General features: G+C 42.4%; 2 protein-coding genes across 7 annotated transcripts in view; both read left to right on the top strand.

The window, feature by feature from the left end:
- NFATC1 (nuclear factor of activated T cells 1) overlaps positions 1-77,214 on the top strand; it is a 115,149-nt gene extending 37,935 nt beyond the window's left edge. For 2 of the 6 annotated variants that reach the window (XM_052802133.1, XM_052802217.1), the window contains exons 4-10: positions 7,629-7,831; positions 10,929-11,101; positions 13,529-13,669; positions 28,737-28,792; positions 30,074-30,206; positions 43,772-44,458; positions 74,644-77,214. In XM_052802133.1, coding sequence (XP_052658093.1) covers positions 7,629-7,831; positions 10,929-11,101; positions 13,529-13,669; positions 28,737-28,792; positions 30,074-30,206; positions 43,772-44,458; positions 74,644-74,693 — 1,443 coding nt within the window. In that variant the 3' untranslated portion in view covers positions 74,694-77,214. Of the gene's footprint in view, positions 1-7,628; positions 7,832-10,928; positions 11,102-13,528; positions 13,670-28,736; positions 28,793-30,073; positions 30,207-32,855; positions 34,399-43,771; positions 44,459-74,643 lie in introns of those variants that run through there. The other 4 variants (XM_052802300.1, XM_052802463.1, XM_052802385.1 and 1 more) reach the window with 4 other exon arrangements.
- A 93,487-nt stretch (positions 77,215-170,701) lies between these two features.
- On the top strand, positions 170,702-285,967 carry CTDP1 (CTD phosphatase subunit 1). The gene is made up of 13 exons (XM_052802008.1): positions 170,702-171,062; positions 187,945-188,028; positions 191,161-191,254; positions 192,709-192,837; positions 194,199-194,349; positions 200,600-200,690; positions 201,791-201,957; positions 203,584-204,669; positions 214,895-215,036; positions 217,411-217,641; positions 223,791-223,956; positions 247,093-247,280; positions 284,939-285,967. Exons 1-13 carry the CDS (start codon positions 170,743-170,745, stop codon positions 285,078-285,080), a joined length of 2,991 nt encoding a protein of 996 aa, XP_052657968.1. The 5' UTR covers positions 170,702-170,742; the 3' UTR covers positions 285,081-285,967.
- The last annotated feature ends 2,391 nt before the right edge of the window (positions 285,968-288,358 follow it).

Raw genomic sequence — 288,358 nt, 5'->3', positions numbered from 1 at the left:
AGACGTTCCTCTTTTTTTGGCTTGTGCTCTCGCCAGAGAACAGAGTATACAGGAGCATCCGAGTGGCCCAAGTTTAGCACCTCTATTTTGAATCCACACTGACAAGTGGTCTGGAGCTGAGCTTTGCACCTCATCCAAAAACTGGCACCCGCTATTGCATGCCTGGTTGCTGGCAAAGGGAAGAGGTACCTGGTCAGGATGATGTGCCTCTCTCCGTCCTAGGCACACTGTGGGCTGCAGCAGCCCACGTCCTTCTGGACCAGAGACCTAAAAAACACGAAGGGCGCACGGGTGGTACGGCAGCGCCTGAAACACGTACGCCTGCAGAGCGTGATGCTGAAGGTGGAGAGAAACAGCCGGAAAGAGGCGGGGATGCCGCGAGAGCCCGCAGTGAGGCGAGCGCCGCGGTGGTTTATTGGTGCCGAATCGGCACTGCCAGGGCTGGTCCTCGCCCCGCGGGGTCCTGCGTCTCTCAGCTGGGGGCTGCCAGCCCCTGCCTGGAGCCCGCTTTCGAGCGCAGAGTACAGCTGCCTGCTGGTTCCCTGCCGCTGCCTTGGGGTGCCCGGTGCACCCCCTGATCTGCAGGAGGGATGCCCGGCTTCCTTCTTGAGCGGAGAAGTCTGGGGTGGTTTGAGTCCTGCTCAGTCAATAAGCCATCTCCCGTGGGTGGGTTTAGATTAGATGGAAGGAGGAAGGTCTTCACTGTGAGGGCGGTGAGGCGCTGGAGCAGGTTGCCCAGAGAGGCTGTGGATGCCCCATCCCTGGCAGTGTTCAAGGCCAGGTTGGATGGGGCTTGGAGCAACCTGGTCTAGTGGAAGGTGTCCCTGCCCATGGCGGGGGGGTTGGAACTAGGTGATCTTTCAGGTCCCTTCCAACCCAAACCGTTCTGTGATTCTTTGGCCCTTGGTGTTAAGCCCTTTGGTTTTGGAGAGAAGGCTGAGTGGAGAGTCTCTACAATCCCCTGCCTCAGGGCACCTGAGGTGTGTTTTTTCTTCAAGCCTCCCCTAGCAAAGGAATTCGGAGCCAAAACGGGGTGGAATAGGTGGGGGGAATTTTGCGATGAGGAGGGCAGTCTTTTCATGTCTTTTTTTTTTTCCCCCAAAGCCGTAGGTTGCTGGCTCCCTGAGCCTTCAGCAGCAGGTCCCCGGGCATTTTCAGCCCAGGGGCACGGAGGCAGGGCGGTTCAGTGGCTGCCCAGGTGAAGGTCGGGCAGGATCTCTGCAGTGCACATGAGAATAGATGCCCGGGTCTCCTGACCTTGCCCTCGGTGCCTTCGCTTCACATGACAGTCATTGCCCGCAAGACCAACTTTTCCCTCTTCCCGTTGAAACCCATGATGCAACGGCTCACATCTTCCAGTGCTTCTACAGGGTAGCTAAAAGTAAATTCTTTTTCTTAAAAATCAGATTGATGACCCTCTTTTTATGCATGCTTGGTGCTCACAGCTAAAATCAATACCCAAAATATTTGCGCACTTTCTTTGTCGTTTAAACAGTCTGACCTTCAGTTTGGTTTTAAAAAATCGGGACACTGAGCGCTCCCTGATGTTATTTTTTTGAGGCTGTATATTAGGTACACTTTTAAAACATGGCAATTTGTTTCATTTTATCATTCATCATGTGCAGTTACTGTAACAAAAAAAAGGCCTACTGCTTGAGAAAGTTAGCAATAAAGCTATTTGGTGTGCATCTCCCAAAGCTCTGGCTTAAAGAGACAAGCAGCAATTACTCTAAAAATTTCACTGTTTTATAGATTTTATCCTGTTTGACCTTTTTGAAAGCATTGGAATGATGTTCCAAAACATTGATTGGAAAAAAAGGGAAAGATGCCCCCTTTCCCCAGACTCACTCCCCAGAGTGTTTAGTCTCACTAATGATTCTCTCCAGACTGACTCAGGGTATTCCTTGAACAGTTCTAGAAATGAAAGTGGGACAGACAGACGTGTAAGACATTGCTGGTAAGCTCTGCAGTACCTGCTGCAAGCAGCGTGGCCGTCAGTTACACAGTCGGATAAGAAAATGTAGATATTGTTCTTACTATTTTTAGAGGCACAAATGGGTGTATTTACTTGTTGTCTTTGTTATGTACCAAACGTACAAAGGACAGGCACACACATCTGTAGACCCATCATTGATATGGGTGTTACCTATGGATTGTTTTGGCACATCATTATAATTAAGGATGCAGCCCCTATTAGCCTGGAGAGTCTCAGGCAGAAGCTGCTGACTAGTTCGGAGAGTGAATACTAAGTCCCTGGTTGTGCCCCACGTTTTGTTATTAGAGTGGGAGCTCTGCCCTGAATGCATTGGGGCTGGCTAAGCCCTAAATCTGCCACTACGGTCATTTAACATATTTACAGAGTCAGAGTCTGGAGGAATGCACCGCTGTAGGGTTTTTGCAGTCTTTTCCCAGAACTTCCAATAAGTACACTTAAAAGCTATTGTGTAGTGTAACTCCCTTTTTTCCTGACGGTGTGGGTGGGTGCAGAGGGTGTACCTGGCTTGTGTGTCCCGTCAGAACGGGACCTTCTTTTGGTGGCCTCCAGGAGCCTCTCCAGGCACAGAGGACTCTTTGTTATGACAGGTAGCTTTCTGAGCATTTCAACAGATGCTTTGGCATGCCAAAAGCATAAAGCACTTGGAAGGGAGCATGCAGAATATTTCAGCCGCGTTTCTTAAAATAAATGTCGTGGCTTAAGTAATAGAAGTTTTCCTCACAGACTCTAGAATAACCACCGATGCCGAAATACCGTTTGAGTTGTTGGACGCGATGTTTGCAAAAATTCCTCAAAATCCAGTAACTGTAGCGAGGTTCAGGGAGATTTTGCTTTTTTTTTCTAATGCTCCTGTTAAAAGCACCTCACCTCCTCCTGCTCATCGTTTTTCAAGTCTGTTTAATTCTGATTGCCAGATTTCATAGATACGTACCAGGCGCGCGGTTGGAATCCAGGCAGGCTGGATATGCTCACGTCTGTGATAAACCTGAGGTTATCATTGCTGTAGGACTGAATCAGCTAGTACCTTGCAGTCGGTTGTTGGCTGCAAGGGGTGAAACAGAGCTGTTTCCCTCGTGCTTTTCTGGCCACCAGAGGAAGATGCCTGGTGTTCAGCACCGCGGTGCCTGGACGTGTGGAAAACATTGAGCTCCGATGCACGGTGCAGAGCACGTCTCCCCGGGGAAAGGCTGGGATTTGCTTTGGCACCCTGCACCGAGATGAGCAGCAATCCACTGGTGAGAATCAAGACGTGTTGGTGGGAAGAGGGCGTTGCGAAAGCGATGACGGAGAGGTGTAGGAATCCCAAGGGAAAGCTTGGTGCGGTGGAGCAGTCGCCCAACCGGTGCAGCCTTTCCCTCGCTCTTGCGTAAGATGATGTAAGGTGACAAAGAGCTTAACTGTGATCGGTCCTGTTCTGGTGTTAATTACCAGTGACTGCATCGCTTTTGATAGAATTAGAGGAGTGTGAAACAGGCCCACAATTAAGTCTGATTCTGATCTTAGCAACTTCAGACAATATAAATGCAAATATCATTTGAGACCAGTTCAAATATTTTTAACAGTGTTGCTCAAAAAAAAAAGAGCAGTCAGTGGTCCATCAGAACAAGAGAACATGACCCACTTTCATTTCAAAACCAAAACCACTGACCACAGAGGTCTTATCTGCCTACTTAAGTTTTGCCTGCATCTTGCCTTTGTACTAAACCAGGAGACTGCTGTATCGTCACCTTTATTTGGGAAGGAAAACTCATTGAAAAACATTGTGCACCTGATCCTTATTTGCAGCTAAGTCCTTTTACACTTTCACAGCAGGGGAAAGTACAGCTCTTTCCACTTGGATCTACGTATTGCCAAGTAAAGCATGCTCGGTAGGAAAGGCACGTCCTTTATTATGAATGCCGTAGCCGAGAGCAGCCTTTGTCACCCATACTCAGCCTCTGAGTTATTAAGAGAAGAGCTTCGGACTGTGTTACACAGAGAAAAAGATAAAAATAGGGTGTCTGACGCATGCATCCCATGTCGTACGCCAGGAAACAGAATCGTTATACCACCGAGTACAGTATTCCAGAGCATGCGTGGAAAATATGCATGGATGTGAACACGCGAGATCTTTCCTCACCAAGAAAAATACTCATTCCCCCTTTTCCCCCGTCCCATTTTAGATCTGTCTTGTTCGATATTCCCTTTACCTGTTGACAAATCTAACAGCCTAGAGTACCGCAGCTCTGCCTTCACTGCCACCACTCCCTTTGTCGTCTTGCTGAACGATGGGACGGTAATACCGCTCTCCTATATCTTGAGGAAGCCACAGAATAGTCTCGCTGCGCCCAGCTGAGAGTAAGCAAAATCTTGCCCGTTCTCCAGACATCTGCAGCATGGTGAAAACTCCCAAAGCTCAACGCTGTCTGTCACAGAAATCGTGCGCTGGGTGCATAATCTAAAATTAGTCATCCACAGTATGTGACCCTTTAAATGTTAATCCTTGCATCGTTCTTTTATTGCTTCTGTTGGCATACACAATTATGTGACATAATATAAAAGTAAATAATGTGATGCAATGGGTAAAACTGAAAGGGAAATACGTATCGGAGATCAGATGCCTTCTACCGCAGAATATGACATAAAACTTACAGTGACGTGAGTGCAGATTTTGCCTGTTTTGAGGGCGGCAAAATCAACTGTGTAGTGATTACATTAGTCTTTCTGGACGTTTTTGACACTTCCCAGCTGTTGAAAACTCGTGTTCGTTCAGTGCTGTAACCACTACTTGTCTTCAGGTGCAGCAGTCAGGGAGTAAGTAAGTAACTGTGGGTAATGGATCCAAAGCAAAGCCCAGCATGGCTGTACAACAGGGCCTTTAAAAAAACCAAACATAAATCTAGTTTAAAGATCACAGACCTTAAAAAACAATGCAAAACGTGCATCTGAGATCTTATTTATTTTCCAGCATGTGAACGCTTTTTGGGGAAGGGCAGGTGCACAAAGCTGAGAACTTTGGGTGTTCGATTGCCTCCTAGTAGGAAGCCTGTGGGAAAAGCACAAGCTGAGACTCAGGAGTAGGTTATGAGATATGGCAGCAGCCAAGTCCAGATTTAAAGATAAAGTCTGAAATAGCAGAACCCAATGCAAGGCCAACATTTTTTGACCCTTTTGCCCAGATTTAGTAAAACATATGGGTGCCTTGGTGTGCGATTTTGCTTTTGCTGAATTGAGGTTTGAGTTACTTGCTAGTCTATTTTTACGTTTTAAGCGGCCTTGTAATTCTATATGTGTTTGTTTTAATTTTACACTCCCCATAAAAAGCACCGTCCATGACGAGTTGGAGAAGTGACCGCTGGTAACGCTTAGAAATTTAATCGGCCGGTGTGTCACACTGTCTTACTTCCCCCCCGCCCCCCCCGCAAACTTGCGTGCCGCTCTCCATCAAAAATACCCCGCGATACCTTGCGTCTCCTCTGTCACCTCGGCTTTGCCGCTGAGGCTCTGGAGATGCCGAGGCGGGGTGAGATCAGCCCTGGCCGAATCCAGGTCGCTCCACCAGCCCCGCTCGTGCGCGCCGGTGACGGTAGTGACCGTCCCGGGCCGCGAGGCGGGGGGGACGGGGTGGGGACGGGGAGGACAGTGGCTTCCCCGTGGCTGCCGGCTGTGCCAGGGAGCCAGGCAGCTCGGGCTGCGCGTCCACCCGAGGGGGTTAAAGGCAGAAAGCCCTCTTTTTGCAGCATAACGCTAACGTCGGTGTCCCGGGTTGCGGGTGTTCTGCGTGGGGCTGAACCGAGACGCGCGGCCCACGGCACCCTGCTGAAGGCAACGTGCAGGCTTGGCGCTGCTTTTCTCTCTCTGTCGTTTCGCCGATGCCGCAGGTTTTCAAACTGCCGCTAATGTGTTTTCAATTTGACAACGCGGATAGGGAAACCCCCCCATATCATATCGCAGCCCCCTGGCTCTGAGCTGCCTTCGCGTGGTGTCTCAGCAATGCAGAGCTGATAAAATACCGTAGCGCTGGGAATGAGCCTCCTCGTCCTGTCCCTGCGTCCTCCCGGCATCCATGCCCTTTAGGTAAGGATGTAAAAATTGCTATGCTCCATCAAACAAATTAAAGCGCTTCTGTTTTCCTCTTGGCTATTCTGACCAGAGTGTGGGGTGAAAAATCTGTAGTACACCCAATTAGTGAGGGAAGATGTATCTAGGCACAAGGTCCTTCCTTGCTCATGCATTGGTCACCGTGGTACCTGAAACGTTGCCGTTTTGCATTCCTGTTGCCATCAGCGTGTTTGATAGCAGTGGGAAGGCTTCATGCCTGCGTTTGCACTCACCAGAATTTTGCAGTGCTCAGGGAGCAAAAGTGACTCAAGATCTTTGTTCTTAATAGCATTCCTGCTGTCAGAAGGTAAAATACCCTGGAGAGATAGGTCTTATGTTATTATGAAGCCACAAATTACTTTTTAAGATTTAAGGAGAGTGAAAGCAAGCAAGCGAAACACAAATATTGACAACATTTGATACAGGTTTCACCGCTTGCTTTCAGCTTTATTTAGCTTTGAGCTGGCATGCACCATAAACTAAAATTGTTGCTCCTCACAAGATCACAATCAGTGGTCTAATTTTGATCTATCGCATTTAGTGATGGTGGATAACTCGTGCCCAAACCCACCTGAACCATTCGCAGAGGAAACCGAACCTACAACAAAGCGAGCAGGTTTGCTCTGTGATGGTGCATCTCGCGGGACAGCCCACCTTGCCCACGCTCCTCTCTCCTGTAGTTGCTGCATCCTCCCCTCCCGTGGGACGAGGCTTCACAGCTAACTACCGCAAAATAACTGCTTCTGTGAGACTCATTTCCCAGGGTTGGATGGCAGCGTACAGCGGAGGTTGGAGCTCCTCTGGGGCCAGCACCCGTGGTCTCCTTCACACCAGCGTGTACCCAGAGTAGCTTCTTCAGGAGATGGTGGGGATGAGGTCAGGCTCTGCTCCTGCTCCGTCCCCAGCCAGTGGCAGAAATAACTTGTGTTGTCATCAGAGCGGTCACCGTAACGTGGATGAGGTTCAAGTCAGGCCCAGTAGCTTCAATGAGATTTTTGTGCGATTATAACAAGAATTTGACACACATGGTGAGCTCCTAGTTGTGTATATGTGATCTGTCTCCACGCTGGCCCAGGAGGTATTTACCAGCATAAAAATCAGTTAATGAGGGGACGTGTCACGAGCAGCAGCCTGCTGCTGCACGAGGGATGACCCAGGAACCTTGGGGATGGATGAGCTGTGTCCTTTCCGCCCGCAAACCCCGTCGGTTTTGCCACGCTCAGTACTGGGAGGGAACATTGACTTCATTGTGGTTTTTGCCGAACACCACGGCAGAATTTATGCAAAGTTTTCTGTGGATGTAGCAGGAGCCCTCAAAAGCTCGCCCCATCTAAAGTGCCTCAGGTCCTTTAGGATAATGAGACATTTTCTGAGTGCACCTTTTTATTGTACCAATATTACATTACAGGAAAAATGGAAGGGGGGAGCTTAACACATAGCACCTGTCACAAGTTCTCTCCTTGAATTAGGCTCTCCTGCTTATAAAAATTTAATTGATTCCTAGCAGTTTATGTGCATGGTGCTCAGTGGGCGTTTTCTGTTCTCTTGCCAGCTACATGGTTACTTAGAAAGCGAGCCGCTCACGCTACAGCTGTTCATTGGGACTGCAGACGACCGCCTGCTGCGACCCCATGCTTTCTACCAGGTTCATCGAATCACCGGGAAGACCGTTTCCACCACCAGCCACGAAACAATACTTTCCAACACCAAAGTCCTGGAAATTCCACTTCTTCCAGAGAACAACATGAGAGCAATGTAAGACCCAGGCACCGTATCTGACTCCTAGCAGTTTCCTCTTGGTTGCCTCACTTCATTTCTTCTGCTTTGGGTTTTGGTTTTATTTTTGTACACACTTTTCCTTCTCCTATCTTTTTGGGTTTTTAAGTATTCTCTATAATAGTAGGTTTTCACAACTTTGCCAGGACAAATTGCCCCTAATCAGCTTAACAACAAAATGAACTTCACAAATATTTATGACAACCGATTGCTTTCATTCTAGAGTTTCAGCCAATGTGCTTATTTGCCATTTAAAATAAGTATCTCGGTTACCAAGCTGTAAATATCTCCTACCTCAGCTCCTGCATTTAGTTTCTAAATATGACACCTCTTGCTCCTATACGCACTAGCACAAGGAACAGGGCCTATTAAAATTTATCTTTGGATGTCAAAGGAAACTCGTAGAGAGCATTTCCAAGTACCCTAGTAGTTTTTTGAGACGAATAAAACCACTCTTATTTCTTACGTAATAAAAATCAGCATTTTTCATGGCATTTGTTTAGAAGCAAAGCTTCTAGAACTAAGAAGTAAAGGTGACAGCTTACAGATTGGAGTTATTAAACTGGGGTAAGTTTAGTCCTACGCAGAAAAGCAGGCATGGATGTCTTAGGATCTCTGAATTAGTAGGAGTCTGAGTGATAATTAAGTGCCCCATAGGTCCATTACACACAGGTAAATTTCATTATAGGATTGTATATAAAGGTTCAAATATCCCTCTGTGTATGTGACATACATGAGACCCTCCACATTATTTAATCCCATCCGCTCTGCCCGCCTGGTTCAAATGAGCCTAGCCCTTGCAGGAGGCGTCTGCCTTGGGAGGAATTTGTGTGTGCTTGCGTGCATGTACAACTCTCGGTGTGTGTATAAACGTGAATGTATTCATGTTTATATATAGATGCATGCACCTTTGTGTGTATGTATGGGGAGACAGAAAGATAAGTAAGTAGATAGACAGAAAGCAAGGAAGAAATCGTGGCCCCACCAAACCAAATACCACGGGAAAATCCCAGGGAGCTTACTAAAATCACAATTTCACTCCTTGTTATTCAGACAGTTTGCCGTGCCTTAATGAAGTGAAAAATGGTATCAGACACCTGAAGTCCTTCCGCATGTAGTGGTTATTAGAAGCTGGTTTGCAGTGTCATGTACAACATGCCCCGGGGTGCCTCATGTAAATAGAAGAGCTAGAATGAGTTTAGCTGCATTGCCAGCTGGGCTTAGGGTGATCACTCAAGACCTGAGGACCTCTGTCAGTGCATTGTGTTAAAAGTCATGACAAGCCTGCAAAATTATTGGCCCCTTTTGCTGTCGTCGTAAGCTGGCACAACTCCATTGAGGTTATTGAAATGTCACCAGTTTGTACCCACGCAATATTTATTTGGCCCTTTATTTATCCAGTTTGAATCACATTTTTGGCCATCTAGGAACATGATTACCATTTCAATCATCTTTCTCCCTAGAATAAAGGTGGTTACAGAGTTTGGGAGCCAAGCTGAATATTTTTGTGACATGCATGCCAGATCGTAGTAGAGCTCTCTCAAGAACCACAAACAATGCTTTGGCATATATAAGCCTTACACGTCAGTAGTCTAAAACCTCATGTAGCGCTAACAATGAATTGAAATTTGGAGCCAAGGACTTTTCTCACACATACTTTGTGTATTCAGGCCTTAATTCAGTGAAACACTGAAGATCATCTGCGCATTTAAACTTTTGCACATTTAGCTACTCCTATTGACTTCAGATTTTAATGTCCCAGACTTTACAAGCCTGAATTTCAATGCTTTGTCTCCTCTGAACTTTACTGGCTCTGAACTAATTGTCATTAAGTACTTTTTATGTATTTTACAAGTGTTGCTATAGGAGAGACAATATTGAGAAGCGTGCTGTTTCTTCCGTACATTATGGATCTTTGCATAGAATTTTGACGTGGGGACAAATATTTCATAATTCTTACGGCTTCACCTGCTAATACGTGTTGTTGAGAAGCTTTAATACTTTCATTAGTTTCTTTGATCGTACCAGCAAGGGCCTTTTTGTTATTCTGAAATCCATACTTTAGAAAAAATGCAGATCAAAACTGTGCTGCCATAGTTCTTGTTTGCAGTTTGCTTCAGAACAGAGCTTCAAAGGTCTGGAGGGGGAATTAAACTCTTTGAATGCAAAATAAAATTAAACTATGCATATTCAGTGTAATAAAATGCGTGCCAGAGACCAGTACCCAGAAGAAATTGCCATGTAGGCTTTGTAGTTGTGGCCAAAGCGGAGGTATTTTTGCAGTGGGTTTCTGAGTGCATATGTTTATATATCTTTTGTTCTGGGAACTTCCTCTGTTGAAATTTGCTTTGACAAAAATTCTGACTTGTAAACTCATCCAGGAGAAAAGCAAAGTTAAAAAAAGGAGAGAGAGGTCAGAAACAGTAATAGTTCTATCTGATGAAAAGCATGTTTATCCCTAATGTGGAGGGAGGACTCTGAGTTTAGGTTTTTTCATGCAGAGCTTCAGCTCGACACTCAGTTTGGGAGTATTTCCAACTCATTCAAATACAAACACCGTGACAGTAGAACTGACCCCAGGGAGAGCTGTGCTCGTTAATAAGCATTTTCAGGACTTTGCCCTAGAATAAAAATCATGTCAGATTTTTCTCCAAATTAGCTGTAACAAGTGAAATTGTAAGTAACGCTGCATTCTAGGTTAGTAACACTTTGTGCATTACCGTCTCATCCCATTGACTTTTCTGGTCTCGCTATTTTTTGGGGGCTTTGGTTAATCTGTAAGCACCATCCTTTTAGAAAGTCTTTTAGACTTTCTTCCTCTGGGAACTGAAGTAACATCCTAAACTTGTGTGCTCAACAGCAGCTACTGTCTGTTACTACAGATAGCCCCAACTTAGCTACTTGTGGATGCCAGTACTAGGCTTGACAAAGTCTGCTGTGTTCAGCCTGGCCATTGGGTCATGCCTGAGTCAGATTTTTAAGAAGGATGTACAGGAAAGAGGAGAGATATTGCATGCTCCTGTCTTCCCGAAGTCTGCTTGAAATGAATTGCATTGCTCTGTTTGCTTTTGGATAGCATCGACTGTGCTGGGATATTAAAGCTCCGAAACTCTGACATCGAGCTGCGCAAGGGGGAGACGGACATCGGTCGGAAGAACACGCGTGTGCGGCTGGTGTTCAGGGTTCATATCCCGCAGGCCAATGGCAGGACCCTCTCCTTGCAAGTAGCCTCCAACCCCATCGAGTGCTGTAAGTAGGAGCAAACATCCTTCTCTTGCGGGGTATTGTGCCGCCGCACACGCAGTCTTTGTCCACCGACATGCTGTACGTTGGTTTTGCTTTACCTGTCCGGTTGGTGAACCTTAATCTGCTTTCCAAAAGCACGTGGTTTATACTGAAGACAAAATACCCGCGTCTTAGAAAAAAATGTGTAGCTTTGTGCGTTGATTTCAATAGGAAAGAACGCACTTAAAACAAGAGTGCACTTAAACTAACAGCTGGCCTGGAAGGGACAGGACTTCTGTTTTTTGGTGACTCCCTATCATACAGGTAACTGCTGTAGGAGTTTTGGAAAACAGCTACCGTGTCCTATTCGCTCTCTGTCTCCCCATCATAAAGCAAAAACCAGCAAACAAAACCCCAACCCGATTGATGAGGAGCTAGCGGTATACTAGAGCTGACACACTGGCACAATCTGCCTGCGGCTTCAGAAAACCTCCAGAAACCAGGTTTCCGCACTGGGGTCTCTTTGATTGAAGAGACTGCTTTTTATCAGATACACTGGGACACCCTCCAAAGACATCTATATCATTCTTGCTCTGTAAGCCTTGTCATCCTCCCACACACAAAACAAAACCTGCTTGCTTTGTGTAGCTTTAAGACCGTAGCGTAAGTGGTGGAAATTGAATTTCAGTCTAACTCCCAATGCTAATTTGGTCGTCTGGATGGAGTGAAACAGTTTTTTAAGGTTTTGTTGGATTCCACAAAGTGGATCTTTCTGATGCAGACAGGGTAGGGAGTAACTTAACATCTGGCGGGGATGTGGGGGGTGAGCTCTGGGGGTGGGAAGCAGAGGGGATGGGGAGGACGCCTTGACCATCCCTAGCTCCACGCATGCTGGAGGGTCTTGTTTGTGCTTGTGCCTGCATCTTTGCTGGGCTGGAGTCCCACACAACGTGTCTGGCAGGTCCTGGAGCGTGTCAGCATTTGATCTCTTGGAGGCATAGTGCTTTTTCAGGGACTGTTAACAGAGAGGCTGCAGCAAAGAGCATCCCTGCATTCCTTTTGCGAAAGCAGTGGCATTGGTGACAGACTTTCAGACCAGTGCCAGCGCTCCATCCTTTCGCCTAGGGTAGTACCGCTGCCGCTCTGGTAGTCTGAGCCTGCAGGAGAGGCAGAAGTTGTAGGAAAGGGTAGTGCTGTTAGACTGACAGTGATAGCTTCTCTCCTCCACTGTCATTCATTTAAATAAACAAATGAGCGTTGGCAGTGGGAAGGGAGTTACATTAAGATAAGCCTATGTTATTTATGAAGAATAGCAGAGCCTTCTTACCTATGGCAGGTAGACTGGCATAAAGCCCTGTCTTCTGTCCAGGATATGTATGAGATGAATAATTTTGCCTTTGTTTCTTATTCAAGGGCAAGTTCTAGGCTAACATGCAAAGCAAAAAATGTGAGGAGTTATGGTTTCATCCTGCTTCTGTTGAAGCTGATGAGAGCTTTTCAGTTGCTATACAGCAGGATAAGGCACAATTTGAATACATCCTGAACTGGTCTGAGCAAAAGTGCCAGGCTCAGGAAGGCACTAAATATGAAGCCAATTGGATTTGTATCAGTGAACTGCAGTTTTGAGGGTTGTGTAATGAGCAAAAGCATGGTACATGCCTCCTGAAAGGAGCGGAAAACAGGAGAAAAAATAAGTGCTAGTGTTATTTCCAGTGCAGAATGTGGAATAAGCTGGTGTCAGAAGCTTCCTGCATCTCTTAGTGCATGTGACACCAGGAGGAACCGTGTAATCTGGATAGAATGTCACGTCATCCCTTGAAGCGCAGCCATGCTTGCTCCGTGTCCCAGTTGGGGGGGAATAAAATATGTGCCACAAGAGTACCGGATTCCATTTGCATGGATCCACGTGTGCTTTGGCACCCAGGTGCTGGTGGAAATACGCTCTCTAAACCGTGAGCTTCAGCTGGATCGCGAGGCCCGTGGCTGCTGCTGCTGCAGGACAGTTTGCAGAATTGGCAGTACAGTGTATAGTGACTGAAACACATTTTGGGCATGGATGGTCGTGGTGTCATGTGTGCCTTCTAAACACACGGCATATATGTTATAGATAACATGAGAGAATTATTTAAAATAAATGAATTTCAATAAAAATATACTTTGTGATACAGTACAGATCAAGCTGACTTTTAAAACAGCTTGTTCTTTGTGAGCCTTTTGAATCTGTACTGCAATGTTTGATAACCCTATTGTTTACGATCAAGGCGCTTGAAAACCAGCCGTGTTTCCTGCAAACCTTCTGACCTTTCTTTGTTTCTATATCAAACTCAGCTTATCTTACGAGGGTAAGCATTAAGTTACTTACTAATGTGGTATTTACTTATTTTTGTGTGTATGTGTGTGTTTGTGGTTGCCTTTTTTTTTTTTTTTTTTTTTATCTTTATAACTCTCCAGCTCAGAGATCTGCCCAAGAACTGCCTCTGGTGGAGAAGCAAAGTACTGACAGCTTTCCTGTTATTGGAGGGAAAAAAATGATACTGACTGGCCATAACTTTCTGCAAGACTCCAAAGTCATCTTTGTGGAGAAAGCACCAGGTATGTCTTTTCAATCTAGACTCCGGTCTGCCTTTTTTCCCCTGTTTCAAAATCTCTGCCAAATGATGAAAGCATAAATACGGTAATGACATTTTCTTCTGCCCGTAATATGTTTTCCGTGTCACTGCGCAAAGCTGTGAAAGTGATCTGAGCCATGCCTAATGCTGAGGTTTCACACTATGGCGGGTGTCGTTACAGGTAGACAATAGATATTGAAGGTCAGCGTTTGGCATTTGTTTTTGTAGCAAACCATGGCTGTACCGGGTAGGACCTGTGAAAGGTGTTCGAAGCCTCCAGTGGCATGTCCCTGTAAAACCTGCAAGATGGTGCATCTCGTTAAAACTTTACTGTAATTTGTGGAAGAGGGAGCAGTGCTGCTGGTGGTATGTGTGCGCACCTGTGTCTCCTTCTGGGGCAGTTGAGACCGGTAGCACTTACAAGCTGCTGGCTGAGGAGGACTTGCAGCGTTCATTTGAAGGACGTGTTTCTGGTTTACCTTGAGGGCTGGGGGAGGACTGAACACGACTGGCCCCCTCACCTGGTGCTGCTTCTGCAGTGCATTGGTGGTGGGACTGGTCCTCCTGGGGAAGGGTCCCGAGCCAGGCTGAAGCAGGGCAAGCAGCGTGGGGTGGGAGCCGAGGCCGGAGCAGGAGGTGTCTGCGGGAGCGGTGGGTCACAGGGTGACAACGCACAACACGCGTGAATGCCCCCGCGGGAGAAGGCGGAGGGAGCGGAGCTGTGAGTCAAAGTCAGGCTCTGAAACGAGATCGTGAAGGCTAGTTTTGAGCCTTGTTTTGGAAAGGGTTTCCGTGGCGCTGGCACAAGCCATGGATTCCTCAGCTGCTGGCTGAAAACCCCCCTCCCTGAACTTTAAACAGTCTTGGGCGCTCCTCAGGCTGCCAGCACCAGCTTTGACACTGCACACGTTTAACCCTCCATGTCCACAGAGTTCCCGCACCATTATCCTGCCCGTGGCCCGTGCCAGTGGCGTGGGAAGCCGGGCCACGGGAGGGGATGGTGAGGCAAGCAGGGGAGGCTCTGGAGGCGAAGACATCTGAGTCTTTGAGCTCAGCAGGCTTAGGGGAAGAGCAGAAGAGTTCCCTGAAGTTCCCCGGCAGAGTCGTGGGTTGGTGAGGTTTAAGTCACCAAAAGCGTGCGTGGCGTGGAGGTAACGCCCCAGCTCCTCGGCGAGAGCCGGTCTGCGCCGTTCCTGTGACCCCCCACGTTGTGGTTGGGCTGTGGCCGTGAGATGAGCAGAACACCCTTTCTGTTTCCTAAGAAAGTGGTATTGCAATTAAAAAAACCTGAACTCTGCTCTTTGTGTAGCATGAGGGGAGGGCAGAACGTGACTGTCTACTTTAAACTTCCTTTGCTGCACAGAAGTGTGACATGTCAGGAGCAAAGTCCTCGATCTGTCTCATTACAGCAAGGAAAGCATGTTAAAGGGTGCTTTCCTTCATACTTATTTTCTCTCCTCTTCCTTCACTGAGTTGGACAAATTTTGAAGTATCACATCCCAAGGGATTACGATGGTGATGCTACTCACCCACCAGCAGGTACCACAGTGTGGATTTGGACACTGTCTCCCTTATCAAAAAGTACACCAAAAGCAAGATGTTCATTGTATAGCCTTAAATTGCAGAAATGCAAACTGGGGCCAGCCTTGTATTTCTTACCCAGACAGATACCTCCCTCGAGCAAAAGGAATTCGAGGCTGCACAAAGACAGCATATAATAGAAGATAATTTATACGAGCAACATTTTTTAAACCATTGTGGGAGATGAAGGAGTGTACTGCTGCACCCTGGGTGTGCTGATGAGGAGGAAAATGATCCAAAGGCCTTCCTGTCACCCTGAAAAGCTCTTGGGGTGAACTCCTTGGGCGCATGGGTTGGCAGGATGGAGCAGTGCAGGGGTGTCTCTTCTACGTGAAAGCACCACCGGAGATCCCCCTGCACTCTTCCCCCTGGCATGGAGTCAGGGGCAATTCTGCAGGAGCCAGTCAGTGAGCTGCTACCGTTGAAGAGTAATCAAGATCATTAAGTCAGTATTGAAGGATCTAATCTGAAACTGTCCTGCCTGGTTTTAGTAGTCTCATGGTAGGTTTGTCGTGGCTGCAGGGCAGTACTGCCTGGTGGAGGTACACTGCAGGGTCCGAGCCTTTAAGGTCGAGAGCGTTCGGCACCTCCGGGAGCTGCAGTCGTGTCACTACGAATGGCGCACAAAAAGCAAAGTTGCCGGCTGATCCGGGCTGAGCAATTTCTCGGGCTTCTGTCACAAGTTGTGCGCTACGTTGCCTAACACAGCTCGATGCATTGGAAACCAACAAGCGCGATGCATCGTTGTCTTAGCGGCAGACTGCTCCGGCTCAATTTTTGAGCAGTCGCTGTATTTAATGTCAAATGAACAAGCGTTACCAGCCTTCACTTTTGTAAATCAGCACGTGGTGTTTCTTTCCCTTTCAGCTCTTGCACGTCTGTGAAAGTAGGTCAAGAGAGGGAACACCAGCATAGTTTCTCTTTCTCTTAGCAAGCTGGTTATGAACTTTTGTGATTAGACATTCATTAGTTTTGCTGCTGTTACTGCTTTTGTTTTTGAATTCAAAATGTTAATCACGTTCCTAGTGGGTAGCAGCCAAACACAGCTATTACAAAGCAATAGATCACAGGAATCATTGCACTTATAAAGAGAACGTATCTTTTATATAAAATCTAAATACTATACTACATGGGCTCATGTCTTCAGTCCTCGCTTGGGCAGAGTCCCCAAGCTGGGAGGCAGTCTCCAGGAGCTCATCTAATTCATGCTAGTCTGCATACTTAATTGGTTAATGCAAGGAGTTTGAGAACACTTTTTGTTTGCCTTTTTTTTTTTTTTTTTTCCCCTTCTGTCTGAATAATTTCTTTAAGTCTGCCGAGTGCATTGTGGTCCGCTGAATGTTTTTCCAAGCATGAGTCCCAAGCTCTCTGTCTTCAGGGCTAGCCCTCAGCTGTTGTAGTCTCTGGAGGAATGGCATTATCCTGGCCTCCTTGCGTGGGGAGTCTGTCTGAGCAGTGACTCATACAAGAGGGAATCCCTGAAGAATGATCAAATCAATCCTTCAGCTGGGGAGGCAGCCGCTTGGTGCTTTGAGCTTAACCCCTTACTGGCTGCTTTTCAGCCGGAGAGCAGACGAAACAGAGCAAAACATACTCTGCAGCCCTGCGACTCTGCATCTCACAGAGGAGGAATGAGGTAGCCGAGGGATGAAGGAGCATGGGAGGAGCGCTGGGAGGACCTCCTCTGAAAGGAGAGCCCCTCACGGTGTGGTCCAGCGCTTAGGCAGAAGGCACCCCTTTGGCTAAATAATAAGTCTGTTCAGAAGTGGACTAAAAGTTGCTCAAGCCTTTTACAGTACCATAAAAAAGTTCTCATGTGTTGAAATGAGTCCTTATTTTACAGGATTTTGGTCAATGTTTTATTGCTTGCACATCGGACCATATTTTCCAGTGATGAACGATGGTATAAAACGACCGTCCAAGAAAGCTAGCGGTAGTAAAAATGTGAATGTTGAATGTGCTTTGAGAGGTTCACTCTTTTAAATTCAGAATTTCCATAGACTGGGGAGTCCCACAATGACTTTGTCTCTTACAAATTACACTAATAATTGCTTTTTCTTATCTTCTTTCACTTTCTGTCTGTCTTTGTAGTCATGCTTTTCTCTTCCTGAGTTTCAAAAGGGTCTTGTGAGTCTGCATGTCATGGTTGTTTGGTGCTACGTTTAGGATGTCCGATACCAGTCTGTTTTTCATCAGAAGAATTAGTACTTTCTAAAATATTAAAAAATCTGCAGCTTCTTACTGGCAAGGGCTCTTGATGTCTGTATGCTGGTATTTGCTGTGGAGGCAAGGTGTGCATTTTAGTTACAAAAGTAGATTAAATGAAGTTGATGTTTGTTAGCTATGGGAGTTGGTGTTTGGCTAGAAGGGACAAAATGTTTCCTGTCTCACACACACATCTGCAAGAGCAGGGATCGTGATCTGGAATTATGATAAAAGGCACTGATTTATTTACTTATCTTTTTAAAACTTTTTATTTCATTTCTAGATTATAAAGGTAGCAGGCAACAAAAATCTTGAGGGAAGTTCAGAAAATGCAGATGTGTTTGGAGAGTATGTTTTGAGGACTATATATCTGTCAGCTACCTTTTTTTGCTAATGGCTTCTGCAAACACTGTGTATTTGTTTTGAAAGCTAGTTTTTTGAAGGTAACGTGAGTTACTGAACACAAAGCAGCACAAAAGCCTGACAGAAATGACCAGACTACTGGCTCCTAGTATATCAGATTATGATTAGTGATCTATAAAACGGAGTGTAGTGGAAAAATCCTAGTTTCTCTTCACTCAGCTCACAAAATGTTTCCTGTAACTGACGAGTGAAAGCTCACAGATGAGACACAAAGCCGATATCCCAAGCACCAAAGCACAGGAGAGTTGTGGGTATGTCTTCCTGGTACGCTGTAGGACATTGTAGAGTTGCCCGGGATATTTCAGGATTTAGAAGGAGTCTCGTGCTGAGATCTGAAAGAGTTAATCTACCCCGAAAATCACTCCTTGCTCAAAAGTTGCTCCTTGCTCCTGTAGCTAGAATGGTTTTGGCACTGGAACTAGCTCAAGTATTTCTGGACTTCATGGATTTGGCCAAGTCTAGACATACCTAAGAGATCAGGTTAAACTGACTGAAATCTTCATTATTAGCAAGTTGTGATCTATGGGAAGAAATGCATATTTGGTGTATTATTATTAATTATCATTCAGTTGAGTTTCCACTAGTTAAGTTAGAGCTCCAAACTCATTTCTTTGGTTTTGTGCTTAGTGACCAGAGCTCAAGGCAAGAGTTTTAAAGAGCGAAAAGGCAGAAATGTAACACCCAACTTCACTACAGGATTAGTTTCTCAAATAACACTGACTTTGAAATTCTGATTCCGGGCTGTTAATGTTGAGGGCCATTTTGTCCTGGTCAAAGGCCCGTGTTTGAGCTTCCTTGTGACAAATGCCCCTCCCTGAAGATGCATCACTGTCTTTGATGGATGTTAATAGAGTTCACAATTTGTAACGCTGTATCTATGAGTAACTCCAGGCTTAGTGACTTCAATGGTTTTGAACATGTTGTTAATTACTCAGCCTTCACATCAACAGTGATCCTAGCACCTACACAGTCTGTAACCTAATTGCATAATATCCTCAGCTATTGTACCCAGAGCCTTTGAAACTCAAGTTCCTGAAAGACAGAGAAATAAACAGCACCTAAGCAACATTTCCTGCAGGGATTTTTCTCTTTTTGAATATTTTCAAACAATTTCAGATTTAGTAGCTGCTTCAAATTGTTCATTCTGCTGTTGTTTTTATTTTATTAAATGGATTTTTCTGTCAAAACTCTTCCTCTTCCCTGCTGGAACAGGTTTTGCCCTTAGAACATGAAGGTGCTGACGTGGCATGGTAATAGTTGTACTAGAGCAGATGAAAGATAGCTGGGTGAAATCACCAAGTTTATGTTTGGTGTATATGCCAAAGGAAATCACGCTTTACTGTAAGTATTTCAGATGGGAGAACTTACAGTTTGCCTCCCGTTAGACATGTGGTCAAGCTTGGTCAGCCGAGTGTTTGCACAAAGTAAATGCAATATGGAAAAGAAAGAAGCTGGATGAATTTAAGTGTCCACTCAAGCATTTCACAGTTTTTTTGTTCCTCTCAAATTTCACTGTCTTTGGCCAAGATTAGAATGAAATCAGTTGCTGCTTTAAGGTATGTCAGTCTGAGAAATTCAGTTCTGTTTCCCATATGTTGTGTGAGCAAAAATTACCTTGTTGTATGGCAGGTAACTCAAGTGCAGTATTTTAGCTTCAGGAGGACTTACTAAAAGTTCTGGAAAATGATATGTTGGGGAAACATTTGAGTGGCATGTGGATGGAACGGATGCGTTGGGGAAGCACGTGGGCCTTTTGATTTGACTCAGCTACACTTTGGAGCTCAGGGTTTGGAGTCTGTTTTGACGTGATGTGATGTGATGATGTGATATGATGTGATGGGGAGACGGGTGACCTGAGTCTTGGCAGAGCTCCATTTGGTAAGAGATCTTACATTCTCGGAGATCTTTCCATTGCTCTTTCCATTGCCAGTAGCAGTCACAGTTTGGGGGGCAACTAGCCAAAAAGGGGTCAAGTTTCACACCGGTAATCATACTGTAGCTCACATAATAAATAAGCAAGTGACAAAACTCCCTTTCCCCCTCTAGTCAGACGGACAGATACTACATAATTTTGTCTTTATCTGTCTGTTTATCCAAGTTCAGGACACACGTTCCAATTGGCAGTGAGTGGTTGCACGCTGACTCATGCGCAGTGAGGTTAAAAATTCTGGAAACTAGATAAACTGGAAACTTCAAAGGCATACAAGTTGGGAGCACAGAGTTCATGTGAAGGTCACTTGAACCTATTTCCTAGAGATATATTGATAGCTGAAGGGGTTTCTGGCTGCTGCCCAGAAATAAGTATCCTTGGGCAAATAGTGTCATCAAATGGTGGAGTCATTTGATGGTGGAACCCTTTCACACGCACGCAGGAGCAGTGATGTAGCTTGTAGGAAATGTCAGCACGTTTCAGTTTTTCCTGGCTGTTTAGTCTAGGGAATGGCAAAGACAGAGCGGGACAGCAGCCATACACATGAGATGGTGTCAGCAGCAAGAAGCCTCATCCAGGGTGTTGCTCTCACAGTGAAGAACGAGTTCAATCAATCACAGATACTTACTGTGGACAACAGAGAAATAAGGAATAACCATATGGTGTCTAGTTAAAAGTCACTTGTCTGAGTAATCCTGTAAATTTTTAATTATAGAAACTGTGACTGCATGCTTGAAGTTTATTCTTTCATGTCTTTGCCAGACTAAGTGGCTTCAAGCAGCTGTATCTGTGCAATCAAGGCTTTGTCTCTGAACTTTTGTAACTAGCACAAGATTTCAGATAGTTTTTACTGTTGCTGTTCCAGTAGGACCCTCTGTCCAAACACACAGAAATTCACAGCCCTTACCAGAAAGCTGAGAGTCTATTGAAGCAATCAGTGCCTAAAGACAGTAGAGGGAAGAAGTGTGGTGGGCTGACCTGGGCTGGCTGCCAGGTACCCACCAAGCCGCTCTCTCACTCCCCCTCCTCGACAGGACAGCGGGGAGAAAATAAGATGAAAAAGCTCATAGGTCAAGATAAAGACAGGGAGCTTGCTTACCAGTTACCGTCAGAGGCAAAACAGATTCCACTTGGGGAAAATAATTTATTGCCAGTTAAAAATAGAGTAGGGTAGTGAGAAACAAAGGCAAAACTAAAAATCACCTTTACCCCCTCATCCCTTCCCAAGTTCAACTTCAGTCCTTCATTCCTGACTTCTACCTCCTCCCCCTGAGTGGTGCAGGGGGATGGGGAATGGGGGCTGTGGGCAGTCCACAACTGCCCCAGCGTGAGTCCTCTCCACAGCCCCATCACTACCAAAACCTTGCCACATAAAGCAATACAAGGGGATACCTCCAAAGTACTTGGGTTTTGGAGGGATCGTCTACATCTTTTGCAAAAGCACAACTCATCGCCATCTGTTACTTCCCTGACATCCTGAAGAGTTGGTTCATGTCTCAGGTGGGCATCACAGGAAAAGTGGGGAGACCTGAGGGAAGAGCAGCATGTTCCTTTCAGGTCTGTTGAGGGAGTAAGATTACACCTTCAAGAGCAATGTGGAAGAGAGTACAATGACATTTAAGAGAGGAGCAGAGAGAAAAGACATTTTCAAGGTGTACCTTGTTGCAGGGAAGCTGACGTCAAGGCAGAGAATCAGAGGCGAGGAGGACGGACCTCTAAGATTGAGCCCGACCTTCTTGGACAAGAGAAACAAGAAAAGGGACATGGCGAGGGACAAGGAGATGGAAAAAATAAAAATGCCATTCAAAAGCTTACTGTTTATACTCTGCTAAAAAGTCATGAGGAGTTACCATAATGGGATGTCTCTGGAAGATGAGAAGTTGTGGCCGTATAGGTAGAATGAAAAGTTTGTGTCTAAAAAAATAATCAAGAAGGAAGAATTGAAAGCATTTGAATCAAACTTACATCTTAAGATGAGAAAGAAGCAGGAGTAGCTCTAGTACAGGTGGTGGTGTTGGCATCAAGCACAGAAGCAGAGGAAAAGAATTGTTCATGGAAGGAAAATTTGGAACTTGGTTTAAACTGGCTGCGAGGTTTGTTACTCCAGTAGTCTCTGAGAAAATATGAGACAGATTAGACTGAAGTAGATGGACCAGGAATATTTTACTCAGTTTCAGCTGCGAAGTCACAGGTTTAGCCTACTAGAGTTCCCCAGAGGAGAGTAAAATTGTGAAGACAAGGAGATGACACGAATGTAACCAAAGACAGAGTGAAGTATTGTCATGACTGCTGGTGGGTGGCTGTGCTGGGTGTGCTTGGTTTGACCCGCCTGCTCTAGAGAGATTTTGCAGGGATGTCAAGCTCCAGCTTTACTTGGAAGTTGAGTGTCTTAGACCTGGAATTACTGAGTTATTAAATAAAACCGTCAGACCAACAGTAATTTGCATAGGGGGAGGTGCCAGAGAGCACAAATTGCATAACCAGCTTCCATTCTGCCGAAAATAGGATCTAGCAGGTCATTCCAATGGTTTTGGCTCAAAATGAACCCTGATCAGTCAGTTGTCAGCACAGTGCCTCCTTTTAATTACCTGGACTAAAATTACAGTTCGTTTGCAAACACTTGAACTCAGAATAATTAAGTCTGTTAGACATACTGTGGTAAAAGCAGCTAAAACGGCTCACCATTTACGCAAAGTGAGTCCCTCAGCTTTTGGCTTGCCCAGCTGAGCAACTAGAGAGGAAGCGCATGTCTGGCACAGATGCCAAAGTACTGTAAGATACAGTTTGTACTGGATTTTATCACCTGGTGGCTGCCTGGCTTTTTTATTGTTAATTTAAGGTAAAAAAGAGGGGAAAAGTAACTTGAGAGCATCGTATGCATGACAGACACACCTAAGTCTACGTAATATTCAGCTCAATACTGCAAAAATGTATAGCTGAAGGAATGGACAAAATCCCTATGCTGCAAAAATGCTTATGAGGACACACAAACAAATGTAGCAGCTTTGATGTGGAAATACAAGTAGGTCAGTTATGCGTGAACCCTGCTGCGCAGGGACTGATGCATGCCAGAAGACATGCCAGGGACGGGGAACAAAGCTATGGGGGAAGTCTCTGTAGCAGGACGGTAGGCTGTGAGGAGGGCAGAAGAACAGCTGGGGGTCTTCCTGGCAAGGAAGAGGGAAATGAAGTAGGTGAAAATCAGACCAGCCGTGTGGTCTCATAGCAAAAGTAGTGGAAGAGCAAAGGGGAGATCAAGGTGGCTGGAGAGGCAGATGGGGCGGTCGAAAGAAAGGTCCTGGCCACTTACATTGCGGATAGTTATTCTCTGCTCCCTCTGCATTTCTGAATGTTTTCTTGCTGTCCTCCTGCCCCATCTTCTGCGTCCATCCCACGGCAGCCTGCTTGGCTGGCGTTGGTTCATCCTTAGAGCCTGTCTCTTGTAAATGTCTTTAAAACGTACACCGGTGTGCAAACACAAGGATAGACTCCCACCCACCCACAGGTTACTGAGCTTGCTGGTGTCCGGCTGGGGAAATGCTGTTCACAGCAAGACACCTGCAAGACCAGCCTAGAAAAGTGCCCCGGCTCCTTGTGGCATCCCCAGATCCGAAAGGCTGCTGCCTCTGGAGCAAAATGCGGCACTGGTACACCCACGCCAATGCACATCCAGCGGCAGGTGAGACAGTGCCAGTGGGTCGTGCCCAGGACTGGCGTGGTGAGTTCTCTCCAAGCCACAGAGCCGCCTCGTTGCCAGCCCAGGCACAGACCTGGCCCAACCTGCCCTTTGCCTGGAAGCTGATAGCATCTCTGCACAAAACTGGGTGACTCTTTAAGTCTGAATGACAAGACTTTGCCTCAGACTTCATCCTCTTCTCTGGCTGGAAACCCATCCTTTCCTTCCAGACGTGTTCACAGATCAGTCGTCTCAGCACCGTGAGTGTACTTCCCAGGGAAAAGGGGTTGGGGTGCAAATTGAGAGCTTGCAAATCCTTCACTCCTAAGGGATTTGAATATGCATAAACAGGGCTGAATAGGAAGGTAGACGACCTTTGCAGAGCACCTCAAAATTACACTGTATAATCATTCTGCATTGCATCTGTGCACTGCCTGTTGTCGACATGTTAAAGTAATCTGGGATGTAATATAGGCATTATTGTTTAGGGTAATCCCACAATACATTAATCAAGTAGTGGATTCCTTTGAGAGGGTAGAGCTAGTCTCACCATCTTACTCACAATATATGAATGTAAATAGAGATTTACAGCCCAACCAGTGCAGTCAAACTCTGTTGAGCTGCAGGCTGGAAGAGTGTAAAATGTACACCGTGTACAGGCAGTGAAATCCTAGATAACGTCTATTCTTCTCGTATCTCAAGTGAACGCAGGACTACTAAAGAATATAGACTGTTTTAACCTCCTGTAGTAAAGTGAAATCACTTAAATATATCTGAATGCTCCCATTATGCCCGTTTCATAGAGGCAAGGTTTAAGTGGTTGCCAGATGTTATACCCTCCTGAGTTTCCAGGCTTGGGGTTTTTTTGGTACTGTATATTCTTTCCCCTTTCTGCCATCCATCGGTCTGTAATGAAAGTTGCGCTGGTGGTTTGACTGTTGTGAGCTTGCAAAGCCCTGGCACTACACTTGCAGTTCCCTGGGGTACGAAGGTAAACCCAGCCCTGGAAACCCTGGGGGATCTGTCCTGGCGGGCAGCAAGGTGGGGAAGACGGTAGAAAAATTTCTTTGGAAAGTCTCCACAGCTCTTTGTGTTACTCTTCCATGAAGAAAATCCATATGTTGTGGTCTGCTAGGCTCTATGTGTGAATAAGTAATGCTGCTAGATTTACACAGCTACTTTTTAGCGCTGCTTCTGTGTTAAAACAGGCCTCTACAGTGCCTTTTTATGTGGAAATCTTGTAGCTGGGTGTGGTGGGGAAGCCGTTCAGTGACTCATACTGCAGGGAATTCCCTGATGAATTAGGGTATTTTTACTTCTGGACTTGTGCGCAGTTTCCTTTAACGCTGGAGTGAGCGGCTGATAAGAGCAGACTACAAAGGCCCATTCACCCTTCAGCCGCCGCCTGTTAAAACGGGGTGTTTATGCTTTGCAAAGCTGAAAATCCACCCCGCATCACCCTGGTAGGTTCGCAGTATTTTCATCATTAGCAATCCCAGGTGCTCCGAGTGTCACAGCGCCGAAACAAAAAAAAAAAAAAAAAAAAAAAAAAAAAAAGACTGAAGCGGCTGGTGGCGAAGTCCACCCGAAGCAGGGGTGGTTATAAATAACAGCGACCGGTCTGTAAATGTCAGGCTTCCTGACAAAACCCGGTGTCTTCAGCTGGCGACGGCGCTGATGGCCACCTGTCAGTGCAAGCGCCGAGCCCGGGCGCAGTCGGGGAGCCTGCGCCAAACGGGGGGTTTCTCGCTCCCCCGGCACTGCCGGGCTCCCGCGTTGCCTCTTCGGAGGAGGAGGAGGAGGAGGGATTCGAGGGTCCTTCTTCCAGCCCTTGGCACGGGTCCCCAGGTGAAGCCTTGGCTTTGACGGGTCAACTGCTGCTGCTGGCTCCGGGGGAGCGGGGCGCTCCGCCAGGGACTCCGCAGGGCTTTTGCCTGCGGTTCCGTGCGCGGATGTTTTGTTTTTATTTCCCTTTTGTTAAAAAAAACCCCAACCAAACACTAAATAAAACAAACCCAATATAATACCTTGACACAACTTTTTAGCTATATAAAGAGATGTCTTTGTGTTCGAAATATTGCGCTATAAATCTTAAAAACGCCAAAACAAAGCCAGGCATTTGGTTTGGAGAAGACACTTCTTATTACTTGGTAAAAGTAAATAGCGAAATGAAAGGGAATGAAATAAGACCTTTGGAAAAGCCTTTTTCTCCCTTTTCGTCCCTGCCTCCTCCTCTCCTTCCTCTGCTGCCTCCGTCTCCCCCCCTCCCCGTATAACAACTGCCCATTTGGGTACGGTAATTCCAGAGAGTAAACTTTAACGGGAATGCCTGAAATGTGTCTGCTTCAGCTTTGTGTTATGTCTGTAATTTGAATTATTTGCATTTTGGAAAGGTATAAATTGCTCTGGTGTACTTTGGTTGGCCGGCGGCCAGGAGGGAGTTGCCTCGGGCCCCGAACCAGGCGGGCTGCTGCAGATGTGGCAGGCGTACAATGGAAACTTTTGTGGTCGAGCAGCCCTCGCTCCTCCAGCACACGCTGACGGGAGGCGGCATCCCGCCTGCTCGCCAAGGTCCCCGGCGTACGGGCACTGGGGGCAAAACCGTTTTCTCCAGCGTAGGCAGATTGTCTTGATGCTTCGGGCTCCCACAAACTGTTCCGCAGACATTATTCCTTTCTCTCTCTCTCTTTCTCTCTCTTTTTTTTTTTTTTTTTTAATTTCAGCTGAACTGTATAAACCTGCAAAACATGTTTACTGTAAGAGGTTGACGTAGTGGTCTAAGGTTTCCCTCCTGGAGCTGGTCCCAGTCCGTGGGCGTTGAGATTTCCCTCTTGGTTCACCAGACGTAATATGAGGAATTGTCTTTTTTTTTTTTTTTTTTTTTTCAGTCTCTTGCTCCATAACAACTTTTCCTCCCTGTGTTTTTGTTAAACGAAATGTCACTAGCTGTTAATGAGTTGTCTATTCCCTACTTTTTCCCTCTCTTCCCTTTCCCCTCAGTCGCTGAGCAGCGATGGTCTGGACAGTCTCAAGGGAATTTCTTGGAGCGAAACCCGTATTGTTCTTATTAGCTTCCAAAGACGAGCCACGGCTCTGGATTTTTATTTTCCTAATAGTTTAGATTACAGCATTTAAAATATTTCTGAACAAACTCTCTTTGTCATCATAAAAATTTCAAAAGCGCATAAAGGCAGTGCCGCGTGAAGTAATTGAAAGATTAGCTAGAGATGGAGTCGTTTTGAATTTTACTGAAGTATCGGCAGGAAATAAAAAACAGAAACCTGAATCAGATCATTCGTCTTGCAAAGCAGAAATTAAACATAGCAAAAAACCTGAACTTCTGGTAATCCATTTACAAAGGCAAATTGAACACATGTTAACTACTAGTCTGGATGTCTGTAGATTTAAAAAAAAAAAAAAATGCCAACAAACCCCTTACAAAGCAGAAGTTCCTAGACCTTGCAAAACGTGTGATAGTGTCAGTGTTGTGTTACTTTTACAACTGATTGAGTTAATTGGGGGGGACGCGAAAGGCTACGGGGGCTCTATGGGGAGGGGGTGGGAGCTAAAGGAGGCTGCTCCCAGACGAGGGATGTGTCCTGGCTTGCTGAATTTTGGTCAGGTTTTTTCTACTGACAGCTCGGGGGAAGCATCTGTTGGATAAATTGTGAAGTGATTGCCCGTCCTCCCGAGAAGTCTGCTTCAATTCTGGCGCTCTCAAAAGGCATCGTTAAGGAGACTCGAGCACGGTCTGGCTGCTCCTTCTCTCCCCCCAGCCAAACGTGGCAGTACCAATTTAAGGGATTCCTTTTCCAGCATCACAATTTAAAATGTAGGAAGAAACTAAGGGTAGATCTGCTAATTGTTTCCTACAGAAAGACCTGCCAAATCCACTCTGCTATTTGTGCTGCAGCTTTCACGTTGCACTTCTTTCCATACGTTAAAAAGAAAGGGGTTTTGGACGTTAAAGCAATCGCCGGGGCTAGTCCCTCAGCAGCATTCCTTTCACAGTAGGACAGCTGTACACAAAAATATTATTTACAGACATTTGTAATAAATCAGGCCGTTCTAAATGCGTCACCTCCATCCTGGCCATGAAAGTGAAGAGAGAAGAAAAAGTGCATTCACTCTTTTACCTTGCCGAGAGCTGTTTTTCTAAGGCAGGCCCACGTCTATGTGATGAAGTTCAAAATAACTAATATTTGCATTTGCATGTCCCGATGCTGCAATAAATATACAAAAGAGATGACATAAAGTCTCATTTTCCCTTTCATTCCAGTGACATCTGACAATAGTGGGACTCATGAAGCTGCATGTGTCCCCGCTGCCCAACTTAGACAGCAGTCTGCTTGTGGCCTTCCGTACACATTTGTGTTTTTCTAGGCCTGCAGAATGGAAACCTTACGTTTTGTATTATTTTTCTAATATCTTTGCTGTTGAGTTTTGAAGCCACAAGGAAGAAAAAAAAAAAAACCCCTGTTATTGACCAGTGACTTCTGTATCAGTGAGGCGCAGGAAAAATGACCTGACAGAACCAATTTCTTCCAAAAGATGGGTCCCCAGAAAAAGTGATAGCTGTGGCTTAAATCTATGTTTGCTTGAAAACAGAAATACAGTAAATTAGGAGGACCCAACACACCACTAGAAGCAGCTCCAGAAAACTGTAGGTAGGACCACTGTAGCTGAGCTAAACCAACTTTAAAATGGAGTCAAAAGCTGTGTTTCCCAGCCTATGGCCTTGCCTTTTGATCCAAGCAGCAGAATTATGACAAGCCAGACTAGGAGTATACTAAAATGAAATACTGCATGGCTGAGGAGCTTCCTTAATACTGCTTGGTTTGTTTTGTTTAATATTAATGTTGAATATGACTTACTGCATAGGTAGTGATCAAAAGGCCTCACAGGTAGCAGTATTTTTGTCTGAAAGTTTGGCAAGCTAAGGTGTAGAACAGTTGCATATTTTGTCCAAGCTAGTGGCAGGATAAACTCCTGGTGGCTTTCCCCCATCGCAGTATCATGCGCTCTGGATTGTGGTTCCCCCTTCAAAAAAGCTAAGTGGACCCCCGTCACGGGTTACCCGCGTGGCCTCCTGGTTGGTTGGGCAACGTGTTTTGAGAGCTGGTTTTCATATATGCAGTGCCCCTTCAAAGAGATTTTTTTGCAAAAGTCATTCTTTTGTAGGCTTGGGAGAGGAAAAAAGGACGGAACTAGATGTCTTTTTCTTTTGTCTTTTAGATGGTCACCATGTGTGGGAAATGGAAGCCAAAACCGACAAAGAAATGTGCAAGCCAGTAAGTCTGCCTTAAATATTTTAACATCAAGATGAAAAATATATATTGCCTTCTCCAGCACTGTTACTAAAGAGGGATTTCCAAGGCTTTGGCACCGTGTCTCCCCAGTGAAACAGAACAAGTACCTAGGCCTCCCCTCCTGGAAATCTTCCTTTAATGGGAGCATGGGGTAAAAAGCCTTCGTTGGAAGCTATCCCGAAAGTAGGAGAGACCATTTGGAAAATATTTTTTCATTGTCCAGGATGGGCCAGCCCTGTCTGCTCATCTTCTGTCTTGCCGGGTCAGTTCTTCCCTCTGCTCCCAAAGCAATTTCTGATCATTTTCCTTGGCTTTCGTCTACCTTCAGCAGAAGAAATGTGAGTCCCCTCACAGGAGATCAGCCCCAGGGTCAGAGAAGCGTGGCTCCCTCGGCCATGACTATAAGTGGGAAATATGGCCACTATTCCACCTCTGCAGGAATATGCAAGAGTTTGTTAGCTGCAAACCTGCTGGAGACATGCAGGCAAACAATTTAAAGACCTCAGCTGAATGCAGGCCAAATGCTAAGACAAGCATTCCCTTTTATTCTTTCAAAAAGTGCCAAGGGACGTTTTGATGGTCATAGCAGATTTCACTGTGCGTTTGTGTAAGCTGATGCCCTAGCAGCTAAGTCGTTCCTTAGCCCCGTGCTGGAGCATTTGGTTTCTGACAGTGGAAGATCATCTACATGCTCTCCAGCCCTTCTTCCTGTAGCACTAGATGTTCTTGCAACATCTCCCATCCACAGAAATTAGCATGGTTAAACCCTCCTGAGTGAAGAACATTTCACTGTGGAAAATGGAAGTATTTGAATAATCATATGCCTGTCCTAATTCTCCTTTCAAAGGAAGTTGTGTTAGGGTGAGATATACTGGGGATGACCTGCCAGCCAAGCGGTTGTGCTTGCTCCTGCTGAGTTAGAGACCACGATTTGATTGTGGTCCCAAGATTCTTGTCAGAGGCAGGAGGGATAGAGCCTTGTGGTATCGTATTTGCTGTCCAAAGGGAAGAGGTGAAGGCTAGTGATTGTGTAAAGACCTGAGCCGTGCTAAAATCGTATTTCCCTACTTCTGGAGTCCTTGGCACGGATACTGGGGGCGGCCAGAGGCCATCCCTGCCCACGAAGCCCACCAGTTTCCCTGCAGAGAACATGTTCCTCCTTGTGAGCCCAGGTGCCTCCTTCTCGGGGTTAACATGTGAATGCCATTGTACAGCTCGACTGCCTTTGTCATGCCTTGACTTTCTGATTTGTTGCTTTTGCAGAATTCGTTGGTGGTTGAGATACCACCTTTCCGCAATCAGAGAATTACCAGCCCTGTTCAGGTCAACTTCTATGTCTGCAACGGAAAGAGAAAGAGAAGCCAGTACCAGCTTTTCACCTATCTTCCTGCTAATGGTAACAAAATATATTCCTTATCTCTGCTAGTAAAAATGAGAGATAATGATGATTACTTAGAAAGATACATGGCTCTGATAATTCTTTAGTAACCTGAGTAATTTGGAGGTATACCTGGCGCTATAAAATGAGAGTGAGAATCAAACCTTAAGAGCTGCCTTTCTGCTGCCCACACAAGAGATTTTCTCTGCAGGTTATTTTCTTTTATACTGGTGGCAGAGACTTGTTGGAACAAGGATTTTTTCTGCCTTTGGGAGCACAAACTCACGTGTAGCCACAAATTGTGAACGCTCTGAGCTCTCTGCTAAGTTGCTGTCAACCCTCGGTCTGATTTTGCGGCCCCAGAGGGTACATTGCATTTGAACAATACTTCTGAATTCGCACCACAGCATTGCAAGCGTGCTGGGCTCTGAGCTGGAGGTGGTGTGGGGATTCTCCTTCCAGTCATCCTGCACCTCGCTGTCTCGCACGGGGTGAAAATAGCGCTCCAGGCTGATGCTGCTCTTGGGTAGCGATGAAAAGCACAATGTGGACGGAGATCAGAGTTCTCCATAAAAAATGCTTCATGTATAGGAAATGTTCACAAACACGTGTTCCAGCTTTTTTGGAAGCTTATATTGGTGCCTGTGAAGTGACAATAAAGTCACTCATGCTAGATGAATTCCAAGCAGGCTTGTTTGAAGATTTTAATAGCAAGTCAATTTAGATTAATTTTTTTTTTTTATTTGAAATGGCTCTTTTTCGGAGAACACTTTTTTGGGGAAAGTAGGAAAAAAGGGTGGTTGTTTTCTTGTTGTTGTTTTGGAAGGAAGAGGAATTAGAAAAATGATTAGGTTAATGCTTTTTCATAGACTTTCCAAGTGAATATAGTCCTTCTGAGGGAAATTCCCACAAAGCAATACTTGAGTCATGTCACATGACTTGAAGAGACCTGCCAACTTTTTGCAGGTGAAATCCCATAAAATACACATTTGGAATTTCACCCAGTTAGCGTGCATGCACTCCAGACTTCTATCAGGACTTTAATTTAAAGTAAAAGTACAGGAAACCTGACATGGGCAACTGACAGCTTATTGCGTATGTGCTGCGTAGCTATGCTTCACTGAATCAGCCTACTTATGCAAACTTCATCCGTAGTGGGTATGTCTATGTATATTTAAAGACTGTTCATCTCTTTAATTGGAAAGAAAAAGAGTTGTTATTCTCTTGCACAACACTTTTCAGCAACAAAACTCTGTTGTAGAGGCCAACAGGTATTGCCTCGCCACCCAAGTTACCCTCATAAGTATTTCAAATACATGCCTGTTGTTAACTGCTGTTTATTAAGCAGCATCTTTTCTCTCCAGCATTTACATAGGCCATTTTTTACCATTTTATTCTAAACCATGGGAATAGTATTCACTGCTGCAAAGTTGGTTTATGCTACCACCGTTCTGAGGTTGAAACATTTGATGTTTCATTTGATGTGAAGAGATGGGAATATTTACCTAGTGACAGGCAACAGAGAACCAGCCTAGGCTTTATTCTGCAAAGACATCTTTAATTATGGTAATTGTTGAAAACATTGGGAATCTTGTTTAGTCTGCTGTACTGATTTAAATTCATGTGAAATCTTTTCGTTTCAATGTAGGGAAACCTGAAAGAAAAAATGTAATACCAGAGTAGGGTAAAGGGAAGCAGGTATTCATAGTAAATATGCCTTCCCCCCATTCCCGTTTGGTTCTCCACTCACGTTCTCTTAATATATATGTGTATGTGCATATAGGTAATTGAAAACCATCTTGCGTTCTTTGCAAACTCTCATAACAGTGGTAAGAGTGAATGTGCTTCTGCAATCGTCAGAATTAATAGGATAGTATGTTTTTATTATGCCTGTGTTTTAGCTGTAAGGTTTTGCCCTTACGTTGCTGGTGGCTGTTTCCATCGTGCCTTTCAAAGATATACGATCACCTTGACTACATATTCAGAAACCATGCACAAAGACTGAATCAGTCGTTTATGCTGCTGTATTTCTAGGAGTCATTTTAGGATGTTCTACTTTATTTGATTTCAGTCACAACATTCTTTTAATGTTTCAAGACATGGCAGAAAACCAAAGTTTAGCTCATGAAGAAAAAAAATTTGAGTCAACAACCACTGTGTGATCAGTGTAAAAAAATGTAAAGGAGATAAGCACTATTTTGGTCCAGGTAGCACTTTGTCTCTTGTTTAAACAAATCTCCTGAACATAGAAGGTGTAGGTTTTTGACAAGCAAATGTCAGAGTGTAAGATGTGGTTTTACACAAATCAGATGGTATCCTGTAAGCTTCTTCTCCTGCTGTGCTTTAGGACTAGTCAAAATGCTAACACTTCAGTGCCTACCATAATTTTGCAGGTATTCCTGCGTGAGGGATCTTTTAAAAGCTGCATAACGCACATTAGACATAGATTTTACAGCCCAGCTGGACTGTGCCAAAGCAAAATACCGTGTACGGATTAAAGCCTAAATATTGCGTGATCCCACTGGCCATGCTCGTGGGGTGGGTGTGGGCACGTGCAGACGGTGCAACCAGTGGGAGAGCCATGGACTTGCTCTGCGGTTCCCACCCCAACCGCAGAGCAATAGGGTTTTTTTTTTCCTGTAGCTCCTGTTTCTCCTCATTCCCTAGGGGAAAACAGCCAGTGGATCCAGGGACACGTGGCCTCACTCATCCCACCTCCCGTGGATGGTCCTATAGCGTCTCCATGGAGTACAGCTCTGTGACATACAGCCAGCACAAGCTGCCCTCTCCAGCAGAGTGTTACGGTTTCGCCGCCGTAAGGCTTCTCCCGTGCTGCGGAGATATGGCAGGATTGTACTTTTCCTCTGCGTTAGCTCAAGTGTTTTGCAGAGCAGGGACTTGCTTGGTGAAGATGAGTTCCTGCCTCAGAAAGAAAAAAAAAATGCTGTAAAAATGAAAATCTTACTGCTCTGTAAATGAAAAGTTTAAATAACAAAACAAAACAGAAAGTAGAGGCTTCACAAATGAGAGCCAAGGTCTGGAAAATGGGCTTGCTTAAGTCTTTGGCTTGGGACAGACCATAAACCTAAGTACTCATAATCCACTTTTAATTGAAATTTTGATTTACTGTTCTGCTGAATTTGAGCAATCCCCGAATCCTGTATTAGCCTATATTGTACAGAAATGACTGTAATGTCATTTTTTTTTAGTATTGCTTCAATATTACGCATCGCTGAGCAATTGCATATCAGTTTTTTCCCAGAGCCTGCAGTCTGTAGGCTCTTGAGACTCCTCCCCAGACATGCCTGGCGCAGAAATATAAGTAGTTTCCATACCATTCTGGCACAGGTGAATTCCCGCAGCTCGTATGGTAAGTACTAATACATTTTGCATTGCCACATCCCATCAGAATGTGAGGAGGAAGGCGCAGGACCGGACGCTGCGGTCAGGAGTCTGAGCACAGCACAATCAGCAGGTGCTTGGATATTCGGCTTTTAAAGTCCCTCCACTGCCGTAGCTCTGTGCAGGCATGCTCTGCGGCTCCGTTATGTGCAGCAGAACATTTCGGAAAACGTTGGTGAACCCCGCATTTGTGAACCCTACCCTCTAGAAAAACGCTTGGTTTTCATTTCTGTTTATGACCGCGTATCATTTTGCTTCGATGAATTTATTATACCATTGGCCCAAATATGCATTTCAAACAGGAGGAATGGTCTTCTGAAATCACTAGGTGTAAGCGGTAGCATTTGAGATGTAAACTAATCTGGAGAGGCTGAAGAAGCACACAAGCAACCAGACATGTATGCTGTGGTTCCAAATCCTTGCTTTCATCTGCTAAGAAAGCTGAAGGAGTTCTCCAGCTCAGACGACTTTAAACAACTCACTGAATGATAAGGGTTAGATCTCTGTTTATTCAGATTTCTTTTATGTAGGTACATCAAAATAGAGGAAACGTTTTCAAGAACTTATTTTTCGCAGATAGGAGCGAATGCTCTCTATGATTTCTGTTATCTAATGAATATTGATATAAAGAATGGTGAACATAGAAAAGTTTTTCTTTGAACTTTATTTAGACAAGTAGTGATATTTGACTAAGCAAAACCAGGCTAGTTTGTCTAGGAAATATTTAATAAGATGGAAAAAGGAAAGTTGATGTGTTTCTTTTACTGGAATGAAAAATACGCTTTTGCAAAGAGTTGATGATAAAGTATTTCCGGTTTCTGTTTCTGTCAGGCTTCTTAATTGTCAAAGCATTATTAAAAAATCGTTTCACTACTTCTAGTATTTATTAAAATGGTGTTGATATGCCGGCCAACTTTTCTTTTGAGACGCGTTTCACCACCCGTAGGGCCGGATTTCCAAGTGCACAGCCTTCGCTCGCAGAGCCAGCTTTTCTGCAGTCTCTTTGCCTCCCTGCAGGCACCTGCACAAGCCCCCGGGGTGCCGAGCTCCTCTGAAAACCTGGCCACGTAGGCAAGTGACTTGCCGGGGACGGAGGCCCTTTGAATCTGCGGGTACGGAGCTGTGCTGAGAGCGTGCCTGCGGTGACTAGATGTGCCTCAGTGTTGCTGTTTTCAGCCCAGCGGCGTGAAAGCGAAGCTCTTGGTGTGCTGCTGAAAAGGGCGAGCGGTGCCCACTGCGCATTGCTTTCAGCATCCTCCTGACTTCCTGCCTCTGCTCTAAAATTATCTCCTGCCCGCCCTACAGATGAGTACAATCAGCAGTTTTCTAGTGATTGCGTTGAGCAGCCGTGCCTCTGTTTCACCTCGGCTCCTCCGCCCACAGCTCACTTTCTAAGTTAAAAGACGACACCGGCCGCCTTAGCAGACAGCAATAAAACGAGGATGCAAAGCGTTGCCGCTCCGATGTGACACAGAGCACGGCTTTTGCCGATCACCTCTCGAGCGTTTGTTGAATTTTCATGCTCGAGGCTGGCGAAAACTATTAGCCTAGCCACGCCTGCAAAACGGTGGTAATTTGGGGGCGGTTGGGGGAAGCGGGGCCAAATTCAGTGCCTGGGTTGTGAAAGGATCCTAACGGTGCAACGTGACCGCGGCAGTGCCACGGCGGGCAGTGCCTCGGCGGAGCCTTGCGGCCGGCCTGGGGAGCCGGAGGAAGGGGCATGGAGGTCAGTAGGAATGCCTTAACGCCCAGGCCAGCCTTAGGTCAGTGCCACGTTCCCGGGGCCGTGTGCGAGGGGACCGAGCCTGGCTGAGCCAAGCCTGAAGCCTCGGACCTGCTGGAAGTGTTTCCATCCAGCCCAGGGAGCAGCCGGGCTGCCAAAAAGCCTGCGCAGATCAGGGCAGGGCAACAGGAGGGACGGGGAGGGGGGAAGGTTGGCCCCAAGGTATTTTTTTTTATTTTAGGTGAAAATACAGATCGCGATTGCTCATTTTTACACTCTGCGCTGTTACAGTTTATATAATTTTGGCTGCTAGGTGGCTGGTTGTTAACTTTTGACACTTAATGGAGTAACAAAAAGCAGGCGAGATTTTGTCGGAGCCTTGTTTCCATTTAAGAGGATCACAAAACTCATCATCGCCGGGCGCATCAGCCCCTCCGCTCCCTTCCAGCAGCCACGTGAGGTCTGCGGAGGAGCCACACATTACGCTCATCAGCGTTACGCCCTCGGGTGCTTTTGCTCCCAGTTGCTGGGTCCCCACTGGAGCTGCCCACACTTCATCCAGGTGACATCCCATTTCGGCTGTCGGCCGGAACCTGGCCAGCCGCATCCAACCTGCAGATGCAGTCGTCTTGATCTTTAGAGGCTAAACTGCCTCACTGTGTGGTGCTCCATCTTCGTCTGGAAGGCCAAGAAGGAACATCACCTGTGGGATGTCCCTGCGACAGGCAGGAGTGGACAAGCGCTATATAGAAGCCCCTGACTGTGTCTGACCAGCAGGCTCTGTCGCAGCAGCAATGATCACTCATAATCGTTAACTTCCAGCACGTAAAGTTGTCTTTTGGCCATACCTCCCTTTTCAGATATTCCCCTTCAGACGACAAAACCCAGCCTGTGGTTTCGGTCACTGAACCCCTCTGCATGAGCATTTCGAGGACTCCTTTCCTTACTTGCCAGTGATTTCACATGCATATGTTAGCAAGTGTGGGGCTTTAGGATCTTCCAATTAGCTTAAAAGCCAAAAGGTAGAACTTGCATGAGGGAGAACGGGGTTTAGAATTACATGGGCTGGATTACAGGAGACGCTTATTTTTGTTCTCCTCAAGTGGCTGATCACCATAATTAATCTAGCCCAGTGATTGATCCTAAAGGGGACGCGGCGGTGGCTGCTAGAGGTGGAACGCACGGGTGAGGATGTGTTTTGCTGGCTGTGGGAGGGACGGCATCCATCTCTAAAGACAAAAACCACGTCGGAGCCGAGATGGCCGAGGTCGGCCGGCTCCAAAGCCCTCTCTGGAGAGGGCAGATCCGGGGGTAGGACTGGCGCAGTGAGGATGCCCTCCTGCCAGCCCATCCCCACAGGACTGCCAGGGATGAGGAGCATGGGGCTGCCCCCCACGCTGCTGCCTTGCGGGACCTCTGCCCGCAGCCCCCGCTTTCCTATTCTCCTCCGCTCGTCGAGAGAGCAGGAGTAAGGTCGGTGCCGGTGGTGTCGTGTTATGCCGCATCGTCAGAAAAGACCCTCACCCCAGTGAATTTTACCGCGTCTGACAGAAATGACGTGGAAAGCCTTGGCCGGTGCAGCCCGGGCGTTGGGCGCAGTTATTAAACCTCCAGCTCAAGGCGGCGGTGGAGCTGGGTACCACGCCATGGGAGCAGCAGTAGAGCAGCCCGAGCAGGCATACCACAGGACTCGATTTGTCCTTTTCAACTTTGTAGGATTTAATAAGGTGTTACGATGGAAAATGAATTATGCCTTTTAAGAATCTTCCCCTTTTCTTTTGAAAGAAAGCTAATACTTATCTTCTGTACTAACACAACCCAAATGCCCTCCACTTACCTTGCACTCCTCCCCACCCGGTTTAACAGCGTATGCACCAAGCTACCATATATAATCTTCTGTCTCATAAATATGCATTGAATAACCTAATAGTTTAACAGCTGTTGAAAAGCATTTAGTAAATTAGTTAGCTGGAAAGCACTTTCTAATCAGATAATGGCACTGTTCGAGATTACAGGCTGAGATGTATGCGCAAGGCTTCCATCTACCTGGAGGCTATTCTTGTATAAAACTGTACGTATGCATCTGATCCCATAAAAATACATACACATAAACCCAAAGAGAGCAGGCAGGCATGTGTTAGAGGTAGCCCTTCTGATGAGCAGTACCAGTAGGAGTGTACTAGCAAGAGAGCGTGAGTGAGTTCAGATACTTGCGTAGATAAAAGCTGCAGTCACACGTGTGCTGCCTACAGCTTCTTGATCTCGTGAGGCTCCCTTTGTTTCTGAGTCACCGTGCTCTGGTTTTATTAACTAAAAAGCAAAGGCTTGATAGGAGCTTGACCTTTACAAAAAGTTTTGCTTGAGTTGGTGCCTAGGGAAAAATACCCAGTTCACGGACGGCATCTGCAAAGACCCCTGTAGTGACTGTCTCACAAGATCCCTGGGTTTGAGTGCCTGTCCCTTGTCACTGAGATTGCCACTGCTGCAGATACGTTGGCAGGACGTTTCAGAAAGTTTTGCTCAGCCACTGCTGCCCTGGTGTTACAAAACAGGGGGATTATAATTTCTGAGGGCAGCCAGCCCGTTGCCTCTCCCCAACACCACACTGACTCCATGAGCTCCTCGCTCCGCTCAAGCCTGCTGGATGCAGACGATGCTGCCACGGTGGCCAGGATTTTGTCTTTGCGTGAATCCACAGTGGCTAAGCTGTACGTGGAGATGCGTCCACATCCCTAACCGTGTCTCCGGTCAGCCAGCGGCAGAGCGGCGGCAGCAGTTGGGATGACCTGCGCCAGCATCTTCTGAAAGAAGGTCTGCTTTGCGGTGCGGAGGGTGTGCTGCCTGGCTCAAAACTGACTGACGGGCGAGGATTTCGAAGGCACAAACGGCATTTCAGAGCTCAGCTCAGTAATGGGGATTTAGCCACCTAACTCCTCAACCCTCTTTGAAAGTCTCATCCCGAAGTCTTACCAATTAGGAGATGTTTAGTCCAGAAGTTGAAGAAATGCGTGTGTGCACATGATGAAAAAAGCAGTGTTTTGATTTTCATACGCTTACCAAAATCTGCGTGCCGGTGCCAGGGAACTACATCATAGTCTGCACCATGAAAGGTGGCTATTTTGTTTGATAGGTTCAATCAAACTTAAGGGTAAAAGAAATATATTATAGTGCCATAAATGTCTGCATTGATAATACTACGTGGAAATGGGAATTTGTTAGTTTAATGTTAATCAGGATAAACATCTGTTTAATTTATATGATTATATTTTCTCAGTTCACATATTTTAATAGCACCCCCCAAAAAAAAGTTTAAAAACCCATCTGGATTGCTAAAGTGTAAAAGCAAACAGACTTGTTAGAATTGTCAAAAAATACATGTAATTTATATTTAAGCACTTTCTGACTCCCTTTACTGAATGCACATGATTTATTATTTTTCTTCAAGGTTTGATATATTAACTTTTTACCTGCTAGAAGGCCTTTCATTTAAACGTGGGCTTGCAGAACTGGCTGAAATATTTCTCCCAGATTCAGACCCACACAGAAGGACCATTGTCTTTCGCCCAGTGCCTCAGTATGATGTCATAACCCTGCTCTCTCTGAGTAGGAAGCTTTGATTTATAGCCAGGGCTGCTGCCAACGCACAGTTCTCAGAACTTCGTATTAAATTAGATGACATAATGACGTGAGTCCAGAGTCTAAGAAGGCCTCGTCGAACCATTGAAAACCAATTAGCACAGATTAAGTTGCTTATCAGACTAATTTAGAACTGTGAGCCCTGTCAAATTTTAATATTAAAAATCGAGGACTATTTAAAATTGTCTGTCGGCCAACCTAATGCATTGTGAAGTAACAAGCGTTTAAAAATTCACCATATGAACCAAACTTGCATTTTTTTTTTCCTTTTTATGGCACGGGCCCGATCCTTCAGCAGGGTAGGGTCTCTTAAACGCATAACATTACTTTTGAGTCTGAGCGCATGTAAAAACTGCATCATCTTTTCTGTTTACAATTTCACAAATTCTGGCTTCGTTGCTGCAATTTATTACTGGCAAATCTCAGTGTATGGCAAATTCAGTCACAATTTTTCATTCTAGCCAGCTGAGAGTCTGCAAGACTGGATGTTATCTCAGCACCACGGAGCAGCTTTGAGACAGAATGCTTGTTGCCATTTGATATGGCTCTGCTGAATTTAAGAAATAGTCCAGTTTCTGCTAAAATTCTGAACAGCTGTAGGGCTTTCCAGTTAACTGCTGTGTGGCTAGGAGCGTCTCTTTCAGCTGGCAGGTTTTTACCAAGTCACTTAAGATTTGAAATATTTGAGCTACAAGTTAGTCAAGCTAATACTGTTCTCTGTTAAATATTAATCCTGTGAAAATTAACTGTACTCTCTGTATCACGTCTCATCTTCCTGTGTGAAATAGTCACTTGTGCAAGTGAGCGATGGTGGAAATGCCTATGTGTCATGACAGCTAGCTTACCGTGCCTCCACAGGGATGTATTTGAGAATGAAACCCCTTTTTCTAGCTCGGGTCTGTAAAGATTTGCAGTTAATCAAGCATGAGTCACTAGGTAAGCGGTAACGCTAGTCCCCGGCTGGCCGGTGATCAGCCCTGGCTGCTCTGGAGGAACCCACTGGGGTCCTGCCTGGGAGAAGATGGTGAAGGTGGGCACGGAAGGTTTGTGTCCTCGGCTGCTCTAAGAAGTCAGCTGGAGCTGCTCGCCCCAGCTGAGGGTCTCCGCTCCCCAAAAGCCAGTAAGGCAGTGGGAAGCGTGTGTTAGGAACTGGTAGCCTTATTGCATGCAGGTATTTTAACTCGTTCGAGTAACGCCGTAGGCACCGTGATGGTAAGTGGGTGGCCGGTGAGGACAGGTAATTGGTTTTGGAAGGTGTGCCTTGAAAGACCCCCAGCTCCTGCCTCGGGCCCTCCGCGGCCTTTTGCAAAGTGGAAGTGAACGGTTGCCCTTTTAAAGAAGGAATATAAGGGGATTTACACCAACTTTTGACACAATCAAAGTATTTTCAGAACGATCAGGTCAGACCCATAGCTCGTTTCAGTTGAGTTTGGAAATACAAACGTCGGCAAAGATTTTTGGCCTTTGTTAGTCCATTTGGTGAAGTTACATAGGCTGGGGAGAACCAGATAGAGGATAGAGTGTCATAAACAAACTGTTAACTGATGTAATGTAGCAATTTGTGGTATATCTATACTCCACAAGTCAAGTAATACTGTTATTCATGCAAAATACAAAAGTTGAGGTCTAGCCAGAAAGGGAAGTGTTAATGTCTTAAGTTTCTGCTGACATGCTCAGCTTTGCAGGTCTGATTCCAGATCATCTGGGTCATTAGGAATGGTTTCTCCAGGAAAAAAAAAATTTTAAAAAAATCCTACAGAGCTTCCTTCTCCAAACTGGTACCCTGTAAAGACATTTACACTTTTTTAAAGGGGAGTGAGTGGCTGCCATCCCAGCTTGGTAAGATCCGTACGTTCACTCTGCACGGTGTTAAATGTCTATACAGATGGCAAAGCACTGAAAAGTCAGATACAAATCCCTTCATCATTTCAGCATTAGTACTTTTTCTGTCTTTCAGTGTGATACCTATTCTAGTGATGAGATTAGCATACAAACAAAATATATGATACTTAGCAAGGGGAGACTTTTTTACTGTGTCGAAAGAACACATTAAAAAAGGTCACGGAGACAATTCATTTGAACAAGTTCTGACACCCCTAAGCCTAGGTGCAGGTAGTATCTGTCCTTTTAAAGACAATTTGTTTCCCATTACATGAAATAACAGATGCTCAGGAGTATCGGTTCAAATCAACACAAGGGGACAATGTAAACGGATGTCAAATAAAACGGAGGTCCCACTTAATTTCATATCCGTCCTTCTTGTTTCCCTGTCTGGCTACCAACCTGCCATCAGCAAACAAGCTACCGTGACTTACCCTGACTGGTCCTGTAATTAACACCGGTCTCTATTTGCCCTCTGAACTCTGAATTTCTGGGCAGCCAGGAGCATCCTTGGTGGCTGTCACCATCTCCAAGAGAGTTTTTGGACTAACAGGTCTGGAATAGAGTCCCTTCCACCCATCAGTCCTTCGCCCAGTGCAGAGTAGGACTTACTGGTTATCCTCTGTTGGTTGCGGCAGGTGTATCTCAGTGTAGCAACACGTGAGAAAACAGATTCCCAATGTTCACGGCTGCTAATCAGACCTGCAAATAGACCCCCTGGCATTGCTTTTATAAAGAAAAAATTCAAAGTGAAGTGACAAAAAAGTGCCTGGTAAACCAAGTAGCAAAGATCTGCCATGGAAGAGCTACAATGAAAAACCAGCCTGAGTTCAGGAACCTGCCTCCTTTAAAGTCTCCAGCCTGCCTGCCACCAGGGCTATAACCTTTCCCTAGGTTGTAACAAGTCAGACAACTCCAAGGTTTATTGGAGTTGAATTGCAAGTGGTTGAGGTTGGAATTATTTAGCACAGGTGTTTCTATAACAGTGATATATTGGGAAAATTCAGTGTTCAACAACCATCATATTTCCAGCTGTGCTGTGGTTAGTGCTAGTACAGTGAACCTAATATAAAACATGTGAGAATATTTGCTAGCTCAGGAACTTGTTAAAGGTATTTTCTTACAATATCTGAGCTGCTATGTTTATCTAGGTGCGTTTCTTTGGTCTTGCATTTTCATAAAGGGTGTGATATTGGTTTTATAAAGCTGTCACTGAACCTGGAATCTGCTTCTCTGCAACCAAGTGCATTAGTAGCCCTGCTAGCCAGTGTGCAGCACACGAGCAGGTGAAAATAAGATTATGAGGAATCCAATGACAGTCCATTATCCTTAGCACATTCGTCTTGAGCAGCACCTGTGCATCTGTTACATATATAGGCATGTTTTTACTAGGGGTGCTAGAAATCTTGAAACAAGTGTTGCAAGCATCTATATGTAAAGGAACATAAAAGGAGCAAAGTTAACAAGAGGCTAGGGGACTGTAAAACAAGGGTAGTGAAGTGCATTCACCAGCAGCGAAATTTGTGAGTGTTAAAAGAGATTTTATATGTACACATGCACACACGTGCATTTTTAGGGGTTCAAAAGACTCATACACGAACATAGTAAATGGCTGGAGAATGTGTAAGGGTGTTTGTAAAACACATGCAAATAAAAATACAGTCAGAGACACACAACACGCACGTGCTCTGAGCTGAGTTGTGCAAACATGTTTCATTAATAACTTAGTGCCACAACGGGTCAGTTATTCTAATATTCTGAAAGATACTCTCTGGTGTCACTGTAAATTTCCCACAGCACCTTTAAGCAACGCTGCTCCGGTGGATTTCTTTTTGGGAAAGAAGATAAATGCCACTCTGCATCCATACGCAATTGTTGTATGCATTAGAGTTGCATCTGGCTAGAAAAAAATACATCTGCAGACTAGCTTGGCCCTATTATTTATAATTTTCCTGAAAGAGAAAGTGGGTGTCTTTTACCTATGCACTGCATATGTTGTAGGAGAAGCAGCAAAGGCACCTCTCTGATTTGAGAGGGAAAGCCGATGTGAAAAAGACACTTTGATTTGAGGAAGGATCTCTTCTCTGATTTGAGAAAGCAGCTCTACATTTGTCATGACTGACTTGATGCTCATAGACAGTCATTCTGTCCACGTGCTGGTGAGATTTGGAGACATGGTTTGACAGCTCAATTAGACCTTCTTTCGGGACAATGGGTAGAGCAAGCAGAGGTCTAGAACGGGAGTCAGTTTTTCTTGGTAGCCAGAGACTGAGTTAACATTTGTTCGGAGCTGGCGTTAGCAGTTTGGATCCAACTTAGAATCACCGAGAGTTGGATGCAGCTTATTGAATATTTTACACCCATTGGCTGGTTAGTAAGATTAAACGCAATCATGTAAAAACTAAATAAATCAAATCCTACTCTTTCAAAAATACCCTCGTAATTGAAAACTTCTTGTACATAGTAGTTTGTCATGTATCTTTGCAATTTTACTTTCACTGAACTCTGAGAGCCCCATCTCCACCTTATTATGCTCCAGTTTACCGAATGTGCAGACATTTATCAAATGGGCCATCGGTAGCCGTAGAAATGCAGTAGTATATCCAAGTTAAAATTCTTGCTTTGATTACTACAAATCCATGGAGCCCTTGGGTCCAAAGCTTCCACTGAAACACAGCTATTTGCAAATAGATTTTTATAGCACATTAGTGCTGGAGGAGAGTCCAAAGAAAATAGTCCTTTTCAATATTAGAACCAGCTGTGACTTTCTTGTGCTGATGACTCATTCATTTTTTTTTTATAGGGTGGGAGAACTAGGCAAAAGACACACAGAGTCTTATTCAAGCCGTTGTTTGTTTTGCAAAGGGTATCCTAGCCACAAGCCAACTTGATCATACCAATACGCAACTCATGTTTATTTAAAACTTTTTTCTTTTAACAGTTCCAATTATAAAAACAGAACCCACAGATGACTATGAGCCTGCTCAAACCTGTGGACCAATGAACCAAGGCTTAAGCCCTCTCTCTAAACCGTACTACAGCCAGCAGATCATGATGCCCCCTGATCCTGGTTCGTGCCTCGTGGCTGGCTTTGCCTCCTGTCAGCAGAGAAACGCCGTGATGTCACCCTCTCCCAACGCAAGCCCCAAGCTGCACGACCTTTCGTCCTCTCCTTACAAGTGCATCCCCAACCCGGGCCACAGTCACCTCGGACTTCAGCAGCCCGCTGGAGGTGTCCCCACCATCCAGGAAGTGCCAAGGTCTATAGTTGTGCACCCAAGCTCCCCCGAGCAATCATCTCACATCATGCTGCAGCCGCAGGTGAGTCAACATCTGAGCAGTAGCTGTCCCCTTGGTTATCAACAAACACTCTATCCCAACAGTCCCTCTTCTCCAGTTCCATCTGTTACCCAAGAGCCAACCTATTTGCAGTCCTGCAGTCCAACTCACTCATCCATAATGGGTCAACAGCAGCAGCAACTGCCGAAGGTTCACAGAAATGAGTCTCCAACAACCCAACCACTGTCATTGCCAGAGTTGCATGAGGAAAGTAATCATAATTTGGCCCCTATTCCTGTAACGATCAAGCGAGAACCTGAGGAATTGGACCAGATGTACCTGGATGATGGTAAGTCTTCCGCAGCGTAGGTTTGCGTTCAACCATGTTGCTATATCAGTGAGTTCCCTTAACCCTCTCCTCCTTTTGAATCCCGGTGGAAAGAAGTTCAATTAACAGCCTGGTGGAATGGTGCGGACTGTTGCTTGGGTTGTCTTTATACGGGAAAGGGCTCTTTAATTTCGTTTGCAATAATGAAACCGTATTACCTAAGCGTTAAATGCTGATAGTTACCGTAGAGCTAGCTGCATGACCGATAGCTATGTTGCAATAATCTTAACCGTATGGTCTTGGCTTATGCCCATGCCAGTGACCTGTGGAACTGCAGTGAAAACATATTTAACATTGCCCCATCCATAATGCAGTGAAGCGTCTGATGTGCAAATCTCTTCACTGGAACTAAATGATAAACTGCTCTACTTCAGTTGAGAAGGTTCAAATTAAAAATGGAGGCACATCTTTCAGCGTAACTTTTCAGTCTGGTGGCATCTGACATTAAAACTAATTTTTCTTCCTTTCTTATTGCGGACTTGCTGCCGGTTTGGGTTTGGTTTTTTTTTTGCTTTTGTAAGATTCTATATGTATATGTATTCTACACGCACCACTGAAAAGTTAAAATGCTGTGATGAACTTGTCAGACTCTAGTTTCCAAAGATTTATTAGTTGAACGTAATAAAAGGGATAATCTGGAATTTGATTATGTGACCTCACTGAACTGTGATTTAGCACTTGCTGCTAAGTATCCCAGTAGTATTCTGGACCCTCACCTTAATGCAGTACGTGAGTTCCTTTCCAATAGCCACATAACTTTATATAACATACCATGCTATTTGAAGAAGAAATGCCTTTGAAACGGCTGCATTGAAACTAATTGGTGCCAAGGAACATCTGAATGTGATTGTCTTTCAGGGAGAATTTAAAGACAATTCACTGCACTGTTTTTAAAAAAAGGACATTTAGTCATTCTATTTTAAACAGCGTGATACTCACTGAATTAGGATTACAAATGAATGTTTTGGAGCTTGAGTAGCAGCCTTTTGCTTTTCAACCCCAGGAAAATTATTTTTCTTAACAGAAGTTATTATTGGTTACATGATAGACAGGTCTAAGGAATTTTTCCTAATTAGTTCAGTTCACTAAAGTTTTGCACAACACATCTTTTGTGACAAGGTTTTCTTCATATAGTGTGCATTTTTACCACATATCTATGCTGTAAGGAGCAAAATTTCAACAAACCAACCCAGAAACATACACAAACCAAAACAAAAAGCCATGCCCAAATTTGGGTTTTGAGAGAAGCCAGAAGTTATCTATGGAAGGAGGAGAATACAGATGAAATCTAAACCTAGTCTATAGCTGTCTTACTAGAAAAGCATAAGAGACGGGCAATCTTTCTGCCTTACCTCTCTGCCTTACCTCTCCAAAATCCAGCAACGACTTCTCTGACAGCACTTTGAAAGCTGCCTTTGGCTGGTCTCTGCTGGAGAGATGGGACTGTGGCTCAGGGGTGAAGGGTGAAGCTCCTCAGCCATATCTACTTCAGGTTTCTCCTGGAGGAACAGAGGAACCACGTGGTCTGAGAGAGAGATTTTTAGTTTTTTCAGCAATGCTCATTCTCCCTGACAAAGCATTAGTGGTTTAGTCTTTACCCCTGTCTCTCTTCCGTCCCCTCTTCTGGACACAGACACACACCAGTCCTCTGACAGATAATCAGAAGTAATTGTAGAAGCCACCATGTACATCTGCGCTGATACTTAAAGTTGACTTTGAAGATCTCTTCAGCCAGCCAGACCCAAATATACTTCCCTTTGGCATCCAACAGGCTATCAGAATCCTTCTGTGGCTGACCACAAGAACTATAGACCAAGAAAGAATTCGTAGACATAACAGTCATGGTAACAATATATAATAGAAAAAAATTAACTTACGCAGTTCCAAAAAATTAACCACCACCAGTTCCCTCTAAGGGTGGTAATCAGAAATGGTAACGAGAAGAAGTCCCTTTTCTGTGTCTACACTGATACTCAGGTTTGTCTCAGGGGTCACGCTGATGGAGCTGCCTTTTCCAATCTCTGCCTTATCTCACTGCCTGAAGAAAAGGTCATCCACTCTATGTTCTGTGCTGAAATCAGAAAGTGGACTTGTAGAAATCAGGAGTGGACTACTACTGTCGTCTTACATGTCTCAGTATTTGGGCAGTCGAGAGAGTATGCAGCAGAAGGGCTCAGGGCAGGAAGCACGTCTTGTGGGACGGGTGCTGGCCAAGACCCTCTGTTCAAACCGTGCCGAGCCCCAGCGTGCCTCAAAACACACAGCACAGGAGCACAAAGCTGTGAGTCAGGCTGGAAGCCTCTTTAGGTCTCTGCTATATGCATTTCGTGGAGGCAACCTTACCACCACCGGTGCAGAGACTGGTTTCACATGACATTTAATCTGATGTAACTGCAGGCTCCCATGGAAAGGGTGGCCTTGATCCATCTTGCCCTTAGCCACATGCTCTTGCTGCTTCCTTTGAGTCACATCGATTGATTATGGAGCGGCAGAGCAGGCTAATGGAAAAATAACCTGCCAAAAATAGCAAAACCCACGTAGTTTTCCACTGGGACAGCTCACGGAACCACATCCCCCGGGTCCGGTAGCCGGGTCCAGCCCGCGAGAGGGGCAGGAATCCTGTTGCTGTGGGTCAGGGAGTGCAGCGGGATCGCTCTGGGTGGCAGCAGCCCACCCATAGGCCAGAGTAAGTGGGACTTGAAGCCACATCTGATGTCATCTTATCCTCCCCAGCAACTATCTAATCAACTCGTCCCGTCTCAGTAAAAAAAAAATCCCCTGCTTGTGCTCACCTATTAGTTACGGAAGGATGACATCTGGGCTGCCCTGGCTCAAAGGGCAGTTTGGCCGCTGCGGTGACTGCCTGGAAACCACCAGTAATTGCTCCTGGTGTCCCAGTAGGTGCTCTTCACCGAGATCGGCACTGAAAAGGCAAAGCGCTCCACACAGGCAATGCCTTTGTGCCTGGTGCCGATTCATTCAGACCTCTGGCCATAACTGTGGAATAAGGGAGAATGGGTTTTGCAGAGTGGCTCCTGCCGAACAGGAGCAACTCATTTTTCACGTGCTTGAATTTTTTTGTGGAATAGGAGCTTTTAAGCCATCGCCATTGTTTCTTGATAGTATCATATCCATCTTTAAGTGTTTTCCTTGTTGTGGGTGGGATAGCTGTGCTTTATGACCGTATTCTGAAAACCAGAATATCAAATCATACCTGTGAGTAAGGACAGTTACTCTTTTTTTTTAAATAGATTGCTGGTCTACCTCTTTATAATTTGTTGTCTCACTGATTCAGTTCAGATCCCTTCATGCAGCATGATTTACACTTTTTTTTCAGTATTTTTTCAATCTTTGCACCTGTGAACAATATGAAAGCCAGAGAGAGGTCAGATGTATTTGACTGCTTTCCTTGCCTGCTGCTCTTCAGTATACCAACTCTTTCCCTCATCCCTGAAGTAATTTAGAAGTAATGAAATATTTTAATGACATTAAAAATTAAATTCTCAAAGCATCACTCCATTAAAAAAGTGTATCTTCACAGTGTCTTGTACCTATTTAATACCTTCAGTTTTACCTGAAAGTACTTATGAAGTGTGAGGTATAGACATCTAACATACTTATGGGGCTACCGGACAAATAAAGTATCTAACTGGTTATGCCAGGTTATATTTCATAAAATTTTGGTTGCTTGTTTACCACTTTGGGGAGGTTTGATTTATGTATCTAATATACGTATAGCAATCTTGGACCAGCTATAAACAGAAATTTTTTGGTTTCAGCTTAAGGGATCAAAGCAATATTCATTCCTTTTGGTCTGGAGTATCTCCAAATATAGACCATCTATACTGCAGAATATAGATGGAAAAAAACAGTCAGTGAGTTTATATAAATATATATCCTGTATATGACATTTTTCTGCTTTGGTAATGGTGGGCAGCTGAAGTGATATAAAGGGAGCACCCGAAGAGACTTCCATTTTGGCAAATAAGTTTCGGTCTTGGCAATCTTGTTTTAAATCAAAATCTACAGTAGCCACCTGGGCTACTCATTAAACGTGCTGTCCATTTCAGTATGTGAATATATGATTCAACATGTAGAACGTATTTAAAACTCGGCCCGTAAAGTGATACCTGATATATTATGGCTATGCTCTTGATATTGAAAGGTGTCTGGCTTGTATACCAGCATGCGTTCAAGTAATTCTGAGTTCAGCCTCCTAACAAAGATTATGGCTGACTCCCTTTGCTGCTTTCACGGCAAGGTTTGATGAAAAGCGGTTGAACTGTGGCATTTATGGCTGGTTTTGGTCCTCTGCGGCAGCCCGTGGTCCCTGGCAGCGGGAGAGGGGTTGTCTCCTGTCCTCCCCACCAGAAGCTCTTGCAGCAGCCTGCAGGGTGCTGGGGCACCCTGGCAGACCACACCAGGGCTAACGCTGCTTCCACCTGCCTGTGCCTGCCCTGGGCAGCCAAGGTGACGTGACGTTCCCCTTCCACACCTAACGTGGGAGCAGTGTGGGGTGCTGGGGTGGCGGAGCTCATGGAACGTCCTTAGACAGGCAGGCTTGAGGGACCTCTTCAGTACGAGTCCATGCAGTAATTGATTTTAAGAGAAAACATTTTATTCGGGGATAGATGAGTCTAATGGGCTGTACAGCCCTTTGAGGCGTGAAGTGGAATTAGCATTGCCTGAAGAAATGGCTGGTTTGGGGAGGCTACAAGCGATGAGAACGCTTCCTGGTCCCTTGAACCAGTCGTTCTCTCAAGAGGATGTGAAAATGTACCTAATTAGTATCTCACTTTTGAATGTGCTCCTCTCTCCAGCCCTCTAACTAGGACTTGGGTCAAAAGCTGCTGATCCTGCTTCTTTTCTGTTGACCAGGGCAGCTCAGGTAATTTTGCCAAATTTTAACTGCTTTTCTTAGGGGTAGAAGAAACCCCGAGCCAGAGGAGTGTAAGTTCACACAGCTTTCAGGATGTTGAGGCAGCTGGGAACTGGCCAGGCTCACAACAGGAGATGCTAAAGGTGACTTGAAATCACCTTCCTTATCCCCATTTCCCTTTCCTGGACCTAGCGTAGCCTGGGTGGAACACAGAACTGAGCTCCAAATCTTTTATTTCGCCAGGCTGGAGAGAGTTCAATTAGGCATGCTAATGCCAAGAAACATTTTTCAGGTTGTAACTGGCACTCCCACAAGCTATTACATTTTTTACCTGCAGCAGAATGACACTCAGTTGTGAAATTATTTCCTGCCGTTAGAAACATCAAAGAAAGTAGTTTTCATTACAGACAAATATGAAGCTATTTCGAAAAAGCAAGCGGGAAACACATTGGTACCAACAGGAAAAAATGTATGACTTATGTTCTCGGCAGATTTCAAGGTGGATTGTACACGCTGTGATCCCATTTGTTGTATTAACGCACCACCTTTACAAAAGCAGGTTTTAATTGAAAGCAAAGCAGCATCCTGGAGGATTCTTTATTGCTTGAGTACTGACGCTGAAGAAGATCTTGGCTTCTTTGAGCTTTGCCTGGGTTGTAACCTCAACTTTTGAGATGCAGTCCCAGCCACATTAAAATCGGCAGCACGCACCCATTGCTGGCAGCGGGGCCAGGGTTCCACCCGCCGCTGAAAAAACTGTTTTCCAGAACACCCTGAGTCCTCTGTAGGAGCCAGAACTGAAATAACAGTATCTGAAAGGCAGATCTCTTGTCTGAAGTTTTGTATATTAATTCAGCCTCCTCCTCTCCACACGGACGCTTTCATAAAGGTCTCTATCCTGATCTTGACTTGATCGGGTCTATAAATCTTTGTGTAGTAAGATGAAAATACATTGGCCATAAACGAAGGTATCTGATGTTTAGATATGTGGCTAACAGAAAGTATCAGAACCACATCATCATCTTTTTTAAAACAAGGAGGCTTTTGTTCTTGTGATTGTCTTTGCACAGCTGTGAGTTTTATAGCACCGTGCCAATGAATGCACTCATTGCAACTTTTATTTTACTCTGAAAAGGTAAATTGGGAGCATTAAGCCCCCAATAAGTATGTAAAAGTGGCAAAACCACAGGTAAAGTGTTACTGAAAGCTGCAGCCCTGCCAGCCATTTCATTTTAAACATGGCTCTTTTAAAAATAACTTTTGCAGTAAAAGCTGTAACTCCTGGATGTAATATGAGCTATTGCTAATGTCATTCCCATGAATTGCTTACAGTGTTGAACTGTTAGATGTCTGACAAGTCCATATATCTCCTATACAGTATATATGAAAGTTTTTTGCCGCTAAACCATATGTTCTTTTTTTCACTCCTCCATATTCTTCAAATGCACGTGGTTTGGTGATATAGTTTATTTGAACAGGAACCATAGCAGACAGAATTATTCTTTTGCTGAAATGTATCCTTTTTCATACATCTCAGCTTCATGATTAAAGCAATTGGCTCTCGAGGCATTAAGTTGAGTCTGCTGCTGCCACAATTATGCCTTTGAAAACTCCTGAGTGCACTCGGTGATTTCCAGTAGTCCAGATGTCATTAGAACAACACGCAGGTAGTCTGCAAAGTCCAGTAACACTGTCTACACTTCGGTCTGGCTTGGGCGAGCTTTTCCCTCCCTCCCTCTTGGCCAAGCCTCGCAGCTCTGGGAGAAAACAAATAGCTTTCCTCATGGAAAGTTTTACTTAATCTGGCGAGGTGCCTGAGCCTAGACCCTCCTCGTCTCTAATGATGATTGAAAGTGTACACGCTACTGTGATAAAACATGCTGAGTCGTTAACATTTGGGGCTTGGGTCGTACGCGATGAGTAAGGGAGGACTGAAGTAATGCGTTCGAGTCAGACCTTCGGTGGACTCGCACGTCTGGGTTTGAGGGATATCCTGTTACACGAAACCGCACACCCACGGGATCGGGTTTTGCTGTTTCTAGCGGGTTTGCTGAATCGGGTCTCCCTGGAGGCCCACCGGAGGAAAGCCCCCAGAAGAGCAGCTGACCAGACTAGGTGTCACTCCTGGTTTTCTCCAGTCCCGGCCGTGCGGTTGCCCACGGAGGAGACCTGCCCGCCTCTTAGCTGTGAAACCCAGCAGCGACCTGTGCTTTCTTCTAACTCCAGCACTTAGATTTCCAGGGAGCTCCTCGACTCCCAGGCTTTCACGGCAGAGTCCGGTCCCTTCAGAGAAGTCCTGAGTGCCTCCACCCTCGTTCGGTGATGGCAGGCACTGGCGGAGGGAGCAGGAGGCCGGCCAAGCGATGGGAAAGCTTGCAGAAAGCAGCAGGCAGTGCTTTGCAATGTTTTGATACTCAAGAGTATTTTTAGCGTTGAAAACCCAGCGTTTGCTTGATGTGCATCTGTGCACGCACCTTCGCGTTAAATATTTTCAGTCGTTAAGTGTTCAGCTGAAGCCGCGTCGCACCCCCTCTTTTCAGCTAAGAGCCAGCTTCACGCTGCAGCCCTGCTCAGCGGCTGTGCCGTTAGCTGGGGAAGAAGTTGCTTCTCGCTCCCATGCCTGATTTGCTCTCCTATTTCCATAGTAATGGCATTGCTGTTTCAAATGGTAAAGGTTTTGTGGGTTATTTTCTCTTAAGTTTTCCTTGGCGATCGGGGGAGAAGAAGTTGCTGTATCTGAGCCTTGGTAACATTTACATCTGCTTTTAAGCCTGGAGGAGTGCCAAGGAAAATATGTGGCTTGCAGAAGCACAAGCTTCATGAGAAAGCTTTGTTCCGATGCAATTCACTTTAGGAATACGCTGTTTATTTGAAACATTGCTGCCGAGCCGCGCGGCGTTAGCTGGTCAGGTGTGGCCTCGTGGCTCGTGTACGGCCTCTGCGCTCTCGTGTCCTGAACCCATTCTGGCAAAACACTGCCGGGGAAGTTGTAGAAAACCCCTCTTCGCCCGGGAGCGGAGTATCGCACGCAGACCCCTGCTGCATCTCGGCAGAGCTGGGCTGAAGCAAGCCGCCGGCTCAGCCCAGCAAACACATACGTGTCAGAGGAAGGGCTCTCATGGGTGAACTCCCCGGCTTCACGTACGGTGCTCTTGGCTAAGCGCTAGCGAGCTGTAGTGTTGCAAGATCACAGAGCGGCGAAGGGCCTGCCTCTGCTCCCACTTAAGTCAATAACACCGTTCCCTTTGGGTTCGTTGGGAACGGGACCAAGCGTATGGCTGGTAGTTAAAACGCATAATAGCTGCATTCATTGAAATCCGGTCGCTGATAGACAGGGAGAGAGAAGGAGTCATTTCTAGCAGATTTCTGCGCGGCTTAGTTGATCATTTCGTCTGCGTCTGCCGGACAACTGTGGGGCTCGGTCATGGGTCTGATAGCAGCTTGACCATCGCCGTCGAGAGCGGGCTGCCTGATAACCTGGCTCCTGGTCTTTCCTCCTCTCCGAGGAGCTAATGCTGATTGCAACCAAAGGGGGCACAGGCTTTCCGCAACAGGCTTATCTCCGGGCTGGGAGGAAGCCTGTGAAAAAAAGCAGACCCTCAAAATGTTCCCCTCCTCCTCTGTCACTGAGGAAGCCTGCAAATTCTGGGCGTTGAAAATACCTGGAAACGATCGGTGAGTAAGAAACGCAGTAGGAAAACCGTGGTCCTGTTCCTCGTTGGCCAGCCTGGCTGGGTTTGTCTGCGATCCAGGGAGCTGGACCAGCCCTCTGCCTGCTTTATAGGCTTCTCTTTGTCGGTAGGTCTTCTGCATTTGCACACTTTGAAGCCTACTGCAAGACAAATACCAGAAAGCGAAGTGAGGTGGTGCTGCAAGGGTGTCAAAATTCCCAAGCTGTACAGTCCCTGAGCACATGAATTGCAATACGAGCACTTGAACAGTCTTGAAAAGCAATGCTACGTGCTATCAAAGTCCGTAATTAGTGGATTAAATTCTTTAGTCCTTAGATAGTTATAGCTCATGTTATCCAAGCATCATGTGTGCAGAAGAACATCCCTCACTTGCCTTGTCTTTGCACAACTAAAGCATGATTTTTCTACTTAATTTTGGCCCTTCTGCAGCCATATGAAAGTGCAGAAGACAAGATTTGACTCTTCATGTCTGTGCTGTCCAGATTGCTCTTGACGTTAGATTTCTGCGGGAGCTAGGGCTAAAGATTTCTTCCATTTCATAACTCCTGTGATATCTTTGGGGTTACAGAATACGTATTGCAGTAGATACTGCGAATCAGTTTTGATTCCCTGGGAGCAGCATTCAGTTCTTTTTCTAGTGCTTCAGGGAAAATACATGTTTCATTGCCAGCTCATAAGCAAAATCTTCTGCAAATTACTTAAGAAGTAGAAAAAAATGCTATTTTGGCTCACAAGCCTCCAAAAATACAAAACTGAAGAATATTTAACTTTTATTTCTATCCGGTATATGCAAACCCATACACACATAAAGTATGTGCGCACGCATATATATGTGTGCGCACATACACAGACTTAAGTGTAACGAGCTGTAAGACTTGGTATACTAATTCTTTTGCTTCTTTGGAGTTGTGGTGGGCAAGAGTGATGTAAGTCTCTTCTACTCATGACTGACTGCTCTGAAAATCCTGCAGGTGCCTGTTGAGTAAAACCTTTTAGAAACGTGAGGTCAGGTGGAGAAGTCCATCCTGTGGACCTTCTGTTGTGCACAGTTCGTTTCTGAACTGAAATGCCCGTTGCAGCTCTGAAATCTGTCTCCACGCTGCTGCGTGCCTCTGAGCTGCAGTTGTCGCTGCTGCTGAATGTTTCTCAGCCATCTGAGCTTTTGCTATCCAGCTATTCTTTTGGAAGACTGAAGCAACTGGTAAAGATGATCTCTTCACTGTTAGTTGGCTTTTTTTCCCCCGTGATAACTCTGCCTTCCACCAAGTTCCAGGCTGCGCTTGGACTCAGCTATTCACTTGAGGGCTTTCACCTCGGAGCATCTGCATGAGCCATTAACAACTTCTCCAGGCATCTTCTCCTTATAGTAATATGTCTCTGGGTCAGTAGTACTGGGAGGTTCAAATGTTCTTCTCAATCTAAAATGCTTATGTGTGAAATTGTCATATAGAAAGAGGTTGGCAGAGAACTGGTCCTGATTTTTTCAATTACGCACACTCTTGTTTGTTTTCTTTCTTCTGAGAATTTTCCCCAATTCATTAATGTTAACCGTTGTGCGAAATGATACAGAGCTGTCCCTTGGGCCGCAGCAGTCAAAGGCTAGAACTTCCTGAAATTGCTAGAATTGATGCAATGCAAATTCAGGTTTTGCAGAAAGATATAATGAGTCCAAGTTCTGGCTAGATGGACCTCACCCAGGCACTGCACGAGGTCTCTTTGAAAGGGAGCGATGGAGATGGCTGCTCTACTCCGGTCCACTTTCAAAGAGTTCTCAGGGATTTTTGTTTATTTTTTCTTCCACATAGAGAGTAGGTTGGGATGAGGAAACACCTCATTGCAAAAGAAAAAGAAGCAAAACTGGTTCCAGGGCAGAAAGTGCCATCAACCACAGGGAGACTACGCTTTTTTGCATCAGCGGACAAACACGGCAGCAGTGGCTGCTTCAGAGAACTTTCCAGGAATTCTCCCACTGTTTCCAGAAACCCGGGCTGGACCTTTACAGGCCAGACAAGCACCACTACAGTCTGTTCAAACCAAAGACTCACAATTGGACATACTGTGTTGGATCACCACTCGGTAGGAACCTGCAAACCTCCATTTTTGCCAGACAAACTGCTGGTTTCTGCCCTATTGGGCATACAGCCAGCATTGTCAAGATAAAGGTGACCATCTCCTTTGCAGAGGGTTTAGACTTACCTTTTTGCAATCCAATATCCCAGATATTTCACACTATTTCAATGGTAAACTAAAGTCGTAAAGAGGAGCCAGCAGCGCTGAAGTCAAGGAAAGGTTTGCCGGAAGGACGTGCTAAATTGAAAGCATCTTCTTGCGCTATTTTAGTAGCTAGTTTTCAAGTCCAGAGATAGCTGCTACCCTCCGCTGAGTTGGTGCATACTTGCTGGCAGAGTCAGATCTGTGTGACAGGACTCCAGGACCCCCAGTTGAAGCAGGGGCTCTGCGTGGGGCTGCTCCCCAGCAAAGATTCAGCGCAGTTGAGCGATCGGGGCCCTTCGTGACAAGTACAAGCAAGTGCCTGTGTGTATATGCATTTATTCTATTTGGGAAACGTACTGAAAAAAAAAAAAAATAGAAGCTTTCTCATGATGCTGTAGCAGGGTTAGCAAGCATTTTAAAGTTTCAGACTTAGAGTATGGCTGTGAAACTAGCTGGTGGCGTAATTAGAGTGAAAGAAGGCTTGAGAAAAAGAGAAATGAGAGGAAGGTTAAATATAACATCCGCATAAAAAAAAGATGAGCAAAGATGAATTTTGGAAGAAGAGGGGAAAGGGTGAGTGTGGGTGTGAGAGAGAGGGGTTTGTTTAAAACCGAAATGGTACAAATGAGTACTAATAGCCCAGGATTTGACTGCCATGGAAAAGTGTATCTAAAGAATACCTCACTTCGCCCCAAAATAATTAAAGTACAGAGAAAAATGAGAGGAGATGATGAAATGAGCAATGTGCTCATTAAACTTAGGTATATCAGAGGAGAGAGTGTATCTGAGCAGTAAGCTCGAGTCAGTCTGTTTGTCTGTATTGATCTGCAGGGAGATGGCTGCACTGTGTGGAGGTCGGAGGTTTTGGGGGCCCAGGTCCATCGGGGCAGGACCCTCAAATAACCCTGGGAGTTAGTTCCATGTTCTATTGCCAAGTTCTCTAAGGAGCGAGGAAAGGGCTTCGGTGTTACCACTGGGTGGAGAGAGCTCCTGTAAGGAGCCCCCAAAAAACTCAGAAATGTGGTAGAAAAGAAGGGGGGGGGGGGGAGTGGTCTTTGAGTAAATACAGTCACGTCACCTGAACTTAGTGAGAAATTTTCATCTCAGTTTTAACACTTCTCTTGCAGTGTAACAGGACATTCAGTAAAAATGAGAAAAATCAGAAAATATTATCCATTGGCTCATCCCCAATTAGAAATTACCCAGAAAAAACACTGCTAGAAGGAGTAGAAGTGATCAGCCTTTGACAAGGCAGAGGGGGATTTGTAAAAGTTCATTTTCAAGGTTATACGATTGAAGAATAAAACAGGAAATCCCCTTACTTTGCAACTTTTCGAAAGATGGCATTCAAATTACATTTAGGATATGATCCAAATGCCATGAAAAGTTTTTCCATCAACTTCAATGGATGTTCTAAAACAGGATGTGTTAAATCAGGGGAAATAATAACAGAATCGCAAGTAAATTAACAGAAGATTCACAACACGTTATGAATCACTGTATTAAAGAATCAATTAGAGTCAGCTATTTAAATAAAGGCAGAGTAGTAGCAAAAAAAAATTTGAACTAGAAAAAATTAGAACATCTGCTGAAGTTTCCAAAGCTATATTTAATATTAACTTGGGAAAAGCACCTGGACTGAATGGTGTCTCATCAAAAATTTGTAAGTGTTTCCAGACCAAAATCACTTGGGTACTTTTAAAAAAAAAATCATCTGCTCAACTAAAAGAGAAAACTCCTCTCTAAACCCTTCCCTACTGCGGAATTTTGTTATGGGGAATATCACCGTCTTAAAGCAGAGAAGCAACAAAATGCAAATGTTTCTGTATGGTCCAGGTTTTTTTGTTGATTGTTACGATCTAGTACCAGAGTCTCTGCCCCGCTGGCTGCTGCACTCAAGCTGCACCTTCTGCCCCAAGAAACTAGTTTGCTGGAACAGGGCCTGCCCTTGTATAACAGTACAATTAGCTAACAGTGGGGTAGACTTTATTATTATTATGAAGAATATTTCGGATTCAAGCACTCAGCACAGAGGAGAGTATGAAAAGCAAGCTGACTTTTGGTAGAGATGCCAGATTTCCTTCCAAGAAATCTACAGGCGGATGGACCATTTCTTTGGTTGTTAGGTGAATATTCAGAGAAAAAATCTGCTTTTGAAATTTAGAGCAAACTTACTGTCTTTTTTCACTTTAGTCGGGAAGGTACGAGGAGACAGGACTGCCTATGTCTGATCGTGTGAGTCGTGAAACGTTTGGTCAGCCAGCTAGAGATCAGCCAGCCATATACCTGATGTTTCAGTGCCTATATTTATGGTTTCTCTGATGATGAAATCTAGATTTCTGCAACGACGAACGTAATTTCTCTGCTGTCAGTTAAGACCTTGTTTCGGGGAGGAGCTGGCAGATGCTTGTGATGCCAAACGAGGCTGTATCATGCTTTCTGTTGTGCATGGTCCCCTGAGCAATGCGGGCCACTGCCTCCCTGTGCCTATTTTCTGAAAAATGTCGGTGTTCAGAAAGCTGTCTGAAGACAGATTTAAATTTGATATGAAAAACTTTCAATTAGGGGAAGCACCGCTGCAGGGGAAAACCCCACACCTTGACACACTAAAACGATTGCAAGAATTCTTCTTTAAGATGTCTGAGGAGGAACATTTCTCCTAACATGGAAGAGACATCTAGATTTTACATTGCTGCTACAAAATGAAAATCTTAGAGTGGGAGAACTTAGCTTTGGTTATTCTTGATAGAGACAGCTAGAGTAAGTCAGCATAGATCCATCTAGAAGTAGTGCAGCTGCACTGATTTCTACCTGTTCAGACCCTAAACCCATTTATTTAAGAATGGATGTACTAGTTGCAGGGACAGTTCTTCTAGCTACACTCTTACTTGAGATTACCCCACTTTTAAGTACAAACAGACATTTCTGTGTATCTTTCTTTTTCTTTTCCTTTACAGACCTTTACTTATATTATGTATCTGTATCTCACATGCCAATGGAAATCAGGAAAGGAAATTAATTTGTATGAATGGACTTCATAAATTTAATGATATACCAGTAATGAAATCCTGGTTTGCAGAATGAGAAATAATAGGGCTTTTCCAAAATATCTTAATCCTTGGCTACGATTAGTGGCATAAAATGAACCATTCTTTCCTATGTGTCTAAAGTCCAAGTTGTGCTCCATGTAGCTATGTGATATTCTTTCCAGTCTCATGTCAGTAAATAATTGCAGTGCTGCTCTTTAGTCTGTCTCTGACCTTTGCTATGCTTGCCTTTCTTGAGCAAAAGTTGAGAATTGTGACAGATTGATCTCCTTCTGTGATCTGATCTAGTCTAGTGTGAAAGGGAAGTTCGTTAATCCTACTCCCGACTTCCTTAACCGGTTTACATAAATGTACTATTCTATAAGCATATGTAATACAGCACAGCCATAACAGTGCTTAAACAGGATTAGGCAATACCTCATTTTCTAACTACTTCTACTTTTGCAGAAATACAAATTCTCTTTCTTTATATTGTCAAGGGTGATTTTTTTGTAAAAAAATTATTTTAACTGGTTTAGGTCTTATGAGTTTAGGCTAGAATATTGTCTAGTCTGTCTAAACTTGTCATAATTCTAGTTGTTGTTACCTGAACATGAACCAAAGATGAATCTTGTTTAAAGGAGCCTCTTCTGGGGAGGGGAAGAACCAAGTAGCTTAACATAATCTGGTTTTAACAATTAAAAATTGGCAGCTGAGCTGTGTACTCAAGCAAAGCAAGGATTTTTAGGTCTAGGGAAATGGTAGAATCTAGAAAAGAAAAACCACATGCTACTAAAACCCTGTGTATGGTTTTCCAGTATTCCTTAGAAAGCAGGTAGGGCTCTAGGATCAAACTGTACCCTCACGCATATGCATGAAAGCCAACACACTGAAGTAAACAGAGTGATGTGGTTGTCCTCTTTGAGTGGTAGGAATCAGAAGTAAGTCTGCTGACATCAGAGAAGTTGTGTATGCTTCAAAGTTCAGGCAAAATAAGAGACCTACTTGCCTTTTTTGCATGTCAACATTAAAACATTTCAAATAATCTTTAGGGAATAACGAGCAAAATAGGGTGTTTACGACGCAGTGACTGATTCTTTCCTGCCAAGCCATCAGACCTGTACCTTGTGCATTTATAGACCACCTTTACCTACCTGCCTGTGTTTAATAAGGACTTGATGCAAAGCCCCTTGAAGTGAATAGGAGTCCTTCTGTTGTCTTCCATGCTCTTTGGATCAGGCTTCAACTTACAATCACGAGAACCTATCACTTAATGCTCTTAAAAAAAGTAATGCATGAAAACCTCTAGTACTGGGTGAAAATTTAAGGGCCCAAGAGTTGATGCAGACACAAGTTACAGTTCCCAAAGTAACTGTAAAAGATTATATTACATGAATATGTAAAGGTTAACGGCACATACAATAATCTGAAATACTGTCTGTATTGTATATGTAGTGTGACTGACTTGCAGGGTTTTAAGAACCCTCACTTTGGTTGTTTGGGTGTGCTGATATTTAAAGCAATGTTTGTGTTGGTTCCAAGGCCTAGGCCAAAGGGATCTCAAGGAGCCCTACGTTCTTGCACATTGCCTAGTGGATAAGTATATTTTGGGTAAATGCACCGTGCCTGTTTCTGTCCCCCTTTATGCCAGTAGGAAAGAGAAATTTCTCTCCTGGCGTAGCTGTCGTACAGGTACGTAAGGTCCCTTTGTGCCATTTTGGAGGTCTCTTGAGTTGCTGTACTCTTTCGTGTGGTCTGTAACAAGATGACGACAACACTGCACCATGCGTCCTCCATGGAAAACAGGGTAATTTCAACACTTTTCCATTTTCTGTAATGTTTTTCTCTGAAGCGGGAGGCTTGCTTTATGTGTGCAAAGCTTTCTGTTGCAGCTCTCCATAGATAGCCATGACAAAGAGAAAGCATGAAAGCTTCTAGGGCAGAACATTCATCCTCGCTTATCTGGCCCTCGGAGACATTAGCTAATCGAGGCACGATACTCCATACAATAGGACAAGTGCTGTAAAGCTACCTCTGTTATCCCAGTGAGCGTGGAGACTTATCATTCCCATGGCCATTTTACAGGATTTGTTTTCTTCTGACAACAACATCCACAGCCTACGGTGCTATCGACTCCAACAATGAATCTGATGCTGGCTCTGTGTGTTATCGGCTCCCTAATAACTGTCTTTTTTTTTTTTTTTTTTTCTTCTTTCCCACCCCATTTGTGAGAATTTGTCCCCTGGAGCTCCTCTCTATCAGGCCCCTGCAGCTGCTGTTATTTTAGATATGGCAGGAAGTAGGTACCGGAAAACAGCGAGAGCTCGCAGCGCTCAGAAAAATCTAGAAATTCCTCTGATTTACCCCAGGCTCTGGCTCCAATCAAAGCCGTTTGCAAAAAAAAAAAAAAAAAAGAAAAAAGAAGAGGGAGAGGGAGAAGGGGGGGTGTTGGCAGGGGGAAAGGCCCAAGCAGACAACGGTGTCTGGGCTGCGCGTGTCAGGAAGGAGAGTTTCAGCCATCACCTCCTGCGGGGTACCGGGGAGATGCTCGACACAGCCGTGCGAGCCGAGGAGCGCTTGGCTGGGAGCGACGTTCCAGGCGCTGCCGCCGGCACCCTCCCTCGCCGGCCGAGAAAACCCCTTCTCGCCCGCCCAGGGACGTGCGTTTCTAAAAGCTCATCCCTTTTTTTACGCTCTCCCCTCTCGTGTCCGGTGTGCGCCTAAAGCAGATCAGCTTACCCGGTCGTCCGGCGGGCTCCCATAAATGCTTTTAGCAGCACTTGGCAAAGGGCGCCAGCCAAAGGCACTGGTGGAAAGTCACTAGAGCAAGAAACTTACATCACTACTACTATTATTATTATTACTACCGCTATTATTATTATAATTTTACAGCTCAGACGGGATACTTCTTAATCTGCTAAGCAAAGACCTTTTTAGCCACTTTGAATACCTTTTAAATCAGGCTGACTCTGGAGATGACTTCTAAAAAAAAGAAAAAAAGAAGAAACGGTAAAGAAAAACACCTCCAAACCTTTCAGTTCAGCAAGCGGTTTAGAAAAAAAGACACCACCACCCCCATACACAAAGACATACACGGAAAAGATACTACCTTTAGAACTGGTTTTAATAAAGAAATCTTCCTCTTTGACACAGCAGATAAGGAGGAAGATGTCCGCCCACAGACATCTCACACCATTAGCGATCTAGTTAACATCTGTAAATGTTTTAGGGAAAGAAATTATACTTTGAGACATTTATTTTTTAATTACAGGCTCCAGATGAGATTTGTTAGAGCAGGGAAATGTATCCCATAGCGACTGATGTCAATAGCAAGCAGTCCCTAAAGCCAGCCAGGATTGGGAAAGCCATGCTGTTTGCTGCTCTTGGCACTGCTCCCTGCTTTCACAATGTCAAACTTAGAACCGCCTTTATATGCACTTTCCATTTTTTTTTCCACAGTAGCTGTTGCCAGCAAGCTGTAAACTACCGTATATCACTCAGATTTAAGAACCTAAACTTTAAAACAAATTAAACTCTTGTTGACATTGTAATAAAAATCAGAATCGAACTGAACAGCTCAGTAAAACTGCACTTCAATTATTTTATGGATTTAAGATTGTTTTCTAGGATTCCCAGACTCCCAATACAGCAAAGTTATTTCCTCTTGGCAGATGTCTGGAAAAAAAAAATTCATTGAATGGATAAAATTATGTGGCAGACACTAGGTTGAAGCCTAAAGGGAGGAAATGGTGTCTCCCCAGCACCTGTAAATATTTGCTCTGTGTCTTGACCAGAAGAGCCGTTCGTCCATACTTTGAAAAAAAATGTCAAGGTATTTATTTTGTGAGTTTTTAAGAAAAGAGAATTTTCATCTGTTAAAACCCAGTTCCTAACTAGGTGTTTATGTGGTTTTGAATGAGAACGGCAAATACGGGTTACGGGTCTGACCCACCCTTCAGAACCCCATCCAAATGCAGGTAAAAGCATGCAGCGCACGAGTGCTCCCAGTCGCTGGCCTCTGCTTATCTTTCATCTCCCTACTTAGCAGTTAATGTTGGGTATTCTTTTTATAATTCTCTTTTTTTTTTCCTATTCTGTAAAATGGAAACAGCGGTTTCCATCCGATTAATTGCCAGGTTTCCATTCTTTATAATGTTTCCTCTCAAAACAGTTTGGAATGAAAGTATTTCAGAAATGTGTGTAGACGGAAGCTACTGGAGATAATAATTTGTTTCATGTCACTCTGTTTTACAAAAGGTGTGGTGCACAAGAAGGGCTGTTACGTGGAGCAAACAGCAGTCGGCTTGCGCAGCCTTTCACCAAAACCTTTGTGGCACCTAACTTGTTTTCTTTCATCACATCAGCAAAATGTCCTTTATGTCCCTAAGGCCCCTTGCGTTCCCAGGGTCTTCAGGTCTTCAGCAAGAGCTGACCCTTGCTGGGTTGCTCCCCTCACAAGGATGCTTCTGAAGATTGAGCCAGATGTTGCACATCTGCATGCCCACAGCTAGGTCCCGGGGTCTGCATGTTCTGGCTGAACCCCCCCGGGGAGCGCTGGTCCCTCTGAGCAATGTGTAGTTGTGTGGATTTTCTGAAACGGCTGTGTTAGGCTCCGTGCATTCGCCTCTTGATCTGAATTGGCTGACTTACCTGACTGAATCTCACGTAAGCAGCCAGTTTTCTTCACTGTAGCATTAATAAGTTTTTTAAAGCTACTCTTGAATTGCTGTTAAAGTTCTTCCACTCATTTGGTTGCCTGGAGCACCTCTCAAAGTGCAGGCCAAATTCCTGCTGGAGTTTGGATGTGTTGCCAGATCACAGCCTGGGCCGTGGAAGCACCCTGTCATTTCTCAGCTATCGAGAAGCGAGGGTTTTGGAGTCCAAGTACTCAAAAAGAGGCAGAAAATAAGTCTGTCGCACATTGCGAATGGTTGTTTGGAAAGTGTAATGCAAACGTTCTGAATAAAATTTCAGGTCCTTAAGTGTGCTTCAGAGATGAGTGTTGTTCGCCTGTGTTTGTCAAGTGCCTTTTTCCTAGTTCTCTAGTGCTGGCCGCAGGTTTGCCGTGCTTCATTCTTGGGGCAGAATAAATTTCCTCTCTAGTGGAGAGCGCTGAGCTTCAGCACGGTTCCCGTGTCAAGCATTGAGCTGCAAGGGGGAAGGTTTCTTCTTCCCTGGGAGCCCGGCTGTGATTCTTACTGAATTTTTGCAGCCATATCTGGTGTTTTTTCTGTTGACATTGCTCTGTCAGTCCAGCCTAAGGAGCCATTCTGCAGCTTAACACAGCATGGGGGAGAGGGGAAAAGAGGAAAAGACATTTTGCCATGTTTGCAGCTCTGTCGCACTGGGACCATATACAAATAAGAGTATTCTTCCAGCTGCTCTAATTTGAGACGCTTGCTATATATAGGCGGTTTTAGCATCCGAGGGGTACTGGAGTCCACCAACTGTCTGGACACGGTGGTTTTCACAGCTACGTCTTCTGTGCTGGGGAGAGCGCCTAATAACGCCCAGCTGGTGCTTACCCCATCATGGCCCAGCTTGCATTGATATGTCTTCAGTGTGGCTCTACGAAATCAGCCTGCTTTGGATCAAACCTTCCCACCCAAACTGGATGGGAGTTGTGTCCCGAAAAGGTCTTTAGCTAGTGTAGTTCGTGTAGTGCAAAACCAACGCAAGAGTATCATTAACCACTGCCAGTGCTCTTCTCCGAGGAGCCACGGCGGAGAGGACGTGCATTCCTCTTTGAACTGCAGCGTTCTTCAGCAACAGATGCTGCCGTGGTTAAAATAAAGTCCTGTGGCATTATGTACAGCTCGCATTACGGTGGTGGCCAGGTCATCATGCCACAAGCAAATCTATCACCTGACGATTTGCCTGCATCATTTTTTTTGCAGGCTGTTTGCAGCCACCAGTGCAGATTCCCAGAGCTAGCCCTACTTCTGTGCCAACTGCTGAAGATTAGCAGCCATGTTCCATCACCTAAGGATTTCCCCCAGCCAGCGCGACCTTTCCCAGCCTAGCCCCCAGCAGGCTCGTAGGTGGATTTCTTTTCCCTTATCAAACACATTAAAAATGTTATTAGCCCCACCCAGCATTTCTCCTCCATTGAGCAGCGTGTGGCCAGCCACTCACTGAGTCATCTCATGGCCATCGTTTTATCTGCCTCAGCAAAACTCCTGTGAATTAGGGGTTCGCAAACAAAGCTCAGCCTTCAGCACAGCCTAGGTGGGATTGTGGCCCAACAGTGGTCGCCCCCCCAAGCAGCACAAATATCGTGTATTGTGTACGCAGCAGCATCCTAGTGTTGTCCCTGCCTCGGTGCCCTCTTTGCTAGATAATGTGAATAATAGCATTGATCTTTTCTGTTTAGCGCACGCTTTGAGGTTTGCCGATGAAGAGGGCTATAAAGGCAAGAGGTGTTGGTGATGGTGATGATAACGGGGCAAGTAGGGTGCATTTAAAAAAAACAAAAACCCCTCCTTGCTCAGAAAAAGATCAGACAGACCCTGTTTGAACCTATCTCCAGGACACTTCTAGTGTTGAGGCCCAATGTTACTCCTACTGAAGTCCATCAGGCTTTGAGGCTGGTTGAGTGGAGGAAGAGCTGAGTCTCTTGGCTGTTCTCTGCCGTGGAAAGAAAAGGGCACTCAGCAAATACTCCTGCGTGACCCAAGGTGCTTCTTTCTTTCTTCCATTCATTATTTCTTTGCTTCATTTGATATGCCCAGCTGCACATGAGCTGGTTTTTTACAAACAGCAGCGCAAGGTGGCTCATTTTGGAGGATTCCAAGATGATCACTAGGGGCCACATTATTATTACATAAAGTCAATTAAAGAGCATACGTGCACATCCCATTGATTTGATTTAGAACTAACAAAAGCTTCAGTAATGTGCAATTACAAGAAACTTAATGACCCCTTTATATTGAATGCAACTTCTGTGGCACCTAATATGCTTTGATGAATTGCTCATTATGTGCAATGTTGGAAAAGCTTCTAAAAAGATTAATAATTGTATAATCGATAGAGAAATTCAGTCTTATTTGGCTTTTTTTAAACTCTGAAATCAGTTAAGTCATGGAGATTATGGATCCTCTCTTGCTCCCCTTTTCCCTCCTGTACCCCCAGATTTTTTTTTTTTTTTTTCTAAAGGTAATCTGTCACTTTTCCAGCATGTGGAGAAACCCCTTCTCGAGTAACGTGAAGCGGTCTGGCCTGATACGGATTGCAGTGTGAGGTCCAAAAGGCTGGTGCCAGCTGCCGGCAGAAATCGCCGGTGCTGGGCTGAATGTGTACGCGTGGGATGCTCCTTTGGCGGGGCAGGAGGTCCCCGAGTCGCAGCGTCCAGCGTTGGGCTCAGAGCTTTGCAGCATGGTCCAGACCCACTCCCCCTCTCCCATTCACTGCCTGTGGGCTTGGGGAGCTGCCAGCCCTTGGGGCCCTCAGGTGGGCTTCAGCCTTGCTCTCTTAGCCGTGGGATGCTTTGAGAGCCTCGTGTCTCGAGTGTTGCCCGTGCCGCGGTTGACTGCAAGTTGTGACGTACAGCAAACCTTGTGGGATGGGTTCGGAAGTAGGAAAGGGAAAAGGAAAAAAGGAAGTTTCATTTCTGTTACGTTCGGGCTTTAATAAATACTGCCGGAGACGTCTGGAGGCTAAAAAACAGGCAAATGCAGAATTGCTTTAAATTTGTTTTGATTTCAAATCCACTCTCGTCATGCTTCAGGGCATGATTCATGAGTTTTGAACGCTGGGGTCTGACAGCACTATTTCACTGCTGGGCGCTAAACTGGAAAGTAAAACTGATCACCAGAATCAGTTTGTATTACTGTATTTCTTATGGCAGGGGCAAATTTCTGTTGTCTCTAGCAAAGCAGTGCATGCTCTTCCTTACTCCTTCCTGACTGGTACCCACAAAGCTTCCAGCAGTACCGACCTTGGGTTTTGGCTGCCCTAGGTAGCATTTGCGTAGTTCTTCTGTCATGTGGAAATTTTGTGTAAAACGTAAAATATGTCTGTTTTGTTTCCCTTACAGATGCTCTTAGGAACGTAAACACATAATTTTGGTTAAAATGTGGTTTATTTGTCTGTTGCCCAGCCCTACCCTCACGCATGTGTGTATGTGTGTGTCAAACGTGGCTTGCATCATACCAGGGCAGAACCTGAAGCCTCTGCGCAGCCCAAACCCCAGCCGCTCCAGGCAAGGTTGGCCTCAGTGAGGGCTACTGAAAATTCCTGTTGGCTCTCTGATTCTTTGGTATAAAAGCTAAGCCAGGTTGAGCGCAGCCACCCTCAGACTGAGAGTAAAAACGAGCTAAAGTTTAGACCCCCGTGTGCTGGGAATCACTGCGGCTCTGCTGATTCCTGCACTAATTCCCAGCAGCCGGGGAATTCATCCCTAAGTGTTTGCAGAGCAAGAGACGCAGGGCGTTCCCAGGGTTGCATATGGGAGGGATGAAAAAAATCCAAACCCAGGAGTTTTGGTGTGATAGGATGGGACTCATTTAGTCTGGGCACCTAGTCAAGAGCCCCAGTTAAATTACTGCCACACGGTGCTGTCATCGCGCTCCAGCGAGGAACCTTTCCCATTAGCCCTCCGCAGCGCAGCCGCTGTGGGAGATTTTGCATTATTTGGAGCTGTTGAGCTAAGTAAGGCAGAGGGTAGAGCAGGTAGGAAAATGATTCCTTGTTAATGTCTGTCGTGCACAACAATACCATCCACCGTGCCAAGCCGACGTTCGTATGGGAGGATCATGTTTTATTAAAACCTGCTACTTGTTGTCACTCACTTGCTCCACTGTCCTATTCGCTATCTCCAAAAATAGCATGCCCTGTGGTGGTGGCTTATTATGATTAAACAGATAAAAATAAGTTTAAGGTTTAAACACATCCAGGACACCTGAGGTAATACAAGATCTGACTTCTTTATGGAACGTGTGAAGTTATATTTTCCATTGCTTCACAAGACTTGTTTTGTTTGGTTTTTAATTCAGTAAGCTTTAATGTGATCTATAGTTTCGCATTACAGGCTGGCACCTCAGGAATTTGTATCACTGTTTTCTGATTTTTTTTCTTATTCACAGGACAATACTTACTAGCTTTGAAAAAAGAATTTCTCTGACAGCCCTATTTTTCTTAGTGATTTAAGTAATAATTCTATGTTGTTTGTTGCAGCTTTCGTATGTCAGAAAGGATTGCTGCTTATTAGTGAGGAAGTAGGTACCGTGATAAAAACTGTAGAATTTTACTCATGTGATGGAGTTTATACCAGGAGCTTCATTTCTTTACTCACTGTATATGTGTCTATATTTAGCCATTTTTCTCTTTAAATAAAATCAGTGCATGGCAATAAGGGAAAACATTTTTTCCTCCCGTATTTCTGCTTCCTCTGCATTCATTTGCGACTTTGAATTCCTCTTCAGTGATGCTAATAATGTGGCATTTGATCTGAAATGAAGGGCATATGAGAGCACAGGAGCCTGATGGAGCAAGATGTGGCATCGCTGGTGGAAAAATCCAAGGGCGGTAATTACAGACAGTAAAGCGAACGTCATACTACGAAACATTACTGCAGGTAGTGTCGTGTCAGCGTCAAACTTGTAGACTCACTCCAGAGTTATGTTTCCCTGTCCTTACTCATATGCTGAATGGCGACAGCGTGGTCAGAGCTGTACCCAGTGGAGAGGAAAACACAGTCCCCACTCCATAACGCTCGTGAGCAGCGAGCTGTTGCCAACAGCAGAAGTTCAGAGCACTTAGGGGTACGTTTGCACTGTGTAATGAGGTATGTGGAGAGATCCCTGACCTGGGTGTTGCTGTAGTTGTACCGGCGCAGGGCTTGACCTGAGCTAGTGAATTCTGCTGGAAGGCAAAAACGATGAGCCAAAGTGAGGCAGTTTTGCTTTCAGGACTGCTACGCTTTTCTGGAGATTGCTCAAATGTGACACCTAGCTGTGCAGTATGACCAGCGTCAAACATGGTCCAAGCGTGGTATCCAAACATGGCATCGCGTTGCTTGGGTGGTTACACCCATCTGAAAGACGAAGCGTTATTGTCCGGACACGGCAGAATCCGGGCGTAATTTCACACAGGCTTTTCACACATGTGGCTTGAAAGATGCAGCTGGTGTTACTTGTATTTTCCATGACACGTGCACCAGTCAGAGCAGGTTGCTTTTGTTCCTTTTCGGCGAGAGAGCATTACGGCATCTGAACCTCCTGCTTCGGTTCTGCTCCGTGGTAGAGACGATGGTCCCCAGCGGTCACAGGTGGACATGAAGTAACAAGCAAAGGTTGGTTAGTCAGCTGTGGAAAAAAGCTTGATGTGACCCTGAAGGCCTAGATGTCTTGGGACATGCTGTGTGGCTCTTCCTATTGATAAGGAAACCAAAAACCATCCCGAAGGAACAGAGCTGATGCCGTCGCTATTTACGCAGAAACGGACGCGTACACAACCTCTCCGTGCCCTTTTACTTCAACTCTATCACACCCCTTAAAAAAGAGTGGAGCGGAAAGCCGCAAAAACTTGCTTGTGAAAGAGACGTGTGCAGTCAGAAAGGGGTGCAACAGTGAATACAACCCACAGCTCTGCTACTCGGTCTCCTTGTATGAGCCTTTCTGGGCCACTGCTGAAGTGAACTGAAGTTGATGGAAAGACGGTCGTTGACTTCCACAGCCTTCGGTGTGCAATGTGTGAAAAGGCAGCGGCTTAACCCGGCCAGAAACTGGAGCCTTAACATTACTGCTAACGAAGTGAACAGAGGTGGGATATGTTTTCAAAGTGCCATTGTTCCCTGCCAAAACCGTAGACTCAGCTCTTCCCAATTGTGGGTTTGACCATGGCTCTCCGTTTACCTTCCATTTTTTCGGACTCTTGGGAACATTGGCCTTTAGGAGTATGAAGTCTTCCAAGCTCTCCTATTTGTAGCCCCAGAGAGCTCCCCAGTTGTGGAAACCCCCTGCATGTGCCTTCTCCCCACTCCCTGCACCGCTGACATCTCAACTTCTTTGATCTGAGTGGGATCAATATCTGAGCTGGAAGGCAGAACTTTGTCTCAGAAGAACAGGTATTTTATTAAAACAAAAGGCCACAATGTTATCCATGTTAGTAGTCAGATACAAGGAAAACAGAAATCTGCAGAAATTTAAAGTTTTGCCGCTTGATGGAATCCATGTACAGCCACCAAATGTTAAAAATACTCCATTTCCTATGAAGTTCACATCTATATATGGAACCCACATTTGTTCAGATATGTCTGGTTGTCCTGTTCCGTGCAGGAACCCAAACTGTTGCATCAGTAAGACACTGATTTTGCTAATTAGTAAAGCAAAAATTTCCATTGCAAGGGCATTTTAAAGCAAAATTAAATACAAGAAGAAAAAACTCCTTATTAAACTAAAATGTGGTGTAACAGCTCACCACATCCTGCTACCGTGGCATCTGCTGTTTAGCAAAGGAAAGGTTCCTCTTTCAGACGCCTTGACAGGTAGAGAGGTCACGTGTTACCTGCATTTCTCAGCACTATTATTTTTTTGACTTTCTGTCAGTGGAAAAGCTGAACGTGACAATGGAAAATAGCAGTTGAGGGGAGGCATTGTGGGGAACTGTAGGTGTTAGCTATAAAAGCGACGGTGACCCCCCTCCCCAAAGCCAGCAGAAAAACAGTGAAAAAAATCTGATGACAAAGGTGCTGTAAATCATTGTACTCAGCTGTTTGTCCTGATAGGGATCAACCTGTTGCTTTAAGGGAAGTGTTGTGCTAATCTGGGCATTGAAAATTAAACATCTTGCATGCTATTCCAGATCTGCTGCTAAACTGTATGTAGGGCCTCCAGCAAGCCAGGTAATTCTTTAGGTCTCATCTGTCCTCTCTGTAAAATGGGTCCTTTTGAGTACTCGGGTTATGTTGTTTTAAAAATGAGAGCGAAGCCTTTGCAACCTTTCTTTGAAAAATGTTGCGCTCATGCAAAACACAACTGCTCCTGGCATGGTACTACAGACGTGAATGGACGCGTATCCAAGCAGCAGCAGAATCAAAGACTGGCATTTGCTTTAGGAATGAAACTCAAACCCAGGCCAAAATACTGCTTGCACTGAATACTGCTGTTCTGTGGAGCACACACAATCCTCTTGTAGTAACAGGCTTGTAAGCCAAAACTTGAGCATTCAAGACAGCAACCAGCTGACTCTCCTCAAGTATATAATAAATATTTTGTTAGAAAGGTGGGAACTAAGAGAAAAATACCAATTATTTTCTCTGCACAAGCAGTATATCTTACCTCTCTGGGGAGTTCTGCAGTGGTCCTACAGGACTGACTGGAGCCCTGAGGATACCAAGGGGAAGGAGTGTGACGGATGGCAAAGGAGATGGTGAACATGGAACAATCAGCTCGTTCACACGACACATGAATGAAATTATCAAGAAACAAATTGAAAACAAAAAAAAAAAAGTACTTCTTCCACCAGCACATCCTTAAACTGTGGAACCCGTTGCTGCAGGAAACCGTGAAGGCCAAAACAAGTTCAGAAGGTTATTAGAAAACTTAATGGAAGAAGGTTCAACAAAGTTCACTGGAAGCAAAGATGCAGACCTCCTCTTGCTCATGAAGCCCTCCGGCAGCATAAAGGTGTGCTAGAGAAAGCATCGCTGGAGGTGTGCCTGGTTCCTATGCTCTTTCCCAAAGAACTGGCTACTGGCTGTTGTGGTAGATGTGACACTGGTACAGATGGACGGATGGGACACTTCAGCAGAGCCGTACTTCAGTAACAGAATTTTTGATTTGTTGTTGGGAAGGACAATCTTGGGTCAGCCTACAACAAGAATATTTGATGTTTTCTTGCCAAGAGAAACAAAAATCAGTTTTGGGTCAAGCAAAACATTCCAAAACATTCCATTTGATCCAAAATAAAACATTTCCTAACATGCACCAAAAGTGTTAATATGGAGTATTAAAAGAAGCAAACTTTCCAGAAATTTGAAATAAAAAATGTTGATGCTAAAGAAAGACATTTGAAACTATTTGAGAAATGTAATCCGTATTTTCATGTCATTTTGACTGACCCCAAACTGCATTTCCCACCCCCCCCCCAAACCAGTTTTCCCTCTACGTCTTTTCTCGGACCTGGAGGGAGAGAGGAGTGTCTTCATGGGAGTGCTAGACCCTGCAGCTGGAGATGGCGGGGAGCAGCCTTCTAGCCAAACCCAGCAAGCATCACCCAGCGCGTTTCGTGTGCTCTTGCCACCTGGTTTCCCCCCGTTCCCACCCGGCAGAGGGTTTTCCTTCCAGCCTCAGGTGCCTCGGCGGGCAGCACGGGAAAGCCCGCTCTCAGCACACTTCCCCTTTCAGCTCTCGTGTTTAGTGCTCCCTGCTAGCCGTCTGCCTCTACAAGATCGGCGGCTTTGCCAGATCACGGATTGCCCCACCTGGGCCTTCTGCATGCACCGTTGTCCCTCTGTAGGTTTTTTCCACTGTGTTATTGGGAATTTTTGCACTTCCGACGCTGCGGTGGGTAAAGGGGAACAAGCGACAGTGAAATAAAGAGACCGGTGTCTGAGCCGCGCTGTCCATGGGCCGCCATGGGTGAGAGAGATGTTGAACGTCCTCTTGGTGGTTTTGGCCCCGTTTGGTTGTGAGATCCGGTGGCAACGGGTGCGCTTTGGTTGAGGTTCAGTTGTCTCCCGAGTCCACGCTGACATTGCCTAGTGACTGTTGTTGAACAGCTGTCAGATGTTGTTACCCGAGGACACCAGCCTTGACTGCTGCTCGTCAAGGTAGCAGAAGTCCACCTCTGTTAAGAAAATAACATACAACAAAAGTCAGCAATAAAGCCGAAGGTCTAATCTGTATCCTGTTGGAGTTGATAACAAAATGACGAGTGATTGCCGCTGGGGACAGATCGGTTTGGCTGGAGAGAGCGTGACCGAAGGACCGTGGTGGTTTCATGGGCTGAGCCAAGGCAAGCGGGCTCCCAGCTGAAAGGAAAAGTCACGTCATCTCTAGGGTAAGGCATGTGTCCTACAGCGCTTGAGTGACAGAGGATTCAGCTGAGGGTACCTAGCGTGGCTGGAAAGGGCAGCCTCTGAGTGCCTAAGCCCATTTTGGAGATGGACCTTTGGCTCTTAGACTGGCATGTCATCAAGTTGCTTCCGAAATACTTTTACTAAATGCTTTAATAGGGGAAAGCGTGGGCTGGCGGGCTGGGGCGTGTTACTTTTGAAAGTCTTACTGAATGAATCAAGCAAGAGTATCTCAGCGTGCGCTATAGCATTAGTTTGAGATTCAAGATGCCCGAGGGCGAATCCTGACTGGGATGGGGAGCTCCTTCGCTCTTCCACCTCCCTGTCCCCATCTGTGAAATACTGGTGATATTTATGTTCACACTGTACAGAAGCGCTGTGAAGATTCATTATTTAATGTTTCTAAGCACTAAGTAACTGTACAAAGACCGAGGATTGCCTTGAGTAGTATCTTAATTTTATTTGCTGTAACAGAAACTTTGAGGGAAAGTTAGCAAAACTGTGACACTGTCTGGCCCATATGAGGATTTTTTTTTCATTGTCACGCTCAACACCAAGATACCACAGTGTGTTTTTGCTGCACACGCAATGTTGCTTTGAGAAGTTTATCAAAGAAACTGTCTTTACAAAAGCATCATGGAAAAATCATCCCACAGAAGAAGTGTGCTATTTGCATTCAAGGCAGAGACTCGGTCCCAAAAGCTGTCTGGACTCTTGCAGCATGTAAATGGGGTAGCACTTCTTGCTGTGTTCGGATGCACGCAGGGCAGTCTTTGCCACAGAGCAGGGCTTGCTGCTCGAATTTGTTTCCACTGTTGGGTAGTAATTAAAGATGAACCCCACAGCACTCTTGAGAGAAAGAACTGCTTTGTCTTCACATCTCATTTCCATACTGCTCTCAGTTTGCTGCCATAAATAGGTAGTTACAAATACAACCGATATTTCCTTTCTGAAGCATGGTGTGCGTATCCATTGGTAGAAGTGGTTTCGGTGGCCAGGACCTGTGACACAAATCCTGACTGATTCATGTGCTGCAGTTACTAAATGGGCAATAAGTCTGCAGAAAAAAAAAGAAAAAACCCAAAAAAACAACCCCCAACTAATTGCTTCAGGAAGTTGGGTTTAGACAGGCTTGGTCTTCTCCAGTAAACAAATGAAGTTATCTGGATGGTGGTGAACAACAGCCCACGAGGAAAGGAAAATGCGGGCTTTTCCGTGGTGCTTCCATGACGTGGGCATGTGTTTCCCACTCCCAGCAATGTTAGGGAAACTCAGAAGCGGTGATAGCCCTACTGATGGCATTTTGTCTATCTTCGTGTAAATCAGGTGGTGGCAGTCACTGCAGGGGGGGTGGGGTGGAAATAAAAGGGATGTTGTGTAGTCCACTGTAGATGGCCTTTGCCAGGTTCAGTCATTTCCCGTCCATCTGCCAAAAATCACAAGCTGATAAATGGACATAAGTGGCGTGTGGGAAACTGTACTGCTTGATGATCTGCAGGGGAGGGGGAAAAGAATGAAAGACGACTCGTGAATAAAGAAAACAACACTTTATCAGTGGAGATGCAGTCTGACTGGCCGATGCTGAGATAGCGGACCTTGTTTATTCTTTCCTCTGACTCTTGCCAAGGGTTTTAACTTGCTCGTCCCTCCCATCTGTCTGTGCAGACAGGAGCGAAGACTGCATGTCCACGTGTGTTGGCCACCACAAAAGGAGGGTATATATTTACATGTGTTACCAGCTCCAGGGAATGGGCAAGCACAGAGCAGTTTCTTCTCTTCTTTTTTGTTTCCTAATACTGTCCCACAGTGGAAAAAATCAGCACGTGAAGTCATATTCTATCTAGGCATTGCAGCTGCACACACCCAGGTTCAGTGGCTGGCAGCTTTCTGCCACCAGTACCTACCATGGCTAACATACTTTCCAAACGGCTCTTTCTATGGAAGGTGTAGCTTATTCCAAGATTTCCTGTGGTTCTCTTTGCTTTACATGTCCGAGCCAGTTCTAGAGCAAATGAAATGTTTTATCTGTAACTGATTTGAAATGTTAAATATGTTTGATGCAATCAAGGATCCAGGATGCTGCTGTTCTTGTGATGCCTGGTTTTACATGGTATTTAGCATGTTAATAACCTTGGTTAATCCTGCTGATTTGTGATCAGCCTGTACAAGCTATCTCGTGATGTTACGCTTACGGTTCAGAGCTGTACTGAAGCTGTCAAGGAATGGATGCAAGTTTGGGGGGGCTGTGTACTGAAGAGACCCTCCTGCAGCAGTGGGATGCTAATGGATTCCTTTTCTCTTGTCTTCTTTCTTTGCAGTAAATGAAATTATAAGGAATGACCTTTCCAGTACCAATGTCCATTCGTAGCTTGCAATACGGGCCTAGTATGAAATCCACACACACTTTTGACTTAGCTGGCGTGTCAGCTCAAGTAGAGAGATACCGAATAAACTGAAGACGTTGCCTGGTACCACTCTGATCTTCCACCTTACTGAATGTCAGGAACTGAAGATTTACCTCTTGCTTACAAAGAAGTAGCTCCTCAACTTCAACTGATGAATGAAACAGCTTCTTTAAAGAAAATCATCTCAAAAGAAAGAGGAGGGAGTACGCTCCGAGACGGCGCATTTCATGGGACAAAACTAGGAAACTCAGCAAAATCTGAGTGCTTCTTCCCAGTGCTGATCTTTTTGGCATGGCACCGCTGGCATACAGCCCTGGAAGTGCCTTATTTTACCAGGTTGTGGCATCAGGGCATTTTTAATAAGCTTTGAATTTGCTACCATTAAAAGAGTTGGTAGGTGCAGAAACTATAGAGCTTGCATTCTGGAGAGTGTTATTGGAAAAAAGCATAGGACTCTGCAGCAAAGTAGGGAGAGCAATCCCTACTCCAGTAAGATGTGTTTATGAATTCCAGAATTTCTTCAGCTTTTCCTCTGCTGTAATGTACAGCCTATTGCCTTATTCTCAGTGCATTTCAAAAGCCTCCTGATTTGTCATCATCTCAGCTTTCTTTTGCATATTGTCTTTATTATGTGCTAATGAATCATAGGATTGTTAGTAGTAGCATGTTAAGATTTTGATTTTAATCTGGCTTCAGTCATAGCACAAGTGAGTTGAATAGCACAAAATAAAAAAGGTTGATGGACAAAAAATTGAAATCTATCTTTTACACGATAGATGAATGTGTATGCATGTACATACATACTAGTCTATATGCATATATTTATATATGACAAATAATATAGATGATTGCCTAGTGAGGGCACTGAATTTAGCAATAATTTCAATTTCTGAGAATGCATTTCAGATCCACAACAAATATTTCAGCTACTTCTTTTGAGGGTTTGTTGCACCTAAAGCAGGTATGCATTTTCTTTCCTCATGCAGTTAAGCAAGCACTTTAGATAGGCAAGAAGGATGCATACAAGATACATGTTATTTACCAAATGACAAAATATGAGTTATAGTAACTGTAAATACCATTATGGAAGAGTGTAAAATATTTGTTCAGTTATAATGTTATTATTCCGCAGAAGCCTTATAACTCTCTGCTACATGTATGAAAAAGAATATTACCAAAAAACCACAAAGGTTTAATATGCAGCGCTGTATAGTGTGTTTTCAGATTAGCTAATGTTTCTGGAGCTACAGGTAGGCATGTAGTGTAGCCTTTAACATTGTATTTTTTACAATCAAACGCTTATTATATAACTAGCAACAACCTATTATTTCATATAACCAAAAAAAAAAAACCAACTAAAATAAAATAGCATGACTTAAATTAAAAATGTTTAACATTAATATTGTGCCTTAGGAATCTGTGCCCCCTTCTGGAAATACACCTGAACTACACCTCCGTGCTGGGGTGGCCCCTTAACCCTAATGCAATGAAGATTGAAACAGGTTTCACAAAAAGGTGAAATCCTCCTAAGCGTTTTAAAACATTATTCTGTATAATTATGTCTTACCTTCTTTAGAAAAAAATGAAAGCCATATTTGTCACATTTGCACATTACTGTGAAGACATGAGAATATAATATGGCTATATGTACATAATATGCTGTTATTGGTCCTTATAATAGTCTGTTATTCCACACCTGTTTAATCCCAGTTATTTACCCTGTATTTAGCATTGTAGACATTGCATGAAACATTTCTTATAGACTGCCATATGAAAAGTTAAAGAGCTTGACAGATGTCAGCTTGACTTGTAGCTAGAAAATAGATCCAATAAAGCAAAATGTTTTGCTGGAAGCTAGTCTTAGAGTGGTTCATTTTATGTTATCTTGACAAATCTTCCTTTCTTATATAAAATAAGCATTTTTACATTATATACATATATATAAATATATATCTCCATCTCTTCTATTTGAAGCTGTTTGCATCCTGCTGCATCCTGCTAATATAACCATCTTAGTATGGAAGTAAAGTCTCTTGTCAACAGACTCTTCTTCATTTCCCCCCTGCATTTAAAGACGTTGCTGCCAAGGAGAGAAAATGATATATGATATAATTCTCAGCTTTTATTCTCTCAGTATTTCAGAAATGTCAACAAAGTGTGCATGGAGGAATCTCTGGTTATGCCAAAGCATTTTTTTACATATACATAAATACCTTGGGTGAGGCTTTTATGATACAGGACAATACACACACACACACAGACACACCCTCCACATGTTCACATTTCAGCAGTAATTTTAGCAAGGTTTTCAACTGTATGGTTTGGATATGTTGCACCTCCTTCATCCTTGTTTTCGTCTTTAAGCTATTTTGGAAAAAAAAAAAAGAACCCAACCTGTTACTTTTAAGCCTGGATAATGGAAGATTATGCATCTCTTGTATATGTATTCATAAAATAAAAATGAAAGCAGAAATATTTCCCGTATGAGACTGCTATCTTGTTTTTTGGACGTGTGTTGTGATTGTTGCTGTCAGTTTATGAAAATGGTTTTCATCAACCCTTTTGGAAAACAAAGCAAAACCAAAAAGCCACAACGCTCTGAACTTAGAGCGTAGTCCTTATAGGTATGTTCAAAAAGTCTTTTGTCAGGGATGATTCTGACTATTAAAAAGAGCCCTCTGGATGAATTTTAAGTGGTGAAACAAACTACCTTATTAACCATGCAACAAAGTACTTGCATCTGTATATATCGCTTGGACAACAGTTTCTTTTGCTCTCCCTGGAACTATTTCTGAAACGCGTGGGCTGGGAAGGGTAGGCTTTGGAGCTGTGGTCTTCGGCGCGGTACGTACAAGAGATGTTTTTGTTAGGCTGGAGGCTTTCGTAGCCCTGCGAGGGGCAGGCTGCCCACCGACTGGCAGAAGGGGATGGCTTGCCGTCAGCTGCCTGCGTGCGATGGAGCTGTAGGATGGATCTGATCTGTGTGACGGGTCCTACTCCCTGAATCGCCCCGCTGCTCTGCCCCGGAGGAGGAGGGGTGTCAGCTTAGTCCAGGCTGGGCTGAACGCGGGTCTGGGTTTCTAGTCACCTCGTCAGGTGGTGCATTTGTACGTACCGACATGTGGCACCCGATGGATGGGCCAAATCGTACAGAAATGCTGGAAAAAACTGAGCTGCTTTGATTTTTCTAGACCAAAGGCAACTTACGAAGTATGGAAGCACAACGGTGTGCCTACCAAAGCCATCCAAATTCAGGTAAGCATTTCAAAAATTCCTCAAGAAGAAGGAGACACAAATACGCATTCAAGCCTTTGTTGAATGAAGACCTTTCTCTGCCTTGGGTTTGTCTTTCTGTGAGTACGGGGTGAGACACCCTGCTCGCTCTGTCACACCTGGTTTCCCTGGGGCTGCTACGGAATCCCTCGCAATTTAAGGAGAGGCAGATGCTCCAAGCCCATTGAAACCCAGATGCAGCCCAGCTCTTTAGAGGTCAGTCAAAATGCTCTTTCTCTGCTTCCCTGTCTGGAGGGTGGAAATAGTGATGGTTACTCCTCATGTGGACAGCATGAGCCGTATTGTTGGTGAGGTTCCCGGAAAAAGAAAAATACTGAAAACTCAGTCAGATATTCCCTATGTCTCCTGGAGACTGTGGCATCATTTTGTACCAAAGCAAAATGCCTGGTCACAAACTGAATTCATCCAAGCAACATCCTTCGGTCATTGTGCTGCCTGGCTTCCTCCGAGCTTCCTTTCCCCTCATTTCCACACATCCCCTCCTCAAAGCACAGCAGACCCGAGCACGGCTACATTAACTACATCTTGACCAGACTTCTTTAGGCAAAAATAGCCTTTAGCAAACTCCTAGCTGACTACTTTCATTCATAACCAAAGCCGAAGGTGAATCCCACACATCCATCTGGTACTGTTTGACTAAATAGCCTTGCTGGAGTCATGCCTTTGAGATTTTTCCTTTCCAGCTGAAAATGGCAAATTTCAAGGAGTTAAGTTTCTTGGACAGAGCTGTACTGCCTTGAAGCTAAGCTTTTCTTCAGCATGTGTGTAATTTTATTGCATTCATCACTGTAAATCTATTGAATTTGTCTCAGTAAAAATAAAACAAAAATCCTTCTCATCAAGTATATTACAGAGGAGTGTTAAGGTCAATGGCATAAGATCTTTTTGGTTTCTGTAGCTCTTTTTTAAACAACTGGTCTAATTTTATGTCAGCAGCAGTGATTGGACTGCTCATCAAACTGAAGCGAGTCCCATCTTCTCCACCTTTGCACATGCTTGCCCAATATGGAGGACACGCATTTGCCTGTTTTATTTTGCCCTTATTGTTTCCTCTTTCTCAGCAAGTTAATGTTTTTCTTCTTTGAGCCTCTTTCCAAAAAAATAAAAAGGTTTTGATTCTCTTCAGGTAGCCAAATAATTTGTTCAGAGCAGATCAGTTACAGATTCTCATACTGTTGGCTTTAATTACAAGCCGTTCTTGATTCCAAACCCAGCTTTTTTTTGGCTGAAGAGACTGTATTTTTGGACTGTGCAAACTTGTGGAGCTTTAACAATTCAAATGGTTGCGTTTTCAGGATTTAAGGCGACTGGTAGTATACCTAGCACTTGCTGTCACCCATGGGCACATTAGCTTTTGTCATTTAAACTGTAAAGTTGCTGACCGTAGCGCTTCCTTAGCCGCTTTCAGGGACAGGCAACCCACAAGCCACTCTTTGCAGATGTGGCAAATTCATTTTCAGTCGTTTTAGGAAATCCCTTTTTTTTTTTTTTTTTCAGCTTGGGGAAAGAGTTTCCAAAAATGCCGTCAGCATCAGTTTCCAGCACCTCTTCTGAATTAGTTTCGCACCTGCAGCTCCTGTACCCAGCCTGTTTCCAGTGCTGCTGATGGAGGGTTTTGGGGTCGAAAATAACACAGAGCAAACACCGACAGCGGGTCTCTGTGGCAGAGCTGTCCTAGCCCAGGGCTGACTCTCAGCCCGATGGCCAGTTCACGGACTTGACTTCACCGGTCCGTAGCTGCTCCTGTGGGAGGTTGCTTGTCTGCCAGGCCAGAGGGTCCCAGCAGAGCAGACTCTGCATTTTCAGATGCATTTTTAGGCCCTGCACTGGTGATATTTACAAACCCAATTCTGGGGTGCGAAATCTCCCAAAAACACCCATGGGGGGGGCAAAATTCAATGCAGTGTTGTCCCCATCCAGCTGGGGGACAGTCCAGTGACACCAGTTTCGTGGTACTGGGGGAGAGCAGAGACCTCTGGGCCTCACTGGAAAATATTTTGGTGTTTGGCAGGAATTTGTTAACTGCAAGGTTTGGGGTTTTTCTGGTCTGGTTTGTTTTGTTTTTTAAGAGGAAAAATGATGTTTCCTCCAACATGAAATCTTTTGCTCTACTTTTACTTTTTTTTTTTTTTTTAAATTTTCTGCTTAAAAAATACAAACCACATATTATTTTGGGTCAGGTTGATGCAAACTGCACCTTCTTTCCCCCTTGCCCCGCTCCAAATCTCCGGGCTGGGCTGCTTTCCCAGAGGATGGCTCCCCCTCCACCCAAGCAGAGCCGCAGAGGCGTCACATGCATACGGCCTCTGCCCAATTTCTTGAATGGTTTCTTTGCAGGAAACTCCTCATGGATCTTTCCAGCCTCCCTGGCCCCCTTCCAGGGCTCCTGCCTGGGCCGAGCTGATCCAGCCCACTGCTCTCATCCCCCTGGCAATCTCTCCTTTTTATTATTTTTTTTACGGTAAGCTTCTTGTGTATTTTATCCTATAAAACAGATTGGCCCTAGTCAGATGATGACACTAAATTGAGCACGCACCTTTTGGCGTATTGAATGAGTTACTCCCCTGTTTTCCACCTACCCCACGCGCAGGCAGCCACTCCTTCGGGTTTGAAGCCCGTCTGCCCTGCCGGCACACCGGGATGATTCCCGTCCGGCGGCGAGCTCCTCGCAAAGTACCCCGCAGCAAGAGGCTGAGACGCTGGCTGGACACGCAGAGGGGACGGAGTTCATCGCTGGGGATACAGGGGCTTTATCTCAAGGGACCTCAGGAAGGACCTCGCCAGCCAAAAGCGCTCCCGGACGGGCAGTGCCGGGGAAGGGGTGCCGAGCCTCTTGCTCTGACCCCCAGCAACCGCCCTGCCCTCCACAAGGCTCCGTCCCCTGCCATGCCTCGTGACAAATCCTTGGCAGCTCCGTAATTTAGCGGTGGTACCGGTGTTGCAAATAAAAGCGCGTTTGGGGGTGAAGAGCAGGAGAGGCAGGGGGAGGAGGCGAAGCACCGCGTGGCACTAACCTGCTTGCCGGCAAGGCAGCAGGAGCCGTGGGCCTTTCCCTCCCAGAGATGTCAAGGGCCGGGCAGGGAGGGGAGACCCACCGCAGCACAGCCCACGGGGCCCCGGCCGTGCTGCCCCAGCCGGGGGCAAGTGTGGGCCAGGCCGGGCGTGGGCTGAGAACAGCCACACTTCAGTGCACCTGTGGAAACAAACTCAGTGCCAGCGTGCCCCTGGGACGTGCCCCAGGGAGACCGCCCGTCACCCTCCTTCTGGCAGGTGCCGGTCAGAGCGATTAAACTGGGTTTATGGTGATTTCTCCATCCAGCAGCACAGGGAGGGCAGGGGTGAAGGGGTTCCAGGGCCAAGGCTTCACAGCAACGGCGGTGCGTGGGAGGGAGCAAACTCTGCCTGACTCCTGGGATGAGTCTGTGCAGGTGGGTGTATGAAAACTCATCTTCTTTTCTCTTTAACTTTCCAACTGAGCAGCGTGGTCTGGGTGGAGAAGCCGGGGGGGGGAACCCAAGCACCAGTTCCCTGTCCCTCCTCGTCTTTGGGAGCAAAATTGCCTTTTCAGCAGGGAAGGGCCACTGGGAGCAGGAGGCACCGGCTGTTTTCGGGGTGCTCTGGTGCAGCCGCTCACATGATTCCCACTGACCTCAGCCATGCAAATGACAACCCGAGCATCTGCATGAAGACGTAGGCTGGCGTAGGAGTTCCTGGTTCGGTTTTCCCTGCAGCGCACGTTGCCGTCTACGCTTTAGAAAGTCGATTCCGAGAGCGGCGAACAAGATCAGAAAACTCTCGCTCACAATTTAGAAAGTCAGTAGTTTCACGGTTTAACCCGCAGAGCGTGAGCGCGCGGGCGCGGGACGGGACGGGAGCCGGGTGCCGTTCTCCTCGCAGCGCTACGTGGCCGCTGAACCACAGCGGTGAAGTACCCGGCCCGTACCCAGGGCCACCTTCCTTGCGGATGATCGCTTGAACATCCATGTGAACGTTCAACAGCAACGATCGACTTGCTTTGATGTAACGTAGCAGGCACCGGAGACCTCTGCCAACGCTCACAGGGTGCCGGGGCGTCTCTAGCAGTCATCCCAGCTTGCAGGGAGGGATGCTGCCTTTAGCAGATTAACCCCTCGGTATCGCTGCCAGCGACCAAGAGGGCCAGGAACGACTGCGTTAGCAGGATATATCGGTGAAGCAGGTCGCCACGTACTAAAGAGCATCATAAGAGCTTAGATCCAGTAAAAAAAATTTGGCCTACCCAACCCCTTCTGAAATACGTGGGTGTACCGAAAGATAAGTAGAGAAGTAAAACTCGTTGCTAAAAATAATAATGGAAAATGATTGTTAACATTTGTGGTTCACGTGTACGTGGCCTGTATGAGCTTTTTAGGCCTAAAGAGTTAAACGGAGTGTTTGACTAATAACATTAAATAACTTCTTATGTAACACAATGTGTCCCTAAAACATTTTTGTGGCTGAAATATGCACATTTCTGGTGACTCGGGTACGCTATCTGAGCTCTAAAGCAGCGGTCAAGCGCGGCGACGGCGCATCACTTCTTATCACTGCTACCTACCGGTCCAGCGGTTGACCTAAAAACCCCAATATTTCCTTTCCCCACAGCCAGGGTTGTGAAGTGCGGGATAACAAACACACCATATGCCGTCTGCTGACGCACTTCAGTCCCGATGCAGATTACAGCACGGTCTCGACGAGTATAGCTCCCGCCGGCTCTGCTGGGTGATGGAAAACACAGAAAGGCCTTTTCTTTCTAGGCAGATCTTTATCAGCTTAATGCGCCTGAACCGCTGGGGTTGAAAGGAAAGGCACTGAGGCAGCCTGGCCCTGGGGTTTGTGGTTTTACACGCTAGTGCTTTACCCGGACTCTTGTGGCTACCTCGGTCGGGCGTCCCCAGTTTGAGGGCACTGCTCAGAAGAGCAGGAGGGTACCCGCGTTCGCCTCCCAGTGCAGGGGAGCTCTCCGGCCGCCGGCTCCCACGGACACGATGCCGAGGGCTGCTGCAGCACCGGCGTGGTCCCGACGGCTGGCACGGTACTCGGTCAAAACCCCTTGGGATTTTTTGATCCAAGAAATCAAGATTTTAGTGTCTTTGGGCCTTTCTTTAATGTGCTTGGAAGGGCCGACTGCACATAAAGCCGCCCGTTTACTAAACCCAGTGAGTCACGCGACACAGCACTGGACTGTACTATGTGAAGGCTCTAAATATCTTTGTTTCTAGGATTTTTTCGTGCTTCACAGCCATGCTTCGTAACCAAGATGAGGAACGACTTTAAGCCTCTGTGGTCACACATGCAGTTAATCTGGACCGATACTCAGCTGGAAGAGAAACCCAGTCAGTGCCTGGGGTTCCTCTCTCCTCCGTCTTCTCCCACCGCGGCTGCCTGTAGCTTGGCACGCAGACGCGCATTGGCAAAGCACCACGTCAACAGCTTCCCCAGTTCACTGGCTGTGCTGTCAGCACGCCGCGTGCTTTGCCTGCATCCCGGCGAGCTGCTGAGGGTCCAGCCACCCCACGGGCAACCACGAAAAGCAGAGGAGGGTTCGTACTTCAGGGGGGTCCTAGGTGCTGCGGGCATTGGAATCGGACCCGCAAGGATGGCAGTCACAGCGTGACGCTGGCCCTCGGAGGGCTTTTTGAGCTCCCGGTTGCTTTGGAGCTTGCTGAGCATGGTAACGTTAGAGGTGCAGGCTTGTGTACAGAAATCTTGCCTGTTGGATGCCGTTCCTCAGCACTGACCTTCCACATCAGGATGGGGAAAGGGCAGTGTTTTTCAGCTCTGTTTTCTGAGTATCCACTTGACATTACTCAATGGAGTTCAGTCAGTGCTCTTTAGTAAGTGAAACCACACATCCCAGCATTGCCATATTCTGTCTTATAATACAAGTTGCCACTGGAGACAGTATCAGTACTATTTTCAGCTGATGGGGATTTTCCAATTTTTGTTTTCTTCTACAAAATTTTGCATCATAATGCCAAATGTTTAGGTACCTTGGGATTCTTTTCCCCCCACAAAACTGTTTTTTCAATTAGTTAAAGAGCTAGCCAAAAAAGTATTGAACTTTGGAGGAGAACAAAAACAAATCTCCTTCTTCAGCTGGCTCTATTCGCATCTTTGATTATTTTCTTCTTTCTGCATACCACAAATTTTGCCCAGTTAAAAGGAACTGGACTGATTTTGATCTTCTACAAGTATAGCTGTAGTTAGTCCTAAATTATGCCAGAATAAGTGAGATCGGAATTGGGCTCAAAATCCTGCTTCTCCAGAGCTTTATAATCAAAGTTACGTTGTGCAAGAAACGCTGAGGGGGTCAAGGGAATAGAGGACAACCGGCTTATTGCAGTCAAAAAAAGGGTTAGTGCAGTAGCTGTGCTACACGCACTGCACTTTGGCTGCCTTGCAGAAGAAAAAAAAGCTCACGCCCCCCCCCCAGCCCCATCCTGGCTCTTTAGAGATGGTGAAGTTGCATCACTCTCATCCCAGCTGATTTCCAGGCTCCGTCTGGCCGCGTGCTTGGGCCCGTAGCTGCCGATTATTGGCGTTGCAAAGGCCATTAGCCACCCGTCCTGACCTGGGACGTTTGGCTGGACTTGTGGGTCTGAGGTCATGCCTGGTCCTGCTGGCCTCCCAATATGTTCCCCTTCCTTCAGCTGGTCAGCGACTTATCTGCACACCACAGGGAGCACGGCCGTGGCAAGCCCAGAATTCTTTCTGCTGGTTTGAATCCTGGAGAGACAAATCCGGAGAGAGAAACACGCTGTCTGCGCGCCGGCTCTCGGAGGGGGTCTCCTTTCGGATGGTGCAAAGCGCTGAGGGATGTGTGCAAGTGGGGAAACCAGAAGGACCCGGTGAAAGGCTTCCACAGGCGCTGCCAGATAGGCAACAGATGATGACCAGTGAGTCACGCAGCAGGCACTGGGTCAGGGAGACCGCACTGTACAGACGGTTGGAGACTTTCTCCAGCCGGTGAAGCTCACTCTACTCAAGAAGGCTGTCTGCTGCCCAAATGGACCAAACTGATGAGGCCAAATCCTGTCCTTGTATGGTTGCGGTATCCCAGACCGCAACCTGGAGGGGACTGAACGGGGTGAAGAGGAAACCTCAGTGCAGGGGCAACGATCATGTTTGGAAAGAAAGATTTGAGCAAAGGTATTTGTTATAAATGCTTCTGTCTCTAGTCTTACAGTATTGCAAGTTCCTAGATCAGATACTACCCAAAGCAGGAGTCCCTGCCACTTGCTCCTGCACACAAATGGGTGCATCTCCTACCAGGAGGAATTGGGCCATTACTGGCTGCTGCCTTCTCCAGCCATCAAGATCGCTGCGATGGAGAGACAGCCTCCACGCAGTCTGATCCTGTGGCCTTCCCTAGCTTTATTCCTACTCTGCTAACGTGTGTGGCTTGTGTTGCATGGAGCTGGGATGCTTCACAACCTAGCAACGATACATACTTACAGAGCCTCAAAGATTCCCAAAGTAAGCCTTGTCCAGGCTTTACTCACAGATAGAATAAAGATAAAAGATTGAAAAAATAGAAAGGAACATGCCCCAAAGTAATTATTGTTTTATTTGGGTTTTTTTTTTTTTTTCTTGTCATTGCTGTTTATACTCGAGGTTGGTTTTGCTCTTTATTTTAGGAAGATATTCTTCGTTAATTTTTATATGTATATTTTTTCAGTTATGCTGTGTAAAAATAGAAGTCAGCGCTATCAATATTTACGCATGAAGCAATTATTTTAGAAGGCCCATAGCTACAGCACAATCCTGCCTCTGTGTAGTTTCCGTTGTGATTTTGAATGGCAAAAGGAAGCTTCAGAAGTTTTCTGTCCAGAGCTTCGGAGAGGGCATACACCCTGGTTCCCAGATTTAAAAGAAAATGGGGGCAATGTTTCAAGTGGCTACGTAGTGAGGACAATGGAAAAACTAGTATTTCAGCCTTGGTTGTGTACAAAGTTTACTGCCAAATCAAATAAAGTGAGGTTTTGGGTTAACCCTCCTCTGCTCCCGCGTGGCTGAACTTTACAGATATTTCTGAAGCTCCAAGCAGCGACTTTGTTCCCGGTGGTCTCAAGTCCTCCTTGCTCTGCCGACGCGATTGAGCGCGGTGGATCCAAGCCCGCCCTGATGGAAATCCCCGCGGCTGCGGGGCCGTAACCCAAGCCAGAGTTTGCCCAGCTCAGTTTATGCTGCACCAGAGATGAACAAAGGCCTCGCTGACTGCGGCTCGCCTCGGAGCGACAGCCTCCAACCAGGATGCAATGCCACCACCAACAAAAAGAGATTACATTCACACTAGGAGTTTTGCTTCGCTTTAAATCCCCACCAGAGATTCATTTCTTGTAATAGGTCTTTCTTGGCAAAATTTTCAGTATTCTGTTTTCGAATGTGGTTACCTACATTATCTGTCTGGTCCTGCAGTTTATGGGGTCTGTAATAATGCACTCACACTTCACTGTTCACTTAAAGCCCTAAACAGAAGACCTGAATATTCTGTTTGAAAATTTGGCTCAGCCTCTCTAAGGATAGATTTAATAATTAAAAAAAAAAAAAAAGAAAAGAAAGAGGCGGGGGAGGTTTTGGAAGGGCTATGTTACGCTAACAGTCATAAAGCAGCCTCTGAAAGCAAGGCAGTGTCTGCCACTGCCAAACAACCGCATTTCATTACTTTGGAACCACGTTTTAGGGCTCAGGCAGCTTGTTTAAATATGTTTATAGTGCCCCACCGCCACAGGCAAGCCTGCTGCAGCCTCACCTTGGGTCTCTGTCATTTCTGTCTGGCGCTGCGGGGCAGCTCCCTTCCAGCCCTGTGCATGGGGCTGCTGCTTATCCCAAGGGATGTCGGAGACCGCACGCGGAAGGATGGCTTCGCCATCCCCCGGAGCAGCAGGGTAGGGATGTAGCAGGCATCCGCCGGCCGTTAACGCACCAATCTGTTGCTCAAGAAGGGAAGCGAGGAACAACTCCCGCAATTAGAAGCACAGAGGTGATTTGAAGTAGGTAAATTGCCAGAGCTGGTGACGTGCCAGAATGGGATTTGGCCAGGACACCACGGCTAACACCTGCACGGACACAAGAAACGCTGCGGGATCGATGACTTTGAGCCTCCCGCCTCCCGCGTCGCCTCCAAGCTCTCCCCTCCGGCGGCACGGCACCGAGGTGCAACATCTGGTCTGCAGTTGACACCAGAAACATCATCGTTACGAACCGGTCCAGCGAAGACTCAGCCTGAAAAACCGCAACCTAATGAACCTCCAGCCCCACACTGTGCGAAGGCTCTCAGCCCAGCGCGGACTGAGCCGGGGATGGTGGAGACTAATGGAAAACCTCCCCTGCCCGCTGCCAGGAGCAGCTATCAGGCCAGCTTGGTTACTGTAACGTGTGAGCTCCGACAAGAACGTAGCGAAAAAAGAAAGAGCTGACCACAGGCAGATTTCTTCCTAACTGTGTCACTGGTGAACGCCGTAATTCCAAGCCGGAGGTGGGAGAATGGGGTTGTTTTTACAAGAAACCTGTTGACGGAGGAAAGAAAAATTTGAGGAGAATTTAGCAACTGGCTGAATTTGGCAAATAATTTCAGCTGGAGAAAATAGCTAAAATAGTTCAAACTTGGAGGGGGGAGTGGGAGAAGAGAAATTCTGAAAATCCATTATTTGCACAGCTCTCCTCCAAAAAGCTTATATTATACTGCCCGCTACCAGCTGGCCCGAGATTTAGGTTGCCTAATATTTTCCGTTATAAAAGATTCTTTCAACATTTTTATTTTTTTAGAAGCTCTAACACCTCCATTGTTTGCAGCAGGCCCTTATAATTTGGCAGGGACAAAGCCCCTGGGCTAGAGAAGTGCCTTTTCTTTCATCCATGAAATTCCAGTCAGGTTTGGCTGGATGAAAAAAAAAAAAAAAAAAAACTGTTAAAAATCACCATTTCCCTTCTCTCTCTTATGTGCCTCAAGAAAATATGCTGGCGGCCCGCCAGCATAGCAAGTGAACGTGAACATTCTCATTAAATTGAGCCCAGGTTGTCACCAAAGCAGCCGTCCAGACTCTGCTGGGAATGTCTGGGGGCTTCCAGGGCAGCTGCAGCAGCAGGAGAAGAGTTGCAGGAGACCGAGCACCACCCCGAGGAGTTTCCCCGACAGGAGAAGGAGGCAGAGAGGGGAAGGAGCTCCTCCTGCTCCTCCTGACACTGATTTAAAAGACCTGGCAAGCCAGTCCCTGTGCCTTGGGGCTCCTGCCCCTACTTCTTAGGCTGGGAAGAGTAGAGCCAAGTTCTCGCTCAGCCAGCTGTGAAATAGCAACACTAAGCCATGCTCCTCTTTCTCCAGCAACTTGCTTTTCTCCTCGGGAACAGCAATCTTACGCTCCCATCCCTAATATAATTAACCCTGTGGTCCTAACTGTATCAGTCTATTCTGCGACACTGAACGCAGAATGGTTTTGGTGGTTGTTGGGGGATTTTTTTGCAGCGCTGAAGAGGGGATAGTTGTCTTGGAAAAGTTTCTGGTCTACAGGTTGGAATGGGACCAGCCCAGAAGACTGTGCAGGAAGAGACGAGAGAGCCCAGGAGCCAGAGGGAGGCAGCTTCCAAACGGTGGTCAGGAAATAGAAACGGGACCATGGCTACAGAAATGAGCCCAGAGAGCTAATGAGGGTGGAACGGGAAATGGGAAAATTTGGACATCATTGTGCGGGAGACCTGGTGAAGGCCTGGAAGACCTTAAGTAGCCAATATAATCCACTCCTGGCAGAGGAGACTGTATTGTGAAAGTCAATATTGAGTGGAATATAGCAAGAGGAGCACTAAAGCAGAAAGGAACATAGAAATATATCATTTGGTGTTACCCCCGTCTAGTTTTTGGCCTCCACAACTGACACTGGAAAGGATGGCATACAGAAGCTTTGCAGCCAGCAAATTCCTGCCGTTTGTGAAAATCCTGGTTCAATCCTAAACAGCAAGAAAGTGGTTTATGCCGCAGAATATCAAGTTTTATAAGTCTTCTCAAATCTGTTAGTATTAACTGAAAATTGGATTGAAAGCCAAACATCAGAGTACACCACGCAGAAAAAATTCGGCTTGCCTGTGCAGATCTCTTCATTCCCATAGATGTGTAGCTGTCAAGAGAACCTAGCTGGCTTTGCAAGGGAGGTTCTTATCCACAGAAAAGCTGTTAGTGCCCATTTAAGAAGTTTGGTTGTTGCCTGTAGGCAACAGGGAGAGGAGAACAGAAGGTCGCCTTAGCTCTGTCATCCTGCCCCTGCTCTGTTGGCCATGTGCGCAAGGTTCAGGCACGGTCTGACCCTTTGCTCCATCCAGTGACGGAGCACAGTGAAAAGTCACTAACTGGGCTCATCCCAAAGCTGAGTATTGCCAAGAGGTGTAACTTATTCCAGTGGGCATAGTGGACCAGGGCTACATTGCTTTTGAAACCTGTGCTGTTGTGTGTGCAGAGCACGGATGCATGAGCTAATGGGCTGGTGCTAACTTACAGTTCTTTGCATGGCACTCCATTGTGCCAAGTAGATGGAGTGGTAAATAATATGTTGATAAAACACGAAAGAAAGACTGAGTGGTAGCAGTGAGAAGGCAAGAGTTGGTACCTTCACCTCTGCTTAAGCATTTGCTTTACCTTAAAGATGGGTTTCTAAGTTAAATGACAGATGGGTGGCCAAAACTATGACAAAGTTTGGCTTTGCTTTGATGCCCTTTTAGAAATAAAACTCAGTTCTCACATCTGAATTCAAACGGAGTCACATCTGTGCCCCTCAAGGGAAAGTGGCAGTTCAAAGATGGGTCTCGGTACTGCTTCCAATTTAAATAGAAAAGATTGTGTATTTTCCCCTTCAGCTGGATATTGTATTAATTAACACGATAACTTCTGGAGTGCTACTAATGAACTATGCGTTCAATGACTTTGGCAGTAAAATCCATCGAAGCAAGCATCAGCAATTCTTGAAGACAGAATATAACTATGAGTACCTGAAGACTCTCTCTTTGGATTGCAGGAGTGGGATAACTTGTCAGGAATGAGTAAATTGGAATCAAATATGTCTAGAATTCAGACTAGCTAAAGACAGAATAATCAAAACCATCAAGGCTTGGTGCATAATGGTTTGAGACAAGTGGTCCGGCAAATATTGTTCTAATATCATCTTAACCACAAGGGCTGCTCAGATGTGTTTCTTGAAGACGTTTAAGTTAGCAAAGAGTACTCATCATTAATCTTTTATAATGGCTTTTGGGAGCCACAGTTCATTTAAACATTTTACATTTTTATTACTTATGTATGCAGGGCAGCAATTAAAGCTGTCGTGGTCATATAATGAAGACTAATGAAAGCAAGACGAAGGCAGGTTTTCATTTTCTGTCAACCTGAATATCCATCTGCTTTTGCCATCCCCCTGCCCCCTCCCCACCAAAATTTTTTTTTTTTCTCTTTGCTTGAAAGCCAGCTCCCCAGTCCCTAGGCATTTAACCAAACACCTTCACAACTGTCCAGGATGAACTATGAAGACTAAGTAGTCCTTTCTTTTCTTACATGGAAGAAGCATATCTCTTGGTAATCACACAAGTACCGTAAAAGGCTCAGCCTTTCTCAATGCAAGTAACTGTGAGTGATGCAATAACAACATCTTTATGGTATGTTTTCTTGGCCACTGTGAGGTAATAGTTTTGGAGGGGAGACAGGGATTAGTCACCCCACAATTAGTCATTCTGCAATGTAGGTTGCTACTTGAGAGATCTGTATTTCAGAAATGTGGTTCTGCAACCATAGGACCTATTTTCAAGTACTTTCTGCTTTCTCCCTCTTTTAATTGGGAAGAGTTTGTAGAAAGAAAAACCATTCACTCTTTATGTTTTATGCGCTTCTGCACTCGTGTGTCTCAATTCCACCTTCATACAAACTTTGCTTTGCCTTTCTTGGGAGCTGTGACCAAAACCTCAGTTTGGGAAGTGCCTCCATCCTAGCTTATCTGAGGGAGAGCCCATCAGCCTGGCCAGGCACCCTAATGCTAGTGCTACAAAGGGCTGGGGGGGGTCATACCCGTAGGGCCAATGCTCCCTCACATCTGTCTCCAGTAGCCTGGGAGCCTGAGAGGGGCTGGGGCTCGTTAGCGCTTAGCGAGGTGCGGAGGGGCTCATGGGCGCTGCAGCTTGCGTGCCTGGGGGAGCTCTCTGGGGAGGGAACCGTGAGCTGGGGCACCGGGAGACATCTCCTTCCCAAAGGCGATTTTCTGCTTTGGGGAGGGTAAAGGACAGAGATAGCTGAACTAGAAGTCTCCTCTTTTGTAATAGTCAGAAACTTTGCTACAGAAAAGTGGTTGCCTTTAACTGGAATTCTTCTGAGTCAAAAAGGCAATGCAGATGTTTTAAAGTGTTAATCATAAATATCAGGGGAGAGGGAGCTTAATGGCAGAGCTCCCAATGAGTAACGACTTAATGTTTGGCCTCAAATATTTCAGCTGGTAAGATGTCGCATACTTCACTGATCTGTACATGGCAGCTCCGTAGCTGTCTTAACCATTTCATTTTTGGAGTAAGTAGTTGCAGTGTAGCCTGCGTGTCACAGAAAATGTGCTACGCAGCGGGGTTTGCGCTAAGCACGCGTTCGTCACTGGTCCAGGCACCTAGACCGAACCTAGTCCTCTATGACATGGCTTGTTTCATCGAATCTCCCCACCACAGCAAGAACCTGGCTCTTCTTTCCAACCGACCTTCGTCCCAGCTCCCTGGTATTTCTCTGTCGCCAAACTCTCATCTCGTGAGTGTATTCCATGCATACCAAAGCCTGCTTGAAATTTGGCACTGAGAGCCTTTCACAATTCTGCTTGCGCCGGTATAAATAGAGTTAATATTTTCTTGTTTTAGACACGTTGTTGTCATTATTACTTACCAGCCCAAACGCCAAACACAAAAATAAAATCTGGCAAAAGAAATACAGAGCGAGTCATGGGCCAAATTGATTTGACTTAAAACAGCATTGAAACAGATGAAATACTGTGTTTCATTTGGAAAAACAGCAGCTGTGTCTGTACAGTAACTACTGTGCTTCTCCAATGGGTTTTTCCCACATGCAGGGCCAAACTCAACCAAATGTAGCTTGGAGTTAGAAGGTAAAGCTCCCGTGAAATTCCTGGATCAAACTGTTTGAAGATGTAAACAGGGTTACTTGATTTGAAGTCAGCCGAAAGCGGTATGCGTTGCACCGACTATGGGAATTCAGCGCAACGTCTCTGCTGATGGCAGTCAAGAACTGAGTAGAAAAACTCCAGCCCAGAGGACAGCAGTTAAAGGCAGAGCCTTGCTCCTCTACCCTTTCCTCTCTGGCTATAAGCAGATGCCAAGGTCTGTACTCTGCAGAATAGCAATCATCGTAATTTGCAATGATTTAATATTAAAATGTCAGCACCGAGGTGCAAGGAATTCTCTTTCTCCCTAGTCCCAGTGTGTGGTAGCTATACACTGCTGGCATCTTCCCACAGCCCCGGCATGGTATAAGTCTCTCATACCAAATGAGTGCAAACATGCTACGATATTACAAAAACTAAACTGTTTTCTGGTATACTGGAGAGCCCCGTTTGGTGCAAGCGTGCTGCATAGTCATCTTTTCACCAGTGATGTGGTTTAAAAGCTAAGCTAACCTGAAACAGAACCCTCTGAGCAGACCTAGCAGAATCGGTAGCTGCACGTGTAACTCGGCGGGGAGTTCGGTTGTGCGGTGCTGGCCCTGGAAGCAAAGTCGCCCAGAGCAAATGCGATTCAGACTTGCTTTCAGTGACATCTATACAAATGCTACCGGCATTCGAGCAAGCACTTCGATGCCGTTGTAAGGGAAGCAGCATCTGAAGTGATTGTTATCCTAAATGTCTTTTATATTTTAAATCCCAATGGTTTCTCTGAGAATGGGAGACCTAAACCAGCTTGTGGATCCCAAAGGTGAAGTTTCACTTCTTTTTGCTTCGCTGGTGGGTTTTGTGCCTCAGAGGGAAGGGCAGAAGCCGGTTTTCCGAAGACGCTCAGAGACCTTGTTTCCCTTTACTCAATAGGGTGTGCATGGCACGCCTGCGTTCCTGAAGTTGAACACTGCGGTCCAGCTGTCGTAGAGTCAAAAAAGGAGGCATATCCTTGAGGCAGCTCCGGTCCTTTTACACAGGAATGATGCGGGGGAGAAAAATCAAGGCAGATGCAATTAGTGAAAATCAGAAACTGCAGTGCAGCTTCTCTCTCCGGCTGTGTTCGTGCAGGGCTCAGCACAAACAAAGCAGCCTCCCCTGAGCCTTGGACTCCTTACAGCCTAACAGAAGGAAGATCACTACAAGCACCAGGTATTTCTGTTAGCAGGAAGCCTGGTAAATGCTCTTTCTGTGCCAGCAACACCTCCTGTTGGCAGGCTTACTTGGCAGGCTCTAGGCACTGAAGCAAACGCGCTCTCTGTTTTGCGAGATTCACCAAAGTGGGGCTTATCCCTGTCATGCCTCTCAAGAGAGTCTGAGGAGCCGGTTGTGGCCCTTTAATGTGAGGGAATGAAGTGGCCAAAAAAATGGAACTGCCTGAAAAAGAGTTGCCCCTTAGTTATGCCAAGCAATATGGAAGTAATTTCAGAGTGGGTTGTGTTTCACTTTTTTTTTTTTTTTTTTAATAATCTCACTATATTTTAAGTCTGGGTTTTGTTTTACATTTAATTTTTTTCACAATCTCCCTGTACGTTAAAAGAACGGAGAGTCAGTACGGCGTAAAGAGGGAGAGTGGGGAGCAGAAGACAGGATGCAAAAAGCCTGGGAGAAGCAGCCAGCTCGAGTTGGCCACTCAAGTGGTACCCAGAGGGATCACAGGATCTCTCGGCCTGGAAGGGACCTCGGGAGATCTCTAGCCCAACCTCCTGCTCTCACATGGGTCAGCCCTGAGATGGAGCTTACACCACTTTTTAGGCTACCCTGAGCCCAAAGCAGAGGCAGGCTACCTGTCACCAAGCTGCTTCATGGGGGATAACCCCGGCAATACAAGATCAACCCACCAGCGTGCCATGGGGACCGACTCTTTCCTTCCTGGCTTTTCCAGGGGCTGGCACGCCGTGTGTTAAGAGGATTTGGTTTAGCCTACCAGTTTTTGAGTACCGCAAGGGAAGGGGAGTTGTTCGCCCGCACCGAGACCAGCCAGCAGCGAGCTGTGCTCCCTCTCCCCTCACTCATGGCCATGCCCGCTGAGGAGGACGCGGCTGAGGTGGCGATGGAAGCTCCCGTCAGTGCCCTTCCTTCAAGCAGAAGTAAGAGCACCGAAGGCTTTTGCAGCCAGCAACATCCTTGGCTGGCTTCTGGTAACCAGGTCTTCTTTTTTTACTAAACCCAGCTGATGGTAAATGTTAGCACCACGCACATACCATTTTACCTTCTACTTGTTGCTGCCTCCTCTCCCTTTTAACACATGAGTAAACAGAAGCACTTAAAACCCAGGTGGCTTGCTTGAGATGGTCTATCCCAGTGGAAACGCGGGGCCCACACCCGGCAGCTGCCGGCTCTTTGTCCTGTCTTCGCACCGTTAAGCCATTCTGCTGGGAGCACATCCCCGCACAGAACGTCGCGGAGACTGGGACAGCCGTGGAAGTTATTCCGGGGACAGTCCACGGGCTGGGATGGGTGGTCCCACAGCATGGCATCCCTCCTCCAGCTGGCCCGGATCTGGACTGGCTCTCCTCTGCCCCACCTGCCCCTTTGCCAGCAGTTGCCCAAAGCCAACGGACCGGAGCAGTCACCCCAGCGCCGCTGCACCCCCAAATGGGTTATCGCTGCGACACGCTGAGCTTTGCCTTAGAGTTTGCTTGGGAAGGGTGGGAAATGGCCGCGCAGAAAAGAGACAGAGGCAAAAAAAAACCCTAGAAAAATAAACTGCAGACAATATCTCATTGATACAGCGTCTGGGGCTGGCACCGTAATTCAGGCGACACACAGAGGAGGGAGGAAAGCCCTGGCCCTCGGAGTAGCCCGTTATTTTCACCAGTACTGCCTGTGCTTCCCCGCCTCCGGGCATCACCGCGGTGCCTTCGGAAGGGCCACGAGGGCATTTTTTTTTTTTGCTTCTGCCGCTTTGCCCGCTCTCTCATTACGGCGAGACCGCGCCGCCACCCCCGCGCCGCTGCCGTCTGCCGGGATGCTGCTGAGGGAGGTTGGGGACCGTGCTGCCAGAGCATCCCTGTGTCCAGACCTTATCCGAAATGCTGGGCCGGCAGCCGCAGCCGCCCGAGCGGGTCCGTACGCAGAGCTGGCTCCGGCCGCCTGTTGAGTCACCCCACTGGCCACTTTTTGCGTGTTGCTTTAGCTAAATCGGGCGATCTGCCCTGCCCTCGCAGGGCTGCTTGGCAGCTGCTGAGGAGCCTGGTCCGTGCCAGCCGGCGAGGGGTTCTGCTTGCTCTCGGGCTGGAGTTGCTGCAGTTGAGAGAACGGGCAAAGCGCACACGAGGAGAACTGCAGCCTTGTATAGCTGTCATATAAAACTCAGAGCCCCCAGTCTGGCTCTTTATCAATTATTAGCCTGCTGCTAAAATAAGAAAATAGATTTCATAAGTGTGTTTCTGTTCCACACACCAGACAGATAGTCTGGCTAAATGATTTACGGGTGTGAGTTAGTGCGTGTGTATGTGTATATGCGCATATGGTTCAAATCCTATAAAGCAGAGTCCTGCCCCTGTGTGCGTGTGTGTGTACTTAATGCTTTATATGGTACATCATTCCTTTTTCATGTGTGTCTGTCTGGTTTTCTTGGGCAGCGCCAGTTAAATTTCTTTTCCTTTTTTTTTTTTCTTCTTTTTTTCATTTCACATGAATTGTGTGGTGGAAGCCAAGAGCATCTGCCAACTCTGCTGTCCCAAAAATAAAAGTTGACACTCTTCTAGAAACAGTTATCTCCTCAGTGTAGTCATGGTCAGACACACCCACACCCATCCCTTTCTTGAAACCGAGGCCGAATTTAATAACGTGCTTGGCTGCTTTTATTTCTGACTTACTTAAAATGTCAAAGATTGAAAAGACATTTTTTTAAGAACGCAGAGGATTTAAGCGATCCCGGGACACAGCACTCACTATTGTAAGTGTGCACAAAGGAGCGGACTGCCCTCCTCCACGCTGGCAGCTGGGAACAGCGCTGCAGAAGTCAAGGGCAAAGGTGGAAGCAGTGATAGGAGAGTCACCCCACCTTCTCTCCAAGTTAAAATTCTTCTCTTCTCTCATCTGTCGTAAATGGGCTGGTACAATTTTCAAATTCCCTTGAATTTTTCATTTTGGTTTCTGAGGTTTGGGACTCCTCCTCTTTCCACGCCCCTAGTTTACTCAGAGAAAGTAAACAAACATTGATTTCACCCCGATGATAAGTGCCACAGAGTCTAAGGAGGGAAAGCTGCTCGGCCGTGAAGCCGCTTCACGTCCCTGCCTACCAGAATAGCAGGGAGGGGTTGGTAAGGGTCACGCAGGACGCTTCCTTCGCTCTTAAGTTACACTTGCCCTGTGCAACTTGTTTTCTAAGTCACTTGGCAGAAAAGTAGCTATTCAGTGTTGCTGCCATAGGTATTTCGGAAATGGTGCTTTTAGTAAGAGGTGGCAACAGCCCATGGAAATGTCCGGTTCAGATAGGAAAACATAACTTCGAAAGTGAATGGACAATCCGCTTTCCCGAATCACGCCCATTTCCACCTGTACAATACCTAGACAGCAAGTGAGGTTCTTTTAAAGCAACAGTAAGTCATGGATGCAAAGTGACTTTTACCACTGCTGTTGTGAAGAGCCATGACAAAATATATTCCTTCTTGGCTTGCAGAGACAAAATATATTCCTTCTTGGCTTGCGGAATCCCCACATTTATTTCTCTCAGTTTAGGTGCAGTAAGCTCCCATAACATGAAGACTCTTAGGCTATGCTAAACAGCTGATTCTGATTTTTCTCTCCGTGATTTCAAGCAACTGTAGCTGGTTGGGTATTTTTAAGCTTCCAGGGTTGAATAGCTCTCAGTTACAGGAGTTGCTCCACGTGGTCAGAGCTGCGAGTTGTTTGAAACCAGGCGTCAGATGGAAAAAGGCTGACATGATGACTGAAGATCATTTTATGTTTTTCACTGTCCAGGTGATTGCCAGCTGGGTGAGACCATTGCTTATAGAAGTCACTCACAACAGAGATTTGTCAGTCTAAAAGTACCTGAGGAGGGTCTTGTGATCCTTCACGCTGGCTGTCTAGCGGGGTTGTTGGTTCATTGCCTTTGGAGAAAAGGAGGTGTGTGTTTAAGCCTTTGGGGACAGCAATTAGTTCAGCATCAATTTCAGGATTTTTTTTCCCACTGAGCATGGGAGAACAAAGCTCCAGAGTAAAGGCATGTCTTTTGTTACCCTACAAAGCAATATTTTCAGCACTGTAGGTGCCATTGGAAGATGTGCTTTAGCTCTTGTGCCTGTGCTCAGCCTTTGCAAAGGTAACATTAAGTGTGTTGGATTGTTATTACTTACATGTTTTTGCAACCAAACAAGAATTTTGTTATGAATCTGTAAAAGTCAAATACCAAGTTAGTCTTGGCACACTTAGAAACCTGGATAAATTAACTTTCTCAATCATGGGAGACTTGCATATTTTGTACAAGCAGCAGCTTGGATTCAAGGCAGCTCTCTGCCTAAGTGACTGTGTTGAGGGCTGGGTTGAATGGATCCACCTGAGTTGTAAATTATCAGATCCCGTATATAGACTGTGAAAATCAAGACAGATCCAAGCTGAGATGAATACTGCAGTTTGACTATAGACCAAGTGTCCTTTTAGGCATGCATCTATGCTCTGAGCTGTTGTCCGAAAACGTCTTTCTTTTTCCCTTCACCGTAAACCTGGGCTTCTAACCGTGGTTCTGCATGGCACCCAAATTAGATGTGTGGAGGAAATGGTATGAGTAGTAGTCTGAGTGTGTGACTCTACGTATGACTGTATAGCACAGCATCTTGCCTGTAATGGGTAATAGCTGCTCATCTTTCCCCTTTCTTTAATACCCTATCCACGTTTCATAGATATTAAATACATAGCATTTTTGAAGGGGGGTGTTTTCTTCCTCAGAACGTGTTTGGTTTTAATGAAAGCGGTAAACTATGTGCTGAATGGGTCTGTTCATCATGGCTGGAGTGTACAACAGATGTGCTTAGGAAGACCGTATGAGTCTTTAGAGCGTGAGGATCAGTAAGCAGAGTCTGAATTAAACTTTCAGTCTCTAAGAGATTTTTTTTGTGGCATTTTTCTGGGAAAGGTGTCCAATCTTGCTTTCATTTGGAGATATGACCATCTTTATATACCAGCCCATCCGCGTATTGACATGGTCAGAAGGAGTATGGGCATTACATTTGATGCTAGCCCAACACCTAGAAGAGTTCAAGTTGGTTTCCTGCTCTGGGGAATCTCTGGCAGTTTAATTACTCTCTCTGCACTTTTTCTGCCCATCAGAAGGCAACTGCATGGAATATGTTAAAGGCTGTGATTCTGAAGGTTGTTGTCTAACTTCTCAGCACAAAATGTTGAAGAGAGGGCAGTAGACATCTGAATGTGGCATCCCCACCTCTGAGGTGGATAGCTAGGGCAGATAACCTGATTGTGCCAGGAAGTCACAGCAAAATAGAAATCAGTGATGTTATAAGCTTGAGTGTTGTGGAAGGAGTAGGTCTAGGCTAGTACTGGAGTCATAGAAATAGACTTGTACAGATAATAATACCAATAAACTGTGGTACCTCTTAGATGAAGGCAGGCCTCTTGGACCAGCCCTCCTCCAGTAACTGAACCTAGCTTTCACTATGGGCTAGCGGGGAAAGATGATGAGTTACAAGCCTACCCGGAGCAGGAGACTCAATGCTATCAGTATAGTGAATTAGCTTCCCTTTGAGAGCTATATCAGAGTCAATGAGGTAGGTTCCCATTTTGTGAGTTGCAATGTTCCCCATTAACTTCAGGAAGCCTTTATCTAAGCAATCAGGGAAGGCCACAATAATCAAGTAGAGGTAATGCACAGGGAAACCCACAATACTTGGAACACAACTTGTTTAAAAGCAGTTTGAATAGCATGATGCTGAGCTAACCCTTCATCTCTGTGCGCTGAGGGGATTGCTGAGCTGCGTGCAGGGACTAACGCAAGAATCCACGCTGGTGGGTGGGGTGGCGCGGTGGGGAATTGCCGTGAGCTGGAGCCGAGGTCTGCCCTAGCAGTGCCATAAGCACCTGCCTGCAAGAATGCGGGAATTCAGCAAGTATGGGCGACCATGAGAGCCCAAGAACTGATACAAAGGGTAGCCAGAGGAAAGCCGATTGCAGTGCACAGTAATGTGTTTTATTAATTCTGCAAAACTGAGGAGCTGTCTAGGACAGAGACCAATTGCTGGTGTCTCTCTCCTGACATATTATCTATTAATAATTATTTACTTACAGAGTGATATAGAGCACTCCTGTAATGAAAACTGATCAGCATGGAAGGAGAGACTGCTGCTCAGTTGTGATAGCATCTCTTTAAAGGAGGAACTTTCTCTCCAGTTTGCAAGTGCTAAAGATGAAAGCTTTCCAGTGCGTGTACACCATAGGGCAAGCTGTTTTATAGCTGAGGTTCCCACTGAATGTAATTTTTGAGATGGGCAGGTACTTACCAAATATGTAGCCTTGTGTTGGCTTCTCAGGATCTCTCATGAAGCGGTTAGTGAACCTGAGATTTTAGATTCACTAACTAATCATGGAGTACTTGGCTCTGGTGATCTGAATTAAGAACAGCATACGTGTGAGAAACTGAAAAACTTCACCACTGAAATCCAGTGACTGGGAGAAAAGCCACAAGTAAATGCTGAAGCCATGCTGAGACAGAGAAAGAGAAGGAAATAAAAAGCTCTCCAAAACCAGCAGTACTTACACACTTCTTTCACAAGGTGCATATATGAACATATACATGTGTGTGTATGTATGTCTATACCTTGGCAACCAATCTTTTTGTATATGGAAGGTCTGCCTTGGAAACCATCAAATATCTTTTTTTTTTTTTCTGGGGAGTATACCTGGAAAAAGGGAGAAATGCAACTTTTAAAAATTGACGGAAATTGTATATGCATCTAAGATTCTAAGGATGATTGTCCCCTACAGTTACTTATTTTAACAGTCTGCATAAGGGTACTGTGGAGTAAGAAGGATGTTTTCCTCCCCTTTTTATAACTGTTTTGTACTCAGGCAAATACAAAGCCAGTCTGCAGCTTTAATACAAAGCTGATACAAGATGAAATACTAATCAAAACCCATCAGACTGATTTTCTTTTAAAGTAAATGTACATGACACTTTGGGTTGCCATTTTTTATTGTTACTGCACAGTAAAATCCAGCAATGTCTGCATTCACAATCAGAATTACTTTCTAATGGGGCTGAATACTGTGGCCCCTGCAGGTGCACAGCACAGGTCATCTAGGGTGCACATTCCTTGTCTCTAACAGTGTGGGCTATACATGCAAGGCTGCAAGATGGACCTCCCTCTTAGTGATCTGTGTATCAGCCATATTCAACATATTTTTTCTTTCCAGTTTCAATATTTTAATGAACTTTTGACTCACAGCAACGGTCTTCATTTAAAAAAAAGGGGGGGGGGGGCAAAAAGTAGTAGAGAAATCTAATCCTGGATTATCCCACCCATTCCTGAATTGTGCTCTCAGGAGCTCAGTGGGTGCTTTTTGCTAATCAAACAAATCTGAGTCATAAGAGCTCCCACTCATTCTTTTGCCACTTTTTCTTTCTAGCATCTCTAATGTAAACAACAACAAAGGAGCACCTAAGTAACGGCAGGGGGTAAGTGCTGGGAGAGAACATTGCAGTGGAACAGGCATAGAAAAAGAAAATGCCTTTTTCTGAAAAATCCTAGTTTGGGATGTGATCCTTGTGTCTCTTAGATCAGCATGAATCAAGAGAAGAGGCTCTTGGCATGATAATGTTGTATGCTATTGCACAGAACTTCATGGGGATAAAAAAATCTCACACATTATCTATTTATTTGTGTCTTTAATGGACACAGGGAGAGTGGTTGAGGCTATCTGGGAATTGCTGCTTCCTTTCAACAGGTTGCTAGGAAGTAGCAGGAGTAAAGCTTTCCAAAGTTTAAGTTAGCTTTGTCCCCTTGGGGACCCAGTATGAATTTTATAAACAGAGGGAAGGTTAGTTTCTGTTTGTTTTCAAGAGAGAAAGGAAATTAGAGAATTTAAAGAAAACCTAGGTGAGACTTGAAGCTACCTGTTAAATGCAAGTGAAGTATCAAGGGCTACTGACCAGACTGAGCCTACTCCCACTATGGAACTGGTCTCCAAGGAACTGCCACAGGTCAAGACGGCTGCTGTGGTGGAGGCCGTGAGGGTCATGATTCACACAAAGAGAATGTGAAGTAAGTCGGTTATTCTTTGGGAGTTTCACAATGGCAAAGAATGGGAACCAATATACTGGCCAAGAAAACAGGCAACAATGGGTAAGAGTATAAACATGTAGGGCAGACATATAGGGGGCAGGCAGCCAACAAAGAGGAAGGAAGAAGCTAAAATAAGCCGATGAATGAACAGACAGGAAATATTTAGCAGCGAAAGAGATAACGTGTGACTTAGAGGGAAATAAGAGGAAAGAGTTACAAGGTTAAATCTATAAAATAATACAGTGGTTATTTAGGGGAAATTTTTCTGATGTCTTTCTGCAAACAGAAAGGACAGAACAAAGAAGTACAGGGGAAGTGCTGTAAAAGTACCAGCAAACAGCCAGCTGTGGCACCTTGCCCCGGCAAAGACTAGCCAACCCCTCTTGAACTCTGGCTTATCTTGGGTGATCACCCTGCTGCTTTATGCCTTCTCTCACCTGGCTTGCAAAATGCATGTAGTGTTTCTGGAGTCTTTTGAGCATTTCTTTGCAGCCTCGGGTCTAAATCCCCTCTTGCCTATACTTTGTATAGGTCATACCCTGTGCTCCGTACTCTGCTTTGGGGTTCTGGCAGGGAGGGCTGCTGGAGCTGGTAGAGTTGTGTTTGGGTGACGTTCACATAGAGGGGGACAGAAACAACCGTCCCAGCCTTAGTGAAGTTGAAAGGACGTGAAAAAGCAGATGGGACTAACTGAGGAAAAATACTGACTGTTTCAAGCAGAGCAGGCAATTTCAACTGCATTAGCAGAGCACATCCAAAACCAGTTTGGTATCTCTTCCTGGGCTGGGAAGAAGTAATGGCAGCTCCTTGTCTCTAAGCCCCTGGCATGCCTCCAGACCTGCGCTTTCCTCCCCTATAGATGCTATGGGCTGGTGGAACCGTCCTGTAGGCTGGATTCAGGGAGATCAGAGAGAAAAAGAATAACCTTGAAAGGCCTGTTTTTACAGGTTAGTAAATAAGGTAATGAACTTTTATAGTGGAATAGAGCCACAATTCTAGGCAAAATTGCATGTTATAAAGCTGTATTTTTTTAGACAACTTAATAGAAGAAACAGCTGGGTCTACACAGAACTCTATTATTTTAGCATAAGGCGATTCATGCAAATATGGGAGGGGGGGTGTCTCTGTATGATTGGCCTCCCCCCTCTTTCTGCATTCCTTTGCATTGACTTGAGTTCCAGATTTGAATAAACTTGAACTCATAAAATTTTTAAATGGTTAGGATCTGCATGTTGAATTTGTAGCATCCTGAAATTAAGCAAGTTCCACATTGTTCTAGTTTGTTTGGATGTGGCTTTTTTGGACAGCCCTGAAATAACATTTTGGGGAGATACCAGAAAATCATCAGTCTGAGAAAACTACTCATCCATCAAAGAGGAACATGCGTTATGACACTAAGAAACAGGGGATGAAGATGCTCCAGGGCAGCTTCCTTATTCAAAATTAGAAATAAGGAAGTGGAAAGGGAAAAATGAATGACTTTGCTTTGCTCAGCACAATACTGTGATTTGAGCGCAGTGCCTGACTTTGCTCTGTTACCCTGAGAAATTCAGCGCAATCACAGTGTAGAAGTGGCAGGATCAGAATAAGACCTATATAGTTCGCACACATGTTCACATCTCAGAAAGCGTTTTGAGTGGCACTGGCAGTGTGCTCAGTATTACCCAAAATACAAAGGCGGGCACTGAGTTTTGGCGCTTACCATTTAAATGCAAGCAGCTCTTTCTAGATTCTCTCTCCTAGATTAAAATGAAAACCCGGAATATGATGTATGTGGCTATGGGAGTTTCTTCTAGTCTTGTGCTTTCTGATTGCCTGGGGACAGGAGAAATCCCTGGCCTGGCTGCACAGGGTGCAGAAGGCCTGACATCTGTCCAAGACTGAATCTAGTTAGCCTGGGTAGTACGAGCAATGAAGACTACCCCACAACCCAGCAATCAAAAAATCAAGGTTTGGGGCTTCGTGGTCCTGAGGAAGGTGCTGTGCCGGAGGAAGGTGCTCATGTGTTTGCCAGCATGTCGTAACTGCTGCTGTTATGTACAACTGCCAGGCTAAAACTGTCACAGATATGTCTATCCATGCTGCGATCGCGCCTTCTTTTTGCCGCATAGGCAAGCACTCGGATACCCTCTGTAAGTGGTGGCAGTCGTCCAGCTAACCATGGCGTCTGGGCTCTCTGCAGTACTACCTGCTGAGGTGTTTCCTACAACATGCCACTTCTTTATTTACCCTTACTCCTGGCTCTTTCCCTTCACACAGAGCTTGGCAAGCAGCCCCGTGGCCATTTTCTGTGCTGAACATGTGCCAGAGGAAACCCACTTGGATAAGGACTGGGACATTTTGACCGAAAGCAAGGTTGTGAGTCCCAGTGGATATTCTTTTTTATGTGTTTGTTAGCACCATTGCTTTTCCTATTTTTGCTGTATGAGATAGTTTTCTGTCCTTGACTAATGCAGCAAGCTATTATTGATAAGCTTTTCTTACAAGTCCCTGCTTTAGTATGGAGGACATCTAAATTCCCTTCATAAAAACTTTCTTCGTGCCTTGGAAAACAATATAGCAAAAACTGTACGGCAAGGACTTGAATGTATTTGAAATAATGCTTTCCCATTTGCTTGGGTTTCTAAAAGTTAATTGTTAAAAAATGGGGTTTGATAGTAAATGTGTTTTAGTGATAAGACGCTTTGAAGAAACAATTCACAACCGCCAGGACAGCTTGGCCAATCCTTGCTTACGTCTGGACAGTACTTCATGTAGTGGGGTGCCAGCTTGAGACCTCCCGATGCTCCTCTGCAAGAAACAGTGCTAACAGTAGTTAGTTGCCGCATAAGAAAAACAATGCCAATCACCCTTTTGATGAGTTACGTGTGGTTATCAAAGATCAAAAGGACTAATTTGTTCATAAATGAATAGAAGAGTTGCTGTTTCCATTTTCTTTTTTCAGATCAAAGCTGTTCTTAAAATCTCTGAGCCCACAGTGTCCCAGTTTTTAACTTTCATTTTCTTATTTTTATTTAAAATATTCAGCTAGCAGACCTTTGGCAACATCAGCCATGTTTATGGACAGCGATATTTGCTTAAGAAATAGTGTCATTGCCGTACCTTGTGAAGTGATGATAAACATCCTGAAACTGTACACAAAAAGAGGTCAAAGAGCAAATAGATTTCCTCACCAGGGAATTGTCCCGTAAAACACAATGCTCCTGTTGTTTGTATGGTAACACAGGAGTTACGGACTGCAGGCAACGATGACGTGGACTGGATTGAGAGATTTTGAAAGACACATGTAAGATGGTGGACCTTTCAAAGACAAGAAGGTTGTTGCCTTGTCACTGCGGCCCCCGGGTTTAGTCCTTCTCATGCTAACGGGGTGAAAGGTGTGTGAAATAAATACTTGCTACCGGCCTGTGCCAGAAAACAGTGGAACAATTCAGCTGGGTGACATACAACCTAAATGAGGCTCTGTCCCGCCTCGCAGGGTAAGAGCTACTTTCAGACAAAAGAAACTTAACTTCTGACGGCGTTAGGAAGGTGGCAGTGACTATAACCATTGAACAAACTAACGGCAAGTGCTGGGCTGTGTCTGTGTGCATTCGCTTCAGCGCTTGCTTCCCTTTTGCCGACTCGATTGCCTTCAGCTAGCTGTTGCTCAGACGGGGGGAACGCATAAAGTGAGACCAGCTGAGTGTGCAGGCAGCGTTGAGGCGTTCCGGGGGAGCAGTTAATGCTAGTGTCTTCATAAGATTTCCAAGTTCCAGTCAGCCTGGAGCTTGCATTTATGTTTGGGATGGAGTCAGCATTGGTTGGTTGGACAATTTCATTGTCGAATTAAATGTTAGCCCAAAGCAACATTAATATTACTTAATCCTACCGCTCTGCTGACCGTTGTGTAGCCCACAAAATCTGAGGTATGAGCTGCCTTTGCCTGTATTGGGAAAATTAATTTTTCAAACAAGACAAAAACGTTACTTGCCCCATAAAAAAAAAAAAATAATGAAGCCAGGATGTTTCTGTTTGGGTCTGCTTGGTGTTCGTGCTGTCTTTTGCTGTTCTCTAATACTTGTGCATCTGGCATTCTCATTATAGCAAGGCACCATCCTATGAATATATACCAAGTGACAGCTATCTCCTCTGGAGCTGAAAATCAAAATTATTACATGATGCAACAAGTCGGTGTGATAAATGAGTAGAGGGAGTGGAAGAGAAATGATGAGGCTAGCAGTGACAGGAAACAGAGCTATATAGACCGTGTGTAAAATTTGTAACTTTGCAGTACGTGTTAGGTTTGTTTCTCTAAGATATAAAAAGAGGAAAAAGATTGATGGTGTCAGTAGTTCCTGCTGGCCACCTGCTTCACTGTTAAGCTGAAAAGATGAAGGTGCATTCCTTTTATACATCAGGGTACATTTTATGCTTTCTGTAACAAAGCATACCATGGTATTTTGCACAAGTGCATTTTCTGTTTAGTTACAAGAAAATGAATCTGAGAAAATGGAGAAGTCATAGATCCTTGAGCACTATAAGCCTGCTAATTTTGTAGTTAACAGATGTCTAGCACATTGCCTTGCCTTTCCCTTATAAATATTTTCCAGAGGAGTGCTATCTCTTGACTGGACCATCTTGTGACCATTAATAAGGAACAGAGAAAACAGTGAGGAGTGCTGTGCTTGGACAAAAGCCTGCCAGAACCAGTAGTACAGCAACACACAACACCCCTGCTCAGACTTTAAAGCAAACATCAGACTAAATAATCCATTTTTCGAGGGTGGGATAGTGGTGCAGCCAACAGTTACATGACAGAAAATGGCAGAACATGTACACAAGTACATATAATATAATTTTTTGTGTGTGTGAGGGGAGTGAGGCAGAGAGAGAGATCAGACTGCCATTTTCTCAGTGAAATCTAACCATACGTCAGAATATAGTTTTCCTTACATTTGCAGCGAACGGGAGTCTTTTTTTCCAAAAAAAAAAAAAAAAAAAAGGAAGGTCCTGATTCTAAGGAGAGCAGGGAGTGGGAAAGAGGGATGGGATGAGGCAGGACCTTCTGAGGAAGGCCAGCAGAACTGTGCCCCAGGCAGGCAGCTCTTTGCAGCCAATGGCTAAAATGACTTCCCTGAGTACATCGCAGGGACTGCCAGCTCCACCAACAGTGAGGACTAACCCAGGTACGTGTAGCTCGAAGAGCACAACTCTCTGTTCCCCCAGGCTAGAGTGTGTCTGAAGCAGAGGACCACACCACGCGCTCATCTTTTTCACTCAAGGAAAAAGGAGGAACCATAACACAATCTGGCCAGCAAAATGGCCTCAGGGAATTGCTATGAAAAAAGCTGAAAAGTATGATTTCTAATGTGCGAAGTTTGATCCGGTCTTACAGCAGTTAGGGTTGGGATTAGGGTTGGACACTTCTAGATTTGCTTTCACATAGGATTAGGGTTAGGGTTTAGGGTTAAGGTTAGGGCTTAGGGTTAGGGTTAGTGTTATCCTTAGGATTAGGGTTAGAGTTAGGGACATTAGTGTTAGGGTTAGGAGTTAGGGTTAGGGGTTAGGGTTAGGGTCAGTGTTTAGGGTTAGAGTTAAGGTTAAGGTTAGGGTTTAGTGTTAGGGTTAGGATTATTAGAGTTAAGGTCATTAGGTTTAGGGGTTAGGGTTAGGGTTAGGCTTAGTGTTATAGTCATTAAGGTTGCATTTAGGGGTTAGGGTTAGCATTATTAGGGTTAGGATTAAGGTTAGTGTCAGGATTTAAGGTTAGAGTTATGGTTCAGGTTAGGGTTTAGGGTTAGGTTCAGGGTTGTAGTCATTAAGGTTAGGCTTAGGGCTATTAGGTTTATGGTTAGGGTTAGCATTAGGGACAGGTTTTAGGGTTAGAGTTTGGGTTAGGATCAGAGACTTCTAGGTTTGCTTTCATTTTGGGTAGGGTTAGGGTTTGGGTTTAGGGTTTAGGCTATGGATAATTAGATTTAGTGCTTAGTGTTAGGTTTAGGGTTTGGGTTAGGATTAGAGACTTCTAGGTTTGCTTTCATTTTGGTTAGGGTTAGGATCTGGGTTTAAGGTTTAGGATTAGCTTTAGGGTTTAGGCTATGGATAATTAGATTTAGTGCTTTGTGTTAGGTTTAAGTTTAGGGTTAGTGTTGGTGTTAGGCTTAGGGTTAGGTTTGGGGTTAGGGTTAGCTTTAGGGTTAGGGTCCAGGTTAGAGCTTAGGTTTAGGCTTAGTGTTATAGTCATTAAGGTTTGGGTTACAGTTAGGGCTCAGTGTTAGGGTTAGCGGTTAGGGTTATAGTCATTAAGGTTGGGGTTATGTTTATTGTTAGAGTTGGGGTTAGTGTTATGGTCATGATTGTTAAGGTTGGGGTTAGAGACTCCTAGATTTGCTTTCACATAGGACTGGTAATGTTTCTGCACTATCTTATGTATTTTTGCACTACTGGAATTCTTTAAATGCTAATTTATTTATCCCTTCTAGACCTCTGCGATCTCTTTGTCATCCCTATTATTGCTCCCTTTATTTTTAACCTGGACCATGCAGCCCAGGCAGCAGGAGTGCTGTTTTGTTCTTTCACATTTATACCCGAAGAAGAGCTGCCTGCTCTACATACGAAGCATGTGGTGCCTAATTCTTCCCATCAGGAGACAAATTTTTCAGGATCCGGGAAATCTCTCGGATTTTAACTGCTGTGGTGGCTTAGTCATTTGTTTGTGGTAGCACCTCACAGCCTCTGCATTGGGGCCTCGCTGTGCTAGGCACTGCACAAACACAGAGTAAGAGGAGGTGCCCGTCCCAAAAAGCCGAGATCAGGCAGAGACAGGCCCGGTGCAGGAAGAAATGACACAGAGCGGTAAAGCGATCGTCCCGCAGGCACATCGCCCCGGCGCAGTGCGAAGATTAAGAGCTGCTCTCCTGATGCCAGGGCTCTACCCGGCGGGCCATGGCCTTTTGAAGAAGAAACTTCTGAACCTCCAGATGAAAGGAGCAGCTGTTTACCAGCAACGCAGGACGTGGATTCAGTGCAGTGCTTTTCCTCACATGCCTCCTATTAATCTCTAATTAATCACAAGCCGTTAATTTCTTTTGCGCTTGTATGGATTGATGTCCATGCATCGCAGAAATCTTTTTTTTCACCTTTTGTATGGAATCTTTTTTAAGAATGAAAGCTCTGTGGCATAAAACAAAGCCAGTGGCTGAGAAGATGAAATGTTCGCCCCTGGGATCTTCCCCCCGCGCGTTGCAGCACACGTCCTCCTCGGAAGGGTTTCTCCTGGCACTCCACCTGAGGGGCTCTCCATTTCCTGACCAAACACCACATGGAAAATTAAACTTCACAGAAAATATATATAAAATCCAACACCTCTCTATAACAAGCTATATAGAGTGGCCAGATATTAAGTCGTTAATTCTTACCACTGTTTAATACACACTGTGTAATTACCACTACATAATACTGTACAGCACACGATCCCTTTAATGTGCTGATCAAATTGTAATTAATTTCACTTTTTTTTCCTTACCTATTCTGGGTCCTCTCTCCCATTTCCTTCTGACAATAGCTCTCTTTTCTCTCTCTCACTTGCTTTCTGTGCAGTAACAAATGTGTTACGCAGCCCTGTCCCTACAGTGTATACAAGATTTCCTTAAGCTTACCAGAACACGTACCTGGGGCCAACTTCGAAGCACCGATACTATTTTTCTGCCTCAGACCCCTGCCCAGGGCAGCCCTCCAACCTTCAGCCTAAGCACGGCCCCAAATCTCACCCTGTGGGGGAGAGAGGAATGGGTAATGTGGAACAAAGTATAAAAAAAAAAAAAAGTTACCGCTTCAGTTTCTTTTTGCTGTAAAATCTATCCACCTTTATGAGCTTGTGCATCTCTACATCTGTTTGTATATGACTGCGTGCATGCATACATGTGTATACGCATATATACATACATAGATGCATACGCCTAGATACTGAGAGCTTTTTAAAGGTTACTGAGTACTGAGTCAATGCCCCCTTCCTCCTTCCCTGTTTTTAAAGCCATTTTTCAGATTCGTTAGGAATCTGACCACGCTGATAACTGACACATGGCTGAAGGGCAATTGGTGAATTTTCTGCCGTGACGGGAGGATCGGAGCCGGCTACTTTTCTGTGCAGGGCTACTTCTGGAAAACCAAGGGGCTCCTGCGGGGAGGAGGAAAGGGGAACCTGGAGCAGAAAGACCCCCGTGACTCGCACTTGCGGTGCCAGTAGCTCCGGGCGGTCGGCACCCCGTACGCGGGGGGAAGGAGGGACGCCGGCCCCCAGCCCCCAGAAGGAGGTGGGTGCCGCAGGCCCGCTGCCTTTCATTTCGCTTTCGCCCGAGACTCTCTCCAGCCTCCCTTTTTTACGGCTTTATTTAAACTCTGGGGTTCTGCCGGATGAAAGTGCTCTCTGTTCCGCGGCGGAGCTGTGGCTTTTGGATTTTTACAGCCCCAAAATTACTTCACGATGATCCAGAGCACACATCACAGCCCAGAAACCACACGGGAGCTGTGCTGGTAAAGGAAGCTGAGAGTTGCTGAAGTAGCCAGACTGAAATTTATAACCGTGACCTGGGCCTTGTCAGGCCTTTACGACACCGTGTAAAGTGAATTGCTGCTTAGTCACCAATTTGCTTGGCAAGATTGGCTGGATTAGGAAATACATAAAAGGTCAGACAGTAGGAGTTTGTCTAGACATCCTATTTTGGATTATACGCTCTACACGTTTCTGTGGCAACCCCTGCAAAACATTCATATTTTAGCAATATTTTCGAAGGCTCCTTTTCTGTAACGAGCTACCGAAACTTTTGTGAGCAAAATTAACTTGTTTCTCTACCGGCGGCTGCCCAGCTACACCCTTTTAGGAGGCGAAGGGGAGCCACCTCGGCCGCCCGGCCGGCTGCCGGAGCGGCGGCCGAGGCCGTGCCCACGGCGGGCAGCCGGCGACCCGGGGAGGGCCGTGGGCCCGCTGTCGGTGAAGGAGCCGGCAGACGGGGACCGCGACGCTTCCCCACGGCTGCCAGACCACCATCCGTCGCCCTTCGCCGGCCCGGGCGCCACGCTGACCTTTCCGGCGGCGGCGGGGAGGGATGGGGGGTACCCAGAAGGAGGAGGTAGTACCTCAGGGTCTCCGCTTGTAAGCAGCACGCCGAGGGACGGGAATGGAAGCAGCAGCGCCGTGGCTTGCCACCTGCAAGCGGGTCCGCCAGGATTTGAGCTGGGCTCCTCAGAGGTTTCAACAAAAAAAAAAAATGCAAAAAAGCAAAGCGCGGTAGCGAGAGAGCAAAACCAGCTAGCCAGGCAACATCGAGCTCCATAGCCAGGTTTTTTTACTTCTGCGACGTTATTGTTATTTATTCCCTCCCGTCCCATCCCTTGTGCGAGTGACAAGCGGGAACAATTTCAAAGCTAGTGGAATTCTTCCTCTCGGCTCTTAAACTGGGGGGAAGGGGGAAGAAAAAGAAAAAGCGAACTCCAGGAGTTTCAGTGACACTAATTGGATTTGGCTGGGCTTTCCAGGTTGAATCAAATAGATGCCAATTTAAACTAAATAGAATGTAGCAAGAAAGATTTTATGAAAACCAAGGGCAGATTTACTTTGTCTACTCAAGTAAAAATTAATGAATAAATAAACACTCCAGACAGCGCTTTTGACCAGTTTCATTAAAGTAAGCGCATGCTTTAACTTTATGATTCCTATCATCTGATACCTAGAAAACTGGCTTTCAAATTCATTCCTGAAAGGGCTGGTATTTATTAGGACTGGTCACTTTTCTTTCCTTTTCCTCCTAATTATCTTCTGGATAAATAGTACTGTGAAAGGGGTTTCGCATTGCTGTCTGCTGACATAGCCAGCACCTGGAGCCACGGTGGTGCTAATTCAGCAGACGTTCCTCGGAGAATATCGTGCACCTTCCTTGGGCAGTGCTCTTCCTCGCCAGCCTCCAAGCCCTTCAGAATAGTGGGTATCATTATCCCCACTCTGCAGATGAGGAACAGCTGGAGGAAAGCAGGGCTTAGAGAAATAAGCAGACAGTTTTGATATAAAGTGTAGACTGTTTGCAGCTTCCCTTGACACTCTTCGGGTGAGAGTGCTGTTTCTGTCACCGCTGCCTTTTCATGCATATGTTGAGAAGGTGTGTAATTAGTTTACTTTGTAAATTAAACTGCAAAATACTGTACTGAGCTATAGCTGGCGTAGGCCGAGTTGCTGAACCGAGCAAGATTTCCGAAGAGCAGAGAATAATAGCCGCTGTGCTGATACCCTTTGAATTTGAAACCTAATGCTCCGGCTCTTCCCAGGCAAAGTGAGTCAACATGCATTCGTAGCTGTCTCTGGCACAGGCAGAGGGATTGCACATGGATTTGGGGAGTGTAGCAACACCCCCGGGGCTGAGGGTGTGCGCGCTGCTGTATGTACTTACATGTATCAGATTCTACACTCTAAAATAGCCGCAGGCAGATGCATATTTCATGGCCTACCTGTTCACCAAGGCTCCCAGCTGACTGCCTATGAGTCAAATAATGTGAAACTGAAACGCGCAGTGGAAGGGAAGTTCCAGGTTTGACCAAGCAAACATCTCTCTTGTTCTAAATTGTTTTCAGCCAGCTTCCTTTGGTCGTACTTCCTTGGTGATTTGCCTATAAAATGAGCTTTTATTTAATGTTTTGAAATACTGTGCTAATAAGAAGGCTATAGAACCACATCAGATATTTCTGAATTCCAGCACAAATCTGTTATCTATTATTATTATTATTACTATTACGCAAACAGCCCTGTTTAGGCAAAGGAGCGTTGCAATACAATTTGCCAAATGAGTAACAGGTCTCTGCCCTGAGGAGCTTACAGTCTAAAGGCAATTTTGGCAAGGTTTTCAAAGGTGCTGCGTACCCACAGTTTACAGTGACTTCAATGAGAACCTGTGAGTACAATGACAACTTTGAAAATCATGCCAAATATAAATAATTACTTTTTTTTCCTTCTTTGATATCTGGAAGTCACTCGTAACTTTTTAATTACAAACATATTATCAAATTTTATTGTTTGACTTGCTTAGTCCCATCTCCCCCTTTCAGGACTGGTCTTCATTTGGTTGGTAGACATTTATCGTTTCTTCCACTACAATGTAAGAAAGAGGAGCCTGATTGTCCTCCAAGGGATAGCTAGCCACCACGAGGGAAAATCCTACTAAATTTAGCAGCTATCGGGGTGAACTACATTCCTATTTTTATAGGTGAATATAACTGGAAGGTTGTCTATTACTTGAAAAGGATAAATTGAGGGGACAGGTTTCACTAATGCTTACAAATATAAGGGGCAAGTAGGTGGGGTATTTTAGAGCTGTGATAGTATGTAGAAGCCTCAGGGTACAGGGAAAGGAGGTTTTGATAGGTGCTTGTGCATAGTGGGGAGGATATTTTAAAGTAGTTTTTAAAAACAGGCTTCCTGTCAAGCTAATACCTTCAAAATGCTGGGGCAATATAATCTGTAGCAAAATATACCATTAAATTTAAAATTTAGGCAAGTTACACACAGCTCACGATGCTTTCCACTACTCATAAAGATAGCTGGATGTGGGTATGCACTGTGTATTGTGGATGACCTCTGATCTCTCCATACTCCCTAATGAACAGTGCGATGCAGTATATATTTCTAAAGTGGGGTAAAGGAAATTAGCAGATTATGCCTAGATTAAGAGGAAAGGGTTGTTTTATTTTTCTGGGGTCTTGGGTGATGTTACTATCACTTTGCTATATGACTCCATATTCTTCACTCTTTAAAACCAGGCTATGAAACATCAGCATTTTTATGAAGTAGAAAAGCAAGTGAGGAGATAAATCTATTGATGTGATCTAGGTACTAAGCAGAACAGAAAAGCAATGCAGAACATGTGAAAGGCTTGAAAATGAAGAACAGGATTAATTCTGTGTACACAGTGGGGAAAGGTAGTTTTAGTCACACCCAGCTCTTATTTAGTGCTTTTCTCTTGTGGATCTCAAAGTACCTTAGCGAATCAGTGAGTACCACTACCTGATTTATGGATGGGGAAACTGAGGAACAGACAGGGAATTTCACATGCTCAAGGCTGCCCAGTATACCAGCTAGGAATAGCACCAATATCTTGCTGCTGCAGCGCTGCATCCACGAGATCGTATTGACTACGAATGCTGATTCAGCTGAAATTCATGCAAAAGCACTGTTGAATTACCACCAATACTGGCATGCAAACTACAAAAGAGATTGTGTTCTCTGACCGAAAATATGCCATGAGAACGGTCTGTTCCATCTGACCGTGACATCCTCACTCGAACCTGCCATGAGACTGGAAAAGGCAACGGGCTCTTTTGATGACCTGGTCAGCCCTTCCTCCTCTGCAGGTAAGCAGAGGCAAAGGGCTTTGCCTCTGCTCCAAACTTTCCATGCAGGTTGCCCTAGAGAGTTTCCATTCCCTTCAGGAAAACTGCTGGATCATCCTCCTGCGAGCTTCCCCGGTGCCTGGCATCCCGCCAAAGCCATGTTCTTTGGTAATCTCCTCTTCACCTTCACATTGTCCACATAAATGCATTAATAATGGTAACTATAGTTAAGTACTATCTTATTTTGGCAGCAGTTTTCTAGAAGATAAAATAAGAAATCTACTGCTTTTGTTGATGTTGCTTATCTCCCTTGCCAAGTCCTCACCTCTTTCTCTTCTCCTTTCTTGGGTCTTTTCCAATGTCTGTTTTCCCTCCACATAATTTTCCTTCTTGTTGAATATTGTACTGTATTAATACTTTTTCTTCCTATTTCCCTCTGCCTTTTTGCCTCTCCCACACTTTGTTTCTGTTCATGACCTCCATCCTTCTTCTTCTGTGTCTCTTTCCCACATTCCTTCTTTTCTATCTGGTTTGCCCCAGTCTCCTCAGCCAGAAACAGATCAATCGTGTCGGGAGGTTTGGGGAGTTTCAGAGCAAGTGCATGAGCAGCAGTTGGCCAGGCCAAGCGAAGCATCTGCATTCAGTGGTTTTTCAGCCATATTTCATCTACGTGCTGCTTAGTCTGAGCATATGGAAGAAGGCACAGCTGCCACATCTGCTGGAGAGGTGCACTGTAGTCATAAGGGATGAAAAGGTGAGTTATCCAGAAACTAGAGTGCCCGTGCCTTTTCACCCTGTTTGCCACAGCTGGAGCTCACCTCCACTTTCCTTAGAGGTTTAGAAAAAGGGTTTGGGCATGAGCTAGGGCAGAGTAAACCAATAAATATTTGCAAGAACCCTCAAATCAGGTCACTTCTGTGGCTAAAGTAGAAGAACAGCAAGGTCAGCAATGTTATTTAATACAGTGAAGCAGATGATAAACTAATACAAAATTGCCTGTGTTTAAACATGGCTTTGGTGATGGCTTTCTGTGTACTTCGAGATCCTGCCCAGTCAATACCACAAAAATATTATTTAGTGAAAAATATTAATCACAGAGAGGACCCTTGTGTTTTTAATTGCCCGCTCTGATTCAAAAGTATTAAGAACAAAATGTGTACAATCGCCTGCCTGCATACCTAGTTGTCAGTCCATGCAGAAGGGTGCATCCAGCACAGTGTCTTGTGCCTGCTGTACAAGAGAATGATTACACCAGCATCGGAAACAGCATTCAAGGAACATAAGCACCTCAAATTGTGCCTGTTTTACGGGCAGAGCCCATATGACCAGATGATTTGCCTGCTCCCCAGGACTGATGCCTTGAGCCCTCAGGCTCTTTTCCCCCCCCACCCCTGCCCCAGCGGGCACCTCTGCCTGCAGAAGCGGTCACCACGGGAAGGATGGAGATGCAGATGGTGCTTCCCGAGCCACTGGCCTTTCAAGCACCATCCCATGCAGATGTGCTCTCAGCAGGGACAGATGCTTAAACTGCCTGGGGCCCTGCCTGCCCTGACTCCCATCATCGCTACCGCCAGTGGAAAAGTTGTAGACCAAAAAAGCTTCATGTAAATAGACTCTTGTTTAAAAGCTTAGTGCCTTCAGCTGTTTCTAACTCAAGCATGTCAAGGTGTAGGAGGGAAGCCCTAATGGCTTACGGGGAGCTGGGAAACACCAACTTCCGTGAAATGCCTGTGGCCAGCTTTAAATGTTCTTAGAGGTTTTATTTTTAACTGTTTCAGTAAGTAAGAGATCTCGAGTGGTTGTTTGGAGGATAAGTAAACGAAGTGTTGGTAATTTAATATCAGCTATGTACTTGGCCTCATAATTTTTCTCTTCTCTGTCTGTCAGTTCTTCATCAAGCCACAGAAACCAAACTGTAATCGTTGTCTCTTCCTCAAAACAACACGATTGCTTTTGCAGTTGTCTCCCTGACAAGCTGCCAACAGTGCATTATCATATATGCAGGATCTCACAAGACTTTTAAAAGCTGCATATCATCACAAGCTGTCTTCTTGGTAAGAAATAGTGTAGTGTTTGCTCTACTGAAACAGTAGTTAGCTGTGAGGTATAAATTTCTAGATGATGACTGCAGAGTTTGGATGGTGATGTAAGGGCTGCAGAGAAGGCAGTAACTCTCTGAGAGTGTCTGCCCAGGACTCCTCATCACTGAGGAATGGCTAAATATACCATAAATTGCAAGCCGATTGGCTAGAGGAGACTTCAGCTCCTAATTATCTCCCGCTAACACATGCACTGGAATGAGACATCTAACCGAGTTACTATGATGCACGGGCTATCCTCCAACCCACCCCCTTCCCAAGTTTTTCACATTCTGTTCTTTAATAAAAATGCTTACTGTTTTTCTCCCCCTTCTCTACTTTGCCTTTTTCCATTCTCCTCTCTAACACTCTTTTGAATGGGTCTGCCTGCTGTCTACACCGAGTCACTAAACAGATCACTTCACAGAAGGTTTCCAAAGGGAAATTGCCCGTTCCCTTCATCTGATTGGTGAGGTGAAACTTTGGTCTTTGAAACTTTGTTCAAGCCAATAATACATCCGTCCCCCGACACATATACGGATTTAGTATCTGCTTCCTATTAATGTCCTGCTAAGATGTAGGTCATCTGGACTGCTGCTTCTGCTGATACACTTCCATAGAGTTGAGGTATCTGTAGTGTGCTCAAAGGTTGCTTCTGCAGATAACCTCAGTGCGGTAGAAACACAGTTTTATACACTTTTCTTTCCATAAAGTGGTTCCATCAGTGGAGTTACAGAGAGCGCTTGAGGTTTGCTGGATTTAGCTGTTACAAATTGTCAAAGGTAATTTGTCTTTTAGACTTTGATGGGATATCCCCTTTTAGAGTCATGTTACTTTCAGTAATTAAAAAAATCCTGAGCAGTTAACTATTGCTTTCAGTAGAGCAGAAGTTTGCTTGCTTTCATATCTGAAATCTTGCCAATTAAGGTTTCTACTTAACAGTTAATCCCGTTCGTAATTAGGCTCAACAAAACCCTGGTATATCTTTCCTAGTCATCACACCACCAAAGTTGTAGATTAGTATCCAGAAGGTAGAAGGAAATTAGCTATGTAATGGATAATCACAGATAACTACAGTGCAGTGAAAAAAGCAAGTGCATGGACAAGTTGTCTTTGGAGTGGTGGATATCCCAGTAGCGGCTATCCCAGTAGCTGTAAGGATGCGGGCTGTCAGCCACGCGCACTTGGTCAGTCGGACGATGGGGAGCTACCTGCTGCCATCAATTCCCTGCTGCTGGACTCCAGACTAGGCAGATCCGAGTCAGCTGGGCATGGCTCTGACTCCAAGGATGGCCTTGCAGACCACAGAGGACAGGGATCCGCCAGCTCAGGCACTGAGGTAGTCTTTCCAGGCTCCCCAGTTCAGGAGCCCACTTTACGATGCTGAAGTGAATCATATTGGGCAGCTTATCCTCTTTAAGAATGTCTCTGTAATTGGATGAGGACACAGCCTACACTGATGAATTAAAACATGGTGCCTAATATTTAGTCAGTCAAAATAAACAATCTGAATTCTGCACCAGTTTTGAGCATTTCTTGCTTAACAGGCTTAGGAGACTAAACCGTGTTGTAGTATTGGAAGTGTTACATCCAGCCATATTTATTACCAAGCCAAGAGCTAACAAGATAGTGCTGTTGTCTCTTCATGCACTGAAATCTCTCCATGTACATATTTATTCTGTCACCGTTGGAATATGTTGACATACATTAACTAGTGAACCTTAGAAAGAATCAATTATATCAATAATTTCATGTATAAATACTTTCCAGGATCATCAAAATCAAGTTAGTAGGTAATGAAATGTTGCCTCAATCATGACCACTGAGGCCTGAAGCCATGCTCTGAATCGTTCACCTCACCCATATTTGGAATTTCCGTAACCGATACAAATTTATTAAGCAGCAGCACGAGATGGCTCTAGTTTCTTCAAGTGCCAACTTAGTACCTGTTTCCAGTAATGGGAACATATGGTCAGCTGGGATGGAGCTAGCCTTACAGTTAGCGCACAGTCTCCAAGACAGCTTTCTGTCTTCAATCCTTTCCTGTAACTCCGCTGGTTTGCAGGAGGCTGGCAAGTCTGACAGCTCCAGGCATCCATTGCACGGCTTGTGGGGCACTTGGACTCCAAAAATAATGCTGCAAAGGTCCTCAAGACATCAGGCAACATGTCTTGAGGTCATTCATTCCCCTATTGTTCTTAAAAATAGCACTGAGGTGAACAATGCCAGCTGAGAAAAGCCTCTGTTTTCTTTTGATTGTAGCTGATGGGTTCTATTAGCACTTATGCCTTAACATTTTTTGTTTTGCTGTTGTTTAAAAGGAACGTATAAGCCAAGGATCATTTTAGCATGCAGCTGGATCTGTGGTTTCCAGGCGTAAGGTGCAGCGAGGGCTGTGCTGCCACACGTCCTAGCTCTAAGGAGCTTCATTCATGTGAGCTGCTGCTGTTAATTTGCATTTGCAGGATCAAGCTCTTCACCGGTCTCCCAGTCATTTTGCTCGGGTTTTCACAAGTGAGCAGGGGTATTTTATTTTAGAAGAGGAAAATACTGGTAATGGAAAGTGCAAAAAATTACTTGGAGGGCAGGGTTTTACCACCCGAAATGGCCTTGGCTGATTTCTTCTTCTTCTTCTTTTTTTTTTTTTTTTTTAACTTAATGAGAAAGTAGGAAAGGTTGTTCCTTTGAGTATACTTTATCTTGATGGTTGGCTTTCCACAGAAATTCTCTGCTTTGTTTCATGGTTTTATCTGTGGTTTTGAATGAGTGAAAGAGCAAGGGTTAAAAAAAGTGCTTGGGTTTGAGAAGGATATAAGGCCAAATGTTGTTAGAAAGTTTTTGCCAGATGTCTGCATCCGGTGATTTTTTTTTAACAGAGCTGGTATATTTTCTTGAAAAATAGGACATAGTTCTACTACACTCTTTACACTAAAATATTTCAAACCCATTTCATCTAAGAATTCACTGGTTATATATACTTTTAATAAAATGGGCCAATAGAAATGGCCACTGATTTATGGTAGATTGGGTTTGAGTCCTAGCTGTGACACGGGTAAGTGGGAAATGCTTTGGGAAGAGTTGAGTTAGTTTTCGAAGACAATCTGAAAGAACAAGTTCTGGTATTGCTGCCTCCTAGTTATTCACTTATGACCCGGTGAGCGTGACTAGGATGGCACACATAGCGGGAGGAGAGGAGGCATTCTTGCCTCATTCCTCTTAAATCAAGAGGTAAGGTGGGAGGGATTTCAAGTTGTTATCACCAAGGCATATTTTGCTGGAAAAACATTTTTATCCATGATCTAAACTCAGAGCCAAAATTAAAAACTTCTAAAGTAAAGAACAAAAAAATCCCTCGGGATCCTATCAAATGTTTTCTTGGAACCAAGACTGCGAATTAGGCTTCTATTTTGTTCCACTGAAGGTAATGAATAATATTTAATAACCTCCTTATGTTATTGTTGGCCTGCCTCTGGAGGGGTTACCCTGACTGGTCAGCGTGGATAATGGATGACAGAAAAGGTGCTAGGCTATTTGTATATACCTTGGCGAAGATTTTACCATCCCCGTTCAAGAGCGATATGGGTCTTTATGAAGTGTACGATTTTACAACTTCTTTGGAAAAATAGTCATTGTTGCTGCATTTAGGACAGATAGAAGAAATAATCTGGAAAGCTGTCTACAAGGTGCACACAGGGGATAAGCCGTTTCTTTAACTGGCAGAGTAGCCTAATCTGGATAGATTTCCCCTAATTAAGATGGGGTTCCATGTCAGAGGGGTTGGCTACAGCCCCACCAGGAGGGCTGCAAAGCCTCAGCCTGCCCTTCAGCAATTCCTCTCATCTCTTGCCTCCCTGCACTGCATCCGCTGGCCAGCGGTCGTTCGGGAGCTGGTGGGTAGAGCCATAGTTGTACAGAAGAGCATTACCTGAGTGCTCAGTCCCAAACAGTTGGAAATCACTCGCTCAGCAGCTGCGCAACCAAAACTCTCAAAGCTCCCTCTCTCTGAACAAATAAATAAAACCAATGTCAAGTACCCCACCTCTGCTATTGAAATGGTTGCCTGTAACATGACCAAATGGCAATGTAAACCTCTAAGCGAATTTCAACCTCAGTTGCCCCTCTTCTGAAATTTTATTTGTATTTACAGAAAACCAAATTAAAGCTGTTCCAGTTAAAAGAAAATATCATGATGATTAGCTGGCATATCCCATGTTTTTCTTCTTTCTTCTGTTTCCTGCAAGTGAGCAAATGCATAGGTTCTTTGGATAGCCCAAATGGTGTTTTTTGTCTCACTATGGAGTTTCTGGGCAGCACATGTGAGGATACAGACCATTCCTGTTCCTTTGAACACTTTCATCCTTTGATTTAGGGCTACTTTCTGATTTTTTTAATCAAAAGGTGCTGAAAAGTGATAGCTAACTGTAACTGTTTTGCCCTCATTTAGAGGGGACTTCTTATTGCTGCCCTGGGGCCTGCTGATCTGTCGTCATATCTCCACAAGGCTGAAACCTTTATTTTTCATCTAAATCCTCTAGAAGATTCTCTGCATTTCATCATATTATGTTTTACTTACGTTGACATAAAAAAATCTGCTGTTTCAGCTCCCTGGATTTTGTTGCTGATCCCCTCGCTACAAGGAGAAGGAAGCGTTATTTCAAGCCTCTCTTCTGCCAGTGTCTCTATGTATTCCCCTCCGAGAGTCACCCAGCCTTGCAGCTAACAGAGGAATTTGTCTGGGGTCACATTTTTTGTCCTTTTTATTCTAAGTGAAATTTACACCAGATTTTGCTAGTTTTGTCGTTTAGCAGCCACAGATCTCCAGAGCGGTCCTCACCACCCTGCTGGCAGCAGGTCACTCGGATGCCACACGGTCTGAAGCCAGAGTGACCAAAGTTTCTGCTTTCAGTTCAGTTGATTGATTGGTTTGGTCAGGTAGAGTCAGTGAGAGCTAAGCACTTTCCCAGCAAGTATTAAGGGTCCTGCAGTTACAATATTTAAACCCTTCGAAGCGCAGCTATCCATGTTCCTCATGAAGCACACGCACAAGTTCGTTGTTGCTCCAGATATCACCGGTGACCACACAGAAAGCTCCAGCTGAGCCCAGGGCTTTACAGCCCATTTAGTAACTGATAAGAACATAGCGCCGTGGCGTTTTTATCCAGAAGACAAAAGCTTTTTCCATAGCTTTTTGCAGTGCCACATGGTCAAAGCCACCTGCCTTTGGCAGGCAGCAACCCTGACTCACGCGCTCCCGGTGCCACTTTCACTGCTGCATCGTCTCCCGCTTCCCTACCCCAGCCCTCGTGCTGGAGCCGACAAGTCTTTCCTGAACCCGTCAACCCCTCTTTGATGTTCACCTCTCCCCGCGAGGGACAACTCCACCACTCCTTCCAGCCGGCCGCACGCTGCTCTCTGCGTCTGTCCGCCTCCGTGGGCAAAGGAGAAAGGGAAAATAAGAGGGTGTGAATGAGTAGACAGATAATGGCATTAGAAACTCCCTTCTGGCAGTGCATTAAATCTTCCTTACAAGCTTTGAAGAGCTTCCTGAAAATATGAGCGCTAAAACAGGCGGCGGGGATGTCAAACCTCAGGCCAGCGAGCCGCCAGAGATCACCCAGGGCAGGTCACCGAGCCCGCGTCTTTCTCTCAGCCAATCTCTTTCCCCACGACCACTCAAAATTAGAGCGGGAAGAGGCTTAACAAAGTGTTTTGGAAGCCTTTCGCTGCCAGCTGCCACCTTTGCCAGGGTACCGTAGCCCCTCTGCGGCGATGTGACTCATTATACAGGCATTCCTTCTGACCCGTGCTTATTCAGTGCAGAAAAGAGCTCCAGGCTGTAGTCATAAGGGGCAACATCGCTTGCCACAAGAGGACATGTGGTCATCACCGGTGTATGGCTTGCCCTTGAGTATCTAAGGCAAGAGCTCTTTTTCCTGTGAAGTGACGGCAATGGGATAAATCCCCCATATATTAAAGAAAAGACGTTGATTTTCGCAGCTGTAAAATTGCACTGCAGTTTACAGAACAGAGAGTACTATGATTTGTTGGCGTTATGGTAGCGCTGAGTAGCTTCACTCGAGGGATGTCCTCAAACACATGCTGAGTAAGAAAGACGGTTCCTCAGCTACAAAGCTTAAACCATCAGCAACTGAGAAGGTAAAATGGGAGACCAAACCAGACAAACAATTAGGCAAGGATTAGAGAATGGAGAAACAAAAACCAGTTGATTAGAAAAACAAAACTGTAATTCACAAACCAGATCAGGATTTAGTCTTTCTGCTTTCTTGGTGGTAATAACTCAAGAGAGGTGCACAAACGTGGAAATCGGTTCTTGCGTTGGAAGAGCTCTGGGTCTGGTGGGGCAGCTGCAGTTCCCGAACACGCTGTCTCTGGGATGCCTGGGGGGATGGCGAGGAGGCACCCTGGAAATCCCCTGCTGCTGCGGCGGCAGTGGGGAGCACAGAGCACTACCCTTTACCCTTTCGGTCTTGCAAACTCACTTCACAAAGAACCTCCTTCCGAGACTGCGCCGTGCTGAGAGGACTCCATCCAGGGAGCACCCTGCCGCTGTAACCCTTGCCAAAGAGACGGCTCTTGCAACTTGGTCTAAGCCCTGACCCCTCCTTTGCTGACCTTCCTTTCCTGGTCTCTAGATAACTCTTACGGCTCAGTCTTAAGTTACACTGAGTCAGCCCTCGGCTTCCCAGATGTGCACAGGGGCTGTGCAGCTGAGTGTGTTACACAGCTCAGCAGACTGCACAACCTAGGAGACCTAATTCATAGTTGTTCTTTGGCTACACCCTTGTGTTCAAAACACATGAATCAGGTCTTGAAAAATCATGGGACTCACTTAATGATTGTGAGATTTAATAAAAACAAACATGAGTTTCTTTTTTAAAGTGATTTCACTTTTATACTTTTAGGTGGCTCCCAGATTAGTGTTCAAAGCTCTTCTCCATACCCACGAGGGCTGCAAGCAGATGTAAATCCAGGACCTGGAGTTTTAATTAAAAAATTGAATACTGGGAGATCTGTAGTTAAATCAGGAGCACTGGCAACCTTGAAATCACAACAATTTACATTGCTTCACACACCCCAGCTCTACAGCAGTGCTACCTAGTGCCATTTTCAGTGTGAGCAGAGGACCTGGGAAAAGAAAGCTAGACTGGAATTGGGACCTCTGTTTCATGTCTCTGTTGAAGAGTGCAAGCCACGTCACGCTACTCCCGGATGCCCTGAACATGCGATGCTGTTCAGAGAAGATTTCTTTCTGACAAGTCTACTTTTCTGTCCCAGTACTCATTGCCTCTGCAATCTGAAGAACGCATCTAATATCTAAAATGCCATGAACACTGGTGTGATTCTGGGAGAGCTTGTTCCAAATGGGGTGTAGGAAAAGTAAAATTAATTTGCTTCTGTTGCTTTGAGGGGTGGAGAAGAGCAAGGGTTGTAGTAAAATGACAGTAAAAAAATAATGTTTTAAAATGAAGGTCCCCTCTCTCTTTGGATGGATGCCTATCCAGAGAAACTGAGAGCACTGGAAGTCTCAGTGATCTGGATCCATCACGGCAGTAAGACAGGCTGGCTTGTGAATCTTGCTCCTGAGGTTTTGCGCAAGTGAAAATTCATCCAGGCCTTCAAATACAGCCTAATTGGAAGGTGGAATTTATGTAAAGCAACTGAATTTGGGCAGACAAGTTTCCTGGAAATTAGAAATGAGTTCAGACTGCACCATTGCAAGCCAATTTTTAAACAGTTCAAACTCTAGCCTAGTTGATCATCTTCTTTTCTTCCCCCTTCCTGCCAATCCATTAAAAATTTGGCCTCTGCAAGTACATTATTAAAGATAGGACAAAACTGCAAAATGCACATTTGGAACCAGTTTTGGCTTTTGGAAACCCTGATGTACTGAAATACTTAAACTCTCCTTGCTGAATACTCTTCACAAATTTGAGGTTTCTGATGTTGGTCTGAGCCTGGAGTTTGGTGGCACAAAAACATAAGACCTTCGCTTTGTTCAGTCTTTGCTATTAAAGTCTTGTGAACAATGGGCAGACCCTGAACTCCTGCCCCTAAAATAGCAAATTTTGTATATTTTGAAGTTTGTGGAGTGGTGCAGAAACTGTAGGTGAAAAAGTCATTTTTAAGTACAGCCCTAATGTGGGTACAAAGACTGTGATTAATTCACATGAGGAAAGTAACCTAATTTGAATTGTGGGGTTTGGGTGGTTTTTTTTTTTTTCCTGTGGTCATTTCCATAATTGGTTAGAAAATCAGCTCTGATCAAGGAATGTTTTTATTTGTTTTAACTATGTCCTACTTAATGGAGATGTAATAATTCAAAACAATTACATTAAGGTAATTATGTTTTAATAAACATAAGCTTGGCGCTTCAAACTGGAAATAGAACCTGTACCCTGAGCCAATTAGGAGCTGTGAAACGAATAGGAGACAGTTGATTGCAGTTTGTGGAGTGCATTTATTAAAGCAGTAACAAATAATCTATTAATCTTTCTCTAAACATCAACAACATAAAAGAGTTCCTCACCTCAAAGTCAGTTGCATTAAATAATTTCGCGCGAACGAAATGAGACGCCAGAAGTTTGCGTGTCGGGATATGATTTATAGCATGAATTAGCTGCTTTTGTGTGATGAAGGGAATAATTAAACTCCAGCGGCAGCGTGTGGCCAAAGCGAACTCCTTGGCAGAGAGCTGACCTCTGGGAGCCGGCTCGCAGGGAAAAGGGTTTGTGTTGCTGGTGGCAGCGGCAGGTCCCTGGGCTGGCTCCTTCCTACCTTTGTCATGCACAATGGAAACGCGCGGGTTTACCAGGAGTGAGGCAAGCCAGAAGGTACTGGATATGCCCCGCGAGCAAAACACAATAACCTTTGTAAAAACAGAAACATTTCACAAAAGCCTTCTGACCGAGACTAGAAATATGGCAGGTGAAAAATGTAAAGGGAAGCGGTCAGCTCACAAATGGCATTACTTTCTGAGTATGCTTTACTTGTGATGCTGGTGTTACCAAACCGAATGATGCAGGGAAAGGCTTGTGTATTTTCCTTCGGCTTCCTTTCCTTCTCAGCCCTTTTCTTGCAGCCAGGTCTCCGGGTTCTCCCTGTTGCTTTGATTTCTGATGCAGCAGAGGAGAGAAAAGCATTTTAAAAGCTGTAATGGTGTGAATCTGTGGACTACACAGAGAAACGGGAAAGGCCAGAGGCACTTGGCATAGGCGTCATTTCAGAAACTGCTTCTCATGTTTCCTTTCTGTTGGGTAGGATCTCTAAATAGCCGGGGGTCATCTAGCAGGGCCCCACGCTGAAGCCCCCAGAGTCTGTCAGAGCAACGGTGTGCACGGATAGCCAAGGCTTGTATGTACAGCTATCAGATGTGCTTATTTGCAATCTGTCTGCTCAAGTAGATGATTTCTTCATTCATTTAGCACCGTGCAAGGACACAGTGCTGCTATTGCCGTTGGTATTTTCAAGATTTTATATGGATTGCTTTTAGTTCGTTAAGACTGATGATCTCTTTCATATGGCAGGCAAAAACAAATAGCTTAAGTTTGTTGGTTGTGAATCACAAGCTTCTGATTTATTTGAGGAAAAAAATGAAACAATCTAATATTTTATTGGTCTGACGTACCAATAGAAAAATTGCTGTCTCTATATATGCAAGCCCACACATTTTCACTGGTAGCATCATCGCAAGTGATGGAGTTAAACTTCAAATTCCCTGTGTAAGTAACTTTCCTAGTTATACTGGTTCTCTCTCTTCCCTATTTCTTTCTCTAAACCCACATACTTTTGCCTGTTTGATTTTCTTTTACTCTCTGTAATGCTACGTGGTCTTTAATGCCTTAGCTAACAATCTTAGCATCTTTTTAGGGTCTCCTATAGCTATTGTCGAAAGGGGTATTTCAGCAGATATGAAGCAGATTGTAATAATCAACATTATGTGCTATAATAATTTATGCAATTTATCCATGAACTGGATTCGGTAAATCATAGAGGTTATCAGGGCGCTTGTTTTATGCCTATGTGCCGTTGAATGCAACAGGGGCTGCTGGGAGAGCAGTTGGGGATCCAGCATGTCGTCTCCAAAGACGCAAACACTGATTTATGCTTTAAAGGGTAGTAAGGAAAGCTGGAGAGCTACATCATGGGTTTTTGACTCTAGTAAAAACGCATGACATGCATTGCTTAGTTGAAAAACCTAGATTTTGAAAGGTTGCTGAATCCTTCGAAGACCTCTTTTAAGAGATGGAGGCAGAGAGAGCTGCTGCTGAGTTTTAGAGGGACAACTTGCAGAGACATTTGAGGCCCTCTCTAGGGAATGATAAAGCTCCAGGAAAAGGCAGATGTGCGTGTAGACTGTACTGGTATGTTGTTATGTATCACTTTTCTCTCTCATGTTTTTGTCTTTGAATAACTCCGGTTTAGAAAGTCAGTTTGGTTTCCTGACTGCCATTGTCATGGCACCTAAAACCACAGACCCTGGTAAGTCAGGGTACTGAGGCACTCGCACGTAATGAGAAAGGGGTACAAGCGGTGGCCTTGCCTGATGCCACCTCGAGGGAGCAGATGTAGGTTAAGGTCGGAGCAGATGCAGCTGGAAGGCAGGAATGATAAGAGCTGCAGTTAGCCCAGGAGCTGTGACCAAGGCTCTCTTAATCACAGCCTCAAGTTACTAGCCGAACGGCTTCTGGTATGAGCTGCTGGTGCCTCGTGTGAGGAAATGGTTTTGTTAAAAACGGTGGGTTTGAACGGGTAGCCAAAAACTCCATAACACAGTTTCCAAAAGAGCTGATCTGAGAGCAAGAGAGAGAAGGGTTCATTATCAAAATTGTCATGTGTGGTTTCCATCTCTCTCTTTTAGGTATCTGTCATCATTTATTGGTTAAGACTTAATACCTAAAAGAGAGTATAACTCGGCACTCATTGCCAGAGCTCCAAAAGCAAACATTACCGCTATTTTTTTAACCGCAGGCAGCAAATCTTTGGGAGCACTTTCCCCAGCAGCCTGACCCCCTTTCTCCTCTCCCCAGCATCGCTTCTGCAGCTGGGCAGCTGAAGTAGCTTGTAGCCTAACGCAGAGCCAGCCCTCCACGTCCCCAGCAGCAGCGCGCACGGCACCGGGGATCGCGGCCGTGCTGCAACCTCCGCGCGAGGCAAACGCAGGCCAGCGGGCTTCGACAGCACCCCGGGGACGGCAGGCTCCCCCCGCGGCACCGTGACGAGGCCGGCAGGTCTCCATCAGTGCACTTTCTCCCCCCTTGTAGCGCATGAGATAATAGTGAACTTCTTAACCTCAAAGTTTATCAACCATTCAGCAGGCTTAAAGGTACTACCACAATACATCCTTCAAATCGTAATGAGCAATCTAACCCAAGTTACCTGTCATGTATGAATCGATGAAACAATTTCACTGGCAACCAAGCACTTTATTTCTGTTTTATGGGTTGGAAGCAAGTCCGGCTTGACTGAGAGGCATGAGACAGTGAAGTCATATATGTCAATCAATCTCCCAGTGAAATCTTCTGTGAATTCTGGTGCCCTGTTATATAGAGTTTCCATCTTCTGAACCATCAAGGCTACAAGTTGTCATGGGAAGCCTCCCAGGATAAGCTGGGCCAGGGGCAACAGTGCCACAGCCCGTGGAAACTCAAAACAGGGCAAGAGTGATTTTAAAAATACAACTTTAAAGATTAGGGCTTTTTCCCCTTGCACAAAATGTTCTAATATATTTTAATCAGACAGCTACGCAGATACTTTAGCCCAACAAAATTTTGAATGGCATGGTAAGGCTGTAGGCAATCAGAATTTTATTTCTAGCTCTGTGCAACCGGTGGTAAGGAACTCACCGCAGCTTGATTTTAAACAGTCCCCAGTCCCCTCTGACGGCAAAATGAGCTAAAGGCAAGTCCACTCATAGTTTCTGCTATCCCGTAAGTTCAAACCGTGTGGTCAAGAGTTCCGGAGTCTCATTTGGTTTTTAGTATCTCATGTGGTTTGCTTCCAGCAACTTAAAGAGGAATTCTTAGCACCCAAACCTGCTAATATCTGACCAAAAAAGCATCAGACCAACCCAGAGACAACCAGAATCAATGGCTGCTTTCCCAAATATAGCCCTTTATTTCTCAGCAGCTTATGTTCATCATAGTGATGTGGAATAAAAATCTCGCTCTGCCTTCTGGAATGGTGAATGGCACATCGTTTAGGTGGTGAGTTGTGCGGACTCTATAGTGACGAATGCAATAATTGACCATACCCATTTAGTGTTAGTATTGTCCTGCATCTCATTTCGGTTTCAGAAATTCTGACACTTTATCTTAATTTGGACTGGTCTTCTTTTACCACTTTACTATTCCTATTATTTACATCAAGTGGATGCTGTGCTCTCTCCCTGCAATACAGACAATTAGTACTGCGCTATATATTTTGCATTTAATTGAATTCCATATGCCTCTAACAAGGCTGCTGATCTCATCCCAGTGCAGTAACCTCCTTGATATGAAATATCATTGGAAGAATGTTTTCTGCCTGAGAGCGGTTCATATATATGCGCTGCTGAAACCAATTAAAACATTAAGGAGCCTACAGTTGAATAAATATCAGTGAAAATACAAGAAGAACAGAGTGGTAGTTTTCAGCCAGTTTTATGGAAAGTCAATAGGTATCCAGAGGTCCAATTACAGGAAATGTTTTTGCAGTATGAAATAAAATTATAAGAAACAGAGAAGTAAATGAGAATGTTATAGGCACCTAGCATGCTTTTGGTCCTGGCATAATGAATTAATTAAGAAGAATCAGTATTAAGTAGTAAAGATGAAATTCTGCTGTGAGTTGCACCTCTTTAAATCTGGCATAATTTCGTAGATTTCACAGAAATCACACTGGATATAAAAGTGAGAAACATGGAAAACTCTCACCCTGACAAGCCAAAATTTATTGTCCCTTTTGGCCTAAGGTCCACCTCCCCCTTCCTATTTAGTGCAGTTCAGGGGCCAGTTTGGAAGCCAATGCCCCCAGTTAATAGGGAGCAGCAAGATAAAGGGCAGCATTTTATTCCCACTCAGCTACTTCGGGGCGTCTGAGCAATGAGGCAGCTTCTTTCTTTAGCTGTGTGTTTCAAAAAGAGTGAGGAGGAAGTCTGCTGTTCCTCTCCTAGATTCATTTTGGCCCATATAGTCTCCCTGGCCCTTATGCTTCTGCACTTTCCTCTGTTTTATTGCAGACAACAAAGTTTGCAGCACGCATGGGACGGCAGCGTCACCCTGCCCCGTCTGCCCGCTGTTTGCCTCATCAGCACCCGCGAGCGCTGTTTGCTGTTTAGACACCGAGCTGCGCACCTCTAGTGCTGCCAAGTGTGCTTGGTAAAACCTACCGAGCCGTTCATTTAAATACTCGTTAAACAGGAAGCTGCTGCTGGGAAGTTGAGCGCTGGGTTATATTTAAGCAAATAGTGGGAGCAGGAATGAGTGTCGTTTTGAGATGTAGTGGAAAATTTGAGTGACTTGCATTATCCCGCAAGTATCCCCTTGAAAACAAACCCCAAAGGCTGTTAAGGACCCTGCTCAAATCTGTAAGCTTTTGCACTGGTAACAGCAGTGAAAGGGTTAACTTGCACAGCTCTTTCACTGCAAACGTAGGCGTTAAGGAAAAGTGATGCACACAATGGTGTAGCATTGGTGTTTCCCTTGTGATTGAAGGAAAGTAGTTATTAAGGTCAGCCATGCTTATTTTTGGCTGATGTGGAGCCCCTTTCAGCCTGAACACTCCTAAGGAGTGTACTTAAGGTCAAGAAAGTTGCATATTTTGCAAGTGAAGTAAACAGGGGAAGGAAGGAATGTTGGTGTGTTGAGTATCTCCTTTTATTGACCGTGGAATATTAAGGCTTAAGATTTTGATTTAGCCTCCTGCAAAGCAGGGCATCAGTATTGTCAGGGATGCCAGCGAGGTCAGCTGCGGCTGTGGTGTCTCCCGAAAGTTTGAGGCATCCAGGGGGATGCCGGGCTACAGAGGCGTGGGAAGCTCGGAGACGCGGCCGAAGGGCGCGTGGGTCGGAGTCAGTGGGGCCTTCAGACGTTCTGTGAGGACGTCGCTTCGCACTTGGGTGTTTTTGCCAGCTCTTTCTGTTCTGCAGGAGGTTTTTTGATCCTCTGGTCTCTTTGCTTATGTTTTGATAGGCCGCCTGGCTGTAGAAAGTGTGTGAACTCTTGGAAGAAAGCAGACCCTTCCTTCCTCTGTCATCCAGTGACGGTGTGATAGCTACCCCAGTGACACAGTCTCTATTTTACCCACTGTAGGCTTACTCCTCGACGGTGACGGTCGCAGCAGTTTACACAGCCGAGGGCGCCTGCCAAACTTGACAGCATAGCCAGAAGAGCTTTCCTGAGAATACATTTGAAGACATGCATTAGGCTATCACCGAGACACGTATTAAGGTGCAAGTGGGAGACAGCCTTACATTTTCCCCGAGCGACCAAAGTGGTCAGCAGCTCTAGTCAGCTTCCCAGATACATCACAATATTTTTCTAGTCATCACACTTCATTCTTCATGCTCTCACTTCATGTTGACAAGTGCTATGTAAACAATCTTACCATTAATAGAAAAAATATATTCTATTTATATATTTATAATGCATATATTATATAATTTACACAATTAGCATTTGAATTCCTATTTGTAATTTATGCTCCACAAATGAAGATGGTTATTGATGGTCCCAAGCCAAGAAAATACTTTTAGTTCTAATCATTTTCTCGTGACTTTCTCTAATCATTTTCTTTCTGTGCTTAGGCATGCACCGGCATTACAATATTTTGGAAGGATGCCCTTTTTCTTCAGTCTTAAAAGTCCTCTCCATTTAACATTTAATATATTCTTGTCTGCTGGCACATTAGACTGAGCTCAGAAATGCATTGCGAACTACAGGCTGAGTTATTTCTCCTGTGAATCCTTTAAAGCACAAAAATTATTTTTCTGGTCTTGAAAATCTGGCCTGAAAAGCATGCAAAATGATTCTCCGTGCAGTGGGTAGGATGTTGCAAAAGCTCGTCCGTGGCCAGGTAGTGTCTGTGGCTGCTGGCAGCATGCTTCCTCCTGGCAGCCTGAGCAAGAGCTGATCCCTTTTCCCTGCAGAGCCCACCCTGATCCCAAGATAGGCAGGTGAGGTAATGCAGCTGTTTCATGACTGTGACCCAAGAGGGTGGTGGGGTTTGGTTGGGGTTTTTTTTTTGGTAAGATTTTTGCCAAAATAGAAAGTCAGAATTAGCGCGTACAAAACACATCTAAACAATGGAACACATACAAATTAGAGTACCCACCCACAACGCCTAATACATAACCAGTGAGTCATGCTCGGAGCCCAGTGTGAGAAATCTGTGTAGGTGGGTTTTATTTAGTTTTCTTTTTGATTGCAGTTGTGCTTCTCTCTAGCTAATAATTATTGCACTCTGAACTCATAAACATAAGGATCTGAGCTTTCCAACACGTCCGAGTGGTAAATATTTCATTTGTTAGACTTAAAATTTGATCCGTGTGGAAATGCAAATGAATTACGGCTTAGGACCCTAAACCCCTTGCTGCACATTTGAGTTCACAGATTAAAAGTGAGATACTAAACCACTGGGATGAACCCAGTCCGAGGTGGCAGCGACCAAAACAGTCGCCGTTAGCAAGTTATTCAATCACTTACGCAAGATGCGAAATGAAATGAACAGCGATAGCCTCCTGTGGATAAAAGGCCGCATCACAAACATCACCGGCAGTACTGGCTTCTTTCTTATGAGGTTCAGCAAAGATGCCAAAGGTTTCAGAGGTGTGGAGCCTGAGCTGCCTTCTCACGCCCAGCGATGGTCCCTCCAGGTCAGGGCTGGGGCTCGCTGGCAGGGCAGCACCGGGAAGCGCGGGATGCCGCTCCCTCTTCTCTGATCGGCCTCTGATAAACAGGGAGAAGCCCAGTCCGCGGAGACATAAACTTGGCACTTCTCCCGAGGGCTGCGCTTAGGAAACCAGAATAATGAAAAAGCACATAGAAGCTTAAGCTGTTTGTAAATGCAGTTAGACTTTTAGTGATTTCATTTTAATTATTCTGAGAAACAGATTTTTCTAAGCGCCACAATAATGTATATTATTCCATTATTTAAAACAAGTGAATTTTCTAACCAGCCTCTGAGGGCCTCAGAAAGCTCCTGTGTTGTAATAGCCACGGGGTGTCTTAATGCCACAGACATCTGAGGTTTTCCAGAACATCTAAGTGGACACTGGCTGTAATTTACTAGCCATGAGTGTTGCTTGGCGTCATTGTTGCAGAAGTTGTAAGAAAGCAATGTAATTCTGAGGTGAGATTTTTTTGTAAGTGCTCATTGCTAGCCTGACTCAGCCACCTCCTTTTTGTTGCCAGCATCAATGGGAAAGTAATTACAACTTTTTAGGCCAGTGAGGCACTTTTGAAAATCCTGTCCTTAATTTACAGCTTCTGCACTTCATTTTTCCCCTTTCTTCTTTACTTCTAATGTTCCCACATCCATTCCCTCCATCTCTACTTCGGTATCATCTTTGCCTTTGATCTTACTGTCTCTTCTTTCGTCTTACTGCCTCTTGGGGTATTCTCCCAGGGTTGTTTTCCTCTTGCACTCGTTCTTGTCCATAGACAGTGAAGTGACTCATTGTGACCCATCCTCACGTTGCGACAAGCCACAAAAATCAATACTTCCCCACCCCAGTTGGAGCCTCCTTCTTTTCACATCCTTATTTAACCTTACATTCCTGATCTTATTTAATTGATCATCTGACCATTAACAAAGTCATAAAAAGCAATGCATAACAAAGAAGATTTATTTCTAAAGTAATTCTAAAAGTACAGTTGCTTTCTCAACCACCACTTATTCCAGGAAACTTCAGAGAATGGGTAGACTTGCTCATGTCTACAGTTGCAGCAATTCAGTATTCAATGAGATCAGGCTAAGTTCAGTGTTTTCTGACCTATGGAAATGCTCACACAAGATACACAGACAGTGTTTCGGACCCCTGCAGTTCATGTTTAAGGTCTTGGTGAGAACAGCCCAGCTTATCTGCTGGTATGGCAAATGCTGAATGCTATGAGTCACTTAGACCCCTGACACACTGCAAAAATGCACATTAGAGGGAAACCTTTATTCAGCCTCTTGGATTTGTGCAGCTTTCCTTTCTTCCATCCTGAATAGGAACACAGCCAGGGCTGACTAGTGTTTCCACGCAGTCTCCTGAAGTCATGGTCTAGACTCAGCAGTTTTGGAATGGACTGTAAATTATCCTCTACTACCCAGCCCAAAGCAGACACCACAGCAAGGAACTCGGACGCTGGGACTTTTAGTTCCCAGTGAGATTTTGGTATTCCAGAAGGACTAAAATTCTTGCAAAGTGGATGTCTTGCATAGCCATAGCTCTGTGCATCCTCAAACATTTTTTCAGAGCATATGAGTTCAATGAAAATCTGATAACTCATTACAAGCTATGGAAGCTCCCTTTCATTTGGACACCTTTCACAGCCAGTCTAAACCACTTTCGTCAAACAGCAAATGCATTTTCTTCCCTCGTTCCACTCTTAAGTGTTGTATGTTTTTCAGTCTTTTCTTGGAGAGAAGTGTCACTTGAAGGAAGATAAACATTTGGCAGCCTTCTCTCAGGCCGTGATAGACAGCACTTCTGTGCGCTCATGCAGCTTGTTTACTCATGACCTGCTACGCTCCGCACATTCAGAGGTCTGTCTGCTGTAAAAGCAGAAAATAACATCTCTGCTCTACAGAAAACTTTCAAATTTTTTTTTTCTTTTATTTGCTTGGAGAGGAGAAAATGCTACTGCTGCCTGGAAATCAGAAAGGCGTAGAACAAAAACCTCATATGACTACACATGCCAGATGCAATCCACAAGTAGCTCCATTATTATTAGTTGTCCTCTCAGTAACCTCTCCCTCTTGTGCATAGAGGAGTGCTTGCAGGCACCTGCTTCTCTGAGAACAGCAGGTAATTTAGCCTCCGTGGTAGTTATAAAAAGCTCCTCAGCCACTAAATGGGGACTTATAGTCTCAAGAGTCAATCTCATCTGGAGCACAGTTCTCCTTAAAATAAGGTGATAAGTTTAATGCAATGGCGTATTAGACGGAAGAAAAGAAAAAAATACCTTTTTCCCCACTTTCGATGTTTTCCAACAGACCACAGGAGCAAATGCAGGGAATAGGGCTCAATGAGATTATGGAGTGCTACCAAATTGTTCCAGTGCAGTGTTTTCCAGATGTGCTGAGCAAGACTTCCATTGCCACAAGCTGATTATATAGAGTTCAGCAGGCTGTTACAGTTCAGGTGCTACAAATACAAAAGGTAATGGCAGTGTTGCCATTGATGTACAGGGAAAGCGAGTAGGTCCCACATTTGCAAACCCTGTTCTGCTTTCACTCTGCCCAGCAACATTACTGGGCTTTGGAAGTGGTATGTCACCTGAACAACGCTCTGTCTGGGTCCAGCCTGCAGGGATGGAATACCTCCGACGCTGGTGTAATGTCACACATGCGAACACTAGCGAGGCACAGACCCTCAAGCCTAGTAGCATGGGTGTCCTGGTTTCACTGGTCTCACTGGTGCGGCATAACCCCTCAAAACAGCAGCCAGCTAAAAGGAAATAACCAGCACCAAGTGCCTGTCTGGACTGCAATGTCTGAAAATGAGGTGCACGGAAAAGGACGCATCGTTTTAGTAATGTCACTAGGGAGATGTGATTGAATCCCTCTCTGTGGACAAATACAGCTGGACCATCCATGTACATTTTCAGTCTACCCTCTCCCAAACCACCCCCTGATTTCTTGCACCCTGCAAGCCTCTTGGTCTTTCTTGTAGGCTGCTTTTCATTCCCGTTCTCACCTCTTATTTTAAGCTTCCCAAACCTTTCTTGGAGCCAGTTGTTTCCACTGCGATGACTGCTGGAAGGGACCAGCACAACTTGCTTGCCCTCCCTTCACTGATGCCCCTTTTGCTCCCTCCCAGCTGGCAGGTTTGGCTATGTGTATTGCTAAGGCTGTGGGACCACCAAATACTTCCCACACCAGTTCACTGGCAGCAAAATAGATGGCACTCAGGTGCTTCAGCCATTTTAATATTTTGCTGGAGGAAATCCTGCACTCTGCCCCTGTAGTCTGTCACTTTTTGTGACAGCTCGATGTCACTTGTATTTAGGTAGTTTTTTAAATCGCACGAGCTCCCCCAACCAAAGTATTATTATTTAAGTGAAGTAGATTTCCAAAAGGCAGGGACATAAAGGCTAAAGTCAAGTAATGTTACTCTGCAGTCCATCACTGTTTAGAGTATAGGGCTTCTAGGTAGCACAGTAAACACTACTCAGTCCAGTAGCGTTATTCAGTTTGTGTCTCTCTGGGGCTGTTTTTAGAAGGAGCTGAGCCAAAGCCCCGACCACAGGATGAAGGCAGTGATCTGTCATTCCTGATGTTCAACATCAGCATCTGAGCTGGATGACTGGCATCATCAGGTACAAAAGAACCCCATATATTCCAGAAGAATTCTGTAAACCAAAATGATGCTGTTCCTGGTGATCCCTCCTAGGGAGAGGATGCTACCTCCTTGTTGTACTTCTTCCCACCATCCTGCAGAAGTCTTTCATTCCACCAGTGCCCAGAGACAGTCTCAGCTCCAAAATGCTAGCAAAGGTTAGTAAATACAGGTTCACAGCAATGCTCAAGCACATTATTTCAGCGAGGTCACCCCTTTGGAGCATCCAAACCTGTTGCCTCTCCTGCAGAGAAAACTGTATGGAAATTCTGAGATAAATGTCCTTGATTTTTCAGCCTGCTACCCCTACCTGAGAGCAGCTGCACTCCCTAATTTAGCCCTGATGGAAGAAAACTGGAGTTAGGCCTTAGGGCTTAGTATGGCAGGTCTACAACAAAATTTAGTGTCCCTTATAACATTCCTCCAGCTGTTGGCAATCAGGCTCAGACTTGGCTAGTCCTGCACAGAGGAATCCCTTACTTCTCTGGTCGTCTTCCTTCCTGGGTCCAGCCAGGAGATATTTATTATGAGATGTGGAGAGTGATGGGATGAGGAACGGTCTCTGTTTCACATCTGTAGGAAGACTATCCATGGCCACTGAGACAGCTAGACCTTGTAGGAGAGAAGGATTGACATTTCCCATCTCTAGGGCAAGAATGGGACTAAATAAGGAAAAGACACTAACTGAGGTGGGATCACTCAGTGAAAAGGTTTGGTGCCCATTGTCAGTCAAGTGAAGACTAGGAGAAAAATCCTGTCAGCTTTGTGGTCCCAAATCAACTATTCACATCGGGCTACCTCAGCCAGCTACATTTACCGCTATCACGCTTCCGCTGCCTAAGGTGGCTTACCGCGGTTTGTCCCTTGTCTCTTATGACATCTCAGAAATCTTAGAAAATACAGTATCTATCTCCTAGGTTTTTTAATGATAAAAATATTTTTCTCCTGTTGCAAATTAACTAAACTTCCTGCTGTCTCTCCTACAACCCAAGTTAAAATATGAAACAAATCACAGATGCTTCCTGGAAATTTTAGCTCATAATTTGCTCTGAGCTGCACTTTGTTCTCCACTGGCTACTTCAATGTCATTTCTTGTAGACCATGACTCTCAGGTGGTGGTGAAACACCTTGGATAAAACACCATCCAAGTTACATTCTCATCTATTCTAATTTTTTTTGTTTGCTTGTTTTCATGGCTGCTGCTTTCCAAAATGATTATTCTTCTAAAATGATGAGGAGAAATGACAATTTGGGTAACCACTGAGGCCTGGAAGCTTCCTACTTGGACAGAGCTCCCATTCTTCATATTCAGTGGAACTTTATTTAATCACAAAATAGAGGCTCAGGTGTGCAAAGAAATGTAAATAAGGGCTTGATTCTGCAATTAGGGCAAAACTCACCTTGGCCTGAGATGAATTTTTACCTGGAGAAAAGCTGTAGGGTTTTATTCTGTGTGCAAAACATGTACAAACAGCCCTTTCTTCCTCCCTTTTAATTAAAACTTACACAGTGGTCTGAGTTCCTTTTATCTGCCTGTTCCTTCACTGGAATTCATATTTTTATACATTTTTCAACGGAAATACTTTAGACCACCCTAGGTAGACCTCCAATATTTTACTGATCCTGTAAAAAGTATCTATCTCAGAGACGTTTTTGTTGTTAGAACTATAATCAGGTAAAGAAGCACTGTATAGAAACAGTTGCTAAATAAAAAAGAATGGGTGGTGCCCGGTTTGGCATCTATGCAGCAAGTGATGTGTAATTTATTATTAGTGAGACAAGTACAAGAGGAGATCGTCGGCCCAAGGAGTCTCAGGCTATGGGCTCTGTCACACGTTTTACTTGCTGCTGCTCCCACGTCCTGGAGGGGTGTGCAACCTCAACTCCTGGAGGCATTCTGCTTGCACTATGACGAGGTGACCAAAGTGCCCCAGAAATGTGGAGCAGGGAGTTTCTTCCTGCCACAGCACTGCTCAGTGTTTTTCTCTCAAAAACTGGGAACCAGCACTTCACGTTAGTGCAACTACCTGCAAGGAGAAGCGTGGGAGTGGGCTTTCTGTGCTGTATTATTTCCTTCTCTGCACCATATGGGACAATTCAGTCCATCCCCACATTAGATAAAGTGGGCTTATTAAAATTCCTTTAACATTTATGGTAAACATCTTACTGATTTTAATGGGATGAGGATCAAGCATGGGAGGCAGAAGGATCCAGAACTAGCAGTAATGTGATCATACATTCTTAGTTCGTGTTTGTGTGCTTGCGTGTAAATACGAGCCAGCAGCGAGGATTGTTAGTGGCAGCAAATTAGCTCAAGCTTTACTGACGGATGAAATATAGAAGTAGAATCCTGTGGCGATGAGTGTTCTTGAAAACTCTAAGACAGGCAGAATGAAAGAAAACACAAATGTAGAAAAACAAAGTCTTGGTCTGTGCGATTACTGAATGTGTGTTAAGAACAACCACAGAGCACTGGAGACTAGAGCTGACCCAAAGCTGAGAAGCAAAAAACACAGAGGCATGGACAAACGCCATAAATCACTCTGACAGACCTATCATTAGATCTGTAGGAAAGACCACCTAGAAGGCCAGAGGGAGGGACTCACCAAGGCTGCGTCTTCTGCTGGAAAGCATTATGGCTGGAGCTACGCTGCTTGCTGTAGAACTGCAGCTATTTTGAACTCTAATAATAGTGTTTCTTTCCAGTTAGTATAAAGCAGGAATTGTTTCCCATGTGGTAGCAGAACTATTTAATTTACTAGACTGGCCTGTCATAACCCAAGAGCAAAGAGTTATGAGGTCATTTCATTATCACTTCAGTATTAAACTATCCTGATGAGCCAGTAAAAAATTATTAGATGTGCTTTCTCAGTTTGAAAACATCGTGTCTCTTTTCTTTTCAAGGAGTTGTTATGACCTCCAGTACAGATAAGAGTTTTCCCTGATGGGGATAAAACAACTTTGTTAAATCATGCGTCGCAGCAGCATTTAAACAGGGCATTTTTGCAGAGAGAGAGAGAAAGAGAGAGATTCTGCCTTTTCTCCCAATGGCAAAGAGTGTATCTATCTGACAAAAATGTAATCCCCCTTTGCTTTCTCTGTTTCAAAAAGATGTCTATCGTCAGCCCTCTTTGTTTATTTACTTATTTCACTGGGAGGACGAATCGTTTATTAAAAAGTTCACTTGGGAAAATTGAAGCTATTGTAACTTGTTTACAAATGGTCTATTGACAACCGGCCATGCTTAAGTTTCATGAATCATCCTAACATGCCATAGATGACATACTAGAGTGTGCATGGAGAATATCAAACATGGGATACTGTTGGTCTTTCTTCTTGAGGTGGTTGATAAACTTTCTGTTGGTTTCTCATGATTCTTGAAGGTGGACTAAGCCTGCTTATGGACATCTTGCCTCTCTCTAAAGAAGAGAGCAAACTGCAAAATGCAGCCAAGGGAGTGTCAAAGTGAATGTTAATCTGATGTTTGAAAAGTTTAATGAGATTCCTTGTGCGTGGATCATTCTTGATGCCTGGCAATAAAGTACTCCAGGCTGGGCTCTGGAGTACTTATATGGTTAAGCTGAGGGACACTCAACATGGGTGCAGAGCAAAGGATGAGGCAGAGCTGAGTATTTCCAGCATCCTCATGTGTGCATTACTCAGCAATGGCTTGTCCTAGAGTCTCGTACTAATTATGGCCTGAAAGAAAGGGTAAGGTGGTGCATGCTGGCTTTCCGAAGCATCAGACTATCAGTTTCAAGGCCAGTTTTTCACGGTACTAACTTCTCCATTTCCAGCTTCAAAAAGGAAATGCATGTGACATATGCATCTAGCAGTTTTGTCTAGCAGTACTAAGTATAACGAGATATTAAAGACAGTGTTTTATAACATGGAGATACTACTTTTATATTTCTTTCATCACAAGTATTGAGGGCTCCATTCAATACCAAACGTAAACTTCCCAGCCGGTGCTGAGCCCCATGCTGCTGCAGTTCAAGTGCTAATGCTGTCACACCTAGCTAATTTAAAGCTAGCTCAGGTGTTGCTGTGCTACACCAGACATCCACAGAGAGGTTAAGTGACTGGCAGGTTTTCATGCAGGAATAGAACTGCATCCTGTAGTCTATAATGATCCATTTAACATCAGTATTGCTTTTGCCACTGGCTTCTGCTAAAACTGGGACACTGGATTAGATGAAAAATCTTGTCAATATGCTAAGAAAGAGAAATAGACACTGAAGAGTTGACTAAAACAATTTCCAGTTTAAAAAGACAAATCAATATGTGAAGTAACTTCTGGTTTTGTCCCTCAGTGCTTAGTATAATGTTAGTATAATGCTGGAGAAAAATGGGCAAAATGCACTAGCTGGGAGGCTGTAATACCACAGAGAGTGAACAGGAAAGGTGGTTTAGGCCTGGAGATCAGTGGACTGGGATCGTTTTTCTACATCTCTGCCACTAATCTTTTGTGTGACCCTAAACAAGTAGCTTCTCTGAGCTATCTGCTTGAAAAAAGAATTGATAAAAGCCTCATTTCAGACATATAGAAACACATTTAAAGGATCTCTATAGACACCAATGATCATTTCTTTAAAGTACTTTAAAACTGCTATCCAGTTTGCTGCTGTGCAAGCTTAGTTGTGTCTGTCTCAAGCACTGAAAAGCATTTCTATTTGATCAAAGGTGAAAATGTTTTCTCATTATGACAATCCTTGAATTTAATTAGGAGTTATTTTTTCCATTTTGTAATAGTATTCCTTTAAAGTAAATGGTAGGGGGTTTTCGTTCCATGGTTTGTATCCATCCCTCTTTATCAAAGCAAGAGTCTGAGCCGGGGAAGCACTGCTCTGACTTGGGCAACCTATAACGCTTTTCCATAGCACGTGATTCCCTGAATCAGATGAAACCCTCCTGTTGTTCCATGAAAGTTGTACCTAAAGCCACAGTCTGCACATGACAAATCCCCTGTCATATGAACGATGGTTCAGTTTTTCCTCTTGAGTTTCACAGATGCTGGAAAAATAAGATTCACCTATTTGGCATGTTTGAGGGCAATAGGATCTCCATGTCTGCCCCACACCATCTGCAGTGATCCTCAGGGTTGAACACACCTGACCTGTGCAGTGATAGTGCCTCTCCATTGACATCGGGCCTGTATCTGCCCAGAAAGGAGCTCCTTGGATACCAAGTTGAATCGCTTCTCATTGTAGTAGCTACCTCTCTTAATCCCTTTCATAAATTCATCAGTCCAAAATGGTCTTTGCTAGTTGCAAAATGGTAGTGTTGTGCCTGCGCTGTAATTTTTGGAGCAAAGGAGGGGAGAGTGATACTAAGAACTGAGTGCCCATCAGTTTTAATAACAGGGAAGCAATTAGAACACCAATGTTTTAAACCTTTTACTTCAGACAGCAGTTTTTGTAGGGGTTTTGTACCCCAGAGAATATCTGTTGCCAGCCACCACTTCCTACGTGTATAAAGTTAAGCTGAAATTGTCCACAGTTGTGAAACTGTGTGTTAGTGTCAGCAGGTAAAAGGGAAAAAAAAGAAAAGGAAAATAGAGAACTGGCCCAGAGACTCCGCTTCTGGCTGAAGGGGCCATCTGAGCTGCCAGCAGCCACAGAGCAGCTTGGGTAAACTGAATTTAGCATGGGCTCCTCACCACTTCACCTGCACTCTGCCCATCATGTTCCTCTTCTGCTGGACCACCTCTAACATCCCAGACCTAAAACCGGCACCAAACAGCAAGCTCTTCTTTCCTCCAATCAGTCCGTTGCAAGAAGTATCGTTCTTTTAACCAGATTCAAAATTTTCCTTCTCAAAATAATAGTGGCTTGGGATTTGGGCTGGGCAGCACTGAAACTGGGAGGAGAATGACAAAGCCAAGACCTGTCATCTAGAAATGAATAGTAGACAGTGAAAAATATCTCTAGCAAGTACCTAGCAAAGCTCCTCTTTCCCCATAAACATAAAGCATTTTATTCTATTTGTAGACTAGACTTCAATATCACGAAGAGAAAAAAAATTTTTTTTTTCCTCTTTCACTCTCAGAGGGTCAGTTTTATGGCGTGTGTGCCACCTTTGCTTCCTGGATGCTTGACACACCACGTTAACCCTACAGCTCGATTTTCAGCTCCGGGAAGCCAAAGGGACACACGGCGATGTGGCATTTGGGTGTAGTGGGCTCTCCTGCCTAAACTGTTTGTGGCTCCAGCATTCCTGAACTGCGTGGGCTTTCCCAAGCTCCTGCCAGGAGCCTTTACACCATCCCTTTCCTGGATCTGCCCTCACCGCTTCTGTTCCCTTCCCTCACCCACACCCCTCTGTCATTTATATATTTTGTAGGGCTGGCAGCTAAAAGTGTTTATTGCTGATGTTTATCTTTGTGTACTGATTGTTGTTCTCTCCTCATGTAATTTTATTGTTTTTCTATCCTTAATGCCTGTTATTTGTTGGCAAAGGAAAGCTACTGAAAGAGCAACAGAAAGTGCTCTACCACAGAGACGCGCGCAATGAAAAGAGGGATTGGACGGAGCCTCTCGTTTACACTCAGCAGACAATGGCTTGAAGTCATTTGAAGTGTGGCATTTTTCCCGCTGCTCTTTTTCAAAAGCACATTTCGGCAAGGAGCCAGGCGCGGATGCGGCGGCCGCTCCGGGCCACGGGGCAAGTGGGGCAGCCGGCGGCGGCAACAGCCCCCCAGCACTCCTAATGCATGTTGTTTAGTTAATGCTTTAACATGTGGGTTTGCTCTCTGCTTACTGGCACGCGTAAGAACGGCTCGGATTCAGAAATCAACTCCCGACAATTTTTTCGTGAGGTCTGAAAGTCATCGACGCCAAAAAGGAGAGAAACTGAGGGCAAAGGATAATGCAGCGCCCAACAGGATGGGAAAATGTACTGCCACACACTTGCGACTGGTGTTCCTGATAAGGAACGACAGACACAAAACCTCATTGTGGGTTTTCATTTGATCAGCTTTTGAACAGCCATAGGATGCAATGTTTGAACCCAAACCTGATCTTCCTTGAAGTTTAGAGGCAGTTGGCTTAAGACCATCTTTGATGTCTAAAGCCTCATTGATGTTTTGTTCAAAAATTTTGGTTTAATCTCATCACTGCTGATCACTCCAGCCATAACCAGTAAATCCTGTCAGCCCATATATGTTCAACTGCAAACAGATATGCTGATCCACAGTTTGCAGTGAGAGCATCAAAGTACACTGCAGGTTTGACACATTGGTGGATCAGAGGGTTTCTTGCAGAAGTGGTGGAAGACAGAAAAAGAAAGTTAGAAAAGGGTACTGGAAATTATTATGCAGTGACAGACTGTTAAACTACTTTGTTTCCTGTTCATACCATGAGCTTTAGCCTGCTGCCGATGTAAACATTTGGGCATATCCTTAGGCGATGGACACAAAGAGATGGAAATCAGACAGTTTATACCAATGAAGATGATACATTTCCAGTAAAATTCCTGATCTTGTTTTCTGTTCACCGGAAAGCAAATTTCAGAATGAGGGGTAACCCCACAGCAGAGTGTACTGAACCTTAAAGTTGTCTGGAAGCATCTTGCCCTGGCTCATCCCACAATTTCCTGCTCTGGTTAGGCTTTTTATTTTCTAACATTTTTACTCATCATCTTTATTCTGAATTCCTGATCCAGCCAGATGCTCATGCAGAGAATGAACCAGAAGCCCTGAAAAAGTCTATTCCCCCTTAACAACGCATTTAAGTACAGGATTGATATCGAGCATATTAGTAATTTCATGGGTAACAGTACATCAACTTAAGAAGTCTTGGCCGTGATTCAGCAACGTATCCCTATTCAGCAAAACATTTAAGCATGTACTTTAAATTCTATGGGCTTCAATAAGATTTAAGCCTGTACTTAGGAACCTAAACATTTAGATAGGGCTTTTCCTTCTTTTCAGAGCAGGAATGACTTACTTAGCCTTTTAGTAATTTAAGATGGAAAGGACTGTATAGTTCATCATAGCCCATCCCCGTGCAGGCGTGTGAGAGATTAAACGGGTAGGCGACACAGAGCTAGGATCTAAGTGAACTCACCTTTATTTCACTGTGCTCCAGGGGCGGGAGTCTGAAGCATCTCTTCCTGAGTCTTCAAGTCATCTCTTCATCATCCAAACACCCCATTTGTCACAAGGCTTCATGTGTCTCCCAAGACCTTGATATAAGCAGCATTTTATTGTCAAAGCCATTTGAAGTTGAAGAGAAGCCATTTCTCACTTTTTTTAATAAATAGAGATACTGTTTATATGAATAAAAGTGAAAAGTACTTTCCCTAGATACTTTTGAAGCTTCCAAAAATAGTCCTAACTCTCAGCCAAAGTTACTGTTGCTGAGCTTCCCCAGGAGAGCATCAGTACATGGTACTGCTGTGTGAAATATTCTCACTGCCAGTTGAACTGGTGAGAAATCACGTTTTGGTGGTTTTGTAATAAAACAAAGTATTTTGTGGCCTGGCCCCTAATTCTTGGCTTATTTCTAAAGAAACAAAAGGCTGTTTCCATAGCTACAAAAATAGGGAAATATCTCTGTAAAAAATTAGGCTGCAGTCTAAAACTGAGAAATTTCACAATTTTGCCCATAGTTAAGCAGTGATTTGATCTGCAAATAGAGACCCTTGTGCTGTTTGAAGGACGCGGTTTCCTCTTGATCAGATTTGAGATGTGTAGGTGGGCAGTTTTCACACGAGTTACTGCAGAAGCACGCTCCATCACAGGATCTAATCCTGCAAGGTGCAGAGTGCTCTCAGTTCCCAGTGGTGTTAAGAGGAGGAGAGGTCACACAGAACCCCATTTTTTTGCATTTTTTCACTTTTTTATTCTTTTGGCTTGTATCAGAAAGGGCTAGATTTTGGACTTGCTTCTGCAGTCCTTACCTACCTGAATAATCCCATAGGGCAACCAGATAGCAGTAATGGATCTTTTACTTTTGACACAGTGGTAACGGTAAACAGGAAAGCCATTTGGATAAACACTAAGGGGATGCAGTCAGTGACACTTGCTTATTATTTTCTGTAATGGAGAGACTATTTACAAGCTAAGCAGTCTTTAAGGCTGGGTATACATAAGGGGGAAAAATATTAAGTAGATCAATATAGTAGAGCAGAAGGAAATCTGCCGGGCACCAGTATCACTGCCATTAATTTGTTTTGAATGACTTAACTTCTAATAGTAGGTAGTTGTTGGTAAAACTACCTGTGTGTGGCTTTATTTTCAAAGATCATACTTATCCACTCTCTCTGAAAAATATAGCTTTATGAACGCATGCTTGCATGTGAATACATAACTATTTGTTAAGCAGGAATTTTAAAAATTATTAACACATTCTAGTGTTCTAAAGTGTGTCTTTAACATAGCAATGTACGCTTCTGTGAATGTGTAAGAAGCACAAAAGTTATTCAAATTATAGCACCTTCACGAAGTCTCAGAGCACTGCAGAGAGCAGCGGTGGTTCCCATTTAGAGAGAATCCAGGATTATTTTTTCACAGACATGATGGCCGCTTAGGGCAGAAGAAAGGCTGCATACTTCTTGAGCCTTCTCAACACACAGCCTGAGATGACGGGAACCATCTCCTCCAAACCATCCAAAGATCTTACGAAATAATTTCACACTTCAATTCTGCTTCACTACAAATAGGATTTTTTTACAGCTGCATCACCCTAACAAGGTTCCCACGTATGCTTCAGCATGCAACTGCCACTGCACTTCGCTTGTCACTGAAAAGAAGCCCCTTTTAGGGAGTAGAAATCTCCATTATTGCTATCAGTTCCTGCCTTGTAGAATGGCCTGAGAATTGTTTTTAACTCTATTGCTACTTCATATTCAGGACTGTCCTTCAGTAATATGCATCAGTGCATTTTCTATTAGCACTGTGGATGGTAAAATCTAGTATTATAGCCGGGGTCACTTACACAATTCATTTACTGCCAACATACAGATGCTTGAATGTTCAGCCATTTCTAGCACCCGAGAGAAAACACTGCGTTATAACTGGACTTTACGTTAACTAGCTTAGGTCCTGTTTTTCCACAGGCCAGGTTTGGAACAAGCACTCAGCACTTGTCTCTTGTGTCCCGTTGACTTGATACAGACATTTCTCATTGAAGCACAGTAATTAGATTTGCTCTTTAGTACTTTGTAAGGTAAAACAGAGGTTCCGCTTAGATGGATGTGTCAAGCCTGCAAATACAGTAAGCCTGCATCTCAGGTGCTAACTGCAAGCGTACTCTAATCTATTTCAGATATTGCAGGTTTATTTATAAAGTGTGGTGAAACAAGGTATGCCTATACTAAGCTCTGGAATCAGCTCATAAAAGAGAAAAGCCAGTTCATCCCTCAGATCATCTTTCTCCAAATTCTTAAGAAAAAAATACGAGCTCAAGCAGCACGTCTGGCAGTTTAGTGCAGTGAATTGCTGAGCCAAGGTGGCTTTGGCAAACCGTGCCCCGCTGGCGGTCTTTGCTATCAGCTGAGCTCCCACCCAAATGCCTCCGCTGATGGCCGCCTGGTAGCATGCTTTGAGGAGAGAGCCTGCATCCAGCGTTTTGAAGGTCAGCACCAATGCCTTGAATCCTGCTGGCAGCCCACGCAGCTCAGAGAGCACCGGTGTTACGTGCTGCCAACTTAAGATCTGATTAATATGTGACTGCTGCATTCCTGACTTGCTTCAGACTCTGAACGATCTCAAGCGATAGCCTAAAGCAAAGCATATTACAGGAGGCTAATCTTGAGGTGACAAGACTGTGAAGCAGCATAGCCAGTTCCATTTAGAGGGATTTTTTTTTTTTTTTATCCCAGGTGGATCACAAATTGTGGGATGGAAATTAAAATGTGTGCGCACCTTTTGAACTGCAGCACGTGTGAGTGACGGCTGTTAAGGGCACTGAAGTGATCTGATGTTAGAAACTCTGGGGATGAAACGAGTAGCATTTCATTTTTCCACAACTGCTATGAGTTTGCTCTGACTGCCTGTACGTACCTACAGTTTCCTCCCTTTCCTTTTTGACCTGCTGTCAAAGGGATTTTGATTCCCACCCCGGACAGCTAGTGAATGTTCTGTTTCATCTTTCCTGTCTGCAGGATGGATGCACAGAGATTGTGTTTGGGTCTCGAAAGCAGACTGCTGCTATTGTTCCAGCCAGTTAGAATAGACACTCAGAAAATAATATATTAAGTCCACTCTAATAGACTTGCATGTTGCCCACAGCAGTAGATGAGTTGTGTATAAAAATGTGCATCTTACGTTACATGCAGCTTTTTTGGAATATAATGTCCCACTAATGTTGGCTCAACTCCCATATTCATCAAAGGCCCCTGACTTTTACAAGATAAATGGGGATTTAAATTCTAGAAAGCAATTTGCTGTATTGCATGAAAATTAATGAAAATCTTGCTGCTTCAACAGTGGTAGACAGAATAGTGGAAAAATATTTAGCTCTGGGACTAATTAATAAACCAAGGGATTTTAATGCATTGGGTAGAACTGAGCCAGAGATTAATTTGGCCCACATTACACATACTTTGTGTAACGAAGGATATTAAGCTCCCTTATAATACAGTATTGTAGGATTCCTACACATTCAATACCAGGCTGCACCATTTTCCAGAGCTGCACCAGTTTCCGTTTGCTCAAAATTGAGCCTTTTGCAGAGATGGTTGCAGAGGTATGGTGTGTCACTTTTGCTTTGTATTGAATTTTGTCTATGGTTTTATCTTCCTCTATAACATAACACTTTATGGCCAGAATCTTCTGTCCTTTCTAATGATGAGCAGTATCTTGCCTTATTGCTTTCAACAGAGCATTACACACTGGTGTCGCTTCAAGACTGTATGGGTGACAGAATCTAGTCCTTAAACAGGAACTCCAGTTAATCATAACTTAAATGTTTGTAGAAAAATCTGCAAAATGCCAAATTGTTTCTAATGCTCTTTGCCTTGTTAGAAGAAGCCGGTCAGAAAGAAACACGCTTGTTTGCTCTGGAGACCTGCCCCCCAGTGGCAACACACCCTAGCCAGGCTGGAAGAGAAGGGGAGGAACAGAGGCAGAAGAAGCAAAAGTCAGTTTTCACAAAAGCAAAACATGATGCCAAAATTAAGTACAGCAATATAGCTGTTGCGTGGCATTAGGTAAGATCCTCTGGTTATGCCTGTACTCACGAACTATGAGACAAGGCGTACTGTGAAATTATCTGTGGCACATTTTGACCTCAGCCAACTAACACTCTCCTAGACAATTCATAGGCACGTTTTGGGGTATAAACACAGACTAGGAATCATTCCCAGTAGGTAATTTGCAAGCGGCCACCCTGTTTTAGCTGAAGTCTTTCATCATCTGTATGGACACAAAGTATGTTGTGCCAGTCATTTTGGTGTCAGGAAATGGGCAATGGCCCATTTTATTATCATATTCTATTAATATAGAATTATTGTATACTAGTAATTCTGTGTCTGTACTAATAGGATGATTAGTATAGACATAGCCTCAGAGACCAGTCTGCCTCACTTCATTCATTCTGTAATATAAGGATAATAATGTTTGTCTACCCACCTGCCTAACAAGGGTGCAGTAAGAATTTATACTCTATTAATGGTAAAGCATTGAGGATTTGGGGACAGAAGGACGGGACAGACATTAAATAGAATTTATTACTTTTCATCTAATTTTGGCGTTGCTTGTAAGTATGCTAACAGCAGCATTTCCTGCCCAGCACCCAGTAATTTTTGTTTTCTGATACTGGGTGGAGGGGAAGAGCCCTGGTTAAACTTATTAGGCCCTCTAAATGAGAAGTAATTCATTTAAGAATTAGCCTTTTTACTCTGCTGAACAACTGCTACAAAACCAACTGTCTCCAAAGCAAGGATGTGGTATAGTGAGTTTGCCTTTATGAAGGATCTAACACGTAGGCCATGGGCAGAGGGACAGGCACATACATATCCCAATATACAGTAAGACCCGCTCACGTAAAGGTCACATAACAAATATTAGCTATACAAAATAACCAGTTGGCTATCAACTGTCCCTAGGGTCGACATTCTCCAAGACCTTACGAAATCAAGTTGGCAGGGTATGAAAGGTACGTTGTTGCTCCCACACGTCTCATGCAAAACTCCAGGAAATTGCATTCATGTTTCTTACACCAACACTCACAAATGAGATTCACTTTTTCAGGGCAAGGACACTCAGAAAGACATATTAAAGAACTGCTATCCTCATCCACTCTGAGATTTCACGGTATTAAGTCTTGTCTGGAATAGCGAAACCGAGAATATTGGAAAAACACCAGGAAGAAGAAGAAGACGAGAGGGCAATTTGTCTGCTGAAGACGAGAGAAATAGAAGAGGAGCGAGGCAGCAGGTCAGTCCGTGCAGACAGGCCCAGGAGAAAATCCCTGGAGTTGCCCTGTGTCAGAGGAGGACAGGGCCCCTCCAGGAAAAAGAAGGCAGGAGGAGCATGGCGTGTGCGCCTGTGCTTCGTGTGGAAGCTGGGGGTGAGAAAATATGAGATGTTAACACTCCAGAAAAGGCATCTCAACTTCCTAGTATTGTTGGAGTGCTTAAATGCGCTGTGGGCTTTGCATTATTTTTTTTTCTTTACAACATCTTATATCTACCTCTAGGAAGGCTTAAAGGAAGAGCAAGTTGAACATTGCCCCTTCCCAGCCCCCACAGGTATCACAGATAGCGAGAGAAAGAGCCCCTTGTGCAGAAGAGATTATGTACGGTAGAAGAGACAGGCAGTCTGTCGTGTGTCCCTTCTTTCATCAGTTCAGGGAATTAATGCTTTCATTAATTCAGTAACCATAATTTAACAAATCCCCTAATGCTGATGCTGCCTTGCTCATGTTTTTGTTTTGTTCTTTCAATCTAACTTCTTCAGGGAACTTTGATGGTCCAGCAGATGAGTCGTGTACATATCACCACTGGAAAGCACTGTCTGGAAATTATTAATGGTATGATTTTGTTCAGCCTTGGTGGTTTTTTTCTTTTGCACTGAAGCAGACACAGAGTCCTCATATTGCCAGTGAGGATACTCAGATAAGGAGCAGTAACAAACCGGTGAAGCGTGGAGAAGAGATTAACCGAAACTGCACCAGCTTAGTTGGTGATGCCCATACACTTACACTGCATGAAAAAAGGGGTCTTTGCCATGGGAAGTGCGGTTAGCATATGGTTAGCATACACTCAGTTGAAATCACTGTCCCGGTCCAAGGACTACTTACACACGGGAGAGGTTTAGGTCTGGGACTGCGCTTTAATGCTGAGGTGGGGACAGCTGGCAGAGGCAGCTGTGGAGCACAGCCTGTTCCTCCGCTGATGCTCGGCGGTCTCTGTGCACTAGACGAAGTCCTAGCAGTCTAAACAAATAACTCAAGTTCAGCTTCAGTGACAGGGCCCAACACAGAGCGTAGGTGAAATCTGTGGCTTAGAGGCCACATGAGATGATGATACTTGTTCCATTTGCCCTTCAAAAATCTATTAACTGTAAAATTTTTCAGTCCCTAGAAGTGCTTTGGGAGATTGATTCGTCATGAAGACTCTGTCTAATGCACATGAAGCAACACGCACCTCCTGTTGTTGCCTTATGTTGATTGCTTAGCTCAATCTATTGAATTGCCTGTGTCCTAACGGAGCGCTCTCCTTTACCAGAGCATGCAAGCTGGGACAGCCAGGCTCAGAAATTATGTGTTTTGTGGCGGTGGTTTTGTTGTTTGGTTGTTTTTTTTAGGGATGCTAATTTAGGGGAAAAAAAAAAAATCTTACTGATTCAAACTCTGGGTTTCCAGTCTCAGGCAGGCACCTGGGGAACAAGCTAAAGAAACTGGTTTATAATTGTCATTTGCTGATGGTAAAGCTATGAAACAAAGTGACAGTGCTGGGTGTTCAGCCAACTGCTAACTACAGCCACGCTGAAAAGAGACTGAACCACAAGAGCCAGACTTAATTTGCACACCGAAGGAGGCCACCGAGAATGGACTGAGGGAAAAACTCGAGAAAACAAAACGCTATGATTTCATTTCACAGCCTCATTGTAAAAGAAGCCTGCGAAGTCACTGTTGAAAGTGAGCTTTGCCTGGTGGATTTTTTCTTGTTGAACCGAGGGCGATGTAGCACCGGGCCTGAGTGACAGGAAGGGGAAGGTTTGAAAGGTGACTCACTACCTTGTTTGCGAGCAGAGGCGAGCACTGGGTAATTATGGGGAATATGAAATTAATACCTAGACAGCCTCATTGCTGCCTTTTAATAATAAATGAGTACTTCTTCTGGTGGCATAACACTGTATATTTGAATCAGCTGTCCTATGAGGAGCCTATGCTTTTCCCTTGGTGTTGGAAAGACGCTGCATAATCATCACGTAGCAATACATGTTCTGAGCTTCTGTGCTTCCTGCTCATAACAGACACAAAAAGGAACAATCAGGGCTAATTATGACTGCTAGTAAAGAAGGGATTCATGCCTTAAGGCCTCTGAGGGCTTAGGTCAAATATAATTAAAAACAAGAGTTTAAAGGAAAAAAGCAGCCTGGTCCAGTAAGCAGAATGATCATAAATTTATCCTGTCTAGGTAGGTAGATAAAACCTTTCCAGAGTATCTGAATATGCTTAAAATAAACCCCTAGTAACCCTACAACACTTAAATACCCTTGGTCTCTAGCTCCAAGCAGTTCATAGCGAAGGAGAAAGGAATCTGGGCTGCTTGTACATGTACATGGAAAAAGCATACTTAAAAATCACTGGAAGTCAACCACACAGCTTCGGACTCCCGTCTTCTCGGGGTGACACCGTGCCAGCGCTGGCTCGTCTTTCAACTCAGCTGATCTTAATCACCACAGTAAGAGGTAGGTCAACAGGCAACACCACAGGTTTCCCGATATTATTTTCAGTTTTGCATGCTAAAATTGTTCTGAACCGTGTTTGCTGGCAACATTACTAGCGGCAACTAGTCAGCGCAGCTTTCCCAGCAGTGCCGGCATTGCTGATTCATGGCCAGTGTGCTGCACGCCGTCATCCAGCGCGTTACAGCAGTCTACTTCACAATAATACTAGATGTGAACTCCTGTGATGAGATGTGAAGGCCGTATCTTCCAACGTTTTCAAGTTGAAAGAAGCAGTTTCTGACCACACCTGAAATTTGTTCCCATATTTAATTGGTAGATAGGGGAAACAAGGCAAAGGCAACTGTTTTGAACCCTGGAAACCCCCTTGCATCGAATCAGTTGCAACAGGAGGGATGCCATCATACAGATGACAGCCTTTAGACATGCTCCTCCTTGAGCCATTCCTCAGATTCATCTGGTTGACTTTAACTGCTTGAGCCCCACTGCTGGGTCTCAGGCCGGTGGCAGAACGCTACAGAGAGGAATCAATCCCGTCCAGCCTGGCTAACAGATGCAGTCAGGTCATCAATATCTCATAGTCATCAACAGCTACCTAATAGATATGGTATTACCTTTACAGAAAGTTGGGTCTCAAAGTTATCCCAGTCATTAGCTTGTCTGTGCTAGACTGTGGTCTGAAAACAAAGCAGCTCCCAAGACACACTGTCTTTTGTCCAGATGCTTCTGGAATTACTTACCTTCTGCCTCCTGATTGCAAAAGTAATCCATAGTTACCTCCTGCAAACCTGGTCGTGATTTGTATAGTAAAAAGTAACAACCGGCATAGTTTAGATAATCTGACCTTCTGTCCTATCTGAAGGAAACATGGTTTGACAGAATTCATCCACCCGCTGCAATCTGTATTTAAATTTCAAAAACGCGCTCTGAACACTAGAGACATCGTAAAGGTGCTTAACTGTGATCTTTAATGTGTGCGTCTGCATGGTCAGGGCATTTGCCTACCATGCCTAACATCTTGAGGTCCTTTCCAGTATTATGGAGGATTTGGTGCAATACTGTGAATGCATTTCCTACGAAAAATCTCTTTCCTGGGGCTTCCGAAGTTCTTTTCAAGGGTCTGTCAGAAATTATTGAGAAAATTAGATGGTGATACAGAGAGATCGTCAAATAGTATTATCCATGTTGTACCTACCTGTACTCGTCATAGACAAAAAGTCAGTCCTCAGAGCTGTCAGCCTTAATCATCAGAACGTTATTTAGAGAAAACTAATGTACTAGGGGAAAACAATTGGAAGAAAGGCCTATGTTTCTTGCAGATAATCAATGCATTTGCTGGCCTATGTTTGTATCTTCATTTCCTGTGATTATTGTGCACATTAAACTGTGTAAAATTACACACCTAAATAATTATCTGCATGGCTGATCTCCTTGTCTGATGAATACAGTTTCAGACCTAACTCTTCTGCTCATAAAAATTTCCTTTAGAATGTACCTTCCCAAACCACTTTAGACACCGCTGTAGACTAACCCGTGACATAGATGTCATTCTGGTTACTCTTCATAAAAGTTAAACAGTAGTCATGATGATAAGGGGTTTCTATGACTGATGTGCTTATTAGATCTTTCTTTTTTTAATTAAAAAATCTCAATAAAAGTGGTGTTTAAAAACCACCAGGGACTTTCCTTGTCTGAGTATTGTAGCTTCTCTTAAAAAGACATTTCAGCAACCACATAGAAAACTATTTAAAGAAAAAAAGGAAACAGCACGTTTAAAGCAAGATGAAAATAAGTGTGATTGATCTGAACTTCTCTTTTTTTTAATTCAGAAGTTGGTCCTTCCCATATTCTTCAGGAAAATGCGCCTGTGTGCAAAAGTGTATGATGCCTAATCGGTTCTGAAAGTAGACTTCATCTGTAAATACTTCAGTGGGAGAAGACAATGACAAATCTCCCCCGTTACTCATCAGGACAGAGCTCTTGCTGATTGTCAGTGCACAGTTTCTTGAGCTATCACAATTCTGTTGGTTAAAGCCCTGTTTCCAGAGTACCAGGTATCTGTTTCTGTACTTACTTCAGTACAGAATATTTAGATCTAGTGGATAAGTCTGAGAGTGCATTTTCTCCTGCTGGCATTTATGCTAGACCAGAAAAGGTGGGGGGAGGGAAGCAGAAAAAGGAAACCTTAACCTTTTAATATTTAAAAGCAATATTTTAAAAGCAAAATTAGGGAAACAGAGTTAACAAAAATAACCAGGGGAATATAACATTTAAAATGAACTAAAGGAAGCAGATTTAGTAATAACTTTCAAAGACAGTGTAAAGTCAACAGAGCTGCAGTATGTATCTCAGTATTGCATTTTTGTGGTAACATTTTTTCATAGGTTTTCTTACGGCTCAGTCTCTCTCATTTTCCTCAGAATTCACCATATGGGGAAGAGTCAGGGTGGTATAAGGGCACTGGCGGATAAAGATTAAACCCATAAAGTATTAAGTTCAACTCAATCAAAAATTTTTGTTGGATCCAAACTCTTGTCTGTCTAAAGATAGTTCTTGCATCCAAACACTTTCTCCCAAATCTCTCTTTAGTGGCATAACTTGGGGTGATATAGGTACCAAGGGGTTGGTTTCTTTCCATCTTTACTGTTGGAGATGTTCCATATCATATAAATTATTAACTACTACTGGTCTAGAAATTGAAGCAGAGGGAAGAGAGCAGGGAGAGAGAAGACACCCTGACTCTCTAGCCCATTAGTTGGGAAATGCAGCAGAGTTCAGAGTTCAAATACCTTCCCAAATAAGTACTTAATTATTGATATTAAGTGGAGCACCCCTCAAAGGAGAGGATGAGAGAGATTTATCCCATATTAGCCAGTAGCCTGGTCACTCAGGCAGTCACCTAGAATACAAGAGACCAAGTTCAACTCCCTGTTTGAGACCAAAGATATGAAACTTGTGTTCATGTTCCCACCATGTGTGGGAGCGAGGGTTCACATTCAGGTACCTAAGCTAGGAGCCTAAGTTAGGCTCTAAGGGCTCTAAGTTAGGGCTAAATTAGGAATACCTAGGTTAGCAGGTACCCTTGAGAAGCTCAGCTGTTGGCCTATTTTAAGATGGGTCTTGGTGTTTTCCTGGACTTTTAATAACTAAGAAAAGGTTACGTAGCCAAATACTTTGCGCAGTGCCAGAAATCCACTTTTTAAAACACATACTTCATGAAATATATGCAACATTAAAAATGCTTAAATAGATAGCTACTACCTACTCTGCAAAAAAATAAAGGTTCGATGGGTCAGACAATTTTCCTGCAACTGACATCTATGAATGCTGTTCTGGGTATTCCCCTGGCATGAGGAAGTAACTGTCATCTTGCTACTAAGGATGTATTCATCATACTCATTGACCACAAGGAATGAGTGTAAGACGCCACTTGGGTACCTACATGAGGAATCTTTGTCTGGAACAACAGCTGGATTTATATATATATATATATATGTGTGTGTGTATGTTTTTTCCCCAGTGATTACAGAATAAGCATCCACTAAGAATTAGAAATTTGCTCGAGTACTTCCAAGACATCATACTTAACATATGCAATAGGTGTAGACAATAATTCAGCCTACTGCTTGCAGATTTGAACCTGTGAATATTTATCAGGAACGTTTGTTCACTGGCTAATTGTGTTCTGCCAAATGCTGTTAAAACATTTTTTATTATGTGTGTAAAATGTAAAAGTGGGGAACGTCATGAATTTCTGTTTGCATCCCAGTACTGTAACAAATGACAGGTACAAAAACCTCTTACCTTTCTCCTCAATATGTTCGAAATTTAAGGTTAATGTAAAGAATCAGATTGCCATTGGAAGGAGACAAGAGATATACATGTTTCAGCTGATCTAAGCTTGCACATAAGAAGAAAGATGAGCCAATGATAGGGAAGGGAATGAAGCCATTAGTGGATTGTCAAAGGAAAGGAAGTGCTGGAGAAGAGGTTTCGGAATTAGGAGACTGATAAACATAAGTTCTGGTCAGAAAATTTGGAGAATGGATTTCCCACTGGAAAATTGACATCTTTCAGCAGAGGAGCGATAACTTCAAAACAGTGATCTATAAATGCGGCTGCAGTATCTCATTATAGGCCAGAAGTCCCACCTGCTTGAGCAAGGCTCCCCACCAGCCCGCACGTCCCATGGCACGGTACGGCTGTCCCCAGCATGAGCATGGCCCCTCCAGCATGATGGGAGCTCAAGCTGGGATGGGCAACTTGTTCCCAGAAGAGAACAGGGAAACCAAGTCACTGCATTACATTTTCTAAGAGGTACCACCATGCCACATTCAAATGAAATCATTTTGGCTTGAATATGCTGGCTGAAATGTTGCATTTCCTTATGTTTTCGGGCATGTTTCCTTATATTTTCAGGCATTCAGTTACAGTCAACATTTTACATGGTAAGCAGATACTCTTCTCAGGTCTACACTGCACATGCACAAAATAAAAAAATCTTCCACTGAAAACAGATTTGAAAATTTTCAAGCAACAATCAGATTTAAAAACTATATTTGATAGTAAATTATGAAGCACTTCCATTTTCCAAATGATTTCTGAAATTTTGGTTAAGCAGTTAGCAGGCTTCCTGAGGAGTTGAATCAATGACACTTCTTGACTTTGTAAAAAGCAGCAATCTCCACGATGGATCCTTAAGGTTAGGCAGTGAAACTGACTTTCTCTCTGATTACCTTTCTACCTGCCTGGCACTGACAGAGAGAAGACAAGCCAGAATGTGGCCTCTGAAGGTCTTCAGTAAATTGTGTGCTTAACCCTTAGGCATCACTCTAGTTACTTTGGAACAACCTTGAAAAAACAGAACAGAAAAGGCAAACCTACTTTTGTTCCATTGACTCAAGTATTTGTACATATGTCACCTCGACATTGAATATTGCAAATTTGTCATTGGTTCATTTCATCTGGTACTTGTTTTTCATTGTTTGGAGCTTTGAAAGTCTCAGTGAGAAAAATCTTTATCACAGAAGTAAGCCTTGCCATTGAATCAGTACAAGCTGCACGGTATGTTTTGCAAAGATGTGGCTAATGTGGGGGTGGCAGGAAGGGGAAGCAAAGCTGATATTTGTTTCTTTAATTTCTTACATGGTTCCATCAGAAAAGCCATCTTGCTCTAAAGTTTCCCCTGATGTTAATCTCCTAATAGCTTGGTTTCCCTCCACCCCATTGATTCATTGGTCCAATCTTTCTTCAGATTTGAGCAAAGGAAAAAAAAAAAAAAACAGTGTTTTCCCATCTGCAATAGAAATTCCTACGCTGGTTCTCTGCCTTTTACTCTCAGAGGCCTATGGGTTAATACTTGATAAAAGGGAAGAGGTAGGTATTTGTCTCTTGCCTGGAGAGAAATTCTTTGCCTCTTTGCCAGGGAAAACATCTGATCCTGTTGCAATGATTTTTCTTTTAATTGGAATGCAAAGATCTTATCTTTTTATTACTCCTTTATTGTTGATAACCACACCACTTGCTCACTCTCCACAAATGTCCAGCTTATATATACAGCCAGGGAAGCAGTTCATTTTTCCTCCTTTTTAGCTTTAATCATTTGCCTAACAACTGAATTGTGCCAGAGTGGTTCATATATCCCTTCCCGCGCTGCAGACTCTTTCTCAGATGCCTGGTCTGTGTCTGTCTCTCTCTAATTTCCAGGCACAGATCGGCCCAGCGACTGCCTCTTGCTCTAATAACTGCCTGAGGTGTGGGAGACCACTTTATGGGAATTCAGTCACACGGGCCTATGCAAAAATAACAGTAAATGAGAAATTTGCAGTGAAAGGGAAACATTGCATGCAAGTCATACGCCCACTACTCTCTTAATTTAGTTTCTTTGTGGCTTTGCATCGCCATACGTTCTGTAATGTCAGATTAGTGCGTGGGGAAGCGGCGGCCTCGCGGATAGAGCCGAGGCGCAGGAAAGCTGGGGTTTATTCTCAGCTCTGCCCGGCTCCCGCAGATGCACGGCTCGACCTGCCTGCTCGCCAGCGGCCACGGAGACCCTCACCGACGGCCGCCCGCCCTGCTGCTCGGCGTCCTCGCTGCAGCTGAGGGATGCTCTGGGAGAGAGGCTGTGGGCACCTCCAGAGCCCCACGGCTGCTGCAGCAGCTCAACTGGGTGCAGAGCAGGAGGCATTTGGGGCAGCCTTGTAACCAGGACAGCCATGGATGGCTTAACCCTGCCTCCTTCTACGTGAGGTCGCCTCCCTCCTCCCAATACCCTTTTTCTGTCAGTTCTGACATGTGTGTGAGCATGTGCTTGCGTACAGGCAATACCACTTGGTCTGTTGCTCTTTGATTATTGCTGCACTTCGAGACCCCTCTCCCACCGCAGTAAGACCTCAGCCAGTATCTACAGTCTCCGTGCCCTCTGTCTTCCCTGCCTTCCTCCCTTCTCTTTCTTCCTCCTTCCCATATTCCTCTTCCCTCTGCACATTTTGGGTTCTGGTTTTGACCATCCCTTCCCCTCCCCTCTTCAGCCCCAAACGGCCCCTGCCAAAGGAAAGTGTTTGGAGAGAGGCACCGTGAAGTGGATGAACGCACGTGCAAAGTGGTGGGACCTTCCAAAGGGGGACAGCTGGGCTCCAGGCTGGCGTAATTAAAGGCATTAGAGGCAACAGGTAGAGTGCTTGCCCGTGGTTGTGGTCTGCCACCATCACCACCGCTCAGTGTCTGCACCCTTCTCACCTGGGGGATCCGGTGCCCTTGGCTCATCTCTACTCATGATAACTACGCTGTGGCATCCCCCCAGCGCTACTGGTCTGCTCTCTTTCCTACTGCAAACTCCCCAGAAGAAGAAAAACTACTTCTACGTGGGCTTGTAGGGCAATAAGCCTCGCGGGACCCCCATCCTAACGGTGATTTACAAGGAGGCTGTTCCATTCCCCTTCTGCCCCTACTCCCCCATGCAGTACCCCACACCAGCCCACGGTGGTGGGTGTTCATGCCGTGGGTCACACGTTGCAGAATGACTGCCTGCTTCACCGCTCGTACTGTGGTCGCAGCCGGCCCCGCTGCTGGCTGCTATGGAAATATATATCTTCACCATCGGGAATCAAAATACCTCCCTGTGCCATGGGTGTTTTTGTGAAGCTTAATTCCTTACAGGCTGTGTGACATGCTCGGGGTCCGTGCAGTTGTGAACTTGCAGTGTGTCTGGTTTGGGATACTGCATCTTGAAACATAGGAGAACATTACCTGTAGCACTGAAGGTTTGTTTTCGAAGGGTTACTGCAGTTGCATACACACGTGTACTCTTTATGACTACGTGTTACTGTTTTCTATGTATGAAAGAAGAAACCCCAAATTATATCACGTCTGGAAAAGAAGGGAAAAGCTTTTGTATAGTTTAGAGTGAACAGGTAAATGTTTTTTCTGGGTTCTATTTAGACAATGTAGAATGTAGCCACATCTCATACTAAATAGGCATTTCTGTCCACTTTTCAGCTATCACTACACCATTAGAAGAGATGGAGAGAAAGGTATGTCCTGAAAAAGAAGAAAAATATTCTTCTTTTTAGACAGAAAGGAGATTTACCTGAAGTTAACCTGCAAAGAAAAAAATACCAGATTTCAGAAATGTTACTGATACGGGCTGAAGTCTAAGACTTCAGGTAGTATGGGTGCTACTAGCTATGGGAAATGCATTTTTCCCCCATTAAGTCTTCCAGTGTAGACTCCCACTACATACAGGCTGGTTCTGTATCAGACCCTATCAGTCATCCCAGAAACCTTCTGGAACATAAAACTGCCCTTTATTGGGAAAGGGAGAAAGCAGAAGTAAGTGCTGCTCTGCTGCGCTTTTGTGGAGCCTTTATTACACCACGAGCAGCACTGCTGAACTGTATGTTTTGTTTATCTGTCCGTGGACTACTGGGACTACTAAACACATGTACATAAGCTTTAAAAAAGTAGCAACACTGACAGATAGCTGCCACTTGAAGAACTCTTTAGCTTTTGTTTATCAAACTGTCTGTCTCCAGCAGCAGTCTGAGCAAATGGGTGAACATTACCCATGACCCCAGTTGCGCCTCCCGGAGCTTTTGCTTGATGAGAAGAGGAGCGGCAGAGGTCAGAGCTAAGAGTGCCCAGCGTTCACTTCTCTGCATTCAAACCAAGACCCTAACACCCCTCCTCGCTCAGCCACTGGGAGGATGAGGAAGGGAAGAAACGACAGGGCTGCCAGTCCCAAGGATTAAAAATCATAAAGCAGGTCCCCAGCATTCAAAGCATTACCCTAAAGAGGATGGATTTACAAATTAAATGTGCCTTGATGTTTTTGAGCTGGAGAGTTCATATTTTCAACTCTTCTGTTGAACTGTGAAGTTTTTTAGTGACAAACAAGGTTCTCATATAAGCATAGTAGCTGTGAAATTATGACAGTTGTCAATACGGCATTCAGTCTTCTGGAGCTCACCTGCATAGTCTTTTTGTAGAGATTTAGCTGTGCAGTCAGTGCAATTCACTAGCACGGACACATGTATCAGTAAGAAGTTGAGTGTACGGGTGTGTTTCAGCAGCAGTTCAAAGCAGGACGCTTTGTTTAAATCCTGCATTGCCCTTGGCATTAATACAGCCCTGATGATACTTTACCGTATTGCATCCTGACAAAAACATCGCCGAGCAAGCTACGCCATCAGCATTCCACTGTGAACGCCAAACCAAAAAATAGCACCCGCCATGGCGAACCAGTTGAATCAACAACCAGCAGAGCCCAGGCCTGAAAGCTGTCTTCAGCTCTGCCATCACATTAACCAGCTTGGGCATGAGGTGCAGCTGGAGGGATGATCCCAGGCTCCCTGCTGCCTCCTCTTGCCGGTGCCGGCACCCAAGCTGCAAGCCAGACGGGGGAACTAATGGGATTAAAAAACAACTGTTTTGTTTTGTCGGGTACATTTTCAGACAAACCAAATGCCCTGACTTGCCTCGCAAAAAGAAAATGGGAATGCGGAGCTGGAGACAGAGGAGGAAGGCTGAACTAACCTTCTGGCAACTGCTCGCAGCTTTCTCGGCAGAACGTAGTTTTGGGACCACACTGGCCGGGAGTGTGCCTTAGCACACAGGCCAAAGATGCAGTTTTAGGACACTAGCTCTCTGAATTCAAAAGCCACTTGGAATACATCATCTAAATGATCTTTCCAATATAAGGGGGGGGGGGGGGGCATGTAAATTAATTAAATGAATAGTCAGCTGAGGTGCATTTCTGAAATGTGGCATTTATGGCAATGCCTCACGTGCAGCAGCAGCATCGTTTTCTTATTGGTTCTGTGTTTTTATAATCCAGCTCTATTTGAAAGGAAACTAGTATATCTTTGTTTTCAAAACGGAAAAAAGCACTACTGGTTTTAATTTTCTGTCTAACTACGCTGTCACACGCACAAGGCACTTACTCATACAGTAGAAACAGAGGCTGTAAATTAAAATCTTGCACTGCCATCCTGTGGTGAATGTTAGGAAAACAGGAGGTTGTCCGGCTCATAGAGACGGGGTTTTATCCTCTCTGAAGTGCGGAGGCTTTGCAGCAGAGTTTGCAACAGCTCAAGAAGCAAGAGTTACCCCCCCAGGCAGCAGAGAGTAGAACCTCAAGTGCCATTATTTCTCATTATTCCTCCTGCAATGCAGTATCTTCTAGAGACCTTGCGGAAGACACACAGTCCATCCTCAATGATATAGGTTCTTTCAAGAGAAAATATTCTGGGTGAGCAAATAGTGACTAGCATCTAGGACAGGGCAGGCCAGGTGAGGTAAGCACAGATGGGCTGGAGGGGAGTCCTCGGGAATCACCGGGAACTTGGCACGGTTTCTAAAGGCAGTCTGGGGGGTACTTCGGGGGTTGACTTTGGCCTAGGAAAAGTATAGTGAAGTTCACTTGTAAATAGGTCATAAATTCCTGCTCACTGGCTAAATGGATTTTTTTCCAGTGAATCACCACTAGGCTTAAAAAGAAAAAAAGGGACAAGCCAAAAGGGCACAAAGTCAGCCAACAAGGGAAAGAGAGAAAAGGAGACGTCATGCAAATAGTGTGCAAAATATGCAGCTGAAAAGTAAAATGTTTACCAGAAAGTCTCGATTGTAATTGAATTCTGCATGAGGATGGTTCTGACTTGTGCTGTCACACCTGAAGCTTGTTTTTCTACTAGACTATGATTTTGCTACTATAAAAACGTGTATTTAGTATACTGAATGTTGCCCCCCGGACACATAACCTATTCACTTGTATTTCTAAGACAGAAACATTTTTGTCAAACTGAGATGCATACAATACATACATTTGTCAAAAAAACAGTGATGGAGCACCCCAGTATACAGTGGCTTCTTAGTTCTTACGATGTCTCCTTCAGGGGACTATTCTTGTAAATGATTCCATATGCTAGGACTGTGCTAATTGAGAGCTGGCCTCTCCCTCCACCTGGGTGATGCATCAAAAGCTATAAGAAGCTGGCACCTAGAGCAGAAAGGAAGCTGACTGAGGCTCCTTCATGGATCATTGTTAAGAGCTCCTCTCCTTTGCTTTAGAACTGCCCATCAGCAGGATCAAGGTGAGTCCAAAGTTTGCCTTCATGAGACCAGAATATAAAAATATCTCTCCCCCAACATATTCCTGAAATAAAGGAGAAGAAAAATCTCAGCACCGTCCATACAGCAAGTTTTCAGATAAAGGGGAAAAAGGATCTAGCTCTCAGTTTGTGCAGACACCCACATTGTTTCTGCGTGTCTCAATGTATGATTATGGGTTTCTTAGTAATGCGTATGGAACGCCACTTTCACCAGTTCAGACGCTCACGACTAACGCTACTGCCATAATTTATGGTTTGTAAGATCAGCTTATGAAGCTAGCGTGCTTGTCTCTTATGCTAACGCAGTATATGGTATGTCGTCTTTGATCGTTCGTGTGGTTGTACCATCTTCCCCCTTCCGCTTCAGATGTACTTGTTTTCATCCCTGCTTTGAAAAAAAAAAAAAAAAAAAAAAGGGTGCTTGCCTCACCCTGTTCTCACCTGCTAATGACTTCTGTCTCCAGGCACATCTTTCCTCAGCAAGGCACCAGACCAAATGATATTTCTGTTGTCACTTCTATCAGCAGCTCTGTTCCTGATCACTTTTGATCCTGCTTATCTTCTTTGCAGTGCTATGAAATTTCTCTTTGATTAAAAATCACTGCCGACAGCTTTTTCCTTTCCCTCACTACATTCCTGCTTGGTTTTCTGAACTTTTCCTGATCCACCATGAGCAGGAAAGTATTACCTTAAATCCTCTTCTGAACTTTGAATCTTACCTGTCACATTTTACCTGTGCCTGTGAAGATGAAACAACACGCTTTTCTTCTCCCAGTTGAGTGGGTTTTTCCTCATTGCTCTAAATAGCTTATTTTTTTCCCCCATTTAAATAAGAGTTGCCATACTTAGTATTTTCAACATCATTTCTCCTTACAGACTGCTCCGCAGCACTCAAGCACACTTGAAGGACACTATAGAAAAAAGTGAGTCCCCCCACGCTGGGGGAGCGGTCCGGCTCGCAGCACTGCCCCGCTGGCTGGCCTGTCGCCAAAGTGGGGTCTAACACCCCCTTTTTTAACTTGGGCTGGAGACTCATGGCAGTGGGAAGGGGAAGGGTAAAAGGGAAGGGAAGGGCAAAAAGTTTTGGTCTGATAAAAACTTTTTAAAAAAAAGAAAAGTTTTGGCCTTTCATAAAGGGAAGGGCAGGGTAAAAAGTTTTGGTCTGAAGAAACATTTCACGCAAGTCCAATAAGAAGAGCACGTGTTTCATTATGGCAGGGCTTTTTGGCTGTTTGCTGGTTTTCATCTGTGATGGGTTAACCCTGGCTGGATGCCAGGTGCCCACCAGAGCTGTTCTATCACTCCCCCTCCTTCTCAACTGGACAGGGGAGAGAAAATATAACAAAGAGCTCGTGGGTCGAGATAAGGATAGGAGAGATCACTTACCAATTACCGTCACGGGCAAAACAGACTCAGTTTGGGGAAAAATTAACTTGATTTATTACAAATCAACCCGAGTAGGGTAATGAGAAATAAAACCAAATCTCAGAACACCTTCCCTCCACCCCTCCCTTCTTCCCGGGCACAACTTCACTCCCGGATTCTCTACCACCCCCCCAGCGGCACAGGGGGACGGGGATGGGGTTTACGGTCAGTTCATCACACGTTATTTTCTGCCGCTTCATCCTCCTCAGGGGGAAGACTCATCACACTCTTCCCCTGCTCCAGCGTGGGGTCCCTCCCACGGGAGACAGTCCTCCACGAACTTCTCCAACGTGGGTCCTTCCCACGGGCTGCAGTTCTTCACGAACTGCTCCAGCGTGGGTCCCTTCCCCGGGCTGCAGTCCTTCAGGCACAGACTGCTCCAGCGTGGGCCCCCCACGGGGTCACAAGTCCTGCCAGAAAATCTGCTCTGTGGGCTCCTCTCTCCACAGATCCGCAGGTCCTGCCAGGAGCCTGCTCCAGCGCGGGGTTCCCACGGGGTCACAGCCTCCTTCGGGAACCCACCTGCTCCGGTGTGGGGTCCTCCCCGGGCTGCAGGTGGATATCTGTTCCACCGTGGACCTCCCTGGGCTGCAGGGGGACAGCCTGCCTCACCATGGTCTTCACCACGGGCTGCAGGGGAATCTCTGGTCCGGCGCCTGGAGCATCTCCTCCCCCTCCTTCTTCACTGACCTTGGTGTCCGCAGGGTTGTTTCTCTTACATGTTCTCACTCCTCTCTCCGGCTGCCGAATACCGCCGTCCCAACTTTTTTTCCTTCTTAAAAATGTTATCACAGAGGCGTTACCACTATCGCTGATTGGCTCGGCCTTGGCTGGCGGCGGGTCTGTCTTAGAGCCGGCTGGTATGGGCTCTGTCGAACACAGGGGAAGCTTCCAGCAGCTTCTTACAGAAGCCACCCCTGTAACCCCACCCGCTACCAAAACCTTGCCACACAAAACCAATACATCATCTCTATATGTTTTCCAGTGGAGGTGAGGGGAAAAAAGTTTCCCATCTGTAGATTACTAGACAGCAAAGTGTCTTAATCACCATCCATGGACTCGCCAGCCCCAAAAGCCTGCAGACCACAGGCTGGAAATCACCACTCTAAAGTTTTGCGGTCGCAAACAGCTTCGGCTATCAAAATCACCTGTCCTGTCCGGTTGATGGCCCGGTCTAGAGCTTGAATGAACTTCGGTTGTGATGGCGCAGGAATCTCTGTCGTCAGCTTCTCTCCTGAAATGAAAATATTTAGACATGTTCTCCAAATGCAGAGGAGGGAAGGGATGTTAAGTCGTATGCATCCCTGTTAAGGAAAGGGAGAAGTGTTGATTCATGCTTCCGAGTCATGCATTTCAAAACTACGTGGGCTTCAAGATGTGAAGCATGACTGTGAAGGCACTGTGGGAGTAGCCCCAACAAAGTAAATAATGGATTACTTTATGCGTAAGGACAACTACCTGTAGGGTTTTCAAGGGCAGGACCAAAAGGATGCGTCTGTGCTGGGGCACATATGGGTAGCCAGCCACACGCATGAAGATGTCCATGTGGTAATCTCTTGTGCAGCTGATCTGGCATGAGCCAGTTTGTACACTGCTATACAGAAAAAAGTCCATGCAAAAGTATTTTCACTGCTGAAAATACACCTGTGCAGATCCATCAGTGCAAAACTAACCCCACTCATAGAGAAGGAGCTGTGGGGAAAAAGTAACTAACTTTCACAAATGATTTCTTTTTTATATCCTTTTCTTTCAGGTTGCCCAAGAAAAACAAAAATTGAGAAGCTAAATTAGTCTCTGCTATGTTTCCACTGAGGAGCACAGAGCTTTGCCAAAGATATTTGCTGGGGAGGAAAAAAAAAAAAAAAAAAAAAAAGATCCACTGCTAACAGAGCATTTTCAAACACAAAGAGCCAGGTGGTGTAAAAGTTGGTGACAGCACAATCGAAACTGCCTGCTAATTGATTATTGTGATGCTAAGAATTTGCATTGTCTCCTTTCGAAGGCAATGGACAACATTTGTGATAGTTCAGTGCAAGTGGCATCAAGCCCCAGATGGTTCAGTGCAAGTGGCATCAAGCCCCAGATATGTGTTTTATCGTATTCTGTGTGTTAAAGTCATTCCCTGAGTTTCTTCTGTAAAAGCCAGCAGAAACCCTGGCAGAAGGTACTTGGCTGAGAAGTCAAGAGTCTAGAAACAGGAAAGGATTGCCACAATGGAAACTACCCAAACCTCTTCTACACAGGGCCCTCACGTACAGCAAAAGCTGGTCTGGTTTCTGAAGGTAAGTCCTGCTGGCTTTTGAGGAGGGGGTAAAGCCTCCCTTCCTACTGGAAATGCTCAAAAAACGGGATGAGGTTCTTTCACTTTCCCAAGTGAAATCTGTCACTGGTTATCCCAGGGGATCCAATGAGGTGTCTGGGCACGGAAGAGCTCTGAGAGCTTTTGAATGTCTCCATATTTTGTTGTAATATTTAAATGTGATACTGCCTTGCAGACTTCTTGCACCGAGGAGTTATATATAAATAGCTATAAACTCCCTGCCGTAGGGACTGGCCAATCTGTGACTCTTGAACAACTTTTGCATCACTTCTGAGTAGTGCAGATACAGCTCTCACAACAACATTACATCATGTAATTGGCAACGGGGCTGTCTAGCACCAGGACGGCTGGTTCATTCAAATCCCCAGCCACAGGGGAAAGCTGAGAGTGACTTTGCCCAGCCACCCGGCACCGCAGCTGCACGCCCAGGCTTTGGGCTGGAGCGGGGTCCGTGCATCGCCGGTGAGCTGCCATCACGTCCTGTCTGCAAACCACCCCGCGGCTCTCCCGGGAGCGGTGAGGTACATAGCGTGCGCTTTGTGGCTCTCGCCCATTTGCAGGTTTCTGTAAGCTGCTTGTCAGTTTGGGGAGGCTGGCCACCTTGCGCTCTACAGCCTCCCGAAAATCACTATGGAACAGGTATTAGTGTGGATTAAGTATGCTGTGACAGGCTTACAGCATCAAAGTCATCAGTCTGAATAGGAAATTACTCAGCCAAGTCACCTTTAAGAGGTATTGTATAATGCATTTTGAATTTTCATTAAAGCTAGAACACCCAAAGCAGGGTAACGTGTATTTTATTTTAAAAGAAGTTTTAGCTAAGCATGTTTCAACCTTAAGTAAATAAACTGCAGATTATCTCCTTTATCTTCTTGGAAGTCAGCCATACTGAATACATGTATTTTTAAAAATCTATCACTTTGAAGAAACGCTTCCCCACAAGGCTGTATCTACCACCCCAATGCTTTCACTCGACAGTTATATGAAGCTGATATCTACAGCATATGCTTTTGTTCATGCTACGTATTCAAATACAAAGGCGTGGTTAAATTCTGATGTCCTTTTTGAGGGGAAGGCTGGGGAAAACATCTGCCTCTTGATGGAAGCCATCTGGTATAACCAGACATGAAGTCAAGCATTTTAAAGCAGTGTGTTCCTTAGAATTATACTTACTTAAGAGAATTACAGATTCTTCCCCTAACGTTCTCATCACATACCATCTCAGGGGTTTTCCCTTGCACCTACCTAGGATTGATCGGTGCAATTATTTTGTAAAGCTTTGTCTCAGTGCAATCAAAGTAACCAGAAACAATAATAATTATTATGTAGATTTCTGTTGTTATCCTCCCGGCTGAGCTTTTCATCTGCACAATTACAGGTGCAGAGAAAATCACAAAAGAGTTTCTGTGGAAGGAGGGGCTGCAGAGGCTTTCTGAGATCAGCAGTACTGTAGAAGCTGCAGCACACCCTTGGTTTGTTCCAGAGATGAGAGTTAAGGTATCGGGGTTGGTAAGGTGAGGCGAGCTCTTCTTACTTCATCCCCCTTACTTGTAACATTACCAATTCTAGTCCTCTGTGGCCATGCAGTGTCGGAGTTCGCTCACCCAATTCTTACATGCATCAAACCTGCTGGTGAGGGATCAAATATTGTCTATCCTGATCCATCCAAGGAGGTCTGGTAGGACAGATATGATGTTGAAATATACTAAAGTTGTGTGGTAGGCCAGCTATCAAGAAAACGGCAGGTGTTCAGAAAGCGGCATGACCTTAAACGTATGTCTTTGGGTGAGGGGGATTAGCAAGCAAAAGGAAAATAGAGTAACCATCGGTTTGAGATATTTGTAGGGCAAACAAAGCCGCATTGTTTTTATGACATGGTTCCGCTCTGCTGCCAAGACCATCGTCTCCATATACAATAAGGGGACATTCAGTACCAACAAATACAGTTTGCTTAACTGACCTAATCTTCAAACACAGGGCAAGATTACACTCGGGGACTCTGGAGAAAATTTGCAGGCTTTTCTGGTCTCCTTGAAGAGGTTACTCCCTACAGCAGAAATGGAAAAGAAAGACACTGCATGAATATGAAGCTGGTCCCTGGTGCTTTGTGTTACGCTAGGAGTGTCCTGTCACTAGTTACCCACTCACTAGTGGTTTGCCCAGGGGCCGATACTGTTTAACATCTTCATTAATGACCTTGACGATGGGGCAGAAGGCACGTTCAGCAAGTTTGCAGGAGATACAAAGCTGGGAGGAGTGGGTGACAGGCTAAATGGTTGTGCTGCCGTCCAGAGGGACTTTGGCAGCCCGGAGAAATGGGCAGAGAGGAACCTCATGAAGTCCAAGAAAAGGAAATGCCAAGTCCTGCCCCTGGGGAGAAACAACCCCACGCGCCAGGACAGGCTGGGGACCAAGTGTCTGGAAAGGAGCTCTGCAGTAAAGGTCCTGGGGATGCTGATGGACACCGAGCTCACCGTGAACCAGCAAAAGTAGCCCTTGCAGCAAACAAAGCAACAGCACCCCGTGCTGCATTAGGAAGAGCACTGCCAAAAGGTTTGAGCGAGGTGCTCCTTTCCCCTGTGCTCGGCACTTGTGACACCACATGGGGTGTGCTGGGTCCAGTGCAAGAGAGGCATGGGCGTACTGGAGCAAGTGCAGCAAAGGGCCACAAACATTATTAAAGGGCTTGGAGCATCTGTCATATGAGAAGAGGCTGAGAGAGCTGGGACTGATCAGCCTGGAGAAAAGAAGGCTCCAGAGGGATTTTACCGATGTGTATAAACATCTGATGGAGGTAGGGGAGGGTTGATAAAGAAGACGGAGCCAGACACTGACGGAGTCAGTGGTGCCCTGTGAAAGGACAAGAGGCAACAGGCACAAACTGAAACACAGGAAATTCCACTTCAACAGGAGAAAAAGCTTTTTTCGCTGCAAGGTTGGCGGAACACTGGCACAGGTTGCTCAGGGAGGCTGTAGAATCTCCATCCTTGGAGATATTCAAAACCCAACTGGACACGGCTCTGAGCAACTGGCTAGTTGCCCTGCTTTAAGCTGGGGGATTGGGACTAGACGATCTCCAGGCGTCCCTTCCCACCTCAGCTATTGTTTCAGTCTTTCCTTGGCTATCGTGACTACCACTCTAGATGGAACTGAGTTTTGCTGGACTTGTTAGTCTATAAAAGTTTTAACAATGGGGATATCCCTGATGAATTCTCCTGCTCTTTCAGGCTCTCTCTTTTCCTTTGCACTCTGGAGGCAGGCCTCAGCCTGCTGCCCCCGAGCAGAACATTATCAATCCACCCCGCAAAAGAAAGAAGCCTGGGTGCGAGCTAAAACCACTGGTCAGATGAGAGTTGAGGAGAAATGCCGCAAGTCAGCACTTCCCAGTGGAACTCCGCGGTGGCCTCGTCAGTGGTCGCTGGTAGTGTAAACTTCAGTTTTCGTGTGCAAGAGGATGTGGACATGGTTCTTCAGTGCCGATTATTTTTAATTCAGATTAAGAAAGAGCAAATAGAGCAACATATGTAGTAGAGAGATACTACCAATCTCCCCAGTGAGAACTGTGCAGCCTCGTAAAGGAAGGAATAGTATGCAAAAAGGAAACGACTCACCTTTTATGATGTAGCTTTACTGCATGTACACAACAACATTAAGAGAATATTATTAAGAATAATACACGCTAGGGAACATAAAAATTAAGGCTTCTAGTCAAGATACAAAGAACAGCTGGGGCTCACGTAGCTAACATTCAGTATTTAGTTTTAAGTCCAGTGTTCAGTGTGTGGCCTCTGCTTATCTCCCACTCTTCAAACCCTGTTAATTGCTATAATAACAAAATTTCTTATGAGTAAATCCCACCAGTAAGGGCAAGGCGCTATTACTCTGTCCTGCAGTGTGTGAGGAGGGCGTATGTACACAAACACTTTCTTAAAACTGTGGCTGAAGACACTTGCCTTGGACAAGAACTCTGGAGCAGAAAGAGTAAACGCCATTCTCCTAAGCAGCGTCCAAATGCCTTCACCGCGAAACCAAACTATTCCTCTTGCGGTTCCTCAGCCTAACTCGTAACACACCTTCCAACCTCTGTAGCAAACGAGCGGAGGACTATATGGTCAAGAGCCTCCTTTATTATGTAGCCTTGAGGCTTCCCAAAAAGCAGCTCCCTTCGGTTCACCGTACGAGAGAGGGATCTAGAAAGCATATGTGCTCGTGCAACGTGTCATTGCGCCAGCGCACAAGGAGCTGATAAACGATGCACGGCAACTTTCGTTCGAGAATTTCCCTCCCTCTGGTTGTGGGTGGTGGAGGCCGCCTGACAACCCAATCTTTGTCGTGAACCTCACAGCAGCGTCTTGCAGGCCAAATTCCCAACCGGTCCACGCCGTTCTCGTTTTAAGGTACCTCTACCGACACGCTGGGAGGAAAAAAACCCCAGAGAGCCTGCTTTTTAGAGACTCTGTGTGTTTCTCCCGTCGAAATCCTAGCTGCTAGCAAGTCAGTCAAACACCCTGCGGGAAGGCCCTCTCCTGAAGCCCCTTCGGCCTCCTGCTCTGAGCTCTGGGGCCACGAAGAACAACGATCCGCCGCCCTTCCCGCGCAGGTACCGGAGATCCCGAGCCCGGGGTTGCTCACAGCACCTCGCCCCTCCTCGGCCGCCCTCCGCCTCTCCCCGCTCACGACCCGGGGAAATGAACGGCGAACAGCGGCGGAGCCGCCGCCGGTTCCCCCCCCTCTGAGGGAAGCAGCTCGGCCGCCTCAGCCGCGCCGCCACCTTTCCCGCCCGCCGGCGGGGAGGGAAGAACTACCGCCCCCAGCATGCCCCGCGCGTCCCCGCTCCCGCCTCCTCCCCTTCCCGCTCTACCTCCGCCGCGACGGCTGGGCTGCGCCTGTCCCTTTAAGCCCGGCCGGACGCCCGGGGACCGGCGCTTGCGCAGAGGCGCCGTGACCTCGCTGCCTGTCGGTGCCGCCGGTGACTACTGGGGTTCCCCCCCCCCCCCCCTCCCTGCCTCGGCGGCAGCGCGGGGCTCCGGGCCGGCGGCGGGCGTTGCCATAGCGACCCCCCCCCCTCCCCCTTAGCCCTGCCCCGGCCGGGACGATGGAGGGGCCGGCGGGCGGCGGGCCCGGCTCGGAGGGCCCGGCGGGTGTGATCACGGAGATCCGTGCGCCGGGCCCTCGGCCGTTGCGGCTGCTGGAGTGGAAGGTGTCGGTGGGGACGGCGGTGCAGATCGGGTCGGTGCTGGCGTTGTGCGCCCCGCTGCCGCCCCCGCCTCGTCCTTCCACCGCCACCCCGCCGCCCTCCGCCAGCGGCGCCAGCACCCGGCCGCAGCGGGCCGGCCCCGAGCGCAAGCTGAAAGCCGAACGGCCCGGTGTGGTGAGGGAGCTGTGTGCGAGGCCCGGACAGGTCATCGCGCCCGGGTGAGTGCGGGGCGGCGGGTTTGGCGCTTCTCCCGGCGGGGGCGGGGGGGTCCCGTTCCCCCCCCCCCCCCGGCCGCCCCTACGGGGCCTGCTTGCGGCCGGTGTGGGCCGTGCGACCGGCTGGTCCCCATCGCCTCCCTGCCGTGGAGTGGGGGGGGAGGCACGGCTTTCTGCCCCGGGTGTGCAACGGGCGCCTTGTGCCGTCCCTTCGCGGGTGGTAAAGCCGTGGCCGTGCCTGGGGGTCTGTGTCTCGCCGCCGGGAGGGAAGGGCCCTTCCTGCGGAGCTGTGCGCTGGGCTGCCTGCGGGAAAGAGCCCTGCGAGGAGGAGGAGGAGGAGGAGGATGAAGCCTGAGCATCAAGGGAGGCGTCAAGGAGGAGGAAGAGATCATGCTCGAGGACCCCGCTTCAGAGCCCGGCGCTTCGCTGTGGGCTCTGCCTCCCAGAGCCGGGCATCCCCTTCACGTGTTTCGGGGTTCCCTGAAAACTGCTCTTACTGGCGAAAAAACACTTGGAAGTGCTTTCCCCTTCGCGTGTTTCGGGGTTCTCTGAAAACTGCTCTTACTGGCGAAAAAACACTTGGAAGTGCTTTCCCCTTCGCGTGTTTCGGGGTTCTCTGAAAACTGCTCTTACTGGCGAAAAAACACTTGGAAGTACTTTCCCCTTCGCGTGTTTCGGGGTCCTTTGAAAAGTGCTCTTACTGGCGAAAACCCACTTGGAAGTGGTTTTTTTTTCAGTTTGGCAGTTTGCTGTTAGGTTGGTGCAAAACTTGGGTAGCAAAGGGATCGTTTCCTGCGTGATAGGAGGGATTCTAATGGGAATCGGCGCTGCAGCAAGACATTTTTAAATTACTAGATACCGTATGTATAATACTGGCAGCCTAAACACTATTAATACCGTAGATGTTTGAACGTATAAGGCTTCGCAGATATAAGCGAGGTGGTGTCGTTTGAACTTTCAGAAGAGCAAGCGATTAAATAAGAGAGGTTTTCCATAGTTTAACGATGGCTTTGTCTCGATAAGACTGGATGTCGGTCGACTTTCAAACTCTTAAGTGGCTAATAGTTAGGTAGGGCCTCTCAGATTTCTAGGTGAAATTGGGCTAACAGCTTGCTACCCTGGACTTCAAGCAGATTTTTTTTTTCTCAACAGGAAACCATTGAAACACTCTACTTCCTCTGTTTTATGACAGCAAGTTATTTTCTTTTATTGCAGTTCTCTTGATTTTTTTCTTTGGGGGGGGGGGGGGTGGGGGGTGCAGCCAGGCCTAAACTTTCTTGAGTGAAAATCACCAGTACATGCAAAACATCTGTGTATGGGCGTGCTCTGAAAGGTTCAGGAAAAAAACCAATCTAATTCTTTTTTTATCAGTCAGTAACATAAGGTGCTACAGAGGAGATGTAAGCTGTATTTTTCTTCCTACAGAGAGTATTATTCTTTCTGAGATAAGACTGTGGCTTTCCTTTCGTGCCACATCAGCATTCTGCTATTGCATCTGGTGCAACATGGACAATCTTTTATATCTGATTTAGAACAAAGGTACCGTAAATGCTAGGTCAGACTAAAAACATCTTAAAAATACAGACTAAAATTTTAAAACACCATATGCGTGATGAAACTCATCTTGATAGTGCTGAGTAGAAGGGGAGATAAAGTTATCTAGTTATCTTTTCATTACATTAGCTAAGTACTTGGGAGGAAAACGAAAACAAAAAAGATTTTAAATGGTAAAAGTAAACACTTTAAAATATGCTGGGTCTCATGTAGCAGCATTTTAGGTTTAACTTTGCTCAATGTGAACTTTAGGAGTTGAGTGCACCAATTTTTATACAATGCTTTTATTAGATTTGTCTGGTCTTGATTCACTCGGATTATAATTAGCAAGTCCTTGCTTTGAGACAATTAGAAAATAAATACTGTTCTTTGTTGTTCTTGGCTTCTAAAACATTTGTGTCTTATACCGCTAGAAGTTAGTTCTTAATACTGACCATTGCTAGACGTTACGCTTCTGGAATTCTCGCTTTTCAGCCTGCGTTCTCTGTTGCATGCTGTAATGGTATTTACCGGGTGAATGTAAAAGAAAAGTTCAAGCGAAGAGGTGGAAGAAGCATGACCTAAGGGTAGTAGAGCTGGTCAGCAGTTGGAGACATAACTGCATTTCTTTGGTCACTTAAAAGGTGGGGGGTTTTTTTTGGTCAGCATTTAATCTCTTGCCTGTGGCTTCCCGTTTTGTGGAATGGAAATAATAACATTTCACTACCTATCAGCAATATTTAAATATAAGTTAAGGTTGTGCAGTATTAAAATACAGGTGTGATAAAGGTAGGAGACATAGCTGAAATTTATTCAGCATCTCCAGAAGATACACTTTTTTTTTTTTTTTTAATCCAAACTATCCAGGGTGGTAGGTGCCATTTGCTGCCTTCAAAAAAAGTGGGTTTGATCAGTTTAGCCCCGAATTCTCTGTAAACCAAAGGTATGTGCAAATATTTGTCAGGCACTTAAACACTGTTTCTATTCCAAATATTTTTCCTTTTTGTTAGAACATGAGAACATAAGTTGATGAAACCTTTTTATTTGAGGATAAATAATGTGACTGGCAAATTTTTTTTGTTCTATGTCAATTTGGTCATCATTATTTCTGAAAATAATGACATCTTTTAGCAAAAGTCTCTCCCTCTTAAGAAGACACATTCTAACTTGGGGTTATTTCTTCTTTTAGATCAGGCATGAGATGAAATCTTTTGGTACATGAAAGTAACTTTCCACATATAAGTAGTGCTTAATTTTCTTGTAGGTTGATTACCTACTTTTTGGTATTGGCAGTGGTGTAAATGGCCCACAGGGGAGAGGATGGGATGGGATGGGATGGGGGTGACAGCCCGAGGCAGGCAGGAGGTGGCTATTGCTTAGACTAGCAGGGGTAGGCTTGTACCAAATGTCAAACCAGGACTCGAGAAAGGAAGGTGTTTGACCTGTTAGGACTGTAAACAGCAGGGATGACAGTAAGCAGTTAATGAAAGGTCTTTGATGTTAATGAAGCATAATTTCTATGGGTGGCAGGAGCAACAAATGTCAAAAACTGCTGCGCTGCTCTGTGTATTATTAATGCCAGTTGCCCATCAAGGTTAATCACTCCGAGGCTGCTACAGGTATGTCAGGATTCTGGGTTGGGTCAGTATTTTGTTGCATGTGAATATTTACATGAGTGTTTCTAATATGAAACGATTGTCCCCTTTCAGGCCCTACTGATGGGATAGACTACTGAAAGTCTTTTGTTTAGTTCACATTGGTAGAGTCTTCCAAAATATTTATTAGCTGTATGTTTAAACTGGGTATCTTTGTGTTTTACTACATAGCTTTAATAGCTAAAACTTGTGTTCTTCTACAGAACATAAAGTATATGAGTGTTGTAATAAAAATCTTGTTTAAACCTACCCGGATTCTAGTGAAGCAAAACTTGTATTTTCTCTTTTTGGAGAAGACAGCAGGAAAGAGGTGGGAATTTTTGTGTCGTTACTTGGCATTTTTTTTGTATCGGAAACTTGATTGTATATTTAAAAAACATATCTTCCTTTGGCTATATAATGTCACAGAGCCTCGGGGCCTAGTTTACCACCCAAGATGAGGACACTTAACCCTGGACCCCAATACCTTTCATCTTACAGTCTTCAAGGGGAATAAAATGCTGATGAACTACAGTTTATTTTGAAGTGATGACACTTGTAATAAACTACAGGAAAAACAATTTGCTGTTTCAGTTAGACACAAATGTTTCATAATATCCTGCCAAATATTTAATGAGCTTATTAGAGTCTACAAAAAAACCTTACTGCCAGACGCTGAGGATTGTTGAATAACACTTAACGATCCCAGCTTACTACACCTCTCGCCTAATTCCTTTTTACCCTTGGATTCATTCCATTATTTTTTTTATAGTAAGTTTTGGTATGCATCTTTCCGAGCTGCTTCCTGTGTGTCGTCTTCCACCACCCCCCCGCCTTGTTCCCATCATATACTGTGATACTAAGGAAGCCTCCTTTTTAATGCATCTGTCTTGCGTTTGGTTCAATTTGATATTGAAAAAGATCCAAGCTCTAAATGAGGGGTTTCCGTCCTTCATTGCCTTCTTTTTCTCCTCTTCCTAGTTCTCCAGCACCTAACAAGTTGGGAGTTCACACTATAGCTAATAATGCTGAATGGTAGAGTACAAGATCTCCTTTCTTTATGTGACCATCTGTTTTCACAGAACTTGTAGGAACTTCCTTATCTAAGAGAATCAAGCTGCTCAGTCAGGTTTGGTTGGAAACAGGCATCAGGCTCAGAAGTTGCCAGCAGTGTGGTTGTAGCAGCCTTGTGCCTGCAGTTCTCGGTGCGGCTTCCTTAGGCCATGGTTTCGTGATTCCTTCGGGCCAACGCAAGAGTTGGCTGGAAGGGGTGCTCACGCTTTGGTGTGTCTCCAGCTTGCATTGAGCTGGGTGTTGGAAATCATGTAGCTAAAGATGGTTTGGTCTTTTTTTTTTTTTTTTTCTTTTTTTCCTTTCCATCCTTCCCACCCAGCCTCCTGTGAAACGGTCCATACTGATCAATTCCCTCATGTTGCTCCAACAGGAGTGTGGTGCAGGGAAGGGGAGGGTGACTTATCCTTTCAGCAGTAGCCTGTATTTAGGTCAGATCAAAGTGGTTGTGTAAATGCCAGTAGGGTCATTAGGGGGATAAATGACATGCTAACACCAGGAAATAACATTATTGAGGTTGTATATGTCCCATATGGCATTTTGTATGATAGTCTTTAGTAACACATTACTTTTATCCTTACAAGGGTTCTCTCAAACCAGGGGATTTTCTGCTGTCGGAGTTCTTAGTATAAGTTGCTCATCTTACTTGAGCACAAGGACTTCGCTGCTGTATGTGAGTGTATGCGGAATCCCATGGGCCAGCAGACAGAGTGAGATAGCTCATGGGACTATTTGATGCATCCCGTTGTAGAACTACAAGCTGGTTATAGCTGTCTTTAAAAAAAAAATATGTATGTTTGTAGATGTCTGTGCTGGAAATTGATTTTGCTTTTACCCAAATTGTAATGGATTTTTATTTAATTGCTGTCTTGTTTCTTTACTGTATTTTTGAGCTTTACTTCAATACTAGAGTTGTTTAGAAAACCACGGTCTTTTTCAAAGGCACACGCGCATGTTATTTCTTCTTTGAAACAGCCGCATGGTTTTCCTTAATTGTAAAACAAATAGCCTTCTGAAGAGAAAATGTATGGACAAAAATTCTGACTGGAGGACTGGAATGAGACCTTTAGTTTTGTGCTGCATGATACCTAGCCCTTTGAACTGGAAGGGATTGGAATAGTTTGAGGAAGGAAGAGAGAGGCAAGACTTTTGCTTTGAATTGTCTTAGAAGTTTCTATCTTGACCTAAGAGGCTTCTTTCCTTTGAGAAATCTTAGTAGTGCAACTTGCATACCTGCCTAGACCTTTCCGATTTGATGACTGCGTGTTTGGTGTTAACTTAAGGGCTGACCCTAGTAGGGATCCCAGCCGTTCAGATTTCCAAAGTCAGTCTTACCCAGTGGAAGACCCCCCTTAGGTAATCTGATAACCCAACATTTGAACCCGCTAAATAAAAACGAATATGGGGCGATGGTATTGTAAATTCTTAAACATTACCAAAAGTATATAAAAATAGTTCCAGTTGGGACTTTCTAGCCTGAAGGTTCAGTAAAGAGCTACCAGCCTTTCATTTTGGGATCTCTTTTTGAGAATGATAATAGACAATTCATTGCAAGTTGTCACTTAAAATATTCTTATGAATATCTGGTTTGTGTAGTTAAAATGTTAATTAAAAGTTAATATAAGGTCACCTAGCACATGTGGACAGTTGAATTTGCAGCAGTTCCGTTTTAAAATATATAGGGGAGTGTAAAATGGCTTCCTGGAAAGCAGGTAGTATTGCATTACCGGTTACAGTTCAAGGATCTTGATTATACATTTTGTTTAGGTTTTGTTTTGCTGAACCTAGACTTAATGGAATTGGAAATCTCACGCTTGGACTGTAGGGGAAGGATGGATACCGTCACTAACAGAAGAGACTTACTGGTCTTCAAAAGACTTCAGAAGATGGAAAGGTTCCTCTTTTTTGGTGTGGACAAGAAAGTGCTGCCATATGTAGTGTGTACTGTAAACTTGGGTGAGAATTTCTCACCATATTTTGTAGGATGTTACAACAGTGCTCAACAACTGTGTGTTTTCCTTCCGAATCTATATGCCTGCTTCTTGTCCGAAAGGATGAACCATTGTTTCCAGTCAGTAGAAACTACTATTGGCCTCAGACTAGCCTGTTGATGAAAAGGAATTAGCCTGAGTGAAATACATATGCCGTTTGTGAGAGCACACTGTATCTTTTCTGATGTTTTCTGAAACACTGGTCCTATTGAAAAAAAGAAAGAAAAAAAAGCGCCAATATAAAAACCTATTTTTGAAACAAAGAGCAAAGGTTTTGTGTTCTTTCCAGTGCAATGGGAAGGGAATTTTTCTTTAGTCATCTGATGGGACTGAAATGATTTAGATTGGGATAACTGGGCTGATGCTGGATGATTTATACAAGATACCATTCAAGAGAACTATCTAAATCCAGAAGGACTTTTCTACTTTGTGCATTACTGTGTAAAAGGTGGCAGTATACCATGTAGATTACTTCTTACAGACACATCAATTTTTTTATAGTATGTCCTTTTTTACGGGAAGGATGGGATATTGCCAGGCCACTATTTCACTAATAATCTTAAAAAAAAAAAAAAAATTGCCTTTCTACAAATGTTTTGAGAAAAACCGTAGAATAAGGCAGCGATTTAGACATTTAGAGTAGAACTGAATAATGCCCGTTTGTTTGCATTGTAGTGCTTTTGTATTGTAGTGCTTCCTAGTTTAAAAATTACATCTAAAACTTTGCAGCATTCAGCTGGTGTGTAAGGCAGAAGGTCTTGGTCCAAGCTTAGTGGAGTGAACTGCATGAATCCTCGTTCACAGGAGATTGGGCGGGTGAGCAGTTGCAGCCAAAGGCGGCATTGCTGAACAAGAAGGGAACTTAATTAACTTTCCAGGTAACTTTACAGCTATTCATAATACTTCCCCTTTATATGCTGAGCAGCCTTCTAAGCTGTTGTGCTTTGCTTTCAGAGCGTTTGTCGGGATTCTGGGCTCGTTTGACGCTGTTGGGTGTCCCGACAGCATGCGATGCCACGTGGCTGTTGCTGAATGTGGAGCTGCTGCTCCTTGGTTTGAACGCTGCTGCGTAACTTATGACGGTCTTGTTCTTAATTGCTTTTAAGGGTGTTAAAAGTTATTAAATTTTCCTGTATAAGTGTGTGTGTTTGGCTTAACAGCAAGTCCCAGAGGAAAACATGCAGAAGGAAGTGTCAAGATAAAAGTTTTTTGGATTTTTTGTTTGCCACAGTATCCAAATAGGGAAAGGAGTGGAGGAAGCTGTTAGACTTGAGGATTCCGCATCCTGCGGTAAACCTCTTCCGATTTTATTTGTTGTTTGGAAGTAGCAGACAAAGGGACGGTGATTGCTTAAGTGTCTTGTTCTAACGGAGAAGGTGATGAAATGTTTGGAGAAGGTTTAATGTTCTCTATTAAAAGATGCAGCTTTCTAAGGCAGAGGGGGAGAGATCACAGGATCCTCCTAGATTTCTTAGGCACAGGAAGAAGCCAAAAATGCGTATATAGCTTTGCCAGCTCTGTGTGTGTGTCAGACTGTCTCTTTCTCAGTCATCTTTCTCTGCTTTGGGGTCCGGGCTGTTTTGGTGTTCATCTGTAGCTGTTTCTCTAGATGCGGGCCTGCAGATGCAGAAGGCAAACCAAGTCTGTTCAGGTAATCGCAGGTGATCTTGGCTGGGGGTAGGAGGAATGCAGTGATAAGTTGGTCTGAGATAAGGGGAAATTATTATGTGCCTTTATCTGAAGGAGAGGTGGGGGATTTGAGAAGGTATACACCTGAAAAGAACAAAAAGGAATCAGAGATGGGATTAGTCCAAGACTGTTGCCACTTGGCCTTGCAGCAGTTCAGCTGTGACTACTGTTCTTTAGTAACTGATGTGAAAGTTGAAGTGTGGTTTGAGAAAACTGCAGTTTTAGGTTAATTATTGTTCTGTCAGTTAGAAGGATGTACAGTCACCACTCTCCCACTTCAACTTTTTGGATAGATGCCAATTAGGTTGGCAGTGTTCATCATATATATGTATATATATGCCATGTATAGATTTGGATGACTTAGATTTTTGATCCTGCTGTCAGATGGATGTTGCTGAACCAAGCAACTCATCTTGAAGTGTGTGTGTGTGTGTGTGCTAAAAAGCTACACTTAGTGGTTTAGAAAATGGACCCTGGAATAATGTAAGCTTGTAAATATGTTTGAAAGCTGCAAGTAGATTTTCTTAGGAGCTGTACCATGCCTCATTCTTCCCTTGCCAGCTTTTTTTGTGAGTGAAGTAGTTTCCTTTTTTTTAAACCCATATCACATAACTGCTTTTGCCCTGTGATTCTTATACAAGCAGGTGCTGATGGCAGGGGATTCATGAAATGCTGAGAGAGGGGAAATCATGAAAAATGAAATACCTTCTTTAGTGTAACAAGGAAAATCCTGGGTATTCATATTAAAACCACAGTTATGGCTCACTGTTTTTAAATTTTAATAGTTAATCTTTTACACCCTGCATAATTCCTACTTTTCTAAGATGTGTTATGTGGTAGAAGGAAGCTGGCTATGATATGTGTTATGTTTCCAGCTGTAACCGGCATTGATTAGACTATTGCTGTGATGTTTGTGTGTAGAATTTGCAAATACCTCTTAGAGATGCTGTCAGCAGTTTGAAGTCCCATGGGGCTCTTCCGATAATGCTTCTATAGTCAGTGTAAAGTTCTGATATTAAGTGTAGGCGAGGAGTCAAAGGACTCTGTTCACTTTGATTGCTAGTGCTTCAAGTAATAGTCATCTCTTCAGTTAAGAAAATGTAACCTGTGTGTGAACACAGAAGTAATTTTCCAGTTTTTCTGGCCGTGCACTGTTAGATGCAGTTCGTCAGCTCTCAACTGGAGTTGTGCTGCATGCATTTGGGAAGTGCTGCGTGACTGCTAACACTGCAGTCAGAGAGAGGTGGCAATAGAAACGCAAATGCATAAAACAGTAATGTCAATAGTTGACAATAATGATTGGGGGGGACAGACTGCAGAACCATTTGCTGCTTCAGTGAATTACTGAGACGTGACAGCCTATTTTCTTCTGCTGTTGTTAGAAGTACTACTTAATACTAAAGAAACAAGTTAGAAAGACGTGAGCTCTTAACTCTGTACTTTTGAATTCATTCTGTATGAACTTCATTGTTTTAAGGGGGTTTTCTGTAAAAGTATGGAGAACTATATTCTTACCTTTACCTTCTAAAAAAAAAAAAAAGTAGTTTTGAATTCTCCCAAATAATAAGATTTTAGTTAAAAATGTTCTAAATAAAATAAAGTAAGTTCTAAATCATCTTCAAAAGATTTACTAGATTTTATGTAAAAGGCACTGCAAACTCATCTGCTTTGTTTTTTTTGGACCTTTTTATTGTACGTTGTTAACTTTTAACAGTGGCTTTTTGAAGCATGTAAGAAGCTGCCCATAGCGTTGCGTATGGAAGATGGGAGAGGGTCACCTCCTTCCTTGTAATGCCAAACTCTTCTCCAGAAATAAACAGAAATGCTTCTTAAAGGCTTGCAAATCATGGAAGTAGTCTTACTTTGCACTTAAGATATCTTTTGGATTATAAATAAAATCCAGAAGCTCTGGGCCTAAGTTTCTCTTGGCATTCGTAACCCATGTCTATCTAAACCTGAACAGATACCTTGCCTGAAGAGTAGAAGAAAAATGACTTTTCAGCTTTTCTTCTCTAAAATGTTTTGAAGTTCACGCATGTTTTAACTCATAATTGTGAATAGTTTGTGCTTAACAGAAAAAAAAAAAAATCTCAAGGCCCATGATTTCCCCATTAGCTTTGGAGAGTTGAAATGATGCCTTGAAGTATGAACTATGCTTTCTATGACCTACTGCTTGCAGCAGTTGTTATTATATGGTTGTAATTACAAATGCGTCTTTACCCTGATGTCTGCATCATGCTAGGATAGGGTGTGGGTTTTGGAGGTTTTGTGTTTGGTTTTGGGGGTTTTATCAAAACGGCTGACTTGGTTGGGTGAGGCCTTTGGGGCTTACACATATTTGAAATACAGCCTTCTCTGCTTGCTTGTCCTTGAGTGTAAGTCAAGTGGCTTCTCTAGAGAACTGATGAGACAAGTTTCTTGCAACATCTGGAAGAGGCTGTAGGCCATGGGTTGCCTGTAGCAGCAAGGGCCATCTGTACTTGTCATCCTTGGTATTTTTAATCATTATTCAAGGACTCTCTCTGCTTCTTCACAGATATTGATGAGGGTTAAATAAATAAATAACTCCAATGGTTAAATATCTAAGGAATTACTTACTCTTACATGGTGATTTCAAGGTGATTAAGGCTTTGAAAAATCCTTGCTATGAAACTGGAGTCCTGTGTAACAGAGGCTGTGGTTTGATGTAAATTGGGCTTGAGGGCTCTTTGTAGTGGTTCTAAATGCTGCAGCCACATACCACAAAATGTTGTTCTGGTATAAGCCAACAAAAATGTCAAGTGTTTCACAAATTTGAGTAAATTAAACTGTAGAAGCAGGCTTTAAGTTGAACCGGACTTAATCTGTCTGCCATTCTAGTCTTATGACAGCTAAAAGATTGTGTACTTGTATTTGTTCTAGATCAGTTGGTTGATTAAAAAATAGTTGGTATTAATAATCATTGATCTGAGATGTGTTCATTTGGTATTTTTACCCCTTGACAATTTGCCAGTAACACTCCCTTGAGCATGTTCCAGAACCTGGGCGGTGGCTTTTGTTCACCTGTACACCAGAATCTCATTTTGCTGCATTAGTATGGTTTTATATCTTCTAATGCTAATTGCAGGGGTATATGGCATGAGATTGAAGACAGCGGCTTTAAGTGATCACAATGACAAATTGGGGTATGTGACTCTTGTGGTATTTGATATCTTTCTTTATACCAAATGGATCTGAGGAAATCCAGGAGTCTCTTGGCTTTTGACAGATACCCGTGAGATACAAGTACAGGGCAGTAGCTTTGTCTTGTAACTTTTGTCTACTTTCCCATTCACACATTTGGAAAATTGTACTGTATTTTCTATGCCAGTGCACGGTTCCTTGAAACAGACTTTGTTAAGATAATAAATGATACTTATGTATCCATGGATGGAGATGTTCAAGCTAGTCTGGAACACATAACATAAATGCTAACAAAGTGGCCTCATTACAATGTGGGGAGAAAATGTGACTTGTTGAAACTGCCTGTGTCCTCCCCCAGTCTTAGCCCTCTTTGTAAAAACATTTGCACCGTTGATCTTTTCCCATCTGTCATGGTTTAACCCCAGCCAGTAACTTTGGCAGTCGCTCACTCACTTCCCCCCCTACCCAGTGGGATGGGGGAGAGAATTGGGGGGCGGGGGGGGGGGGGGAGTAAAACTCGTGGGTTGAGATAAGAACAGTCTAATAGAACAGAAAGGAAGAAACTAATAATGATAATAGTAACAATAATAAATTGACAATAATAATAAAAGGATTGGAATATACAAAACAAGTGATGCACAATGCAATTGCTCACCAATTGCCAACTGATGCCCAGTTGGTTCCTGAGCAGCGATCCCCGCCCCTGGCCAACTCCCCCCAGTTTATATACTGGGCATGATGTCGCATGGTCTGGAATACTGCTTTGGCCAGTTTGGGTCAGCTACCCTGGCTGTGTCCCCTCCTGACTTCTTGTGCCCCTCCAGCCTTCTTGCTGGCTGGGCACGAGAAGCTGAAAAATCCTTGACTTGGTCTAAACACGACTCAGCAACAACTGAAAGCATCAGTGTGTTATCAACATTATTCTCATACTGAACCCAAAGCATAGCACTATACCAGCTACTAGAAAGAAAATTAACTCTATCCCAGCTGAAACCAGGACAGTCCATCAGTCATCCTTGCTGGACTCCTCTGTCAGCTGCTTTGACTCTATAAACCCAGCAGCAAAACTGGATGGGGCTGGTTAGCTCTTCTACCTCCCAAGGTACTGAAATAGTCCTTTCTGGAAGTGCCAAAGGAAGGGCTGGGCTTTCAGAGGAAACACGAGGGTGGGGGCAAAAAGAAAGTAAGCCATTGCCTTTCTTTGGCAGCAAGTCGTTGGAGCAGTTGCCTCTGGAAGCGGAGCCAAGCTGTAATAGAAGGCCATGGCTAACGTATGCTCAAGTTAGACTACTTTTGAATAACGGAGATAACCTATCTGTTATCATGTTGTGTTGGGTACCCTTAAGGTACAGCTCTTTGTAGTTTTCTTCAGAAAAGCTATCTCATGGCCATTGTACTTGTGTGCTGCAGCTGGCTGACCCCCCCAGCTGCAGGTAGGTGTTCTCCTCCATGGTAAGCTAGCTCAAGAAGTTCTTGCTCCTGTGATTCCTGTAACTCCTATGCTTGCTGCCATCATTCTTTGGTGCTGGAACTGTTAGATCATGCTGAAAAAACAGATTTAAAAAATAATAAAACCTTTTTGTTCGTCGTGGGTTGACTCCAGTGATCCATTTAACTGGTTGCTACAACTGAGGAGTAGCAGATTGTAGCATTGATAAGAGAACTTTATGTGTTGGCTTTCCCACTGTAATTAACCTACTGGGAACCACAGCCCTGGTTGTGCTTGATCCAAAGTTCTTACATTTGGAGTCAGCACTAATGACCAGGCCTTAGAATTAGCAAAGGCATTGACTTCCTCTGTTAATAAAAGCAAAATGCTCGTATTGGATTTCATGAAAGCTTTCCTTTTTTTTTTTTTTTCTTTCCCATGCTGCTGATTAAAAGCAGATATTGTTAAAAGACATGTTTTTGAAAACAGTCAAAATGTGGAATTGCTGGGAGAACAGTGACGGGCTTATGGTCATCTGCATCCTGAGGCTGTTAGTAAATGTCTGTCCCTATCCATGATCATTGCAACAAAAATTAAATCTTGCTGTAGTGGCACACCTAGTGTCTCTGTTTTTTATTTACAAGCACATCTGGAAAGAATGTGAATAAGATCCTAGAATGGGTTTCCTTATTTACTTGTTCAAGTTTCACTTAAATCCCATTGTATTTTGTTACTTAAAAGAAATCGTGTGGGCAGTTTGCTGTCCCGTTGCAGTCCTTTGGCTATCAGGGTGGGTATTGCGATGACCTACCCCGTCCACGGCCACCCCCCAAAAAACGTGTGCCTTTCACAGCCTGACGGCTCTTCCCCAGTGCCTGGCTCACTTGCACATTTGTGACAGTTTGTAAAACTGGGAAAAGATTTGCATCTCTTGTGGCAGTTTTCCTTGGAAGATTATTGTTGAAGTAGCCGATGAGCTCTGCTTATCACCAAGTGGGTCCTGGAGAAGTTTGGGGAGAAAGAGGGAGATGCTGTTAATGCTGCCAGCGGTAGAATGCATTGTAATTCTTCAGATTGGGGGGTGGGGTGGGGGGAATCTGTTTCTTCTCTCCAGAAATGGCGTAGGGAGTGGCTCTGCTCTTTAAGCGGGTTTCACTCATGACCCAGAGAAGAGTACAAGCAGAAACCTGAACCCCTATTTGGTATATGCAGCCATTTAAAAATAGACATGCACGCTTTGATTCAGCTTGCTCTTGTCTGATAATTGTCTTGGATCTTGGCCATTATACTTTGAAAAACCCTCATTTCAACAGTAAAAGGAGTGTTTCCAGTTCTGAAATGTACAAAAGTTGTTTTACTTTGAGTTCCATGCTTGTTCTTCTACAGTATATTCCTTTTTAGTAATTAAAGCATATGTGCTAAAATTGAAGTGAGTAAAATATTTAAGTATGCTTAAACCTTAGGAGAGTTCAGGCCTTTCTGCAGCATTAAGTAGTATGTCAGTTGTTTGGGTTTTTCCCCTGGGAGAAGTCTGCTTAAGATTCCGACAGTTGTACTTAAAACTTGACCAGCTTGGTTGTATGGTGCTCAGAAGTCCGCCGGTGCTCTGGAGTTGTTCTTCTTGTCCTTTGGGTTAGATATCGTCACAGAGAATGATATGACAGAGGGCCTGGTATCGTGTACTTTTTATCTCCAGCAAGCATCATAAAATTAGGTGTTCTGGTCATATTTAAATGTGCAGGGGCAGAACCGATACTTAGCAGTGCTGTTTGGTATGTGCTAAGGTATAGAGGTGCTGTTTAGGAACAATATGGATGAATAATTTAGAACTCTAATTTTCTTGTAAGAATCTCTGCTCTGTTAAAATCAAAAGGATGAGATGATGTGTACCTACACATGAATGGAAACTCTTGCATGTCCTAATTTGAATCATACCTCTGCCCAGGAGTATACCAGCTCCTCCTGTCACATTCCTGGAGTGTGACGTTACCTCGGATCCAAAGTGGAGAATGCCTGAAGATGTTTTGGCTTCTAAGCTGGCATCGAAAGACTTTTTTCCCGAACTGTCGAAAAACAATTAAATTGGGGTAAAAGCTCAGTCATTGTAAACTCTTGTGCACACTTCTGTAGCTTGTATCATGGGGGTTTTTTGGCCTTCTAGGTGTCTGTAATTTCAGATTCATACACTCAACATAGGTTGAAGATGAGCAATTCTGACGTGGTCCTTGGTGTGCATTGGCAGCCTAAAAAGGAGCCTAGTGATGGATCAAGGTAAAAGACAGCAAGACAGACATATTGTCAAAGGGAGGGAAGAGAAGAAGAGTTAAATGAAATAACACAAATGTAGCAGGATGAGAGGAGAACTAAATAATCAAAGAACAAATTGCTAGTAGTGAATGGCCACAAAAATAGCTTGTCTCTTGTGCAGTTCTTGTACAAAACCAAGACTGACTACTTATTATTTGTTTCTGTGAAATACATACTGCATTTAAAAAACGAGATCTAAAATGCTTACACAGAAAGAGGAGGTGTAATTTCCAAGCAGATGATGACTGCCAGTCAGAAGGAAATAGATCTGTACTTTTGTAAATGGGAATACTGGTAGTATGATAGCTTGTGGAGACTTCTCTTTAAACCTGACCTGAATCTAGTTTTTACTCTCAAAGAGGAAAAAACCTTCCGCATGGGCATCAACTGCAGTTTTGTTAGTAGAGTCATCAGTCTTCTGGTCATTGAGAAACAAATGACACACTAGAAGTAAGCAGTTGCAGGTGTCATTTGGAAAGTGGATGAGAGATTTGAGGGTGCGAAACAGTTTTCTTTCTGGTGCCGTCTGCTTATTGCAATGCAGACTTGAAGCCAAAGAGAAACACTACAACCAGTTTATGAAAGAGCTTGGATTTTGGGCTTTTTTTTTAGCTGATTGACTTTTTTATTTTTCTAAAATATTAGAGAGATGCTGCAGCTCATGGTCACAGGGCTGGGGAAATTTTGTAGTGGTTGAACTATATCTACTTATTAGAATTTTAAAAAAAAAAAGCTTAGTCTGAAAGATCAACTTCTTCAACTGTATTGAAGAAAATGGAAGAAGTGTCTTGTCGTGACTGTTCAAGTAATTGAGAGAAAATAAATGACAATACTTTCAAGACCCTGGATTTTGAGAACTGAATTTGAACAAAGGAGCACTTTAGTTGGATCATTCAACTGAAAAGCAGACTTTGTCTTCTAAGCAGTTTGGAATAGTAAATGTCACACTTCTCTGCATTTCAAGCTCTAACTTCTGGTTTGTTTTGGCCATTGTTTGGAAGAAAGAATAAAATATCCTTTTGCATATCTTTATTTTAAAATGTGGCAATCCAAGGCTTAAGGATCAAAAAAAATGAAATACTTTTCTGAGAAGACTGAAGCAACATATGTTTCTGCCCTGACACAAGAAAATAATAGGGTTAAATCAATATAGAACTTGTCCCCCTGTACTGGGCACTGGTGAGGCCGCCCCTCGAGTGCTGTGTTCAGTTTTGGGCCCCTCACTACGGGAAAGACATGGAGGGGCTGGAGCGTGTCCAGAGAAGGGCAACCAAGCTGGTGAGGGGCCTGGAGCACAAGTCTGATGAGGAGCGGCTGAGGGATCTGGGGTTGTTCAGTCTGGAGAAAAGGAGGCTGAGGGGAGACCTTATCGCTCTCTACAACCACCTGAAAGGAGGTTGTAGCGGTGTGGTTTTGGTCTCTTCTCCCAAGTGCAAGCGATAGGACGAGAGGAAAAACCCTCAAGTTTTGCCAGGGGAGGTTTAGTTGAGATATGAGGAAAAATTTCTTCACCAAAAGGGTTGTCAAGCATTGGAACAGGCTGCCCAGGGAAGTGGTTGAGTCACCATCCCCGGGGGTATTTAAAAGACAGGTAGATGTGGGTCTTGGGGACGTGGTTTAGTGGTGGACTTGGTAGTGTTAGGTTTGTGGTTGGACTTGATGATCTTAAAGGTCTTTTCCAACCTATATGATTCTATGATTCTAAAGTTTCCATATTTGATTTTCATTACTGTGTAGCTCAGTAGCATATTAATGGGGAGTTGTATCTAATTGAATGTAAACTGTTTCTGGACAGACAATGCTTGTTTTGTTAATATACTGAACTTCTTTGCTACACTAAGGTTAGAAACTGACATTAATATATGTTTTGGTGACTTTTAAAGGTGTGAAATTGAATAATTTGAATACTTAGTCGGTGTCTTTTTCCCCATGTTGTGGGAATATATCTTAGGGGGCTGGCACTCAAATCATAACTGGAAATTATTCTTTGAACTCTTTTCAATCTGCAGTCATTAATCAAAGTGTCTGAAATCAGCCTGCAATAAATGGGATGCCTACTTCTTTTTCAGGGGTGTCTTGGTGAGACTGGAAGGATGCAGCCATCCTGTTGTGATGAAAGGCTTGTGTGCAGAATGTGGCCAGGACTTGACTCAGTAAGTATTCTCAGCTCTCTTTTCCAGCTTCTCCTTGCTTGTGATTAGGGATCCAAGCTCTTCCTTCTGTCATCTACTTCTTTGCTTCTCTGTTCTCAGTCTTGGTAGTTGTGAATCATGCCTATAAGGATATCTGTGAAGTTGTAGATACTAGTAGGGAGGGAGAATAGTATTCATACCACCTAACATAAGTAGGTCTACTCAGAGTGCTACTATAAGGAAAGTTGAGAGGGAGTTTCCTCTAGAAGTTAAATTTCAGCATAAAGACTCACATTTGCTTTAAAAATATATATATCTATCATGAGATTGGCTCATGAAATTGTTGTTTAAAGTTGAGTGGTCTGAATATATTAATTCTTGATCACATTATTAATAGTGTAAGCATTTAATAAAGTGTATTTCTCTACTGAAAAATTGCAGCTTGTAGGCAGGAATCTGGGTTCTTTGTGGATAAAACCAACACATGAAGAGGAAATAGGCAAGATCTGTGCTGCTGTTGCAAAGTTAATTTACTTTTGCTATGTACACAAGGCACTTGTTTTGTTACCCTGACATTTTCAGATATGTGCCCTCTTTCTCCTTATATGTCACTGTAGTCACAGATATATTATTTAGAATTATATTTCCTTTTAGCCATTACAGCGATTCATAACTAGGAATATGGGTGAATAAGATGCTATGAGGGTACTTGAATTACAGTTCATGTTACAAATTTATGACTTAATAACTGCGCACACTCTCTTTCTGTGGAGATAAATGTAGGGTAACTTACTACCTTAAGTAGAAAATGTAAAGAGCATGCATACAGACATAAATTATCATCACAGTGTATCCGACTTTGCTTTCTATGTACTTATAACTGAGGTTGAGAGTTGTAAGGTGTGTCAACAGTGACTTAATAAACCTAAGAGTTTTATCTGTGCAGGTGTAAATAGCTGTGAGGTAATACCAGTCTCATTTATGTGACCTTGCTTCATTTCTACTGTGTCTGAATGGGAGCTAGTTTGTCTCCAGTGCTTTCAATTTAAGGCTTCAGTACTGTTTTCAATTTTTTTGTGAAATATTCTGCTGTGGAACTGAAGGAATTCAAGCCTCTGGCCAAAAAGAAAGCAAATGCAAAAGATGACTGTATTTCTTTTTTGCTCTGCTTCATTGCTAATACAGTTGGTAAAGAGAATGTTTCTTAGGCGTATCAAATTACTAATTCAACAGCTGTTTTCCAAAATGGACTGTATAGTAGCCTGGATTTTAGAAATGAATGTTGCATGCTCATTTCATTTGGAAGGAAGTACTTTGGTTTCATTTTAATTTACACTCATTATTAAGAATTATTTCGTGAACATTATCACATAAACCAGCACAAGTGGACTGAATATCAAAAATGTTACGCAATATGTAGCCCAGTTAATGGTTGGATATAACCTTTAATGAAAAGTTGACTGTTAATATTTTGTAAACAAGTAGTATTTGGCAAAACAAAAAACCTAACAAAAAGCTAGGATAATACTGAATAGGGCTTTGCCTGCCCTGAATGAATACTTGATTTGAGGTTTGAATACAGTCACATCTAAATATTGCTATACTGCTATTATTTCACTAAAAATCTAAATAAATTCAGCATATGTGGTGAATTCAATTTTCTCAATTAATACTCCTCTACTTCAGATGTCTTCATTTATACAAAATGGCTTATACATCTGCAAGAATGTGTTAGGTCTGCTGAGCCTATATCAGAAGACAATTGAAAAGCATCAATGCTTTTCTTGCTTGAAGAAAAGCAAGTACAGCCAGTTCACTGCCACCTTGTTGGGTGTTAGTGGTACATCCTTTCTGTTAAACAATTCTTATGCTCATTCAACAAATGGTCTGAAAGCAGGTCATCTTTTTTAAAGGCTCATTTAAAGTACCATTCAGTATTATATATAAGAAGTGTTCTGAACTCTGAAGCAAAGGATGCAAGATGCTAAAATGTGCATGTAAACTTTGGACCAAATGAAATCCGTCTTTTGTTTCTGGGTATCAGTGCTTCCAAACACTACAGTACAGTAAAAGCATATCTGTCTGTGATTGTGTCTGCCTCAACACAGCTCAGTAATGTTTTTTTTCTCAGGAGCTTGCTTATCATGAAGTGAAAACTGGGTGAAGTTTAACTCTGGCTGTAGATCTAATACCAAATTTTGTCCTTGGTAGAACAGGTACTTGGGAGAATTAAAAGATGTGCATGTGTCACAGAGGACAAAATTTGTACAGTAGTATTTTTAATGTTGGTGAACTGTAAATAATGTCTTTAAAGTTAGATATCGGAGTTCACAATAAATTGATCTATGTAAGCTGGAAGCTAGCGATACTGACACTATGTGGGGTTACTTGGTCAGTTTTCAATGAATTTCATATTTATGTGTGTACATACACACAGACACATTCTCTCATATATATATTTATGAGGATGGTACGTATTCTGTATGTATTAATGTTTATCTGTATATACCTGCATCTATATATCTTATGGGTATGTATACGAGTAAGGCTGTATGTGTGTATAATATACACATAAATAAAATAAATACAGGCACACATGTAGTACCTCATTCTGTTTGTGCTGAAGGGAAAAGCATGTATGGGGATTTTTTTTGATGCTTTTCTTGAAGCAGCAGTCACATGTAAGTCTCTGTTATGCGTAAAGGATACCTTTGCCTGTCCTTTGCTTAAATTTATTTCATAGTCTGGCTTAGAGAAAAGGAGATAATTGCATGCTGAGTGATTGCAAAAAACCGAAAGGAATACTTTTAAATTTGAATGGTTTAGTAGTTATCTATGCATTGATTGGCATTAGAAAACACTTATAAGCTGTCTGTTTCATCTTAGTGTCATTTTTCTTGAAATAATTATATGGAAGCACAACTAATTACAGTGACTTTTTGCAAGGTTTTTATGGTGAGCTGCTTTGATCTCTTTCTCCGTTTTGTTCAGTAACTTGCATTAACAAGAATTTTAATTAATGTATTAGTCAAAATAGCTCTTTTTAATCATAGTTTTTTGGTGCTGACTAGTTTGATACTACAGATTTTAGCGTGTTCAACTTTTCACTAAACTATTGCTCTCTTTTGATGATGCTTTTCCCTGTGTGGTTAGGATACGAAGCAAGAATGGAAAGCAGAATGTGCCATTATCCACAGCAACTGTGTCTATGGTTCACAGTGTCCCAGAACTGAAAGTTAGTTCTGAGGTAAGTACCATCATGCTTTCTTTATTCATACGTTTCACTGTAGCTCCACAGTCGAGAAGCTTAATTATAGGAGTTTCTTCAATGTTGTATATACTTCATACAGAAAGTTTGGCTTCCCTTTGAAGAGGAATTTGGTGTTGAACATCAGTAGCCCAGGGTTTTTGTGTGTTCACCCTAACGCAGATTGATTGCTAATTAGGTTTTATAGTGGTTTTTTAGAGCTGTGCACTGAAAAGCTGTGACAGCAGCCTGAAAACTTAGTACTTTAATGGTTTTGTCTCCAAGAATGAGCAGTTTGTGGAAAATTCAGTTTCCACTAGCTGAAATGTGTTCAAAGTTTGCAATGTCTTTGAACCCTAGCTTCACCCTTCACCTTGAAATTGGTCCCACTAGATAGAGTAAAGCTAGTTTGTTTGCAACTTACCTGTATGTTAAACTTATTTCATGATTTTTCAAATATTCCATTCAGCTGAGTTATCAAAATACACTTTTCATCCTTCAGTTTCTTTAGAGGAAAAAGTATGTTTATTTTGACGATAAACATTTTATTTATCTTCCTTACCAACTTGATCCTTTTTTTTACCTTTTTATGTTGCTGCTTGTTCTTTTTTTTTTTTCTTTGTAACTGTTCAGAGAACACCAATGAGAGGAAATGTGAAAATATAAGCAGCTAGAAGTGTCCCTGTCATAGAGGAGTGTTTCAAAGGGCAGTTTGCACTTGACTCCTGCTTCTTCGTAACGCTCCACTTAACTTTGCCTTTAAGTTTACCTGTCTCATGGGTAACACTGTGGCTTGCTATCAGAAGTGGTTAAAGTAAGCACAGAGCTTAATGTGGTACTTCGAAAGTTTGTAAATATGCACAAGAAGAGTAAACTTCGGCTCAGATTTACTGGAGTATAAGGTCTTTGATGTCAGTGCCCACATAGAACTACATAGTCTAACTATTTATGTCTGGAGTCATATATTCTTTCATCTTAGGTTGACAGTTACAGTTATTTCTGTCTTTAGCAGCTTCAGTTTTATACGTAGCCTAGTGTTGTCAGCCATATTGTACCTAATTGGTACAAAATTGCTGAACACAGCAGCCAAAGTTTTCAGACCTACTGATGAACTTGTCCTTTGTGTACCCCAAAGCTACTGCAATTTTGTTTCAAGACTCTTGGCCTTCACTTAGTTTGGTGGTTACTTATTTATTAAATTTGGAAGTTGTTGAGTTTATCATTTTTAAGAGTTACTAGTGTCACAAAGATCTGAGAGTAGACTTTGGGAATATGTTTTTTTTTTTCCTGTAGAAAAATTGCTGACAAAGCTGCCATCACTACAGTTATGTTGAAGCATCATTTCTTATGCAGTTAGTTTGTAGCAGAACTTCTCAAGTTTACAATACACAAAAGGCAGTAAACCTGATTTCATTTCTTCTAAGCTAAGCTTAGTTGTGAATATTTTGTTACAGCAAGCTGAGCAGCTAGGAAGAGAAGATCAACAGCGACTACATCGAAATCGAAAACTGGTGCTCATGGTAGATTTGGACCAGACATTGATCCATACTACAGAACAGCACTGCCAACAAATGTCTAATAAGGTAAGTATTTGGTGTTAACTTTCAAGCCAAAGTAACGACAGCAATATTTCTAACTATTTAGATGATGGTTCTTTAAGAAAACATTCTGTGGTTAGGTAAAATTGTAGTTGAAGAATAACAGAAAATGAGAAATAAGTCTTCTGAAATATGTTCCTCTTTTCTCTACATTTAAATTGACGGTTTGTTTTCTTCCATTTATGCTTTCCTGCACTTTTCCATTCCAGTCACTTTAAGCGAGAAGTTTCAGGTAGCTATTTTTAATCTCTGCTTTCCTTCCTCTACGATTCACAAGCTGAGCACTCAGTAATGAGACTTTTTTTCCCTCCAAGTCTGAGGTGGTTATAGTGAATTAGTGTTCAAAGTCCCCTTTGGGATAATCCTGTGTGTTTCTATGTCTGTCATTCCATGAATATGTCTAGTGATTTTTTTTTTTTTTTTTTTTCTCTTCAGTTTTGTTTTTTGGGGGGAGTTTGGGTGTTGCTGTTTAATTTCTTCATTAAACACTTGTCATTGAACTGATAGGGACTATTGGCTTGTAACATTTCCAATTTGGAAACTTTAAAACAAGAAGCACATTGGAATGTGTCTACAGTGTCTTGTACAGGAGGATGCAAATTCAGACTCCAGTGTCATGCAAACTGCGGTTGCTTAGTTCCTCTTTTTTTCCACTTGCCATTCTCGCATGTCCAGTACGTTCAGCGTGTGTTCACACCTGCTAGCAAAAACCAAGCTGTAAATGTACTTTGCAATTGAGAGGAAAGGGAACAGTGAATATTCAGTTGAAAGATTAAAATACCTTGTGTATTTGAAAGGCTACATCGTCATCTGTATAAATGCATGGTTTGAAGAAAAACATTTTTTTAAAAGATTTTGAGATTTTTAACTGGGACCTTTATCTGCAAACTTCCTTCCTGGTTTGCTATCTGATGGTGTGCTTCCACAGACATAATATTTTTTCATCCAACAAAGTCTTTATCTGAGCTCAATATGTACTGAAGCTATCGGAGTGAAGTAGACTGAGTAGTACTGATTGGAGTGAGATCCTGAACTTTCTAAGAAATTTCTCGAGTTGCTTTTTTCATATTGGTTTGCTGTAAGTAAAGATTTGAATGAAAGTTACCTTGATCATAAACTTTTCAACAGTGCAGCTTCCTGCATTTCAAAAACTTAGTGTTGGACTGCCTGGCACAGAGCAAGAATGTGCTTTGAATTTTATTCATCCACATAATCTTTGTGGCTGAAACTTGCTTTAGCCTAGTCAGACAAAATAAAAGTAGTGGAAGTGATGGAAGAGGAGACTTCTGGAATGCTGGCATTTTTGTTTGGTATTTTGGTAATATGAAACATGCTTTTTCTTCTAGGGAATATTTCATTTCCAGTTAGGTCGAGGTGAGCCTATGTTGCATACTCGGTTGCGTCCTCATTGTAAGGAATTCCTGGAAAAAATTGCCAAGCTGTATGAATTACATGTTTTTACTTTTGGCAGCAGACTGTATGCACATACAATTGCAGGTGAGTAGTATATTACATTTAACAATATTTACATAATCAGCCTTTGTACTGCTATAACTAATTTCTTTTCTGTGGTTGTTTACAAGTATTTGTTCTTTGTTTTGTGCAAAAACACTTCCTAAATAGTCCTGTAAGCAGAATTCTTGGCTCATTTGCAAGGCAGTGCCTGTATGGCCTGTAATTTTAAAAACAATCCATTTTTTCCCATCAGACATGCTTTTTTTGCTTCCCTGATGGTTGCAGAATCAGATTGTGGCATGACAACTAGTGCATTCCTATTGAATCAAGTAAGAAATTATGCTGATGGGCTCTAAAAATCATTTCCAACATCACTTGTCTTAGAAATCTAAAGCAACAGTTCCATAAAAATCAACAAAATGAAATTATCTCCCCCTGTGGGGAACACTACCACCACCACTTGCTGTTTCCTTTCACCAAAGGAAGTTTGGCTGCTATAAATCAATTCACAGCAGTTCTGTTTGTATCCTGGAGCCAAGATGCACTTATTTGAGAAAAAGCACAGATCTAGCAGTATTTTCACATATTCTTCTCAAGAACTTAGAAATATTTTCTTCTAGTAACTGAAAACTTGCCTTTAAATTATAGCAATAGTAGTCTATGGTGTGGGTCACTGGCTGAAATGTTTTATTTTTTCCAACAAGCATAAAAGAAACCTACCCTGTTATGCAAGCATATGGGTCAAATTCATGTTAGGAGTGTGACCATGTGTTTAAACTGTAAAATTGGCTTTCATCCCATCTTGAGTCTTCCTTGACAGAATAGCATTTTCACCTCAGACTTTCCTTTATTAAGTCCTGTCGGACTAAGACAATATAATTAACAATGTTTTAGGTTATGACTCTGCATGTCAAACTGTCGTTGCTGCTGTTCCATGTCTCCTAACTTTAAGTCATCTTTCACATCTGCTTTTTTTGTGTCATGTTGCCATGCATGCCTCCAGCAACGCTATGCCAGTGATCCCACTTCTTGGCAAGAAAGGAAGATTCCAAAATAGTTAGGGAGCTAACTATCCTAGTTAGCTCTAGAATGGTTTAGAAAAGAATTGTGTAATTAGAGAATTCTTTATGCATGTTAAATAAGCCACAGAAGATGTTTGTAATGTCAAATACAAGAGGCTTCGGTAATCAGAACGTGATACCTATTTGTGGGCTCCAACTAATCTCCTTGAAAGAAAGTTCAGGAGAAGCATGTCCTGTCCTGCCCATCCAAGTGAACTTTTCTACATTACTCAATATTTATTGGCTGAGTTGTTTGAAGAATCTTCCTAAAGCTTTGTCAGTCTCACTGCTGGATTAGATATTGTGTACTGCTAATGCATTAACACTTTTTGTACCCTGCTGTCCTTAAGAGTGTGGTTATTTCTTGTGTAGCAAAAGGGGAATGGTTTTCTTATACACTAGGTCTAAATACCTGGTAGTAAGAAATCGGGTGGGCAGTCTTCCTCACTTGGATCTATGTGCCAAAATCTGCATGTGGCCTAAGGTCAGAAGATGTATAGCAAATATGCTTTGGAGGCAGGGAGAAGAATGAGTTGCAGAGGTAGTTAACTCATGATGTGTAAGTGCTTTCCAATGGTTGATCTTCTCTCAACATGTGATTTGGTCCTGTCTTTGCTCATTTTAATCTCTGAGCTAAAATTTGGATTACCCTGCAGTCCTCATGCTGGCACAGACTGATACTTATAATGTGACAAGCCTCTTTGTGGGCATCATACTTGAGCTGCTCCATCTGTTCTGTAGAGGAAATAACCACCAAATGAGCAAATTGGGGTATTACTGCTTCCTGACATCCCCAGACTTCTGGATTTTTGCCTGAAGCTATCTAACCTCATCAAAAGCATTCAAACTACAAGTGGATTACTTGTACAGTGATGATGACAGGTTCAGCTGAAATATGTTGGTATGGAGAAGCAGTTGATAGAGCCTTTGGTCCCCATACTTACCTGTGTGACCAAGATGCAGTTAACAGAGAAATATATAGCTAATACATACAGAGAACACTTGATGGCAGTATTGGTTAAATGATTTCTCAAAGAGAGCTGTCAGTTTGGTATTTTACCGTTATCCCTATGTTACATAAAGGAAGGACTTGTAATAAAATGCTGGGAATCTTTTTCAAAAGAAAAAAGGTTGTTTTCTTAGGCTCTCTGTACACATCCTATATTTCTTTGTGAAATCTGAACTCTGAGCTGCTCCTTCCATGTCCTGGAAGGCTTTTTCCTCATTTTGCAAATGGATGACATCTTGTCAGTCCTTTTCTCTCTTCCCACCTGACTCCTATCATCTGTTAAGTGGGATTAGCTGATATTTGTAAACACCATTTATGTCTGCTGAAGTCATTTATCCTAAACCCTTTCTTATTCTAACACATTTACAAAGTAGTATCTTGTAGTATGTTTATGAAGATGAGTTCTAGATTTTGTAATCTAGAGCTTCCTATAGTATTTCTCTTCTATGTAATTATTTTACCCATTGTTACTTAATTTTTTTTTTTTTCCTACTCTGCATAAGAGAAGTTCGGTGTATTTAACACTGAAGACAGCTTAAATGCTGGTTGTAAAAGTCCATGCCACTGTGAATTTTGAGTTCAGAGGCCACTAGGCAACTTTAATGCAATGTGAAATCACTCTTCAGATTTATAGTGGAAATTAGAAAGTAGGGCTAAGTTGAGGGCATTGATATGTATGGTTTGTTACAGCAAGTATATTACAGTATGTATTTCAATAAATAATTGACAGAATATGTGCATACACAGAATCTCCGGTGTGTGAAGGTCTCCAGTGGTCTTGAAAGATGGGGTCAACAGCTCTTTCCAGGTTCTAAAGTAGGACCTAAAGTAGAACTGGAGGTGACCTGATTCTTCAGAAATTCAGGTTTAGATTTATTTTTAAAAGGACTTCTTCAAATTCACATTGGATCCTACTGTTATATCACTTCTAGGAATTGCTGTTTAACTCAATCTGTCTCTAAGATTTGAGACTTCCCCAGTATGAGTTAGTTACTTTTAAGCATTGCATCTTATGATGTTTTTTTTTTAACTTAACTTTACAAGTCTAATTTACAAGTTTGCTTTTCGAAGAGAGCCTATGTAAGATCAGGTAACACAGCTTGATAAGAGCGTACGTGCAAAGACCCAGTCTGAGATACTGGAAAACAAACAACTGGAGGGGATAGTCTCTGCTAGGTAAGTCTACTGAATAGTCCCTTGTAGTATGGCAGTCAAAGGATAATGATAGTGTCTTCAGTTTGTTAAAGAAACTACTTAGAGGTGTACTCAGCACACTGTCTAATTTATGATAATAAATGGAAGCTCAGTTTCTCTTTGAAACAGCAAGTGTTTGTCTTCAATCTTTCTGAATTCTACAAAAGGCTTTAATTTTTTTAAACATGCTTACAAAATGAGAAATTCATCAACATTTATCCTTCTGCTGGAATGATTTGTGCAAAGTGATGCTTCAATAAAAAAAGTTCTGTTAAGAAAAAAATCATTATCAACACTAAGGCAGCAAACTGTGACCATGATAATATTTCAGGACATGGTGGTGGGAAATGGATAGGGATAAATAAATAAATAAAATAAAGTTAAGAGGACATCTCAGGAACACTTTCATGTTTCTGTTTACTCAGTGAGTTTATACATACACCTTTTCATTGCTCTGAAGTCACGCAAACTTGCAGCAAAATGCCCCCACAGAAAAGTGACATCATCTAAACAGAAGCTTTTTTGGTGGTCTGTTTTGACTTTTCTTAAAGAAAAAGCCACCAATACTTTGGAAGGTATCATCAATTTGAAACCTGCAGCTTCATTATTAAAGGTTAATATCCAAAGTGTACTATCATAAAATTCTAAACCTTGCAATACGTAGGTTCTGAAAAGATTTTTATTTTGAAGGTAGTAGAATTTTTCATAATGAGGGTTTCCCATTTCTTTTTGTTACTGAAAGCAGTATAATGATTAATTTTTTTTTAATATAGAAGTTAAATCTTAGCCTTTACTTAGTTTTATCTTGGAGGGTGTATCTGCATCTACTTATTTTTAATGTAAAGTTTTTATTTCTTCAGATTTATGTTCTATTTGCAATCATAATTAAAAGTTAATGTTTTAACTAACAGTATGTGATCTAGCCACTTGTCATCATCTTTGCTCTTGCATGGAGTAGAATCACTAAATAGGTTAGTGAATAGCCAACATAGCCTTTTCAAAGATGTAGAGATTATATTAACATACTGTTGAAGAAAGTGAATGAAGTGTTATCTGCCATTTCCCTGGAATGTGAAAACATTAGGATTATGTCTGTTATATTGATTAAATTGGCTAGGCAATGTCCAAAAGAAACCAAACAGTTGAAATCATGTAAAGAACTTCTTTCTTTAAAAGACTAGTGCTGTTTTCCATATTGCTATTCAAGTAGCTTAGCTTTGAAAGACCCAAATCTCTTAAGATGGGCTTTTATCTTTGAGGGTGCATCTCTGGTGACCTCTATCCTCAGTGTATTTTTAGTGAATTATCTAGGGGGAAAAAGTATTAAAATTATTAAGTCTTCACCAAAGCATTATTCAAAAGCTCCAGAACACTACTTCATCTCTAATTCCTGGCAGCCAGGGTTTCTGTGTTTGGGCTTTCTTAGTTGAACTTCCCTTTTCTTACAGTTTTAGCTAGACAACTCTGCAACTGAATGCCTCATTGTGGTTTTACCATTTAATCAGTGCGCTCCTGTCCAATTTAGTGTAGAGTCCCTGAGTATTCAGTTAAATAGTAGAAGAGAAGTTGGTTGGGGAGAACAGCAACTTGTATGAGAGCTTATGTAGTTTGTCAAAATATCTGTGTGTACAGCAATAAACCTTTGTAGCTAATTCTCTCAATTCATTATGCCTAGGTACTGCAAGGGTCTCACTACAGGGGATGATTCTACGAGTTTGCAGCAATTCTTAAGCATAGCCGGGTGAGTTAAGGTTGAACCTCTGTCCTTAACTCGGAATTTTCTTGCTTTTATGGGTTTTAAGTTATTCCAGTTACTCATTAATATGAAATACATACAGGATCAACTTTTCAGAAGGGATGACTGATTTTTTTTATTTATTTATTTATTTATTTATACCCTCTGTTTTTGAAGACCCAGTTGAACATGCTCCTGGCAGCTGGACTTCTAAAAGGAGTTGAACATGTGTTCTAAGCAAATCTCAAAGCTCCTTGAAAGAAAGTTAAAGTTGGTACTTAGAGTCTGCAGTCATTTTGAACTCTGGTTCTGGCTATAAGATGGCCACCATTTAAAATGAAATAAAGTAAAACTTTAAAAAATTGTTCCCAGATAAGTATTGACTGCCGTGTATTATTTATAAGAATAATGAGAAGTTGATGCTAACTTCAACACAAATTCAGTAAAATGAAAAATTCAGATTAGCATGTAAAATGCCAGTTTCTTTCTAAGCGATTACGTGGCTGTCATCTGCTCATGAAGATGAACTTCATTATTGGAGGCTAGGTTCAGAAGCATGTGCATGTGTGTTTGTACACCCAAGTTACCATTTTCCTAAATAATGGCATTTTATCTTGATTTAAGATCAGCTAGCACAGCTTCTCCTGTTTTGTTTTTGATTTGTCCTTTTTTTTTTTTTTTTTTTTTTTTAAAGAGTGCAGTCAGAAAAGCTACTGCAACTGGGCCTAAATACTTCTAGGAATCCCAGGATATATTCATTATATGTAAATATATTAAAGTAGTTGTTAGGGGTTCAACTTAAAACCTACAAATGCAAGAGCTCTGGCTGAAACTGTCCCTTAACTTGCCCGTTGTGCTTAAGTATTGCAGCACATTGCCGACTCTTGTGAGACTTCTCTGCAGTCCCTAGGCATAATGAGCTAAGGAGAGCATTTAGCTTTAAAGAACCACCTGTAGAGAGATAAATGTAAGTTGCAAAAATCACGTGTATCTATCACTTGCTGTATCTCTTTCAGCCTAATTTATTCGGCTGTCACAAATTTAGTTATTTTAATTTCAATTTTGATGCTGTGTTGAAAGAAAATGTGATGGGATTTTTAAAATTAATCCCACTGCATTAGTTACAAATACTTGATCCACTGTGCTTACCCTTTCCCCCATATAATATCTCTTACCTTAAAATGGTCTGTTAGTTAAACTGCTCTTACACAGATTAAAACAGCTAAATTATATAAAACATAAACAAGGAACAAACATCTTGAACATTAACTTTTTAATTTCTTCTTTCAAAAGGATTTTTGGACCCTGAAAAGAAGCTTTTTTCCCACCGGATATTGTCAAGGGATGAATGTATTGATCCATTTTCTAAAACTGGAAATCTTAGGTATGTATGTATATATGTCTTTAATGCATTAAACAAAAAAGGACAACAAAGAATATGTTAAATATAATAAAATTTACTCCCTCTGTACTCAACATGTTCATAGTCCTTCTTTATCTGCCTCTTAAGTATCAACACCATCTCACCAAAACTGACAAGTTAGGCATTGCAGCATTTCATCTACTTATGTTCTGTGGTACTAGAACAGTAAGAATAGGAAGCGATGGCATCATGTTTTCTCTTACATTTTTTATTCTTGTAATAACCATATTTCCACTTTATGGCTTGTGATCTTGTATAATGACTTGTATGTTGTGGTGGGTTTTAATTAAGCCAAAATTCTCAGTTTGAGGCTAATTAATATTATATCATCTAGTATTCTGGCTTTCAAATGTGCTATACATCTAGCAGCTTCCATCTAAAGCCTTGAATTCATATTCTAGTCTAAATTCAGGTTCTGATCTTTTTCAGAGAAGAAAGCCAAGATTTTTTTCTAGAAGACAGATATGTTTAGTATTTCATAAAGCTAGATTAAAAATTATTGCCCCCTCCCCATCTGACCATAGCAAATGAGAAGCTTTTTTCTTCTCTTGCTCGGTTTTCACATGCATGTGTGTATCTTAAGTACTGTACCTCCTCTTTCTAGGTAATACAAGTATTAGTACTTTTTGCTTCCTTTGTCTTGGATTGAATGAGTCTACTCTTCAAAAACTGTTCTTGTGTCTTTTTCTTCTGTGTATATATATATATAGTGTATTGACCATGTGATAGCTGGCTTTAGGCTGTTTGTCGACATAAACTGTGAAAACTAGACCGAAGTGTTGTAATGTTTTGTTCTTACAGAGGTTTGTTTGTTCCTACTTCTAGCTTTTGGGATAGAGATTTAAAGAAATAACTGTTTCCTTTTTTTATTAACTTTAGTTAGTTTGAATATTGGAGTTTGAATTCTGTAATTTTAATACTGCTGATTTTTTTTTAAGTTCATATATAAGCATGTCCTGCAGACATGCTCATAATAAACCAGGACATCAACAGAAACTATTTTCATTGATAGTATTAATTTCTAAAACTGGGTTCATTTTATCAACTGTTTTGTCTCTTAGAGATCTCTTCCCATGTGGGGATTCCATGGTTTGCATCATTGATGATAGAGAGGATGTTTGGAAGTTTGCACCCAATTTGATAACTGTGAAGAAATATGTATACTTTCAGGGGATAGGAGATATTAATGCACCTCCTGGATCAAGAGAAATTCAAATGAAGAAGAAAGGTAATTATATAGTTTTTAAACCGCTTTTGCAGCCTTTTCCACTTTTCAAATGTGGTTGATACAAGACCACCACAATGACTTATTAGTATTGCTGTTGTGCTTAGATGAGCAATCCTAGACTATTGTGCTCCTGCAGCATAAATGCAAGTAGCTTAGTAAAAGTGGACTATTCTTGTTGATAGCTTTCCTTTTGGTGGGTGACCACAGCAAAAGTGGAGTACTGGTAATAGCGTTTTGGCTGTTACGGCTGGAGATCTGATTTGGCAATACACCAAATTGTTCAAGAACATGTAGAGGAGGACAGTTTCTGTCTTTCCCCCCCCCCCATGTAAAACAAGGCAGTTTTTTCTCCTCCGTAGGTTTCCCCTCTTCAGTCCCCTTCCCCGCCCCACTTTGGAGCAATAGTTAATAAACTCTGATCTCAACATACTGCTGAAAATGAATGTTTTGATCTCTACTTACCTCCCTGCCTAAATCGTGCTCATAAAATTAGCATGGGATTTTTAGCACCTACTGAATGCGGTGCTCTGGCATTTGATGCAAGAACCTTATGTTCAGCAGGCTCAGCAGTGTAATACAAATGGTGGATTTAGAAGGTATACATCACTATGGTAGTATTAATTTGGGGGCAAAATATATTTGAAAGAAAATGTCTAAGAAAGAATTGTAGGGCTTTTTCCAGTTTAGCCAAGGGATTTTTTTTTAAATTTAATATGTGACATCACTCTTTTTCCCTTGTCAAACTAGAGATGTCCAATATGGAAACAATAATAATGTACTCAAACTGGATCAGGCCACTATGATGTGGGACCTCTACACTTGACTGGTATTGTTACTTGTAGGGCAGGCACGTGCACACACAAGAGAGGCAAAGTAGGGTGACTTCATCCAGTGTTCCTGATGAATGTCTGTGTGCAAATTTCTGGATGTCTACAATTTCTTTAATTGTCTCTCTCTTCTTCTGCAGACATCTGAAGACACATCCTAAAACTGTTTTTCTGCCTTTGAGTCTATTAACCTTTTACTTGTATTCCAGCAGAGTCTCAAATGAAGCTCAAACAGCGTCTTTGTATTGCTAAAATGTGTATTTTTTCAACTATTAAAATACAGTTACTTTGGCTATGAAAAGTAGGAAATACATGAAAGCCATGGCGTTTTATAAAGGAAGTTTTTGCAGTTGTAGTTCTGGATTGGGACCTTCTGAAATGAATTCAGCGCTGTTTTTATTTTTTTCTTTTTTTTCCTCCTCTGCAGTAGTTTCATTGCCCTGAGGTGTAATCGTAAAACTCATGCTACAAAATAAATCCTTTAATGTTTGCGTGGTTAACAAATAATTATTTATGACCAGTGTGATTTTAAAAATGAAAAAAAAAAGCTGTTTACACAGCTTCTTTACAAAAGTAAAGTTTCTTAGGTTTGCCAGTTCTTTATAGTAATCATTGACACCTGAAGTATCTTAACAACTTTGAAAAGCCTAGTTGTCACTTCTAAACAGAGTGAAGTCTAACTGCATATGTAAACTGTGTGTTTAAGGAAAATTTTAAATTTTGATTAAGCTTTAAAAAAAAAAAAACCCTGAGAAAATATGTATATATTTTATTTCTTTCTTTCTTTCCTGTGTCTTAGTAAACCACTCTACAAAACCAGAGGCACTGGATTCAGCAGTGACATCAGCAAAAGATGCTGAAGAAATAAAGAATGTTATATGTGTGGAAGAACAAAGCAATGGCCTCAAGAAAGCAACAAAGGACACTTGCACTGCAAATGGAAGTACTTCTGTAAGCAGTGAAACGTCTGACTGGGATGTGAATTCCAGCGATAAAGTTAATGCCCAGGACTCTTTAAGTGATAGCACTGATCACAAAATGGACAGTGAGGTCACTAATGATTTGACAAATACAAAAGAATCTCAGATTTTTTCAGAACAAGTTGATAGAACAGTGATAGAGAAGCAGCAAACCCAAGACAAGATGACAAATGACTTGGACTTTGAACTGTCTAGTGACAGTGAAAGTGACGGTGGATTGGATACCAGAAAGTCATCCACTTCTGTATCAGATAGTGAGAATGAGGAAAAGAGAAGCTGGAAGAAATCCAAACAACCTCTTCAGGATGAAAATTTGCAGAAAGGCAGTTGCACTGATGTGAGCGAGAAAAAGGATGGTCTGGTGAACCATTCTGGGGACACACAATCTCTACCTAGTGAAAATATTCAGGACAAAACTGATCTTGAAGCACAAGAAGAAAGTGAACAGGAAAGCCTTTGTGATTTAGGAAATGGCTGTGCTGACAAGAAAGAAGCTGAAACAGAGTCTCAGAATAGTGAACAGTCTGGAATTACAATGGGTGAGTCCTTAGACCAGAGTATGGAGGAAGAAGAGGAGGAGGATGATACAGATGATGATGACCATTTAATATACCTCGAAGAGATCCTTGTGCGGGTTCACACTGATTATTACACAAAGTATGATAAATACCTGAAAAAAGAGATTGAGGAAATTCCAGACATCAGGAAAATAGTACCAGAACTGAAAAGTAAAGTGTTGGCAGATGTAACCATCATATTTAGTGGACTCTACCCAACAAACTTCCCCATTGAGAAAACACGGGAACACTATCATGCCACAGCACTTGGAGCTAAAATTGTGAAGAATCTAGTACTAAGTGCTGATGATCCTGACAAAGCAACACATCTCATTGCAGCAAGAACAGGTAGGTATATGAGATTTGAGTTTTCCATCAGCTTTTTTCCTGTTACAGTTCATTCATGCCTTGAGCTGGTTTTTTGTATAACCTACAGGCTTTAATGTAACTGAGATTAGAATTGAAATTAAAGGGAAGATTCTTCTAAAACAATTTAGAAGCCTTTTTAAAAGGCTTTTTTTGCTGCTTTTTGATCAAGTGTGGCTTTTAAAAATTAAAAAGAGGACCTGCTAAATAACCTCTGATATGATGTGTCATGTCTCACTTTTTGCTTAAGAGTTGGTGATACTGAGTCTTTGACTATTAAAGATGTTGAATAGAAACTTTAACATTTGTCAGAGAAAAGTTTATAGTGATCTTGCTATAAAGTTATATCAGTGCTTTCTTTCTCGGTTTCCCAGACTTCACCTCTCGTGGTTCAGTTTCACTTTGTATGGAATTCAAACGAATTATCTTAAGAGACTGGAATCTTATTATACCCTGTCACTGCTCTGTGTGTAGCCTGTATATCTTTGTCTTGGGAGATGTAAGAGAGCTTAGCCTAACTTGATATGTCTTTCACAAAGCTGCCTGTTTTTACATAGCTATAATGGATAGGAATGTACCATTGGGTAGCTGCCATAGAAGAGCTAACGGGGTACCCCTAGCTTCTAGTACAAATTTTTTGTGTGCACCCTGACCCTTGGTTCTCTCGTTGTTGGCCTTTTGCAGTTGCATGGAATCTAAATACCTGATAATCAAACCCATGAAAACCAAAAGTAAAACCGTATGGTTTAGATCATCTAAAACTCCTGGGTAGTTTTAGGACATCTAAAGATGTCCTAAGCAAAGAAATGCACATCTGCCACCCGTTGGATTATTTTTTTCTTGACTCCTTGCTGTTCATGTAAGCTTTTAGTACATCAGAAGCAGCTTTGTTTCATTGGCTTGTATTATAAAAGGATGGAGTATATTTTCACTGGCTGTAATATAGACAAGTAATTTTCTCAAAGTGTGTGTGACTTAAGAAATGGAACAAGTTATTTCTTATACAGCTGACCAGGAATCATTTCTTCCTGTTGAGAAGGCAGTGATAAAAAAACCTCCAATGTTTAGTGACTAAAAGGAGAATGTTGCAGTTCCTTAATTTCTACCCCTTTGAATATCAGTAGTGTTAAAAATCTATGGATTAAAACCAGCCAATTTATCACTATATTGTGATATGCTAATAAGCTATTTTTTTATTTATTAGCCTAAATAACAATATGGCTGTATATTTGCTAGGCTAGTGTAAACTTACCTCACTTGTCAGTTATCTCAATGCACAGTTCTAGTGACAAAAAGCACAGGTAGCATTTATTAAACAGTTGGTAAGGCCAACTGTAGCAAGAAGGGGCTGCAGTATTGACCTTGTCAAGTGGAATCAGAATGAGAACTGTACCAACGGACCTGCAGTGAAGTAGCAAGTTTGTATTAATTGTCCTGATGTAGATATGCATTTAAGTAGTAAAAACAACCTAAAAACCAGAAGAGGCTGGAGTGAGTTTCGTTGAGATTAGTTGGGATTCTGATTTGTGAAGGTGTGATAGTTGAAATAGTGAATGGGAAGTGATAAAATCAGTGGATGCATCAGTTTGGGACTCCATCGCTTTATGACGCTTGCTGAACAGCTCTTTTAAAACTGCAGGAATAGCAATACTGTTATCAGCAAAGAATTACACAAGTTTGTCATACTTCATTGGAGACATAATAGCTGTCAATATAACTTTCATGTTTTTCCAGTTTCAAATCTTAAAATGCTTCATTTCAAAGTTGCTTTGTCTAACTTGCACTAGATGGCTTCCGAATGAGGTTGTACATTGGATGCAACTGTTGTGTGATGTGGTAAAATTGGTAGGATAAATGTAAATGAGACCCTCCCAAACATATGCATTTCTCTAGAGGAACATATGTTGAATAACATTATGTTAAGGTACACAGCATGGGATAATGAGAAGCAGTTGAGACTTTTTTTTTTTTTTGTGCTTGTTTTTGGAATGTACAGTTTGAGGGGGGTTGTGTGTTTGTATAGATACATATACACATCCTTGTGTTCTACTTTTAGAAGCAAATTCTTCACTATCTGCACATTCTTAGTGAATCATCCACTAGGGTGATCTTAATAAGAAAAACTATTTTAACTTTAGGTTTTGATTACATTACATTAATGTGCTTTTACAGTATTTGAATTGAGTTAACACATTTTCAGTGTCCTTTTGAAAAATAAATAAATTTAGGGGTGGTTCATATTTTTCAGACTTTTTGTCAAGACCTAGACTCTCCTTCAAAATAGCCATGTAATGTTGGTTTTGCACTTGATACTTAAAATATATTCAAATATTGCCTGCTAAACAAAACAAGAAATCACAAGAAGAATACTGTTCCTGAATTGCTGGGGTGAAAAAACTTTATTGTCAGTATGTAAAGCTGACCTCTGCTTTTATTAAGAAAAGAATTGCACTAATTCTAAAAGAGGTAACTTGGCAAGTCTTTTCTGCCTAATGAGCAAGACTGTTGTCATCTTTCATCATCACTTAGTTAATTATTTCTGTAACGCTGGCAGTGAAATAGGGGGATTTAGAATGAAAAAACTATATTCTCCAATAACCATTTTTTGTTAGATTCTCATGGATTGCTTGTGGTTCTGGTTTTGTGATGGGTTTTTGTTTTTTCAGCCAAAGACTATACTTTCTCATCTCTGGTTAGATGGGAGTAGTTATGCTGTATCATCCTGATTTCATGAGGGAAAATCTGAAGTTTAATCAGAGATATTAAGGATATAAATTGTGTCCTGTCACAGCTGGATTTGTGATAATTCAGCTGTCAACGTGATTTTCATACTGATTCTCATGTGGTTAGAAAGCAAATTCTACAAGTCTCTATTACTGCCGGTAAGCCATACAAATACTGCATCTCTGGCTCCCTTGGCAAACATCTGAAGCACTGTTTCATGTCTAATTGCTGGTGAAAGGGGGAAACAAAGGCATGTCCCTTCTTGAGTTTTATTCAGAAGTCAATGACCTAAGACCCCTCCCTCCCTTCCTTCCTTCTCTCTCTCTTCCCCCTTCTTTCTTTCTCACTCTTTTCCCCTTCTTTCTTTCTCTCTCTCTCTCTTCCCCCCCCCTTCTCCAATGTGCTTTTGAAAAGGTGATTTTAAAACATACCTGTCAGTTCAGTGTTTCTGGATGACCCCACTAACAACGGCAGACTTAGGATTCAAACAAGAAAGTTAACTTACATGTTTACTTTGCATTAGTTGAGCTGTAGTAATTGCATATATTTTATCTGCAGCAGCGGTGGCGGTACATACTGTTAGCTTTTGAGTTTTGAAGACAGAGGAAGAATTTGTCAGAGGAAATAAAAAGGGAAGAAGTCAGTGTGAAACAGAGTATCCCCTAGGTCTTGGAGTGATGGGTTTTCCCCCTGCGAAGTGACCACATCATAGCTTGGTGTATGGAATGAACAGTTAGTGAATACCATTTTGGATTTTATTTATAGCATCCTTGCCAGCCTATTGCAGTAAAGAATTTAAATTTCTTTTATTCTTTGTATATACTTGTCTCTCTGCAGATGGGCAGCTTGTTTCTCTGCAGACACAGATACTCTGAATTCTGAAAATAAATAAATCCTTGTTATTAGGATTTTTTTCATTGTATAGGGAGGAAAATACTATCTACCTGAATTACTGTAAAACACGAGGATCTTTGTATCATCTAATCAGCTTTCAAAAATCTGAGTGACTGAGAAAAGGCTACCCTGTAGTCCTTTCCGCTTACCTATGGGCTGCATAAATCTTACTTCAGTTTTTGAAACATCTGCTGTTTGCTTTAAGCAACAGTAAACTGCACTGGATGATGAGTTGTTATAGCTGTGTACACACTTGGCTAAGCAGTTACCACACTATTTCATAAACCTTGTTATGTTCCTTCCTGAACAGATGAAAGATACTGTCGTTGATTTTTGTATTGAGTTTTTGCTGGTGGAGCAGATAGAGCTGTTCAGGTCACTTAAAAATTATTCTAGTGGGGTAGGAGTGGAAATATGTCAGTTTAAGCCCTGAATTTTTCTTTTCTTTTTCAAAATATATTTAATTCTGTGTCTTTTGCTATACTTTGAAAGCTATATGGGAATAATTTCCTTACTTTTGGTGACTTTGGTTGCTTAATATCATAAATATCAGGTTGCTTAAAATACCGATTTTTATTATGAACTATGGCTCCTTCTATTCTTCTTCATCTGCCTACTTAAAAAATGCTTACTCCTGAGTCTGGCTTTGAGGTACTGAGAGAGAAGAGAAAGCTGCCAGCTGATGATGTCTTGTTAGTCTGTCCCATGACTTGGTGGGAGGTCTTCACCAGGCATAGCTATGATGTGTCCACAGGTGTTTTTTTCCAAAGAATTATTTTCAAGGGCCATGTTTTTAGAGCAGTGCTTAATTGGATTTTTTTAAACTCAGGCACTGAGTCGGTAAGCTCGTTGCTTTTGCTGGTAAAGCACAGTGCAGCGTTAAAGCTGAACTCTAGCCGTAGCCTCGGAACAGCACATCTATCACCATTTTGTGATCACTCAGTTCTTGTAGGACAAAACACTGAGGTCTGTACAACTTGTCTTAGGCTAACATTGTTGGAGAAGAGCTTCAGGATTTGATCATAAATCAAGATTTATATATAAAAATGGTCTGAAGAGAAATCAGCTTTTAGTGATCAGATTTTCCAAGCAATGTCTGGCAACCTGGTTACAAACTGCCGTAAGGATACGTTGACTTTAGTGCGTTGGAATCAGGAGAGCGTTTGCGAGCGACTCCGGCGCTCACTCCCCATCGCGTACTTCGGTTCGTCCCGGCACAGCCTCCAGCACGCACGCTGGGTTCCTCACGGGTGAGATTGAGTTGGAGGGCACCGTCAGCCGAGTGCCCACGGGCATTCAGCCCACAGGACCGGGCAGAGCTGATCCAAAGCAAAACCCCCTGAAATCCACATGGGGTGGGCATCGCTCCTCCAGCACCCTTTTGCCCTGCAGATCTCCCTGTTGGGCTGCACTGCTTGGTAATGTGAACCTAGCCAAATACCCGGTGTAACATTTCTTCTTAGTCTTCGTAAACATACAGCTTAGGTCTCATTTATCTATGTTGCTTAAGTGCCTAGTGTGCTCCATACTTTGGATAAGACAAAATAAACTTGCTGTAGTGAAATTGTATGTCCTGGAGAACAGCTGTAGAAGTTTATTGTTGCATTACTGATTTTGGTCACTTTTTTAGTAATGACTTGTCAAGATTAATAGGAAGCTTTGTTTGTGTTTTCAACCTTTGTTTGCAAGTTCAAAAGTAGAATTGATGAGTCCCTTACCCAGGTTTGAAAATAACCTTTTCCTAATATTATGTGCTTTAGGCTGTATCCATCAGAGGGTAGATGTGATGAATTTGGACCCTACCCGCTTCATGTGGAAAGGCTTGTGTGCCTTTTTAACTTTTTGGAACGATTTTAGACTAGCATTTGAATTAAGGAAAGGTGGTTAGAGGAGAATAATGCAAAAAAGTAGTCCAGAAAAACAGTTTTTCTCTAAGTGATTCTTAGCCCAGCTAAAATCTGGGTGATTCAGATGTTTCTAACTGCATCATAAGTGCTATTGCTTGGATGGATTAACATTTTTCTGCTGTTTCTTCTTAATAAGCATACTTCCAAAAGGGGAAATTACAGTGGAGAAAGGGAGAGAAGGCAAGGATATTAAGTACTGCAGTACTATTTCTCCTACCCAGCTAGATTTGGTGTTCCACCAAATCTTGCTCTAAGAACATCATACGTGTGAAATCTTGATTTGTGAAGATGTCAGCTAGAAGTAGAAGGCAGCCCCTGAGGTGACACGGTTGTATTACCTCATGCGATTTTCGGTATGCTGGAGCAAGCAATTGGCAGCTGCGCTTTAGAAACGGGGAGGAAGCAGAAAGCCTTGGTGCTGCAGAGGTGAGAAAGGTAAGGCTTTTGACCCTTGGGAGGTGGGTTTGGTTACACGCTGGTCTTCATGTCGCCGACTTTAGTTTTATGTTAATGGCTTATACCTTTCAGAGCTATTGTTTCAGAACCATAACAGTTTCATACGAACTAGTGCCATTTTGACTTTCATGTTTAAAAGGCTTCTGTTGCAATCCTGTTGACTAGAAGAAGAATTTACTTAGCTCCTCAGCATACCTCCGGTATGAAAGGATCAGATACGCGTGAATGCAGAATGTGTATGTGTGCGGAACGGGCAGCAAGATGAAGCACCCGACAAATCATCAATGCAGAAATACGCCTTTTAAAAATAGTTGGAGGAAGCCATCTTCTCATACAACTTCACAGATTTATCATGACGTGAAGGTACAGTTTTACGGTTTTGTTCAGGTTCCCCTGATGAAGTCCAAGAGGAGCAGCAATATCTTTAGTTGGGCGAATGGATGTACTATAGTATCAGATAAGCTTTTCTTCAGGGTATTATTATAAGCACAGTCCATCTATGCAACTCTGGTTAACTGTTCTGTATGCTTACTAATGAAATCACGTGCTATTGTATGTTGTATTCAATCAGCTCCAGAGTGGTTATGTGCAGGACAGTATTGCTAGTCATGTCTGATATTTGATTCAGTATCTAATAGCAGGCACAAGTACCTAAACTTCCACTGGACTTCTTGCTTTTTGTTGCCTTTTCCCTTATGAACCTGATTTCAGCATCCTCTTTTATAACAGCTGTCGTCTTACCTCTTTGTTATTATGTTGTCATTGCTTTTCTCCTTTATTCTCAAATGAAAGCATTTTGCAAGCCAAGTCTTTCACTTTTTTTTTAATCCTTTTTCCCCCAGATCTCTTAATCTCATTCTCCTTCAGAACCTCTGCTTTCTCTCCTCCGAAACATACCCTGTGTATAAATTCAATACAGCTTTATACTTAGCTATTTCTAAATATATTTCTACAGTTCCTACTGAGATTATATAAATAATAATAATAATAATACCTCCTGTGGAAGCCCCCTCTGGCACTGTAAACTGGCTCATTTCCAGCAACTGTTGCATGAAAGTACTCTGGGTCGCTGATGACTTTTGTAACTGATGCTTAATTGGAAAACAGATTTCTTGTATCAGGGGATGAATTATCTGGGTGTACTGAGCTCCCTTCTTAAAGAGTTTTGCTTTTTAGCCGCTTAAAACCTCTTGAACTGCAAAGGCGTGCTGGAATTAACACAGTTGGAGTTCTAAAATTGTTTTCATTGAGTCTTTGTTGGACAGTGGTTTTATTTTTATTTCATGGCAAAATTTAAAATATGGCATTTCTAAATCATCTGTGATTTGGGAAGGGCTTTATCTTTAAATACTCATTTTTGTGCTTGTGTTTATCTTGGATTCTTAAATTAACGCTTTTTTATTGCAAAGATACTAGTGTGGAGAAAAGCTTTACATTTACTGTACAGTTCTTTGTCCTAGTTTCAGCTGGAATAGAGTTAATTTTCTTCCTAGTAGCTGGTATAGCGTTATGTTTTGGGTTCAGGATGAGAAGAATGTTGATAACACACTGATGCTTTCAGTTGTTGCTGAGTAGCATTTAGACCAAGTCAAGGATTTTTCAGCTTCTCCTGCCCAGCCAGCAAGAAGGCTGGAGGGGCACAAGGAGTTGGGAGGGGACACAGCCAGGGCAGCTGACCCAAACTGGCCAAAGGGGTATTCCATACCATGTGACGTCATGTCCAGTATATAAACTGGGGGGAGTTGGTCGGGGGGGGTTGCTGCTCAGGAACTAACTGGGCATTGGTCGGCAATTGGTGAGCAACTGCATTGTGCATCACTTGGTTTGTATATTCCAATCCTATTATAATTGTTGTTGTCATTTTATTATTGTTATTATTGTAATTATTATTTTCTTCCTTTCTGTTCTATTAGACCGTCCTTATCTCAACCCACGAGTTTTACCTTTTTCCTTCCGATTCTCTCCCCCATCCCACTGGGGGGGGGGGTGGAGTGAGTGAGCAGCTGCGTGGTGCTTAGTTGCTGGCTGGGGTTTAAACCATGACACTCTTAAATCCTGAACTGTGTGGAATTGCTTGTATTTGCTGCTGAAAATAGAATAAACATATTTGTGCACAGAACATCTTAATCTAAATCCAAGAAAAAAAATGTATCTAAAGATGGAGGAAAAGGTAGTCCTACTCCTGTATTCTGTTGGGTTTGGGGGAATAAAAGTAGGGAAAGAGAAGCTTTCGGCGCTTTGGTAAAGGACAGTGATCTTCTGCCCTTTCTGGTTTAGTCTTTTGAATTTACAGAAGTCTAGAAACTGAACTGTCTAACTAGTTAGGTCAATCCTCAACTGCATTTCAGTTGATCTGTCTACCCCAGTAGATTCTAGTTCATTTTGTACACAGGCCTTCAGGATTTGCTGTTAACTGATTCCTCTCATCTTCATGATGATGGGAAGTATGATTGATGTGGAGAAGTATGGGTACTTCAGGACTTTCATCTTAATTGAAACAAGTAAAATCATGTTGTTAAATGACAGTCATGTAGATAAAACTCCAGGGAACTATGTTGAAACCATCAAATTAATTTATTGTTCTTGCCTCCTTGTCAGAATTGTTCTGAAAATTGATTTTTATTTTTTTTTCCTGGAGTCTTCGTTCCTCAAAGCACATGTGTGAAAATAGACAAGGGCTCGTAAATTCTAACATTAAATAAATTCTTTAAAAGTTAAAAACTTTACTTAAAATTTTTAATTTTTTTTTTTTTAAAGTTAATAAGGTAAACTAGACTGGAGTATTGTGTTTTTATATAAGTATCTGCAGGAAGAAACCCCAGGGTCTTTGTGCAGAATTGAAAGGTTTCAACAGGAGTGGGTAGTGTTTGCAGTGATGTATTCTTCACCTTCAGCTCTGAGAGCTCTGCTCTTAATCTAGAGGAGAGGGCTAAGTTGTTAATAGAACTCCTGCCTTTAGTTCTTGATGGTCTCCTTTTATTTGCATTTCTACATAAAAAATGTAGTGCAATATTAAGTGTATTTAAATGTCTTTGCACCAAGAATATGGTCAAATGATTGGGTTTGATAAGCATTTTAAATAATGTGTAAATAAGATGGAATGCTATAAATTACAGGATATAACAAAAGGGAAGAGTGATGGCTTTCAGCTATGAGACAGACTGTCAGATTGATGAGAGTTCCTTTATCACGTTCCAGCTACACCAGTATTTGTGCAGTGTAAAAATACCATGTGTAAGTGTCAAGCATAGATATATCAGGTCAGGTTTTTCTCTATTGCATATATATTTAATGATTTATTGGCAGATTATACAATTTTGTGTTGTCTCCAAGTGTTCAGTCACTCCATAGATCTCTTTGATAAATGCTGAAACAAGTACCACAATTGGTAATATTAACTTTTCCAATCAAATAGAAGAAATGCATTCTTGAAACATTTGGACAGTCAGCTGTTTCTGGGAACAGACTACTTCAAAGTTCATTTCAACCTTTATTTTATTCGCTTCTTTTTGCTTACCGGTTTTGATGCTTGTTGGCAAAGATTTATAGCAACTTTACTGAGTTTCTTTCTTGTTCTGTCTTCTCCAGAGGGTAGAATTTGAGATCACCTGTTACTTGCATGCTGCATTGTTGATGGTTTCATGGGGACTTTGTGCTAGCCTGCCACATTTAACTTCACATTGGTTGTTCCCTTTTGGCACAAAATAATCTATTTGTCTGCTTTGACCCTGCTTCTGGCAAATGGAGGTTGAGTGGGTGGCTGGCTGGCTGTTAAATGGTAGCATACTGTGTGTATAGGGGACTGCGCGTAAGAAAGTTAGTATGGTAAGTTAGCGTTAGGCTTTAACGGCATTGAAGAGTTGCTGCTGCTTAGACTCTGACAAATAGAAATGAAGGAGGTGAAATACAAAAGTGCATTTGTATTGTTTGTTCAGTTAACGTGGAGATGTAGAGGTTTTCCATATGGATCAATTTTAGTGGGCTATTTCCACGGTGCCAGTGCTTTGAGATGTTACAAATGCCTTCATCCAGCTTGAGATGGAGGTTATCACATCTTATTTAGAGTCTCACTTTTATGAGTTGTGATTGTTTTGTTGGATTGGGGAGGAGTGTTTTGTTTTTTCTGTAAGACTGATCACAGAATGTTCTTCTTAAACCAGTGTGTACTTAAAGTTATCTTCTGTGTTTCTGGGAACACCGTAATGTTATGTTTGACTTTGTAATAGGCACAGAAAAAGTACGGCAAGCTCAGGACTGCAAGGACCTCCATGTTGTAAACCCCGACTGGCTGTGGAGCTGCCTGGAGCGCTGGGACAAGGTTGAGGAACAGCTCTTTCCCTTGAAGGATGACTACATCAAAACACACAGGTAAGTGGGAACTTGGAGGAGTAGGGGCCATGAAAATAGGTTATTCATACAATTATGCTAATTTGTGAAGTCAACTATAAGATTGGTTTCTGACAAATTCAGAATGGTGTGCAGTGCTTACACATCTTAGGAAAGAACCCTCCATTTTCATCTATGTCTATGCTGCTTGAACTGAAGACTGTTAAGGGATCGGGAGGCAGGTCAGCAACTAGCAGAATCGGGAGAAACCTGTGGTACTAGTAGTTTCTTTAGCAGTTGTCGTTGTTAGCCATTTTCAGCTGGACCAGTTGACCTTGTCAGTTCATCCACAAACTAACACAGGGAATGCCACCAAGGCGCAGGATCGTTCATGCTGCCAAATGAAGAAAAAAAATGTACACGCTCCCACAACATGAAAAACTAGTAAAGTATGGCATTTTTTTTTTCTGAGACTTGGTAGTGAGGAGGAAGGGAGAAACAGAAAAATAGAGCAGAAAAATCTAAGAGGGGTTGGAAGGCAGGAAGATAGAAGCACAAACTGGAAGAAAGAAGGTAGTGAGAGAAGGTCTTGGGGGGTATAAGAAAAAGTGTTGAAAGAGAAAGGGTTAAAAATAATCAGTGCACTAGGATGCCAGCAAATAGAAGGGACAGCCAAAAACTTTATTAACACAGAGAAAGTCAGAGGGCTATTAAGAACAGTCCCCTTTAGGAAAGTGCCACAGATAAAATAACTCGCAACAAGATACTGTAGAGCCAGCTTCTGCTTCTTGATTTGTTACCTGTTTGGACAGACTCACACTAATAGTGTCTTGCAAGTCTAACAGAGGACCTTCCCTTCTGTGTTTAGACAGGGAGGGCCATAGCATATCGGGTTTTCTGTATTAAACTGATACTGGTGTGATCGACTTGAGTAGGCTAGAGATTTGCTTTCTGCTTAGAAGACACTAGCGCTTTGAGGGCAGAATGTGCATGTGTAAATCCTCAGGTACTCCAAAGACACCAAAAGTAGAAATGTCTGGAAGTGAGGTCACTTACCAAATGGGAGACTGGGCAGAGACCCAGGATCCCTAAAACTTAGAAAAGAGGTGTAGCCTACTTAAGGCTTGACTGGAATACTTTGTTTTTAAAAAGTGCTATCAGATTTTTTTAATCAAACTTTGGAATATTTCTACGGGATGTTTAATTTGTCTCGGAGGCCTGATGCTGCCAAATTCTGAGTAGAAATCTGGACAGTGACTTGTAAGCATAATTTTTTGCTGTCTAGATGAATGTTAGTCTTTCTACCTATCTTAATTCACTCTGCCATTTTATTGAAACATAATGGTAATTTTTCCTACTTCTGTGTTTCAAATACAACACACCTTAACTTCATACTTTCCCTCACCCCTCCCCCAAACATCAGTCAGTAAGACATCTATCTTAATGCAAATACTTTTACTTTATTAACCCAACATGTGCACCTTCTTTGGAAAAATATTTTCTGCTTAATGAAGCTGCTTGATATAGTGATTACTGGCCCAAAGCACTTATGAACTAGAGGAGGGATGAACTCTGAGAAAATATTTGCATATAAAATGAGCTCAAGAATAGCAAAAAAGAATAAGTAAACTTGAAATTGGTTGACCTTAAGTGTTGATGCTGCAAGGCTACTTCAGAAACATCCACAAAGGCATATGGTAAAAACTCTAGTTTTGTGGCATTTCTGATATCTGTTACAATATAGTTAAATTGCTTTTTCTATAGCATTGGTTTCATGGTGCATAACATGCTGGTCTATTTGATTTTTTTTTTTTTTTTTTTTCTTTTGTGGCACTTTGTCATAATTAGATAGTATGCCATAATGGTGATTCCTGCAGACTGATCTCTGAATGTTTCTGCTGACACTTCTAAAATTATGTTTTAAAATGCAGCAGGGTGATCATAGGTGGCTTAGTATTTTAACAAATGAGTTTGGATGACTTGCAAATTAATACCATGTGTTTATTTTCTCTCAGAGCCAATTTGGAGAGCAGATACTAAGATCTGATACAATAGCATGCTTTTCTCTTTGTTGCATATATGCAGATTATCATGCTACTCTAGCTGTGCAGTTGTTACTACATGGAAGCAATTTCAGTAACTTTAAGTTAAGACAATTTTTAAGGTACATTGAATAATTTTTTTAATAATGTAAATATGACATTATCCGTGTCTTTGCATTTTTCTGTTTTAAATTCAGTGAGGCTTTAATGGGGTTGGAGGAGAAGAAATGTTTCTTCAGAAATCTTCCAAACCATTTTTTTTTTTTGCCCCACCCACTTCCTCCTTTAGAAAAAAGGAATGCTTGTTTTATACATTCTGGTTAGATAGCTCATTTAAATTTCTAAAGCAATTTTTTCTGAACTTCTTCCAACAGAGAGAATAGCCCTGCCACGTTTCCTGACACACACAGCACATTTCAGACAGCTCTGTTTCACCCAACACCCATCCATCCAAAGTCTCAACCTGGTCCTGAAGTTCGACTTTATGATCCTAACACTGGAAAGCTAATCAGGAAAGGCACCCAGACCTCTGGCCAGTCGATGTACATCCAGTCTCCAGCTCCTCCCATCACCTTACCAGTCCACGGTGAACACTCGTCCTTCAGGTACCTAAAGCATAGCTAAGAGTCACTTCAACTATATTTTCACATGCTGTTGTAAATTTAACTCTTGTTATCTTTGCATTTGATCAAATTGTCGTCTTTGCTTTAGTTACTTTGTTTGCTTTCTAAAAAGCCAAGGAAATGAGTGAAAGTGAGTTAGCTGAAGCGAAATCAGGATGATAGTATTCCAGATGCTTTTTGTGCCTCACCTAAGTGTGACTAGAAACCTCAAAACAAATAAATGCAGCATGTAGTCTGTGCACTCTAAAGAATGTTAAAATAACTGATCTCTGAAGCAAGGCAGCCTAATGTTTTTTAACAAATCTTAGAATACTGGATTGGTTTTTTGTCTATAAAATACATCTGATAGCATTTGGCTTTTGTTTATAAAATTTTCCTCTTCACCTAATTCCTTCAAATGGGACATTAGCTTTGTGTTTTGTTTTGAGGAATATCAGAAGTGGTGGAAGAGGGGTGTAGGTCACTGAGTATTATTAAATAAGGCCATATGACTGAGTGCTAGTTAATTATCCTTAGATCACTAAAGCAGCAGGAGGAGGAGGCAGCCTGCTTTTTGAAGTACAAAGGCTAGCATCTGGACTTTGTCAAAATTTGTGGATTTGGTTTAGCTACAACGACAACACTTGTCTCTTAAGGACGCATAAAATATCTAAAATTCATCCCTAAGTATCTACATAAAAGATCTAACTTTCTGGAATGCTAACAAGTTTAGCAAGGCTTGTTGACTCCAGTGGTAAAGTAGTATTCAGTCATGAAGGCAAAGCTTTTCTCTTTGTAAAATGTGATCAAAATTCCTTTGCACAATGTGATCAGAGTATAGCAGTTGTTATAAAGCAATTCAGTTTTCCAAGGAACCACAAAAATACAATTATAAACGCACACAGTTTTCTACCATTCTTCTCCCTCCCCCGCCACTTTTGCGGTGTGTCACTTGTAAAGATTTTGTATATTAGTGTAGCTTGTTATGTTTCCACTCTATCTTCCTGTTGCTAAATTATTTCAACCTATGTTTTTTTCAGTTGTCATCTTTTTATAGGCTTTTTCTTATTTCAGCTTCCTTGTTTCTGTCAACACAGGGTTTTTTAGTCTCTTCTGTTTGTGAGGACGTCTTGTTCTCAGTTCCTTTTTAACTGTGTCTTTAAAGTCTGTATGTTACTTTACTATGACATGTTAAATGAACAGGAAAAACTTTAAACTATCAAGACACAGTATGTATCCAGAGAGGAACTGAAAAGCTTTTGGTTTTTTGTCAGGTTTTGTGGATAGGAATTTGTCTAGAAATAAATGCTGGGAAGGTTTTACATGTGTATAATTGTCATGACACTTCTAAGATGCTTCAGTATGATGGTTTATGTTGATATTAATGCATCATTCAGTGCTTTAAAAAGAATAGGTTTTGATGTTTGTTCTACATTTGTCAATGACTTAATGAAGAGTTTTGTCCATACCTAAGCCTATTTTTCTTTAATGTAGAGGTGCTTCTTCACTTGAACATCTTGTGGAAAAAGAGAGAAATACATTTCAGTTGTCCTCTTAGTTGAGTTTCTCAGAGCCCCAGGCAGGTTTTGGGGGTGGAGTGAGACTATCTCCTTTCTACTCCCTTAGTTTATTTCACTTAAACATTTTTTTGACTGTCAATGCTCAGGGCTGAGATGCTTTAATCTAAGAAAGTGAATCCAGTTACTCGGTGCTGCAACTTCACCCCATAACCAAGCAGCTGTAAGAAAAGAGATTAGCATAAGATAGATGCTAGAAAATAGTATTTTCATCATCATTTCCTGTTGATTTGCTTCTAGTGGTAAAATCAGTGACCTGTAAACTGATCTCTTAATTGGGGCATGTCTGTATTCCTCAGAGCAGTTCCATTATCTTTAATTACGATGGTGAGGAGTGTCTTGGTAAAGTCTAGGAAGAAAGCAGCGCAGTGATCAAATACCACTTTAAGTACTTTTAATGGATAGGAAGTACAGTGCAGGCAGAGCACGAAGGCTGTAAAGAAGTAACAAAAAGCCAAATAGGAGCAGCTTTGCTGTGTTTTGACCGAGCAAGAGCTGAGGCAGAAGTACTGTATCGTTGCCTTGCTTTGTCTTAATGCATACATCAATGATAGCTTTTAAAGAAAGCTTCACATCCAATTTAAAAATTGATGTGATACTTGACTTTAGAGAAAATTACCTTAGTGCAGGACAGACTTCATGTGCTCGTATGTTCAACTCCTACAGAAAGATGAGAGTATTTGTAACTAAGCCATTGAATTCAAGCAGAGTTAGATAAAGCTTTTAACACTTACAGCTGCTCCTGTTGTGGGTAGATGTAGTCAAAGCCTCCAATAATCTTCTTTGATTAGTTTCTAAAAACTTCATCTGATCCTGAATTTCAGACAGCAGGCAACAAAACTGCACTGCTGCGAGAGGAAACCCTTGGGTAGATGGTAGCAGCACGTAGCATGGCGATGGTACTCGGTCTCTGACTGTAAGAATAGACCTTGTTGTGCTTAGAAGAGACCCTCTTGCAAGGCTGGTTACTAAAAAGGGCTTCAAGTTGTCTGAGTACCGTTTCACAAGAATTGTTTCAGTTCTCACTTTTTTATTTTAGGTTCAACATTTTTAGTTTCTTTCTGGGACTCAACTGGAAACGTAATTTAAAATAGCATATGATTAGTTTAAATATCTACACGCAATTTACAGTGAAACTGTCACCAGTGAATTACAGATGGTTCACTTAATTTGGTCAACGTTTCCTGCGACGGGCATAAATCTTGCTATTGTGCTTGGCTCTGTGAGACTTGAATACCTGCTTTTTGTCATGGCTGTTGCAGCCTCAGCAGGAGGGTGGCAAAGAGTTTGCAGCCGTACTGGAAGGGAAGGGAATGCAGTGCTGCTTTTGGTGGCTGCTGGCAGCAGGCAGGAGCTCTTCTCTGAGAACAGGAAGGATTCCTCTTTAAAAATAACCTGCGTGGCAGAGCTTTGACACTCTGTGTATGTATCTCAACAATTTGCATTTTCATATGGAAACAGTACTCTACAAACATTATGGTAAACACTACAGTTGTAACAAGTCATGAGATGTGTAATGTAGTGTTGTCCAGAAAAATGCAAATGCTAATGGCATCTTGGACTAGAATAAAGAAAAAACAGTATTACAAGTTAAATTCTAGTGAACACTAACAATACACTAACAGATGAGGCAAGGCTTAAAATATGGATATAATTTACATGTGAGAAGTTAAAAGTGGCACTCTGGTTTTAACTAATACTAAGATGCACCAAATGTTTGGTTTGAAAAGGTGTGTCAAGCAGGTGGTGTTGGCTGAAGCAATTCTTTAAGATTTGTATAAATTAATTTCACTTATAAAATTTTTGTGTCTTAATTTACATGTTCATTGTTACAATTTTTCCTACCTAATGTTATCAGTCGTGTTATAACAGCAAAAATATGAAGTACCAAATTGAAATCATGAATGGAATTTAAATATTTTTAACATTTTCATGATGATAATGCTATTTTAGCTTTTGCCCTGATGCTGTATCAAAGAAAGTGTTAAGATGCTTGTTACTTCCACAAATGTCGAACCCACCCTGCACGTGCATGTCCTTGTGCATTCAACCTTGTGCAGGGTTGAATATGGTGTTATTTTTGAAAAAGTACTCATGAATCTCATCTAATTAGAAATAAATGTAAATTCCTGCATTTGTATGTCTTTAAATTTTAATTGACGTAACAAGCAGCTGAAAATGTAAAGCCTGAAAAATGTCTTTGGTAAAATAAAAATGTTTCTTACAAACCTTAAAGAAGTCTTTGTTTTATATTGCTTTTTGGAATGCTTTGGTGAGAAGTCCCAGTGTTTCTTATCTAGTAGCAGTTGGAAAATACTGGAAAAAAAGAATCTGACAGAAGCCTTTAGAAGCTATCAATACAGTTATTTTACAATTAATATTTGTGTATAATAATGTGGTCAAGGATGATATTGCATTGTATTCTGCAAAAGGAGAAGTTCGCACTGTCACCAATATGATAATATGTTCTTAAAAAATATACTAGATTTATTTCTAGTCTAAGAAAATCTGCTGGCTGCCTGCTACATATAACTTGTGTATAATTCTTGGCATGGTCAAGCTTGTCATATTTTTAATACAGTTGTGTAAGATGCTTATCCCTTTTGTTTGGTCATTCTCTGTTTTACTAAGAATGCAAATAGCATCACCACCTTTCTCTTGGCTAGGGTTATCTATTAAAAAGGCAAGGAAATCATATTTTAAAAGACCTTTTTGGAAAATATAGTGGAATGCTGTATTTTTTTCCTCGTTTAGCTATGAAAATTATTGTCTGAGAGCAGTTTTATAGCAAAAGAAAACTGTGTGGTCATGTAAAATAGAAAACATTTGGAGGGGGGACAGCAACAAAACAAAAAACTGTTAAGCTGTGGTGAAAAACTTTAACAGAAAAGCAGTTTGGTTAGTTCATTTCCACAACATTCAAATTGTTGTTTTGGCTTCATGGGAAATTCCACTGTCCAGAAATGACAGACTGCGAAGGGGCACATTTCTGCTGTGTTGCCGAGTAGTGCTGAGCTGATGGGGGTCTTCTGCAGCAGATAGCGCAGTTCTGGGTAGCACAGCAATGGCTTGGCTCTCTTCCCCCACCACCCCAATTCAAAAAATGAATTCACATCTCTTGCACCTACCCATGGGATCTGAGAGAAGAGAGATGTGTATTTAGGAAAATGTGAGCCCTCGAAATGAGCTTCATGTGGCTTTCAGATTTCTTACATTCTGGGATTGAAGTACTGATGTAGAAAAAAATCTTGATGTTTAGATAACCTTCTTAAGAAGCTGTCAAGTTCATGAGAGGAGAAACGATTTTGTAGAACCTTACCTATGACTGGATTTACATAATTTAATAATGGCTTTTTTGGGTGGGGCTGCTGATCTAAAGCTGTTTTTTGAAAATCCAGGCTTGACGAGAAGCAGCCATCCTGCGCTGAAACTCTTGTCAGCGGAGACCACACTGTACCGTTTCTGAATTGCCACCACCCACAGAAACAGCTTGATGGTATCTCACCTGGTGGTTACAACTTGAAACGGCTTGTGATTTCAAATACAGTCACTTTTATACTTGCTTGTGGTAATCATTCCCCACACACGCAATCTTATGGCTAACATAAATAATTTGAGACCCCTAAGCTTTATGACCTGAGATCTTTGAATAGGATTCTGGGTGGTGCTGAGCTGCTGTAATGTGTTCCAGGAGGTTAGTGTGACAGCCCAATATTCGTAGTTAAACTGTATTGTGTAGCAGTTTTAGCTTCTACAAGTCTTTAGTGAAGTAATATTGACAGAAAAAAGTTACCCAAGAAAGGTAGAAGTCTCCTGCTGTTGTTCTAGATATAGTCTATCTTTTTATTACTATTATAATACAATTCCCATGAAGTTTTGATTATCTATTTTTATGAACATTTTGACATTCCTTTTTGTATCTGCATGTTCTGATTAAATACAGTAACTAACAAGGTAATACAATACAAAGAGAAAATGCTACCATATTTGAATACAGTAGCCAAAAAGAAATACGGTCTGTTCTGCGTCTTGTCCAGGCTTAGCATGTGGGAAATGTGTGAAGATTGAGGCACAGAAGTGAGCTTTCTACTTGCAAACATCTTGTCTGTAAGGTTGAGAAATAGAAAAGTATACTTTGAAACTCAAGAATACAAGCTTAACATAGGTGAGGAAAAATATATTAGCATGTAAGGCTTGTTTCCTGAATGATAAACATGTCAAGTGATGGACGAATTCCACTTGAGCACAAACCTTAAAGTATTTTAAGGGCAATGCACCTGCAGCTACTGAAGCTCTTGGCTTCAAGAAAGGCATGATGGTTACTTCATGTAAGAAGAGTGGGAAGGCAGGAGAGTGAGTACCTTGTTAAAGGTAGAATAAGAACTTAAGAAGCCATCAGGGTGAAAATAAAAGCAACCATTGGGAGACTTGATCTTTCCTCCATTGATGAATACAGAACCCTATTAAGCAAAGTTGTAGATATTCAGCAGTCATAAATTGTTTATAGGATTTTATTTCTAGAGAAGCCGTAAATCAAGTAAATCTTTCTTATGTGGGACCCCTGAAATTTTTCAGAGTTGTTCAACCACATCAGCAGCAGATGTTCGAAGAAGATGACCTACCAGCAAGTGAAAATGAAGAGCAGCCTGGTCCATCTAAGCGGAAACGCCAGCCAAGTATGTCTGAGACAATGCCCCTGTACACCCTATGTAAAGAGGATTTAGAGAGTATGGATAAAGAGGTGAGCTTAACTAATTCTGACAGGTTTCTAACATAATGATTGTTAGTTATGCATAATAGTTTAACTTCTGTTAAATTATGCATGTGTGTGAACTGACCTTGTATGCCACTACAGTAACTTCAGAGAAAAGCCATAGCAGAGTAAGAAGTACAGTTCAGGCTAAAAAGCAGTTATGTTTGGCAAAGCAAACTTGAATTAAGGAGTGGGAGTACTCTTGTGTGTAAATAGGCCTTTAAAGTAGAACTTCATTTATGCATGGCTTTGTCACATGAAACGTGTTATCACATTTGCTGTGTGTTTAACTTTGCCAGGTGTCCCTTTAAACTTTTTTTTTTTTTTTAAGTAAATCTTCAAATAATCTGGACAAAATCAGTGGTGGGATGAGAGAAGAGAGGTCTGTGGATGTAAAAGGCACAGGCTGTAGGCAAGATCAGAGAGCCAAAGGGGAGCGTGGAGCCTCATTATCTGTAGACATGTAATTGCGGTGCTGTTAAATCATAGCGATCATGGTTCTGCAGGTGAAGGGAGCTTTCTGTTAGAGAGTGAACTGTACTTTTTTCATACAAAAACACATTATTTGAAATTCATTGTGAACCTCTAGCAGCTTATCCTTGTGTGTGCTTTTTTTCAAATGAACCACCATCTTACATAATACTAAATGAGGAAAAAATATATGTAACTGCACACCGTGCTTTCATGAATTCCTTACACTGTGTGTGACTTTACTATAAAACCTAGCGACCCTGGAGCTTGAATTCATCTTTGAGCTTAGATCATTCACTGGGGTGGGGACAGGAGCGTAGAACTTCCTAGCTTCTGGCAGTAAGCTGATGACAAGGTTCTAGCTATAAGAGGCCTCGAGTTATCTTCAAAAAATATAATAAAAGTGTGAGAAGGAAACTGCATATTTCACCCAGGATAGAAAGAGTTTATGTATACGGCATAGCGTAATTTTGAGATATGCTGTTGCTAGAGAGGTCCTGGAGGAACTTTGAGCTGGTATTCTAGGGAAAGGTCCAATAACTTTCAACTGCTGTGGTGATCTAATCTGAATTTCAGATGAGTGCAAGCTTTTAACTGTACCCCGTAACTCTTGGAGTTGATGACTTGATTTCTTTTGCTTTTTTGTTCCAAAGTATTTTGTCCATTTGATCTCAGACTTTCACAAGAAATAGTATTTCTTCTTGTCGTGATGCCAGCCCCTGAATCCATCTGTCTCTTCCTTCTGTGTTGTCAGTGGTACTTAAAGCAAATTGTTGTTGTTATGGGTTGTTTTTGTGTACTAACATTTTTCTAATTGTATGGCTTTTGGAAAACATGTAATGAATTGCTGTTGCAGTGTGTGCACTGAGCCAAAAGAAAGTGTGCATGTTTTCCAGAATTACTGCATAAAGTATTTATTGTTCTGTTTTTAAAGATACTATTTAGGGACCTTGTTAAAAATCTGAATATTCTGGCACTGTTCATTTTGTGATCGATTGCTCTCTATGCTGCTACAGTTAAACCAAAGAAATTAAAGTTTTTTCTACCTATCCTACAAATATAAACAACTTACATTGCGATGATTAAATTATGCTTTTAATTAAGCTGCATCTTATGTTTGGAAACGAGACTACATGAACTTCAGAACAAATGAAGCCCAAATTCCAATGGATTTTTTTTTCATAGTTGACTTAGCTTTGGTTCCAGGAGTATGATTTGAGGTTATAGTTGCTGCCAAAAGGTTTTCCTTCCATCAGCCTCTGTTCCCACCCCTGTCTTTATTAAATTCACATTTCTTTGATCATGGGGCAGCTGAACCAGTAGAAACTCTTCACTTCAGTTTGTTGGGGGGAGAGGGGGGTGTTTTGCATTGGTTTGGTGGGGAACAGGGTTGGGAGTTTCTGGTATTATAGCTCCCCAACATGGTTTGATCAAGGATCAGACATTACCACTGAGACATGGAGAAGGGGGCACACAGGACATATATTGGGGAGGTTGAACTGGACACGGTAGTGCCAGCAGGTCGTCATCTCCTGGGAGCTGACTATAGAGACGGTCAAGGGAGACTAACCTTTGTGGACTAGCCTTGGGACTGCTGGCATCACCTTGGTAAAGATAATGTATTCATGTACAAGTAATGTAAGTAATAAAAGAGGATTATGTGGTGTTGTGTGGGAGTACACTTATGAAACAGAGGGAGGACGTGTGGTAACGTAGCCCATAAAATATAAAAGTTTAGTGGAGCATACAGAGGAGATTCTGCTGTCAGGAACATTATCAAATTAAGTGAAAATAAGCTTGATAAGCATTGCTGGTTGGTGCTCAGTTCACACTGGTGACACTGTGACTAGTTTAACTTCCACAGAAAGGTGATTGCCTGTATCTCATTCTTTATCAAAACATGTTAAAGGGTAAGAACCTTTCTGCAGTCATGTCACTAAGAGATGTGAAATTCCTGCTTTTTGCCACAAAAATGCTTTTGCTTCATTTGCATCTGTTCTAGTGGCTATGCCAGCTGCAAGATCTACAGCTGATTGCAGACCACCTTGGTGGGGTGATGGAGTCTGTTTCAGTCACGACAGTGATGTCTTGCTCCACAACTACCACACAACTACTACTAGCACTACAAGGGCTAGTGCTAAGACTGTTGGGGTTAGGAGTACCTGGTCCAAGAGGAGTGAAAGCAAGTTACAATGTGACTTTGCTGCAGTATAAGCTGACCCAAGTCTCAACTACTCTGTTCCTGCCCCTAAGCTGCTGTTGATAATCATGGGACCGTACAGCAAGCAAATTCAGGGAGCTGGTTTGGTCAGAAAAGATCACTTTCCAGGTTAATCTTCATCATTACCAGCTTCCTGAAATAACTCGCCGTTGCTGCTGCATGAGTGCTAGTGCCAGGAGCAGGCAGAAGATGCGAAGAGCTGGGAGTGAGCAGTGAAGGCGGAACTGCAGCCCTTTAGCTTTAAAACTGCATTCTCAGTATTTCTGCTGAATTCCCTGGCAAATTCGGATGAGGACTTTTACTAATCAAAAGGAGTCTTTTAGCTTTAGGCACTGTGATTTTTTTTTTTTTTTTTCAATGAAACAGGAAATTCAAGTGTTTATATATACTGTTTCTGTGGACATAACAAGCAATAAATAACTCCTTTGCACTTAACATTGAAAGGAAATCTTGCTTTTTCTTTGCAAAAATCTCTGAAAAGGCCACAGAGCCCCAAGCAATACAGAATTTGCGTGTAGTTTATACATGGGAGAGTTTTGTTAGAAGAATTGAGATGGAAGCCAATAAAGAGAATTTAATTATGCTTTATTCCCAAATTAAATCCCTTTCCATCCTTAACCTATTTAAACATCTGTTTGTTGCTTTTCCTAGTAAAAAAAACCAGTATCTGTTCCAATATTCCGTGGGGAAGAACTGCCATGGATAGGCATCTCTACTAAAATTTGATCTTGCATGGATTTTTACCTTCTCTTATTATTTTAGCTGTAGTTGTGCTATGGATACCAAATAAGTCAAACAAACTGAATAACATCCCAGCTATTGGGTTGTAGTTTAAGGTCACTTAGCCTTTTGTATCTTTTTCAGTGCCAAAGATCTGGGAGACCAGATCCAATGGTAGCTTCTTTTCCCTCTGACATGAGGGACTGTTTGAACTTTAGGGAAGTGCAAGAGCAAGAGTATTCAATGTAATAGGACTGCTGTTCAAAGGGCAATTGCCAAATCAGAGTAAGTGCATAAGGAATGGATCCCTACTTGGGAAATACAAAGCCTGCTAATGCTGCTGCCTCACAGCTGAGAGAATGTGTTCTTCCTTTCTTTTCTGTGCTAGCCAGACACAGAGGCTTTGCAACTGGCTGCTGCTGTTTCTCTGCTATGGCATGGTAAAGAGAAGCAGAATTGAATGCTGCCAGTTAAATTAGCTTGTTTAGAGTCATTTTTAAAGGCCTGGATAAATTTTTATTTCTAAATAACTGGTTATCTGATATATAACCTGCAAAAGCTTCCTCCATAAAAATGCTGTTTATATTGGATTGTATCTAGTATGCTGTAATCTTCATGGTATGTTGCTGGTCTCACGAAAGGGCAAGGATTGAAAACCATCTTTAAAGATGAGGTTTCCAAACAATTAAACACAGTCAGTAATAACTAACTAGAAATCTCTCTTGTCCGTAATACCTGTTCCAGGATGACTTTCGTTTTCTCAAAACCAACAATCTCGCTTCCAGGGAAGGTGTCTACTTTTCCTTTCATTGACTGCGTTGGAAAGTAACTGTTGCAGAAGCCTGTCCTGTAGGGAGAGCAAGCTGGGCTGTCTGCAGCAATTCCCGTCCCCGTGACAGCAGGGGTCCGCTTGCTCACTTGCTTGCTATAGAGGTACAGGACTGTTCATTGCGCGCTTTTGGTGCGGTTGTGGGGCATCATCGTCCTTCCCCGGGCTAGGTGGAAGCTGCTGACACTGCTGCCGGTCACTACAATGTTGTGCAGATCTGCTGTAGTTTACTGACAAAAACCAGAAAGTGGAATCCAGGCTTCAGATGACTCTATTTGTCTCCAGAAGTAAGGTTTATTAGCTAAAGCAAGTTGCGCAAAGGAAGTTAATGGCATACAAATCATGTGAAGACATACGTGTGTCTTTCCATTCATAATTGATTATGTCAGTACAGGGTGACGTGCAGTTCTCCCTCCCAGAGGTTACTCGTGGATCATCTTGTGAGGACATTTCTTCAGAATTCATTGAGAACTGCTCCTGTGAACTAGCGTATTGATTCCTTTCTGCACTGATACAATTACTTATATGTTTAAAGAAGGCCAGCAAAAATGCCCTATGATCAATATTTAATAAATTCTGTTAATCTTGCTGGTTTAGAAATTAGTTTTATTTCATTTAAGCTATTGTTAATTCCTTTTTATTAAGGATGGTTTTCTTCTGAATTTGTACTCCTAAATGATGTTTGGAGAGAACCTTACGCAACTAGGCTAGTGCCATGTACAGTTACCTAGTCAGGTTGATCTAATCTTAACGCTGTCGTGTCCTGTGTGCTATAAATAAGCTGTGTTTGTTTTTACATACTAATTGCTTCCTGATGGACCCTGACTTTGCTCTTCTGTAAAATTTATTCTTTCTTTGTGGATATCTGTTGCAGACCCACAAGGTGATTTTTAGCCCCGTGCATTGTGCTAACTTCTTTTAAAAATGTTTACTTGAATCAGCTTTGTATAATCTTAAAGATTTTCCCTTTTGTAAGCAGTCACGGTAGACTGGCAGTAACAGTAGAAGACAGACGGCCATAGGTACTCGTATCCGTCACTGTCAACACTTGCAGGACCAGTCTTGGGCAGATACCCAATATGGGCTTCACTGATGGGAAGCTCAAAAAGGAACTTCCAGGAAGGCAGTAAGATTTCGGTAAGGTTTAAGTAAGCTCAGTAAGGCAGAAAAATTTCTAATTACGTTTTGCAGTGCCTTCTCATCCAAGATGGCCTGGGATTACTAATGTCCTGGAACAGCTGTGCACACATAGTCTGCTTGTTGTAAGATCCTTACGCTTTTGTGTTTATTACCGTGTTTTTGTCAGGGCGTTTTAGAGTAGCATCTGTATCTTGTCAAGTGTCATCATCTCTGCCATCTAAGGTAAAATATTTTGCTGGTTTAAATGCCTGTCAGTTTGGGACTTGGGAGAGGGGAAGAGTGGGAGTGAATCTGATACTAGTCAGACCTCCATCCAGCTTTCCTAGCTCTCACTTCAGTGAAGCTGCAAAGATTCCTATCATCTGGCTGGATATGTACTTAGCAGCTGCAAAGCGACCAGATTGCAAAGCATGTTCTGTGCATCAGTGCGTTTAAGTGTACAGATTTTTCTTGAGTGGGAATTGCCTAATGAACTACTTTTGCATCAAAATGGTTCTGTTGATGTGGTATATATTCTGCACATTCTTTTCCTTTTAACTGATTTGGAATTTGTGCACCGTATATAAAGACTGAAATTACAACATTCTGCTTGTACATAAGGCTGTTTTGTCACTGCATTTTGCTTTCATCAAGCAGATTTATCCCTTAATTTCTGTTTTGTATTTTAAGTTAGTGGCTATACCGTGCAGTGAATTAAGAGGTGGTGTTTTTCTCCTTCAATTTAGTGAAAGCTATTGTCTCAGTAAGTGGTTAGCCTCTTGGTTAGTTTAAAAATACTAATTTAATGTGGGGGATGTGGTCTGTAGTGCAAAACAATAGCTGTCTGGGGCTCACTTGGACACTGCATTGCACATTAACAGTTCTTTGAATTTCCACAACTACATTTCTCATACAAAATTTCTTGTGCGACACCTTAATATGTAGCATGTCATAGATTGTACAGGTACTAGATTTGGTTAGCAGCCTCTTCTTATAAATTGTAGCCTTTTTTGAAGTTAAAAGAATGAGCCTGTGTGTACACTTGCTGTTGCCAGTGATCATCACCCAGGCACCTTGGCCCTTGGAAGTTATGAGGTCCGCTTTACGGTTATTAGACCGCTTCCACTCGAACTGAACGTTAAAAAAAAAATAATTTTTGAGGCAACTATTGGTGAAAGTATACATATGGAGAAGTATCAAAGGTAAACGCGCTACTCATGAGGGGGTAAGAGTCTGTATGAAGACAATTTGCCGGAACATCTTGTGGCGTAAGCAGACCTGAGGACACTGGGACTGGCCGGCCCAGGTCCGTTGCGGGCCTCGTCCCTCGTTCCTTATCTACGTCCCTCTTATCACCTTCCCTCACACGCCGGTCCCGCTGGCCCCTGTGCTCTGGCAGCTTCTCCCACACGGACGAGCGGGCAGCGTGGAAGCTGGAAAAAACTCCCAATTCGCCGGCCCCGTCGGCTTTTTATTTTCGGTGTGGAGTGCTTATTACGGAATGGCGTAACCCAGCAAGGCTGAATGTGTCGCTTGCTTTCTTCCACTCAGAGATTAGTTTTCCGGAGAGAAACGGTGAGCCTGTGGTGCTGGGAATGAGGGTGCTGGTTTATCTTCAGGGGGCAGTTGCTGTGGTGTGGTGTGGTGGCTGGCTGATGCACCAAGAAATGGTACTTTGTTTTGTAGTGAACGTAGCTTAAAGCTGTTGTAAAACAAGGAAACTTTTTACTGCTTTGCCCTGTTTAAGATTTTGACATTCATCCGTCTCTAATATGGTTAATAACACAGAAGTAATTGAACATTAAAATACTATAATGTTAAAGCAATTATTTTGCCCGTATCTCATCTGATTAGTAGAGAAAACTGCGTAAAGTTGTCCAGTGCTATTTTCAATAGTTTGGTGATGAGAATCAGCAGTGTAGAATTACAATATCAGTACAGTGGGATGGAGAGAGCAAAGACAAGCACTTAAAGGAAACTGGATATCAGTTGTTTGCTTCTGCCTTTCTTTGTTTTCCTTTGAAGAATTCATTTCCCACTGCAAAATGGAAACAAATCTAAAAAGTATCAATGCATCTCTATTTGTTTTTAATTACAGAAGATATAAATATATTTAAAAAAAAAAATTCAATATTGGTCACGTTTAAGTTGTAGGTAAATTATCCTGACCAGAAACATTGATGCTCTGGCTGAACTCTGACACTCTGAATTCAGCTAATTGAAAGAACACTAAAAGAAATGCAGTGAAGATAAGGCTAGTGAGATTGGAATGGTTTCTCATCATTGATATTTATCGGCAGACCATTTATCTATGCACTAATTACATAGAGCTGGTTATCTGCTAGTTTTTGTTTATTAAGAGGGCATCATGGTCCAAGCTTGCCCTAGCAGCTTTTTTAAGTGTTTGGAAAGAGTTTTTTATGTAATAACACATTTTACAAGGAGACAACTGATTACCAAAATAGAAAAAGGATTTTTATCTAATTTGATATCTTAAGTAGGCAATCAGTTTTGGACCACTTCTATTTTTCTACACCGGTTGCTTAGAAAACATTATTTAAGCACAGTTTCTGGTGTACTTGGACATCTTATTTTAATTTTAGATTTATTTTTAAGAATTTATATGCTATGAGGGAATACGGGAAACATATTGGAACTTTTTGACATTCAGATGGCACACTGCATAAAAATCTGCATTTTGTAGATAAAAAAGGAAACTACCAATATATGTTAGGATTAGTTTGATGGCACTCATGACAAGTTGTTAATTAAAAGGTGATATTATTATATAGAATTTTGTGCCAAATGAACACAATCAGTCAAATTCTTGGCTGGTCAGGCTATTGTTAGGAGGAAAAAAAAAAAGAAAATGTGAGATTGAGACTGATTAACTTTTATTATGCCCAGGTAATTTATCATGAGATAAGTACAAATGGTTGTGCTACAATAGATTATTAATGGGCTGCGCCAAAAGGACATCAACGAAAGAAGCAGCCATGCTTACTTCAGAGCTGACCTCTTTTTGAGGAATCTGATAAAATTTATAGTAATAAAATTGACTGCCTGCATTTTGTCTGGATTTCCCTGTTTATTCTATTGACAGTCCATCAAAGATTGATTTTATTTACTTGCCAACAAAGGTGCTTCTGCCATCTTACATATTCTTCATCCTTTTCTGATGCAATCAACAGTTGATCCAGATCCTCTGCCATTCTTCCAAAGAGGTTCTCAAAATTGTTTCATTGCAAGTAATCTTGAGTTTTTGGAAAAGTAGCTTCTTTTTATGTGTTGCTATCATTCTGCTAAGCATAGAGTAAAAATTATTATGCAAATAAGATTAAATCTAAGCTCTGTGTACTTGTTTCTGCAGATGATGAACAACTTCTTTGGCTTTTAAAGTATGCCTGGTTATATAGCAAATGCATTATTCTAATGTTATTCCATATGAAATGGAGAGTAGGTCTATAAAGCTTCCACCTCTAGAATGTAAAAAAGTGAAGGTTGGTTATTCTATAGGGAAGAAGTCTTTTCCATACATTCTGTTTGGTTTTTCTACCAGCACTGGTAGTGCATTAGGTATCTGCAGCCTTCTCTGCTTGGCCTTAGTGAAGAGAAGCTGTAAGCCCTTTTCAGCTGCTTGCTTGCTCACTGAAAATGCAGCAAAAGTTCTTTAAATAGAGTTCAATAACCTCATTTTAACATATATGCCTACCTCCATATGCGAAATCAAATGCAGCTAGGCTGTCAACGCTAATTGGCCACAGTTAAAAATGAGTTGTCTGAGCCATGTTAAACAATTTGCAAGCTGATCCCTAACATAATTCTGAGCAGCTGCACATAGGGCCTGATTGAGCCTCATCACAAGTCTAACATGTTTTTTACGTTTAAATTCGAGCTGATATTCTCCGTGATTGGTATTTAAAAGTCTCTGCTTGAGTCCTGGTCTAAGTCTGAACTGTTTCTTCATAACTATTTTTTTTGTTTTATTGAGATGCCCTGATACTTGCATTTCAACATAAGAATAAATACAGCTATGCAATATAGCATAATATATGTTAAGCGCTATGGAGAATCTTTACAAATACTTGCATAATGCTAGTCTGCTAGCAGATTTAATTTGTGTTTGGAATTCTAGGGTTATAAAAATGCAAGTTCATTTTGGTGACGTAAAGGCCAGGTTATTTCTAAATGCAGCATTGAATGACAGTTTGTACCATTACTCTTTAATCAGCTGCTCTTGATCAGTTATCATAAGGTGACTTATTTTTAAATTTAAACTATGCATAATTGTAATTGCTCGCTTTCAAGACAACTTCGAGATAAAATATCTTTCCTTTTGCTTTGGTAGTCTTCATTGTTGTCAGGCAGCAGCTTCAGGGAGCACTGAATATAGCCACTCAGCTCTGCCTCTGTGTGATAGTCCTACAGCTGCAAGTGTTCTAGCTCCTGTGTCAGCATCACTTAGAAGTATTTCCATTCCATGTACAACTTCAACAGAGATTATGAAAAGCTACAGAACTAGAGCCCCCTACTGATGTAAAAAATTCCCTGCTGCAATGCAGTCACAAAATGCATAATTACCCAAATGGCCATGCTGCTGTAACTTTTTCAAGTCTACAGCAGTAGTATTAATTTTAGATTTTGAGAGAATGTCATTGTTACTCTATATTGTTACGGGTTTTGTATATGAGCTTGCACTTTCTCTTTGCCAGGGTCACAGCTGTAGACATTAGTGTCTCTGTCACTCCTCGCAGCAAATATGATGATACTGCTTTCTCTGAGATGAACACAGACAACTGCCTATCTCAGATATTTTAGTGCTCCAACATCAAACTTGCTTCATCACAGAGGTATTGAGGACTGGATATAGCTGGCATACCGTGACACAGAGATCATATCAGAACCTGCATAGTATTCATCACCTTAATATTGAGCTTGTTGTAGAAACTGACCGCTCTTCAGCTGCCCGGCTTATCTTTCACTGTGTTTGGGATTGGGGTTTTTTTCTTTTTTCTTTTTTCTTTTTTTTTTTCCTTAACTTATTCCACATAGACAGTGCTCATTTCTTCACTACTTCACTTGAAAGTTGCATGCTTGATTGTAAGGAGTCTGTTTGCAGTCCCATTGCCCAGTTCAGCAGAAATAGTTTCAAAACTGGCCTGTCTTCACTGTCATCTTTAAATTTCTAGTAAAGCCAATACAGAAATAGTTTTCTCCAGTGCTCATTATTTGAGGTGGCTTTGTCAGCTTGAGCACATTGATAAATGTCTCTTGGCTCTTGTGATAATGAGACCAAACTAATCAGGCTTACTGAAGAGGGAAGTTCATTGACAACCAAGCAATGCTTCATGAAGCCATGAAGCTTTGTCTGGCAATGCTAATGCTAAACTTAGGTTAAAATTAGTAAGTCGTGGCAGATCCAAGCTGGCTCTGCTTATAGCTAGCTTGGATCAGGGTGGGTTTACTAGCTTGTTCATAGTAAGTGTGGATAAATCTATACTGAACACAGCACATCTGTGTTTATAGAGTGGTGCTGTTGAGCTAGTAAAGCCCTACTGTATCCCAATTCCTCTACACAGTGGTAGTTTAAGTTCCTTTGCAGCTGTGATACCTGCAGAAAGCCTGCACTTGCAGATAAATGAAAGCAGTTTTTTGCCTGTCTTTTGTTCTCACCTTCGTATTTTCGATTTCACTTAGTAGACTATGACTTCTGAACAGCTTTGTATGGTGCTGAACAAGAAGTTCAGGAGTTCAGCCTTTGAAATGGAAAAAACCTTATTTTTCTCCGAAATATGTATGTAGCAATGAATATTTATTCAGTCTAAGTGAAAGATACACTTTCAGTTAATCTTGGGATGGTAGAACCTAGCACTGTGCTAATAGAGTTGTTAAAACATCTGGTAACAAGCATTCATTGTGAGAAAGCTTTGAAACAGTTGAGATGCAAAAAAGATGGGGGTTTTTGTGTGCATATTGTGTGTACCAGAAACTCTTTGTTTATACTTGTATATGTCGTCTTTTTAGGGTGAGGATTATTTGGGCTCTCATATCTATTGGAGTAAAGTCCATAGTTGTGACTGTTATTCTACAAAGGCAATGTTTTCTGATCATGACACTGTTAAATAACAGACTGCATGTTTGGTTGCAGCATTTCAGCAGTTTGGTGTTTGTCTCAGCTGAAGCACATTAGAGCCTTAAATGTAATCTAAATAATCTGTAATTGAGGTTGAAGTGATTGGAAATTAGTTCAAATCAAGCTCCTTCCCACTCTTGAATTTCTTATGTTAATGGAATTACCAAATGGGTTAAGCCCTAAATGTTTCTCAGAAGTTTTCAAGGATAATATGCTAAGCGTACTTGCAGGTTGGCTACAGCATTAGCTAAAGCCTTTGGGGATGACTTGAAAGAAAATATGTAGATTAATATCCTGGTGCTTTTTTCATAAAAGCTGAGATTTTCTGTTTAGAAATGCAGGCTGCAAAAAACCTGTATCGCTTTTCATATTTAAAAAAAAAAAAAAGAAGGATTATTTTAAACCTCTTCTACCAGTTCAGCAGATGTTGCCAGATAAAATAGTGAGTATGCGGAGAGAGCTGTCCCATCCTCTTTTTAAAACCAATTGAACAGACAACAAGCTGGATTGATGGAGGAAACCTGCCCACACCTGTTCAAAGCTGCCTCTGCGTGTCAAGAAAAATAATATCAATGGGGTCAGAGTGGCAGTGAGTTTTAGCACTTTATCCTAGTCTTTGTTATCTAGAAATAACATTGCTTTTTAGGTTTGAGCAATCAATATACTATCCTCTACAAAATGCTCATGAAGGTAAACAGCATAATAGATGTGTTCAGCATCTATGGATTTTTCTTTTTTTTTTGTTGTTTTTAAGTGGAACTTCACGAGAGCAGGTGCTGTCAAGAGGGCACTTGAATATATTTTGATGATCAAAAGAATTGTTGTAAAATGAAGCTTATGTCCAAAGAAAACTTGCTCTGATTGGAAGCAATATGAGTAGACTAAATATTTTTTTTTTTGTGCTAAGTGATTTGTACCCAAATATCTATTCTTTTTTTATAACATAAATAATATAAAACCAGATTAGGAGCTCAGAAATTATACAATTCCTTGATACTAACATACTGATACTGTGCTGCCCTCAGCACTTCATTAGTGTCTTGCTACAGATGTCTCCCCTTGGCAGTGAAATGTGTCAGAAAAGATCACTCAAAGTGTAGGCCCTGTGCCCTCTAAAATTGCCATGTGTCATTTTTAATAGTATGTTAAGATTTCTAACTTAATATGTCAGTGGTATTTTGTGATGGTATTTAAACACCTTTTGCAAATGTTCTTTCATTAGCAAATTAGATTAGTTTATGTTCAAAAAAAAAATAATCTTGATCACTGGACTGTTTGTGCATGTCTCTTGCTAAATCTCTAGGAATAAGAAGAAAGTTATGATGGCTTCTGGCAAAACTGTGCTTCAGTTACTAGCCAGACTGACAGCTCTTAGGAGAGACTAGCAAAACTGTAAAACAGAGCTGCTTCTTGCTGCATATCAGCAAAATATACTTTTTTTTAAAGTAGAGAGGATGGCTTTGAGAACAAACAGTATCATGATACTGTCTTGTTTTAAAACAAGGGTGAGCAGTACTCCCATAAACTGTTACAACTTTTTAACCTATTGCTATAAAGGTTTACAAGGTGGGAGCTATCCTGATACATGTTTGCAGCAGGCTGAAATCCCTGAAGTGTCCACCTGTGTTACTTTTTTTGTTTAACAGGTATGGACGCTTCTGGTCTTTACCAGGCCTTTTTGTTGGCTGGGACAAAATCACATTGATGTTAGTCTTTGTTCATTTTACACACCTGAAAGATAATTTCTGTGGATTAAAGATCATTGAAGGTCTGTTCGTATAAGAATTTTCTCCTTGTGCCTTTCCCTTCCCTCTGTGAGTTTGTGTACATTAGTATTCCATTTGTATAGCATCAACAGACTCTCTAGGTTTTCCAGTCTGGATATTTAGATAGTGCTTTTCTCTACAAAAAGAGCGTAACAGAATTTGACTACAACAGACTATTATCTGTGGATTCACTCACTAGCTTGTTCCTTTAAGGTGAAGGTTTGTCTAAGGTGAGATCAGGACACCTAGTGAAGCGTGGCACTTAAACTTGAGCATGCAGCTCGAGTTTTTGTTCCATTGCAGATATTTTGGTTTTGTTTTTTAAGATTTACAGGTGTGGAAAAACTTGAAAGATTGCCCAGTGACACAAGCTTTACTATCCATAAGAGAATCTGCTGATAGTGCCAGTAAGCAGCAATAGTAGCAGATGGTTCGGTTCACCTGTTTATGAAATGCTATATTGGCCACGAAAGAGCATATGTTAATACTTTTAACATTACTTTTCCAAGTCATCGGTCTGTTTCCTGTTGCAGACTTCCACTATTCAGGTTGTGGCTACACATTTAAGAGAGATGCTTATCCAAAGTCTATTCCCTGTGGTTTGTTGCTGCTGTCAGGTACTGTTACAGCATGGGTGTTTGTGTAGACATAAAATGAAGTGGGACAGGGAACTAGTGTAGCTAAACAATAACCCAGCTTAAAAAGGTAGTCGGAGATAATTAAGCTGTTACTGTCACTGAGATGTTGTTTATCGAGCAATGAGATAGTTTTGTTGCACATAGACCAATCTAGCAGCAGGATGCTGAAGGTGGCAGTCCTCCTTCCTTCTTGTTTCTGCTCATCTTGCAAGACCAGGAAACCTTGCAGTTAAATTTAAACCTACCCCCTATTTGTTGAAGGTGTACTCATTCATGTTCTGCTTGATGCTGGGCAGTGTTACGCAGAGTCGAAATGCTGTTCTTGTTTTTCAGTGGTTCCCATCAAGTCTATCCTGCTGGATAGGTGAACAGCTGTATTCTGGCCATAGATGTTGTGGTAATTTTGATTTTATTCTCAGACTTCACCATTTAAAAAAAATAAAAATTACAACGTAGATTTACAGGCCTATTACTATTTAATGAACTTTTGGCAGAGGGTTTCTTTTGAAAACAGAATAAAAGAAAGGAAGATTAGAGGTATGGATGGCTTTATAATTGGATAAAATCATAGCTTCCAGGCTGCAGCGATGTCAGTGACTCAGGAAGTCTTTGGAGAAATCATCGCATTATCTCCGGTGAGACATTTTCTCTTTAGAGACTGAATTAAAAAAAATCATTGTGAATTTTACAATTGGTAACTTTTAGTCCATGTGAATTTATTTTATATTTCAGAAATTGGTAGTCAGCAACGGGCTTTTTTTCCTCTTTGCAACATCACGAAGTGTTACTAATTTAATTGAAGAAAGCAATTTTCCTTATAGTAATAATAGTGTTAATGTTTTAGAGGGACTGCCCAGAATCTGTAAGTCAGCACTTGAGGCACCCTAATTACCAAAGACAGACTTGACCTTATGTTTCTTTTAGCTCTTTCAAGTATTTGTCCTAAAGATCTCAAGAATGTTTATGAAGTTTCTACTCAAATCTAGGCACTGCTTTCTAGATGGGAAAACCAAAGATATTGAGAACCTCTAAATGGCATTCTTCGAAGGATTAACAGTCTCACTCGATCATAAGCAAGGATACAGGATTGTTATTGGTGTTGCATTTTAATAACAATATCGGTATGTAACCTCTAAGTGACACTTTATTTCATTCCTAGTCTAAGTATTAACTGCAGTAGTAAAACTCGAATGTAGTGAATTGTACAGTTGCAGTCACGGTTACCTTACCTTTTCAATTGCAAAAGTTAAGTGGTCAAATTAATATAGGCAACCTGTTTAGTTCGTCTGGTTTTCTCCCCCGCAGTATCTGCCTTTTAGGAGCACACTATGTTGTCCAAGGCCGCAATTAAAATGCGTGCTGGCTTTATAGCCAGTGCTGTGCAGCAGTGTTGTGTACTACGGGTACCGGGACTGGCGTTTGCCACTGTTCGTTCCCCGGCAGGGTCCCAGTGCAGCCTCCAGGGACTGTCAGTGGGACCTCCGTAAGTAACTTCCATGTGGTGTTTTTAAATTGCTGTTTTTCAAATCTGAGCATAGCAGCTGTGCTCAGCGTAGAGTGAAGGCTTAAAGGTTTTTCTTCTCGCATAATTGCTTTTCATCCTAAAACTTGTAGGTCTTTACCATAGGCTGCTAATATTTCTATGTGCTATTCAATAACAGTAGATGAGCAGAATTCCAGACCGCAAGTGCCAAGAAGCACGCGTTACAGGTTTGGTTTTGCTCTCATTCCAAAGGCCCGACTTCTAATATGACTCAGAAATCTATTCACTGCCTGAACTAAAAAAAGCTATCCATGGATAATGCCCCTTCACAGAGGAAAAAAGCAATCACCTCCCACTCAAAAATATACCATAAGATATTTAGAAAAGCAAGGTGTATTTTAAATAATAAATTCTGAGAATGAAGATCTCTTATTCTGGGACTTCTGCTGCTGAGGAACAAAGCGGTAGTGTCTTTGATTATTTCATTAATACTGTTGTATTACAAAAACACAGTAAGATGTTTTAATGATTCTTTACTTGCTAATGAAGAAACTACTGGTTGGGGGGGTTGTTTTGGGTTGGTGGGGGTTTTTTTGGGGGGGGGGTCTTTGCTGAAAGGTAAAGAGAAACAAACAAAAAAGTGTGTTTATGAATCAAAGAACAAGAATAATTAAATACAGTAGATGGTAAAAATTATGAAGAAAAAGTAAGTTCCCTTATTTTGAAACTAATTGGGTGTTCTGAAAGCTTCTGATAAAACCATTTGTAAACCATTAAAAACAGATTCTACTTTGGTTTTTTGTTATTCACAGTGTGAATAACTGGTTGGTTGTAGTCATTAAGATAAATTCACTTGACTTCAGGTATTTTTTTTTCTCTTCCTATAAAAAGTTTGTTTGCTTTTGGAATTTCAGTGGAACTCTGTATTTAGGTACAACTACGTTTTCTTTACACTTTGGTGTTGATACTGCTTCTTTTTTGCTCTTTGGCTTCACTAGAAATGAAAAAGATTTTATAGGTATATTGCTGAACTCAGCCCCTTTTGTCAGGGATACAATGTAACACAAATCAGGTGCCTTTTAAAAGATACCTAAAAACTAGATTAAGGCTGTATTTGGTAGAAGACAACATTGAAATAGGCAGCCATCGTAGAAACTTTAATCTGACATACAAAGTTGCTTAACTAACACCTGATCTTGCTTAAGTTTTGCATACGGGTAAAGTCTGTACTATGCTGGTTAGCATAGAACCAAGCAGGATTTGAAATTAAAGATGACTGCCTGCAAAAGTTAAATGACCCTGTGCTTGACTTTCTGCCGTGTGCTCAGGAAGGTGCTTTGTCAGTCCCGTCACGGCCTCTTGCTCTTCTTGGCAAACGTGCTTTTTTGTGTGTGCCAAGGGGTTGAACTTTCCAAGTCAGTTGCACGAATCTCACTTCTCCTACCCTGCTCTTGATAAACCTTTCCTTGCTTTACCAAATGCCTAGTGTATGATTTGAGGAGCCTGAGGAAAGAGAGGAGAAGCATTTGTGAAAGTGCTATAACAATAACGTGTCAGGTCATCGTATGCTGTGTCAGTGTCGGCAGCTAGGCAGCCTTGCTTGAACCTGTTGAAGAACATTGCTTCTTTTAAAGAGAGTTCTCATTCTTACCTTCTTTGACTGTGATACTTAGCCAGTGAAATATTCTCAGTGACCCACGCTGCCATGGGACAGCGTGTGGCTTGTTTGCAGGTTCAGAAGCATTGCTTCCAAATCACACGTGCCTTTCGGCTGGTGTCGCATCTTCCAGGGCTGCAGCACGGTGGTAGAGCACTATCGGGTGACCTCTTGTAAGCTGGGTTATGGGAAGATAACTGCACCTTCTTTAGAGTTATCAGTACTGTATTAATTCCTGCTAACTACTTAATAATGTGAAGTTAGTAAAGTTTTTACAATATTATTTCCATTTATTTTGCCACTGCCAGAACAGTTTTGTTTTCATACCTCTGTGCTGGAAGGTTAGGAAGTTCAGTGCACAGCTCCAGGAAGATGGAGCCACCACTCTCTCTGATTTGATTTGCAATTTAATACCATTGTTCACTGTTAATTTCACAGGCTCAGAAGTGCTTTTTAATTTGTAATTTTTAATGTCACTTTTCCCATCTACTCTTTCTTTGACTTCTCGTTTTACTGCTGTGTTAAAGTTCCTGAAATTAGTCTGCTGATTTCTCTAACATTTCATGTAAAATATGTGCAAAAACTCCCCTGATCTACTAAAAAGCAATAGTTTGGGACAAAGCAGAAAGGAATGTTGGAAGTGGAGACAGGGGTAAAGGTGATAGGATCAAATACAGAATTATGGGAGCTTATAAAAGCAAGCTCTCTGTCCTCTAGGGAAACTGTTCATATTCCACAAACAGCACGCCCACCGGTTCTGCTGGAGAAACAATAAATTACATGGAAGAGCATCTTTTGGCAGCATTGCTAAGGCACCACAAAGGAATTCGGATGTTAGCAGCATTTGGAAAGTGCCCATGTTTCAGGGACAGCTTTCTAATGTAGATGTGGCTTAAGATACTTCAGAAGTAATTGAGGATAGAATTAAAAAGCACTGTCTTTCATCTTCTCTGCCTGTTTATGGGCAGAGTTTATGTTCTCTGCACATTTACTTGATAATTTTTAAAATACATGCAGTATATTTACAACCTTGAGCAGTTTGTGTCCTGCAGTTTAGAAGTAACCTGTAAGACCAAAACACTAGCTTTTTACTTTTCTTTTTTAATAACAAATAATAAATCTTCATATACGTCATGCAAATGTGTAGGAGGTCAGTCCCAAAATATGTTTTAGTAAAAAGAGAAAATGTCAAGCAAAACCAGCCCCAAACACTGAACTGTTTTGGTTCTTAGGAACAGTTTTGAGCACACTGGGATTTCAGGATGTCAGCAATGTATTTAAGTATATTTAAAAAGGTGTGGTATGCATTTCACGATGAATTTTTTCAAGACTACTAGCCAATTACATTTCAAGTAATTGTACACATACAGTTTGAGATACGCATTAAAAGAAGTCAGTATTGATCGTGTTTACAATGTAGGTATATCATCCTGACCAGAAACACTGAGAGTCAGACTTACTCAGCTAATTGAAAGAATACTAAAAGAAATGCAGTGCAGATAAAGCTAGTGGAATTTGAATTGACATGTGAAACATCTATTTGCCTTTTTTAGTCTGATATTTCTTTGCAGAGCATCAATTTACTCACTAATTGGATAGAGCTGGTGGTCTGATAGCTTTTATGTTTAATAACTACTAAGAGGGCATCATGGTCCCTGGCACCAGACATGGCAGCATTTTGAAGTATTTGTAAAGAGTAGGTTGAGGTAATACCATGTTTTACATGGAGATAACCTGCAATTACTGGTGTACTTGGCCATCTAATTTTCATTCAGAGTTATTTTTATGAAAAGTATGCCATGGGGGGGATATAAAGTACATGTGGAAACCTTTTGGCACATTCAGATGGCAGATTATATTGGTATCTGCAAGTTCTTCCTAAGATGCAATGTATTCAACACAATCTCAAATATGTGCTTAGGAGACACCAGCTTTATGCTGAAAATGCAGTTGATTTTTATCTGTGCTTACTGTCAATACCAGTTCAATTGTTTCCATTGCTAACAATGAACAGTCATTTTTGTGGCAGTGGAAACAAACCTAAAGAACTCTTTGTAAATACTTGGTTTTCCCAGAACTTGTGCAATCAATTGGAGCAAAAGTATAATTGGTCTTTTGGGAAAGACTGGAGGGCGGGGGGCGGAATGTGTGTCTTCCATGCAAAACTGGAGAAAAAAATGAACAGCTGTCCATCAAACCTATTCTTTTTGTAGAATTTTCTGTAATTCCAGTGAATAATTGATTCAGAGCATTCTACCACTTTTAGCAGAGATCATTTAAGTAGTTACACATGTTGTCCTGTTGCTGTCTAAGGTAGTTAGTTTCTCAGTTCTGTTAAAACCTGAATTTTTAAATACTTGCTAGTTTAAAAACAAGAATTAAAGTTTATTCATAGCTCCTTTTTTTTTTAATACATAGTTTACATTACTGCATATATAATTGCTTCTTCCAAAAATGTAAAGCATCATGATAGGTCTCTGTCACATCCATAATGCTGTCCCAAAACATTGCCTTTAAATTGTGTTTGTAACAAATTGGGGCTGCTGCTGACAGTTTCTTTTTTGGTGTTTTCTCAGAGTCTTGATTAATTTTGAATGTGTAAACTCAACTTCTAGAGTGAGAACATTTTCCAGCTGACCTGGTTTGTTAATACTACAGAAGGTTTTGCCTTTCTCTTTAACAAAGCTTTAGGTACTTTACAGCTCATAATCGGAGAATATAAGACTGAAAATCTCATTGCTCTTTGGTCTTTACATTTTGTCTGCATGAGTGTATGCTGTGTTCCTCCTAAATGAGAAATAAAATAGCTTTGTCAGCTGAGGACTTTTTCTAGCTTTTATAATCGGGTGTTTAAAGGAATTGTCAGACTTTTCATTCTCTTGTTAAATGGAACAATTTGTCGTCTTCAAGGGATGAATAATTTTTCTTTTTCAGTGTTAATCATTCTTGCTGTGTTATAAAAGTCTTAGTATTTTAAAGGTAGCTGCTATGGTAGTGTTTAAGCAGTAAACATCCTCTCACTGTATCTTATCAGTAAGATTTGGTATTAGCTGGCATTTTCTTCTGAAGTGTTATGTGGTCTATTTGTATTAATCATATAAAATCTAATGTTATAAGCAGAAGTTGTAGTTGGTACATCAGTATCTGTCTTGATCTAAACCAGATTGAAAGATTCCACTGTTCTTTTAAGCTTTTTTATTTATTTAAAGTTAGTGATGTGTCTAGATAGATAGGTGCTACTTAAATTTTAATATGCTTTTTTTACCTATTAATTTGTTCAAGTGAAGGGCTTAAATCTCACTGCCTCAATGAAAACAGTTTGTTTTCCATTTCTTCTGAGAATTCTGGAAGATGAATATGGTAATCTTTATATTTTTCAGCACGATTTGCAATTTAGTCTATAGTTAGGCAAGAATCCATATTTTGGGTGCCTTTCTAGTTAAAGTGGTTTGTAAGGACCATCCCACATTAATTGTTTTCACATGCAATGATTTTCAAAATCTGCTGTATTTCTATGATTTATACATACATTTTAAATACCCTTCCACAGAAATGGGACATGTTATCTGTACAAGTAACTTAGTAATTCTAATATTAAATGGCATTCCAAACTTCAAAAGAATAATGTCATGTTTGTGCAGAATGAAAGAAAAAAAGACATGGCAATAACTAGACTGCTAGTCCGTCAAAACTGTTCACACAAAGTAGATTTTAAAAGACTATGAAAGTTCAGTTTGTGAGAGACATCTGTAACACTGAATGTTTATCAACCTAACTTTGTCCTTTGAAAACCTTAACATATTTTGTAGTGAGAACGTAGTTTTAAACATACGACTTTCTGGAAAAGCATTGCTTTTGGAACGAAAGAATAATTTTAAAGACTTTTAAAGACTTGCTGGAAGGGAGTTGTTAGAGCTGTAGATCTGTGCCACCACTTGGCTGTCAATTGCTGGCCATGTTGGGTACAGTATCTTCTAACAAAGCGATTACAGGCATGGTGTTCCTGCCATCCCATCCCAAACTGTAATACTTAAAACACCTGACACTTTCTGCATGTTCTGCACACACCAAAAAATCCCTACCCTGTCTACTTTCCACACTTTTACCAGGCTCACTGTTGGCTTATCTCTAGCCATCTTGTCAGTCTCCCTGACCCTGGATTGCGTTCTGTGATTCTTATTTTCCACACGTATGAAAACTTCTGGTCATGGGAAAAGTATTTTTGGACTAATGTAATTTGATTTGATGCAGCAGTTCCTACAGTTTCTACCTGAAACTGTCATCTGTGTTTAGATGCACTAAGCTGGTATGTGGTTCCTTTTTTGTTATGGTCTCTTTACAGCTTTCACAGTGAAAGAGCTGGACATCAGACAGCAATGGTTCAGGCAGTAAAAATGGACCAAGACAAGGGCCAATGGAAAAACAGCTTAAATTGTAGATCTAAGAAGCTTTCAAGTTACTTTTCATTTTGTATACAAGTCACTCCATCCAAGGATAGTATAGCCTGGATTTTTAAATCCAGTTTTAAAGCTTGAGTTGTAGAACTCTGAAACAATTTCATATTTAAATATATTGTTTTTCACAAGTATACTTTGTAACAAAAAGTCCTTGCTTTCCCTTGTGCTGGCAAGTCTCCTCAAAATTATTATTTTAGGATGTTTTGAAGTACTTTGTACCTTTTTTTTTTTTCTTTTTCATTATTATTTTTATTCCTTCTACGTCATTGTTCTTTTGCAACAACATAGATTGGTAGAGTCCTCAGTGGAAAGTAGCACAAGATTAGGAAGAAAAATTATTTGCCACTACCATCAAACAGGAATAGCTGAGAGAGGCTTGTAGAAAGATAATAAATCCCCCAAATCCATCTGTTTAGCAGAGGCAGCTTTGACTTTCCTTCCATGCATGTCAAGGTAAACAAAGAAATTAGAGGTGCATTTATGAAGGACCAGATATAAGTGACTTTCTTATAGCTTTCTTCCAGCGTTTCAGATTATCAGTGTAAAAGCAGTGGATAAGCAGTATAAAATCTTTTGGTCCATGTTCATATCCAGAGTTTTTCTTCTTGATAAAGCAGATGTGGCATTAGTGAGAACAGAGAGCAGTTGTAAAGCATATTTTAACTTGGGCTGAGATAAGCTGCTTTTAGGAAAAATTCTTAAATACAGTAGAGAAATACTCTCACATGGCTTCTTTCCATGTCCTCTGCCATTCACAAAAATAGAGAGACCGTGGGATCTTCACCTATGTTTTCTCATGTTTTTCATCTCTTTCTGAGGGTTGAATGCCGACTCAAAGAGAATATAACCTTTTGAAGCTCAGCAGGGTAGCTCGTGAGTTTGATTTGCTTTTAATGATGGTTTCAGCAGCTCCAGACCTGTCAGAGAAAATTAGCATGTTCTTAGAGGAGTATCAAATCCCATGCTAACTTTTCAGAAGCAAAGGCCAAGCAACTATTTAATGAAATGTGTAAACGTTTTGATAGATTTGCCTTTATTCATTAGCATAAGCAGACAATCTGGTTAGAATGGGGTTCTGCATGTTCTGTTCCATTCATACTGTATTATTTAGGAATACACTTCTTTAAAGTTACATATCTATCAAGGAATACCTGTAAATATAAGAATACTTATTAGCTAGAAATTTTAATATGCCTTGCCCAAGTGATTCGATATGTTACAATGGTATAAAGTATGTATAGTATAAACTATATGCTATCATATGTTACAATAGTATAAAAAAGTCTATCCCTTTAATTTCATAAGACAGCACTTTTTCAGTTTCTCGCTTACAGCTGTTCATGTTATAATAGAGTGCAAACACCTCCAAATGTGACTATGATGTATGTGAGTATGTATATCTATCTTAAGTTAAACATAGACTAATTATATTCAATTTGAATAGAATATTTTGAGAGCTGTTACAGAAACTGCGTTGAAGACATTTGGGCTTAATCTGAACTTTCACAAAGAAGGTCAAGGAAAGTTGAAGCATATTCTTAATGATTATTTAAGAGCAATCCAATAATTATGAAAGATTGATTATAGAATAGTCTGTTAGAAGGTACACTGACTCTCCACTCTTTGGCAGGTGGATGACATCTTAGGAGAAGGCAGTGATGAAAGTGACAGTGAAAAAAAAAAGCCAGAAGAGGAGGGTGAAAAACCTCAGATGAGTGCAACAGAGACTCCAGGAATGAAAACAGATCAAAGACCTGGATCATCATCGTCATCATCATCATTGTCAAGTGAAAGAAGCTTAACGGGCAGTGTACCCAGGTATGAGTTTTTTAAATGTAAAAAGAAGTGTTAATGATGTTTCATTGTGTTTGTGCACTATTCAGCATGCTTTTTGACAATGCATTCTTCATGTCATTGTTAACCTCTGTATGTAGGTAACTTTTTTTTTTGGTAACTCTGTGAAATTGTCACGCTTACCTCTGCAATGTTTTGGGATTGATTAAAGGAAATGGTCATAGTAAATTTTTGTTGAGAACCAGGATATCGCCTGTTTTGAAAGAACTGAAGGCTGCTGAACTGCGTTTATTTTAAAGTAGTCTTGATCCTGAGCCAGATACACAACAATGTCCTCTACAGTGTTACTTAAAGTAAAATAAAACATGGTTTTGGAAAGCTATGTTTTTTCATCCTGAATTTTTGAGGTGCTTTTATATGGGACATTCATAAAAATGAGGTTGTTGAGATGGTTTTCTGCTTAGAAAGAAATTTAAACTTGCTAGTGTCTTCTGCAAAAATTATTTTAGTGTCCCAGCATTGACTATTGGATGACTATCAACCAATTTGCTAGTAAACTAGAACTTGATAAACTAAGTGCTTATTTTAAATATGTTAAGGAATGGTTCTCAATCTGCAGCCTTTTAATAGCTTTTAAGCCGAACAATAGAAGGAGAACAATATAAGATGGAGATTATAACAGTTTTAATTTAGAATTGCTGGAATCATCATCCTGTAACACAAAGTGCTAAAAGTGCAAACGTGACTCAGATGTGTGTTGTAGCTTCTTTCTGCTCTCATAACTGGACTCTGTTCTCAGTCATAAGAATTTAAGCTCCAATAGTTTTTCCTTAATGGAGGATAATGTAAGTAGTAGGACTTAAGCGACTTATTTACATTATTTTAACTTCTGTGGTCTTTCTTCTAGTGCACAGAGAATGTATAAGAGAATTGGCAAAAACCACCACAGAATGCAATATATAAATATTCATGAGGAGATTTTGACAGGGGTAGCAAGGTTGCTGTGTGTCAGGGGTTTATTGGAGAAAAAGCTACATGGGAAGCTTGCACAGGCCTTTTAGTTCATTGTGGGTATCTCTAATCATTGAGCATCTTCAGAAAAATGTTAGTCTAAAAGGTATGAGAATTTAATCTCTCTCAAATAGCTAGAAGAAAAAGTCCCTCCTAAATGAAGTTTGGAAGAGGAAGGGCAAGCCAGTGATGAATACTTTTAGAATACCATTTGAAGCAGCAAGGCATGGTGGTGGCATGTCACTGTTAACATCACAGTATTAGGATGAATTTTGTTGTGTAGAAAATGCACCAAGTTCTGAAAAACAAAAGGCAAAAATAATTGTATAAAGAAATATTGCTTAGGGTTATTGCTAAATACTAGTCCCCGTGTATGGTTTACGATAGAGCAAGTACGTTCGTAATTAACTTTTGCTCCATATAGGAAAGTTCGTAAGTAAGCTTGGCAATACTTCTGCTCTCAGAAGCCATGTAGAGGTAGCCATGTTGTTGCTAGAATAAAGTCTTTGAGCAGCTTCTTAAGTAACTTTTCTATTTTTGACCTTTCTACCTCTTGAGAGTTTCCCTGTCAGTTTGTTAAATTGCATCCAGGATTGAACCTGAATGGAGTGCTGGAAAACATATTCACAAAGTGCTGACCCAGTGTCTGCTAGGCAGGAAATTCTGCATGATAGATAGAAAGGAGCCTCCGCCCATCATCCTCATTCCATTTTAAGTTTGAAGTTTTAAACTGATGTTTTTGTGGTCAGTCAGTGTTGTATGTGCTAAAGAGATACCGTACCAGACGGGTAATGCAAGAACAGTTGTTAAACAGCAGGATTGAAATCTCCAGGAGCTAAATCCACTCTAACACAAATACTAGCTACAGTTTCTGAGGGCCACGTTTCTAAAAGTTAAGTGCTATACAAGCATATACGTCCCAACAAGATCTGAAGTTTCCGTTCTGAAAATTGGAGTCTTTGCGGTGTTAGGAGCATAATGAGGCTGAAATTGTATTTAATAATTTTCAATTATTTCTGCTCCCTCATATAGCCTGAAGTCATGAGTTATTTGTTACCATGAACACCATCACCTCTTGGCACATTAAGAAAACAGACGCTTTGTATTCTAAAGGCCAGTCACAACTATTCATTATGTAAATCCACCCTGGACCAGCTGTTTAAATCATTATTTTGCAACTTGTTATGGTCACCCTGATGTCCATATTTTAGTTATTAATGTTTCTGGAAAAGAAAAGATGAACAAGAGGAAGGCAGTCCAAATATAATCCAGTACTCTCCTGTTCTGGCTCAGCTCATTCTTAGCAGAGATGAGGCCAGCAGAGACAGTAGCTTCCTGGTAAGCAATGCTCCGTTGCTCCATTACACCTTTCCAGTAGTTACTGACACTGGAACCATAGCACTTAGGAATCTAGCACTTCTGTTTAATGTTAGTCCTCAGTCTTGAAATCTACAGCATACCATGATCATTTCTCTGGTTGGTGCCACTTCTCAAATTCTCATGGATGGAGAAAAAAAAAATCTTTGAGAAATCTGATAGCTACTAGGGGAGGGGAAATGCAGCATCTTTCCTACATCCATTTACTTTTATGACTTTTGGTAGCTACCATGCAGGTAGGTTGCAATTGGACAGCCACGAGATGTTTTAAAATCCTAGCTGCTTATGCAACTTAATAAAATGCTTGCCTTTATCTCACAAGTGTCATGTTAAAAGGGTACTGCATAGACCAAACAATGAGTGCGAGTTTCATACTGTGTAAAAAGATGAAATAGAAATTAGTAAATTAAAAAAAAAGTTGTTTATACTATTCACATTTGATCAGCCTCTTGTGATTATGACCTGCATAAGAATAAAATACATTTGCACCTTACTTTTCTTTAGAAAATCTGAAGGAGGTAAACAAGTTCTTATTCTTAAATAATCTTGATCTTTGTGTAGTTAGTATTTTTCTGAGATGCTTCTTATCTAATTTTTTTAAATAAAAGAATTGCTCTTTAGAGCTCTGATCCAGCTTTTGTTGAAGCAAACAGGAGCCTGACGTCAGCAGGAGCTGGACTTGAGCCCTGTCACAGTTCTACTAAAATTTTCTACTTGGAGTGAAATTCTACTTAATGTAGTTGAAACACGTCACACATGAACTTTATTGCTGTAAGTTATGAATAAGGAGTTATAAATCATGAAAGTGCACAGGTGGTTTTTAAAGTGTTAGTAACAATTAATGGTGCATAATATGAAAAACCTTTTGAGACTAGTACAAGTAGAATTTGTTCATAAGAGAAAACTGCATGTTTAGCTTCCATAGCACGGTATATACCTAGCAACAAGAGGTATCTCATTAGTTGAGATATTTCAAGCCTTAAGTTGTCACTGCACGGTTTGCTTTATTTTTCAAGTGTATTTTGATTTCACTCTGCTGTTTCCACTGAGACTTGAGTGATAGTGAACACATTTGCAGTTCTCATATTTCCCCTTATCATCTTAAACATGCATATTGTGAAGTAGTTGCCATAATAATATGTATTGAACAAATATATTCCATGTTAGTATGCTTTAATACTGGTCTTTGTAGGAAAAGGAAAAATCAGGTGAAAGGCCGTGGCAATCTCAAAAGAATATATTTGGTAGAAGGCTGGACAGGAACATGAAACAAATAATGCTGTTGAGAAAATCAGTCAAGCAGTATGTCAAAGGTTGGGGTTTAGCCTCTTTCAGTTTGTAGATCCTGGAAATTTATAGTGGAGATGTGAAGCCCTGTATAAGTGTGCTATGCATCTATTGACTTACCTATTTTCTGATGCAGAGCAGACTTTGAAAATAGTTAATGAAATCCTTCAGTTGTATTACTGAAGCTAGGAAATTGAGTGCACTTCATTTAATAAATTGAAATGTTGAAGGAACTGGGGCAACAAAACAGAAATTTGAGATGTGCTGTCTCTATTGCTGTCTTCCAGTGGCATGGCATATAGCTGTGGCATGTGGTCTTCTATAATACACTTAAAATTTCTTTTAAGATATTGGAAGTATTTAGTGGTGAGTGGGAGTTAGCAGGGGAAAAAAAAAATCACATAATACTAATTTAGTTTCCGAGTACTTATGTTCATGTGAGATGCTGAACTGATAGTCCAGATGAACCCTTCCATTTCTGTGTTCGTATGTTCTAGTACAGGCTTTGCAGTCAGGTTCTAATTCTTGAGGGAAAGGACGTGATGGGAATCCTCAGATTTTTGAAGGATAGCTCGTGCTGCAAACACCCCAGTATCCAGTACCTCTTACGTGCCTCACTTGTGCCTGAGGAATTGCAGTCCAAGCAGAGTGCAAGCAGTGCTTTAAACAAGGGGAAATGAGCCCAGCAGTGGCACTGAAGTAAAAAATACTGCAGTTCATTTACCTATGCCATAATATTAGTTTTCATAGAATCAGCATGTTGTAATTTTTAATAACTTTTAAGTAGGAAACTGAACTGTTGTAGCAGTATTCTGTCTGCTGTTAATAGTCACTGTGATATGGAGAGTCTTCCTTGGAGGTCTCCAGCTTCTAATAACCTTAAGGGCTTGTTATGCTGTGGGAAGTTGTGGAGAAGTAAAGGAGTGCTGCTCGATTGCGGGAAAGACTATTTGGGTGTTGGGACTACTGAAAGCTTCCAGGTCTCGTGTGTGAGGCCTCCCTGAAGCACTGAAGACCTGTATGGATTTTTTCATTTGATTTTCATAGGTTTTGTTCAGGTTCGCAGTGCGCCGTGGCTTGGTTTTGGTTGGTTTGGTTTTTGTTGTTTTTTTTAATAAACTTCTTTCTGAATGCTCTCAATTCATAGTGCCAAGGCCAGTGCTTTTACAGTGTTTAGTTCCAGTCTTGGTAATTTCAGCTTGTGTAAATCTGGTGTAAGGGCTAATGGTTGCTCTGCTGAGAATTTCTTTACTTTGGAATGGAAATTTCAGTACTTGTGTTAAGACATGTTTTTCTGCTTAAGAAGGAAGTATTCTCCTCTGAATAACTAGTGAGAAGAAATCTAATAACTAGAAGTGATATCTAATCTATTAACAACACAATTTTGCTTGCAGGATTTAAACTTCCTTTATAAAAGTATAGCTCAGTGAAATGTTTTCTTTCACAAAACTTCTTATTGATAATTTCTGCATCAGTCCCAAGTAGATTATATTTTTCACTCATAGAGCAATTGTAATTTTAAGAACAAATGTGTAAATTATAGAAGATATATAAGAAATGGTACTTTATGCTTGGACTTAAGCTTATTTTCAGAACATCTGAAATGCCTTCTGCTTTTGTACATTCACATTGTGAGTTTCTGATACGTATTTCTTGCTAAATTCAAGAAGGAAGCTTTTAAAGTTATTTTGCCACAGAGTGGTATCGATCTGAATTCTTTCAGGGAGCTTCCAGTCTTTGAAACTCTACATAGAATAAATCTTTGAACTCTGGTTGAACTAAAGCAAATTATTTTACTCGTTTTGGCTGTCTGATCAGAAAGAGTCTGCATATTAAAGCTGTCCTTTGAGTTCTTCCAAAACAGGTTTTGTCAATGTGTCTATTCTTTGTTGTCTTAACAAATGAGAATAGTGGTTTAATTTAAAGTACAGTTGTGTTACATGATTCACAATGTAAGGTAAAACTTCAGCTATCTATAGAAAGGGCTTGCTAGTTCATAATCAAGGAAAACTGAGCTCAGAGTCTCAGAAATCCCTCAACTGTCTTTTCTGTACCCATTTACTAGACTTTTAAAAGGAACAGTGGCATTTCGATTCTTTTAAGTGTTTTATTTTCTTTCAAATATAATAGCACTTCCTTTCAACAGCCACTCTGCTAGAAGACAGAAATTATAGTTTTGCTTGCTTTCTTACTGCCAGAAAAGACTGCTGCAAACTCCTGTGCAAAATTTTGTTGATGACAGCTTTTATGCTAACTGAAGCAGTGTATTCACTGTCACTATAACTTTGTTCCAGTTCCCAGTCTTGAGACGCTCGGCTTTGAGAATCTTGGGACCTAAGTTTTTACAGCTCAATGTTTCCGAGGCTGTCAGCCTTGCATTTGTTATTCGTAGTCATCTGAAATTTTTTCAAAAACGATTTCAGTGACAATCTATTCAAAACGTATTAAGGAACTAACTGGTATATGGTCAAAAGTCTTGTTGAAAGTACCCTTAATAGTCAACAGCACATCTCAAATATAGCTGACAAAATAATTGTAGAACTTCAAGCATTTTGTCAAAGAATAGTGGTCCGCTGTTTTCTTATCCAAGCAACTCATTGCATTGTTTCTTGAGTAAAGCCTTAGTGTTATTGCACTGTATGGTCTTTCAGAATTCCTCTCTAAATGGTGCAAGTATACTGTTGATTTGATCTTTACCATATAGAAAAGCTGAAGATCTAAATTTGGAAATATTGGTGGTTTAAAGTCATCTTTTCCTGCCTTCTGGATCACTTGCATCAGCATAGCTCACTTAATCGTCAAGCAGTCTGTCTGGTAAAGAGCTTCTCTGTAAGGTCACCCTAGACAGAACACACTGTATGAAGTTAATTTTAAGAATTAAATCTTTCATTAGCTCCTTTCCCTTGAAGTAGATTTTATTTAAAGGGACACTCAGTGATGGCTAACTGCAAAATGAAAAGGGGATCAATATTTCTGTATGTGGTCAACACTTGGACGTTCAAGAAAACATTATGCTTAATTCCAGAGTGAACAAATCCTAACGTAAACAATTACTTGCCGTTGTAGGTAATTGGAAAAATTTGTTTGTCTGAAGAAAAATTTAACTTTATCTTGCTCTCATTGATATATCTTTTCCCAAGTAATTGCTTCAGACGTTTAATCTGAATCTCTGTGATGTGTGGTTATTCTGAACTACTTCAGTTTCTGGAGCAGTAGAGTTTAGTTCTGCATAATGCTTAGGTCCTTTTATAAGTCTCCCATTCAGATCTCCCTCTATAAGAACAGGAGTTAATTATTGGAATTGGCCTGAACTGGAGTATCAGCCCATTTCTAAAATTGCACTGTAGTTTTGGCTGTGGGCCTGCCATGTCAATGGCTGTGGGATACAGAGGAAAACATCTTGTCTTAAAGACTGTGTTCCCTCAAAACTTAAGACGTCTATCTTTGAGTTGCAGAAACAGCATTTTAGTTAAGCATTGGTGAATTAGGTTAAATCTTGCAGCTTGTTTGGGTGGTTTAAGATCTCTGCGTGGAATTAAGATTGCTGGAAGACTTCAGAAAGCAAATACAGCCCATTTATTGATATTGGCAATGAGATAATGAATCCCCAATCAAACAAAATATGTTTGATAGGAGCAGCAGCTCATTATTGTTCCTTGATGTAATTTGGTAAGTAAATGTAGTTTTCCTACTTGAATACTACATTTTAATGAGCATCTCACTCCATTTTAGTATGATCCAGTATGTCTCCTCACCAAAGGAGGAAACCCATTCAGCCTTTGAAGACAGTGAATAATCGTTGAGTAGGGAAAAAAAACAGACCTAAACTCTGCAGAATTAAAGATCCTTGACAGGCAGCCACCTCCTCTCCTAGCTGTGAGAAAAGCTGATTTGTTTTAAGAATTTGCAGTGCTAGGTGGCATTTGTCAGCTTGAAGGTACTTCTCTGGAAATTCCTGTTCTTAAGGCGGGGCAAGTAAAGGAAGCTCAATATAGATGATGTGATGGCTCCGATTTTATAGATTGTTACGCTTCTGAAGTTTCAAGTTGTTGGGAAAAGTTTGAGTTTGTTTCACAGAGAACAGCCCAAATTTGTCTCTGTAGTTATTACCACAATTAGCCTAATTTCCTATAAATTCAGTCTAATGCAACATTCTAAATTCAACATCTGGGACAAGAAAACATGCTTCAGGTTAATAAGAGGATGTGATTAATATTTGTTTTATATAACAGAAAATTCTGATTAAAAATTTTTGCAAGGTTGCCACAAGTACTTTTTTCTTGAGTTTAAAACTTAACTCTCATGGGTAATACAAGACCTGAACTAGCTAGCATGTTTCAAGTCTGTACAGTACTCTTGTGAATAAGTGGCTATTCAAGAGGAGTATTTTCAGGCATTAAGAACTGAAACTTCTACCAACTTCCTTTTTCCCAAAAGTGTTGGTTGAATTCAACTTCCAAAGTGGGCATTTTTGTTGTTTCCTGGTCGTACAAATTTTTCCTGATGTAATGATAGTTCTCATAGTTACAACAAGCTAAGAGTATGTTTAAATGATTGAATTCCCTTGCATTTCTATCCATTTGGAAGTAAACAGACTATTTGCGTGTAGTACACATAAGCAATTAAAAAATTACTGCAGCTTCAGTTAGGTTTTTTTCCAGAAGCAATGGTGAAACACTCCAGACTGAAATCCAGGATCAGCTTCTAAAGACAAGTGCTCCTGTTGGCAGCACATCTTGCTGTTTTCACATGGGCCGGCTGTTCTGCAGAATTTTAATGTCACTTCTGTTTGGAAGTGATTTTGATGAAGACTCTAAGAAGGAAGAGGGCTCTGGGCATGCAAAGCATAATTTGCTTCTGTACTTAAATATCATTATTGAATGAGTGTCCACTGTAAACATTAAAGATAAGTTTCCATTTAGGAATATTTTTACTTGAAAGCTCCCGTGTTATCCAAAATTTCTACACAACAAAATCAATACTGGGGCAATAACAGCTTTTTGAAGCCATTTTAATTAAATAAATTTGTTTCTTCCAAAGATGACTTTTCTTCCCCCCCCTTTGGTTTGTTTTTTTTTGGGGGGGGGGGGGGGGGTGTTCCTAAATGTTTCTAGTCCCAAATGCTCTACTCTCTGTGCTGTGTTGAAGCAACAACTCGTTTTAACTGTTTGCCAGCTAGAAAATTGTAGATCCTGGTTCCAGAGGGTTGAATAAATAGAAACAAACAAACAAAACAAGCAGAAGGCATTGATAGATCCTTAAATTAAAAAATAAAATCAAAAACATACAGGAAATGAGTGTTTGATTGTTGATACTATAGGTTTTTTTCTTCTCACAGATATATTTTTGAGCTTATATACATTTTGTCATGAAGAAAATTTGATACTGAAGTATTTATACTATATCTGCCTCTACACCCCACTTATTCACACTGTTTGACTAATATGTTAGAATCAGAATATATTCCCAGAATATTCCTAATTAACTTCATTTAGTGTTGTAATGAAATACGTATGGATATAAAAGTAACTGCTGATATGCACACAGTTATCTTGTAAAACTGTATTCTAGTGGTGTGAGGAGGTAGGCTGCAAAGAGTTACCGCATAATTATTAAGCTGCAGCCTGGTAAAGATTTTTTCATGTGGGGCAAATATCTAAAATACTTATTCAACCCAAACTTTTTGCTGTTGTACCACCTAGAAATCACAGTGCTGTAGTGAACTATGAGCCCATTACATTCAAAGTCCTTCTGGACTTACTTAGCTTAAAAGGGCTAAAAAGCAAACCGGGCAGAAAGGCCTTGGCAGGTGATAAGTTGTTATGATGGAAGGCATTTGTCTTTGCAGAAATGATCTTCAGGTAAACATTTTAATAGGTGGGATCAGTAGCATTAAGTTGCCTGACACTTCCTTCTTGCATAACTCCCTTTTACTGGCTTGTAACTTTGCCAGACAAACTGCTAGAGCTAAAATACTCTGACGTGCTCTGTGCTTCACACTTCGTTGCTTTTGGAAAAATTAAGTAAAAAAAAGAATCAGCCATTTAAGCTGGGGGGAGAAAGTTTAAAAAAAAAAAAAAAAAACCACCACCACACTAGCTTTCCAATATCAAAAAACCTGTTTGTGGCTTGGTAACCCTTGATTTTGTGGAGTGCTGGATTTCAGGTGACAGGTTCTGTGTATCAAGGATGTGCCTTTTTCAGTCCCTCTTGAAAATTGTCCAAACAGGGCAAAGTTCCAAGTATGTGTGTTTCTCCCAACAGTTTGTTAAGCACCTGTTAGCCCATCCTTATTCACATTTTACGTGATTAGTAAAGTATTCTATACCAAGTATTTCCTGCTGGAGAAACTAAAAGTACTGTAATCCAGAATACTTCGGATTCTAAAGGTGAAGATGTATCCTAAAAAACAGGAGTCCTTCAGCTGTAATCTTTGTCTGATTAGATTAGGATCTGATTAGTGACCACCTTCAAAGGTTCATTAGGATTGCTTTAGGCAACTGGAGTGCATCCCATCAACATTTAACCACATTCTTTAAGTAGTAAGAACATTGTTTCTTCTGGTAGTTGATACTTTTGTTTCAAATATCCTGTTACGGTTGATTCTCAGCTTTTTATCTTTGTGTCTTTCTCAAGTTCCTGGTAAAATTGACCTCTCCAAATGTATGTGTGTCTGAACCAGTCATTCTATCCCCTGCCTCTCCTCAGAGAAAAATAGTTAGTTTGGGGAGATAGTTTATTTCACCAACTTTGAATGTCTATACCTAGTAAGGTATATCTCACCTTTGGTACTTCTTGTCTCTGTTTCAAGGGATAAAAATTTGTTTTTAAGAGCAAACCGTGCAAAGGATAGCTATACTTGAAAAATGTAGTTATAGCCTATGCTTTGTTTTGTTTGAGTAGCTTTGTTTCATGAAAAGTAGATTTGATTGAAGTGAAATACTGTCCAAGCTCTTAAGTGATTCCTTCCCTACAGCAATCTTGACGATAAAGCTTCAGTGTATACTGGTGAGTTATTCTAAATGTGTCTTTACTTGTTGATCTGTGGAGCTTTAACTAAAATTTGAAAATTTAAATGGATTTTTAAGCAGAAAAGTTCAGCAGTATTAGAATGTAATTACAAATGTCTAGAGGAGTCACTGACAAACTCAACTGTTATAATGCCATATTGGAAGCATTTTATAATTATCAGTGGAGAATTAAAAAATGCAGAAGGAAGGATCAAGAGAGCTGGAAATTTTACTCGTAAAATTGCACCTACTTGCCGGCATGCTTCTGTTTATCGCCCCACTTATTATCTTTAAACTAGAGTTCTTTTTTTCTTTTTAAAGATGCCAATCATATCATTAGACTGTAAACACACTTCTAAAATCATTCTTATGCTATGGCCTCACAAATAATATATATAACGGGTTGTGCTTCATTTGCAAGTATAAGTAACATTGCAGTTTGCTAAGCCAGTCTTTCTCTTGAAGGACTGTTTGAAGACTTCTACAATAGAAAAAATAACTATTTGAATGTCATATGTCTGTAAGTTTGCATGCATATTTTCACCAAAATATTGCCTCTAAAATTTCATTTTGATGATATGGAGTGTTACATTTTACCTGTGTAAAACAGAGAAAAGCAATCATCTTAAACAACTGCCTGAAAGAATTTGATGTTTAAATTTTGCCGTATATTGCTCAGTAGACTTGAATCATTGTAGAAGCAAGCCTGGAGGCTTCTTAACAAATCAGGAAGAATTTCCACTGTATTTATATTATTTAAAGCTTTTCTTTGGTTTTAGTTGTCATTGGTCGGCTGTCTTTCAGCCTGTGCCTGACAGTGCAAGTACTGTAACAGTGTGACCAGAAATATGGGGAGTTCTGTCTCCTCATTAATGAGGTTAAGCATCATCAGTTTTTCTTGTAAAATGCTGAGTTATTCTGCAGTTAATGTAAAGCTATTACAGAATATAGTTGTTAAGCTGTTTTACCAGAGAAACTGCTTGCTTTTTTCCTTCTGATTATTAGAGCAAAACGGAAGATCCAGCATGACTTCTGCCTGAGGAATCTGTCAGCTGCAGGCAGTGCCTGTCTGTGTGTTTTCTCAGAGGGCAAAGGCAGGGCAGGGCAGAGGGTTTGGTTTGGGTTTTTTGTTTTTTTTTCCCCTACCATGCAAGATCATTTTGTTAGAGTAAAACTACTTTTCACGTCTGCAGCAACCAAAACGGTGAGGCTTGTCTGTTTCTCGTGGCTTGGAAAACCAGTTACTATGCTGACCACTCGCTGCTCTTCAGTGTCTCCTCGTATCAGAAAATTAAGGGTTCTCTTGTGTTCAAGAGAAGTATTGTTATGGGCAAGTCAGTTAAATGAGGGGAAGGGAGTACGTCCTGCGGGGACGGACTGCAGAAATCGATTTTTCTTTTTCAGCATAATATTCTGACGTTTTTCCACTGGGAAGACATCTACCTTCTAAAAAAGTTACCAAACAGAGTTTATCTGGAACGTAACTTTTTGCTCTCCGACAAGGTTTGTCGGGCTCAGCGAAGAGGGTCAACGGTGTGAAGGGTCCCACTAACTCCTTCGGTCCCTGGGCCGTCCCTCCCACCTCCTCAGACAGTATTCAGCCTTTTTTAGAGTACTGTTCACTTCTGTTTAAAGTCTGCTTTTGTTCTGGAGGTTTTTTCTTATCTGGGCAGAAACACTGCTTCCTTTTAAAGGAGTACAAGGAACACAGATTTGGTAAAAGTCAGTAAGGGATTCTCTCTCTAGGTCTACATTTCAGGTGACTTAGGGAGTTAAATATGTATTTCTGTGCCTGGTTTATAGACACACACACCCCTCCATGAAAACGTTGAAGGATCTTACAGCTTTACATTGATGTTATTCTTCTATTTGAAAAATATATATGCTGAGAAATTCAGAAGCTTTCTGAATTTGGCCAAAACACATGCATAGAGAACTTAGTTTGAAAATAGTTTTTTGTTAAAGGTTTAAGGTGTTAATGTAGCATGCTATTTCAAAGCTACTTTACTTTACTTTAGAGTTGTCTTGTCTTAAGATTTAGAGAAATCTTTTTGACCTTAAGATTGAATCATGTAGCTCTTTTATAGACAATATTTGAAATAATGGTATTTGCAAAATAGCAACCATATTCTACTCGTTTGCTGTGCCTGAACTATGTCTTTTAGCTAACTTGTTCACTTGTCTTTTTCTTTGTCGGATGCACAGGAGAAGTTATAATGTTTCATAGATTGCTTTTCACAGAGGGTTCAAAATTCCATTGCTGTGAAAGGATTATACCCAATTTGCTCTGCTTTGTTCTGTATAATCTTCCTAGAAAATTTTTATTAACAGAAAGGTCTCTGTAGGTCTTTCTGTGCCAAAAATTTTATTTGCAAGGGGTTTTTTTCAATATTAAATTAAATTAGGTCTCAAATCTGCTATAATGAGTGCCCTGTAAAACTAGAGGGTTGGTTTTTGTTCCTCCTTCTCCAAAGCTATGAGGTGTAGTTATGGTATGTTATGCTTGGGGGACTAACTTTAAACCATATGGAAATGTTGGGTTGAAAATGGGTACGTGTTAGCTTTATTGGGGTTTCACAGCATTGTTGTGCCAGTAGCAGGTGAAGGTGCAGAGGAGTGGGTTTTCTATACCCTTGTAAACCCACAAGTTGATGGAAAGATGCTGAAAGTTATTGGTAGGTAGATGTGGTCTAAGGAACATAAATATGTGGTGCTGTTTTCAATAAGCTATTTTATTTGATAGTATATTAAAAAAAAAAAAAGTCAGGCATGCCTGACTAAATTGATTGTTTAAGGAATATTACACTTCTATTTAAAAAAGAGAGGAGGAAAAAAAAAACCTAAAATAAATAATTTCCATAAATGAAAAGTATCTGGGAGATCTGCCACAAAAGAGGACAACAATGTTAGAAAGGGAGGTTGGCACTGAACGTTTTCTTTTTAGGAAGACTGAATGGCGTGCTCTAATACAAGTAAAAAACCCTCAAAATTATCATCTCAGTGAAAAATATTTTTCCTCTTCATTTGCTATTATATGCTATCTGATTGAGGGAACTGTTCCCCAGGGGGATTTTTGAGATATAAGCTATACCAATTTGCTTGGTTTTTAAAGAGAAGTTATCTTCCTATTAATATCTTAAACCTTCAGAGCTGGTCTGTGTCCTTCACTTTTAGCTTTTGTGTTTAGTTTTCTTCTGCTGCTGTGGTAAAGAAGTTTTTTATTCTATTCCTAATTTAAAGGAAATAAGCTTTATGATCTCATATGGAAAAATTAATGTGGACAAGTCTAAAAACCCATAAATTATAAAGCGTAGTTTCAACTACTCTAGCTGTGCCGGAAACAAAATTAGCAAAAGCATAAAATAAATGGATGTATGATTTCTTTTAAATTTCTTCAGAAATAAATCAGAGAAGAAACTATAGCACATGTAGTGGTAAGTGTTTGAAAGAAGTTGTGAGAAATGAAGCAGCAGTCTCTGTGTATGTAACAGGTACCCAGCTCTCTGCAGAGAAGCAAATGGTGGTAGTGGGCACACGCTCTGGTACTTGGAGGTTGTGTCTACATTAGCGTTTTAGCCCAGGTCAGGAGCGTGCCTTTGCAGCAATGCTTTGGTGTGCCTCCCACAGGGGTCTTGGAGTTCACCCTTTCCTTTAGGTCAGTCTAATCTGGGATTTAACTCCCAGGAGCTTTCCTGCTGTGCTCCAGCCACTAGTGCACCTTCAGCTCACAGGCTGAGCTTAGAGCTCGTCCAAAGTAAAACTCTATTTCTGTCTTTAATCAGCCGTATGGCCCATGTGCATGAATGCCAAATGTATTTTCTAGGTAGATACAGTGTCAACAGGGCAATAGTAAATAAGTCATCTGAAATATTATTCTGCTTAAACTTTTGCATGCTTTCAGGGTTGGATTCCTTTTTTTATCACTTTTGATAGTCTCTTCTATCTAGACAGTGACCACAATTTTGCATTATTTCTTCTTGATCATTTAAATGTTGGGACATGGCAGTGCGCTGCTTTTTGCGCTGCTTGTATTTTAAAATTTCAAGTGGTAAATTACTTAAATTATAAGAGTGGCACTGATGAATGGCAAAATCAGCTATATAACCAAATGAATGCATGGCTTAGTTTTTTATAAAAGCACTCAATTAAGTAGATGAGACATTCATATCTTCAAGCTCGTTAATGAATTTAATGGCCTAAATTTTCAAGCTGTTACTAAAAATATACCTACTACAACTTCATTTAAGTTGCAGATTAAATTACAGTTGTGTTTCCAGCTGCTGATTAGTCTTGTTGGTACACAGTGTGCATATGGGTGTCAATAAAACTGTAAGAAAAATACTTGAGAAAATGAATCTGAATATTCAGTAAGTTGAGGATAGAAGTGGTTGCAGTTCACCTCAGGTTTTTTTTAAAGAAGTTTTCTCTCCAATTTTACAGTTGGCTTTACTCCTATAATATGTTTTCTGTAAGAATCTACTGTCATCCAATTACACTGAAAAATTATAATTTATATTAGAAAGTCTTCTCTTGGCTATGTGTATGAATTGTGTTTACAGCCTGCAGGAAGACTTAAAGGTGAAAAGCTGCAATAATTAAAAGTCAGTTCTCCATAAACTTAGTTCCTGTTTAGGATGCTTACCTAGGAAAGCGAGCAGCCCACCAGAATTTTGATGTACCCAACAGAAACTAGAAATCAAATTCATGTTGTCTGTACATAGATGGGCTTCTAAGCAGATGACAGCATTGCTCCAGAAGAGAAATATCTGTCACAAATAGTAGCCATATAAGTGATTTTTGTACATTGAACTTGTAAAAGATCCTAGAATCTGGGTAAGGCATGAAACCGGACCTAAGTCTGAGATGGCAAAGAAATTGAGAATCAGTACTTTGCTCATTCATTCAAATAAATGCCTTGCACTCTTCCTGTTACCAGGCATCATCTGTATCAGAAACCAGCTGGGCTGTGTCTTGAGATGAGAAAGAGACTGCTATAACATGGCACGTTTTTATATTTATGCGCTTATTTTGAAGTTTACTTTTGGACAAAGCTTAATTATCTGTAATGTGTACAAACACATTTTGTTATAACCTCAGGGAAGAACCTAAGAGTCAGTTTGTATTGTCTTCAGTTCTAGATATGTGAGCTGCTGCTGCACTGAGAAAATCAGAAAGCTGTATTTATTCACTCTGTTCTCTGTAGAGTCTTAGTCATGAATGACCATAACCTCAGTGTTTTCAATGGTATAGTGTTGTGTGTTCTTGCTTGAAATTGTGTTTTATCCACATACAGAAATGTAGGCACAAAGCTAGATATTTGCAAGAGAAGTCCAGATGAACAAAGGGAATGTTTCACTTGGAAAGCAAGCTCCTTGGATTCTGTAGGATGTTGTTCCAGAAACTTTGAGTAGCCCCTGAGAAAACTTTCTCTTTTCCAGAACTTTGCAAGGAACCCCCCCTCCCAAATTCAGAATGAGGACAGATAAGACTCTGGAAACTTTTCCAGCCACAGGAAGCCATTCCTGTTTTCAGTCTTTTCTGTGGTCTTCTGGTATCAGGAGTTGTTGGGGGAGAAGGGATTCAAATTTTCAGTGGGTTTGAAGAGATAGGTCTGTTAATATCTTGTCTTTATAATGTATAGCCCAGGTTTGTTTAGCTGTAGTCCTTTTCTTCCCTGTGAGAGCTGATGCATCAGTCTGTAAAATACTAGAGACTATGCAATGATTGATTATGCCTCGCATATCCACATCTGGGAAGTATGTAACGGATGAGTTTGAGTGGTATTTGAGGCAATGGAGGATGAAAATGATGGGAAAAGTAGATATCATTATAGCAAGTCATCTAGCTGTCTGCCCATCTCTGTGCTCTAGTGTTGTGGTGGAGACAGGACCAGCATGCTGCTGTTTTTTCCAAAAGATTTGGAATGTGTTTGGGTGGAGGACAGGGAGAACAGGCAAGGGCAGTGGAGCGCCAGAGGTGAATACTGTCTCCTCAAAGTCTCCTGGCCCTCAAATGGGTGCCAAGGTGCTCAGCACTGTGAGCATCTCCCATAACAGGGGAGATGAATTATTTCATATCTCTGCAGGTCTAATCTAGCATTTGTTTATCGTCAGTCCCTTCACATGATCATAAAGTTTCTGGTGTTTCATGACTGAGAAACTTACATGTAAGTCAGGAGTTAAAAGGGCTAGAGAGGCAAGGTGGTAGTGCTGCAGCTTTTAGTATCTCCAAGGACGAAGCCTCAGCAACCTTTCTGGGTAATCTCTGCCAGTGCTTAGTCACCATCACAGCGAGAAAGTGTTTCCTGATGTTCAGATGGCACCTCCTGTGTTTGTGCTTGCTGCCTCTTGTCCAGTCACTGGGCACCACTGGAGAGAGCCTGGCTCCGTCTTCTTTACGCTATCCCTTCAGGAATTTGTACATGTTAATGAGATGCACACCCCACACCCTGCCCCAGGGCTTCTCTTCTCCAGACTGAACAACCCCAGCTCTCTCAGCCTTTCCTCGTAGGAGAGATGCTCCGGTCCCTTAATCATCTTTGTGGCCCTTCGTTGGACTCTCTCCAGTGTGTCAGTGTCTCTCTTGTACCGAGGAGCCCAGAACTGGACACAGTACTCCAGGTGTAGCCTCACCAGTGCTGAGTGTATAGGGGAAGGATCACCTCCCTCCATCGACCTGCTGGCACCACTCCTGCTGCAGCCCAGGGTGCCACTAGCCCTCTTTGCCACAGGGGCACGTTGCTGGTTCATGAACCAGGCGTTCAACTTGGTGTCCACCAGGAACCCCAGGTCCTTTTCCACTTTTTAGCTGGTCAGCACCCACCTTGTACAGGCCATGGGGTTATTCCTTCCCGGGTGCAGGACTTTGCACTTCCCTTTGCTCAACTTCATGAGGTTGCTGTTGGTCCATTTTCTCCAGCCTGTTGAGGTCCCTCTGGATGGCAGCATGGCCCCCTGGCCTATCCATCACTCCTCCCAGTTTTGTATCATCTGCAGCTTTGCTGAGGGTACCCTCTGCCCCATCATCCAGATCACTAACAAAGATGTTAAGCGGGACTGGACCCAGTATGGACCCCTGGGGTACACCGCTAGTTACCAGCCTCCAACTAGACTTTGTACCACTGGTCACTACCCTTGGGGCGCGGCCACTCAGCCAGTTTTCAATCCACCTCACTGTTAATCCAGCCCATACTCGAACAGCTTCTCTATGAGGATCTTACAAGAGACAGTTCTGAAGGCCTTAGTGAAGTATCCTCTGCCTTCTCCTCATCTACCAAGCCAGTCATTTCGTTGTAGAAGGTTATCAGGTTGGTCAAGCACAATTTCCCCTTGGTGAAGCCATGCTCACCACTCCTGATCACCTTGTCCTTCGTGTGCCTGGAAATGGTTTCCAGGATTAGCTGCTCCATCACCTTCCCAGGGACCAAGGTGAGGCTGACTGGCCTGTAGTTCCCTGGGTCCTCCTTCCTGCCCTTTTTAAAGATAGGAGTGACATTTGCATTCCTCCAGTCATCAGGCACCTTTTCCAATCACCATGATCACTTAAAGATTGAGAGTGGCGTTACAGTGGCATGTGCATCCCATCAGGGCCCATGGAATTAATGCACATCCAGTTTGCTTAAGTGTTCCCTGACCTGATCCTCTTCCACCACGGGTACGTCTTCCTTGCTCCAGCCTTTCCCCCTGCTCTCTGACACCTGGGACTCCTGAAAGCCAGTCTTGCTAGTAAAGACTGAGGCAAAGGTGGCATTAGTACCTCAGCCTTTTCCATGTCCTGTGTCACTGGGTCCCCTGCCCCATTTAGCATCAGGCTCACGTTTTCCCTAGTCCTCCATTTGACGCTTACGGTACAAGACTTTCTTGTCTTCGACATCAGCATCTCATGGTCACTGCAGCCAAGGCTGCCGTCGACCTTCACACCCTCAACAAGCCTCTCCTCACTTGTGAATGTGAGATCCAGCAGAGCACCTCTCCTCGTTGGCTCCTCTGTTGCTTGGGTTCAGTGCTGTGCAGTACTGTTGTAGGCATTAGAAGGAAGGCTGGGGCCACACTGTGCAATGAAAGAGTAGGGGACATGGGGTAAGTATTTGAGCAACGTAACTAAGAGCTAGACACATAATCATGGACACTGAAATGCTGAAGCTGAGTTAGTACAGTATGAATTTGGGTACAGGTCCTCCAAGCAGCACAACTTCCAGCAGGGCAGCCACTTTTAGATAGCTTATAAACCCCCCAGAACTGAGGTGGCTCCATGCAGTACAACTTAGATGTTTCCAGGAGGATGTTTCCAATGTGCTATCTCTGTGAAAGGTTTGTTTTGGTTTGGTTTTTGGTTTTTTCCTTTCCTTTATTCCACTGGTTTTTTACCCATCTGAGAACATTCTCTGGAGTTGCAGTACAGACATCTGGGGTCTTGCAGTGCCCCAGCTTCTATCAGTGGATCTAAATTTTGCTTGATGTTTCTTGCACTGTGCTCCCACTGCACCTGATGATACTTGAATTACCTGAGTTTTCTATTGTCAAGGATAACCCAGCTTATCCCATGATACTGGTCTGATCTTTGTATATCTTGCTGGAAGGAAGGGGAGGGAAATGACCCTCAGCACAGAGTCTGGCTGGCCCTGGTTTGTACATCTGTAAAACTAAGGAGCATTGCAGTTGTATATGTTCTCTGGAAGGATAGTTTTCTGTAAAAATATTTGATCAATAGCAGCCAGTTACTAAAAACTGTTCCCAATAAAAATAGCTTTCCCTAGATGCTATTGACATAATTCATCAAAGTATGGAAGAAAGGAAGGGAAATGTCATATTCTCCTCAGTAGAAAGGCTCATCTTCCAAAAGAGGTCAGCAACAGTGACACAAATGCTTGCAAGCCTTGAAAGTTTTCCTTCACTCTACCAATTAAAATTTCTTTGATATTTGCTGTCACCTTCTGCAGAGTTTTAGCATTGCTAAGTTTTTAATACTAAAAACAACCCCGCAAGCCCTTACCATCTCCTGTGTTCATTAAGTTCTCCTTCCAGCTCCTCATATGGATTTAACCTTCTTCACTGTTCATAAAAGATGATACATAAGCTTTAACTTGATGCTTTCTTTCCAGAAGCTGAGGGCACAAGTATAATTTATAAGGTGAATATTAGGGTGTAATGCCTATGACATCCATATTGCTTATCAAGGAATGTCTTTTTCTTTCCAGCAACTGAAAGATAAATGAGTTTTTTCTGAGCTTGGGATCCTTTCTCCATTTCATCACTTCTCAATTTTTACATGGCTGGATGTCTCGGCAAAAAGGCGGGTTTCTCTTGTGATGATGAGGGAGAAGTTCAATTAGAGAAGAAAAGGTACAAGAAGAAGAAAAGAAGGTACAAGTTTTAGGGAAACTAATAGAAAAGATGTGAAGTGCCAGGGATGGTAGCTTGATGTAAGGACCCAGCTAGTTCTGGAGGGAGCAAAGGAAAGAGAACACAGCAAAATCAAATCCTGAAGACAACGGAGAGGAAAATACGCTCTTGTAAATCAAAATCATATACTTTGGCTGTAAAGCATCACATATCTCGCATGGCAGAGTCATCACTGGAGTTTCTTCCTGCTGTGGTGCACCCTTGCTATGAGTGGTACAACCCTTTCAGGGATAATGGGATGATTGCATTTTCTATTAGATACATCTTTCAGTGGCTCCCAAGCTGGAAGAAGAGAAATTTCTGAATCGTACTCTTAATGTCTTAAAAGTTCAAGTACTGTAGTGCCTGTCTTAGATATTCTATGTCAGTCCCACTGGTAGTATTTCAAAGCCCTGTATTGATCAGACTTCCTATTATCTGAAGCCACTCTTGTAGATGAAAATGCTATAGCATCTTTCTAAAAATAAAAATGTGAATGAAGAGTTCTCATGGGCTGGCTGAAGCTTTTATACTCCCTGTATTCCTGATCGCTTATTTTCTCCCTTCGATATCATCTGTTACCTTCCTTGTTTCCTTAGGCTTCAGAAAGTTGTCAGCTGTTTCCATTACATGAGTGGTAATTTTAAGATTTTTTTGAAAGGACAATTGATAAAACCCTACTTTGATTTTAAAAGGAGACTGTCAACTCTATTATGCCCTCAAAATGGCTTGCTTTTAAAAATCACAGTCCTTACTGCATATGTGTATATTTATGGATGTCTCTGTTGTTGTTCCCATCTAGGGATCATAAGATACAGGAAGGAGAGGACTTGAAACCCATGGTTTCCTGGGCATCGTGGACATAAAGCTATGTTCCACGCACAAAAAATTTAAATAACAATGTCTATAAGAAGAAATTTTAGGTGATTGCTGTCTTATGTGGTGAAAATAAAGCATTTTGAAGCAGATAGTTTTTATAGTGAAACTACCAGATATTAATATAAAGAGATCAGCTTTTAATATATACAGTCATAGTTTCTTCTTATCTTACCCAATTATAAAACTCTCACCAAAAGCCAGGCATCAGTTCTGAGGGATAAACCTGGGTCTAATGGAAGGATCAGCAGTATGAAAATCAGGGGATTTAAGAAAGGTATGTTACATGATTAAGCAACCTTTGTGCTTGCATCTTCATTTGGGAGGCGTGCATTACTTCAGTTTTCTTCTAGTATGATTCTTGATAGTGACATATTTTTCTTATTTATGTGGTAAATTAAGAGATTAAACAACAACGTTGACAGCTGTTAACCTTAGGTATCTTTATAACTTGTATTATAAATTTATGGTAGGATTCTTCTGTGAGGGAAGTAAAAACTGTAAGAAATTCTTCATGGATTCCTTATGGAATACTTAGGGGAGATGACTTCACCTTTTCCTACTGCACATTTATGCCTACTGAAGTATTACATCATGTTTCAGATGAAGGTACTTAGCATGTATTTGACAAGTGGGAAAATTGTGTAGATTTCACTGATTTTCAAAAGCAAAGTAGCAAAAAGAATACTGGTCACTAGAGAGGAACCAGTATGAGGAAGCACAATCAATTCAAAAAATACTCTATTTTTTTCCCCTTAAGCCATCTCAGGTTTCTCCAACTAGTTTTCAAAGAAGAAATAGAATGTTTTTAAATGAAAATAGGAAGACAACATTGCAGATGCAAAGCTACAATTCATGCAGAGCTAGATGCTACTCACATTTGTACATTTCTTTTCTCCTTCACATAAAGCACACTCTTAATCCTGTGGAAAGCTGGAAACTCTTTAAATGTAGATTTGTTATTACCCAGAAAGTACAGTATCAGTGGAGGAATGGAAGTGATGTGTGTGCACAACTAGCCCTCTCATATGTCACTGGCCACGCTGCAATGGGAAGGATGTAAGCATGGAGTAAACTAGTTTTCAGGGAGTGATACAAACCTTAGAATGACATAGTAATTTTTTTCTCAAGTTCCTTTTGTTTAAAAACAAAAAAAAAAAAAACAAAAAAACAAACACCAACTTTTTATCCTTGCTGTTATGTAACATACATAATAGTAATTCCAGAATAAAGGCATGGAAAATATGCAGTGTTTAAAGTACTAGCCTAGCTTTGAAAGTACTTTAGGATGATGAACAGATGAAAAGCAGCTGCTTTTGCCATCCAGAGTTTGCAGTAACAAAGTCAGTTTTGCAAGAGACTAAGGATTCTGACAAATGGGTTGTCGTAGGTGGAAATTTAGGGGAAGTAACATCTTCATCCTATTCTTCTGGTATAAGTTACAGCTCCACAATGAAAGTGGTTGCATGAAATACAGATTACTCCAGAGCTGATCTTTGACACCTGGCCCTCACTTTTGTTTTTGAAACTTCAAGTTCAATGAAGATGTGTTAGAATGGGAGTTCTGTATCAGAAAAACATGGAAAATTATTCAGTGATGCTTTTCAAATATGATATAATTCTCTGAAATTCCAGTTTTCCGGTTACTGCAGTAGGCTTTTACAATTCATGTCAAAATGGAGAAAGAATTTTTATTTTATATATATCTCTCTCACGTGCGTGCTGTATTCTTGCATTAAATTCTACAGGTCTCTCTTTCTTCTTTCTATTTGTCAGAGCCGTGTCCTGAATTTTTTCTTTCTCCTTGATAAAATAGTTTTCCTGTGTCAAAATTGCTAATGTGCAAAGGAAGGACAATGGGATTTCACTGTGCAGGGGGATATTGAGATACTCAAACTGGTTCCATCACCATTTACAGGAGAATCAAAAGTCTCAAAATTACTGAAAGATTACTGAGAACAAACAGGTCTAACTAGGTCTGTTGTATGTTCAGAGATGCATAAATCAGTAGGGAAACAAAGGTATGCTTATTCAACTGGTGAAGAGGAAGGTTCTTGTTCTAAGAATCCAGGCACATGTATATCATTGCTATATGTAGCACAAGCGATAGATGCAGGGTCTGCTTCAGGAGAAATCACAGAACGACATCATTCACTTCATAGCTGCTGCTTATAGATTCTGAAATACTTTGAGCTGCCAGCTGATGACTTATTGCCGAGGCCTAATACAATATCTATTAATTAAAGAGGAACATGCATTTTGGAAAGCTTCAGATCATTAACTGGATAAGAAAAAAAAAAAAGTCACAGGAGAGACCAGTGAGAGTGTAAACTTTCACACATTTAGACTATTAACTAGAGCTAAAATTAACCAAGGTGCTGGTTTGCATTTAGATCGTGAGACTGAAATGGTCTTGTATTTCTCTGTGTTTCCTACAAGGAGCAAGTGCACAGCTTGTGCCTGTTTGCTGAAAGTGTCAAGCTGCTAAGTTTCCGTTGCAGCTTTTTTTTCGTCTCTAAGATGGAGATGCTCATCCTCCTAGAGCCTTTTAGAAAGCCAACTGTACAATCTAAAAGTTCTCTGGCCCGACCAAGCAAACCTTGGTGCAGAATTAATCCGAAAAGCAGCTAGCTTCATTATACTGTGGACTGCCCTGGAGCCTGGGTTAACCTCAAGGCAGCTCTTTAAGGTGTAGCTGGGCCATTCCCACCGTCCTAAAATGACAAGAGTTGTAGTTACACCTATTATATCCACAGCACCTGTCTTAAGAGAGCTGGCTCTGCTCTCTAGCGTGCAGGGTCAATGCTTACTTGCTCTCCAAGGGCTGCTTGTGGTCTGCTCACGACTGCAGCAGCAGAATGGAGTGCACGCAACTATGCTGCTGACTATTGTTGTACGGTCAGTGGTAGTGATCTTGTCCTTATAAACTTCCGTATTATCACTAATACTCATAATATCCATAAATCTTACATGGCAGGTGCCATAGCTGAAGTTCAAGGGGACTGACTGGGTTTTGCTGGTTTCTCCTGGGATGGTTCTTTCTGGAGAGAATATTTGAACTACTTTTCTTGTACGGTGTTCCTAAACAACTTGAATAAGTTGTTTCTCGGTAACATTCGTATCCACAAAACATGAGGTTTTTTCAACTCAAACGTATCAAATATAAACAGCAGTTGAATTTTTTTTTAACCTTCTTTCCTTTTTCTAAGAGATTTTTTCTGAGTCTCTCTCCATATGGATATGATGTTGCTTTTTTGCCAAGTTTCTTTAGCATTTGGTGGTATAAGAAGTGAGGTATTCTCCACTTTAGCTATCACCTAAATCTAATAAATTTTACATTAAGAATAATGTAAGTTGGTTTAGTTCTATAAATATTTTTTTCATTGTTCACTAAATAGCTGAACGGTGGTACTTTGAACTTCTGTGAGATATTTTAACATGATTCTGTGATATCTTCACATTTCTCTCCACAATATGGAGGATTCACATCATTGCAAATTGCTAAAAGGCATGTAAACTTGTGATGGGTTAACCCTGGCTGGATGCCAGGTGCCCACCAGAGCCGTTCTATCACTCCCCCTCCTTCTCAGCGGGACAGGGGAGAGAAAATATAACAAAGAGCTCGTGGGTCGAGATAAGGACAGGAGAGATCGCTCACCAATTACCAATTACTGAGACTCAGTTTGGGGAAAATTAACTCAATTTATTATAAATCAACAAGAGTAGGGTAATGAGAAATAAAACCAAATCTCAAAACACCTTCCCTCCACCCCTCCCTTCTTCCCGGGCACAACTTCACTCCCGGATTCTCTACCACCCCCCCAGCGGCACAGGGGGACGGGGATGGGGTTTACGGTCAGTTCATCACACGTTATTTTCTGCCGCTTCATCCTCCTCAGGGGGAAGACTCATCACACTCTTCCCCTGCTCCAGCGTGGGGTCCCACCCACGGGAGACAGTCCTCCACGAACTTCTCCAACGTGGGTCCTTCCCACGGGCTGCAGTTCTTCATGAACTGTTCCAGCGTGGGTCCTTTCCACGGTGTGCAGTCCTTCAGGCACAGACTGCTCCAGCGTGGGTCCCCCACGGGGTCACAAGTCCTGCCAGAAAACCTGCTCCGTGGGCTCCTCTCTCCACAGATCCGCAGGTCCTGCCAGGAGCCTGCTCCAGCGCGGGGTTCCCACGGGGTCACAGCCTCCTTTGGGCACCCACCTGCTCCGGCGTGGGGTCCTCCCCGGGCTGCAGGTGGAGATCTGCTCCACCGTGGACCTCCCTGGGCTGCAGGGGGACAGCCTGCCTCACCGTGGTCTTCCCCACGGGCTGCAGGGGAATCTCTGCTCCGGCACCTGGAGCATCTCCTCCCCTCCTTCTGCACTGACCTTGGTGTCTGCAGGGTTGTTTCTCTTACATGTTCTCACTCCTCTCTCCGGCTGCCGTTTTCCTCCATCCCAACTTTTTTCCTTCTTAAAAATGTTATCACAGAGGCGTTACCACTATCGCTGATGGGCTCGGCCTTGGCCGGCAGCGGGTCCGTCTCAGAGCCGGCTGGTATGGGCTCTGTCGAACACAGGGGAAGCTTCCAGCAGCTTCTTACAGAAACCACCCCTGTAACACCCCCCCCCGCTACCAAAACCTTGCCACACAAAGCCAATACAAAACTGCACAAGACGGCTTTTCTCACAAAGTGGTGGTTTATAATACCTGGGTGTGTGTCAGACCACATCAGGTGGGAAGTTTGAAAATGCTTTGAAATACAGTCTAGTTAGAGTGACCGTCTGCCTTCAGCTTCTTTTACTGTCTGCTGTGAAAATACCTAGAAGGTGTTTAGATGCAATAAAACAATATTATCCAGTCCAGGTGTGTCTGTGTGTGCAGTTAACATAACTTGAATTGCACATGATATTGAGGTTATACCTATCAATTGACATAGTGATTATGCAATTGAGATCAGGAAGAGAAGTGTCTTTGGAAAAGTGAAAAATAGCATAAACTTTGCTTATACTAAGTGTTTTCAGTAACAGGTTTGAAACCTAGTGTGTCTTAGTTCGTTTTTAATGAATTCTCTATATACTAAGTCGTCGATACCATTTTTTCTTAATGGGTTTTCCTACTTCAATAATATGTGGCTTAACTGTGTAAGTCTACGTGACATTTAAGGTCTAACGGTTCTAATCCTTCAGGGGAAGGATAGACAGGCAATTAGAAGTCTGTATGTTACTAGAATTAGGGAAGTGCTGTTAAAATATATCTTTATTTTCTCAATTTACTTTAACACTAAATAGGCTTCACTTGCACTTTCCATAAGAATTGTGCTGGTATCTGCAAAATGAGCTGAGAATCTAAGATGCTACTTTTTTCTAGTTTATACAGGAGCAAAAGTTTGGAACCGTAATGTAGGTTGTCAGGCATAAAAGTATTTATCTTGTTCTCCTTGTCTCCTGAAATGTGCTAATAAATGCTGAAGTATATACAGGAATTGCTGTTATTCTTACATTTTTCTTTTTTAACTCTTATCATTTGTAATGATTTAGTGAATCTGTGTATAACTTCCAGTTCTGGGTGAAGTAATGAAATTGATTTCTCACTAATGTGTCAATGTATTTGTAGTAGAAGTCTTTCTGCAGTCATTGCCTTTTATCACTGCAGAGCCATTAAATAATAGCTTCCATCCCAGGACAATGGAGTGACTAGAGCCTGAGGGAAATAATTTTCTGTAATATATCTGCAAGAAGCACCAGTCGACAACAGGTGGATTTTGTAGAAGCAGACTACAGAAATCAAGTATTTGTTACTATCACTTTAGAAAGAGTGAGGGCTGAAAAGTGATGAGGCATTCCCATGATCAGAGAGGAAGAACAGAGAAGAGATGTGCTTTCTAGCAGAGGATTCTTGTTTAACTGTGAGACCAGCTGAAGAAGAAAGGGCAAAGCATTGGAAAAGAACACTTCAGTTTGGAGAAGAGTCCATGTGCAGCAGGGAGGATCCTGGCACCCTTTGAGGACCCTGACCTGAAACCTAAGGAGTGATCCAGATTAGTGAGAGGAAGAAATTAGGTGAACATGTTTGCCTTTTTATCTAGCTCTGTTTTCCTTGTGCTTCTGCAGTAAAGATGAGTTTGTCTCAGAATCAAGAATGGGTGTTTTGTTTGCTTTAATTAGCATATCACTGTTAAGTGAACTGTAAAATCAGCATTGCTGAGGTCAGAGCTGGAGGAAGGAGTATGCATAAGCTACCTGGGAGTCAGAAGAGCCCTGGGCAAGTCCTAGGAGCCTACAGCAGAGGTGCATGAGGTGAAAGAGGAGGAGAGCCTATGCAGATGAGATCCCAGCCTAACCCCAACCCAGGGAAATGGGAGCTGGCTGTTGACCCCATCCGAGGAGCTCCCAGATAGGGAGAACTCTTGATATGTAATGCTACCCCTTGAGATTGTTGAGAAACAATCTCACGGATAGGAGTGGAGAGTTTTCATAACACACAAAGGGCAGTTATCTGATGCTGGCTCTGTAGCCCAGCTGGGAGAGGGGCTATTGCATGAAACATTTTATTTAGGTATTACTTAGATCCAAAAAATGCCAAGAGTACAATTTAAATTTGAAGAAATGAAGGCTGCAAGAAACGAGGATAATGGGAAACAAGTTGGGCGTTCTTGGCTTGATCTGCTTCAGGGTCTGTTACCTGTTCTGCCACCTTGTCAAATCAGGAGCTCCAGCTTGGCTCCCATGATTGCCAGAGCAAGAGGGGGAGAACTAGAAACCCGAATGGTTTTGAAAAACCTGAGCTCTTAGGGTTCACTCACAAGGGGAGAAGTAGGAAAACATTTCACTCTGTCTTCAACTTCAGAGCACTTGTGCCACACACAGGGGGCAGTTCCCTCTGATGGGATCTGAGTTCGGATAAGAAACTCTAAGCATCAGATTGTTTTGGAGTTTATTTCTGGTTTTCCCCAGGAGCAATTAACAATACCAGGCTCCAGTATCCTGCTCCCGCTCATATAAGAGATACAGTTCCCCCAGCACAGGGTGAATATTTAAGCACTTGTTATTACCACCACCACCACTACCCTGTTTCAGCAGTCCATAGATATTAATGTTGTTTTGCATCTGTGGCTTTGAAGGAACAGACGGGTAAGGAAGACGTAAGGTAGAAGTTCAGCGTGAGGAAAATTAGTAACATACTGCTTCAGTTTACATGTCAGTGAGAAAGCTGGCATGAAGACTGAAGAATAGCCTAGGGTTGGCCCTCAAGTAATATAGGCAGCATTTTTTCTTTTAGTCAGGCTGAATGCTTCAGTGCAATTTACAAGCTATTAAACAATTTAGGTTTTTCCTCAGTAAGATGTATGGATATCTAAATATCTCTTGAGGATAAGGAAACAAAGAAGTACATTAACAATTGTTAGCGAAGGTTTTTAATCCTTCGTTCTATGCCACTGTTGAGGCTTAGGACATTAGCAGGAATGCTGTAAGGCAACATTGTTCCAATCAGGAAAAAGAGCTGATATATTACAACCCTCTAGTTTCCCTAATGAATTCTAAAAGTACTTTAAATTTAAACATAATAACTAATGTGCATTAATCTTGACCCCTGCGAGCCTGTAATGGCTGCTAAACAGCAGTGTATATCAACAATTAAAATGCCTGCTTGAAGCATGTGCTAAAAACGTTGCTAGAAGAGAAGCAGTGCTGCTTCTTAATGGGGGGGGGGGTATGGAACAGGAATTAAAAATGGGTAGATCTTCCCATTTGTGAGTAGTTTGTTAATCATATGAACTCCTAGTACGTGCTTCCATTGCAAAAAACAAAGTCAGATTTTGTAGAAAACTTGAACTTATTTCAGAAGTCTGTTGTATCAAGCTGATTGTGGAGAATTGTCCCTGCATCATTACCAGCCAAGCACGTGAAAAGCAGAATATGGATGTTTTAATTCGCCACCCCGCAGTAGATGTCCCAGCAGCAAAGGTGTCCTTTGCCATGTGGCCGGCCCAAGCATATTGCCACTGTGTTGTTCCCTCTCCGCTGAAGGGAACATCTCCTGCTCAGACCCTCGTTTTGCCGTTTCTCAAACTACCAGCGTGGCTTGAGCGTGCCTTTAGCTATCCCAGGAAATATTTACTGGAAAACTAAATTGAATGCATGACAGTATTTGTTTTGCCAGTTACAGTGAAATAACCCAGCAGACAAACCAGATCATGTTAAATGCTCATACAAAATACATTCCTACTAGGCAGAGGACCTGTAGAGCTTGCAGACGCAATCAACAGAAATATAGAAGACATGTCTCCCAGCTGACATTGCTGTTCAGTTCAGACCACTGTGTCTGGAATGGCATAATACCTGAAAGCCTGACAAGGTCTTTAGTGTTCCAGGTGTTAACAAGGGTGAGTAAACCGCACCTGAGCTGGGGGGCCAGAACTGCCTGCAAAATCTTGGTATGGGAAAGGCTGCAGCTGAACAATACAGTGAATCTGGTTTTTGGACAGCACCATCAAAAACATTTGCAACTGCACAACAGAAAGTACAGATCAAGTATAAACTCCCTTTGTTGGTTCAAATTTTTTCCAGAAATATTGACAGAAAAAAATGTAGAGCAGACTGTAGATGGGATCAAGTACTGTGATTTGATTTGGCAGATAGCCTGGCATGTGCCAGTTTGATCCAGATTGAATTTGTGATGCTCAGTGACCCAGTATTTTAGAGATCCAAATTTAATGAATGTAGACCCACTTTTTAGGGAGTTTGTTAGTATTGCACAGTTAAAGAAAGATGGATAGCATTCTGTTTTGAACGTATTGCATGTATTGGTATGCTGTATATATCATTTACACAAACCTTATAAAACTGATGTAAAAGTCACATAGTTCTGTCAGATACTCTTACAACTTTAATTCAAATTTTTCTTAACTGTAAATCAAGCCTTGACACCACTTTCCTCTGTTTCTCATGGAAACCTACCAAGTTCTAGCCCAAATTTCTAGCAAACTTAAGTTCAACATTTTTTCTACCAAGAGGTGAGTCCTGCCTTGATGTCATTTCATCTTGTAATTTACTGGCTTTTCTAAAACATCTTGAGGCATACTGGAACGTCTGAAGCAAAATGTTGACTTAAAATACAACTTTTTAATGCTGATAAATTATTTTCTAGGTTCTTTGTAGCTTTGTATTTCACTGCTGTTGTATCTCCAAACCTGCATGGAAAGAGTGTGCGTATTTTACCCCCTTGGAGTGCAACATTTTAAAGGAATTTTAAGCCTTTTTTGTGCTCCAGTGGAGATGGCAGTGTTACTAGTACCAGTTACAAGCTTTGCCAAAATCATCTTGGCTTTCAATATAATGCAGTGTAGCCCATAAGATATGTATTAACATACATATTAAGATAATCTGTGAATATCTAATTTTAAAAGCCACCACGTAAGTAAGAGAATACCAAATCCTACTTCCAGCCTCCTTGGTTGGCACAGTCAGTGCGTTAGAGCTCAGTTATGTCTTTAGTTGTTAAGATGCCCAATGATGCATCATGAAGAATGTTCTCAGTGTTTTGGTGATGCTGCCAAATCCGACCAGGATGACGGGGCAGGTGAATTCCAAGCATTACTTTGCAGCACTGGTTCTTCAAGCTGTAGTTGTACTCCACTCTATTGGCACTGGGGTACCTCCACGCACACGGTAGGCTCCTGTGAGAAAAATGAAGGTAGTTTGACTTTTCTTAGAGAAACCAGATGCTGTTTCCTTTCCAACTCCTTATTTTGATGTGCGGTTTTGAATTGTCTAAATTGTCCATACATATTACATTTTTTGCTCACTTTCCATCTTAATTTTTTTATTGCGTGCTACCATTTTTCAAAACAATAGCTCATATTTCGATGTCTAGTGAAGAACGTTATTCTTCTTCATTATCTGAGACTGTCTCCCGCAGTGCTTCCTGTAACAGAAATTTATTGGAGTGACGTCATTTTCCAAGGACTTTTTTCAAACCAAATCCAGGTAGACCTCCTGTACCGTACCCATTAGGCACTGGTGAAGGAAGGTTTGCAGCTTCCTTTGCTCACTGCTCATCCTTCATATCTCCTGTTACGGCCTCCCAGAGCTACCCAGAATCTCTACAGAGCTATAAATCTGCGGTGTGCCATTTGTTGTCAGAATGGGCAATATTTGTAAACTAGAAGAAGCTGGAGAGAGAACTCGATTCAAACAACGGAGGCCTGGTTTAGCTTTAAAAATATCGATATGTTGATGGACGTGTATTTTTTGTCTGAATATTGGCTTGTTCCCCTGTTGGGAGGTTATTCAAATGCAGTCGTCTAGAATGGGGGTGAGGTTGTTCAGGAAAGGTGAATAGATCATTGTGTTTGTGTTTGTTTACAACAGGATTAAGAGATGATATGCCAGAATGCATCTGTGCGTTTTCCATTACGGAAGCGTCAGGTAGCAGTCTGGCATTCCACATATTGAAAAGGATATTTAATTTTCTGTTGTCTTCTACAAATCAGTGACAAGAGTATTTGTTATGTGATATAAAACTGCCACTATCGCATTTGCCTTTTGAAGAAACAGTCAATGTTGCGAGTCGTAAACGTCTTTTTATAAAAACTATGTGGATTATTTTTAAACAACTTGAAGTTAATAAAATAACAATATTTTAGAGGCATAGTTTATTTATCTGTGATTTAATTAAATAAGCAAAATTGTAGATTCAATTTTTCAGTTTTGCATTTTTCAATTTAATTATTATCTGTATCTAATTAGTTCAGTGCAGAGAAAATTAGTTTAGGGCACAGTCTTTCATTCTAAAGCTTTATTGTTACACTGTTTGTTTTTTAAATATCCCAAGCAAATGTTTACTTGTTAAGAAATAACCATTTTCAATGAGTTGAGGTGGGGTTTTTGTTATTGAACTTTCCCATTGGTCTAAATATCAGGAAAATACAGCCTTGCCAAATGGACGATTTAAGCAAAATTTACAAAATATCCTTGTTGACACGTTGTAGTAATTTCTGAATGTATTTTAAATTTTCTATGACTTCCTGACTTTAAAAACTTTCTTTCAATTTAGATATACACTGTTTACTTCAGAAAATTATAAAGCTGCTGTTAAAATAGTTTTCAAAGTTTCCAGAATAGTTTCTCACCATTAGAATAGTGTGCAGCAGGTGTGCTGAATTTTAAAGCAGAAGGGCACTGAAGCTGTACAGAATTCTCACTTTACCGTTGTGTTAGTTAAAATACATTTTGGAGCTGTCAGTTGGAATCGGTGGATTTCTGCGAAGATGTTTTTGTGAAGAGCATTAAAAGCATGCTGTTCATCCAACTGCAGAATCTCTTTCTGCACGCCGGGGCTGTGCAATAAACATTCCCTGTGCATTTTTCTGCATATTAGATTTCTGGATCGTGCTGTAATCCCACAGACAACATTGGATGAGTTCATGAGGAAATATGTGAGGTGTCTGGCGTTTGTTCCCGCGACACTAAATATTGTCCTGGTTGTCATCGCATGAGCACAAAGTAAAAACACACACTCCAGCTCGCCAATATGGGACTAGTGCTATTTGTTGCTCTTAAGGCAGTGTGCTTGGCAGCGTGCTGTGCCGGGGCCGGAGAGGAGCACCAGGACAGAAAATTCCCTGTTCCTGCACAGATGTATGGGACAAGGTGCCAGAGGGTAGACACCTGAGTTTTACAGGCCTGCTGTGGACAACTGCTCGCTGTCGTATCAAGCGTACGTAAAAGATGTTGCCATGTATCCCACGTTAAGAAAATATAACTGTAAAACTTGGAACGTCTCCCTGAAAATTTAATCATCTTGTCTGTCCCGTGTAATGTGTTAACGCCCACAACGTTGATTTTCAGTCGATGCGTTCTCTCAGATCTCACGTCCTTTAGCCTTGTTAGCCAAGTACTGGGCTGGCATCTTCAAAATTGGTTGACGAACAGGTTTCCTGGTTTACCAGCTCTAATTCATAATAACTGAAGGATATTGCCACAGAAGTAGTTTATCTAAATAAATTGTTCTCATAGTCAAATTCCTATGGAAGGGAGTCAAATTCCTGTTGCATTACCAAACTCAGCATCCCCTTCTCTCTCCTATGGAAGGAGTTCACAGAAAGCTGTGGGCTAGATGTGTACAGAAATTGGAACAGACCTTCCACATCGGACTTCGGAGGTGTGCCTGGGGCAGCGTAGGCAGTCTTGCAGGGCTGTAACGCTGTTGGAAGGCAGCAAGCTGTTTCAGAATGCCCTTTTCAAACCGTTGCCTTCCAAACTGCTTACGGCTGCTACGCGAGTGTTCTCATTAGAGAGTAACTTGACTGTATTTGGTACCAAATTTAAGGCCTGATTTATGATGTCGATGCTGTAAGCTGATTGCTTGTAAAAGACTAAACGCATTTAGTCTGCAGGCTCTACTTTGTTACCGTACCAATTTTAGGAGCTATTGAAAAAAATCAGGTCAATTTGCAATAATTTAGAAGTTTACTTCTTATCAGAGTAGGGATGGGGATTGTGGGTATTTGGAGTTTGAAGTATACGTCAACGTTTATTTAAATACTTGCTGTAGTTTTCTTTTGCAAGTTTAAAACAAGGTTTGGAAAAGGTTTAGGTTGACTTTGTTTAAAACAAGGGTTATGTTGCCCTTTGAGTTCCTTTGCTTATTAGATGTTTCTATTTTAATGCAGTACTGTATTTTTTACAAGGGTGCCATTGGGATGCAAAGCAGACCAGAGACAATCTGCTTTTCAATTAATAGAAAAAAATGGTTTTTCCAGCATTATTTCTTTTCAGCTAACTATAAATTAAGGCCTTAAGATAATAGAAGCAACAAATGCTGGACTTTTTTTCACTGCTTTGTTCCCTATGGCTCTTTCAGTGAACTGAATTTAAATTGAAAATATAAGAATGAAGTTTTCATTCAACCTACAGTTGTACTTTGCAATCATATTTTAGTGATCATTTTAACAGATTAAGAGCTGAATAAATTTTTATTTTCAATAAGTTTTCCTGTGCTATTTTTCACATGCATACACCATGCTCTATTGCAGCTTTGTAATGTCTTCTCTTCCTGTCTCTTCATTCGGAATATCACAAAGTATATTTCTCATTAGCATTCTGTAGATTAAATTTTCCTAAAAATAACTTTTACAGATGTATAGTGGGTTTTTTTATTTTTCTATCCTTATGAATTACACTTGTCGTTTATTTAAGTATCTTGATAATTCATTTAAATATGTGTTTTTTTAAAAATGTAGTTCCCTTTTAAAAAGATTTCTCCATCACATCAACTGGTGGGCCTCCTAGTACTGGGTATTACAAAGGAAAAATATTTAATGCAAAGGCAAAGGAAATATGAATTGTACAAGTTTTTTCACAGAGTTGTCAGATATTTAAAGTTCTACGTTCAGTCTTTTGGAAAGTTTAATTGTTCATTTATGAGGTTAAAGATATCCAGTTGTTATCCATATGTTTGTTTTTTAATAGCGGTCAAGCAAAATTCCTTTTTAAAATGCAAATCAGGCTAATGGAAGCCTGCAACATACTGCTGAATCATTTTCTCTAAATATTAAGAAGGAATCCTGTATGTGCTTAACTTTTCCACTCAAAAGTGTTATGCTCTATGGCTCTGAAACTGGAAATGACAAGGAGTGGGCACAAAATAATGAGGAAAATATACATTTTAAATTGTTTGATATGTTAATAGATACGCTGCCATGGGGATATACTGCTTTTCTCTGAAGATAGAAATTATTAATGGGATATTATCTCTCTTCTCTGAATTTGCAAATAGAAAATGCAGCGCTATGTTACTGATGTTCCTCCTCCGTACTTCTATCAGAGTTAGCTTTGCATTTGATTTCATAACATTCATTTAAATGTTTTGGAATAGCTATGAAGCTGCAGTTTACAGTACACAAATAGCAAAAGGTGTTTGTATCTTAATAAGAACAATAGTCACATTCTGGAGAGATTTTTCCTTTCTTCTAGCAGAGGACTAATACTTAGCTGTGTTTTCTTTTTTGGTTTTGATGGTTTTTTCCTTCCCCGTGAGTGAGGAAGTTTTCATATCTGGATTGAATAGAGCTGTCGTTATAGCCTTGCCAAAAGAACAAGAGCTGACAAAATAGATCACGTTCAGTCTTTTGCATTTCCAAAGGTACTGTTTAATACAACCGAATGAGGGATGAAAATATGTCAGGACTGTCCCTTAAAGTTTACTGGAAAGTCTTCTTGTAGCCTGGAACTCCATTCTTTACTTAACTAGTTACACTGAGTATTTCAGGTCCCTGTATTTTGTTGATTGTCCTCACTGAAATCTAGTTGCTATGGAGTAGATTTAAATTAAAAGGTGGCTTTGTTGCATAAATGAGTAATTTTGCTAGTCTTTGCCTTAATTATTTAGTAAATGAGCTGTTCCTCACTTTTAAGAAATAATCAACTGGCAGTGAGATACTGTTTCTTCATAGACCTTTTTTCTACAGGATCTTTGCTATTGATTTAGGTCGCAGCAAACTCAGAGTATCTGGGCTGGCTCTAAAAACCTGCTTGTCCTGCCATGTTCTTTAATACATCATCTGCAATGGTTGTGTGCACATGTTTCATATGTGTAAATTATAGCTGTCAGGCTGTTAATTTTATTTTTCAGTTGTTAGATACTGTCAGTTTCCATAGATGCAGTGTTACAAACAGGTGAATGCGAATGTTTTCAGCTGTGAACATTGTGCTGTAGATTCCCTCCATGTCTGTCTTTATGTCTTATCTTTATTTCTCGGTTAGCACTACGTATATACTTCTTATCCACTACTTGTTAAATATGCACAACTTTTTTCTTCTTCTGCTGAGTAAGACTCTTTCAGCTTTCTTTAATTCCTGATTAGCTTTTCTCTAGCTAATAGTGTCATTAATGCCTAAAATAGCGCTGTATCTCTGAAGGCTGAAATCATCACGAAGTGAGCAAGTGAAACTCAAGCTCCATGTGTTTGTATAGCTTGTAATGGAAATGTGCTAAGATTTCGTCCAACTGGGCATGTTTTGTCCGAGTGCCTCCTTGTCCAAACTGCGTGCTAACGTAGGCTGCATGGAAATCAGTGTTACGCCCAAGAAATTGCTTTTTATTGTGTATTAGGCTGCATTTAGTGCCCTGTAACTCCCTCAGCAGGGCACATTTGAGTTTCAGTCGCAAAATATTCAGGAAATGCTTTAGCCTCATCCCATTTTTCCTTGTTAGGGAATCCCAGGGCTTCAGCCGTACCTCCCTGGAGTACTACTCCTACCACCCTATACTGAACAGAAAAACCCACCTAACATCGCCGGGGGAAGCGCTGGTTAAGCAGCAGCAGTGTGTGTTTTGGTCCCACTGGTGCAGCAGGAAGGAAAAAAGAGGGTTACATAGTACTGCTCGCTTCCCGTTTTGATTGAGACTTCCCTCCTGCCTTCATGCCCCGTCTTGTCCATCTCCCTGAAAAGCTGAGAAAGGGGAGGTCAGGTGTCACTCAACCAGCCTACAAATCAAGCAGTCTGGGCTCCTGAAAATTAATATTTCTGGGGAAAATGGCAATAAGGATGTCCATATAAATAAAAATTGCTTTGTATTCCAGTGTTGCTTACAAGCTCACCAGTTTGACAATCTTTGTATTTATTTCTTTTGGATATACATAGTTCAAGTCAGTATTTATCAAAGGTCTTTCTTGCTATATGCTACATCTCTATACTCTCAGATGTAAAGGGACCATTGTTAAATTACTGCTTTTTGGTAAAAGATAAAAGATCATTTTATTAATTGTTCATGGTTGCAAGGGGATGCATCCTCTTCTTAATGAAACCCCACCTAGCAATGAAAAGGACGGTTATTTAAGAGATACACCCTTCGCATGTATTTTTCTGCTTGAAATTGGATCAACTGATCGAGGAAGGATTTTGAAGGTGTTTCTACAGCTCATTATGAATTCTGTGCAATGCAAAGTCTCAACTTTATTTTTGTCTCAGAAGTACATGTCTGATATAAAATTCCCTTTTGGCAAGGAAAAGAGATTTTAGGATTCCACAAATCCAAATTCTTTTGCTTATGGCTATGTCCCAGTTGAAACGTTAGATTTTTCCTTGGAGATCTTTTACAACCAGGAACACGATTCTTCCAGCAGGGTATGGTGCACACCAGCTTCCTGTTTAAACTGGTTAATTCTCCGGAGATGCTAAGAAATATGTTGTTCAGCCTGGCAGTACTAATCCAAAGAGACATAAGAGGAAAGAACGAGACCCCTATGTTTGGAAGCATGAAAGTGTAGAAGCTGGTGCAGTGAGATTTGGTTAATCAGTTAAGGTTTTATTTTTATAAAAAAGCAGAAACTTGAATATTTCAAAGTCATATAACAACATATAATGTATGTTGAAAATCTCTTCCTTCACACGATGGATTTCTTCTTTCTTTTGGGATGCGAGAGGAAAGTAAATCAACTCATTATTTTCAAACAGTCTTATACTTTGTTTTCATTCCTTGTCCGGAAGAGTGGGAGAAACAAAATTAACAGTACTTTGTTCTTTGCACCTACAGCTGACAGTAAATAACAGCAACTAAAAATTCAGTTGTGTGAACTAACTGCTGTTCATTCATTTAAAAGCAAGTGCTGTACTTTTTGTCTAGACCTGAAAAAAAGTTGAGTCCTTTAGCCTCGTTTTTTTTCTCATGTTAAATAGTGTTCTGTGTTAATAAGCAATGAGATGCCTTGATTCATGGGCGTTATCTCTGTCTACCCTTCCAGGGGTCACAAGCGCAAACTGGATGAAGATGATGCTGCCAGTGAATCCAGTAAAGAATCTAGCAATGAAGATGAGGAAGGAAGCAGTTCTGAAGCGGATGAAATGGCAGCAGCGCTTGAAGCCGAATTGAACGACTTCATGTGACATTCACGCGGAAGGCGGAATTTGTAATTATATTTTACTTCTCATAAACAGATCGGACTTCAGATGAGTCCCTTATGTCAGTACTCAATGTTTTTCCAAAATGTGTGTGTATATTTTGCAAAGCAACACAAGAGGTGACACATTATTTTACAAAATCGGAAATAGATGTTTTTAAGGTGTTTTACTAAAGGAAAATATACTTTTTTAAACAAAAAAAGTATTAAATGGGACTTGGTGTGCTATGCCAAAGACATGTTAGGAGCTCTGCAGAACCTTCATATACAGGACAGTGATACAAAGATTTGTGATTAAACACACAGCAAGTTTTTAAAAATATTGCAGTCTGTGGTTTATGGGTAACGGTCTTCAAAAAAAAGGAGGAGATAAAGGCGATGGAATTGTCTGGGTAGTACAGCAGGAACCTGATGAACTGGTCATCCTTTTCCACAAATAAATGCTATAAAAGGATTTTTAAAATAAAAAAGAACGATTTATATTTGTATAGAAACAGAGATTGTGGTATGCAAGCTTTGTGAATTCTGCACTTGGCCCACCTGTCATTTGCTTCTAAGAGAATACATAATGATCAAAACTCATGTTTTTAAGTTACTTTGTGGAATAGTTGGGTTCTTTAGGGACATTGTTTAGATTTTTAACTTTTCTTCTCTGTAACCGGAAATTTAGCACAGCATACTGTGTGATCCTGTACTGCCATAAGAAGCATATTCACCCATTCGTGTTGTCTTGGAAAGAACGAGTGCTACTTCAGTCTAGATAGGATTTAATTTCTTTGACAAGAGATCTGATGTAAAGTTTTTGTATATTCTATTTCATATTTGACCCACAAAACAGATTTTCTTTCATTTAATAAAAATTCATTTTGTACACTTTGTTTCCCTTTCCTGTTCATTTGCTTCCATCAAATACAAGGCACCTTTCCATATTATCTTCCCTTTACTCTGCATGAAAATAATGAAAAACATTGAAAACAAGTGCAAATTTGTAGATTTTGGCAAGTAACTGAGGCAGAGAAGAGAAACACTGGCTCAGAAGATTCCCTTTTCTTTGGTATGTGAACTCTCACATTCTGACATTTTCTCGGGTCTCTTTGGCCTCTGAAGGTACCGTAAGAGTTATTGCTCTGATATTGAATTTCTGAGGCTAGAACCATTGTTTATTCTCAATTGTTAGCAACGGGAGAGACAAATCCCTTTTAAAACATGTTCGCAAAAGAAGACTCATTAATTCAGATGTCACGGTTAAAAGGAAGTACTTTCTGGTGCAGAAATACTTAATTTTGCCACTTCGCAGTAAAACAGAATATTTCAATAGAATCTCAGCTCGTTTACAAATAACAGTGTAGTTTTCAAAGCTTCATAATGGCAATAAAATGAAGACTGAGAAATAGGAGAATCTTTTCAGATTAATACTGCTTTTCCACTTCAGAATGCAAAGTCAGCATCCACGAGACAAAAATAGTGTTTTCTGTAGGAAAATGTTGAACTTCCTGGACTTTTACACAGGTACCACGTAGCTGAAGTCTACAGTGACCTGCCTGCTGTAGCTCTCCATGAAAACAAGCGGCATGTCTCCAAGTGAGTTGTGTTGTATAACAGAAGAAAAAGACTAATGCTTCTAGAACAGGAAGTCAAAATACTTTTTTTTTCAGCAACTGAAATGCAGCCTCCCCAGCTATCAGAGGATGACTCCTGGCAATTAAATATTTAAATGTCAGGGGTTGGGGGGTACGTTTTCTGTTTTCTTAAAGTAAACCTAGTTGAAATAATTTGAAATAATACCAACTTTTGGGGTCACCGTGATGCTGCAAATGACTTGACAGCACGAATTTCAGCAGAGGCTCGTTCTGGCTGAAGATCTCTGCCAGTCACGGCAGCTCTGTGGCAGCATTCAAGCTCTGAATGTAAACACAGCCAGCGAGCAAAACTGGGTAGGTTGCTCTTAGCTTAGCAATGTTCCGCTTTGGTTCAAGCTGCTTGTTGGATGCCGCGTCCCCGGCACGGCAGCTGTCTCGTAGTGCTCGTGGAGTGATTCCATACGTGTAAAGTTTGAGAAGCTTTTTGGTGCAAAAGGCTGTATCCTCTTCCCAGTTTTATTTTACGGCTGACGCTTTCAGTGTTGTGTGTGTCTGGGCAGGAGTCCTAAAAGCGATGAGCGCTCCGCTAGACCCAATATCTTCTGGAACCCTTGTGTAAACACCGAGCAAGGGCTCTCCACCAGACTGCAAGCTGTGTCTATCTAGGGGTCTGGTGCCAGCGAAGACTCCTCTGCCTCTATGGATGCTGCAAAAACCTGCGATGGGTACTGCACGCAGAGGCCCCGGGAGCAGGCAACGGGCTGGCAGAATTCAAGCCGAGCAGTCCTCTAACAACCGTTATGACACGGACAATTCTTATTTTGATATTAATCACTCGGGTAGCTCTAACAACCCCTGCTCTCCTGTCCTTGGGGTGGAGGGACCTGCTACGGGGGGGGTTGAGAGGCACCAACCCATCGCTCACTGCCAGAGCAACCCAGAAGGCACTGAGCCTGCGTTCCGTCTAGAAGTAGACTCCTGCTCATTCAGGTAGCTGTGTCTAGTAAACTGGTCACCAGCCTCTCTCTCTGCACGGGCAGGAGAGAGAAATGGAAACTGAAAATTTAATAGATGGTAAGTTAAATGCCCTGGCTAACCTGCCAGCAAGAAGTCTTTTGATGTATGAAGTTGTCACTCACTCCCACTAACTTCTGCTTTTTTCAAGATGCAGGAGCACCCTAGGAAAGGCAACAAACGTGCTTTGTGAAACGGCTTTTAACTCTTTAAAGTGACCCACATCTCTCGACTAGTTGTTTTATCCTATCTTCTTGCCCTACTTCTGTACATTAGGTAGCTAGCAAGGACCTGCTGCCAGGAAGGGCTCTCTCGGAGCAGAAGCAAAGAGCAGACTCCCACTGAGGCTGTTGAACTTACTGGGCAGCGCTGGTTTCTGAAGGGGTGCCAGGCGTGGAAGTGAGCACAAAAGGGGCATACAGCGCACCTTCTTCGTTAAGCTTTCTGACCCTGTACTATCGCTGCTGTCCAGGAAGGATGGCTCCTAAGGTCTGATGGTTGTTTAAGACCAGGTAAGTGCAGTCATTTCAAATTCAAGACCAGCGGTTTTACTTTTTCCGTCTCGATTTGCCCTCAGCAGTTCTTAAGAGAATGGGAAGACATCACAGCTCTGTGTAGGGGATGTAGTGGGACCCATGACAGAAGCAAAAAGCATCGGGTAGTGGCCAAG

The sequence above is a fragment of the Harpia harpyja genome, chromosome 1, assembly GCF_026419915.1.
Source record: "Harpia harpyja isolate bHarHar1 chromosome 1, bHarHar1 primary haplotype, whole genome shotgun sequence".
NCBI lineage: Eukaryota > Metazoa > Chordata > Aves > Accipitriformes > Accipitridae > Harpia > Harpia harpyja.
This window is presented reverse-complemented; position numbering and strand designations above follow the sequence as displayed.

What these genes read in the sequence shown, in the direction of transcription:
- CTDP1 (XM_052802008.1), top strand. Translation starts at nt 170,743, where the DNA reads ATGGAGGGGCCGGCGGGCGGCGGGCCCGGCTCGGAGGGCCCGGCGGGT. An exon ending in AACTGAAAGTTAGTTCTGAG is followed by an intron (nt 191,255 to 192,708) that starts GTAAGTACCATC and finishes ATTTTGTTACAG; the next exon opens with CAAGCTGAGCAGCTAGGAAG. An exon ending in AATTCAAATGAAGAAGAAAG is followed by an intron (nt 201,958 to 203,583) that starts GTAATTATATAG and finishes CCTGTGTCTTAG; the next exon opens with TAAACCACTCTACAAAACCA.